General features: G+C 45.5%; 6 protein-coding genes, 1 long non-coding RNA gene and 2 pseudogenes across 37 annotated transcripts; 6 read left to right on the top strand and 3 right to left on the bottom strand.

Moving 5' to 3' along the window:
• The first annotated feature begins 6,028 nt into the window (after positions 1-6,028).
• On the top strand, positions 6,029-6,482 carry LOC309643041 (large ribosomal subunit protein eL32 pseudogene; annotated as a pseudogene). The gene has a single exon. The product of its transcript is annotated as a large ribosomal subunit protein eL32 pseudogene (transcript).
• An 18,049-nt stretch (positions 6,483-24,531) lies between these two features.
• On the bottom strand, positions 24,532-37,890 carry LDB1 (LIM domain binding 1). Of its 11 annotated transcripts, none has more exons than XR_014253485.1 (12): positions 32,176-32,250; positions 29,503-29,605; positions 29,333-29,377; positions 29,149-29,224; positions 28,951-29,053; positions 28,605-28,777; positions 27,984-28,106; positions 27,662-27,745; positions 27,446-27,569; positions 27,093-27,241; positions 25,262-26,379; positions 24,532-24,907 (listed from the first exon to the last, which is right to left on the bottom strand). XR_014253485.1 is itself a non-coding variant. In XM_082425276.1 (12 exons), exons 1-12 carry the CDS (start codon positions 37,542-37,544, stop codon positions 26,149-26,151), a joined length of 1,311 nt encoding a protein of 436 aa, XP_082281402.1. In that variant the 5' UTR covers positions 37,545-37,890; the 3' UTR covers positions 24,532-26,148. The 11 variants fall into 11 exon arrangements, 10 of the variants coding, with proteins under 10 accessions (XP_082281402.1, XP_082281409.1, XP_082281411.1 ...); XM_082425276.1 differs by adding an exon at positions 37,520-37,890 and having other exon boundaries at positions 24,532-26,379; XM_082425283.1 differs by having other exon boundaries at positions 25,262-25,328.
• Positions 37,891-49,631: 11,741 nt separating this feature from the next.
• On the top strand, positions 49,632-64,153 carry PPRC1 (PPARG related coactivator 1). 8 transcript variants are annotated; one of them, XM_082425051.1, is made up of 14 exons: positions 49,643-49,897; positions 53,769-53,957; positions 54,501-54,647; positions 54,768-54,869; positions 54,983-57,866; positions 58,157-58,210; positions 59,039-59,096; positions 59,870-59,940; positions 60,947-61,676; positions 62,648-62,797; positions 62,914-62,974; positions 63,098-63,219; positions 63,463-63,614; positions 63,900-64,153. In XM_082425051.1, exons 1-14 carry the CDS (start codon positions 49,745-49,747, stop codon positions 64,001-64,003), a joined length of 4,977 nt encoding a protein of 1,658 aa, XP_082281177.1. In that variant the 5' UTR covers positions 49,643-49,744; the 3' UTR covers positions 64,004-64,153. The 8 variants fall into 8 exon arrangements, with proteins under 8 accessions (XP_082281174.1, XP_082281177.1, XP_082281178.1 ...); XM_082425052.1 differs by having other exon boundaries at positions 49,644-49,897; positions 54,768-54,860; positions 62,908-62,974; XM_082425050.1 differs by having other exon boundaries at positions 49,646-49,897; positions 59,873-59,940; positions 62,908-62,974.
• A 1,672-nt stretch (positions 64,154-65,825) lies between these two features.
• Positions 65,826-73,721, top strand: NOLC1 (nucleolar and coiled-body phosphoprotein 1). Its single transcript, XM_082425143.1, has 13 exons — positions 65,826-65,996; positions 68,187-68,242; positions 68,357-68,496; positions 68,593-68,723; positions 69,135-69,300; positions 70,534-70,664; positions 70,795-70,939; positions 71,256-71,384; positions 71,656-71,766; positions 71,859-72,500; positions 72,683-72,789; positions 72,963-73,055; positions 73,232-73,721. The coding sequence occupies exons 1-13, from the start codon at positions 65,877-65,879 to the stop codon at positions 73,388-73,390; spliced, it is 2,130 nt and encodes a 709-aa protein (XP_082281269.1). The 5' UTR covers positions 65,826-65,876; the 3' UTR covers positions 73,391-73,721.
• A 6,655-nt stretch (positions 73,722-80,376) lies between these two features.
• On the top strand, positions 80,377-111,984 carry ELOVL3 (ELOVL fatty acid elongase 3). The gene is given in 6 exon segments (XM_082425424.1): positions 80,377-82,542; positions 108,519-108,656; positions 109,607-109,738; positions 110,373-110,484; positions 110,488-110,524; positions 110,781-111,984. Coding segments are annotated over 5 exon segments (810 nt in total). The 5' UTR covers positions 80,377-82,542; positions 108,519-108,555; the 3' UTR covers positions 111,209-111,984.
• LOC309642264 (formylglycine-generating enzyme pseudogene) lies at positions 103,288-104,988 on the bottom strand (annotated as a pseudogene). The gene is made up of 2 exons: positions 104,979-104,988; positions 103,288-104,844 (listed from the first exon to the last, which is right to left on the bottom strand). The product of its transcript is annotated as a formylglycine-generating enzyme pseudogene (transcript).
• Positions 111,985-112,106: 122 nt separating the features above from the next.
• On the bottom strand, positions 112,107-123,248 carry PITX3 (paired like homeodomain 3). Of its 5 annotated transcripts, XM_082425312.1 has the most exons (6): positions 123,007-123,143; positions 121,365-121,484; positions 115,144-115,307; positions 113,959-114,088; positions 113,585-113,787; positions 112,107-113,027 (listed from the first exon to the last, which is right to left on the bottom strand). In XM_082425312.1, the coding sequence occupies exons 4-6, from the start codon at positions 114,074-114,076 to the stop codon at positions 112,440-112,442; spliced, it is 909 nt and encodes a 302-aa protein (XP_082281438.1). In that variant the 5' UTR covers positions 114,077-114,088; positions 115,144-115,307; positions 121,365-121,484; positions 123,007-123,143; the 3' UTR covers positions 112,107-112,439. The 5 variants fall into 5 exon arrangements, with proteins under 5 accessions (XP_082281438.1, XP_082281440.1, XP_082281439.1 ...); XM_082425314.1 differs by lacking the exon at positions 115,144-115,307; XM_082425313.1 differs by lacking the exon at positions 121,365-121,484 and having other exon boundaries at positions 123,007-123,106.
• A 3,332-nt stretch (positions 123,249-126,580) lies between these two features.
• On the top strand, positions 126,581-249,352 carry GBF1 (golgi brefeldin A resistant guanine nucleotide exchange factor 1). 8 transcript variants are annotated; one of them, XM_082425047.1, is made up of 41 exons: positions 126,581-126,847; positions 141,104-141,212; positions 142,791-142,857; positions 218,002-218,133; positions 224,016-224,134; positions 224,662-224,770; positions 225,284-225,344; positions 226,404-226,458; positions 227,185-227,283; positions 230,195-230,342; positions 230,685-230,908; positions 231,434-231,599; positions 232,024-232,235; positions 232,575-232,673; positions 233,272-233,466; positions 233,685-233,874; positions 234,471-234,611; positions 234,933-235,021; positions 235,977-236,179; positions 236,656-236,779; positions 237,064-237,189; positions 237,460-237,542; positions 238,197-238,433; positions 238,714-238,807; positions 239,178-239,354; positions 239,685-239,749; positions 239,835-239,958; positions 240,157-240,228; positions 240,379-240,473; positions 240,733-240,886; positions 243,849-244,074; positions 244,592-244,752; positions 244,884-245,130; positions 245,250-245,455; positions 246,324-246,474; positions 246,581-246,711; positions 246,914-247,015; positions 247,299-247,412; positions 247,562-247,742; positions 247,894-248,022; positions 248,502-249,352. In XM_082425047.1, exons 2-41 carry the CDS (start codon positions 141,117-141,119, stop codon positions 248,780-248,782), a joined length of 5,685 nt encoding a protein of 1,894 aa, XP_082281173.1. In that variant the 5' UTR covers positions 126,581-126,847; positions 141,104-141,116; the 3' UTR covers positions 248,783-249,352. The 8 variants fall into 8 exon arrangements, with proteins under 8 accessions (XP_082281173.1, XP_082281171.1, XP_082281170.1 ...); XM_082425045.1 differs by lacking the exon at positions 227,185-227,283 and having other exon boundaries at positions 141,107-141,212; positions 234,471-234,599; XM_082425044.1 differs by lacking the exon at positions 227,185-227,283 and having other exon boundaries at positions 245,250-245,443.
• LOC309643046 lies at positions 159,802-164,496 on the top strand. Its single transcript, XR_014253503.1, has 2 exons — positions 159,802-164,046; positions 164,359-164,496. It is a non-coding gene; the product is annotated as an uncharacterized lncRNA (long non-coding RNA).
• Positions 249,353-251,456: the final 2,104 nt, after the last annotated feature.

Below are 251,456 nucleotides of genomic sequence, written 5' to 3'. Positions count from 1 at the left end.
AAAAGGGTTGGAACTTTCAGCTCCATCCTCAACCTCCTGGGAGGGGAGTGGGGCTAGAGACTGAGCTCTACAAAAACTCCTGAACAGGGAAATTTGATGAGCTTCTGGCTTGGTGAACACATTAAGGTGCTGAGGTACCCAGAGAGGGCATGGAAGCCCCATGCACACCCCTCACACCATGCCTTGCCCTATGCGTCTCTTCCATCTGACTGTTGTATCCTTTAATAAACTGGTAAACATAAGTATTTCCCTGGGTTCTGTTAGCCATTCTAGCAAATTATCAAACCAATTTATAGCATGGGAACTCCCAGTTTATAGCCAGCTGATCAGAAGTACCAGTGACTTGTGACTGGCATTTGAATTGAGGGCAGTCTTGTGGGATTGAGCCCTTAACCTGTGGGATCTGTGCTAACTCCAGGTAGTTAGTATCAGAATTGAGTTGACTTGTAGGACACCCAGTTGATGTCCACAGAGAATTGATGGTTGGTGTTGGAAAACACTCCAGAAATGTATACACGGTTGGTGTGTTTTTCAATAGCTGAGGGCCTCATAGAGTTGGTTATAGAGGGAGTGGTTAAATCTGAATCTGTTGGCTAAAGTGACCACTTCCAATAATGAAAATAATTAACATTTATGAGCATTTAAAGTATGCCAGTCACTCTGTTAGTCTTTAAATAGTCCCTCTTTTAATGTTCCTAATAACTCCATCCAGAAAGTACTAATATTATCTCCATTTTACGGGTGAGGAAACAGAGATTTAGAAAGATTACTTGACCAAGGTCAGTCAGCTAGAAAGTAGTAGCTCCAAGATTTGAACCACTTCACTGTACTGTACAGCCAGTAGCTGCTACCGGCTTGGGCTTGAAGCCCTTCTCATTCCTGGCTCAATGCTAGCTTCTCTAGCCTGTTGTGAGGAGGCGGATCTGCAGAGGTACACACTTCCTTTCCCCGAGACTCTTTTGTTCCTGAGTAGGAATTGTGCTGGGCCCTGAGCCCATGCTTGTCTCCCCCCAGGATTTCTGGAGCAGCCACTGTTTAAGGGGAAGAGTTACCACAGACAGGAGAGCTACCTGCAGAGCCCTCTGGCTTAGTAACAAGAGTCACTGGAGGAGGGTTGCTTGGAGGCTGACTCCCAAAACTAAGAAAAAAGAGCGTCTCCAGAACATATTTCTGTTCATCTGGATTTGGTCAGCAGGAGCACCTTTGAAGAGGCCTAGGCCCTCTGCGCACTTCTACCCAAGTGACCCCTCAGGCTGGTTCTGGGCTTAGGGTAGGACTCTGGATGCTGCTACTCAGCATCACTCTGGGCCCCCAGGTATCCCTTGTCCAAGGCTTGGGCCCAAGGTAAGGACTACCACTTAGCTTTGCCCTCAGCTGGGACCTGCAGCTTGGGTTCTGCTCAGCCTCATCCTGGACTTAAGGTGGCTCTTTAGGCTCATATGGGACTAGGGACAGTTCCTCAGTCTCGAGGAAGGGGGCAGCGCCTCAGGCTTATACAGGGCTTGTGTTACTCCTCAGCCTCATGAAGGTCCTGAGGTAGCTCGTGTGCATAGCCAAGTCCTAGGATGGCTCCTCAGCCTCATGAAAGTCTAAGGATGGTACCTTGACCTCATCCAGAATTTGGATGGCTGTTGTCCTGGCCCTTAAGCCAGGTTGTCTACCAACATCAGGAATCAAGCTACTGACCCTTAAGCTTCTGCTCCTCCCAGAGGCCCAGAACTAGGGACAGGTCATCCCTTGGCCTCTACCTCAGCCCTGGTTTGGGTGGGGTTCATCCTCCTCTTTAGTCTGGAGGCTGGGCCCATTATGGCCTCTCTGTGGGAAGCTGGGGATGGACAAAAGCAGGAATCTGTTTCCTGTTCATGATCCTGCTGAATCATGGTTGCTGTTTTTTGGGTTTTCTTTTCTTGGCCACTCCGCGTGGCTTGTGGGATCTTAGTTCCCTGACCAGGGATCAAGCCTGAGCCCCCTGCATTGGAAGCACAGAGTCCCAATCACTGGACAGCCAGGGAAGTTCCTCATTGTTGTTTCTTCTCAGCCTGAGATTGGCTTGGGCCTCTTTCTGTGCTTGGAGGGAAAAGAATTGTAGTCAGTGGGTCTCTGGGGGCATGGGCAAAAGAAGGGGGCCAGGTTTTTCCTTGGAATTGTTTGGCTCAAGGAATTTCCTCAGGGTCACCCACAAGTAGGGGAGCCACCCAGCCTGGCAGCTCTGAGGAGAGCAGGTGAGCTTAGATGGGAACTTTCACCTGCTGTTACAGACTTGGTGCTTGATTGCTCTTGTCCTTGCTCATGCTCCAGCTCCAGTGAGGAGGGTGAAGTGACCCCCAACCATGTCTCAGGACTTTGGAGAACAGCTCGGGGATATAGATATCATTGTGTGATTGGGTTCTGGTGGAGTGTGTGAGAGGACCATCAGAGAGCTGGCCCAGTGTGGTCTTCCTGAGACAGAGGGCTCCAAATAGGTGAGTGGAGATCCCAAGTCTGAGGTCTTTGGTTGGCAGGGAGTATTCTAGGATCAGAAAGTAGAGAGGGTCCCTAGACAGGATGTTGGGACCTGGGGATATGGGAGATCTAGGAGCTCTGAGGTCCTTGATCTTGGGTGCCTGGGTAAAGGGGGAAGTTCTGGGGCTGAAGGTTTTGAGCAGTGGACAAGATCCCAGGTCCAAAGTCCCTGGGCAGGAGGTGGTAGGAAGGCCTGAGGTCCCTGGGTAGGTGCCTTTCCACAGGTATGCCTCATCTTTGGAGCATACTACTCTCAAGTTCACTTGGCAGTAGTCTCTGGAAAGCTTGAAGGTGAAGCTAAGCTACACAAGACCAGAATGCAGTCTGGGCAAAGGAGAGGAAGCAAACCCTGAGGCTCCTCTACCTGCCTATATGGCCATGGAGCCCAATCCTCCCTTCTTCATCTCCCTACTGCCCACCCATATTCCCTTCCCTCACCAGGAGCTTCACTGTTTAGACACAGACCACAGTTTCCATGCCACCCAATGACTGGAACACAAGACTACAGCAACCCGGGACTTCCCTGGTGGCTCAGTAGTTAAGAATCCGCCTGCCAGTGCAGGGGACACGGGTTTGAGCCCTGGTCCGGGAAGATCCCACATGCCGCCGAGCAACTAAGCCCGCGAGCCACAACTACTGAGCCCGCGCGCCTAAAGCCTGTGCTCCGCAACAAGAGAAGCCACCGCAAAGAGAAGCCTGTGCACCTCAAAGAAAAGTAGCCCCCACTCGCCGCAACTAGAGAAAGCCCGCGTACAGCAACAAAGACCCAACACAGACAAAAATAAATAAATTAAAATAAATAAATAAATAAATAAAAAAGACTACAGCAACCCAAGTCTTCTCCAACCCGCAAAGGCCAGAGATCAAAGCCCACCCCTTTCTCCTGTAGGAAATTGTTGGCCAGAGTGGGCTGTATCCAAGCCACTCTGCTTTCCGCCCATACCCTGACCCAGCCATCAAGGGAACTTGTCCTTAGGAAGTGTTCCACACTGTACAAATGCACCAGAACTTGGTTCACACTTCCCCTTGGTGGTCAGGGAAAGAGAGGAAGTTGGAGAGTGGGGAGGGGGCAGCTCTAGACCCCCAGCTCCAGAGGGAGCCCCCTCAGGCTGGAATGCCTGGCACCCTTACTGCCCTGGAAGAAAGGAAGAAAAATCCTGAGTGGCTCCCCAGGGCCCCACTCAATCTCTTCTTAGGCACAGGCTCCCCCTGGTGGTTACTGTCATCACCACCAGCTCCACCATCACCCTTAAACAAGCACACACTTGCCTTTCTTGACTAAGACTGAAGAAGCCTTTGAAGGTGGTAAATTAAGGTTCTCTGAGGGCAAGAGAGGAGGAGAGGAGGAGGTCAGGGTAGAACTCAGGGAGCAAATCAAGGGGAGGGGAAGTGACCCTGGTCTTGTACTAGGACAGTATCACCCAGAAGAAAGAGGGACATGAGCTGCCAGGATGCTTCCTCTCCAGGGTTGGAACTCTGCCCTAGCTACCAGACTGATCTGGATAATTTGAGCCAACTGAGGAGGAAGTTGAGGGCACAGCAGAGATTTCTGGGAAGGCACAGTGAGGTCATATTTTACATGAATTTGAAATATAGGAATAAGATGCTGGGCTTTATTCAAAATCAATAGTCTCACTTTATGCACAAAATGTGAAATGAAGGTGAATCTTCCTAAATATAAAACTTTTTGAGAATCACAATTTCAAGGCTAATGGACTGAGTGAACTGTAAACTGCTTACACTATTACTGCATGCGTCCCCATTTCTGCTGGTAAACAAAAATTCAGGTGGGGAGGGAGGCTGAATCAGGCTGTGAGGTCAGGGCTGAGTGACCAGGGTCACTCACCAGTTGTAGGTAGAAGCCTTGGAGTGGTTTCTCCTCTAGTTCCCAGAGGGAGAGCCGGGGCCTGGCTCCAAAGGTCGCTACACAGGAGCAAGAACAAAGGTGAGGAAAGACAGAGGCAGAGAGATGAGTAAGAGGATGAGGTTGGACCAGGAGAAGAGAGAGGAGACAGACAGATGGGAACAGGAAGAGGGACCTGGGGGAGGCAGGGAAATGCTCTCACTCTGGAGAGCAGAGGACGCTCTCAAGTGTGATTGCTGGAGGATGGAGGACAGAGCAGAGAGGGGTCCCTTGGGGCCTCTCACCAGAATTATAGCCAGAGCGTAGAGCCAGTGGGACAGCTTGTCTAGATTTGGTCTCCCAGAGCTTTCCATTATCTGAGGAATGAAGGAAAAAGGAAGGAGCTGTGAAGAGCTGAGGAAGGGGGAGTGGGGGGGGTGGCCTGCACCAAGAATGAGGTCAGTCCACCTCATTTGGGCCTCGCTGAGCTAAAGGTTCTGGAGGGGCAGACTGTCCAGGTCTTCCATAGGTGTCAAGTCCTCAGGCTTTGGCAGCCACTCAGATTCCAAGGTGACATGCAGTCTTCTCAAAGTCTCTATTATTTTTGTTTTGTACCAGGGAAAAGTGGGCATTGTCCCACCCTTAACCACCCCACACAGGCTCTAGGAACAGCCTAGAGCCTCAGAACTGGGGGGCAGAGCTTCCCCAGCATAGAGCCTTCCCCAGCATAGAGCCCTTCCCACAGAGCCCTGATGCTGGACGTGGGAAGGCTACAGTGGGAGAAGGAAAGGGAAGGCTGATGGGAGGTAGAGAGGCAGAGGGGACCCAAGCATAGGCAGGTCAGTGTCCTGGGCCAAGGCAGGGGGGACACTGACCTGGATATCACTGGAGAGTTATCCAGAGGGGAAATCAAGTGACTGCTTATCACTGACTAGATTGGTTCATTGTTCTCATAGCCCTTTGGGGATAGTAGAAGGTCAGTATGGGCAAGAGGTGATTCATGGGAAGCCTAGGAGAGGGAGGATGGACACATCAGTGACCCACTTCCTCCCTCCACCAACTGGTCAAGCCCTAGTGAGTTCCCCAGCGAGTAGGTCTCCCCTGTAAATGTTGGGGAAGAAAAGAACATAAGGTGGACTTTATGGGGTATAAGAGAATGGCTGCTTCAAAAGAGGGGAATGGAATGGCTCCAGAGTAGAAAGTTTGGAAGTGGATGGCCAAGAGGGATCAAACCAGAGAAGAGTCAGAAAAACAGAGTGGGGAACACTGATTGGATTTCCTAAACCTTTGTAGTTTCTCCAATAAAAGATATGGTTTCTCCCTGTAGAAAGCAGCACCTTCCCAGCTGGTCCCAAATCTCGCTACTGAGACCCTGAAGAGGTGTGTTTTTTGTTTTAATGACAAGCTTAACTGGAACTGGGAGTAGGCTCTTGATTCTGTGTCAATTTTGTTAGCCTTGTCCATCATCCCCTTAATTACATCAGTCATACCCTTAACTCAAAGAGGGCTCCTTTGCCTGGCATGAGAGAAAGCCAGGAAAAGGATCTGTGGTTAACCCATTTCTTCCCCTATGAATAATTTTTTGGAAGCAGAGTTCCAAGGGGTCATGTATGTGGGAACGGCTGAGGAGCCATCAAGAAAACAAGAGGGAGCTCTTCTCTGCGGCACTGCCTATGGAGGTGGCAGCCATCTCCTACTAGGCATCATGGCCACCCTCAGACCCCTCACAAAGCCCAAGATTATCAGAAAGAGGACCAAGAAGTTCATCTGGCACCAGTCAGACTGATATGTGAAAATTAAGCAGAACTGGCGGAAACCCAGAGGCATTGACAATAGAGTGCACAAGCGATTCAAGGGCCAGATCTTGATGCCCAGCAAAGGTTATGGGGGCAACAAGAAAACAAAGCACATGCTGCCCAGCGGCTTTGAGAAGTTCCTGGTCCACAGGGTCAAGGAGCTTGAAGTGCTGCTGATGTGCAATAAATCTTACTATGATGAGATTGCTCACAACATCTCCTCCAAGAACCACAAAGCCATTGTGGAAAGAGCAGCCCAGCTGGCCATCAGAGTCACCAATCCCAATGCCAGGCTGTGCAGTGAAGAAAATGAATAGACAGCTCATGCACACATTTTGTTTGTGTTAATAAGACCATAAAACTCAGCAAAAAAAAAAAAAAGAGAGCAGTTGTCAGTCTGTCAAGTCTGCCCTGCCTCTCCCATCTCTGTGCCCAGCTTCTATTCCCCATCACCATCCTGTCAAGCTCTGGTCATCTCTTTTCATTCCTCACATCTCTCACATCCATCTCTCAAAGTAATGGATTCTGGGGGCTTCCCTGGTGGCGCAGTGGTTGAGAATCTGTCTGCCAATGCAGGGGACACGGGTTTGAGCCCTGGTCTGGGAAGATCCCACATGCCGCGGATTAACTGGGCCCGTGAGCCACAACTACTGAGCCTGCGCATCTGGAGCCTGTGCTCCGCAACAAGAGAGGCCGCGATAGTGAGAGGCCCGCGCACCGCGATGAAGAGTGGCCCCCGCTCGCCGCAACTAGAGAAAGCCCTCGCACAGAAACGAAGACCCAACACAGCCAAAAATAAATAAATAAAAAAAAGTAATGGATTCTGAGCTTATGTTTATTGACCACTCAGTGGACAAACCCACTGAGTCCATCAATACACTGAAATTCTTAAAAGGTTGAATTCAACAAATCTTCTGTATTATAAACTCTGTTGATATCCCAATATCCTCCACCTAGGTATTCACATCTGGGTGGGGTGGTGGAAATGGAGTGGTAGTACAAAAGAAGGATCTGGAGCTGGGGGGTACCCACCCCATATGTGCCACAATGTCTGTGCCCTCTTATCCACTCTTTCTGGAATACCATGGAGAGACTGTGGGTCCCCTACTGGTGTTCCAACTTTCTCTAACCCCAAATCCATGCAACTAATTCTAGGAAAGGGGGGATTAGGCGTTGGCCCTACTGGGACTTCTCTGGTGACTCTCCTAAAAAATCATTCCATAAAGGGGCTATTCCTGCATGAGGCTGAGGAAATACAGAGGTGAGAAAAACCAACTGGGAGGTGCTCAAATGTAGCCATACAGAGGTAAAGGGGAACATGAATGTTGTCCTGGTTGGTGTCTTCAGGCCAGATCTAAGAGGAGAGGCTGGCTGCCCTTTCATTCCATGGACCAGGGTTGGCAGAAGTTTCCCAGGTTTCTGAAATTTTCAAACCTTCCTCAGACTTCGGGCCTCTTTCCACATAGTGACCAACTGTAAAAGCTTTGAAAGGAAAAGGTACCATGCAATTGTCTTTAGGGAGATCTTAACAGGGGGGGCAAAGAGGTGTGAGGAGAGCTGGTGCCCCTCACTCAGGCGTGAGGACCCCCAGAGATTGAATGGGTAGGAAGCAGCCTGAGGCTCTTGCAGTTTGTAGGAAAGAAAAAGGAGGCATGAGGTAGTACCAGCTGCAAGGCTTCTACGGCTCCCGGTTCAGGAAGAGAATCCCCAGAGTAGGAAAGAAAAGAACCCAGCTGAATGGCTAGGTCCTGGCAAGTAAGGAAGAAACAGGGCTCAGGGAGCTAACTTGGTTTGGCAAAAAGACCCTTATGGGGGCTTAACCCTGATGGCTTCCCCAGCATATTAAGACCACCCTCAGGAACAGTCCTACTTTGTTGATGATCATATAGGGGTTCATCTTCAAAAAAGTATTTAACACTGATATCAGCTCATTAACATCTGGGAGCTGGAGAAAGAAAAAGGGGGAGGGCAAAGACTAAGGCCATGTGCCTTGCTTGCCTCACTGGCCTCGTGGAGGCGGAAACTCCCCCTCAGTCCCTTTCCAAATCCTCACACGATAGACACAACACCCTCCCATTGTTCTATAGAGAACAGTGGTCTGGATTCTGCCAGTGCTGACCCTTCCCTGCCACCAACATTTGTGTGCCTGTCTCAATTTAAAGGCTCTTGGGGACTGGGCTGGGAATCAAATTCTCCATCATAAAGGGGCTTCTTTGGGAATTCACTGGCGGTCCAGTGGTTAGGACTCTGTGCTTTCACTGCTGAGGGCGCAGGTTCGATCCCTGGTCAGGGAAATATGATCCCACAAGCCGCACAGGGCGTGGCCAAAAAAAAAAAAAAAAGAGGGGCTTCTTTAAGTAGGGACAGATTTCTCCTCTCAGAGTCAATGACTCTCCAAGAGTGGGCTTAGGTTTCCTCCATCCAATTGGAGGCACATGTAGTGGGTTGAATCGTGGCCCCCAAATGATATGTCCACCCATAACCTCAGAATATGACCTGATTTTGAATAAGCGTCCTTGCAGAGTTAATTAAGGTAAGGATCTCAAAAGGAGATCATCCTGGACTAGGGTGGGTCCTAAATCCAAGAATGAGTATCCTTATAAGACAGACAAGGGGACAACACAGAGACACAGAAGGAGAAGGTCATGTGAAGACAGAGCAGAGATTGGAGTGATGGGTCTACAAGCCAAGGAATGCCAAGGATTGCTGCCAGCCCCCAGAAGCTAGGAAAGAGGCATGGGATGGATTCTCCTCAGAGCCTCCAGAACAAACCAACCTTGTGGACACCTTAGTTTTGAACTTCTGACCTCCAGAACTGTGAGAGAATAAATTTCTGTTGTTTAAAGCCACCAAGTTTGTGATAATTTGTTACTGCAGCCTTAGAAAGCTAATACACACCCCAAGAATGAGGTTGGGTCTCCCTCATCAGGTCTCCCTAAGGACGGGGTATATATCTTGGGTGGAGGCTATCTTTTCTGGGTCAAACTCAGGATAGCAGTAAAGAGCTGAAGGTCTTGGGAGGGCCCCTCACCAAGTGAAGGCTGAGGTTGAGCCTTAAGCCATGAACTTGCACTTGCTGGTAGAGCTCCCTGCACTTGCCCAGGGTGCTATAAGGCTGCTGCCAGGGTCTGGAGCTCTGACCCCTCTTCCTAGAGAGCTGAGAGGCAAGGTCCCCATTGCTTGGCAATACCTTCTTCAATGCTGCTTTGGTTGCTAGGAGAGGAGCCAAGAACAACAAACAGGACCCAGGCTCTGGTGTTGACAGTGGGAAGAGGACCTGGCTTTGACCTCAGCCTGGGGAGGAACTGCTCTGCCAGGCCACACTGGGGCTACAATCCTGGGGACCCCCTGGATAACTTCCACCCCTCCCCAACACACACACACACACACACACACACACACACACACACACACTAGAAGAGCATTTCACACCTCAAAGTACCTCCCTGGACTTCCCTGGTGGCACAGTGGTTAAGAATACGTCTGTCAATGCAGGGGACACGGGTTCGATCCCTGGTCCAGGAAGATCCCACATGCCGCAGAGCAACTAAGCCCTTGCGCCACAACTACTGAGCTTGTGCTCTAGAGCCTGAGAGCCAGAACTACTGAGCCCATGTGCCGCAACTACTGAAGACTGCGTGCCTAGAGCCCGTTCTCCACAACAAGAGAAGCCACCTCAATGAGAGGCCCACGCACCACAATGAAGAGTAGCCCTTGCTCACTGCAACTAGAGAAAGCCTGCGTGCAGCCAAAAATTAAAGAAAAAAAAGTAACTCCCTGTCACCTACTTCATCTGATCCTCCTACCCTCTGAAGCCCACAGAGCAGCAGTTATGATGCCCATATTACAGAGAAAACTAAGCTGCAAACAGGCAAGCTGGATCCTTGGCTAGCAGGTGAGAGAGGTGGGACTAGAAAGGAGACAGGCCTATAGGCTTTAGGCCAGCACCCTTCCCCTTCCCGTGTGGGATCCTATCCTTGAGCTGAGAGGGGTTCCCCAGGTCCACACGGCAAGGGGAAGGGTGACCCCCAGGCATGAGCGGACTACCCTAGCAGTGGGAGTTTAACTTAGTACTTAGGAAAGACAGGCATATGAACAAAGGACCAAGAGCACTGAAACTTATAAAGCAAAGGAGGTGCATGTAAAAATAAAACATCCTTCTATTTTAATTAGCCCCAACGCTTCAAGAGGGCCTGCCTGCCCATCGATCTGAGGCATTCCTCCCAAGTGTTAGAAGGGTACCTGGAGACACACTGGATAAGAACTCACAAGGATTTAATCCTGCCTTTACCACCTATTGTCTGTGTAACCTTGAATAACTTTCTTAACCTCTTTGAGCCTCAATTTCCTCAGCCATAAAAGAGGAAAAGGAATAGTATCTACATTATAGAACAGTTTTGAGGATTAAAAGAGAGAATGACTGTGGAAGAACTTACTTGTAAATTCTATACATGTCATTTGGAGGGCACTAATAGTTAGGAACCTTAGGAATCTCTTAAGATCAGTTTCTCTAACTCTGTTTTCCACAGGAGGAAACTGAGGATCTGAGGATAAATGACGGAGAAAGGGTCACAAAGTAAGTACAACAGAATTATATCATACAAAGAGATTAGATTTTAAAGTAAACACATAGGTCAAAAAATGAATCATATAGTCAGAACATGATAGCTCCTTAAATCATCCATAAAATAAAGTAGAGTTGACCTCTCAATAAGTCCAGCTCAGCCAGTTGGGAACCAATTGTTGTTTCATTGGTTGAGCACCAGATTTGGCAGCTGGCTTGCTTTTAGGGTCCATGTTGCATGAAAAATGCTTGAATCATTGAACTCACACTTAGTGTAACTGAGACGCCATCTCCCTTCTCACCCTGCCAGTTGTTTAAAATGGAGTCGCTCTTTGCTGAGTGCAGACGGCTGTACTAGACCTAAGTTAAACGTGTCTATGGTGTGGCTCCATAGAGGTGGAAGCCAGATTCAAACCTAATAGTTGTGCCTTCCTCCCAAGCATTTGCTCATCCAGCTAGGAGGTCTTGACTGCTGTCACTGTGGGCCTGCTTCTACCTGAGCCTGGGCTGGTCTGCCCGCCCACAGCGCCCCCCCAACCCATCCCTCTCACCCTCAATCTGGTCAGAAAAGGATTCCAGCATGGGCTTTTGATGCTGTGATATTGTGATTTATAATAAGAAATATGTAGTTGGTCTTCGTCTCCATTTCTGGCACAGAGCTCCTAAAATTCTTGGAGCTTCATAATTGATAAATGTGTCTTGAGAAACATGTCTTGATATTCATAACAAATAAACCCGTTCAACTACACCAGAGTTTATGTTAATGAAGTGACTTTTGGAAAGTACCTAAGGCTGGGGCTGGTTGCCAGGGGAACCAACCTAGTGATCAGAGGGTTGGAACTTTCAGCTCTACCCCCTGACCTCCAGGGAAGGGAGAGGGACTGAAGGTTGAATCCATCGCCAATAGTCAATGATTTAATCAATCATGTCTATGTGATGAGGTCTCCATAAAAACCCCAAAGGACTGGATTCAGAGAGCTTCCAGGTTGGTGAACCAGAATGAAACCACAGGGCAGAAGGTGGTGTACTCCAAACTCCCCAGAGAGAGAAGCTCCTGCGTTCAGGACCCTCCTGGACCTCTACCTATGTATCTCTTCACCTGGCTGTTCATTCATATCCTTTAATAGCCTTTGTAATAAACTGGTAATCTAGTAAGTAAACTGGTTTCCTAAGTTCCCTGAGCTGCTCTAGCAAATTAATCAAACCAAGGAGGGGTGGCATGGGAACGTCCAATTAATAGCCAGTCGGTCAGAAGCACAGGTAACAACCTGGACTTATGATTGGCATCTGAAGTGGGGGGGCAGTCTTGTGGGACCAAGCCCTTAACCCATAGGATCTGATGCTATTCTCCAGGTAGATAGTGTCAGAATTGAGTTGAATTGTAGGACACCCAGCTGGTACTGGAGAATTGCTTGGTGGCGTTGAAAAAAACATAATGGAGATACCCACGGAGGGCGATCCACATGTTGATCCCCAGCAAGGGCCTGAAATCTGGGGGAGACAGAATGATAATGAGCCACCAGAGTTCCCAGTCCCTCCTAGTCCCACTGCAGGCTGCTTCCACCTCACCCAGCAAGTTGGACTGGATTTTTCTGACGGTCTCCTATCCATAGATAGAGTTTACATCCATGTCCTGGGAGGTAGAGGGAGCAGGGTCAGGACACTAGGAGTAAGTTAAAATTCGAGGGAAGGGGGTTTCCTGCCCAGAAATCCTAGGGAGAAGGGACAGAGAAATGAGATTGGGTGGACTGATGTCTCACATCTGTGACTGTGAGGCCTGGAATCTGACACTCCCATGGGTGTGACTCAGGCTCTCTGGGAGGCTGGGATTCTGGAGTGGGGGTAGGATCTGAGTCTGGGACTCAGAGAGAAATTCCCAGGGGTGGAGGGAGGGTTATGTCCCCTCTGTGCCTGAAGGATGGACTTAAGGAAAGAGTGAAGGTTGTACATGTTATTTCCAAGGGAGTAGCTGCTGTAGGAAATGGCCTCACACAGTTGCTTATTGCTTATGAAGCTGCAGATGTTCCAGCTCCTGAGGAGACAAGGCAGGAGAGAGAGTGGGAAAGAACTCAAGGCCAGGTCAGAGTATGCAGAAAGGTTGAGTCAGTAGAGGACAGGTGGGGGTGTAGAAATTAAGAGAAGATGGATGGAGGTGAGGGGTCAGGGAGGAGAGAGAAAAATGGAAGAGGGGTCAGAGGCAGATGAGAGGAACCAGAGTATAGGCAGGGGTTGGGTTTGGGGAGTTCTGGGTAATGAAAGGGATGGTTCTTGGAGGGATGGGGCCGAGAAAGTCAGAGTGGGGAGCAAGTTGCATAAGGTGGGGAGGGGTTACAGGTTAGGGTAGGATCTTCCTGAGGAGACCAGAGGTGGCTCCTGGCCTGAGTGACTAGCTTTCAGACATGAGGGGTGGGCACTGGGTAGGGGAAGGGCAACAAACAAGAGGAGCGTGGTCACACCCAGCAGGAAGCAGGCAGATAGGTGGTGCTGGGAACTGGAGTGATAAAATGAATAGCCCCTGCAGAACTCACACAGGCAGCCTTACAGGCTGAAGCCAGACAGAAAGAGCACCAGACTGAAGATGAAGGCAAGCATCAGGTACAGTTATGTAGCCAGCCTCGTATTTCAAGACCTGGGAGGGGGCCTGGAGGGAATGTGGTCTTAGGCTTCAGCCAGACATCCAGGTAGCTACTCACACGTCTTACCTCCCACGTATGCAGGGCAGGGAGGGGTGGTGGCAGGGTGGCCTCTGGAGGCCAAACTTGCAAATGGAGCTCGTCTTATCTTCTTGAAGATGTCCCACTGGCTGTCCTTGTTTTTTAGAGACCAAGAGACCTTGCTCTCACAAGTCTAGGTCTAAGTGTGAGAAGAAGCAGAGTGGTGAGACAGAAGGGACCCAATTAGCCAGCACCTCCTGGACAAAGGGAGACAGCCTCTCCCATGCCCCTCCTTATACTATCCAGAAAGCATCATGATATACTGATATGGGACAGGAGGGCTCCAGTGGGGTACTCCAGAGCCTCTCTGCTTTGCTGCTAGACTGGCCTACTTAATTTGCAGTTTCCTAGCTCTTAACCCTCCCATTCCTCCAAACCAGTCCTCCCATTCCTCCAAACCAGTCCTCCCACACATCCTACTTCACAGTCCCGGCCACTCCCACCCCAGTGGGCTTTGAAGCATCTCCTGGGGTGACCTCCTGGCAGTGAGCAGGCTGGGAAAGGGGAGATGGAAGGACTGTTTCTGGTCTAACAGTTGGCTGGGGAGTGAGACGTCTTAGCCCTGCCCCCACCCCGGCCAACCTCCCAGGGCCTCTTGGCATATCACAATAGCTAATCTTTACTGAAAGCTTACTCTGTGCCAGGCATTCTCTAAACTCTCTATATCATTTCATCCTCCTAACAATCCTCTAAGACAGGTGCTATTATTATCCCCATTTTAGAGATGAGGAAACAAGCTCAAGGAGGTTAAATAACTTGTTCAGTGTTACCCACCTATAAGTGGTTGGGCCAGGATTCAAAAAAGGGGTGTCTCTAGCAAGAGCCCGTGCTCTGAACCACTGTGCGGTGATTACTTCAGGGGTCCCTATTTTAGTCCATGGCACCAGTTTCCTCCCAGTTCCTCCAAACCTTAACATTGCTTTTCATCCTTCCCACCTACTCACTCCCCATATTCAATAAACTGCCAAATTGTATCTATACTCCTGCTTCTCTCCCCAGTCCCAACACAAACACCCTAATTCAGGCCTTTATTACTTCCCACCAGGATTTTGTCTCTTTTATGGTTAGTATTGGTTGTTATAAAGGTAGTGTGAGTACATTAAAGGAAGTTTGAAAAATGGCAAAGAGAAGAAAAATCCACCCAGAATCCAATCATCTTATTCCCACCACTGTACTTTCTTCCCATGTATTGATACTTTTTCCCCAGGCATAGACCTTTTACGTAATTGCAGACATTTTGTATGATAATTTATCATCCTACTTTTTCAGTTAACATTGATGGTAAGTGTATTTTTCACATTCTTTTAACCTCTTGGTAAACATCATTTTGATGGCTGTATAGTATTCCATTCTTAGAATGTCCCATAGTCAACCAAGCCATTCTCCTATCCATCACTTTCAGGAGTTTCCAAATTTTCTATATTATAAGTAATGCTGTGATTCCCAGAAATGAAATTAGTGGGTCAAATGTTGTGTACATTAATATAAGTTGCTTTTCTGAGAGATTAGTTTACTTAAAGTGTGTGAGATTCTCCTCTCTTCACATCCCTTTCAGCATTGAGTAGGATCATTGAAAATCTTTGCCTCTTTAGTATGATTCTATTTACATACTTCAAAAACCAGGCAAAATCAATCATGGTGTTAAAAATTAGGACAGTGGGCTTCCCTGGTGGCGCAGTGGTTGAGAATCTGCCTGCCAATGCAGGGGACACGGGTTCGAGCCCTGGTCTGGGAAGATCCCACATGCCTCAGAGCAACTAGGCCCGTGAGCCACAACTACTGAGCCTGCGCGTCTGGAGCCTGTGCTCCACAACAAGAGAGGTCGCGATAGTGAGAGGCCCACGCACCGCGATGAGGAGTGGCCCCCACTTGCCGCAACTAGAGAAAGCCCTCGCACAGAAATGAAGACCCAACACAGCCAAAAATAAATAAATTAATTAATTTAAAAAAAAATTAGGACAGCACTTACCCTTGCAGGGGAAAAATGATTGGGAAGGGTCATGAGGAAGACTTCAGGGTGCCGGTAATGTTCTACTTCTTGATCTCAGTGCTGGTTCAGTTTGTGTGTTTAGTTGGAGAAAATTCGTCAAGTTGTATTTTTATGATATGTGTACTTTTCTGTATGTTATACTTCAAAGCATAGTTTACCAAGCGCACCAAAAGCATAAGCAACAAAAGAAAAAATAGATAATTTGGACTTCATCAAAGTTTAAAACTTTTGTGCTTCAAAAGACACTCTCATAAAAGCAAAAAGACAACCCACAGAATGGGAGAAAACATTTGCAAACCATACATCTGATAAAAGACTTGCATCTACAATGTATAAATAACTCTTAAAACTCAATAAAAAATAATATGAAAAAGAAAATATATATAATTGAATCACTTTGCTGTACACTTGAAACTAACACAACATTGTACATTAACTATACCTCAAAAAAAAAAACCAATAAAAAGACAATTAAAAAATGGGCAAAGGATCTGAAGAGACATTTTTCCAAAGAAGGTATACAAATGGCTAATAAAAGATGCTCAGTGAGGACTTCCCTGGTGGCACAGTGGTTAAGAATCCACCTGCCAATGCAGGGGACATGGGTTCAAGCTCTGGTCCAGGAAGATCCCACATGCCACGGAGCAGCTAAGTCCACGTGCCACAACTACTGAGCCTGCGCTCTAGAGCCTGCGAGCCACAACTACTGAGCCCGCATGCCTAGAGCCCATGCTCCACAACAAGAGAAACCACCGCAATGAGAGGCCTGCACACCGCAACGAAGAGTAGCTCCTGATCACCGCAACTAGAGAAAGCCCTCGCACAGCAATGAAGACCCAATGCAGCCAAAAATAAAAATTAATTAATTAATTAAAAGAAAAGAGATGCTCAATGTCATTAGTCATCAGGGAAATGTAGATCAAAACCATGATGAGATACTACTTTGCACACTCCAAGATGGCTATGATAAAAAAAAAAAAAGACAGATGATAACAAGTGTTGGGGAGGATATAGAGAAATTAGAACCTTCATATATTGCTCATGGGACTGTAAAGTGGTGCAGTCACTTTGGAAAACAGTCTGGCAGTTGCTCAAAAGGTTAAACATAGAGTTACCATATGACCCAGCAATTCCACTTGTAAGATTTTAAATACCATAGAAGAAATCAGAAAGGAAAAGAGTGAATAATAAAAAACGAAAAAAAATGAAGAGTGATCAAGTTTACTACATATAGACTAAATTTATAACTTTGGTATATGTGTGCGTAAATAAAAAGGTAGATCCTGACTCCCTACCCCCTACACCCACCAAAAAAAAAACGCAGGTGTGCAGGGAAATACATTTGCAGCAAATATGATGAGTTACAATCTTTTTGTACAATTAAGGTACACACCCAAGAGAAATCAAAATATGTATCTAATCAAATATGTGTACCTAAATGTTCATAGCAGCATTATTCATAGCAGATAGAAAATAGAAACAACCCAAATGTCCCTCAACTGATGAATGGATAAATAAGATGTAGTATATTCATACAATGGAAAATTATACCTGGCAATAAAAAGAAATGAAATACTGATACATGGGGCGACATGGATGAAATTTGAAAATATGCTAAGTGACAGAAGCTAGGCACAAAAGACCATATATTGTATGAATCCATTTATATGACATGTCTGGAATAGGCAAATTAATAAAGATATAAAGTAGTGGTGCAGTGGTTAAAACACCACACTCCCAATGCAGTGAGCCGGGGTTTGATCCCCAGTCAGGGAACTAGATCCCACATGATGCCGCGACTAAGAGTTCGCATGCCACAACTAAGAAGCCTGTGAGCCTCAACTAAGACCCGGCGCAACCAAATAAATAAACATTAAAAAAAAAAAAAAAGACGTAAAGTAGATTAGTAGTTGTCTGGGGCTGGGATAGCGGGGGAAAATGCTGCATGACTGCTGTTGGGTATGGGTTTTCGAAGTGATGAAAATGTTTTAAAATAGGTTTTGGAGATGTTTGCACAACACTTAAGAATATACTAAAAGCCATTGAACTGTACACTTTAAATGGGTGAATTGTATGGTGTGTAAATTATATCTCAATAAAGCTGTTACATATTTTTTTAATTTACTAAAAGAAATCTTTGTTTAATAGACAAAAAAGAGCCATATTATTATTTTTTAATTTTTTTAAAATTTATTTTATTTTATTTTTGGCTGCATTGGGTCTTCGTTGCTGTGCGGGCTTTCTCTAGTTGTGGTGAGCGGGGGCTACTCTTTGTTGCGGTGCTTGGGCTTCTCATTGCGGTGGCTTCTCTTGTTGCGGAGCACAGGCTCTAGATGCACAGGCTTCAGTAGTTGTGGCTCGTGGGTTCTAGAGCGTAGGCTCAGTAGTTGTGGTGCACGGGCTTAGCTGCTCTGCAGCTTGTGGTATCTTCCCGGACCAGGGCTTGAACCCGTGTCCCCTGAATTGGCAGGCGGATTCTTAACCACTGTGTCACTAGGGAAGCCCAAGAGCCATATTATTTAAATATACATTCGATTACTATATTTCTATGTGTTTTAGTCTTAGTGCTTCCTCCTCTGAAATTGTCCTTTACCCTTTTACCTAGTGAGGAGGCTCTTTATTAAACTTATTTTGCATTAATTAATTGTACAGAAAGATTGTAACTCATCATATTTGCTGCAAATATATTTCCCAGCACACCTGCTTTTTTTTTTTTTTTTTTTTGGCTGGTGTAAGGGGTAGAGAGTCAGGATCTACTTTTTTATTTACACACACATATACCAAAGTTATAAATTCAGTCTATATGTAGTAAAATTGATCACTCTTTTCATTTTTTTTCTTTTTTTATTATTCACTCTTTTCCTTTCTGATTTCTTCTATGGTATTTAAAACCTTACAAGTTTATCCTTTCCACACATACTTCTAGAAAGGTGATGAATAGTATTTCATCTTATTTTCATCTAATTTTATTTGCTTACATTTAATTCTTTAATCTTATACAATTTATTTTATGATAAGATAGGATCTTTTTGTTTTGGTTTTTTAAGTTGCTAGTAGTATGGACTTCTCGGCCCCGTACTTGGTCCCCCTTCTCTAGTTATACACACCACGCTAAACCAATCTTACTTAAAAAAAAATATCTAACTAGGTCACTTCTCTGTTCAAAAACAGTTAGTGGCTTCCCACTCCCTATAAAATTAAGTCTAAACTTATCAGCTTGGGAATTCCCTGGCGGTCTAGTGGTTACGACTCCAAGCTTTCACTGCAGAGGGCCCGGGTTTGATCCCTGGTCGGGGAGCTAAGATCCCACAAGCCACGGAGTGCGGCCAAAAAAAATAAACAAACTTCTCAGCTTGTCATTCAAAACTCTCTACAATCTAGAAAGACTACGGAGGGCAGTTTTGCTGATTCCTTCTCTCCTATCCAGCAAAGTACCCACCATTCCTTCCCTTGACCATCCCATTTCAGTACGTTCCCTAAAGCTATCCCTCTACTTAGAATGTCTGTCGATCCTTGACAAAATTACCTGTCACAGGTCCACCTCTATTCCACAATCACAACCAATTTCACCTTCAGCAAGAAGTGTTCCCAGATCACTTTGGTCAAAACGAATTTCTCTCCCTGTAAGTCTAAAACACTTCGCAGGTTTCTAATCCTGCTCCCTGATGTGTGCTTTTACTCAACATGTGGCTATGTCTGACTTTCCCCTGTTTGGGGAGTTTCAGGAGGGCAGGGACCAGGTCTTAACCATGACCTCCTTAGACCCTGCAGTGACAGTCCATTACATTTGGATGAAATTCAAAATCCTTGCTATCTTTGTGATCTTAGGCAAGTTGCTTGGCCTCTCTGGCACTTAGTTTCCTCCTATTAATGGGAGATAATAACAGTACCCACAACACAGAGCTGTGCTCAGCTTTCGATGAGATAATAATTGATATAAAGCATTTCTCACAATACCTGGTGCAGAATGAATGTTAACTGCTATTGTCATCATCGTTATTGACACCATGGCATTGTCCCATCTCGCCTCAGCCTCTCTCCTGCCACCACTTTCCCTTGCTCACCAGGCCCAGAACCCACTGGTGTTCTATTCTTCCAACACACTAAGCACTTCCCAGCATCAGGACCTGTTTCCTCCCCATGAAATCTCCCTCCCCATGCTCGTCACCTGGTCGAGTCCTCCTAATCCTTCATGTCTCAGCTGATACATCACTCCCTTAGAGATGCCTTCTTTAACACACCAGTTTAAATTAGGTCTCTCTCTGGGACTTCCCTGGCAGTCCAGTGGTTAAGACTCTGCGCTTCCATTGCAGGGGGCATGGGTTTGATCCCTGGTTGGGGAACCAAGATCCCCGCATGCTGTGTGGCACAGCCAAAAAAAAAAAAAAAAAAAAAAGGTCTCTATTATATATCTAACCTGCATTATTCAGTTATATATAAATTGTAATTGCATATATATGTAACTGTTTAATATCTATTTCCCCACCCAACTCTATAAGTCATGTTTTCTTATCTACTGTTCCATCTCCAGTTCCTGGCATGTTGTAGATGCTCACTAAATGTAGCTTGACTAGATGAATGAATGAATAGACAGAGTACTTTATATAGCAGGTACTCAATAAATGTTTGGACTTTTTTTTTTTCTTTTGGCTGCGTGGCTTGCGGGATCTTAGTTTCCCTGATCAGGGATAGAACCTGGACCCTTCACAGCGAAAGTGCTAAGTCTTAACCATTGGACCACCAGGGAATTCCCAGTAAATGTTTGAACTTTAATTCAAGTTAACCCTAGATCCTCTGCCATAGTAAACGCACTCAGACCTGGGCGTCAGAGGTGGGAACATGAGTTTGCAGAGATCACACCAAAATATAAAACCAAGAAAAACTCTGCACACGTAAAATAGGAGAAAGGAATAAAAATGTTCATAGGAAGGCTCTTCATGAGAGCAGAAACCATGATAGAAACAACCCAGATGTCCAGTGACAGGAGAATGAAGAACTGTGGTATAGTCACATATGGAATACTACACAGCCGTCAAAATGCATTAACTGCAGCAATATGAATCTTAGTAATATTAAGTAAAAATAATAAGCAGCCGAAAACTACATACAGCAGTATTCCTCTATAACAAGGTTAAAAAAAACTAAAAAAAAAAAAAAATTGGAAATACATAAAGCTAAAGCTAAGATAAACTTGTAAAAAGGAAAGAAGAATGGGGGATACCGCGGGAGGAGGATGCATTTCAGTTACTGCCAAGGTCCTAGCTTTCATGTGATAAGTTCTTATGACAGTACTATAATTAAATAAATGTGTCCTGTGCATAGGGCAATGAAAAGACTGTGCCATGAAACAAGGGTATGATTAATCTAATTCTGTGCACCTGACATCCATTAAAGGCAAGGGAGAGAAATTATGCCTGCTTCCTCCAGGTAGCCTTATTTGTTGGGGGAGAGGGGGAAAAGTTTCTTCCTTCCTAACCCTCTCTGGGACTTTTCTCTAGGGACTGTCTCTAGGTTCTCCTCCTGGAGAGGTGAGCTGGTGGCACAGAGGTGGGGCAGCAGGGAGAGGAGTAATCCAGGGTTTAGCTACTTCAGGAAAAGGGCTCTGGAATTGGTGGAGTAGGAACCTGGAGGTGGGTCAGCTTCCATTACCATTCAGCTCCCCCCATTCCCTAGGCTAAGAACTACAGGGTGTGTAGTCTGTCGTTCATTTCCTGTTCTTCATTGAAGACCTCCGGATGGAGTGGAAAGAAGCCTAAGAGGTGGGTCCTGAGAGAATGGGACTGTGGCCACATGGTAGAGTGCTGTAAGCATTCTGGGTACTGGGGAGCTGGGTCCAGTGGAGGCCAAAACCACCATCTTCAAAATTCAGTTTGGGGACTTCCCTGGTGACGCAGCGGTTAAGAATCCGCCTGCCAGTGCAGGGGACACGGGTTCGAGCCCTGGTCCGGGAAGATCCCACGTCGCGGAGCAAATAAGCCCGTGCGCCACAACTACTGAGCCTGCACTCTAGAGCCCACGAGCCACAACTACTGAAGCAGGTGCGCCGAGAGCCCGTGCTCCGCAACAAGAGAAGCCACTGCAATGAGTAGCCCCCGCTCGCCTCAACTAGAGAAAGCCCGCACACAGCAACAAAGACCCAACGCAGCCAAAAATAAATCAATTAATTAAAAAAAAAAAAATTCAGTTTGGAACTAGGGGGCCGCTGACTCACAACTTTTTACACATTCCCTCTTTTCAGCCTGGCCCAGAACACGCCTGGGCCATCCTAAGCACCCCGTGCCCCTCATCTCCCAGTCTTCCCTGCCCTTTCCTTCTTCATCCTAACTATAACTCCTAATCCTGTACTCTCACCTCTACTTCCACCAATCCCCAAAATGAGACCCTACTTTGTGAAAAAAGGGACTGGGGGGAAGCTCTGGGAGGGCAGCTTCAAACTTTCCACCTTAGGGGAAGGGGCTTAAGGTCAGATTGAACTGGGCTGGGCTGGCTGGGCTGGCCTCTTACCTTTAAAAGGGGTTAGAGGTCAGGCTGGACTGGGCTACTGGTATAAAAGGGGCTGGAGATTGTGCTGGACTAGACTAGCAGTCCTAAGAAAGGGGCTGGAGGGCTTCCCTCGTGGCGCAGTGGTTAAGAATCCGCCTGCTAATGCAGGGGACACAGGTTCAAGCCCTGGTCCGGGAAGATCCCACAGGCCACGGAGCAACTAAGCCCATGCAGCACAACTACTGAGCCTGAGCTCTAGAGCCCGAGAGCCACAACTACTGAAGCCCGTGCACCTAGAGCCCGTGCTCCGCAAGAAGAGAAGCCACCACAATGAGAAGCCCTCGCACCGCAATGAAGAGTAGCCCCTGCTCACCGCAACTAGAGAAACCCCACATGCAGCAATGAAGACCCAATGCGGCCAAAAATAAATAAATAAAATAAATAAATTTAAAAAAAAAAGAAAGGGGCTGGAGACCAGGCTGGATTGGACTGGGTTAGGAAACATGGGGAAGGAGCTGGGTTCAGGCTGAGCTGGGGGCCTGGGGATCAAGGCCTGGGCCTCTGCAGTGGGGCCCAGCCGGCATACACAGTTGGGCTGAAACAAGTTTTTCAGCATCATGCTGGGCCTGGGACTGGGCCCTCCCCTGCACCCGGAAACAGAGGACATGAGGGCTTTGAAGGGCTTACTTCCCCCACCCCAGAAATTCCTCCTGAACAAGGGCCTTCCCCAGAGGGGCCACTGGGGCAAACAGGGAGGAGCCAGATCTGGGGCTTCAGAGGAAGTCACTGGCCACCAGGTTTCCTGAGTTCAAAAAGTGGGTTCCCCTGTCTCTCTGGCCCATTCCTTTCCCCCAAGCAGGGCAGAGTCCAGGCCTAGCAATCTACCTCTCCCGTTGACCACCACCTCCCTTTCAGAAACATACACACACACACAATGTGAACCTGCAAATGCTGAAACCCAGTCACATGCCCGCCCTGGCAGCCCCATAACCCAACACAATCGTACTGCCAAGCCATGCATTCAACAACACATCCTCATTTATGTACTTTTTGCTGCCAACTCACACCCAGTGGTCATGCCTCCTCTGCCTTGTTCAGCACCACATCCCTAGCACCTGGAATTGGGGCTGGCACCTGGAATTGGGGCTGGCACCTGGAGAGGGCTCAATGAGTATTAGCTGAATGAATGAATCCACCAAGACATACATCATAAACAAATGCATATACAAGCCCACATGCCTATTAATACGTGTATACGTCCTTTACATACACATATCCAAGCCCTCTCTGAGGTCAGAAATCACTACATACACAAGCTCACACTCAGGCAAAAAAGGCCAGATGTACACCTAGCGCCAGACACAAACACACTGCAGATAGGTGTTACCTAGGACTTCCAGGGCGAATTAGTGGTCACAGCTGGCTGGTAAATGTCCTTCAGTCAGATCAGGCCTGCAGAGGGGTGGGAAATGTGTGTGTGTACAAATGCAGGCCTTGGAGTTCTGAGGTCCTGGAGCAACGAGGAGCTGGGCTGGCAGCAGGGCAGGGCCGAGGTAACTGCATGGACTGGAAAGGGGGTGGGGTGGGCCATGCAGTCCTTTCCTCTGGTTTCCTCCTGCTAGCTTGGGAGGTGGGGGCAGAGGTGCAGGTCTATGAGGCCTTACTTGAGATCCAGAGACCTTAGTGAGGGAACAGTCTGAGGCCTCAGATTCCCCTGTCTGGGATGAAAATGAGGGAGACTTGGAATTCCCTGGCGCTTTTACTGCCGTGGCCCGGGGTTCAATCCCTGGTCAGGGAACTAAGATCCTGAAAGATGCGCGGCACAACCAAAAAAAAAAAAAGAAAAAGAAAAGGAGGGAGACTGGGTAGGGGGTTTTGCGGGTGCTAATACCCCTCCCCAACCCACTGCAGTGTCTCCCTATCTTGCCAATCTTCTATAATAGTGGGGAAGGAGGGGAATCGGGGAGAATAACTACCTGGAAAGGAGTCTGAAAAGTGCCCTATTCCTCCTACCATCTCTCTGTGGAGCTTCAGGCTGTCCCCTAGCAATAGTGCTTAAGCATCCTCCTCTCTCTGTGCCTCAGCCCAAAGTCAGCAAGGAGACAACCCCACTACTCTCCCGCTTCCCCACCCAGGGACCTAACACCAGAGGAGACTAGTTCAGATCTCAGCTGGTCTGGTAAGCTAGAGGCCAGGTAGGGGTAGGAATCTGACAAAAACAGGACTGAGTCTCCCAAGCATTCTAACCACCCAAAGCTCCTCCAATCCAAACCCCCTCCTAGGCAAGGACCCCTTCCTCCACCCCTCCCCCAACAGCCTAATCCAGGGCTATCTATCCCAGGAACCCAGCCTCCAGAGGACCACCACCTGTCTGGCAGCCCCATGACAGTTAGGGGTGAGGAACAATAGTCCTGGGAGGGGCTGGGAAGTAAACTTTTGAGGAATACAGATCAGCCTGGGACACATCAAGAACACCACCAGAAGAGTGAGGGGAAATGTGAGATGGGAGTGAGGGGGAATTCACAAGCCCAATTCATGCCTCTTCGCCAATGACTGGTGTTAGGGACTGCAGGAAGGAGGGGGAAAAAGACTGCCTTGGACTGAGTCATTATAGGCATCAATGACCAACCAAGACACTCTCAAACCAAAAAGTCTCTTTATTGATCGGTACCATACATGACTCAAATGGCCCAAAAAAAAAAAAAAGGCATTACAGCAGGCAGGGTGGGACATCCACCTTCCCTACCCCTTCCCTCAGCTCCTGACACAATATCCTTCCAAAAGTGGCAGCTGGAGTAGAGGAAACAGGATGTGGGGGACCCCAGGATCCAGAAGGAAGAGTGGGGAGAGAGGTGGTGCTAACACTTCTGGAACTGGCCACAGGAGAAGGCAGCGAAGCCACAGAGCTGGGCCCAGACTCATGGGACCCTGCTCTCGGCCTCACCCTGGGCCTGGAGCCTCCACATGTCCAATTGTGAAACAGAGCTGAGGATCCTGGCTGCCTCCCCTGTCCTTCTATGAAGAAGGGGAGAGAGGAGATATTGGGAAATGAAGAGCCTTTACTTCAGCTGGAGGACAAAAGCCTATTGCTCCCTGGTGGGCTCAGAGCTGGGACACCCTCAGTGGCTTCTACCCATCCTTGAAGGGCAGGGGAGGACTAGATATGCAGTCTGAGGGGTTGGGGAAAGAGAGTACTGGAGAGTGGATGAACCCCTCCTCCACCCATGCCTGCCCAACTGAGACAAAACAAAAAACACAGTGACAAACAAGGCTGCTCCCTTCCCTCCACACTCCCTAAGGGAGGGAGCCTCCCCCTCCCCCCATCCAAGACAGCTGCTCTAGTGGAGGACTTGTAAAGAATATACACACCGTGGAGGGAGGGGGTTGGGGGCTGGGATAGAAGGAGTCACAAGCACTAGGAGGGCAGGCCAGAGTCCTAGAGGATGGGGAGACAGAGACAACAGCAGGGGGCTGTCACAAAAGTGAGGCCATCGATGGCGTCCTACCCTCATGGCATGCCTTCCCCAACTCCAGTCACCCCAGAGGAAAAGGGAAGAGAGATGGCAAAGTCTCCTTGGTCTGAAGCTCTCAAACTGTATAAAATGGTAACGCATACCCCCCTACCTCCACATGGGCCCTAAGCTCCCCATCTGCCAGGCATAGGGAGGTAGCTGGACCTTTAATAAGGGGAAATAGGGGACATGAGTGATTTTTTTTTAAACTTACATTTTTAATAATATTATTTTTTAAAAAACTTGGAACTGGGATAGGTGGCAGAAAGGAGGAGCCCAGAGCTTTACCCCTCTACTACCAGCCACCTAAGGGGAGGGTTTGGAGGAGGGGCATTCAACCAAGCCCCATAACTTTTAAGTCCCTAAGGGCTGTGGGCATAGACAACCCCAGGCTTGAAGAGGGTGGAGTCAGGAGGATGGGGGAACCCAGAACCTGGGGTGAGGATGGAGGCAAATGCCCTGGGAGGTGGTCAGGACATTTCTCAGAGGCTCAGGGCCCACATAGGCATCCACATGAGTACCCCCTTCCCCCAAAAGGCTCTGCAGAGGCCAGCCCCAGCCCAGGGCCACTGGGGGGCAAATCTTGGCACCTGCCCCCAGTGAGTCCAGTTCCTCCCTGAAGCGGGTGGATGAGGCTGCCCATCTTAGATGCTCAGTCTCTTCATTCTGTCTTCTGCTCCCTGGGGCTTCGAGGGGTGGGGCAGACAGGCAGAGCGCTGGGTGGCGGTGGCCGTGGCAAGGCCTTTACTGGGAGGCCTGTGACGTGGGGTTCTCCGATTTGCTCTCTTGGCTGGACGGAGGCTTGCTGTTCCAGGGGCTGTTGGCGCCCAGGGCAGGGGAGTTGTTAAAGCTGTCCTCGTCGTCAATGCCGTTGGCCGCGTCAAACTGGGTGTTCTCCAGCCGGGTGATGAGCCTCTCGTCCTCGTCCCCGAACTCCCCGCCCATCAGGGTGGGCTCCCCCACCACCATCACATCCTGAGAGTGGCGGAGGTCCCCAAACATAATCGGGGCAGGGGCTCGCCCAGCCCAGGGCAGCAGATACCCCCAGAGCCCCAACACCCACCCGGGAAACTCAACCCCACACCCCCCCACTCATACCCCAATTTAAAACCCCAACTCCTCTGATACCCTCCGCCCCTGGAATACTTCCCACTGAAGGACTGCAAAGCATCACAGCCTTTAACCTATATCCACTGGATTCTGGGAGAAGTCAGTCTACTCCTCTAGCTCCCTAGTCCATCTCTCCAAAATTTTAGGGGGCTCCTGAACTTCTATCCAATGTAAGAGAGAGGGAGCAGATCAAAAACACCAGTGGGGAAATGTATGTGCGTGTGTATGTATTCTAGATTTCCACACATTCAAGTCTGTGTGTCCCTCTGTCAGTGTGTGTGTCTCTCTGGTGGTCTGTGTGCCCCTAAGCTGTCTGTCCTTTATGTCCATACGTTCCCATGGCTGTCTCCGTCCCTTGATGTCATACGTTGCTACGTCTGAGTCTGTGTGATCACAATCATGCATGTGACTGACAAGGACTGTCATCAGGGACAAGAGTCAGCCCACGATGGCAAAGTACACTGGGAAAAACTGTCTTTGTTTCTACGTCTGCTAGTGAGCTCAGGATGGGACAGGGTCAAGGGTCAGGGGCCAGCAGTGGGGCAGCCCAGAAGAGAGAAGAAAGCCGAGATGCTTACAGGTACCTGGCTGGAGAGGGCGAAGGTGCTGGCTGGGCTTTTCTTCTTGCTGTTGCTGTTGTTGGTGTTGCCGCCCCCCGAGCTCATGGTGCTGCCCCCTGACATCTTCCTTTTCCGCCGTTTGCTGGGCTGCTGCCGTGCAGGCTCCGCTGTGCCAGGGAAAGGAGACTCAGGTGGGGTAGGGCCCTGGGACCCTTATTCCCCATTCTGGCTCCTAAGGAGCCTGAGCCTACCCTGATCCCAATCTCGCAGACCCAGGAAAGAGGAAAGGGCTTTGTGAGGAGACAGCGATACAGCCTTGGGGAAGCAGCATCAGATACTGATAAGAGCAGGTGCAGGTGCAAGGCACTCACCAGGGGGTGCTACCATGCGCTGCCACTTCTGGAAGAGGCAGGTCTTGAGACAGTCACGGGGGCTGAGGCTGTAGGTCTTGTGGCGGGACATGAGCTCCTGCATGGGCTCGAGTATCACACAGAGCTGGGGGGAGACCAGTTAGTGGCTTGTCAGGGGACAGACATGGAGTGGAGACCAAATGGGATGGGGCAGAAATTGGGTGACCAGAGACTCACTCGGAGGTAGTTGAGAGTGGAATTGGACAGCCCACACCGGGTGATGTTTTTGGAGAGCTGATCCAACATCTGGGGGTCCTGGGCCTAGAGGAGGAGAAAGGTAAGAATACTAGCACCTGGGTTGCATCTGCTCACCTGCCCTGTCATCTTAGCCTCGTGACACCCCTGAGAGAGAAGAGGGGCTACTATATAAAAACCCATTTCTCAGATGGATAAACTTCAACCCTGTGTCTAGGGCCACTGGCGGGTAATGGCAGACCTCGTTCCACCCTTCCCGCTGCCTGCCCTCAGCCTTGTGGCTTGGGTCCTGTGCACAACTCACATGCATGGCAAGGATGCTGCGGGGGATGAGCTCTCGGTGCTGTCGGATGCTGAAGTGCCACGTCTTTATCCGCATCATGTCGTCAAACATGAACTCCAGGTACAACCGGCCCTCCACACAAACCTGGAAACAAGCTTGTCACAAGTCTGCCCACCTCCCCACATACCCAAAAGTATACCGGTTCCCGTTTCCTCATGATTCTCCCACTGCATACACTCCTGCCACCTGAACAGAAATCTGGGCGCATAACTGACATGGACCATCTCCTCATATACCCACCACACTGGCCCTCACACACTCACATGCACACACACACACACACACACACAGTAGAAACGCTTAATAGATTCTTGTCCTCTCCTCTTGTAGCTAGTGATACACTCGTCGGCCATAAGCTCCATGAGGACAGGCTCTTGTTCACTGGTGTCTCCCTGAGGCCCAGAAAACTGTCATGTACAAACTCGATACATGTCTGCTGAATACTGCAGCATGCCTGCCCTCCCTGTGTATCTTGCCACTTCCCATTATGCCTCCCTGGGGAAAAGCCAAGTACATTTCTGGGAGCCAGAAGGGGAATCAAACCCAGGTACTTCAGTGTTCCACATCCAGCTGGGTGCTGACCTGGGTAAACATAGGTTTGCCATGCTGGGTCACCATGCTGCCCTGGTCACAGTCGAGGGAAACAAAGTTGCTGTGGAATGCCTCCTTGGGGTGCTTAAGTACATAGTAGAGCTCTGTAGCACCCCCCTCAAAGATGCTGCGGAAGTAGCGTGGGATCAGGGTCCGGCCAATGGCTGCAGAGATGGGACAAACTCTTCAGAACAGAAGGATCTCAAAAGTGGTCAGGCAGATACCACCCCTGCCAAGACAGATCCCCTGGGACAAATACCCATGCCCAGATCTTAGAAGGACACAGGAGATGTACGCTCTTACAGCAGCACTGGCAGGACCCCCAGAGGTCACTCACTATATCTCTTTGGTCCATCTTCCAGGCAGAAAGTGATGGTTAACATGGCATCATCCTCAAAGAACTCAGTTGTGAAAGCATCCCACCAGAGATTGTCACACTCCTAAGAAGCACAGGAAGGGGTGTGTGTGTCAGAAGACATGCCACAGGGGTGCCCAGATGGCCCTCTCCCTCCAAGCTCCTTTCCCCTGGCTATACCTCTGTCCAGTTTTGAAGCCGTTTGTTAAGCTCGAATATCCTGTAGTCAGTTTGGTTGCCATATGGTGTGTGCCTCCTGGGGGAAGTGAAGAAGGGAGATCAGTAGGAGCAGAGCCTCCCCACACCACCTCCGCCTTCACCCCTGTAATGGAAAGCACCAACCTCCCCACTGGGCTCCACTTACCCAATCCCAGGCTCCAGGTAGGTAGGCGGGTACATGGGAGTTGGGCTGTGTAAGGGAAGAGGCTATGAGAATGGGGGTGGAAGACAGGAATTATTGGGGGGTGTCACTCCCTCCCCTTTTCAGGCAGGATGCCATCTGGGGAAGGAACAGGAAGTGGACAAGAAACTCACCCCACATCCCGATCTAGCATGGTGCCGGGATGGAAGGGAGGAAAGGCGTTGCCGTTCGGAGGCTCCTTGGGCGAGTACAGCTTGAATGACTTTGAGGAACAACCTAGAAGGGAAAGAAAGAAGGGGTCTCCTGAGTCCCTCTTGGCAGTGCTCCTGGAAGTCTGCTAGACTGTATGCAAAGGGACTGGTCTTCTGGAGCCCCCAAGTGCACTAGGGGAGGGAGACTACCCTAGGGAGCACCTATCCCAGCTTCTAAATCTGGCTCCAATCTTGTTTTATTAAGAAACTAGAAGTTCTCAGCCCTAATACCCAAGACCCCATTTCTTCATGTGGCTGAGCCCTGGATGACAGAATTGAACCTGGGAAGAAATGTCAATACCATAGGAAAAATAAATATCTAAACATTAGAATCTAAAATTTTGATAAACTCCCTTTCCATCTACATTATTTTGTTTAATCACTATCACAACCTTGTGAGGTAGCAGAGTCGGGTGTAACATTCCCATTTTATAAATGAAGCAACTAAAAGTCCAAAGGGACTTATCAAGATCGTACAGCTACTAACTGGCAGAGTTAGGACTTGAGCCTAGTCTTCTGATTCCCATATCCTATAGTATTTCTACCCCTCTATTGCCCTCTGGAGACCAGGTTGGGGGAGGGTAAAGGGGGATTTTGCCAACTCCCTGCTCCTTCTCCACCCCCAGGGTCTCAGGAGGGCAGGGGATAGAAAGATAAAGGGGGGGGGGAGTGTTTGCTGGGTGCCGACCACCAGATAACCAGTTGGGCCTTCTGCCTCTCCCACCAACGGCCACTCCCTTATCAGCCCAGCCCCTCACACACACACCCACCGTGGGTCTAGTATTGTCTCCAAACCAGAAACCCAAAGCCTCAACCCCTTTTCTCTCCTTAGACTTGCAGTGGGGGAGGGAGGTAGAAGGGCCTCCATTGGATCCCACTCTAGTTACAAAAAGAAAATACGAAGCCCCAGGGAAGGAGCCTAGGTTTCAGAGGCTCAGTCTAGGAGGCAAATGGTAACTAGACAGGGTCTCTGCTTGTGTGTATCTGTGCATGTGCTCATGTGTCCCCTCTCCACCTCACTCAGAAGCACCACACAGTTCTACTCCTGCTCTACTATTACCTGACTGGAAGAAGTGTTACATTCATAGCTAGGTAAGGGCCAGGTACCCCCACAATGCCACTTTTCCCCTCCCCACCAGACAGGAGGAGAACGTGAAGCAGAGTCCTAGTCACAGCTGCTTCCTCATGTCCCCCAAACTTGACTGCATTTGGAAGGGTAGCTGTATCAGCTGTGTCTGAGCCCCCTCTCCAATTTAGATACAAAATCTGTTTTGTTCCTTGGGAGGAAGAGACAAAGGAAGACCCTGTGCCAACATGTACCATTTAATTCTCTCCCCTGGGTCCCCTCCTCACAATATGGGCCAAAGGAGGGTCCCAGAGAGGCCTACCCTCCACCGTCCCCGAAGGTGCCAAGACTCAGAGCCTGTGTGTACCTGCACACGCGTGTGCCTCATCCTGCCTAGCAGGCTTGCACCCTCAGCTCGCCCCAACATGCCTACCAAGGGCTGGAACCCAGCAGCCCCAGGCAGGATCAGGGTGCCTGCAACAGGCCCTTGCCCCATGCATGAGCTCTCACAGGCCACATCCACATGCTCCCAGCACGACATACACAGCCTTCACATGCCAGTCAGGGCTGAATGAGGAGCATGTGTCTTCAGGAAAGAGACAGTCCCACCCAACCCCAAGTCCCCCAACTCCACAAACAGGTGGACAAGGCCATGTACGAAGTCAAAGCTCACACTAGCAACCAGAAGCCAGGCCTGGGCAATGCACCCAGTAGTCTAGATTATTAGACCTGGCCCTCATCCCCTACCTAGGCCCTCCTTTCCCCAAAAGCATTACTGCCCCTGCCCCTCAGTTTCAGGGCCACTTGAAATGTATCAGCTCAAGACCCTAAAGAGAAGGGAGGCAAGACACCAGGGTTCCTCTCTAACTCTGAAAAAAGTTTCAGAGCTTCAATTTCTCACTTGAGAAATGACAGGCATTGCCTGGGGCTAGGTAACAGTGCTGAGGAGCTAAAGCCCAAAGCTTTGGGACCTCTATTTACACGACCAGTGAATGGACACAAATAAACTCAGCATCTCTCCAGAGCCATAGCAACTCCCAGTAGCCCCAGCACAAGGGCTGGGGAGTGAGAAGAGAAGGGGAGGGAACATCACCCAGACCATCTGTCCCTGCTGCTGCCTGTCCCCAGCAGCGGGGGTAGAGGGAGCAACGTGGGGGTGGGGGTGAGGGGATGGATGTGTCATCCAGTCTTGGAGTCAGGCAGAGTCCCGTCTCCCACCTCTAGCAACCTGGGAGCCCTTAGGAAGGGGGAGGAGAGAGGAAGAGCCCTGAACTAGTAAAGTTTTCTCAGAATGGAAGCTGCATCCTGTGGCCTAGGGGGGCACCTCCAGCTGGGTATTTCCATGGTAACCAGCCTGACCCGAGGGCAGGCCCCCTCCCTTCGGGGGCTGACCAGAGGTCAGCAGGCCCGAGAGCCCTCTCCTCTATGAGCTGGGGCACCTCTCTCACAGCCAGCATACCAGGCCCGGGGCAGATGGAGGACTTTCCACCCACCCCCAACACGCTTGCAGGGTGCCCAGACTTACTTACCTGGGAGAACTGAGGGGGCCAGGAGAGGTGCGGGGAGCGGCTGGGAGCCCAGAGGGGCCCTGGCAGGGGTGAGGCCTGAGGGGGGGCCAACTTCAGCCGCTCATGTCCCGAGTGGGACAGGCAGGCCTGGCTGGGAGTTCCACTCCGCGGGCTGCACAAAGACTCGCACGCACGGCCCCGGCCCGCCCCACGGCGGCCACAGCCCCGGGGGAAAGTTACAATGGCCACTGGGCTGGGGACCCGGGGCCAGGGGGCCGGCCTGGGGGGCGGGGGGCCGCGGGGAGTCCGGAGCCTTCTTTGTTTGCAAGGTTTCCCTCAACAATGGCTGCTCCGCTCTTTCCTCTCCTCCTCCTCCTCCTCTGCTCTCCCCGCCGCCGCCTCTGCCTCTGCCTCCAAGCAGCCCACCCGCCCTCCCCAGGCCAGCAGGCCCCTCCGCCGGGGCACCAGCAGAGGCAGGGCCCGGCACTCACACTCACTCACACTCGCACAGACACACGCAGCGCCCGCCGGCTCCCTTCCTTTTCTCCCTTTCTCTCCCTCCCTCCCCGCTGGCTCTCTCCGAGCCTCTCTCAGAATGAGGCCCCAGGGCGGGCGGAGGGTGGAGCTGCCCCCACCGGCCCCGCCCCCTCCCTGCGTGGAAAGAGGAAGAGGGAGAGAGGGGAGGGAGGGAGCTTGAGAGAGGGAGGCAGGCAGGGAGGACTGCTGAGAAAAACAAAAGAGAGACAGAGACTAGGAGAGACAGGGGACTGGCCGGAGAGAGGGAGACAGAAGAGACTGGGTCTGGAGAGACCGGGATGGAGGGAAGGGCTGTGGGAGCCAGGAACTGGAATGCCACTCCCAAGCCCCAAGCGGGGTGCTCAGGGGTGAGTTGGGGAGCCCAAGCCACAGGCAGGGATGGAGGAGGGCACTCTTCCTCTCTGGAGACTCCCAGTATCTTCTAACGGCCTCCCAAACATCCCCCAAATCTCTCTTCCTCTCCCTAGTGATCTCTCGGGTTGAAGGCTGGCCTGGGCAGCCACCCTTGGCTGGTGAAATCCCAGAGCAGCTGGGGGGAGGCTCCAGGGGGTTATTTTTGACAGAGACACACTCAGACTTCAGCCTGTAAACACTGATTGGAAGGAGGGGGACACTCCAGGTTCCCTGCCCCCAACGCAGGTTAGTTCCAAATGCTGACTGCCTTTGCAGGAAGCCCCCTTCCCCCCACCCACCCACCCATCACCACCACCACCACCACCACCGGAGGCACATGGGTGCAAGGGAAAGGGGCTCTGTTAGAACTCAGGAAGGCAAACTTGCCCATCTGAGGGTCCCCAGAAGGGGTCTAGTCTGCTGCTGAATCCTCCCCCAAACCCTAGGAAAAAAAGGTATATGGTTACCAGGGTAGGAACCTGTCCTCCAATGCGAGGAGGGAAGCCCAAGAGAGGGAGTTTTTCTAAAACTTGGATAGTGGTCCAGGCCCTATACTACCTGGACAGAAACACACACACACACACACTCACATGGGAAGTGGGGGACAGTAAGGACTTCCTCCTTCTTTGCAATTTGAGTCTCAGCTTTCTATTCCCGCCCCCCCAACCAGATTCACACACAGCCCCACAACAGGATGGCATACACACCAGCTGACTGTGCAATAATAATAATACTATTGCATCTGGCTCTGTGAACATCCTCCACACACAATTAACACAGCTCACTCTCACACAAATCCGTACCTGATACACACTTCAACTTGTGATATACCTCAAACCCCAAATAAACCCAAACCCAGGACACACACACATACACAGTGGGACCTGTGACGCACATGCCCCAAGCCCCAAGACACACCCCAAAACTCATTATACCTCCTGAACCTTTGACAGACTGCTACACACATACCCTGACCATTTGTTACCCAGGGACTAACCCCACCCTCTCTGAAATCTGCACACCATTCTCCATCATGGCCTGGCCATATGATACACCCTGGCTTTCATAAACCTATCGAAATCTATACTATTCAGCCAGAATGCCTATCATCATACTGCCTACCACCAGGACTTGAGATACTTGTCCTGACTCCCAAATTTACAGCCCAACTCTGGGAAAACTACATTCCTCCCCCACTGACAGGACAATTCCTGTCATTTGTTTTGTGCCTTTAAACTTTCCAAAGCGCATTCACAGGCAGTACCTCAAGAGATCCTAATAGCATCCAGGGCCTATTATCCTAACTTGCACAGATTACAGTGAGACAGGAGGGCCTGAGGCTGGAACCCTGGTTCTAACCCCACTCACACAAGCCCAGCCCTGGGGCACTGCAGCCGTTCCTACTGCCTGCCCCCTCCAAGGAATGGTCACTCCAGGCCCCAAATGACTATCTACTTGGGGAGGGGAGATGGTTGTGTGCTCTGGCTTCAGCATCCAGTTCAGAGCTCAGAACCCCCACCCAGTCTGTCTCCTCAAATTTCAGGGAGAAGGGCCCCTAAATACCAAGATGTATCCAGACTCTGGCATATCATTCAAAACGGGCCCTCTCTTAGTTCCCCTTCTCCAGCAAGTCTGCTCCTCTCTCAGTTCGGACTTAATTCTCCCACTTGCACAGGGGCAGATGAGGTCCAACTAAAGAGAGCAACTCAGAGTTAGAAGGCTCTAAAATTGGTGGGGGGGGGGGGTGGGGAGAAAGCAGGGAGCAGCAAAGACTGACAAAGGTGATGAGGGAGGGAAGAGCAAGAGCACCCCTCCTGGAGGTGGGAATTCTGAAGGGGAGCAACCCGCCCCAGCCCACAGGATAAGGTACCAGCACTGCCCCCTGCCCGGGCCCCTGGGGCTCCCTGACCCAGGCCTCCAGTGTGCCTGCCCCCCTTCCTTTGTCTGTGCCCGGCCTCCCGTTGGCCTGGCGCTCTGCCATCCTCCTCTCCTGGCTCCCAGCCGCCACCACTGCTGCCTCCTCCCCTCCCCCTACTCCTCCCTACCTTAACCCTTCTGAGCCACATGCTGCCCCAGACAGGCCCTGGCCCCCTCAGCAACCTGCCCTGCCCAGGATGATGTCCCTTAGCAGAGGTTCTCCCTGCTCCTGACCAAAGCCCCAGAAGCTACTACACACCCCAGGAGCACTATGGGAGCTAGATGTGTGTATGCGTGTGTATCTTGTAGTGTTTCCTTCTGCATGTGCATGTGTGTGGGTCTGCGTGTGCTCTGGCTTCCCTCAGTCACATGTGTGGGGCATGTGCTGTCTCTGCCGGGCTGGGGGAGGAGGAGCCGGGAGACAGCAGAGCACAAAGGAGAGACTCAGGCAGGCAGGCAGGCAGCAGGCAGGCAGCCTGCCAGGGCGCCTGGGCCCCCACCCCAGGGCTGCTCAGGTTGCGGGGGGTGGTCTTTAGGCCTGGACTGGACATGTTGCCACGGGGTCCCTGTGTTCAGCCATGTGCTCACACACACCCATGCAAGCCTGGTGCCCTCCCTTACCCCAAATCCTACCATTTCTCACCCCCAGGCCACTCTCATGCCCCTCCCCAAGTGGTTCTCCTTGAAGACTAACCTCCATCCATCCTCTGTGGCATCAATCCTTAAGACTTCCTCACATTCAGGAAAAAGATTCCCCACTCTCGGCCATCTTAGGCCCCCTCTCCCCCAACCAGATCACCAGACACAAAAAAGGAACATACCTTTTAGGGCACTGCCTTAAGTTGTCCCCCCTCACACATACAGGTCCTCTTCTGTCCCCATGCTGCTCCCAGAGAGACTGAGAGGGAAACTTTCTCCCTTCTCCTACAGGACCAGGCACCCTATCTCAACTTCAAGATCAACCTCCCATCTACCTCCAGCCTGACAATCCTTCCATACTCACCTCCTGCTCACTATTTGTAGGCACTAACAATCATATTTAAGACTCAGCCCTTTAGCTATGCTTATGTATGGTGATGGAGAATCAAGGCCATGGGATGGACTCAGAGAATGGATGGATCTGAACAGGGTACTCAGCATGGGGCAATTATAAAGAAAATACACAAACACACACACCAAGCTGGTAGGAGGAGGAATGATGGGGCCAGGCAGGATTCCAGCTTGGCAGGCTCTTCCCTCTCCTCCTCTCCCCGACCCTCTGCAGCAGGAGCCAGGGGTTCCCACACCTGGATATTCCAGGATTCTTAGGCTCTACTAGCCCTCCCTCTGGGCCCCATGCCCCTTAAACGTCAGCCTCAGCAGGCACTTTAAGTGTGTGCCCAGCCCAGCAGAGCTTTGGCCTGGGTCACATGATTTTCAAGGAAGCTTCCGCACTGGCAGCTTCCCTTGGGGATGTGTGTTGGGGGGAGGGGGGTTTCCAGTTGTGGGGTATGGGCCTCCCAGAGAACAGGGCATTTGGAGGGGCAAAGGATCCAAACCAGGCTAGATTCAGGAATACCTGACTTTCCAAAGAAAGCTAACTCCTGCCTGGGACAGGAGGGGGTCCTGCAGATAATTCAAGAACCCAGAGTCCTGGGGATGGATATAAACCGTGTTCTGAGGCCCTCTGAAGACCACCTCTCCAGTCACACGGCCCCTCTCCTTCTTCCTGGCAGCAGGAAAGAACTCAGACCCAGGCCTTCCTCCTCCCTAGTAAAGAACTCAGACCCAGGCTGTCACTGGCAAGAGCTGATGTGTTTTGGGGGAGGCAGGGATCTGAACCAAGTCTTCTCATTGGGGTCAAGCATCGCTCCCCTCAATTCAACTCTCACAAGTCACTCTTATTTCCTAGCTTGCCTGGGGCTGCCACATTCCCCCTCCCACTAGGGCGAAGATGCCAGACCCAAGGGGCCAATTATCTGCCCCCCGCCCCAGGAGGACCTCGTGTCCCTCAAGAGGACCAACCTTCCCTGGCAACAGGCAGGATAATCTGGAGGGGGGCAAGATGGCCCCCAATCAATCCCTCCCCCCAAACAGGGTCCTCAGAAACAGCCTGGAGGGAGGTGTCACAGAATAGGTAAGAGGGAATAGGCAGCAGGGAAGGGGGGGCAACCCAAACCAGCCAATCACAACTGTATGATGACCTGAGGGGGGGGGTCAAAAGTCCAGACTCACTTCTGATTGGCTAACACCCTGGAATTCTGGGAATTTCAGCCCCCCCAAAACCCCTCCCTAAGTAGCCTCCCCCACCAAAAAACACACACAAGCTAACCCCAGCGCCCCTTACCCGTGCCTCTGGGCTGCTGCGCATTTACACGGTTGGGGAAAACCTTCCACCGACTGAGGCCCCACACACCCCTCAAGCCTCCGACTACAGCCATGCCATCGACGCCCCCCATACAAGTTCTCACCAAACAAGGGGTGAAGGATCGGCAGGGAGGGTTCGGGGAGGGGCCGGGCGGCCGCGCGCCCCACTCACCAGGACAGGCACAGCCCACTGACATCTTCACATCGCCCGCCGCTGAGGGCCCAGCCAAGTCACGGTGCCCGCCCCGCGCGGGGACAGGCCGGGCATGAGCCGCCGCCGCCGCCCGCGGCCCCCGCTGTCCTCGCCGCCGGCCCGGCCCGGCCTCGGCCCGGTGCGGGCGGCCCCTGGCTGCAGTGAGGGGCCTGTCAGGCCCGGAGCAGACAGGAAGGAAGCCAGGCAGGAAGGCGAGCTGTCTCTGCGTGTGTGCGCGCGGGTGTGCGTCCCTAGAGTGTGTGTCTGTGTGTGCGCGTGTGCGTGTGCGTGTCTGTGCGCTCCCGCTGCCCTCCCCGCCGCCAACGCCGCCGCCGCCGCCGCCGCTCGCCCCCTCTAGCTCTCGCGCTCCCTCTCGCTCTCGCTCTCCCTGTCGTAGGCGCCCGCTCACCAGCCCTAGTCGGGCTGGGCCGGGCTTTATTAATATGCTAATTGCCTGCTAGTGGGCGGGGAGAGCAGTGTCAAAGTGACCCGGGCGAGGGCGCAGCGGGCGGCGACTTGCGTGCGCCGCGCGGCGGCGGGCGGCGTGAGGCCGGCAACGCTCCGGGTTCGGCGTGCTTGTGACGCAGCTTTTAAAAAAGGAGACCGAGGCAGAGACCCGGGAGAGGGCGGGCGAGGGGAAGGGAGAGGAAGCGAAGCCTCATGCTGGGTGTCCGTCCTCCGGGCGCCGCTGGGTTGGGAGCTTAGAGGAGCCGAAGCGGGAGCCGGGACTGGGGGAGGCGGGGCCAGGGTGGGCTTTGAGATGTAGCTCTCTCTCCACCCCCGGCCGCGCTCTGGGAGGGAAACGCGACTGCCGACCCCCCCCCGCCCAGGCTCTTTGCTGAAACCCCAATCTTAATCTGGAGGCCCCTGGTTATGCGCTCCCACCCCAACGTGGGTGGGGAAAGCAGCGCTATCTTAATTCTAGTAGCAACCCCTGAATTCACCTCCCCCCTAAATTAATTACCCCTCCCTTGCCTGCTAAACCAGTTGGGACTGGACCTAAAAGGGTTAATTAGGTGAGGTCCCGGCCCTCCCTCGCTTAATTGCCTGGGATCTGTGTTTTGCTGGGAGAAGGGGGGGCAGCGAAATGACCGCCAGGTTGGTCTGGGGAGGGGGAATCCGTAGGCTGTCCTTTACCCTTGCAGACTCTGACTCATCAGTCAAGATGCTCTTCTCCCTTCCCCCTTTCTCCATCCAGTCTCAGCCTCCCTCCCCCCGCCCCCCCCCCCCAATCGCCTGGAAGCTGCTTTCCTTTGAGGGCCTCTGAGACTGGGAAGAACAGGAAGCAAACCCCTCCAGTGCCCCCTACCCGCAGGGGCTGGGGCCTCAGTTGGAGGGGGTGGGGTGGAAGGGAGGATGATGCGGATGGTCAACGTAAGGCACACTCCTTCCCCAGGGAGGAGCTTCCCAACCTTCAGGCGCTCCTCAAGGATTCCCTAACCCAGCCCGGGTGGGGGGCAACATCTCCATCTCCATCCCTTCCCAAAAGCCCAGCCTTAGTGCCTCATAAACAGGAAATACCTATTAGCTGGGAGGAGGGAGGGGAGGGGAGTGGTCTGGAAGAGAGTTGGCCCCCTCCTTTCTGGGGGGTCCCCAGCTGCTAGCTTCTCTTCTTTAAGCTTCAGGGTGGGCTCCAGGAGTAGATGCTGGGGACCTGGCCTGGTGTCCCCTTACTAGGGCGTCTGGCCCAGACTGGGTGGAGGGTCCTCCTTCCCTTTGTTACTTAGGTGGGGATTGATTGTGAAGGTTCCCTCACCCCTGCCCAGAGTCTGCACAGCTGGCTTGACTGGCTGGGGGAGGGTTACAGATGTGGAAGCTTAAGTGTTTATGAGACCCCTTAGCTTTTGCTGAGGGAGCAAGAAACGAAGGGCAGATGCAGAGTCTGGGAGTTGAAGAGAAGGCCTGCCCAGGGATGGGCATCCCCTCCCTTGTGCTCAGGAGAGGGTGGGGGAAGGGAACTGTAAGCACAGCCTCTCACTAACTCCAGCATTCCATCCACATTGTGGATTCCCCCACCCCTAGCTTTCCCTATCTCCACCCCCTGGGGGGCAAGGGAGGGCGAGATAGACGCCTGCAGAGGGATGTGACTGAAGCCATCCACACTTACCCAGTTATTTCCTTGGCAGCATCCCCTGCCTGTGTCCACCTCCTCCCCACATTCCCCAGGGCAGAGGTCAGCCCTACAGGGAGTAAAGGGAACCTAAAGCAACAGAAACTTAGCCTGGAATTTTGGATACCTCAGTTTGAATTCCAGCTTTGCCCCTCACTAGCAAATTACCTGGGACAACTGACTTCCCCATTCTGAACTCTAGCTTTACCCTCTGTAATTGGTACCTGCAGCTTGATGAGAATCAAATGAGACAATGTATGCCCAGTTGCCTAGCCCAGTGCCAGCCATGTAGTCAGTACTCAATATACATTAGCTCCTTTCTGCTTTCTTTGAGGCTATCGGTTATTTTAAAAGTTTCAGGAGTGGGCTGAATTGGCTGGACCCCTTTCACTCTCTACTGTCTATGAATTTGCCTTCCCCCAATCCTGTAATCACTCACCCCTAAGGCCACTCATTCCAAATAACTAGCTTGGCCAGATTCCATGGTGATCACCAATCACTTGAGTGGACAAAGGGGCTTATAACCCACCCTATAGGGGATTTTGCCTCCTCTCAATCTAAGGTTCCCTTCTCCTAGATTACACATGTGGAAGGTGGAAGGCTGGGAAGAAGAAAAACAGCACTTGTTGAGTATACACTGTGTGCCAGGTACTGCGCTAGGTGTTTCACACCTGAGATCTCATTTACTTTTCATAATGACCTTTGGAAGAAGGTGTTGTTACCTCCATTAAACAAGCAAGAAAACAGATTCAGGAAGGTTAATAAATTCAAACTTTCTGTAAAACATTCTTCTCTGTCTTCTTTGCCTACTAATTAGTTAATGCCTTTTAAACCTCAGTTACACCTTCACCTCCTCTGGGAAGGTACTCCTCTCACTCCCACCCCAGCTGATCTATTGGTCCTGTTTCCTTTAAGGAAATATTATCTTAATACTGTTGAATGGGTGATTAAGTTAAGTGGATTCACCTCCCTGAGGAACCATGCTTAGAGACGTTAAGTAACTTGCCCAAGGTCACACAGCTAACAAGTACTTGACCCAGTGCTCTTTTCTGCCTTACTTCTAGTTTGGACTAGGCCTGGGGAAGAAGAGGAAACCATCATTGGAGCAGCTCTGGAAACTGTACTGCAGGCAAAAATAGGAGAAGTCACAGATGCCTGGCAGATAGCCCTGGGGTGTGGTAGGGAGGCAATGAGTCTATGTGGAAGGTCTTTAATGACAAGGTCCTGGAGAGTGGCAGGCTTAGCTGATTTGGATGGATGGATTTGAGCACCCAGTATTTTCTTTTTTTTTGGCTGTGTTGGGTCTTCGTTGCTGTGCGCAGAGTTTCTCCAGTTGCGGCGAGCGGGGGCTACTCTTCGTTGCGGTGAGCAGGCTTCTTATTGGGGTGGCTTCTCTACCTGTGGAGCACGGGCTCCAGCAGTGTGGGTTTCAGTAGTTGCAGCGTGCAGGCTCAGTAGCTGTGGCTCGCAGGCTCTAGAGCGCAGGCTCAGTAGCTGTGGCGCACGGGCTTAGTTGCTCCACAGCATGTGGGATCCTCCCGGACTAGGGCTCGAACCCGTGTCCCCTGCATTGGCAGGCGGATTCTTAACCACTGCGCCACCAGGGAAGTCCAGTATTTTCTTTTTTTGAGGTGAAATCACATGACATAAATTAACCATTTTAAAGTGAATAATTCAGGGACTTCCCTGGGGGTCCAGTGGTTAAGACTCTGCACTTCCACTGCAGGGGGTGTGGGTGCAATCCCCGGCCAGGGAACTAAGTTCCTGCATGCCATGTGAAGTGGCAAAAAAAAAAAAGTGAATAATTCAGTGGCATTCCATTATTTTTAAATACAGTCATTAGTGCAAGATGGACTCTAGACATGGGGATGAAGCAAAGTGGGAAGTGAGAAGAGGTGAGGTGGTAAGGAAAGGAGAAGGGAAGAGGAGCCCCACGGAGAGGCAGACAGCAGAAGCAATGGGCTAGACTGCTTTAGGACAGGTGGGTTCCCTGCTTCTTCCAGCTCCTAGAACCTGTCCCATCCAGCTCCCTCTCCTGACCTTGACCCTGGCCTTCTCTATTTTCTCCCACATTTCTCTTACCCCTGAAACTCCCTCAAATACTCATTGGCATTGCTCTTTCTTTCAAGGACGAATCTTCTTTCTCCATCAAGATGACAAATATGTCTTACTGATGGCTCTGTCCCCAGCACCTAACAAGGTGCCTAGAACCTGATATGTGTCCTATAACATTTACTAAATGATTATAAGAATTCTGATAGGATTTATCTTTCGCTGCTCCAACACGTGACTCCTTCCCTTCTTGTCCATTTACCATCACCATCACCATCACCATTTACCATTACCATCCCTCTCTCTGCCAAATCAGTTTCTTAAAGTGTATAAGAAAGTCTTAGGAAACCTGTTAAATATGTAGAAGGCCCCATCCTCTTGTGGAGGAAACATTACCTCTGGAGGAAAGGGATCTAGGAATCTGCGTTTTAAAGAAGTGCCTCATTTGGTTCTTACTCATGCCAATATTTGGGAATAGTTCCTTCTAAAAGGGTCCATGCCCTTTCAGAGCATTGCCACCAAATGGGATGAAGCCTATTCATTCATTCCATAAGCAACTGCTTAGTACAGTGGAGGATACACCACTAAGAACAGAGGAACCAAAGAAAACATAGTCTACTCTATTCACTGTGTGCCCCTGGGCATATTGTTTAACCCTCCCTTAGCCTCAATTTCTTCCTCAGTAGAATGTGGACAATAATCCCTACTTTTCTAATTCTTCCAGGGATATTGCAAGGAGACAGCAAGCTGCGGACTGTAAACCACTTCTAAATGTGGGTTGTTTGGGGCTAAAAATAAAGCACTAAAAGGAATATTGCCTGAAAGTTTGCATCTCCCTGAAAGAATAACTGTAAACCAGGTATATTAATTATCTATTACTATGCAACAAGATACCCTCAAATTCAGCATCTTAGACAACAAACTTTTGTTATCTCCCTTGGTTTCTTTCTTTTATCTTTTTTCCCTCATTTCCTGAGCGTTAGGAATCCAGGAGTGGGTAAGCTGTTGGTTCTGCCTTAGGGTCTCTCACAAGGTTGTAGTCAAGCTGTTGTCCAGGTCTTCAGTCATCTTGACGTTTGACTGGGGCTAGAGAATATGCTTCCATGTTCACTCTAGTGGTTATTGGCAGGCCTTAGTTCTTCAATGGCTGTTGGACAGAGGCTTCAATTTTTTGCCACATGGGACTCTCCATGGGGCTGCTCACAACATGGCACGCTGCTGTTACTAGAGTAAGAGATCAGAGAGAGAGAGAAACAAAAACACCTGGGCTGAAGCCTCAGTCGTTTTATCATCTAATCTTGGAAGTGACATATCATCACTTCTGCCTTATCTTATTGGTCACACAGACCAACCCTGGTACAAATGCGGAGAGAACTACATAAGAGTGTGAATAACAGGAGGCAGAGGTTATTGGGAGCCATCCTGGGGGTTTTCAATGACAACAGGTCTGGTCCTTAGTGTTGCAGGTCTGGAGGTTTAATTTAGGAAGTTAATCAGAATTCATCAGATTCAGGAGACTGACTCACACAAATTAAATACACATGAAACATTATCTTGGTACTACTCTGCCTCTTTTCTAGAACTCCTTAGTTAAACTAGTCTTCCTTTTGAACACAAAAAAAGTGTTGTCGGACTTCCCTGGGGGCGCGGTGGTTAAGAATCCACCTGCCAATTCAGGGGACACAGGTTTGAGCCCTGGTCCGGGAAGATCTCACATGCTGCGGAGCAACTAAGCCCGTGCACCACAACTACTGAGCCTGCGAGCCACAACCACTGAGCCCGTGTGCCACAACTACTGAGCCCGCTCACCTAGAGCCCGTGCTCTACAACAAGAGAAGCCACCGCAGTGAGAAGCCCGCGCACCACAACAAAGAGTAGCCCCCGCTCACTGCAACTAGAGAAAGCCAGCAACGAAGACCCAACACCGCCAAAAAATAAATAATAAATAAATAAAATAAATTTATTTAAAAAAATGTGTTGTCACTTGAGAGCCCATGCACTGGCTGTTCTTCTTACCATAGAATGCTCTGTGAATGGCTAGGTCTTCCTTGTGATTCAGGTCTTACTTCAAATATCTCCTCCTCCTTACCAGATCACACCATATAAAATAAAATTGTCCCCTCTTACCTTTTACAGTCTCCATCCCATTTCTTTTCTCTTTTTCCCCATGCAGGATTTTAGTTCCCCAACCAGGGATTGAACCCATGCCCCCTGAATTGGGAGCAGAGAGTCTTAACCATTGGACCGCCAGGGAAGTCCCATCCCATTTCTCTTTTTTTAATTAATTAATTCATTTATTTTTGGCTGCGTTGGGTCTTCGTTGCTGCACGTGGGCTTTCTCTAGTTGCGGCGCGCAGACTTATTGCGGTGGCTTCTCGTTGCACAACACAGGCTCTAGGCGTGCGGCCTTCCATAGTTGCAGCACGCAGGCTCAGTAGTTGTGACATGCGGGCTCAGTAATTGTGGCACACGAGCAGGCAGATTCTTAACCCCTGTGCCACCAGGCAAGTCCCCCATTTATTTTCTGATAGCCCTTCTGGTGCTCTGAAATTATTTTGACCTTTGTTTACTTGGAGATTGTCTCCCCACTAGAATGTGAGCTCTGTTAGGGAGGGTTTTTTTGTTTTTGTGTGTTCGTTGGTCTGTTTTGCCATTGCTGTATCTCCAGTGCCTAAAACATTGCCTGGTGCATAGTAGGCACTCAATAAATAAACCAGAATGTTGATTTGTTAATTCACACTGAGAAATATATGTCATGTGAACTGGGCATTTTGTCTCACTTGATCATCTCACTCTCCGCATAGAAAATGATATGGGAAATCAGTTATTATAATCAGATGAGTCTTTGGTGAATGTGGAGTCAGGCAAAGATGTGATTGACACCCAATGTTTGGTGGCCTGTGTCTCTGAGGTTTTCCTTCCTGGCCCTTAGGAATGCACCAGCCAAGGAGACTAGTAGCCACAACACTCCTGTCTAGGTGGCAGTGGAGACCTAGAGATATATTCGTATCTTTTTTAGTAGATTCCATGCAGACACCACATGTAGGTGAATATTGTTTTATCATATGCTGAATAAAGAAAAAAGGGCACAGCTTTCTGCTTTCTTTAACATTAATCTTCTTCCCAGAGCCTAATCCTTATAATAATGACCATAATTAGTGCCCAAATCACCAGCATTTACAGAGCATCTCTTAGAGAATGTTTCTTCAACAGAGGAAGAATTGTGCCACCCTGTATTGGTTCTTACTGATTTCTCACTGGCAAATTATTTCTAAGTTTATTGGAAATAAACTTTATTGTTGCCCTCTCTATTTTATAGGGAAAATTGTGAACAGATTCACTTTACCCAAAAGGTTAGTAAGGGACTTCCCTGGTGGTCCAGAGGTTAACACCCTGTGCTTCCACTGCAAGGGGCATGGGTTTGATCCTTGGTCAGGGAACTAAGATCCCACATGCCTCGGGGCAACTAAGCCAGGGTGCCACAGCTACTGAGCTCACAGGCCTCAACTAGAGAGGCTGTGTGCCGCAAACCAGAGAGCCCATGCGCTCTGGAACCTGCACGCCACAACTACAGAGCCCATGCGTGCTGCGCCACAACTAGAGAGAAGCCCGCACACCGTAACGAAGGGCCAGGGTGCCGCAATGAAAGATCCCGCATGCCTCAACAAAGATCCCACATGCTGCAACTAAGACCCAACGCAGCCAAAAAAATAAAATAAATAATAAAATTTAAAAAAGTAACTAAAAGGAAGTTGTATTAGTCTTCCCAGGCTTCCATAACAGGATACCACAGACTAAGTGGCTTAAAGAACAGAAATTTATTTTCTCACAGCTCTGGAGGTTGGAAGATTAAGATCAAGGAGCTGGGGCTTCCCTGGTGGCGCAGTGGTTGAGAATCTGCCTGCCAATGCAGGGAACATGGGTTCGAGCCCTGGTCTGGGAAGATCCCACATGCCGCGGAGCAACTAGACCCGTGAGCCACAATTACTGAGCCTGCGCGTCTGGAGCCTGTGCTCCGCAACAAGAGAGGCCGCGATAATGAGAGGCCCGCGCACCGCGATGAAGAGTGGCCCCCACTTGCCGCAACTAGAGAAAGCCCTCGCACAGAAACGAAGACCCAACACAGCCATAAATAAATAAATAAACCCAAAGTTAAAAAAAAAAAAAAAAAAAGAATTACCTCTTAAAAAAAAAAAAAAGATCAAGGAGCTGGCACGACTGGTTTCTAGTGAGACCTCTTTGCTTGGCTTGCAGGTGTCTCTTCCTCTTCTGCAACCAGTCCTAGTGGATTAGACCCCCTGCCTTTATTAGGTCATTTACCCTTAATTACCTTCTTAAAGGCTCTATCCCCAAATATAGTCATATTGGGTGTGGAGCCCTTCAACATATGAATTTTGCCCATGGTGAGGGGGGGACGACACACACAATTCAGTCCATAACAAGAGGTCCTCTCCTCTCATGAATTTTTTGTGGGAATATGTATTATTTTTTATTTTTTTAATACTTTGTGCCGCGCGGCATGCAAGATCTTAGTTCCCTGACTGGGGATTGAACCTGTGTCCCCTGCAGTGGAAGCGCAGAGTCCCAACCACTGGACCACCAATGAATTCCCTGGGAATGTGTATTAATACAACCTTCCTGGAGGGCAGTTTGGCATTGTCCACAGAAATTTCAAATGTACGTACATACATACCCTTTAACTCAGCAATCTCCTTTCGAGGAAACTATTCCATAGAAAGAGTGTACAAAAACGCAAAGATTAAAAAAAAAAAAAGGGAATTCCTTGGGAGTACAGTGGTTAGGACTCAGTGTTTCCACTGCAGGGGCTGTGGGTTCCATTCCTGGTCAGGGAACTAAGATCCCACAGCAAAAAAAAAGGAAAGATACATGTACAAGAATGTTCACTGTAACTTAATTTGTAATAGTGAAAAACTAGAAATCACAAATATAATTTAAATAATGATAATGATATTAAATTACATATTCATGTAAATAATGATATATTCTTTTAATGGAACTGGTACTCACCAAGATCTCAGTATATATTGGTTAATGAATGGACAAACATATTGTTACATGAAAAAAAAGCAAGTAATAGAACCATACATGTGGAATGGTCCCATTTTTGAACAAAGGTCAATGTGTGTCCCTATACATTTTTTTTAAGGTTAAAAAAAACACATTTGGGAATTCCCTGGTGGTCCAGTGGTTAGGACTCCACGCTCTCACTGCCGAGGGCCTGGGTTCAATCCCTGCTCAGGGAACTAAAATCCCACAAGCCACGTGGAGCGGCCAAAACAAAAACAAAATAAAACAAAACAAAACCCTTTTATTTAGAGGGGCTGAAATGATTGTACATTAATTAGAACAGCTAGGTTGTGTAACAAATAACTTGAAAATTCCCTATTGATATTCTCCAAGAGTTAGATTCCATTACACGTGACTTGTTCTTTCTTTGGGCCTGGAAAAAATATACACAACTGACTTTTGACAAATAATTTATTCCTCCCTTTCCCATGTTTAGAAATCCTTATGATCACTCAGTTCCTTCTGGAACAAACTTTCCTCTTCTTCTCCAGCCAGCCCCAGTGGGTTCACCTTTACAGGCTCTGGGACTAGGACAGGAAGTAATGTTTGAATGTTTCTTCACTGGGACCTATATGTTTTTATATATATAGAAAAAGTGTGGCTGAATACACACCAAAGGTGACAAGGGTTAAATCTGGGGATTGGAATTTGTAGGCCAAGTATATTTCTTACTTAAATAGTTTTGTACTCTTTGAAGTGATTTTTAAACTTTTGTAATACAAAACTTTTTTAAAAAAATAAGAAAACAGGGACTTCCCTGGTGGCACAGTGGTTAAGACTCTGCACTCCCAATTCAGGGGGCCTGGGTTCCATCCCTAGTCAGGGAACTAGATCCCACATGCATGCCGCAACCAAGAGTTCGCATGCCACAACTAAGAAGCCTGTGTGCCACAACTAAGGAGCCCACAAGCCGCAACTAAGGAGCCTGCCTGCTGCAACAGACCCGGCACAACCAAATAAATAAATAATATTTAAAAAAAAGAAAAAGAGACAGCGACTGCGATTCCAGCAAGAGGAGGAGAAGATGGACAAGGGGAAGGCTGGGCGACGGCGATCTTCATCCGAAATTGTCACAGAAGGGAAAAGGAAAAAGCCTTCATCTTTGGAGTTACATAAGATACATCAGAAATACATCTACATGTGGAACAACTCTTACAGAACACCTACTGAACGCTGGCAGAAGACTTCAGACCTCCCAAAAGGGTCTTGGTGCTCTGGCCGGGTGTCAGGCCTGAGCCTCTGAGGTGGGAGAGCCGAGTTCAGGATATTGGTCCACCAGAGACCTCCCGGACCCACGTAATATCAAACGGTGAAAGCTCTCCCAGAGATCTCCATCTCAACGCTACGAGCCAGCTCCACTCAACGACCAGCAAGCTACAGTGCTGGACACGCTGTGCCAAACAACTAGCAAGACAGGAACACAACCCCACCCATTAGCAGAGAGGCTGCCTAAAATCATAATAAAAAAGATGTTACCACTGTTCAAACTCAGAAGCTCAGAACGCTGGGATCTTTCTTTGCAGGGGGTTTTTAATTTATTTCTGGAAAATGTTGAAGTGATGCTTTGAGGTTAGGGTCTTTTTCAATTTAAATCTAAGAACATCTTATTATGCATGGTTGTTTCCTTCATGAATTTAAAACTCATTATTGTAATATATATTGTATTTTAAATTTATGAGAATATTAAGCTTATTAGAATCCTTTGCTCTTTTTCTCTGTTTTGTAAATTTGAGAGGGTACATCTTAAAGGGTGACACAACTATATGTGTTTGTATATATATATATATATATGTTTTTTAAATATTTATTTTTTACTGGGGTACAGTTGCTTTACAATGTTGTGCTAGCTCGTGCTGCAAAGCAAAGTGAACATATCCCCTCCCTTTTGGATTTCCTCCCATCCAGGTCACCACAGAGCACCAAGTAGAGTTCCCTGTGCTATACAGCAGGTCCTCACTAGTTATCTATTTCATATGCAGCGGCATATGAGATAGATTGACCCAGATGTCAATCTCAATCTCCCAATTCATCCCAGCCCGACACAACTATATCTTAAAAGATATCCTGATTATAAATCTGGACTAATTTTATCACTACTAAGTATTACTATAGAGTTCTAATGAATAAAGCTTAAGATAGCACTTAAAAAAAAAGAAAAAAAAGAAAAAGGAAACAATATGAAGTAGCTTCTAAATGGCAAATGAGTAAATAATAGACATAGTGATGGACTGTAGAAATACAGAGAGGGATCAAGGTTGTCTGGGATGACCAAAAAGTCTTTCCAGGATAAAATAGGGCATCAAAGATGTTTTGAGGCTAAAGTTTTCCACAAGGCAGGAAAACACCTGTTGTATTTGGAAGATAGCAAGATGATCTGCAGTAGCAGGAAGTAAATTTGGTAATGAGACACCAACGTGGGTTTCTGAGTAGCTCAGAGAGACACTGATAATGCTGTGTTCTAAGATTGAACTCGCGGTAGTGCCGCAGTGCAGCGGGTGAGGCTTAGCTCCTGGAGTGCGGGTGCCCACGAGGGGGTGCTGTTTCAAAACACAGGCCCACTTGGACTAAGGAGAAAGGAACGTGCCGCAGGTAAAACGTCAGACAAAGAGGGAGTCTGACAGTTGGACAAATTGGGAAAATAAAAAGATACGCAAAAGGTAATTATCCCCTTATTACCTCGCGCTCCCCAACTAGGTCCCCCCGCGCAACACAAAATAATACATTACAGTATGCCTATAGCACGTGCCACTCAGGCTCTGCTGAACGCGACTACTACTCCCAGGCTCCCTCGCGGGGCCAGTGCCCTCTTCCCGGGTGCAAATGGGTATCGCCGCTCAGTCTTCTGGGATCCGTAGTCTTGCAGTGTCTCTCGGGAGTTGTAGTTCCCTTCCCACAATCGGCTGGGCGAGGCGTGCGCCGGCGATCAGAGCTGCGCCGGGTGTTCAGGGGCCAAGATGGCGGCGCGCCGGGGACTAAGAGACGGAGTCGTGCCGCCTCCGAGTGGGGGCCTCGGCCCCGACCCTGGCGGTGGAGTGCGCAGCAGCGGTTGGGGGAGTCGGAGCCAAGCGCCGTATGGCACTGTGGGCGCTGTGAGTGGCGGGGAGCAGGTGAGACTGGCGGGCGGCCCACGGCTGGCAGCAAAGCGGCGTGTGCCGGGCGGTGACACGTGGACGCCACAGGAAAGGGAAGAAGCGTTCGGGAGTCGATGCCGGGTGGCTGCGGAAGACGGATTGGACCGAGCGGACCTGGGTCGTTTGCTGGGGGGATGCGGGCAGAGGCGGGTCCTTATGGCGATTCCTCCGGAACGCCGGAGGGGCAGAGCAGGGTGTAGGAAACCTGGCCCCTATGTGTGGGGGACTCGGACTTAGAGTAATAGAGTAAGACTTCCCTTTAAGGATGCCGAGTGGGGGCTGCCTGTAGCCCAGCGCCGCAGTGCCTTTTCGGAGCCACGTGGGGTGGGGGGGAGCGATTTTCCCGGGATAATTTGTCTGCTTCCCCTCCCCCTCTAGGCGGCCCCGGCACCCACGTGGGTTGGGCGGGGGGGGGGGGAAGGCCCTCGGGTCCACGTGGGGGCGGGGAGGGGATGTCCACGTGGCTCCCGCTCCAGGCTGCCGGGCATCTCGTATCGGCGCTGGAGCCGCACTGCCGGGAACTGGGTGTGTCTCAGCCGGTCCCGCCATCTCCGATCGGCGCTGGGGGCCCCAGGCTGGGAAGGAAGGAAGGTAGGGGCTGTTAGAATCAACTTTGCCCAGAGCCTTGGAGGAGTTCTTTTCTTTTTGCTTTGGTCCGGGTCGCCCCTCGACAACGGATGGTAAAGGACTTTCCAGGTGTGCGGGTAGTCTGTTCCCTGCGGATGGCGGAGTGTGTTGGGGAGGGTAGAGGGCTGAGGTTGAAGGGCTGTGGAGTGGCAGCCTCTGTCCGACCGGCTTGGGGTGGGTTGTGAGTCATGGGCACTGGCGTTTTTGTTGCCTGCAGTCCTGCCTCGTTCGTAATTCAAGGGGCATGGGAGGTGTCATCATTTACATGGCACAAGCTTAAGGAAAGGGAATCCTCTCCTTCCCTCACTTTTCCTCAAGCATCTCTTTTGAGGAGGCAGCTAAGGCCTGCTCCTGTGAATTGATACAGACAAATTTGAGATGGTCTGTGTTTAAGCTTCTCTGGAATTTTTGCTGGGGATGGCAAAAGTTGGAGGCGATCTGAGAACTACTCAACACTAGTTGAACGTTTACTAAATGGGGGGGGGACATTCTTTCTGTCATACTCTTTTTTTTCCTGGTCTTCCATACTTAAAAGTGTTATCGTCCCACTCCTCACCAGGGCTTCTTAAAAGTTCCCACCCAGAGTGGAGGTCGGCAAGACTTAGTTTGAACTGTTATCTCTCTTAAGCAATTAAGCTGAGTCCTTGAAAGCTTTTTTTTTTTTTCTTTTTTGGTTTCTAGTTGGGAGTCGGGCTGCAGGCTGCCAGGTAATATCAGTTCTAGCAGACCAATACAGGCCCTTGGGGGTGGGGGTGGGGAGTTGCTTCTGGGGCTCTAACTTGGGAGCTGCCCACCCGCTCTTCCCTTATTTTCTCAGAGGCTGTGCACATCTTGTGGGGCTGGTGCTGCCCACCCAGCAGCAGTGGGGGAGAGGCAGGAAGTATCCATGATCCAGCTGTAGTCCAAGTTAGGTAGTCATTTGGAGTTGGAGAGGGTCTTATGGAGAGATTGTTCACCACAAACACACACACACAAAGATGAGTATGTGGAAGCTAGTCAATCAGCCAGCAACTTACCGAGATTCCATTATGTTTAGACATAGGGGATACTATGGTAAACCACACATGGTCCCTGTCCTCCAGGATCTTATGTTTTTATCAGGTTAGACAGACAATAAATAATGATGAGGGGGACAGAGGAAAGTGCAGCATATTATATAATCAGCAGTAGTAATCTACGTTGCAGGGTCTGGGAAGAGACATTTTAAGGTGAGATTGTGGGGGGCGGAGGGGAGGGGGAGCTTTCCTCAGAGGGAACAGTGTGTGAAGGCCTTGAGGTGGGAGAGAATATGGCTTATTGGAGAAACCCGTATGGCTGGTGTATACAGAGACAGACAGAGTGGTAAGAGAAGACACGCTGGAGGAGTCTGCTGGGGAATACCAGGACCACTGTAAGCCATTTAAGGACTTTAAACCTAGTGCTAAGAGCAGGAAGATGCCCTTGGAGGGATTAGAGAGTGTCTCAAGAGGTGATCAAATGTGTGTATTTTCACGTTTGTAGCTGGTTTTGAACCCTGCAGGGACAAGCCGGATATGGGAAAGCCAGTCGGGAGGTTGTTAAAGTTGAGAGATGTTGGTGGCTGGCACACTCTTAGCCTGGGCTTATCCTCTCCATGATCTTGGTACTCTGGGAGCTGTGCTGTTTGGGGTTTGAGGGGAGGGACGGGTGAGGTCAGGTAAAGAGGGGGTTCTGTGACTGGGGCTCCAGTACCTGCCTGATGGAAGTGGTGATAGGTGGTTCATAAAGCTGGACAGTGTCTTGAGATTCTGGCCTAGTAGCTGGGTCAAGTAGGTGGCAGGGCAAGAGATGCAGCCTCTTTGCTCACCTGGGAGTGTTTGCTGAGCGAGGTGCTATTCAGCTGCTAGTTGTAATTACAGGATTGTGAAGGCCTGGAAGGAGTTAGTGCCTAAAACCTGCCACCTTTTACTTCATCTCTGGGCCTGGCCTCCTAAAGTGTCCCTATCTATCCTCTTCTCTCATTAGGCATTGTTACTCTTCAGCTTGATTAGGAGGGTGGGGGGGGGGTGCAGTCACACCTGTTGCTTTTTTTTTCTTTTGGAAGAGGTACAGAGTTTCCCTTTGCTGCCAAAGGAGAGGTAAGACTGGCTTGTCTGTGTTTGTTCCTGTTCTCTGGCCTTTGCATCATCTATAATTTCGTATAGTGGAGATACCCCTGCCTCTGGCCTCTGGCCTTGCCAGCCACTTCTGGCCCTGCCCACGCCCACACTCTTGACAGGCCTGGGCGGATGGCTCCCTGCCTGACAAGGCTGAAGATGTTGTTGGTTCTCAGGGAAGAGGTGGGGTGGGGCGGGGCTTTTCCATCCACCAGATCAAGCTTTCTCTTCTTTTGCTCTAACCTGGTTGGGGTAGGGAAGAGACTTTTCCCTTGGGACTACCTTTGAGAGGTTGGGTGGCACACTGTAGGGCCTTCAAAATAGAAGTTCGAAATAAGTGTGACTCTCAGCTGTGTATACTGCGATACACTGTGCCAGGCATGGTGGGTGACCAGGAAGTATAAGCACAGTTTAAACCCTTCCAAGAGCCAAGAAAAATATAAGCTAATAGAATACAAAGGGTTATTTGCCCCAAAGGAACTTGGAATATAGTTTTAGTAATGATGCAAGGAATGTCATGGGATAGGGAAGGGGGTAGGATGTGATTGCCAGAAAATTGAGTGGTATAGGAACACGTATGAATTCGGGGTGTGAGGAGAGATGCGTTGGGGAAGCCTGAGGTGTAGTCTTGAAGAAGGTGAGATTTGAGCTAAGCAGAGAAGAGAGGCCTAAGTGGGATTTGAGGGAGGTAAGGTGGTTGTAGTTGGAATTGCCTGCTTGCTGACCTGCTCTCCTTTGGTGTGCCCCTCAGAATGTCTGTCGTCATCACTGCCAGCAGATAACTCTTCTGAACAATCTTGGTCTTTTTGATGTTTTTATTCCCCAGTTTATCAATCTCATGTGGTTCCAAGTGTTTCTGGATGGAGTCTAAACTTTTTTTTTCCCAGAAGGTTCTTGAACACTGCCATCTGGTTGTGGCTGTGGCTCATAGTTTGTACTTCTCTCTGCCCAGCAAGTCCAGAGTGTGTTGGGGCTCCTGCTGAGTCTGAGGCCATTGGTGGAGGGCTGGGTACCTGGTTTACAGAGTGTGTAAATCAGCTGCCCCCGAGGGCCCATGCCCTGCAGCCTTCACTGTGCCTTTCTGACCTTATCCCCTTTTGCCCCAGGTGCTGCTGCATGAGGAGGGGGATGATTCTGGCTTTGTCAGTCTATCTCGGCTGGGCCCCTGTTTGAGGGACAAGGACTTAGAGATGGAGGAGCTGATACTGCAGGATGGGACACTGCTGGGGACCATGCACAGCTATATGGATGCCTCCCTCATCTCCCTCATTGAAGATTTTGGTGGCCTTGGAGAGGTGAGCTGGGGCTGGGCTTGGAGGTCTTCAGGCAGGAGCTTTGGCTCAGTGGCTCTGTTTTCCTAGCACCTTGGTTCCTAGATACTCAGCCTGAGTCCTTGAAGTGTGTTTTTGTTTCTCGGTGAGAGTTGGGCTGCATCCCATGTAAGAGGATGCCCTGGCAGACTTGGATTATCATCCAAGGCCTTTCACCCTGCCTGGGCCCCTGACTTACATGTTCAGAGGGTTGTGATCTTTGTTTTGAGTCCAATTCCAGCTTAGCCAAGGGTTGTCTGCTGAGCATCCCACATCTTACCTGAGGGTGTAGGGAGTATGAAACATAAGTTCAAGACTCAATTTTGATAGGTCTCTGTTGACACTAGAGAGATGGTGGATGGTAGTAAATGAGATTGGAACCCATGCCTCCTGGTACTAACATCTCTCTCTGGCAAATTGAGCTGAACTGAGCCTGGGAGAGGGATTCTCTTGGCATCCAGTCCTTCTCAGTGGCCTGGTAGGTCATAGGGATGGTGGTGGGACCTTCCTGTTGTCTTTCCTGAGCAGAGCAGGTTATCTCTGGAGGACCAGAATGAAGTGTCACTGCTCACAGCTCTAACAGAGATCTTGGACAATGCAGATTCCGAGAACCTGTCTCCATTTGACAGCATTCCTGACTCAGAGCTGCTTGTGTCACCTCGGGAGGGCTCCTCTGTAAGTGTGGGATGAGGGGAAGGGGGTGTGTGGTTGGTGCAAAGGTTAGAACCACATCCACGAGCCTACTCATAAAGTTCTGAAGCACAAACACATTTCAGGTCTTTTTCTCCCTTTTAGCTGCACAGGCTGCTCAGCCTCTCTCGGACACCCCCAGAACGTGACCTTATCACACCGACTGACCCATTGGGGCCCAGCACAGGCAGCAGTAGAGTGAGTGGGGTAAGCCTGACCTAGGGAGCCTCATGGACTCCCAGGGGGAAGAATATATGGGGACAGGTCTGGGAAAAGATATTCCTGGAGAAAACTCCTATGTCTTATCTTCTCTCCTGTAGGTTGAGATGTCTCTCACAGATCCTCCTTGGGACTTCTCTCCACCCTCTTTCTTGGAGACCTCTTCCCCCAAGCTTCCTAGCTGGAGACCCCCAAGGTCAAGACCCCGCTGGGGCCAGTCCCCACCTCCCCAGCAGCGTAGTGATGGGGAAGAAGAGGAGGAGGTGGCCGGCTTCAGCAGCGAGATGCTTGCTGGGGAGCTCAACAACTCTGTGAGCAGCATTGCAGACTTCCCCATGCACCTGGCCTGTCCCGAGGAGGAAGATAAAACAGCAGTAGCAGCAGAGATGGCAGTGCAGGCAGCTGGCGATGAGAGCATCTCCTCCCTGAGTGAGCTGGTGCGGGCCATGCACCCGTACTGCCTGCCTAACCTCACCCACCTGACGGCACTTGAGGATGAGCTTCAAGAGCAGCCAGATGATTTGACACTGCCTGAGGATTGTGTGGTGCTGGAGATTGTGGGCCAGGCGGCCACAGCTGGCAACGACCTGGAGATCCCAGTTGTGGTGCGACAGATCCCTACTGGACCCCAGCCTGTCCTCCTGGATGACTCGCTAGAGGCCAGTCCAGCCTTGCAGCTGATCATGCCTGCACTAGAGGCAGAGACAGAGGCTGCTGTGCCCAGGGAAGCCCTCTGCCCTGAGAAAGAGGGGTTGCCACTGGACTCAAAGGAAAAGCTGGAGTCAGCCTGCTTGTTGGAGCCCAGGGAGGTCATGGAGCCAATGGCACCCAAGGGGCCTCAGAACCCACCAGCCAACGCAATGCTAAGTTCCCAGAGAGCTCGAAAGGGCAGGAGGAAGAAGATCAAGGAGCAGCCAGCTGCCTGTGCAGAAGGTTATGCCAGGAGGCTGAGGTCAGCCTCTCGTGGGCAGTCTACAGCAGTTACAGAGCTGACCTCTCAGGGAGGCAGCTTGTCTCAGGAGGACCTTCAAAGAGAGGTTGCGCCTCCCCATGGTAGAGGGAAGCCCCGGGCTTGGGCTCGGGCCTGGGCAGCTGCCTTGGAGAAGCCTGGCTCTGGGAACTTGGAGAGTAGTGCTGGACAAGCTAGTCCTGCTAAAGAAGGTCCTCTAGACCTCTACCCCAGCCTGGTTGACCCCATCCAAGCCAACCCTGTTTCAACCCATCTCTCACTGGTTGACTCTGCTCAAGCTGACCCCATGCCACTTGACTCTGTTGAAGCTGATCCCACTGCGGTTGACCCTGATCCCACTGTGGCTGACCCTGTACCTGTTGACCCTAAACTGGTTGACCCTCTCCCAGCTGACCCAGTGCTGATTGACCCAGTTCTGCCTGACTCAGCAGCAGTTGACCATGCAGTGGTTGTTCCCATCTCAGATGACTTGCCTCCAGTTGACCCTGTCCTAGCCAAGCCAGTACAAGTTGACTCTCTTCCCAATGACCTGGCTCCAGTTGACCCTGTACTAGTTAAGTCTAGGCCAACTGATCCCAGACGTGGTGCAGTGTCATCAGCCCAGGGGAGTCCAGCCCCCCAGCTCCTCCTGGAGTCAGAGTCCTCAGACCCCCCAAAAGCCATCAATCCTGAAGTCAAGGAGGTCATGGGTCCTCTGAAGGGGGAAAGTGGTACTAGTGCCACAACCCAGGAAGCCAGGCCTCGGCCTCTTAGCCTGTCTGAGTACCGGCGACGAAGACAGCAGCGCCAAGCAGAGGCAGAAGAGAGGAACCCCCAGCCCCCAGCTGGGAAGTGGCCCAGCCTCCCAGAAACTCCCACAGGGCTGGCAGACATCCCTTGTCTTGTCCCACCAGCCCCAGCCAAGAAGACAACTCTGCAGAGAAGCCCTGAGGCTCCTTCTGAGGCTTGCTTTGCACCTGTGGGTCCCAGCCCTGCCTCTCCTAGTCCTGAGCCACCTGCAGGCAAACCTATGACCTCAACTCCCACTGAGCAGGTGCCGTCCCAAGAGATGCTACTGCCAGCAAGACCTCCACCTCCTGCTGTGCAGTCCATGCCCCCCACAATGCCCACTGCCCTGCCTTTTCCCACGGGTGGGCTGGGCATGACCCCCATGCTGCCCCTTCCCACAAATGGGCAAGGTGTCCCCAGTCTGCCCCCACCACCCTTGCAGCCTCCTAGTGTTCCGATGTCTGTGGGGCCAGTGCCACCTGATCCCTTTACTCACTATGCCCCTGTGCCACCCTGGCCTTGTTATCCCCCCTTGTCCCCTTCTGGCTATCCTTGCTTGCCCCCTCCACCAACGGTGCCCCTAGTGTCTGGTACTCCAGGTGCCTATGCTGTGCCCTCCACTTGCAATGTGCCTTGGGTACCACCTCCTGCCCCAGTCCCACCTTATAGCTCCAGCTGTACCTATGGGCCCTTGGGATGGGGCCCAGGGCTGCAACACCCTCCATTCTGGCCTACTGTTCCCCCACCTTCTTTGCCTCTAACCTCTGTTGGAAGAGCTGTTCCCTCACCCAAGGTGGAGCCCAGTGGCATCCCACCTGGCCCTCCTGATAGTGTACTGACTGTGCCGATGGCTCCTCCCCTCAGTCTTGGGGCAGCTGGCCAGGGAACTCCACAGATAGAGCCCACCAAGGTGGAGGTCAAGCCAGTGCCTGCATCTCCCCATCTGAAACACAAGGTGTCCTCCCCGGTGCACAGCCCTCAGATCAAGGCTCCACCGTGTCTGCCTGCTGAGAGTGTGGCTGTTGAGCCTGCATCAGAGAGGCTAAAGCCTGAGCCCCAGGAAGCTAGGCCCAGAGAGAAGGCACCCTCTCCTGTTGCCAAGGCTGTTCCCACATCTGCACCAAGGCAGAGCACTACCACCAAACTGCCTGCTGTCCACCCAGCCCGTCTAAGGACACTGTCCTTTCTGCCTACCCCACGTACCCAGGGTCCTGAGGATGTGGTACAGGCTTTCATCAGTGAGATTGGTGAGTGCCACACCATTCAGTTGGTGTGAAGAATGGCATGGGGGTTGTGTGAGGAGTGTCCTCCATAAAACAGGGTAAACTACCTTGATGGGACTGACCTTTGTTGGATTTCTTTGGAGAGTTCTTGAGAGGTAGAAGTCTGGGTTGGTTTGATTCTTTCTGCTTTGTGTTGCTGCCTTGGTTTACTTAGTACAGTGGGCATGGGGAGCCTAGGGGAAGAAGTGAGGTGACTTGGGACTTCTGGGACCTGTGTACTCAGTTGATAGGGGCTGTGTTGTATGCTTCCACAGGAATTGAGGCATCGGACCTGTCCAGTCTGCTGGAGCAATTTGAGAAGTCAGAAGGTGAGGAAACCTGGGTAGCTTTGCTCCAACCCTTTTTTGTTGATGTTTCCTTTGGGCCTAGCCCTGTAGTTGCTTAAACTGGAGGGAGGGAGAAGGGGAGTCTCAGCCACTAGAGCAGCCCCCTAATTGGAATGGGAAGATAAGATTTACCTGTGACACAATCTAAGCCAGGGAGAGTGGTGAGTACAGCATGGCAAGAACTATAAAGAGTAGATGGATGGGGAGATTCAAGTGGGTTGGGTTATTTGGGGAGGTAGCTCTCCAGGTGAGCCTTGGAAGACAGGAATTCAGAGACTGTGTGGTGAATAAAGGCAGAGGTATAGGAAAGATCGCATGTGGTGTATTTGAAAGGCAATGGATAGCTCAGCTTCTCAGTACAAGGCATGGATCTAGGTGCTGCGGGAGATATTACGTCCTGTTCTCAGATGAGCTTATGGTCTGACTGGGGAGAAGAATTTGCAGAAATGACTGCTGAATTGGTAACAGGTATCTGTAGTACAAGGCAAAATAGAAAATATAAGTGTAGATCAAGAGTAGGTTATAAGACTAGGAAGTTAGTTAGGTGGGTTATGTAGAGCCTGGAATGCTAGGCTTAGAAGTTTGGACTCCCCAGGTTCAGTGGGGAGTGTGCTTGTTTCTGAGCAGAGAAGGGATATGATTAAAAATATACCTGGGTACCCACTGGAGGAGAATGGATCTCTGGGGAGACCCAAATGGAGTATGTAGGCAAAATGGATTTTCCTCCTTTGGGTCTCAAAGCCAGCCCTTCTGCACCTCCTCAGTATGGAACATCTGGTTGGGCTTTTAACTAGTATGGTTTCTTTGCAGCCAAAAAGGAGTGCCCTCCCCCGGCTCCTGCTGACAGCCTGGCTGTAGGAAACTCAGGGTAAGTATGGGGACATGAGTGAGTTACCCTACAGCTGTTGGTCAGCAGCCGGCCGGCACTCCAGGACTGTCAACTGGATGCCTCTGTTACAGGGGCATTTAGTCCGCTCTAGTCTTTCCCTGTTCCCCACCCCCAGCTCAGCCCATCACTACAGGGTACTGTCTTGAGTGGTGAAGTAGGAGGATATATATGTACCATTCTCTGGCTGATTCCAGTCTGGGGTTCCAAATGGTGATGCCTTTTATCTTCTGGCAAGTCGTGCTTTTGGGGATTTCTTTCCTTTATTTAACAGGCGTTAAGGTTGCTCAACACTGGTAATGGTGTAAGAAAAACTGGGGGAGGATATTCATGGCTAGGGCTCCCCTGACTCCTTGGGGGGCACAGGCATCCTGGACCTCCTTGTTCCCCATTCTTCCAGCACCAAGAGGCCTTTTTTTTTTTTTTCATGTTCATGATACCCCATCCTGTTTTGCCAAGCATATTTTCCTCCACATTGATTTTGGGTTGGTTTGAGCCGGGCACGAGAGGCTCCTGGCTTGGAGGAGGTGGGGGGTATTCAAGGTCATCCAGGAATAGGGCAGAGCTGAGTTGAGACCCAACCTACATAAAGTTCAGTCACTAAGACCCCTTTTGTGCTGGAGGAGAATGATTGGGGCAGTTTGTGCCCCCCATTCCTCTCTGCACGCACCCCTCTCCCATTGCTTTGTGAGCAAAGCAGATGTACAAGATGTTGAGGAGGCAATGAACCAGGCTTTCCCTTTTCCCCCCGCCAGCAGCGTTGACACTCCCCAGGAGAAGAGGCCCCTAGACCGGTTACAAGCCCCAGAACTGGCCAACGTGGCAGGTGGGTTCAGGGTGGGGAACTCTGCCTTTGAGTAGTTTATGCAGTAAATGTTTTTAGAGCCTGCTCTGCACCAAGTGTGTGTAGGTGTTGGGGATACAGAGATCTGATCCCCGTCCTTGAGGTTCTCACAGTCCAGGGGGCAGATGTCAGATGTGTAAACAAATGAGCATGTTGAGTTTCAGATGTTGTGTGTTAAAGAAGCCTGTGTGGCTTATAGCGGGATCTGAAGAGGGACAGTCAGGGCAGGGTTATATAGAAGGTAATCCTCAAAGCGGAGGCTTGAGAAAATCACTGATACCAATCAGGTAGATTTATGGGCATTCTAGGTAGATGGAATGGCTTGAGTAAGCTGGAGAAGCAAAGCCAGCCCAGTATGTTTTGGGAAATTGTGAGTGGTTCATTTTGGCTGGAGTGTAGTGGTTGATCAGGGTGCTTGCTGGGCAGAGCTCAAGGAAGAGAGAAAGCTGGAGTGGAAAGCAGGAGGTCAGGTTATGGGAACTTTGAATGCCATGTTAAGCTGGTTGGACTTTATACTATACATTGAAGAAGCAATTGAAAAAACTTTACCACTTTGGTTTTTGGGTGCTCCCACCAGCAGGAATGTAGAAGACAGGTGGACAGGTGTGATGCCTGAGGTAGGAGGTTATTAGGAGACGATTACATGAGTTCAGGCAAGATGCAGCCCAGAAGTCAGGCAGTTCTGAGGGCAGGGGGTGAGTCTAAGAATGAAGAGGTAGGACAGACAGGACCTGGCCACCAGCTAGGTTTGGGCAGTGAGAGGTTGAACAGTTCAGGAGGACCGTAGCTGGTTGGGTTTCTACTGCTGGTCTCCAAGATGGGGAACTCGGGGGAAGGAGCCGTTGTAACAGTGGGAGAAGTTGGGCTGTTGATCATTGTTAGTATACTCTGTGAGATGAAGTGGGGATCTCTGGAGCCTATATTCACAGTGTTTAGAAGTGTAGAATCGGATCTCATCCTGCTATCTCCATCCTCCCTCCCCTCACAGGGCTCACCCCTCCAGCTACCCCTCCCCATCAGTTATGGAAGCCCCTGGCTGCTGTCTCACTGCTGGCCAAAGCCAAATCTCCTAAGTCCACCGCCCAGGAGGGAACCCTGAAGCCTGAAGGAGTTACAGAGGCCAAACATCCAGCTGCAGCCTGCCTCCAAGAAGGGGTCCATGGCCCTAGTCCAGTCCATGTGGGCTCTGGGGACCATGACTATTGTGTCCGGAGCAGGACCCCCCCAAAAAAGACGCCTGCCCTAGTCATTCCAGAGGTGGGCTCCCGATGGAATGTCAAACGCCATCAGGATATCACCATCAAACCTGTCTTGTTCCTGGGCCCAGCCACCCCGCTGCCCCCATGCACAGCTGCCTCCCAGAAGCCACTTGATCACAGGACTAGCAACGATCAGGCAGATCCCCCACCCCCTTGCCTTGCCCCAACCACCTTGCTGTCCCCTGAGGCCTCACCCTGCCGGAATGACATGAACACTAGGACTCTCCCTGATCCCTCAGCCAAGCAGCAGTCAGTACGCTGTTACCGAAAAGCCTGCAGGTCAGCCAGCCCCCCAAGCCGGGGCTGGCAAGGCCGCCGTGGCCGCAGCAGCCGTTCTGTCAGCTCTGGGTCCAACCGGACCAGCGAAGCATCTTCCTCCTCATCCTCATCATCGTCTTCCTCATCCCGGTCCCGGTCCCGGTCCCGGTCCCTCTCCCCCCCACACAAGAGGTGGCGAAGGTGAGCTCTGATGGCCTGTTAGGTTCTCTCCACTTCGGAAGTTCTCTCCTCTGGTTTACTCTGAAAGCTTTAGCACATTGACTTTGATACTTTCAGGCACTAAGGCTTCTATTTCTGTCTTTGGCTTTTGTCTTCTCCCCCTTTCCTGGATTTGAAGGAGGCAAGCTGTGAGAAGATAGCTCCTATCCCCTGTTGGAGATTGGGATGTCTCTGAGGTCTCCTCCTTCCTGGAGACCTGCCTTGGGGAGACAGTTAGGGTTTGATCTTGACCACGTTGATTCCTTTGCATACTGTATCGGTCCTTATTTCTGCTATTTTCCTGGTAGTATGTGGGCTGGTGGGCTGGTGGGTTGTGAATGGCAAACAGTCCTTCCTTTAATCATCTGTTGAGGAAACAGTCTGGGACAGTTCCTTTGGGTGTCACTGTGGCCTCAGCTATTTTCTGGCAGTACCTTTTTCTCAGTAATAGACCCAAATTTTTCCACTTAATCAATGAAGAATTCTTGGTTTTTGATGGTGAAGCTTATCTTCAGAAATGTCCCCTACTACAGGTCTAGCGCATCCCCTAAATGCCATGGTCATAGTACTCCTATGAGACATATGAGGGGAGCAGGATCCCAGAGACCCAGGCCTGCCCCCCTCCCCACACGCAGCGAATTGTAAGACCTAGGGCCCAGCCCTTTATCTCCAAGTCTCCATTATTTTTATTCTTTCTGATTTGTTAAATATTTTTCTATTTTTAATTGCATAATTGAAAATAAATATGATCTGTGCCCAAATACTCTAGAACATCTAAAGTTCATGAGGTTCTTAGTTTGGTCATGTGTGAAGAGTTCTTCTATATCTCCTCTGCTCTGCTTTGCCTTTGGTCCTGAGCTTCCTGACAGGGAGGCAGGGCTGGGGCCAAGGTGAGGTAAGTGGAATATACCTGCACCGCTCCCAGCATTCCTGTGTGCCCCTTTGTTCTCCAGGTCCAGTTGCAGTTCCTCTGGACGTTCCCGAAGATGCTCTTCCTCTTCCTCCTCCTCATCTTCCTCCTCGTCTTCCTCATCCTCATCATCTAGTTCCCGAAGTCGGTCCCGCTCTCTATCTCCTCGCCGGAGAAGTGACAGGAGGCGGCGGTGAGCATGTTTTCAGGGAGTCGGTGCATCTGGGGTGCAGGTGCCTAAGAGTTCTGAGACTTGAGCTGCCTAATGTCTGGGGCACTGATGGCACGTTCTTCTCTTGTCAGGTACAGTTCTTATCGTTCACACGACCATTACCAAAGGCAGAGAGTTCTGCAGAAGGAGCGTGCAATAGTGAGTAGAGGAACAGGTCCTGGGAGGAGAGGGCTTGTCCCTGAGCCATGACATGAGCTCAGAGAGCCATCTGCAGCTATGGCCTTGGCTCATGGTGTGTCAATTTTCCTTGACCTAACATAGGAAGAGAGAAGAGTGGTCTTCATTGGGAAGATACCTGGTCGCATGACTAGGTCAGAGCTGAAACAGAGGTTCTCTGTTTTTGGAGAGATTGAGGAGTGCACCATCCACTTCCGTGTCCAAGGGTGAGGTTGGGCCCTAAGGTCAGGATGTCCTGTCTCATTATCTATCTTGATGCTTCTTTGTCTTTCCCCCTTGCTCTGGTGTGTTAGGCAACATAGGCACCTTCATTTCTACAGTTAGAGGGCTGGCAATTTGGGGAATGAGAAGAACCACCCCAGTCCATTACTGTACCCTGGCGAGCTGTCTCTTCTCCATGGCATGTGCCCAAATAGCCACGTCAGCCTCTGTCTCACCCTCCCCACCAGTGACAACTATGGCTTCGTCACTTATCGCTATGCCGAGGAGGCATTTGCAGCCATCGAGAGTGGCCACAAGCTGAGGCAAGCAGATGAACAGCCCTTTGATCTCTGCTTTGGGGGCCGCAGGCAGTTCTGCAAGAGAAGCTATTCTGATCTTGGTGAGTGGAGGGAGGCCCTGAGCCGTTGGTATCATCTCCTCCCTCAAAAGGTCCCCAGCCTTTTGAGAGGGGCGCTAGCTAGGCAGACTTGTCTTCCTCTGACACGTGAAGAGCCTAAGGGGTGGGATGAGAGGAGAAAGGGGTGCTCACCTGTCTTTTGACTTAATATCCAGGTGATTTTAGCTCCATCCATTATAGACATGAGAGGTAGCTGGCCATTTGAGGACGCTGTGGTTGGGAGGTGTACTCAGAGACCTTGATGTTTGTCTCTCTCTACCTTTATAGACTCCAACCGGGAAGACTTTGACCCTGCTCCTGTAAAGAGCAAATTTGATTCTCTTGACTTTGACACATTGTTGAAACAGGCCCAGAAGAACCTCAGGAGGTAACCCTGGGCCCTTCTCCCCCACCCCCTTTTCTTTGGAGGTGCCCAACCTCCTCCATTCCCTCCCCCAGTCTAGGGGAGACAGCTGCTAGTGAGGAGATGACTGTTTTATAAAGAAATGGAAAAAAGTGAAATAAAAATGTGTTAAATCAGATTTTTTTAAAGCGGTATTTGTTTTTTATAATAGGTATTGAAACACATTAACTTGCATTCCTATGTAAGATGGATGGGGTTGAGGGGTTCCCCCAGTGTTTGGAAAATCGAAGTCACTATGCAGACTAATAAACATGAACTAGAGGGAACTGCCAAGTGCTGTTGTGCTTCTTTCTATGGTGGTAGTGCCAGACAAGTCACTTTTCCTCTCTGAACACAACAGGGACATGCTTACCTCCGTTTAATTCCTAGGACCCCTCTTTGGTCAGGTGTAGAATCCTGTTGTACTTGAAACTGCTCCTCAAGAGTGTTGTCAGTGATATCAGTCATCTAGGAGTGCCTCTCAAACTTTAAAAAGGCAGTTGAATCATCTGGAGATCTTTTAAAAATGCAGATTCTGACTTCTGGGATGGGGCCTGAGATTCTGCATTTCCGACAAGGGTGGTGCTACTGGTCCAGGAAGGAATTTTAATATCAAGGACCCAGAGGAAGCTCACACTTGTTGCAAATAAAGGTTTTTGAAACTGAGGCTTGTGTGTATGTGGACCATAATAGCTTGAGCACAATGCTTGGCATTCAGCAGGTTCTCAGATGTTTAAAGAATGCATGCAGGTGGATAGACCTTTGGGGAAGAGGGAGATGTAGGAATTATACCAAGGACAGGGGAATGCCTGAGAAAGGCAAAGGAGAGGTATGTCCCTTGAGAAAGTGGATCCTTACCTCCCTGAGGGGCATGAATGGGAAATAGTCAAGGGGTAGTGCATAGGACTGAAGGGATTGCTGTTTGCTAATATGAACTGACATAAGATAGAACTTGGAATTAACTTGGCAGGCCTGGGCAGTGATTGATAAATTTGAGTACTCAAGACAAAAGGAGAGGCAGTTGAGGGGTTTTCTAGTTCTTCCACAGGGAGGGTTCATAGTGTGGGCTGTGCCCCAGGTGATAGAAGGGTTATTTTCAGGATTATAGGTTTGAAGAGATTGCTGCTGTCACTCAGGTTTGGTGCACAACCCCTTCTTCCCTTCATGGAGCTGACCTAAGGCTGTGTTATGTAAGAGAGGAAAGGGTTGTCTCATGGGCAAGTCATGATTGAGGTAGGGGCAGTTTTGAAGGTCAACGCCTCACCACGACCACAGATAACCTGAAGCGTCCTCTGTAATGGAGGTGGGAGTGCAGAGGTTGGGGTGGTACCTTGAGAAAGGGCCTCCCAGGGTGTTGGAGGGAGTGAAGATGAAGAGTGGGAATCCACGGGCAGCGCGAATAGGGTAGGTTGGGAGATCATGTGACCAAGTTTAGAGGAATTCAAGGTCAGCTCGGGCCCGCCGGCCCACTCATTACTCTGGCATCCAGATGCCAGGGGCGCGGGTAACTGCAGCACTGAGAAAAGGTGGCTCCATCAAAAAGGCAGGGCGCGGGAAGTCCGAAGTTTTCCCGCCGCGGCTGAGGGCGTGACCCCTGACGTCAGGGTTCCGCCTTCACAAAGCGGACCGGCGGGCTCCGCCCTTACCAAGATGGCGACACTCGCGGGACCGGAAAGCGTTAGTAGGTTTCGCCTTTACCCTGTCTCCGAGGTGTGGGCGGGGCTGCTCTGCGGAGTGCGCCCGCCCCTTCCGCCGTGCCCCGCGAGGCGCTGTGGCGTCACGGGGGTCCGCCCGTACCCCTCCTCTTCCGGGTTCCTGAGTCGCGTGCGTCGGCAACGGTAGTGACGCGTATTGCCGAGAGGATGGCGGACGCCGGCTTGCGCCGCGTGGTTCCCAGCGACCTGTATCCCCTCGTGCTCGGCTTTCTGCGCGATAACCAGCTCTCGGACGTGGCCAATAAGTTCGCCAAGGCAACAGGCGCTGTGAGTCCCGGGCATGATTCATGGGCGGGGGTGGGATGACCACAGGGCTCCGGGCCCTGACATGCTTAGGTTTGCAGGTAGGGAGGTCTGTGGGGTCCGCCAGCCCAGTGTCTGCCAGGCCTTTGTGCCGAGCTCTCGACGGTGGCCGGAAAGCCTGGAGTCTCGGCGTCTCTTCCACGATGTCTCACTACGTGGCGCTGAGCTTTGTTGCTTTTTTTCTGGTGAGAGGGGCGGCGGTGGCAGCGTGGGAACCTCGTGGCCTAGGTCACGTGGCTGGCGGAGTGCGGCGAGGCGGCAGCGTCGTGCCCCACCGGAGGCAGTGGAGGCTCCTGGTTCTTTCTTTGGGCCTTATGTTGGCTGTTGCCGACCGTGACTTGGCCTTAACTCTCAATCGAATTTACCCGGGACTCAAAAAATAAGTAAAATTGCTTTAGAAATAATGAAGGCTGGGATTTTTGTTATTAAAGAAGAAAATGAACGAGTAGAGGCAGGGTTCTGCTGAAGCAGGATTGAGCATCATAGCTCTCTCTGCCAAGCAGGCATAGCTGTTGGCTTGAATCTTTGACTTCTGGCATCAGACAAGTCTAGGTTTGGGAACAGCCTCTGCCACTTTTGAAATGTATGATCCAGGCAGCTTGCTTAACGTCCCTGAATCTGTTTCTACTTCTATGGGGATGTCATTATCCACTTTATAGGATTTTTGTGAGTTTCAGTAACATGATATGTACATATACAAAGTGGCAATACCGGTGCCTGGTGCTCAGGAAGCATCAGTGAGTGAAAGCTGTTATCTTAGTTATCGTACCTTAGGATGTTCTAAAAACAAGTAAAAGGAAGATGACCGGGAATGTGAAAGGTTTGGAATCTACATCTCAAGGAGAGCAGACATGACTGCATGAGAAAACACCTTGAGGGTAGAGTGGAGTGGTATGGTAGTCCTTAGCGGTCTTAGTCTTTGACTAAGAAGATAAGCTTGTTCTTTGTGGTAGAATCAGGCTACGCAAGTTGAGAGTCAGATCGGCCTCAGAAAGGGCTGCCTTAAGCTGGGACAGCCTGCCATGTGATCTGATACAGCTGCTTTCATATTGGAACTGTTTTGACTGTTAGGGAGGCTGAAGAGAGTGGGCTGGATGGAATTGGGCCTTTCAGAATCAGAAATCTTTTTTATTTGACAAAAAACTAGTCTCTGTGGAGGGTTTACTAAGGGCAAGATGCTATTTCCAGGTGCTAAGCCCCTTACATGCATTATTTCTTATCTTCTCAACAAGTTAATAAGATGTGTAGTGTCATCTATCTTATACGGAAGGAAACAGTCTCAGAAAGATTAAATGATTTATTTTTCTTTTAATTTTTATTTATTTATTTATTTTTGGCTGCATTGGTTTGTTGCGGTGCTGGGCTTCTCACTGTGGTGGCTTCTCTTGTGGAGCATGGGCTGTAGGTGCGCGGGCTTCAGTAGTTGTGGTACGCAGGCTCAGTAGTTGTGGCTCAAGGGCTCTAGAGCACAGGTTCAGTAGTTGTGGCACACGGGTTTAGTTGCTCTGCGGCATGTGGGATCTTCCTGGACCAGGGCTCGAACCCATGTCCCATGCATTGGCAGGTGGATTCTTAACCACTGCGCCACCAGGGAAGTCCCAGATTAAGTGATTTGCTCAGGGTCACACGTTAATAATTGGCAGAGGTGAGTTTCACATCTACTCATCTAACTTTGAGCCTGTATTTTTGTATATACTGTAATGCCTTGCCATTTTTTTGGACACCAACTTATAATCTATAATCAGTGTAATAGCTGAATGCAATTCTGTACTGAATATGTAACATAGATTTTTACTAATCTTCTCTTGGAGGATGGTTTCCAGTGATTTGGAATTATAAACCATGTTGCCGCAAACATCCTCCTGTGTAGATGTTTGTTTCATGGGTAAGGATAAATTCTTAGATAGTACACTGCTAGAGTAAAGGGAATGCATATTTTTAAAGGCTTTGATAAATAGGATTGATAGGTGGGGGAATAGATAGATGGTGCCAGAGACTACAGGGATAGCCCAAGTTTTTGATACCAAAAACTGGGAAATACATAAATAGAATATTTTTCTCCTAATTTATGCAAGTGGGAGAAGTCTTACAGAGATGTAACATTTATATCAAATTAAAACTTTCTTACCCTGCTCTCTCTCTTTTCTCTTACAGACCCAGCAGGATGCCAACGCCTCTTCCCTCTTGGACATCTATAGTTTCTGGCTCAAGTAAGTCTTCTCTGTGCTAATGTGGCTGTTTTCTCCCCCCACGTAGGCTGGACTGTGTTCTTTGGTTTGGGAAGGTCCTGATTCCCCAGGAGTTAGCCTAATCTACCTCAACAGGTCCACCAAGGCCCCAAAGCGGAAGTTACAGGCAAATGGACCAGTGACTAAGAAGGCTAAGAAGAAGACTTCATCCAGTGACAGCAGTGAGGACAGCAGCGAGGAGGAAAAAGCCCAAGGGCCTCCTGCTAAGAAAGCTGGTAAGACCCAGCAGGGAGTTGTGGTTCCAGGAAAAGGATTTGGAGCCTGTCTGTGCTAAATGGCTGATTCTTACTGGGACCTGTACTTTTGTTCAGCTGTACCTGCCAAGCGAGCCAGTCTGCTTCAGCATCCTGGAAAGGCTGCAGTCAAGGCATCAGAGAGCAGCAGCAGCAGTGAAGAATCCAGTGATGATGAGGAAGAGGACAAAAAGAAAAAGCCTGTCCAGGTTTGCAACTTTGAGAAGGAAAGGGATTGCTAAGGGATTGGAAAGAAGAAACTAAAATCTTGGCTTTTAGCTTGATGGTGTTAGGTATATAACAGGTGATTACATGGTTTTTCAGGGAGGTTGTAGAAGTAGGAGGTTTGGGAAAGATTATGTGAGGTTGAAGTTGAGCCCTGAATCTAGAGGAAATTCAACCTGTTCTGCTTCCCTGGCAGTATTGGGTTTCTCTGGGATACTGTCAGGGACTCCAAGAGTAAGAGAATATGTTTTGTGGACAGGTACAGGGAACTCTAGACAGGGAATGGCAGGGACAAGGCCTAAAAAAGGAGGCACCTAGGAAGCTTTCTACCTTAGGATGTCCTTTGGGTGCCCTGAAACTCTTGCTGATTCTCCTGGTTGTGTGTTTTCTCACAGAAGGGAGTTAAACCCCAAGCCAAGACAGTCAAAGCTCCTCCTAAGAAGGCCAAGAGCTCTGATTCTGATTCTGACTCAAGCTCAGAGGATGAGGTGCCAAAGAACCAGAAGCCAAAGACAACACCCGTGGCAGCTAAAGCTCAGGCTAAAGCCCCAGCCAAACCAGGTATTGTTTATGTTCCTAGGAGGCTGGACTGGGGACCAGGTTGCCCTGGGGACTGATGTGAAAATTCCTTAATTCAGCACAGGAGTGAAATGGCACTGGTTGTTGAACTAGAGGTATTGACTGGTGTCATTTTTTTTAAAAAAGAAACATTTTCCTAGTAAGTAAAAAGTTTTATAGTTAAGGACTAGTAACTACAGAAATAGTCTGCAGTGATGGAAAACATGTTTTAAAGACTTCAGAGGGCATATTCAAATAATTTGCATCATATCATTTTTTGGAAGACAGGTTTATTCCTGAAATTGGGCAAGAAATTCATCCTTTGATGTAGTAAACCACAGCATTCTCCTTCATGCTTCCTCCAAAGGCAAGAGAATTGACAGACTCCTAAGTTCCGCGCTAATAGTTCCACGCTAATAGTTCCATGCAACATTTGCCACAATAGTGTCTGTCAAAGTGGCTGGCCGTGGAAACTCCAGCACCGCATTCATCTGAAGGGCACTCCTGACGCAGACTACTGATTTTGCCATTTTCATCCACCTTACAGTATTTCAGGACAGCCAGCTTAGCCTTCTTTCTCTTATGCTTGTTCTTCTTGGGAGTGGTGTAAGACTTCTTCCTTTTCTTAGCACCACCACGAAGTCTCCACACAGATGAATAGACTCTTTTTTTCTTTTTTTTTAAATTTATTTAGTTTATTTTTGGCTGAGTTGGGTCTCCGTTGCTGCATGCGGGCTTTCTCTAGTTGCGGCGAGCGGGGGCTACTCTTCGTTGTGGTGTGCAGGCTTCTCATTGCAGTGGCTTCTCTTGTTGTGGAGCACGGGCTCTAGGTGAGCAGTCATAGTTGTGGCGCACGGGCTTAGTTGCTCTGCAGCATGTGGGATCTTCCCGGACCAGAGCTTGAATCCGTGTCCCCTGCATTGGCAGGCGGATTCTTAATCAATGCGCCACCAGGGAAGCCCGTGGACTCCTTTTGAATGTTGTAGTCAGACGAAGTATGGCCATCCTCCAGTTGCTTGCCAGCAAAGATCAGTCTTTGCTGGTTAGGAGGGATTCCTTCTTTATCCTGGATCTTGGCCTTTACATTTTCTATTGTATCTGAAGGTTCAACCTTGAGAGTGATAGTCTTCCCTGTCAGGGTCTTCATGAAAATCTGCATCTTGACGGCAGCGCCACTGCAGATGGCGGATCCGAAAGCTGTCTGTATACTCGCTTACATTATTTCTTTTTTCTTAGGTACACCAGCTCGGCCAGCACCTAAAGTAGTCAACGGCAAAGCAGCTGGTAGTAATAGCAGCAGCAGCAGTAGCAGCAGCAGCAGTGATGATGACTCAGAGGAGGAGAAGGCAGCAGCCGTATCTAAGAAGGTATGGGCCTTAATTTCTACCAGGGAAGAAGGGACTGGGGACGGAGGTGGTTGGGGGGGTCTCCATTGCACGGCGGGATTGGTTGGGTCAGTATTTTCCTGTGGTAATTGATTTTCTCTCTGTGATGCAGACTGTACCTAAAAAGCAAGTTGTGGCCAAGGCCCCAGTGAAAGCAGCTGCCGCTCCTGCCCAAAAGAGTTCCAGCAGTGAGGACTCCTCCAGTGAGGAGGAGGAGGAGGAAGAGCAGAAGAAAAAACCCATGAAGAAAAAACCAGGTGACTGGACACGGGGAGTCAAGCTGCGCGACTGTGACCAGGGCCCAATGGCAGGAGGACCTCTGCAGTCACCACGTGGACCTTGGCATGTGTCAGCCAGCTTCCCCCAGAGAGAGGAGAAAGCCACGTTGCCTTTTATAACCTAGACTCAGAAATGGCATGCCATCATCTCTGCCGTAGTCTATTTGTTAGAAATGAGTCACTAATCCTAGCCCACCCTCAAAGGATAGGGAATTAAGCTCCATTTCTAGAAGGAAACAGTATCAAAGAATTTGTGTACATATTTTAAAATCACCACACTGTCCCTTTTAAACAGGTCCCTATAGTTCAGTTCCCCCGCCTTCTGTTCCCCCACCCAAGAAGTCCCTGGGAATTCAGGCTCCCAAGAAAGCTGCAGAGAGGCAGCAGCCTGTGGAGAGCAGTGAGGACAGCAGCGACGAGTCTGGTGAGTCATCATCACCTGTGGTGAGTGGGTCCGGGGCGCGTATGAGGAGTAGGGAGGGAAATGCTTCTGTCCCTTCTGCCTTTTTTTTTTGGCTGCGCCGTGTGGCTTTTGGGGTCTCAGTTCCCTCGCCAGGGATTGAACCCGGGCCACAGCACTGAAAGCCTGGAATCCTGACCACTAGGCCACCAGGGAACTCCCTGCATCCTTCTTTTCATTGCCCCTGGTTGGGTTGGGACTCTGGACCCAGCCTAATGCCATAGGTTCTTTCCAGATTCAAGTGCTGAGGAAGAAAAGAGACCCCCAGCTAAGGCAGTCATCTCCAAAGCAACTACTAAACCAGCTCCAGCAAAGAAGGCAGCAGAGAGCTCTTCAGACAGCTCAGGTAAGGCATAGGAGGCCCTCAGGGCAGTGGGAGCTCCAAGGGCTCCCCTCAGTCTGATTTGGGGAGATACTCACTCCATTCTCTCTGTCTAGACTCCGACAGTTCTGAGGATGAAGCTCCTGCTAAGCCAGCCAGTACCACCAAGAATTCCTCAGGTAAGCCAGCTGCCACTCCCAAGCAGTCTGCGGTTAAGCCAGCTACAACTCCCAAGCAGCCTGCAGCCAGTGGCCAGAAGCCTCTGACCAGAAAGGCTGATAGCACCTCCAGTGAGGAGGAGAGCAGTTCTAGTGAGGAGGAGAAGACAAAGAAGAACGTAGCCACCCCTAAGTCCAAGGTGATGGCCAAAGCAGCTCCGTCTTTGCCTGCCAAGCAGGCCTCTCAGGGTGATGGGGACAGCAGCTCTGATTCAGACAGCTCCAGCAGCGAGGAAGACGAGGAAGAGAAGACGCCTAAACCCCCAGCCAAAAAGAAGCCACAGAAGGCAGGGGGAACTGTAGCCCCTTCCAAACCAGCCTCTGTGAAGAAAGCAAAGGCCGAGAGCAGCAGCACTTCTTCCTCTGAGGACTCCAGTGAGGAGGAGGAAGAGGAGAAGCCCAAGGGCAAGGGCACTCCAAGACCACAAACCCCCAAGGCCAATGGCACCTCTGCACTGACTGCCCAGAATGGAAAAGCAGACAAGGACAGCAACGAGGAGGAGGGCAAGAAAAAGGCAGCAGTGGCAGTCGCTAAGCCAGGTCTGTATCCAAAGAACCTGCCTCCTGGGTTTGTCCCCCAAATCAGGATGGGCTCTACTCTTGGGGTGGGATAGGGAGCCGAGGCCCATGACTGGCTTCCAGTTAGTTGGAGGCCCTCAGTGTGGGACCCTGGGAGGAGGGACAGGAAACTGGTCTCCTGAGTCTGGCTTTTTGTTTTGTAGGTTCAGGAAAGAAGTGGAAGCAGAATGAGGCTGCTAAGGAGGCAGAGACTCCTCCAGCCAAGAAGATAAAGCCCCAGACCCCCAACACATTTCCTAAAAGGAAGAAAGTAAGTTGTCTTATTTTCCTCTCAGGAGCCAGCGTTTAGAGTAGAAAGAAAAATTGCAGAGCACCTTGACAGCTCTTTGCCTGGCCTGGCATATGTGCTGTGGGTGTAGCTCAGGAGGGCTTTCCTGTTACATGACCACTCCATCCTCAATTTCCTTCTTCATTCTTCTCTAGGGAGAACGAAGGGGATCCTCCCCATTCCGAAGGATCAGGGAGGAGGAGATCAAGGTGGATGCCCGAGTGGCAGACAATTCCTTTGATGCCAAGGTGAGGAGAGAGAGGGTCTTCACCATTCTTGAGGGGGTGGGGTGAGAGAGAGGATAGCTTTTGGTTCTGGTTGGTAGGAGGTTCTCTGGGTTCGGGTTGGCTGGAGCAGGGAGAAGAAACTGACAGGGCCCTGGCGTTGTCCTTCTGTGTGGTAACCACCTGTCTCTACTTACCAGCGGGGTGCAACTGGAGACTGGGGGGAGCGAGCCAATCAAGTTCTGAAGTTCACCAAAGGCAAATCCTTCCGGCACGAGAAAACCAAGAAGAAGCGGGGCAGCTACCGGGGAGGCTCCATCTCTGTCCAAGTCAATTCTGTTAAGTTTGATAGCGAGTGACCGTGGACCATCTGTAGCACAGCAGGGGTGATGATCTGAGACCACTCACTTTCCCCAGTGGACCTGGGAACCCTCAGCTTTATCGGGGGAGGGTCTCGGTGAGGAGAGCAGTTTAGATTAGGTCTGAAGGCTTTGCGTCGTAACATCCTCTAAGGTCCTTTTCTGTGTTTGTGGTTTTGTACAGATTTGTTTTTGAGTGTTGGGTAGCAAGGACAAGGTAAGGGGAGTGTTCTTTTTTAAGAAAAATAGTTTTAGTTGTCATTCTCCCTGTTTCGTGGAAGTTCTCATACTGAGAAATTTGTATATTTTACATAAAATCATTTCTTATTGATTTTTGTTGTGGTTTTCAGAGGTGGGTTCACAGATTAAAATCAGCTATCTTCCAAGATGTGGTAAAGGTCACATGTATGAATTTTTATAATTGGATAATTCTGTCTATGGGAGTGCTTGTGTTCACATTTCATCCTTCCTATCCCTCAGGGCCCTGGTGAGGGGCGGTTAAGAATGGTTAATGTATGTATCTGTTAAGCATGAACTATGTACCTCATTCGTGGGGTCTAGGACTGAAGTTTTCAGCCAGCATGGACTTACCTACTTTGGGGGATAAAATTTACTCTTTTGTTTCAGGCAAAATTCTGGTGTGGTGTGAATGCCGTGGGGTCAGTCTGAATATTTCGTTTGCTATAATTTTATTATTACATAATGTTTGCAATATATGTTTTTAAATTTAAAAGCATAAACTTTTTTATTGTTCAAAGACAATTTTTGATTGGCTTGACCCTTAAGAGTGTCGAATACTAAATTGAGGGCTACATCTTATTTTTTTACATTTTAGAGAACAAAATAGCATTAATTTAATCTGAAAAGCACATATCACTTGGTATTTCTGTCTTGGTAGCAGTGGTGACACAAAATTAGTTTCTTAGTTTCATTAACTCCTACATGGTTGGGAATCACTGATCAAGAAAGTGAAAGAAGAAAACCTATAATTAAAAACCTTAATCCTCAGTAGGAATTAGGTTACATTATTCAGGTGAATTTATAGGTAACCTGTAAATGGAGGATGAGAAGAATCGTTACAAAGCATTTTGTCTGGTAATACTTGAGTTAGAGTGGTGTTGGGAGAGCATCCTAACAGGATTATTGTGTCTTGTAGTTGGTGCACGGGAGCAACTGATGTGCCCCCTTCAGAACCTTGACTCTCAGTAGCAGTGGAGGTAACAGTAAAAAACAGTGAGCAGAGATATGACTCTTAGGCCAAGCAGGCTGATCATAAAGCTGTAGGAGATGACTGTTGGCAGCGCTCAGCCAGAGTAAGATTGGGAGGAAAGTCAACGAGTTCTCCGAGTTCTCTGGGGCTGGTCTGTCCCTGTGTTGGGAAAGTGTGCCCTCGCTTTATGGATGAGGTGTAACTTAAGATTAGCTTCCCCTTGTTTGGGTTCCACAGATAACCTGGTTTTCTGTGTCACTGCCTCTAGGAAGAAAATGTGCTCTTCACGCTGACATACGTATTCAGTCTGCATGGTAAAAGTTCTACATCTTACTAAAAAATAATAAGCTGGCTGGTTTATAATGTATCTTGGGAGTTTTATTAATGTGAGTCCAAAGCTCTCCCACCTCCACTCGGAACAACTTGGGTGCCAGTTGGAGGGCTGGGGCCCAGACCTGTGGGTTCACTGTGGAGCCTTCTTGACTATTCCTTATCTCATGGTACCTTGTCTCATGGTGCCTTGTCCAGGCAATAGACCAGCCTGTGCGTAGTCTAAATTGGGGATTGGCAAAATGGCCCATGGGCCAGATCCAGTCCATGGCTTGTTTTTGTGTTGCTCAGGAGCTAAGAATGCTTTTACATTTTTTAAAGGGCTTTAAAAAAAAAAACGTGACAGACTTTATGTGACCACAAAGGATATAATGTTTACTATCTGGCCTTTTACAGTTTGCAAAACCCTGGCCTAAATCAGTGATTTCACAACACTGGCTGAAAATTAGAATTATCTGGGGATCTTTTAAAAACACTGATACCCAGGGACCCATCTGCTGATCGGTTGAATCAGATCCTGGTGCTCTGTGGTGGATTCTGGGAGTTAAGATTTTTTAAAGCTCCTAGGTGATTCTAAAGAGCAACCAGAGCTGAAAACCACTAATCTAAGAGTATCTGAAAAGAAATGAGTTGGTAATTTTTCTTTCCTCCCCTTATGCTTTCATTTTCAAATGTACTTGTTAAATCTAATAGTATAAAGTAAAAATTAAATTTCCATTTTATCCCCGTTTTCTGGGACTTGATTCTTTTGTCTCTTTCCAGGGAGTTCCTCTGTGTGTACTACTACATGCATCCTCTCCCCTTTCTCCTCACACATGTGGAGTAGCTTGCTATATGCAGTGTTTCATAACTTTGGAGCTCATTTTTAATGACCCCATTGTATGGAAGTAGCATAGATTATTTTAAGTAGTACCTTATTGGTAGCTGTTCAGGTTGTTTTAGTGTTTTGTTATTATAAATAGTGCCATAGTGGATATTTTATACGTGAGACTTTGAGTATTCGTGTGGGTACTTTTATAGGGAATAGTTTACGAGTGATTGTTGGGTCAAAGGATGTGTACGTTTAACGTTTGTTCATCATTGCTCTGCAAAACCATTGTACCAACTTGTAGTTCCAACAACACTTTATGAAAGTACCTCTTTGCTTGCCCTCTTGCCAACACTTAACCAAGTTGATCGTTGCCACTCGGGTAAATGATAATGCTCAGTTTTTTAAAATTGTGGTATAAAACAACATTAAAGTTGCCATCTTAACCACTTTTAAGTGTATAGTTCATTAGTGTTAGTACTGACATTGTTTTGCAACAGATTGCTATGATTTTGACTACTTTAGATATTTCATATGAGTGGAATTAGACTGTATTTGTCCTTTTGTGACTGGCTTATTTCACTTAGCATAATGTCCTCAAGGTTTACTCATGTTGTAACATGTGGCAGGATTTCCTTTTTCAAGGCTGCATGATATTCCATTGTATGTATATACCACATTTAATTTACCCATTTCATTGTTTAGTTTCAGGGACCTGAATTCCTACCTATGCTGATGGGTTCTGGCAGTGTTGCTGAAATCCACACGTTAAGTGAATCACACACATGATGGCTCATGCCCATCTGCAGTGTACCTCATATGGACACAAAGCAGGAAACTTTCCAATATCCTTTTGTGGCTTTATGTTTCACAGGTTATATCCTCACTGCCGCCCAACCCTGTTAGGTGGATATTAACTAGATCATGGTATCTCAACCTTAGTATTTGGGGGCTCTGAAATACTAAGAGTGTTTGAGTGCCTACTATGTACCAGCCATAGAACTCCCTGAGAGCTCAGTGTCTAATAGGGGAAGTCAGAGATGGGAACAGTTCTGTACACCATGCTGAGTCCTGTCACCAAGGGCCAGAGTAGCACCCCCAAGGGGACAGCAACAAAAGACTGACCTTGGCCCAGGATTCTGAGGAGAGTAGCAGCTGCCAGTGTGAAGAAGGCACATACCATGCAAGGAAGAGGAAATGTTTCCACTGGGAGAAGAGAGCCTTTAGGGTGGATCAGGTAGGTGGAGGGTGTGTGGTAAGTAGGGGCAGGATAATACTGTCTGAGGATTCAATAGTAATGGCCTTTTGTACCCAAGTGAGGAGTAAATACTTTATTTTGTTCTCCTGAGTGTGTTAGGGTATTGCTAGTCCAATGCAGTGCTCCTGGCACTAAATACAGCTGCAGGGAAAGCAAAGCCCCTACTGACAACTGAGTTCTCATCCCCTGCCTCATGCAAAGCTGGCTTAAGCTGTCTGCAATTACTGAAGAGGCCAGTAGGTGGGGCCCTTGCACACTGCAGGGAGCTGGACTCTAGTTGAAGCTTGGCATTCTTACCCCACTTACATTCAACAAATTCGGAGCACCTGCTATGAGCCTTTGGATACAGAGATGAATAAGACATAGGCCCTCACTTGAGGACCCTTGGTTCTGGAGAGTGGAGAGGAGAGTCTGTCATCTATGAGAGGTCATCTGTTACCTGAAAACCAGCAACAGGCAACATGGCTCATAGAAGAACCCAGATGTTCATGTGGAACTCCCAACTTTCCCCTCAGGTCCAACAGGGCACGGGAGCTCCCATAAGGGGGGCCAGCCACAGGTCCCACTGCTTATGGAAACTGCAGACCTGTGTCCTTGCTATGCCTGGGAGCTCAGAGGCCCTGGTGCTCTCTCCTCTGCCTCCCCTCCTCTCCCAGCAGGATCGAGGAGAACATATGCCAGACTTCCATCTTCGAAGTGTGTTGGAGGGTAGGTAAGGTACAGAGTATTTCAATAAATTAGCCTATCAGACACAGAAATTCATCCATTCAGCAAATATGAGTGCTTACTATATGCCAGGCACATAATTTGTAAGAGATGTTGAGGACACAATCATGAATGAACAAAAAACCAGACACAGTCCCAGCAACCAAAGTTTACCCAGTCTAATGAGGGGCAAAGATATTAATCCACACAAATAAATGTATAAATATAAACTTCAGTACAATGAGGGCAAGGTACAAAGAGCTATGAGCACATGTGACAGGGGAAAGTAGCCCACATAGTGGTGAGACTTCCTCACGGACTGGGTAACCATGTAATTTATCATCTAAACTGGGATGCTTTTTTTTTTTTTTTAAGATTTTTTTTTTGATGTGGACCATTTTTAAAGTCTTTATTGAGGTTGTTACAATATTGCTTCTGTTTTATGTTTTGGTTTTTTGGCCTCAAGGCATGTGGGATCTTAGCTCCCTGATCAGGGATTGAACCTGCACCCCCTGCATTGGAAGGTGAAGTCTTAACCACTGGACAGCCAGGGAAGTCCCTAAACTGGGATGTTTTTGAGAGTGAAGGGAGAGAGATTGATAATTAGGCTGAGAGGAGCAGGTGTGGATTGAGACTTTCCCAGGCAAGTCAGGACATAGGGTCACTGTGGTAATAGATGTCTTCACTGAGGAAGTGATGTTTCAGCCCAGACTTGAAGGTGAGAGTTAATTAGGTGAAGGTGTTGATGTTACTGACTTGGGTCCTTGGACTCTTTAATCAATAGAAATTGATAAGAGGCCATATGAGGTATTCAGGCAAGGCTTTATTGGGACTCACACTGTAGCACAAGGGAGGGAAAACAAGTAACAGGTTCCCTTGCTCGCTCTCCGAGGAGGGTGGGCTGGTTCCTTAAGCGGTGTGAGGCTGGGGGCGGGTGGGTGGCTTAGACTGAAGGGGTGGCTTAGGTGGTCTGCCCACCTGCTTGGTGGTGCTGGGTGCGGGGATCACGCACAGTACCCTGCTTTTGCTCCTGGCACCTCAGAAGTGGCAGTTGGTTTGTCATCTTTTAGTATCTTATTGTTCATAGTCCCTTATAGTTTCTTGGTATTCTGTTGCTTGTCTAGGTGCAAGCACTCCAGTAAAGGGTCCCAGGTCCCAGCCTATCTCAGTGGTGCAAGATGAGCAGGGCTGTGTGTTTTTTTCAGTGAGAAGGCACAGCATGTGCAAAAGCCTTTTGGTGAGAGGGAACATGATGGAGACCCCAGAGTGAAAGAAGGCCTATGCAGCTGAAAGGCAGAGGAAGGAGGAGAGCAATATAAGATGAGGCTTGAGAGGGAGGCAGGGACCGGGGCATGTAGAGCCTTGTAAGGCGTGTTTAAGGTTTTATTCTGAAGGCAATGGGAAGCTGTTGAAGAGTGTGTGCGTGTCTTAGTCAGCTGGGGCTGCCATAGCAAAATACCATAGCCTGGGTGCCTTAAACAACAGAAATGTGTTTCTCATAGTTCTCGAGACTGGGAAGTCCAAGATCAAGATGCAGGCCTGTTTGGTTCCTGGTAAGAACTCTCTTCCTGGCTTGCAGAAGGCTTCTTGCTGTGTCCTCACATGGCAGGGAGAGACAGAGCAAGCTCTCTGGTCTCTTTTTTACAAGGACACTAATCCTATCATGGGGCTGTACCCTCATTACCTCATCTAAACCTAATTACCTCCCAAAGGCCCTGCTTACTGATACCATCACATTGGGAGTTAGGGCTTCAACATATAAATTCTGGGGGGCAGAGGAACACAAACATTCAGTCCATAACCGTGAGTGTATGTGTGGGTATCATTTATTTTTATTAGGGAAAATTTCAAATATATAAAAGAATTACCAATACAGACAGTTATCAACTAACATTAAATATTCCATCAGTATCACTGAATGGTGTTAAAGGCTGGTGACAGATTTGCATGCTGAAAAGCCAAATGTGGCTAGCATGAGAATAGACTGAAGGGATTTGGAGCGGATATTTTGAGACCAGTTAGGCTACTACAATAGGCCAGGAGGGAGATCATTTTGGTGACCTGAATTAAAGTGGTGCCAAGACAGAGAAGATGGAGAGAGGTGGATAGATTTGAGAAATATTTAGGAAAAAAACTAGAACTTGGTTGGTGGGGTGGAGGTAGGGGAGCAGTGAGGAGGAGTAAGGCATTAAGAGTGACTCTCCTACAAATAATAAATGCTGGAGAGGGTGTGGAGAAAATGGAACCCTCATACACTATTGTTGGGAATGTAAATTGGTACAGCCACTATGGAAAACAGTAGGGAGGTTCCTTAAAAAACTAAAAATAGAGTTACCATGTGATCCAGCAATCCCATTCCTGGGCATATATGCAGAGAAAATTCTAATTCAAAAACAGGACTTCCCTGGGGGCACAGTGGTTAAGACTCCGTGCTTCCATTGCAGGGGACATGGGTTCGATCCCTGGTCGGGGAACTAAGATCCCACATGCCGTGTGCATGTGGCAAAAAAAAAAAAAAAGATACAATGTACCCCAATGTTCATAGCACTATTTACAATAGCCAAGACATGGAAGCAACCTAAGTGTCCATCAATAGCTGAATGGATAAAGAAGATGTGGTGTATATATACAGTGGAATACTACTCAGCCATAAAAAAGAATGAAATAATGCTATTTTCAGCAACATGGGTGGACCTAGAGATGATCATACTAAACGAAATAAGTCAGAAAGAGAAAGACAAATACCATATGATATCACTTATATGTGGAATCTAAAACACAACACGAACATATCTATGAAACAGAAACAGACTCACAGACATAGAGAACAGACTTGTGGTTGCCAAGGGGGAGAGGGGGTAGGGGAGGAAAGGATTGGGAGCTTGGGATTAGCAGATGCAAACTAGTATATTACAGGATGGATAAACAACAAGTTTGTACTGTATAGCACAGGGAACTATATTCAATAGCCTGTGATAAACCAGAATGAAAATATATATATGTATAACTGAGTCACTTTGCTGTACAGCATAAATTAAACACAGCATTGTAAATCACCTATTCTTCAATTTTAAAAAATGTTGAAACTATAAAAGTACTGGCTAAGATGTCAAGGTGCTTAAGAAGATCAAATTGGTGATTAGGTCTCTATTGCCAAGAGATTGACACTTTCCTAGCACTTGATGATTTGCTTCACTCAAGGATAAGAAATTGATGACCTTTTTTTTTTTGTATTTAAAAACTATAGTCAAATGCTGTACCAGAACATAAAAAAACACTCTTCCAATTATTCATTTCTCATCTCCCAAACTGAAATATTCAACCTTAGAATTTAGGATATGCTCATCAACATACTAAGGAACTCAAAGTAGTCTCTCCTTTTTTTTTTTTTAAATAAATTTATGTATTTATTTATTTATTTATCTATCTTTGGCTGTGTTGGGTCTTCGTTGCTGTGTGCTGGCTTTCTCTAGTTGCGGCGAGCGGAGGCTACTCTTCATTGCAGTGCGCGGACTTCTCACAGTGGCTTCTCGTTGCGGAGCCCAGGCTGTAGGCGCGCAGGCTTCAGTAGTTGTGGCACATGGGCTCAGTAGTTGTGGCTCGCGGGCTCTAGAGCATAGGCTCAGTAGTTGTGGCGCATGGGCTTAGTTGCTCCATAGCATGTGGTATCTTCCCGGACCAGGGCTCGAACCCGTGTCTCCGGCATTGGCAGGCGGATTCTTAACCACTGAGCCACCAGGGAAGTCCCAAAGTAGTCTTTCATCATTGATAAATTAGTCTATAATTTCTGAGTCTAATTTAACCAGAGAATCATCTGACAGCCACTCAACACTTGCTGTCTTTCCAGATGCCTTATTCTTGTGAGTTAGAATTTTTGTGATTAGGAAGAAATAAAGTGTTTAAAAAAAAACCTAACTTAAACTGGAGCTCAAATTCTGTTTTCAAGCTAGATTTCAACTTGACGAACGAGTACAAAGCACATAACTCCTCACTAACATGATGCAATTAATAATATTCTTAAATTTTAAACTGTCTTGGGAGTTCTCTGGTGGCCTATTGGTTAGAATTCTGGGTTTTCACTGCCATGGCCCAGGTTCAATCCCTGGTCCGGGAAATGAGATCCTGCAAGCCGTGCAAAGCATCTTATTTTTACTACTATAAACTGTGACATATATTTTAAGTGAAATTAAAATGTATTAGTTAATATTTAAGAAATGCAAAAAGGTATAAAGAATAATTTATTGAAAAATTGCATACCCATCTCTCAGCCTAATAAGCAGAATGTTGCCAGCACAGTTAAATTCCCTTTCTGTATGTATGTTAAGGCTGAATGTTAAGCCAGTATTAACAGTAATAAGTACCGATTGTTAAAATATTGAAATATCTTAATACTGGTTGGGAAATAGTTGCTGGCCTGTACCCTCTGAATATCTCCTCTCATTTCCAAATCCTTGACCTCTTCCTAAGACACACGCACCACCTCCCTTGAACTGTTCCATAATCCTACAAATAAAGGGTTAATGCCTGGCACAGAGGGGCCCTTAAAATATATATATATATATATATATATATATATATATATATATATATATATATCCCTAAGGAATATATAGTCTTGTTTTTAAACTTTATGTAAATTGTACCACACTGTATCGGTTCTCCTGTGACTTGCTTATTTCTCTGATATGTTGTAGTCCACTGTATACTTCCATTTCTTTACTAATTCACTTATTAACAGGCATTCAAGTTGTGATGCTGCTGTGAACACTCTTGTATCTATTGGTGTACCTGTGCAAGAGTTCCCTGAATTTAAACCTAGAAGGGAAAGTGCTGGTCATAGGGTAAGTGCATCTTCAATCTTCCATATAATGCCAATTTTCCAAAGGTATTTACTAATTTACCACCAGCAGCTCAAGAGAGTTCCCTTTGTTCCATAGTCTCCCCAACACTAGGTAAGTCACGTCAAATCAAAATTTTCTCCAGTCTTCTGGGTGTGGAATGAATGATATCTTATTGTGGTTTTAATTTGAATTTCCCTGACTACTAATGAGGTTGAACACCTTTTCATATATTTAGTGACTGTTTGGAGTTCCTTTCCTGAAGGTGTCTACTTAAGCCTTTCAACCATTTTTCTACTGGGTTTTCTGTTTTTCTCTTATTGATTTGTGGGAATTTTTTATATATTTTGGATACAGTTCCTTTGTTGGTTTTATGCTGTATAGATATTTTCTCCAGTTCTGTGTCTTGCCTTACTTTCTTTATAGTATCTTTTTTTTTTTTTTTTTGATGAAAGAGAGCTTACTTTTTATTTAGTCAGATATGCCAGATATCTTGCATTTGTCTCTCCATATACACTATCCACCTTTCTCCACTGGCTCTTTGCCTAGGGAGGTTGACCTCTAGGAATTGCATCATTGGACTCTCTGCTCTTTGGCTCCTGATTGGGTTTTGGCCAATGGAGTGCCCCTGCAGGAAATCATAAGAAGGTGGAGAATTAGAGTAGGTATTTATTTTTCCCAGCCCCAAACTGCCGTGTTCTCAAATCAAAAGTCACTGCTCCCCTCAAGACAGTCTCCTCGGGACTTCCCTGGCAATCCAGTGGTTAAGACTCCATGCTCCCACTGCAGGGGGCACGGGTTCAATCCCTGGTTGGGGTAAGTTCCCACATGCCACGCAGCATGGCCAAAAAAAAAAAAAAGACACAGTCTCCTCTATAAACTTTCCCTTGGGGATTCTGAACCTGCTTCTTACTCTCATTGCTTTTGTCCAAGTGATGGTAACATCCTTATAGATTGTTTCAGACCATTTTATTTTATTTTATTTTTAATTTTATTTTTTAATAAATTTATTTATTTATTTATTTATTTATTTATTTTTGGCTGTGTTGGGTCTTCGTTGCTGTGCGCGGGCCCCCTCAAGTTGCAGGGAGCGGCGGCCACTATTCGTTGTGGTACGCAGGCCTCTCATTGCGGTGGCTTCTCCCGTTGCGGAGCACCGGCTCCAGGCGCACGGGCCTCAGCAGCTGTGGTGCACCGGTTTAGTTGCTCCACGGCATGTGGGATCCTCCTGGACCAGGGCTCGAACTCGTGTCCCCTGCACTGGCAGGCAGACTCTCAACCACTGTGCCACCAGGGAAATCCCTCTCAGACCATTTTAGTTTGAGTGTGTCACCTGTTTCCTATTGGATTTCTGACTCATATAACATATTTATTAATATTTCCTTTCAAAATTAGTACTTTTGTGTGTTAAGAAAATTTTCCTTATCCTGAGATAATAAAGATATTCTATATTATATTCCAAAGGCTTTATTATTTGTTTTCCTTGTTTAGGTCTATAGTTGACCTGATATTGATTTTTCAATCCTTCTTTATTTATAGAGATTGTTTCATGGCCCAGCAAATGGTCTCTCTTGGTGACTCTTCCACATGCTTTTGAAAAGAATATGTATTTTGCTGTTGCTGGTGGAATGTTCTATAAATGTCAGCTAGGGCAAATTGATTGATAGTGTTGTTCAGATCTTCTACATCTTTGTTGATTTTTCTATTTGTTCAATTACTGAGAGAGGAAAATGGAAACAACGATGATGGTGGACTTGTCTATTTTTCCTTTATGTTCTGTTAGCTTTTTCTTCATGTATTTTGAAGCTATGTTATTGGGTACCTACACATTTAAGATGGTTATTTCTTTTTTTTACTTTCACATCTTTATTGGAGTGTAATTGCTTTACAATGTTGTGTTAGTTTCTGCTGTACACAAAGTGAATCAGCTATATGTGTACATATATCTCCATATTCCCTCCCTCTTGCATCTCCCTCCCACCCTCCCTATCCCACCCCTCTAGGTCATAACAAAGCATCGAGTTGATCTCACTCTGTATTACAGACTCTAGGTCCGTCCACCTCACTACAAATAACTCAGTGTACTATAGAGCTTTTTAAAGGGTCCTGTGATGTTGGTAGGCACTGAAACATGAGATATGCAGAGGCCTAGGAATCATGTAAGGCGAGAACTGGAACCTGGCCCATATTTAGAATTCAAATGTGAGCTGCCAGATAGCCTGAGGGTTTCTGAAAAAGTCAGAATCACTGGAAACCTTGAAAGATACATTGTCTGCTGGAATCTGCTGGAGTGGGCTGGACAGTAGAGCAGAACTGGATTTCGTTCAGGATAGTGGTCCTAGTCTGTATACAGGATGTCCACAAAGTCTGGAAACATAGATGATAGTATTTATTATTTTCCAGTGGAAGAATTCCTGATGGTATAATGTCTCTTTGCTGGTGTTTCTAGACTTCATGGACTTGTGGTGGTCAGGAAACCTGACCACTTTCTGACAGCCTCTCAGAGAGCCTGTGTGTTCTGGTGAAGGGGGGATCTGTAGTGTCAAGGAACATCCTGAGTCTTTTTTTTTTTTTTAATAAATTTATTTATTTATGTACTTTTGGCCGCGTTGGGTCTTCGTTGCTGCGCACGGGCTTTCCCTAGTTGCGGTGAGCGGGGGCTACTCTTTGTTGCAGCGTGCGGGCTTCTCATTGCGGTGGCTTCTCTTGTTGCAGAGCACGGGCTTTAGGCCCACGGGCTTCAGTAGTTGTGGCACGTGGACTCTAGAGCGCAGGCTCAGTAGTTGGGGCGCATGCGCTTCGTTGTTCCACGGCATGTGGGATCTTGCCGGACAAGGGCTCGAACCCGTGTCCCCTGCATTGGCAGGCAGATTCTCAACCACTGTGCCACCAGGGAAGTCCCTGAGTCTTTTTTTTTAATTTATTTTTTTATTGAAGTGTAGTTGACATCCTGAGTCTTTAGGATCTCAAATCTTTGCTTTGGGAATCCCCTCTGGTTGTAATAGAGAAATTATGCCTTTGTCCAGAGGGTTTTGAGAATTAAAGATTGGCAGTTCAGAGGCAGCCATGACACTGAAGAAAAGAAGAGGTGGACACCAAGGAGGGAAAGTGGCGGGGGGCGGGGTGGTGGTGGTGTGATGAATTGGGAGATTGGGATTGACATGTATACACTGATGTGTATGAAATAGATAACTAATAAGAACCTGCTGTATAAAAAATAAATAAAATTCAAAAAAAAAAAAAAGAAGAGGTCAGCAGCAGCCTGAGCCCCACTAAGATTAATTGGCAGTGATGTGGGCATTGGCCTGTGGGCAGCAGGGTGACAGCAGCCAGCAGAGCAATAGCCAGCAGACCAGCAACACCAGTTGAAACAAAAGCTGATGGCTTGCAGAGCTGTGGCAGCTGTTCTGAGTCTATGAATAATAAATATCTCCACTACCATCTCAGAGCTTAGAAATTTGGGTGTGACTATAAATGTGACCCATTACAGGATGATGGGTGAAGCCTATGAATATATCAGTCTCTGATGAGGGAAATCTGCCAGTCCCCTAATCAAAAGAACTCTAAGTCACATATTCAACATGTTAAACATTCAGAATGTAACACTAGGACTCCCTTTCTTTTCAAATAAATATTCAATTAAAAAACTCCTTTCAGATGCATACTTTACCTCATTTACTGTGACTCCACTTTGTTTTCAAAATGTATATTTAGAGCATTTTTCAAATGTAAGGCGAGAACTGGAACCTGGCTTATATTTAGAGCATTTTATTTTAATTACTCTTAATATCCCTTGCCACTTTCAAAAAATATACCTCTATTTCTTTTCTTCTTTTCAATACTTTTTTTTTTTTTTTTTTGCTTTACCACACAGCTTGCGGGCCACAGCAACTATACTCCAATAAAAATTAAAAAAAAAAAAATTAGAATCTAAGCACTCCAATAAAAAACAATGTCAGTCTGTATATAAAAAACAAAAAACAGGGACTTCCCTGGCAATCCAGTGGTTTGGACTCAGAGCTTCCACTGCAGGGGGTGTGGGTTCAATCCCTAGTTGGGGAACTAAGATCCCACATGCTGAGTGGTGTGGCCAAAAAAAAAAAAAACAATGAAACACTTACATGCTGCTTATAAGGGACACAAGTTGGTTTAACATTCAAAATCCATTTGATACAATCACCAATTAACAAAATAAAGGAGAAAACCATGATTTAGACCTTTGTTTTTTTAATCAATAGACTTTAGGGAAATTTTAGGTTCACAGTAAAACTGAGCAGAAAGTACAGAGAGTACCCATACACCCCCTGATCCCACGTACACACAGCCTCCCCAACTCTTTGCTCACATCAGAGTGGTACATGTGTTACAATCAATGGATCTACATTAACACATGATTATCACTCAGAGTCCATAGTTTACATTAGGGTTCATGCTTGATGTATATTCTGTGGGTTTTGACCATTGTATAATGACATATATCCACTGTTGTTGTATCATACAGTAGTTTAACTGCCCTAAAAATCCCCTGTGCTCTGTCTGTTCTTCCCTCTTTCCTACCAACCCCTGGCAACACTGATCTTTGTACTGTCTCTGTAGTCTTACCTTTTCCAGAATGTCAAATAGTTTGAATCATACAGTATGTAGCCTTTTGAGTAGGCTTCTTTCACTTAGTAAAATACATTCAAGTTTCTTCCATGTCTTGTCATGGCTTGATAGCCCATTTCTTTTATTGCTGAATGATATGCCATTGTATGGATGTACCACTGTTTATTTATCTATTCACTTATTGAAGGACATCTTGGTTGTTTCCAAGTTTTGGTAATTATGACTACAGCTCTATAAACATTTATGTGCAGTCACTTCTTGGCCTTTTGGCTAAGTTCAAGTGTGTAAACATTTGTGTGCAGGTTTTTGTGTGGACATAAACTATCAACTCATTTGGGTAAATACCAAGGAGCATGAGTGCTGAATTGTATGGTTAAGAGGTTTAGTTTTGTAATAAACTGCCAAACTGTCTTCCAAAGTGGCTGTACACTTTGCATTCCTGCTGGCTGTGAATGAGAGTTCCTGTTGCTTCACATTCTTGTCAACATTTGGTGTTGTCAGTATTTTGGATTTTAGCCATTCTAATAGGTGCCTTTCTTTTTCTTTTTTAAAAAATTTATATATTTTATTTATTTATTTTTGGCTGCACTGGGTCTTAGTTGCTGTGTGTGGGCTTTCTCTAGTTGCGGCGAGCAGGGGCAACTGTTAATTGTGGTATGTGGGCTTCTCATTGCGGTGGCTTCTCTTGTTGCACAGCACTGGCTCTAGGTGTGCGGGCTTCAGTAGTTGTGGCACGCAGGCTCAGTAGTTGTGGCTCACGGGGTCTAGAGTACAGGCACAGGGGCTTAGTTGCTCTGTGGCATGTGGATCTTCCCAGACAAGGGCTGGAACCTGTGTCCCCTGCATTGGAAGGTGGATTCTTAACCACTGTGCCACCAGGGAAGCCCCCTCTTCTTTTTTTAATGTAAACATTGAATACTATAAATTTCCCTCTAGGAATACTTTAGCTGCATCCCACATATTTTAATATGTTATATTATCATTGTCACTTGGGTGCAAAATGTTTTTTTTTTTTTAGAACATCAAAAGACGAGAGGTCTTTTTTCTTATTTATTTTTTTTAATCAATCATCAATTTTATACACATCACTGTATACATGTCAATCCCAATCGCCCAATTCAGCACACCCCATCCACACCCCACCACAGTTTTCCCCCCTTGGTGTCCATACATTTCTTCTCTACATCTGTGTCTCAACTTCTGCCCTGCAACCCGGTTCATCTGTACCATTTTTCTAGGTTCCACATACATGTGTTAATATACGATATTTGTTTTTCTCTTTCTGACTTACTTCACTCTGTATGACAGTCTTTAGATCCATCCATGTCTCAACAAATGACTCAATTTCGTTCCTTCTTATGGCTGAGTAATATTCCATTGTATATATGTACCACAACTTTTTTATCCATTCATCTGTCGATGGGCATTTAGGTTGCTTCCATGACCTGGCTATTGTAAATAGTGCTACAATGAACATTGGGGTGCATGTGTCTTTTTGAATTACGGTTTTCTCTGGGTATATGCCCAGTAGTGGGATTGCTGGGTCATATGGTAATTCTATTTTTAGTTATTTAAGGAACCTCCATATTGTTCTCCATAGTGGCTGTATCAATTTACATTCCCACCAACAGTGCAAGAGGGTTCCCTTTTCTCCACACCCTCTCCAGCATTTGTTGTTTGTAGATTTTCTGATGATGCCCATTCTAACTGGTGTGAGGTGATACCTCATCGCAGTTTTGATTTGCATTTCTCTAATAATTAGTGATGTTGAGCAGCTTTTCATGTGCTTCGTGGCCGTCTGTATGTCTTCTTTGGAGAAATGTCTATTTAGGTCTTCTGCCCATTTTTGCATTGGGTTGTTTGTTTCTTTAATATTGAGCTGAATGAGCTGTTTATATATTTTGGAGATTAATCCTTTGTTCATTGATTCGTTTGCAAATATTTTCTCCCATTCTGAGGGTTGTCTTTTCGTCTTGTTTATGGTTTCCTTTGCTGTGCAAAAGCTTTGAAGTTTCATTAGGTCCCATTTGTTTATTTTTGTTTTTATTTCCATTACTCTAGGAGGTGGATCAAAAAAGATCTTGCTGTGATTTATGTCAAAGAGTGTTCTTCCTATGTTTTCCTCTAAGAGTTTTATAGTGTCCAGTCTTACATTTAGGTTTCTAATCCATTTTGAGTTTACTTTTGTGTATGGTGTTAGGGAGTATTCTAATTTCATTCTTTTACATGTAGCTGTCCAGTTTTCCCAGCACCACTTATTGAAGAGACTGTCTTTTCTCCATTGTATATCTTTGCCTCCTTTGTCATAGATTAGTTGACCATAGGTGCGTGGGTTTATCTCTGGGCTTTCTATCCTGTTCCATTGATCTGTATTTCTGTTTTTGTGCCAGTACCATATTGTCTTGATTACTGTAGCTTTGTAGTATAGTCTGAAGTCAGGGAGTCTGATTCCTCCAGCTCCGTTTTTTCCCTCAAGACTGCTTTGGCTATTCGGGGTCTTTTGTGTCTCCATACAAATTTTAAGATTTTTTGTTCTAGTTCCATAAAAAATATCATTGGTAATTTGATAGGGATTGCATTGAATCTGTCGATTGCTTTGGGTAGTATAGTCATTTTCACAATATTGATTCTTCCAATCCAAGAACATGGTCTATCTCTCCATCTGTTTGTATCGTCTTTAATTTCTTTCATCAGTGTCTTATAGTTTTCTGCACACAGGTCTTTTGTCTCCCAAGGTAGGTTTATTCCTAGGTATTTTATTCTTTTTGTTGCAGTGGTAAATGGGAATGTTTCCATAATTTTTCTTTCAAATCTTTCATCATTAGTGTATAGGAATGCAAGAGATTTCTTTGCATTAATTTTGTATCCTGCAACTTTACCAAATTCATTAATTAGCTCTAGTAGTTTTCGGGTGGTAGTTTTAGGTTTCTCTATGTATAGTATCATGATATCTGCAAAAAGTGACGGTTTTACTTCTTCTTTTCCAATTTGTATTCCTTTTATTTCTCTTTCTTCTCTGATTGCCGTGGCTAGGACTTCCAAAACTATGTTGAATAATAGTGGTGAGAGTGGACATCGTTGTCTCGTTCCTGATCTTAGAGGAAATGCTTTCAGTTTTTCACCGTTGAGGATGTTGTTTGCTGTGGGTTTGTCGTATATGGCCTTTATTATGTTGAGGTAGGTTCCCTCTATGCCCACTTTCTGGAGAGTTTTTATCATAAGTGGGTGTTGAATTTTGTCAAAAGCTTTTTCTGCATCTATTGAGATGATCATATGGTTTTTATTCTTCAGTTTGTTAATATGGTGTATCACATTGATTGATTTGCGTATATTGAAGAATCCTTGCATCCCTGGGATAAGTCCCACTTGATTGTGGTGTATGATCCTTTTAATGTGTTGTTGGATTCTGTTTGCTAGTATTTTGTTGAGGATTTTTGCATCTATATTCATCAGTGATATTGGTCTGTAATTTTCTTTTTTTGTAGTATCTTTGTCTGGTTTTGGTATCAGGGTGATGGTGGCCTCATAGAATGAGTTCGGGCGCGTTCCTTCCTCCGCAATTTGTTGGAACAGTTTGAGAAGGATGGGTGTTAGCTCTTCTCTAAATGTTTGATAGAATTCACCTGTGAAGCCATCTGGTCCTGGACTTCTGTTTGTTGGAAGATTTTTAATCACAGTTTCAATTTCATTACTTGTGATTGGTCTGTTCATATTTTCTGTTTCTCCCTGGTTCAGTCTTGGAAGGTTATACCTTTCTAAGAATTTGTCCATTTCTTCCAAGTTGTCCATTTTATTGGCACAGAGTTGCTTGTAGTAGTCTCTTAGGATGCTTTGTTTTTCTGCGGTGTCTGTTGTAACTTCTCCTTTTTCATTTCTGATTTTATTGATTTGAGTCCTCTCCCTCTTTTTCTTCAAGAGTCTGGCTAATGGTTTATCAATTTTGTTTATCTTCTCAAAGAACCAGCTTTTAGTTTTATTGATCTTTGCTATTGTTTTCTTTGTTTCTATTTCATTTATTTCTGCTCTGATCTTTATGATTTCTTTCCTTCTGCTAACTTTGGGTTTTGTTTGTTCTTCTTTCTCTAGTTTCTTTAGGTGTAAGGTTAGATTGTTTACTTGAGATTTTTCTTGTTTCTTTACGTAGACTTGTATAGCAATAAACTTCCCTCTTAGAACTGCTTTTGCTGCATCCCATAGGTTTTGGGTCGTCGTGTTTTCATTGTCATTTGTCTCTAGGTATTTTTTGATTTCCTCTTTGATTTCTTAAGTGATGTCTTGGTTATTTAGTAATGTATTGTTTAGCCTCCATGTGTTTGTGTTTTTTACGTTTTTTTCACTGTAATTCATTTCTAATCTCATAGCGTTGTGGTCAGAAAAGATGCTTGATATTACTTCAATTTTCTTAAATTTACTGAGGCTTGATTTGTGACCCAAGATGTGATCTATCCTGGAGAATGTTCCGTGCGCACTTGAGAAGAAAGTGTAATCTGCTGTTTTTGGATGGAATGTCCAATAAATATCAATTAAATCTGTCTGGTCTATTGTGTCATTTAAAGCTTCTGTTTCCTTATTTATTTTCATTTTGGATGATCTGTCCATTGGTGTAAGTGAGGTGTTAAAGTCCCCCACTATTATTGTGTTACTTTCGATTTTCTCTTTTAGAGCTGTTAGCAGTTGCCTTATGTATTGAGGTGCTCCTATGTTGGGTGCATATATATTTATAATTGTTATATCTTCTTCTTGGATTGATCCCTTGATCATTATATAGTGTCCTTCCTTGTCTCTTGTAACATTCTTTATTTTAAAGTCTATTTTATCTGATATGAGTATAGCTACTCCAGCTTTCTTTTGATTTCCATTTGCATGGAATATCTTTTTCCATCCCCTCACTTTCAGTCTGTATGTGTCTGTAGGTCTAACGTGGGTCTCTTGTAGATAGCATATATATGGGTCTTGTTTTTGTATCCATTCAGCGAGCCTGTGTCTTTTGGTTGGAGCAGTTAATCCATTCATGTTTAAGGTAATTATCGATAGGTATGTTCCTATGACCATTTTCTTAATTGTTTTGGGTTTGTTTTTGTAGGTCCTTTTCTTCTCTTGTATCTCCCACTTAGAGAAGTTCCTTTAGCATTTGTTGTAGAGCTGGTTTGGTGGTGCTGAATTCTCTTAGCTTTTGCTTGTCTGTAAAGCTTTTGATTTCTCCATCAAATCTGAATGAGATCCTTGCTGAGTAGAGTAATCTTCGTTGTAGGTTCTTACCTTTCATTGCTTTAAATATATCCTGCCACTCCCTTCTGGCTTGTAGAGTTTCTGCTGACAAATCAGCTGTTAACTTTATGTGAGTTCCCTTGTATGTTATTGGTCGTTTTTCCCTTCTTGCTTTCATAATTTTTCCTTGTCTTTAATTTTTGTCAGTTTGTTTACTATGTGTCTCGGAGTGTTTCTCCTTGGGTTTATCCTGTATGGGACTCTCTGCGCTTCCTGGACTTGGGTGGCTATTTCCTTTCCCATGTTAGGGACATTTTCGACTGTAATCTCTTCAAATATTTTCTCGGGTCCTTTCTCTCTCTCTTCTCCTTCTGGGACCTCTATAATGCACATGTTGTTGTGTTTAATGTTGTCCCAAAGGTCTGTTAGGCTGTCTTCATTTCTTTTCATTCTTTTTTCTTTATTCTCTTCCACAGCAGTGAATTCCACCATTCTGTCTTCCAGGTCACTTATCCGTTCTTCTGCCTCAGTTATTCTGCTATTGATTCCTTCTAGTGTAGTTTTCATTTCAGTTATTGTATTGGTCATCTATGTTTGTTTGTTCTTTAATTCTTCTAGGTCTTTGTTAATCATTTCTTGCATCTTCTCGATTTTTGCCTCCATTCTTATTACGAGGTCCTGGATCATCTTCACTCTCATTATTCTGAATTCTTTTTCTGGAAGGTTGCCTATGTCCACTTCATTTAGTTGTTTTTCTTGGGTTTTTTCTTGTTCCTTCATCTGGTATATAGCCCTCTGCCTTTTCATCTTGTCTATCTTTCTGTGAATGTGGTTTTTGTTCCACAGGTTTTTGTTCCACAGGCTTTGTTTGTAGTTTTTCTTGCTTCTGCTGTCTGCCCTCTGGTGGTTGAGGCTATCTAAGAGGCTTGATGAGAGGCTCTGGTTGTGGGTAGAGCTGACTGTTGCTGTGGCGGTCAGAGCTCAGTAAAACTTTAATCCAGGGCTTCCCTGGTGGCGCAGTGGTTGAGAATCTGCCTGCCAATGCAGGGGACACCGGTTCGAGTCCTGGTCTGGGAAGATCCCACATGCCACGGAGCAAGTGGGCCCGTGAGCCACAATTACTGAGCCTGCACGTCTGGAGCCTGTGCTCCGCAACAAGAGCGGCCGCGATAGTGAGAGGCCCGCGCACCGCGATGAAGAGTGGCCCCCACTTGCCACAACTAGAGAAAGCCCTCGCACAGAAACGAAGACCCAACACAGCCATAAATAAAATAAATAAATAAAATTTGAAAAAAGAAAATGCTCCCTATTTAAAAAAAAAAAAAAAAAACTTTAATCCACTTGACTGTTGATGGGTGGGGCTTGGTTCCCTCCCTGTTGGTTGTTTTGCCTGAGGCAACCCAATACTGGAGCCTACCTGGCCTCTTTGGTGGGGCTAATGACAGACTCTGGGAGGGCTCACGCCAAGGAGTACTTCCCAGAACTTCTGCTGCCAGTGTCCTTGTCCCCAAGGTGAAACAGAGCCACCCCCTGCCTCTGCAGCAGACCTTCCAACACTAGCAGGTACGTCTGGTTCAGTCTCCCCCAGGGTCACTGCTCCTTCCCCTGGGTCCCGATGCGCACACTATTTTGTGTGCGCCCTCCAAGAGTGGAGTCTCTGTTTCCCCCAGTCCTGTCGAAGTCCTGCAGTCAGTTCCCACTAGGCTTCAAAGTCTGATTCTGTATGAATTCCTCCTCCCGTTGCCGGACCCCCAGGTTGGGAAGCCTGACGTGGGGCTCAGAACCTTCACTCCAGTGTGTGGACTTCTGTGGTATAAGTGTTCGCCAGTCTGTGAGTCACCCACCCACCAGTTATGGGATTTGATTATACTCTGATTGCGCCCCTTCTGCCGTCTCATTGTGGCTTCTCCTTTGTCTTTGGATGTGGGGTATCTTTTTTGGTGAGTTCCAGTGTCTTCCTGTCGATGCTTGTCCAGCAGCTAGTTGTGATTCTGGTGTTCTCACAAGAGGGCGTGAGAGCACATCCTTCTACTCCGCCATCTTGGTTCCTCTCTCCTGCTTCTCCTTCATTTTGATTAATCACTCGAGACTTCATTTTTAACAAGCTGGAGATACAGTATAAATGATCCATGGACCCCACTTTGAAAAGCCCTGCTTCGCCTTCACTCCATGGCCAGTTTCATTCAAAACCAGGAGTTCAGTGATACCCTCTACCTTGAACCTCTACTGACAGCCTGATTTCTGGACAACTGGTTATTGGATCCTCTGACCTGGAAGTTCCACTGGCACCTTGCATTCATAGGACCCAAAATGAACTCATCTCCCTTCTCCCCTCACTATTCAAATGTATTCGTCTCCCATTATTTCCCATCTTTGTGAGTGAATGCATTATCTACCCTTCCCTCGTGGTCCAGGACTCTGTGCTTCCACTGCAGGGGCCACAGGTTTGATCCCTGGTCAGGGAATTAAGATCTTGGAAGCTGTGCGGCATGGCCAAAAAAAGCAAAAACAAAAACCAAAAAAAAACTTCATTAAAAAAAATAAAGGAGATTGGTTGAAGATGGCAGAGTAGAAGGACATGCGCTCACTCCCTCTTGCGAGAGCACCGGAATCACAACTAACTGTTGAATAATCATCAACAGGAAGACACTGGAACTCACCAAAAAAGATACCCCACATCCAAAGACAAAGGAGAAGCTGCAATGAGACGGTAGGAGGGGCGCAATCACAATAAAATCAAATCCCATAACTGCTGGGTGGGTGACTCACAAACTGGAGAACAATTATACCACAGAAGTCCGCCCACTGGAGTGAAGGTTCTGAGCCCCATGTCAGGCTTCCCAACCTGGGAGTCCAGCAATGGGAGGAGGAATTTCTAGAGAATCCAACTTTGAAGGCTAGTGGGATTTGATTGCACGACTTTGACAGGACTGGGGGAAACAGAGACTCCACTCTTGGAGGGCACACACAAAGTCGTGTGCGCATCAGGACTCAGGAAGGAGCAGTGACCCCATAGGAGACTGAACTAGACCTACCTGCTAATGTTGGAGGGTCTCCTGCAGAGGCAGCGGATGACTGTGGCTCACCGTGGGGACAAGGACACTGGCAGCAGAAGTTCTGGGAAGTACTCCTTGGTGTGAGCTCTCCCAGAGTCTGCCATTAGCCCAACCAAAGAGCCTGGGTAGGCTCCAGTGCTGGGTCGCCTCAGGCCAAACAACCAACAAGGAGGGAACCCAGCCCCACCCATCAGCAGACGAGTGGATTAAAGTTTTACTGAGCTCTGCCCACCAGAGCAACACCCAGCTCTACCCACCACCAGTCCCTCTCATCAGGAAGCTTGCACAAGCCTCTTAGATAGCCTCATCCACCAGAGGGCAGACAGCAGAAGCAAGAAGAACAATGCTGCAGCCTGTGGAATGAAAACCACATTCACAGAAAGACAGACAAAATGAAAAGGCAGAGGACTATGTACCAGATGAAGGAACAAGAAAAAAACCCAGAAAAACAACTAAATGAAGTGGCGATAGGCAACCTTCCAGAAAAAGAATTCAGAATAATGATAGTGAAGATGATCCAGGACCTCAGAAAAAGAATGGAGGCAAAGATTGAGAAGATGCAAGAAATGTTTAACAAAGACCTAGAAGAATTAAAGAACAAGCACCTAGAAGAATTAAAAAACAAACAGGGATGAACAATACGATAACTGAAATGAAAACTACACTAGAAGGAATCAATAGCAGAATAACCGAGGCAGAAGAACGGATAAGTGACCTGGAAGACAGAATGGTGGAATTCACTGCTGTGGAAGAGAATAAAGAAAAAAGAATGAAAAGAAATGAAGACAGCCTAACAGACCTTTGGGACAACATTACACAACAACATTTGCATTATAGAGATTCCAGAAGGAGAAGAGAGAGAGAAAGGACCCGAGAAAATATTTGAAGAGATTATAGTCGAAAATGTCCCTAACATGGGAAAGGAAATAGCCACCCAAGTCCAGGAAGCGCAGAGAGTCCCATACAGGATAAACCCAAGGAGAAACACGCCGAGACACATAGTAATCAAACTGACAGAAATTAAAGACAAGGAAAAATTATGAAAGCAAGAAGGGAAAAATGACCAATAACATACAAGGGAACTCACATAAAGTTAAAGCTGATTTGTCAGCAGAAACTCTACAAGCCAGAAGGGAGTGGCACGATATATTTAAAGCAATGAAAGGTAAGAACCTACAACCAAGATTACTCTAGTCGGCAAGGATCTCATTCAGATTCAGCGGAGAAATCAAAAGCTTTACAGACAAGCAAAAGCTAAGAGAATTCAGCACCACCAAACCAGCTCTACAACAAATGCTAAAGGAACTTCTCTAAGTGGGAGATACAAGAGAAGAAAAAGACCTACAAAAACAAACCCAAAACAATTAAGAAAATGGTCATAGGAACATACATATCGATAATTACCTTAAACATGAATGGATTAACTGCTCCAACCAAAAGACACAGGCTCGCTGAATGGATACAAAAACAAGACCCATATATATGCTGTCTACAAGAGACCCACTTTAGACCTACGGACACATACAGACTGAAAGTGAGGGGATGGAAAAAGATATTCCATGCAAATGAAAATCAAAAGAAAGCTGGAGTAGCTATACTCATATCAGATAAAATAGACTTTAAAATAAAGAATGTTACAAGAGACAAGGAAGGACACTACATAATGATCAAGGGATCAATCCAAGAAGAAGATATAACAATTATAAATATATATGCACCCAACATAGGAGCACCTCAATACATAAGGTAACTGCTAACAGCTATAAAAGAGGAAATCGACAGTAACACAATAATAGTGGGGAACTTTAACACCTCACTTACACCAATGGACAGATCATCCAAACAGAAAATTAATAAGGAAACACAAGCTTTAAATCACACAATAGTCCAGATAGATTTAATAGATACTTATAGGACATTCCATCCAAAAACTGCAGATTACACTTCCTTCTCAAGTGCACACAGAACATTCTCCAGGATAGATCACATCTTGGGTCACAAATCAAGCCTCAGTAAATTTAAGAAAATTGAAATCATATCAAGCATCTTTTCCGACCACAACGCTATGAGATTAGAAATCAATTACAGGGAAAAAACGTAAAAAACACAAACACATGGAGGCTAAACAATACGTTACTAAATAACCAAGACATCACTTAAGAAATCAAAGAGGAAATCAAAAAATACCTAGAGACAAATTACAATGAAAACACGAAGGTCCAAAACCTATGGGATGCATCAAAAGCAGTTCTAAGAGGGAAGTTTATAGCTATACAAGCCTACCTCAAGAAACAAGAAAAACCTCAAATAAACAATCTAACCTTACATCTAAGGGAACTAGAGAAAGAAGAACAAAAAAACCCAAAGTTAGCAGAAAGAAAGAAATCATAAAGATCAGAGCAGAAGTAAATGAAATAGAAACAATAGCAAAGATCAATAAAACTAAAAGCTGGTTCTTTGAGAAGTTAAACAAAATTGATAAACCATTAGCCAGACTCATCAAGAAAAAGAGGGAGAGGACTCAAATCAATAAAATTAGAAATGAAAAAGTTGAAGTTACAACAGACACCGAAGAAATACAAAGCATCCTAAGCGACTACAACAAGCAACACTGTGCCAATAAAATGGACAACCTGGAAGAAATTGACAAATTTTTAGAAGGTATAACCTTCCAAGACTGAACAAGGAAGAAATAGAAAATATGAACAGACTAATCACAAGTAATGAAATTGAAACTGTGATTAAAAATCTTCCAACAAACAGAAGTCCAGGACCAGATGGCTTCACAGGTGAATTCTATCAAATATTTAGAGAAGAGCTAACACCCATCCTTCTCAAACTGTTCCAACAAATTGCGGAGGAAGGAACGCGCCCGAACTCATTCTATGAGGCCACCACCATCACTCTGATACCAAAACCAGACAAAAAAAGAAAATTACAGACCAATATCACTGATGAATATAGATGCAAAAATCCTCAACAAAATACTAGCAAATAGAATCCAACAACACATTAAAAGGATCATACACCATGATCAAGAGGGACTTATCCCAGGGATGCAAGGATTCTTCAATATACGCAAATCAATGTGATACACCATATTAACAAATAGAAGAATAAAAAACATATGATCATCTCAATAGATGCAGAAAAAGCTTTTGACAAAATTCAACACCCACTTATGATAAAAACTCTCCAGAAAGTGGGCATAGAGGGAACCTACCTCAACATAATAAAGGCCATATACGACAAACCCACAGCAAACATCATTCTCAATGGTGAAAAACTGAAAGCATTTCCTCTAAGATCAGGAACGAGACAAGGATGTCCACTCTCACCGCTGTAATTCAACATAGTTTTGGAAGTCCTAGCCACGGCAATCAGAGAAGAAACAGAAATAAAAAGAATACAAATTGGAAAAGAAGAAGTAAAACTGTCACTGTTTGCAGATGACATGATACTATGCAAAGAGAATCCTAAAGATGCCACCAGAAAACTACTAGAGCTAATCAATGAATTTGGTAAAGTTGCAGGATACAAAATTAATGCACAGAAATCTCTTGCATTCCTGTACACTAATGATGAAAAATCTGAAAGAGAAATTAAGGAAACACTCTCATTTACCATTGCAACAAAAAGAATAAAATACCTAGGAATAAACCCACCTAGGGAGACAAAAGACCTGTGTGCAGAAAACTATAAGACACTGATGAAAGAAATTAAAGATGATACAAACAGATGGAGAGATATACCATGTTCTTGGATTGGAAGAATCAATATTGTGAAAATGACTATACTACACAAAGCAATCTACAGATTCAATGCATTCCCTATCAAATTACCAATGACATTTTTGACGGAACTAGAACAAAAAATCTTAAAATTTATATGGAGATACAAAAGACCCCGAATAGCCAAAGCAGTCTTGAGGGAAAAAATGGAGCTGGAGGAATCAGACTCCCTGACTTCAGACTATACTACAAAGCTACAGTAATCAAGACAATATGGTACTGGCACAAAAACAGAAACATAGATCAATGGAACAGGATAGAAAGCCCAGAGGTAAACCCACGCACCTATGGTCAACTAATCTATAAGAAAGGAGTCAAGGATATACAATGGAGAAAAGACAGTCTCTTCAATAAGTGGTGCTGGGAAAACTGGACAGCTACATGTAAAAGAATGAAATTAGAATACTCCCTAACACCATACACAAAAATAAACTTAAAATGGATTACAGACCTAAATGTAAGACTGGACACTATAAAACTCTTAGAGGAAAACATAGGAAGAACACTCTATGACATAAATCACAGCAAGATCTTTTTTGATCCACCTCCTAGAGTAATGGAAATAAAAACAAAAATAAACAAATGGTACTTAATGAAACTTCAAAGCTTTTGCATAGCAAAGGAAACCATAAACAAGACGAAAAGACAACCCTCAGAATGGGAGAAAATATTTGCAAACAAATCAATGGACAAAGGATTAATCTCCAAAATACATAAACAGCTCATGCAGCTCAATAGTAAAAAAACAAACAACCCAATCCAAAAATGGGCAGAAGACCTAAATAGACATTTCTCCAAAGAAGACATACAGACGGCCACGAAGCACATGAAAAGCTGCTCAACATCACTAATTATTAGAGAAATGCAAATCAAAACTGCGATGAGGTATCACCTCACACCAGTTAGAATGGGCATCATCAGAAAATCTACAAACAACAAATGCTGGAGAGGGTGTGGAGAAAAGGGAACCCTCTTGCACTGTTGGTGGGAATGTAAATTGATACAGCCACTATGGAGAACAATATGGAGGTTCCTTAAATAACTAAAAATAGAATTACCATATGACCCAGCAATCCCACTGCTGGGCATATACCCTGAGAAAACCATAATTCAAAAAGAGTCATGTACCCCAATGTTCATTGCAGCTCTATTTACAATAGCCAGGACATGGAAGCAACCTAAGTGTCCATTGACAGATGAATGGATAAAGATGTGGCACATATATACAATGGAATATTACTCAACCATAAAAAGAAATGAAATTGAGCTATTTGTAGTGAGGTGGATGGACCTAGAGTCTGTCATACAGAGTGAAGTAAGAAAAAGAAAAGCCAATACCGTATGCTAACACATATATATGGCATCTAAAAAAAAAAAAAAAAAGGTTCTGAAGAACCTAGGGGCAGGACAGGAATAAAGACGCAGATGTAGAGAATGGACTTGAGCACACGGGGAGGGAGAAGGGTAAGCTGGGACAAAGTGAGAGAGTGGCATGGACTTATATATACTACCAAATGTAAAATAGATAGCTAGTGGGAAGCAGCCACATAGCACAGGGAGATCAGCTCAGTGCTTTGTGACCACCTAGAGGGGTGGGATAGAGAGGGAGGGAGGGAGTTGCAAGAGGGAGGAGATATGGGGATATATGTATATGTATAGCTGATTCACTTTGTTATAAAGCAGAACCTAACACACCATTGTAAAGCAATTATACTCCAATAAAGATGTTAAAAAAAAAAAGACACATGCATCCCAAAGTTCATTGCAGCACTATTTACAATATCCAGGTCACAGAAGCAACCTAAATGCCCATTGACAGATGAATGGATAAGGAAGATGTGATACATATAAACAATGCAATGTTACTCAGCCATAAAAAGGAATGAAATCGGGTCATTCGTAGAGACGTGGATGGGTCTAGAGACTGTCATACAGAGTGAAGTAAGTCAGAAAGAGAAAAACGAATATCATATATTAATGCATATATGTGGAACCTAGAAAAATGGTACAGATGAACCGGTTTGCAGGGCAGAAATAGAGACACAGATGTAGAGAACAAACGTATGGACACCAAGGGGGGAAAGTGGTTGGGGGTGGGGGTGGGGGGGTGGTGAGATGAATTGGGAGATTGGGATTGACATATATATGCTAGTATGTATAAAATAGATAAGTAATAACCTGCTCTATTAAAAAAATAAATAAATTTTAAATGATAAAAAAATTAAAAATAAAGGAGAGAGAAGAGTCTAAGATGACCCCTAGATTTAAGCCTAGGTGTGCAACCTGTGCAGCCACACCGGGCCCCGCACTTAGAAGCGCCCTGCATTTGGTTGAGGTTCTGCTGCCGCCATCTTGACATTCTTAATAATTTTTGAACAAGGGGCTTGACATTTTTATTTTGCACCGAGCCCTGCAAATTATGTAGCCAATCCTGCCTAGGAACCTAGAGCCCGGTGGTGATTTTAATGGAAATAAGTCAGCAAAATGAACAGGCAGGTCTGGGAAAAAGATGAGCTGGGTTTCTACACCTGAGTGTGAGCTGTCTGTAACTCAAGTCACCAAGTGGAGAAGTCCAATGGGCAGCTGCAAATGTGAGCAAGAATAGAGAAGACAGGTCAATATAGAAGGTAAGTAATGTGGGGTCATCCAAATAGAAGTAACAGGTAAAGCCCTACGAGGGAATTAAATAGCCAGGAAGGAGAGTATAGAGTGAGAAAGAGATGGGACAGGACTTTAAGAAACAACAGCATTGGGACTTCCCTGGTGGTCTAGTGGTTAAGACTCCGTGCTCCCAATGCAGGGGGCATGGGTTTGATCCCTGGTCAGGGACCTAGATCTTGCATACCGCCACTAAAAGATTCCGCATGCCACAACTAAAAGATCCCGCATACCGCAACGAAGAACCTGCATGCTGCAACTAAGACCCAGCACAGCCAAATAAATAAATAAATATTTTTTAAAAAAGAAAGAAAGAAACAACATCATTAAAGAGGTGGGAAGTATGAGAAGAAGCAGCAGTAAAGGCACAGCAGAAATCTAGAAGCCAAACCAAGTCAGTAAAACTACTGGGGAAAGGAGACGAATTTGATAGGGACATGCAGGACCTTAGGGTAGGGAAGGTAGAAGCAGAGAAGCCAATTAGTGACAGAACACATGGCAAAGACTGAAATCCAAGGAATTTCAATACATTCATTTTAGTTTTGAACATTTACTGATTATAAAAATAATATAAAAATCACCCATTATTTCACTATTCAGACAAACTCTATTAGCATTTTGGTGTGTTTCCTTCCAATACTGGTTCTCAACATAGTTTTCTTCCATATTTTTTCTCTACAAAAAGTTTGCAAATATTCTTTCCATCTACATTTCTTCTACAAATTTGAGACCATATTACACATACATTCTATATCCTACATTTTTTTTACTTAACATTATATCTGATCATTTCCTATATTAAAAGCATAATTCCCTGGGTGCATAGCATTAAAAAATGTTATGAGATCAATTTTAAAGTATCATGAAAAAAAACCTTAAATGCTTCTAATTCTTTCCTATAATCTCACCCATCCCATCAAATGATTTCATATTTTAGTGTTTCTTTTTGACTTCAATCTTTAAGGACATCATCATTTTTAGATAACTGAAGTAATAGGATAGATAGTTCTTTTTTTAAATTTTTTTTTCTTATTTAGCAGATACCAGTTTGACATAGTGCATGATCCAAAGCATCTGATACTCCACAGCCAATAAGATTTCCTGCTTCCCTATTACAAAACATTGGGTACCTTGAAAACAGTTAATTCAAGGTTCTTGTTACTTTTCTCCTACATCTGGAATTAAACAGGTTTCTCCGTGTAGCACACGTTTCACATTCACCAAAGGCTTTGGGGACGGGGGAAATGGGGCTTGTAACTGCCCCCCTGAACCACAGGCATTTAATGTTAAAGGATAAAGCACAGTAGAGTCACCCCGCAGACATTCCTGTGTGTGCAGATTGCTGAACTTGAGCATACCATAACTGACCCAAGTGGGAATCATCATAACAATGTAAAAGACACTGATTTCAAAAAAAAAAAAAAAAAAGACACTGATTTCCTTGACAAAAAGAAATGCAGTATGAATATAAAGACTCATCACCACCACCACCCCCATCCTTTTCTGAAAATAATACATAAGAGAACAGTTATTGTACATGGTTAGTATCACCCAAGGTTCACACATGGAAAAAAATAGGTAAAAAATAATCAGTCATAAATTCTCACTATGAAATCACAACAGAATCTGATATATTCAGAGAATCTGTGAGTGGGAGAGAGCCTCAGAAATCATGTTGTGTATCCCCTCACTGGACAGATGAGGTCACTGAGGCCCAGGAAGGTCAAGTGTGGGACTCTGGGGTCTAACCGCAGGGGAAGAAGGCAGGCCTCCTGAAGCCTAGCTCAGGGTGCCCTCCACTTCCTTCCTCTTTTAAAGCCTCTCAAAGGTAAAACATGAAATACACCACACGATAAATCACACATGCTGATGCAAGTCAGCGATTTGGTCTGGCAATGGCGTTCCTTTGGCCATCGGGCAGGCATGTAACCCACCTCGGGGCGGGAATTCTTCACACGAGATTGTTCAGCCTTCTGATGGCATCCGTGTGCAGGTTACACACGACTTCTCGGATTCGGGAAGGCTCTTCTTGGCTCTTAGCCGGTGGTGGGCAGGCGGTCGGCTGCACAGCGGAATCTCGGATTCCGAGCGGAGCTGTTGGGTGTGTTCTGGCTTCGAGCAGCACAGCGACACCTATAGGCAGTAGGATTTATGGCGCACGTAGGATCCACCTTTCTTCAACCGGTCTTTCCCAGAAGGGGAAAAAGCCTTTTGGGTTAATCGTTTCTTCAACAGAATGGTGAACGGTCCACCAGTCTGAAGTCCACTCTCAGGCGTTCCTACTATATTGCATAAGCCATAACCATTGGGAGGAAAGGCGTCAACAGGCGCGGTTCCTCGGAAAGCCGTCCGCTCCGGTGTTGGTCACAGGAAACTCACCCTGCCAAAAACTGGTATAATGTTGGCTTTTCGGCTGCAGTTTGTTGCCTCAGGGGAAAAGTCTATTTTGCAGGCCTCGTCGACAGCTGTATTCTCACTCAGCTTCCATGGGCAACCGCTTCCCCATCCATGTGCAGTAGGAGACGTGATGATCTGCCCCGTGTAGAGCACTAGAGTTGGGCCCTTCTGGGTGTCTCCAGTTAGTGCCTTTAACAGGTAACCACTAGGGAGCAGCTGCAGCTGCCTGCTGGATATCAGACTTCACTTGCTCACTCGACATTTCTTCAAAGACAAAGGAGTCACCAAACTTCTCAGCCTCTGTCAGATAGCCAGTTGAGTTCACAAATTCTCAAATTCAGCATTACTGACTTCATAGGCATCCATGTAAAAGACATCAATAGCAACTCTCCTAGCAAGTGCTTCCCCATCCTACTTTATCTGAGGATCATTGGTGCCCACTGTAAATACTCCGGCAGGGATGGGGATCACCTTGGTGGGTAGGAACGGCGGCTCTCCGGGGACCGAGCCCCGGGCATTCGCCTCCCGGTGCGCGGCCGCTGAGCTGCCATGGGCCCCGGGCCGCTGGGGAGTGCCAGAACCCCAGGAGCCTGCAGCCTCTCCCAGGCCTCTTCACCCTCCTCCCCCACGCGCCGCCCGGCCCAAGAGCAGCGGCAGGAGGACGAGCTAGATACAGTTTTAAATATTGTTTTTCTTTCACGTTATTTTCCAAACATGGTTTCACGTTTCTCCATGTTCTGGTAGCTGCAAGCTGTTTTGTAATCTTAGTATGTAATGTAGTATTTAATAATTTAAGCATTCATTAGTGGATTGTTTGCAGCTCTTTTAAGTCCCAATGACGTAAGTATTTTAGTACACATAGATATTTTTTTCTTTTGTTCTATTTCACCAGGTTTTAAATTCCTAGGTGAGAGACTGGGTCAAAGCAAACTAGTTGGCTCTTGCTAAGTGTTACCTAAGTGTGCCTCTAGAAGGATTATGGCAGTTTACCTCGCCACTAGCCAGGTGTGAATGTATCTGTTACCCAAAGCTTGGACCAGCGCTGGGTATTTAATTTTTACTCGGTTTAATGGCTGTTAATTGGAACCATACTATGCTTACAGTCTTTAATTTGCATTTCCCTAATTACTAAAGAGGTTGAGTCTTTTTTTAAATACACGTGTTTATTGTTTGTTTTTCCTCTTAGGTGCCTACTCAATTCAAAGCAACAGACATATTTTGAGTTGCCCACTCTGTGCCAAGAGCTGTGTGCATTCCTCAGAGGGGGAGTGACCTAACAAAAACGACCCTTTGAGATAGGGTGTGGGAGCCAGGATAGTATAGGAAATATATGGTTAACTGTACTCCCTCGGTAGAAGCACAATCCTGGCAGGCTGTTTGGGCAAAGTCCTGTGGGTGGAAGACAAAGAAGAGAAGGGTTGACCCTGTCTGAAAAAGATTAGGCTTTTGCAGGGTAAGTGACTTCAGAGCTAGGGTGGAACAATAAGATTTGTCCAGGTGAGAAAATGATGTGTGCGGAGAGGGAACAATATGGAGAGAGGTAAAGGAGCTGAAAAGTCTGAAAATATGGTGCTGTGTTATGGGGTTGCAACTCTTCCATTATAGCTAAAATGTGGAACGCTTGGGCTGAAGGATGGTGGGACATTGGCTAGAAAGGAAGAGTCAGGGCTAACCTCAGGAATCTGACTTTGTCCTGAAGATTTTTTTGTTCTTAAAGAAGAATGACATGATCCAATGTATGTTTTAGAAAGACCTTTCTGGTAGCTAATGAGAGGTAGCCATATTCCTTGCATTTATGGAGCTCAAGGACTAGTAGGGGAAACAAGTATTAATCAAGAAATCATCATTATAAACTCTCATTGAACGAAAGAAATGCCATGCTATGAGAGCAATTTATATATAACAGGGGTAGCAGACCAAGTCCAAATGTCAGGGAAGATTTCCCCTAGGAAATAATTTCTGGAGGTTTTTCTTCTTCTTCCCTTCTTACACACACCCCTCCCTCAAGCCTCACCATTCAACTTCACAGGGAAAAGCAATGTAAAATATCTTTATTTGAGAGAAACCCAGGACTGTGTATACATACTCATGCATTTGTAAACCTCCCCAAATGATTCACCCTGACATTTCCATGTGTCTAGTCCATAATGTCCTTTCATTGATATTATCTGACTTGTATACTGACCCCAACCTTGTGAGGTAGGCAGGCAAGTATGACTGTCTACATTTTATTGAAGAATCTGAGTCTCAGAGAGGTTAGGTAATTTGCCTAAAATCGCATGACTAATGGTAGAGCTGATATTTGAATCCCGGTCTTGTAACACCTAGGTGGAATTATTTTTTTTTAAGCTGTTTTGTTTTGTTTTTCTTTTTTCAATTAGTAAAGATCCCAACAGGTGGCCACACCTATGTTTTTAATTTTTTTAATTTAATTTTTTTGGCTGTACTGTGCAGCATGCAGGATCTTAGTTCCCCAGCCAGGGATCAAACCTGTGCCCCTTGCATTACGAGCATGGAGTCTTAACCACTGGATTGCCAGGGAAGTCCCTAGGTGGTATTATTCTTGCAATGTTCATTCTTTCATTTGTTCATTGATCCATCAAACATGTGCTGATCACCTTCTGAGTGTCAGGCTATGTGTGAAGCAATCGAGAGCCAGTAAGTTTTTAAGCAGGAAAGCAGCTTGATCCAATTTACGTTTGAGAACCCTCTTTTGGCTGAGAGGACAGAAAGTGGTGGTTTTCAAAGTATGGTCCAAGACCACATACTGGGTCAGAGGCTCTGGGGTTGGGGCTCAGGAATGCTATGATCAGCCAGGTTTGGGTATTCTTTTTCGATTCTAATGCAATAGAAAGCGCTATATTAGAGAAGGCGGTGGTGCAACCAGTTATTGTGACTAAGGTAGTGGCTGTAGTAACCAGGTGAGAAATGATGAGGAACAGAGACAAAGGGATGCACTTGAGAGTCATTTGGATAGCATGGGCAGGACTTCTCGCTCCACCCTCAGCTCAGACAGTAGCTGAGAAGTGGAGCTGAAATTCCTACCTGGGTCCTCTGGCTACAGAGCCTGTGGGCTTTACTGCACATAGCCATTTATAGATGCTTCATGGTTTTAAATATTTTATATTTAATTATCTTAGCATTTGTTTTGCAAATCTCCATCTTATCTCAAACTGCCTTCAAGCCTTGTATTTCCCCCTCACTTTCATAAAGACTAGGAGAGAAATAAGTAAGGCCTTAAAAGTTTTAAAATATTTATTTGCTTGGGGCTGAGTATACAGGCAAGGAAAAAGTAGATTTGATTAGATAAGCACAGACTAGGGGAGAACCGCAGGACACTGGGAGATGCACTGCATCTCCTCTTCTATAAATCCCAGGAGGTCTCCAGGAAACCTGAAGACAATAATCCTAGAAGCCCAGAGGGTGACCCCATTCCCTCCCCAGGGTTATTACTGGGTGTCAGGCTGGAGCAGTTCAGGAATTCAGGAAACTGTAAAGAAACCACAACAGCCTCAACAAACATCAACTACCTCCACAATAAAACTCATTATAATTCATCTCCCTCCCACCCACGACTACAGACCTGAGGGAGGCAGGTGGGACTACGGGAGGGGCTCTTTGCTGCTCCTTCCCCAGCCTGACCCAGCCTCATCCCAGGCCTGGTTTTCCCAGCGTCTTGGGGAGGTGGGAAACTGACACCCCTATGTCTGGCACCAGAGACTGAGGACACCTCCATTCTCTGCTCACTGCCAGGTAGGTCAGGATTAAAGCAAACTGAGGCCAAAGTTATAGTCGGCAGTGCCAGGTGAAGCCTGGCCTGTCTTGGTAACTAGCAAGGCCACAATGGCTAAGCCAAGCAGGTGGGAGTGGAAGTGTCGGCGGGGGTGGGGGGTGGGGGGGGGAGAAAAAGATGGGAAGGTGGGCGTGGCGAAGGCCAACTGTAGTGCGAGGCTTCTGGGGGAGCCTCATCCATTGAATGACCAATCAGAGAGCGGGCTGCAGCCCAGGGGTGGGACAGGGGCGTATCTTAGTCGAGATTGGATAGTGGCCGGGCGCAGGGAGGGGGCCGCGAGCCTCCGAGGCCTGCCGCTTGGCAATTCCGCGTTATATATCGCAGTGGCGGCGGTCGTGGAAGCCGGCTGGACTGCAGCGCACGTGCCTGGATATGACGCTCTTCGGCTTGCCGCGTAGTTTCTTGGGTTCTGGGTCTGGTCAGTCCTGCCCCAAGGTTCGCTCCATCCTCGGTCCCCTAACTCTCGTCCAGCTCCCTAAGCTCCCGACCTCAGCATCTGCAGAACGAAATGGTCACAGCCATGAATGTCTCAGATGAAGTAGAGCAGATGTTCCAGCCCTACAACTTCGAGCTGTTCCAGGACATAAGGCCCGTTTTGGAGGAGTACTGGTGAGACCTGGAGAAGGGGAAGAACCCTGTCAGGGGCCCAACTCTGATGACTGCTATTTGGGGGGATTGGTGGAGGAGGGGGAGGGCGATACACAGAATACCCACAGTGATTTTGCTAAAGAGCAAAGGTATCGGGCTCCCCAGTACTGGCTTCATGTACCCGTTGTCCAAGGTGCAGGTAGTGTGGCACCTCAAAGAGGTTAGGTCTGGAAGAAAGGAAGGCAGAAATAAGAGGATGGGGTGAGGAATGTGGGAGGAGACAGAAACCAAGAGGAAAGAGTGTAGTGAGAACTGGTCTCTGAAGAATGGAGTTGATCTGAACTCCTACTCCCACCCACCTTATAAATGACTCTCCATCCTTTGTGGTCGCATGTGTGCGTATGCGTGCATAGTGCTGGTACCCGGGGACAGCCTACCCTTCACAGTTATCATCTTGTTCCTCAAATGCTCCATCATCCCTGCTGTGGAGAAGGAGACAAAATCTAGATACTCTTCCAAAATTTCCTCGGGCTTTGCCCTAGAGCTCCTCAGAGGTGTTTGTGGGTTGACTTTGTGCTCCAGCCAATTTGCCATGACCCAACCAGGCAGAAGCTGTTGCCACATTCTTCTTACACCACAGTCCTGGGTTGCTTCTAGGCATGGGTCAGCAGCTGTCACCCACTCCCAACCCCATTGAGAGAACAGTAATCACAGAAACCTTGGACATAGCCCCTGCCCTGTGCTAGGTACTTTATATATATTAACACTGTCAGGAGAGGAGTGGTATTCCCCTCTTACAAAATAAGGGGAATACTAATGCTCAGAAAACTAAGTAGTTTTTCCAATGTCACACAGCTAGTAAGTGGTAGAAGTAGGACTCCAACCCAGAGCACTCACCTGGAGATATGAGTGGGCATTCCTCTAACCAGCACCTACCCATAAGCCCGTCCCCTCTCCCTTCTGCCTGCCAGGGCAACCTCATTCACCATAGCTCTGATCTACCTGCTGCTCATCTTTGTGGGACAGAACTACATGAAGGCACGGAAGGGCTTCAACCTGCAGGGACCTCTCATCCTTTGGTCCTTCTGCCTTGCAATCTTCAGGTAAGACACCCCCCCCCCATCTTATAGACCCTAGACCCACATTCTATCCCTAAAAACTTTCTAGAAGCCTCAATTGTATCAACTCCCCAAGTTGCCCCCTAACTCTCTCCCTATCCCATTCTCTCAGCTCTAACTTCTCTCCTCAGGTTCCACCCTCCTCCCATATTCCCCTGTTTTCCTTCTCCAGTCCCCAAACTGGCCGTCTCTGCTCTCTCTCATGAGTCCTCTTGTGCTCCTGGAGTCTTGGTACTTCCAACAGTTTCCCCAGCCTCTAATACTCTCTGCATCTAATACCCTCTCCCAAGACCTTCCAATAACTTCCCCAGCCCCTTCTTCCCATATTCTGCCCCCCCAAACTCCTTTGATCACCCCCCATCCTGCCACCCATCTCCTCCCATCCCATGAGCCCTATTCCCTAACTCAACTTTCAGTCCCAACCTCCAGCACTCCCTGGTCCTTCCCTAGCCTTCATGTCTTCTAGATTACTGGTTGGCTCTACCAGGTTGGCCACAGGATCTCAGAAGCTGTGACCCATCCCCTGTGGAGGGTGGGGAAGTGGTGGAAGTTGACCAGGTGAAGCATGGATTGATGCCTGGGAATGACCCTTATACCCTTTTCCTCTGTCCCATTTCAGTATCCTTGGGGCAGTGAGGACATGGGACTATATGGGGACTGTGCTACTTAGGGGGAGCCTAAAGAAAACTGTATGCTTCTTCATCTTCACTGATAATCCCATAATCAAATTCTGATCCTGCTTCTTTGTCCTCAGCAAGATCATTGAACTTGGTGAGTGGCAAGGCTTTGTCTCTCTGGTGTCCAGTCAGCTGCACCCCTCCTCAGGGCACCCCCCTTACCCATCACATGGAAAGTCCCTTCCCCACCCCTGGGTCCTAACAACACTTCTCACCCAAGCCCCTCCTTAGATTCTCTGCCACAAAGACCCCTCTCCCTGCCCTGACAATTACCCATATGCCCCCACGTCCAGTGCGGAGGGTGGTCCCAACACTGGGTGGTATGCCAGCTATGACTCCCCATCTCCCAGGAGACATGGCCTTCATCATCCTGTGTAAGCGGCCGCTCATCTTTGTGCACTGGTACCACCACAGCACAGTGCTAGTGTACACAAACTTTGGATACAAGAACAAGGTGGCTGCAGGTGGCTGGTTCATGACCATGAACTACGGTGTACATGCCATCATGTACACCTACTATACTCTGAAGGCTGCCAAAGTAAAGCCCCCCAGGTGGTTTCCCATGCTCATCACCAGCCTGCAGATCCTGCAGATGTTTATGGGAGCCACTGTCGGTATCCTGACTTACATCTGGAGACAGGAACAGGGATGCCATACCACAAAGGAACACCTCTTCTGGTCCTTCATCTTGTATACAACCTATTTCCTCCTCTTTGTCCAGTTCTTCCACCAAAACTATGTAATTACCAAGGTCAAGGCCAAGACCAAGAGCCAGTGAAGGGTTGGAGAAAAGAAGGAGCCCCGAGCTCTCTCCTCCCCAGGGCATTTAGGGGCTGAGCTTAGGTTTGGGAGAATAATTAGGATGCCTTTTCTGCATGGTTTCCCTACGGGATGTGTACCCCAAGGTGGCAGGAGGTTATGACAGTCAAGAAGTGTCACCCCTGGGGTGGGGGTGTGATCTAGTACTTTGATGTTTCTGTTTTTAATGTGAAGGCCAAACAGTCCCTGGGATGGAATGGGACTGAGGAGGCTCCCCAGGGCTGAGTGATCTATATTTCCAGAAATCTTTCTTCTTCTTGCTCTATTTTTTAAATTAAAGATTTCAACAAGGTTTTGGGGGTTTGGGGATTTGGAGGAAGAAGGGGACTGCTGTGATGGAGGAGGGCTGCTGGCAGTGGGTGAGAAGCTTAAGAGGGTGTGTGGAAGGATGAGAGTCACACAGACACTCAATAAGAATACTAGGCCTGGTAGGCACTTAATAAATGTCTGTTACAGACCAGAAGTTTATTGCTGTTAGAGGCCCAAGCCCCTCATAGGAACAGTGAGAAACAGGTGCAGAAAGGTGGAGTAACTTTTTCTAAAGTCATAGGCTTCCTAAGCTGCAGAATTGACACCTTCAAGTAAGCATTCGAGATCAGACCTTCCAGTTATCCTCCATGAGACCACGAGGTGGCGCTGCAGTACCAGCTTTGTCCAAGCCATACACGCACGCACGCATGCGTGCGCCGCTCAGCTCCAGGAATCCCCAGGCTTCCCCATCTTGGTGATGGGGGCCTAGGGAGGATTGAAGCCCTAGAAGCCTGGACCCCTATCTCTTTCCTGTACACCCAGCTCTCCTTTAGACATGGGGAAGGATGAGGGGAGAAGGCTCAACCGCAACTCTGAATTATCAGGCCTTTGACAGTCCGCGCACGTTTATTTCATTTATCTTTGAAAACCGGGGAAGGGGAGTCTGGAGAAGGCGGGGTGGACCAAGGGTGAGTTGGCCCCCCGGGGAACTGGTCCCTGTTCCTGGCCTCAGTTCCAGGGGCGCGGACTAAGGGCCCAGTCCACTCCTCAGGCCTGGGAGGGGGAAGGCTCTCTCCTGAGCCGGCCGCCTCCCCAACCCCGACTGCCCCAGCACCCCTCTCAGACCCCGGGGCGGGGGCAAGCCAGGCAAGACGACCCCAGTCCGTAGAGGCTGTAAATTATCGCCCCCGCCCTCAGGGATGATCGGCGGGCGGGGCCATTCACACAGGCCGTTCCACTGCGTACTGGCACGGACTGAGGTTGGCGGCCGGGGGCGGCCCGGGCACGGCGGGGTAGCTGAAAGTGGCGTGCTGTTTGGCCTTGAGCCTCAGGCTGGCCAGACTCGAGTTACACGGGTCCCGATATACGTAGGGGGAGGAGGCGGCTGCTGCTGCGGCTGCTGCGGCCGAGGCGTAAGGGCAGGATACTGCCCCGGAGGACACTGCGGCCGGAGCCAGCCCGGGGGGCCCCCCACCTAGGCCCTGCAGGGCCCCGGGCCCTGGCACAGTGCCCGGGGCAGTCGCGGCCGAGGGGACCATGGAGGCGGCGATGGAGCTGGGTGGCGAGAAGACTGGCTGCGAAGCCAGAGGCCCCACGTTGACCGAGTTGAAGGCGAACGGGAAGGTCTTGGCGGCGAGCGGCGGGCCCAGCGCCTTGGGTGGCCAATTGCCGTACGAGTAGCCGGGGTACACCTCCTCGTAGGGCGGCACCAGCCCCCCGAGCGGCGCCGCGAAGCCGCCCTTGCACAGCTCCGCCTGCTGGCTGCGCTCGCGCTTTCGCCACTTGGCGCGCCGGTTCTTGAACCACACCTGTGGGCGTGGGAGAAAGGCTGTCAGGGCCCGGCCCCCGCAGGCGGCTGGTGGGTGGGTCGCCCAGACAGGGGACCAAGCGGGGTCCGGGGCCGGGCGGAGCATAAGCGAGAGGAGGTGGTGGAGCATAACCACCGCAGAAACGGGAATGGGGTGATGGAGCAGCCGGTCGGGGTGAGGGAAGAGCTCACGGAGTCAGCGGGCTGAGAAAGAAGCAGTCTGCCGCAGAACTGAGTCGGGGGCGACAGGGCTGCGGGGGTGGGCAGCAGGATCGGGTCTAGGAGAGGTGAAGAGGAGAACCAGAGACAGTGCCAGGGGAGAAGGAGCGCGCCGTCTGGAGTGAAAGGGTGCAGGAAGAGCAGAGATTGGAGGCTGGTGGAAAGAAGGCCGTGCGGGCAGGGGCCGGGGCCGGGGGACGTCGGTTGTTGGGTCCGAGGATGGGGCAGGCAGGGCAGAACTACAGGATGCTGGTTCCGAAGCTACTTGCTGAGCGGCCCGCGAGAGGGAGGCCCGGGATGGAGTGAGGGTGGCGGCTCTGGGGGTGGGGGGCGGCGTACCCGCACGCGGGCCTCGGTGAGGTTGGTCCACACGGCGATCTCTTCCCGCGTACTCATGTCGGGGTAGCGGTTCCTCTGGAAGGTCGCCTCCAGCTCCTGCAGCTGCTGGCTGGTGAAGTGCGTGCGCTGCCGCCTCTGCTTCTTCTTCAGCGAGCTGTCTTCGGGGGAGCCGCCGGGCAGCGAAACCGAGGCCTTCTCCGAGTCTGGGGGCCGGGGTGGGGTCGTCACAGCGCGTCCTTGCCTGTGCGGATTCCCGGGTTCGGGGACTTCCTCGGCGGGGCCCCTCACTCCCACCTGGGCTTGCACTCCCGGGTCCCACCCTCGTTAGGGATGGAGCTGTTATTTCCCCCACCCCCAGAAGGGGGCGCGCTCACCGCTGTGCTCTTGGCCCTTGCAGCCGTGTTCCGGGATTGGGGGGTGGGGGGTGCCCGCATCTGACAGCGAGAGGGCGGGGCTCCGGGCCTCTGCCTCGCTGAGCAGGCCGAACTCCATGTGGGGAGCACTCTGGAGGGAAGCGAAGACACAGACCTGGTTAATGGGAAGAAAATCTCCGGGTTATCCGGTTCCCAGTAGTGTTTCCCCACTAGTTCTCTGCCACCGACATAGAGCTACCCCTGTGTAGGGTGCCCTAGGATAGAATGGGGAAACAGTAGCCTAAGGGGGGGAGAGGTGTATACTCAAGAGATTTTATACAGTTATACACACTAGACTTTGATTTCTTCAGTGTTGGGCACCTAGAACCCTGCCTGGTGCACTGTTGGTGTTCAACAGATATTTATTGAATTAATGAAAACCACACTGTTGCACACCGCATACCATACACCACATACTCAAAAATTAAATTCCCTCTCACACGAGTGCCCAATATCCCCTTAAACTCAAACATGCCTCTCAGCCAGTCACACCTGAGACGCAGTCTGAACCTGTGTTATTCACTCTCCAGTGGGACAGATTTGATTTTGAACCAGGCCTAATATGTCTCCCATAAGGAGAATGACTGCTATCATTTATGAGTACTTACTATGTGTCTTCACCTCATTATCTCTCCCCTCACAAGAATGCATCAATATTAGGTATGATCACCCTTTTTCAGGTGAGGACACTGAGACTTGAAGTAATGATTAAGGTTAAAGAGCTTGTAAGCAGTGGAGCTGGGATCTGAACCAGGTCTGGGAGATTCCTAAACTATGCTTTTCTTTGTTTGCTTTTTCAGACTGTGTTCTTTGGGGCCCTCCTCACAAACCCCCTCAGGGACTGGAACTTAGGGCTAACCTCAGGGATAGAAATCTAGCCTGATCTTACTCGGGTCTACTTCAACTAGGGCAGCCCTGCTTTTGTCTGTTTTGTTTATGCTTTCTGGAGAGATTTCATTTGAAGAAAGTCTTCCAGGATCAAAAACAAGTTTGAAAATCACTCTCTGCTTCTATACCTGCCCAGACACACACTGCATCCTACGAGTCACCACTGTCACGCGCGGCTTCTTGCTGGCCCACCCCAGGCTGTGGATGTGGGCTTCTTAAAACCCCCTTCCTACCCTTACTCCCTATGCCAAACCTTACCTGACATTGCCCAGGAGCCTGCCTGGGTCCCCCTCCAAGTCTCCCCTGCAGAGTCCCGTTTCCTTCTGGCTCTCCCAGGCCCCCTCTGGTGGGGGGAAGGGAAAGGGGCACTAGTGGGGCTCAAGACTCCAGATGCCTCTTGGTCAGAGGAGAACCAAAGGAGGCTGGGGACAGAGAAACAGGGATGAAAAGCTGGGTAGGAGGGGTCCATCTGCCTCCCCATTAACAGGGACTTAATTCAGGCTGTGCAAGGTGGCATTAATGTGGAGGATTAGCCTAGATTGAGACGTGTGTCACTTGGCTGCTCTGAATTTATTAGGAGCCTTTCTCAGGGAGGCGCAGATGGGCAGCGGCCTGTATTTGCACATGGTAATGCCCCCTTCAAGCAGCTCAGAGATGACAGCTGTCCCCCCACCTCTCCACCTCTCAAGCTAGATTGGGGATGGGACAGAGGTCAAGGCAGGAGGTTGAGAAACAGTCCCTGTTCTTTCCACAGGCAGAGAGGACTAGACCTTGGACCCTCTCCTAGGGTTGGAGAAGCAGGGCTGAATGGAACCCCGGGAAGGAAGGCGAGAAGTCAGGCCAGGGGTGGGGCTGCTCTGCTTCCCTCCCCTTCCAGATCTGAAGACAGGAGTCAGAGGCTTAGGGCTTGCCCAATGATGCTCCAATAGAAGAGAGAGGCCATTGGGAGGGACCTGGAGCAGCCTTGACTAGTAGCTCTTCCCAAGTAGCTGGGGAGGCTTAGAACTGAGAGCTGGAAAAAGGGGTACTCTGAAGTCTCCTCTTCATACCTAAGATGCCCTCAAAATTGCAAACCATGCCCCTGACCCCTCCAGAAGCCCACAGGAGCAAGGCAGAACTGGGAAAAGAGGGACAGTTGGGTTTCCCTGTAGGGAACGCTGAATCCCACCATTGCCGTTCATCCTTCCAGTCTGCTTTGCCTCCAGACTTCCCATTTTCCAAACTCCTGTTCCCCCAGCATTCCATACCTGTGTCTTGGTTTCACCCTTTATTTCAGCAGAGGGAGGCAGGGTGAGGAGAGATAAGGGCCAGAATAAAAGACGAGGCTGAGAAAGCAGAGTTCAGGCTGTGTGTTCCCAGAGACAGACAGACACACATGCAGACACACACGGGCCCCCACTCAGACAAAATAAGCACTAGGACTTGGAGCTAGAGGCATACAAACACACACTCTCCCACACATGCGCTCCCACATTCAGGCAGACAGACACACCGTCACACAGTCTCCTCTCTCTGTGACAGGGACAGCTGCCTCGGCTGTTTTGGAGCTAGCCATTATCCTCCCCCTTCCCCTTCCTGGCCCCTTTGAACCTCAGCTCTCAGTCCCAGGAACTAAGGACTCTGTGGGGGAGGAGGAAGCCAAAGGAGCCACGGGAGGGAGTGGTCTACACTCAGTGGCTGCTGGAGAGAGCCTGTTTGGCTGAGTGGGGAGAAGGTATGAGAATGCTGGAAAAAGAGGATGGGGTAGCGGTGGGGGGCAGAAACTGACGAGGCTCCTTCTGGGAAAGTAATCTGGTATACCCCAAAGAAACTAGGTTTGGAGTCAAAAGATCTGGGTTCACGTCCTGGCTCCCCAACTTACTAGCTGTGTTTCCTTGGCAAATTACCTATCTAGGCATATTTTTTCATCTGTAAAAGTGAGATTATAATCCCTTCCCTATCTACCTTCAGTACTGTTACAAGGTTAAAATAAAACATAACATTTAAAAATGGGTAGGGGCTTCCCTGGTGGCGCAGTGGTTAAGAATCCACCTGCCAATGCAGGGGACACGGGTTCGAGCCCTGGTCCGGGAAGATCCCACGTGCCGGGGAGCAACTAAGCCCGTGTGCCACAACTACTGAAGCCACGTGCCACAACTACTGAAGCCTGTGCGCCTCGAGCCCGTGCTCCGCAACAAGACAAGCCACCGCAATGAGAAGCCCGCGCGCCGCAACGAAGAACCAACGCAGCCATAAATAAATAATAAATAAAGTTATTTTTAAAAATGGGTAGGGGTCAAACTCTATACAAGTTGTTATTGTTGTTGTTGTTTTCCCCCTCATTCATTGAACTGATGTTTGTTTGGCACCTTCTGTGAGCTGGGCGTTGAGTAAGGCACTCAGGATAGAGTGGTAAATAAGATCTCATTCTTGTCTCTGCCATTGCTTGAGTGGTTCACCTCCCTAGATCTTGTGTCTCCCAGTGAAAAGTTGCTCTGAATAAAGGAAAGCATGCTGCATTTTAGAGAGGGATGCAAGTGTGTGTTGTGAGCACTCTGTCCTAAACATAAAGGAGGGTCCAGTCAATAAGGAAATAGCCAAATGGGCAGAGTAGCCCAAGCTGGGAGCCACTTTGGGCACCAGGGACTGGTGGTAGAGGAAAGAATGAAGGCTTCAGGCTCTTGGCTGGGTTAGTCATAGCAGAAAGAGGGGATGTGGCTGAGAAGGGCCCTGTCTGTGGAGCTGAAAAAGCAGGAACACTAATACCAGGCAGGCAACAGAGAGAGCGGGTGGGGGCAGAGGCCTCTAGCAGACTCGTGTCCGGTGGGCTAGTCAGGCAGAGGCTGGGGGCGCCAAGCTGTTGTCTGAGCTGGAGACAGGCTGGCTGAGGATTAAGCTCCCCCAAACTGCTGGAGGTCGGGAAGCTGGGGAGTTGGGACTGCGGCCAGGGACTTCGCCTCACTCAGTGGACAGGGACAGGCAGTAGGTCTGGAAGCCACAGGTTTGGTTGATGCTGGTAGGAAATACCAGGAGGGGCCAAAGAGAGTTGAGATAACAGTGGTGCTGAGTCCAGCTCTTGGGGAGGACTTGGGGGACCCCACCCTAGCCTTTCCGACACACCCTGCAGGGGGTGCATGGCCCAGGCCCCACTGGTGTCAGGGTGGCAATCCCAGCCCTAGGGAGAATAGAGGGCCTGCAGGTGACCTCTGACTCTGAAGTACAGCATGGAATTCCAGGAGGCTGTCATGGACTGCAGCAAGAACAAAATATCCAAGATAATTAAGGTGGAGAGCAGAGACTGTCACAGACCAGAGAGGCCATAGTGGGGAGGCCATGGTTTCCAAGGGACACAACTCATGGCAAGAAGGCAACAGCCATGTGCACCCACTTTTGTCCTGAAGCCAAAGGGGTAGACCAGGGTCACAGCCAAAGAGCCCCCAAGTAGTTGCAATAATAATACCCAAGGCAGGAGGCACACCCTGGAACTGAAATGGGAGAAAACCTTTTCTTGCATGGGCTGAATGAAAAAGAAGATAAGAGGGGATGGAGTTGTGATGCTGTGGCTCAGCTCAGCAAGCAGCAAGTTGGCGAACAGGTGTAAACCAGTGCCCTAAACTAGGACGGAACCGTCCTATAAACCTAAAACTAAAGTGAGGCCCTTAAGTGCACACAGCCTCATGTTTATTAGGGATGCCGAGCACCCACACTGTCTGGTCTGCTGAGCTGCAGTGAGCAAATGAGGGCAAATAAAGACAGCTGCAGACAAGGCTCACAGCCCCAAGAGGAAACCCTAAGACTCAGGTAGAGGCAACAATGATTTGATGCGCTTAATTTATCAAGGGGTAAATCAGGGATCAGAGAAATGGGCCTCCACACCCTTTCCCCCCTTCTCTTCTTCTTTCCTTCAACAAGCATTAGGTGCTAAGACAGATACCCAAGAATGGTAAGGCACAGACCCTAACTTCTAGGAGCCTACAGTCTAGGGAGGCAAACAGAGCACAGGATGGAATGGTGGTCTGCATGGGCCTGATTCTCAGATCGTGGAAGATCAGAAAGACGGTAGCCCATGTAAGGTGGTATCAAGTTTTGGGGCTCAGAGAATGTAGCACCTGGCTGATCTGGAAATTAGGGAGGCAGAGGCTTCTAAATAACAGAGCAGTAGGTTCAGAGGGTAGCAGGGAGCCTAGCTTGGCCAGGGTCTCAGTGTGGGCAATGGGAGATCATCAGAGAAAAATGGTCAGGCTGAGAGGGTGTCCAATGAGGGGCAAGAGGTGGGGGTCCAGGCTTGATAACAGTGTAGGCTAGAGCATCTCCAGCTTTTCCACCAAAACACCCCTGAGACTAAGTAAGAGAGAAGATAGTACAGGACACTAGGGGCACAACCTGAAACAGCGGCCGCCAGTATGAAATTTCTTTGAGATCTTCAGCCTTATATTAAAAATTGAAGCAAATTTTGCATTCCATTCCATACTTATGTTTGTTTTAATATAAAAAATAATGGTTTCTCTCCAAATCTCCAAGAGACATCTTCAGGTGACATCACCACACCAGGAAGATGGGCTTGGTTTAGCCTGCAGTGTCATGCCACTCCCACTCCTATACTGCCCTCTCCCACCTCACCCCCTCTGAGAAGCATTGCTCCCAGCAGTGGGAGTCACTGGAGGCTTGCAGGCGAAGGAGTGACATAAAAGCAGTGTCTTTGGGATCTTTATTTGGCAGTGGTGAGCAGAATGGATTGGGTAGGGGAGAGATAAGAAAGGGGTAACTATGAGAGGTGAAAAGAAGGCCCCAGGGAAGGAAGAGGAGTGGAGAGAGTTCTGAAAGCAGCTTTCTCACCCCACTGCCTTTTCTTTTATTTCCCTATCACTCTTATCATGGGTCCCTGTCAGTGACCAGGGACTAGACACTCTAGATAGACACTCTAGATAGTCCCAAAGCTCAGGACCTAGTGGACCCTTCAGGTTAGCTGCCATCTCCCTCCCTCACACTCTAGGAAGCATCATTTAGGGTGAATGGAGAAGAAAAGATTTGGGTGGTGTCTTTCTCTTGTGCTCATCCCCAACTCAGCTCCAGCTTGCCTCCTCGGCCCTCCCTTCCTGGACCTGGGTTCTGGGTCCATATTCACATCCTTGAGCAGGAGGCAGGCAGGGATCAGATCAGGATATTTGGTCTGGTAGAGGAGCTAAGCATTTGGGGAGCTCCCTAGAACTCTTCTTGGGGAGGGATAGTGGCTGGCATCTGAAGCCTAGGATAGGGTGTCTCATCTGTCATTGAGAATCTTCCCATGACTGGATCACGGATGCTAGCAGGCTAATCTAAGGCTTGAGATGCCACCCTTCCAAACGAAGATTCTGTGCTTACAGGGGACCTACAGTTTGGGCATAATCATAACAATAATGTTTCTTATTTCTGTAGTGCTTCTCCATTTGCAAAGGGCTTTCAAATATATCATTTAACTCTTAAAACCACTTTGAATGGCAGGAATGACCATCCCTATTTCACCTCTAAGAAGACAAATTTGTCCACGGTTACACAGATTGAAGAGATTCTAATCCAGTTCTCCTAAGACCAGGGACTGAGCTCTTTCCACTCCTCGCCCCCTCCACTCCAGCAACCATTTGTAGCTCTGACATGCATTGATCCTTCCAAGCCCTTAAGGATTCCTTTTCTACTTCCTGCCTCTACCACCTCTCTGGAAAAGAGCTCTGGAAGTTTGCTGCCCACTGTGTGCCAAGGAACATTTTCCTATTCATCCTGTGCTTGCGTCATTCCAGTTCTAAGAGGCCCCCTCATCTCTGGTTTCAGGATTTGGGGAGCAAACAAATCTGCTTATCTAGGCCTTTCCTTATTTTGTGAATTTCCATCCTATCTCACTTTCCAGAGGCCTAAACCTTCAAGTTTGCTCTCTCCAGCAGACCCTGGCTCCCCCTTCTGCCACCATTCTCTGACCCTTTGCTGGGTCCATGACATTCTCCCTAAGAGCCAGTGACCAGGCATGCACTCAGCTATATGGCTTTATGCAGGGGCAGGAGGTCTGCCTTTTGTTTCTAGTCATCTTTATTATAATGCCATTGCTTTTTGGCCTTTTTGGCAAAAGTAGAACTTAGGGCTACAGTCTTCAGGTAATGCCTTCCCTATTCCTTTCCTGACTCGGCCTTTCATTTCACCCATAATTTCAGTGGTTTTCAAAGGCAATGGGAGCACAAGCCCCTTGAAAAGGGTATCAGAATGTGATGGGGGTAACTGGGATATGACTCTATATTTATCAAAAATGGGAGAGGGACAAAAGAGTTTGGAAAACAATGTCCTAGCTGGTGATAAGTGAATTTAAAATTAAGGAGTGGAGGTGGGAGTGTGGGGAGGACGTATTATATGTCATTCATGGTTGGAGGGTGAGAAAGGTTGAAACCCACTTGTTTAGATTACTCATTGCTAGACATATTACCCTGCACTTGTCCCCATGAAACTCAGTCACCAAATGGGCTGTTTTGCTTACTTACATAGACTGGGAGAGTTCTCTCTACTCTGTTCCCTTCAGCTTAACTGGGCTCTGGTTAAAGAGTTGGAGTCAGGATGGGCAGTCATTGTACGGGTCCAAAGAAATCAGGGCCCTCTCCCAGCTGTAGGAAAAGCAAACAGGGTAGTTGGGTAGGGCTGAGACATCCTTCCCAACCAGAGATGGAGAGCAATAAAGTCCCATGTTGGATCCCAGCGTCTGGATTCTGTGTCTCCTTCCTACCTCCTCTCAGCCACCAGAGTGGTGTGGGGATTGGTGGGACTGAGGAAGCAAAAAGGGAAACAAGACCACAGGGTTTGCTTTGCTAAAGGGCTGCAGTTTTCTCTTTGGGCCTGGGCTTCTGCCCACTGTGGGGAAGGAGACTTTAGCCTGCTGAAACCCAGGCAGAGTCTGGGGGGTGCCTGGTCAGCTGTATTGGAATTAGGGGTTGACTCTGAGTTTGTGAGGGAACTAAAGCTGTCAGGGGCTTGTGCTAGGCTCTTCTTTGCCCTCCCATTGCCCTTTGTGGTTCATTCCTTCCTTTCCTGGTCTTGGTTCCCACGAGCAGTCCCACCATTGGCTCTCTCTCCACAAATTTGGATTCTGGAAGTCCGGGGTGATGCTCAGATCACATCTAGTCTGGGTTAGAGAGGGAATGTCTCCCGGGCCACTCCAACCCAAGGCCAGGCTTCAGCCTTTACTCTCACTCCCTGCTCCCTGTCCCGCAGCCCCTAGGAGCAGAGACAAGTTTGAAAAGTGTGAGCTGCGATTCCAGGCAACCCACCACAGCAAACACCACCGTACACGCAGCAGCTGGGCAGGCGCTGCGGGGTAAATGGACATGCCACTCGGCCAGGGACATTCTGTCCACCACTGCCCGACACAGCGCCTGCTCCGGAGAGACCAACCTCGCTGCGCCGGACATTCTGTCAGCCCTGAGCCCCGCGCGCCGCGAACATTCCGTCCAATTCCGTGGCTGCCCCAGGTCGGGACCCATCAGGGCCCTGACACCCCAAGCAGACACACCAGACCCGCCGCCTGGTCACTCGGACTACCCAGCCTCGGCCTTGCAGCCCACACAGCGGCCATCTGACCCGGTCGCTGTCGGGTTCTCACAACACCGTTCCTATCCCAACTGCAAAGCAGCTGGGAAGAGAGAAGCTTGTGCGACTAACGCACCCCTGCTCCCGGTCCCTGGAGTCTGAGACCCAGCCGAGGGGTGTTGGGCATTGCCAACTGCCGCCTTGCTGGGCGCCCGCCGCCAGCTGCCCCCGCTGGCCAGGGCCTCGCCAACCCCTTTGGCTCCTTGGCTGTCGGCCCCGCGCCCCCGGATTCCAGGGCGCTTTCTGGTAATGGTTTCCCGACTCGACTCCCTGCTTCAAGAAGCCCCTGTCCTGACCTCATGTCTCCGACTTCTCTTCGGATCCCTCGAGTCTTCGCCTTCTCTGTCCCCCAAGTCCTGGCGCTAAGTTTCCCTTTTTCTAAGTCCTGGCCCCAGGTCTGCAGTTCGCCCTCCCTGTCTCGACCCGTTCCCCAGGAACCGTTCTCCAGTTCAGCAGCCCTAGGTCCCGTTTTAGGGATCCCGAAGTCCGGCCATGGCCCCTCGGCCCCGTGAGCCCCTGTCCCCCGCATGGTCAAGCACTCACAGTGAGTCCCGCAGCAGGCAGACTCCCGGCAGCGGCGGCGGCGGCCGCAGTCTGGAGGGCAAGCAGGGGCCAGAGGCCGGGCACCCGGCCGGGGTGGGGGCCGCCCCCCTGCGCCCGGGCCGCCGCTCCGCTCCGGCGCTCCCGGACTCGCTGGGAGAGAGTAAGCCTCGCCGCGGACTGCCACCCCCCGCTGGCGCCCATTCACTTTATGGCAGCCCAGGGCGCCCCCAGCCCGCCGCTGCGAGCCTCGCGCGTCGGGCCCCGCCCCCTTCCAGCTGCGCTACCGGGGCTCCACCCTTTCCAGCTGTGAATTTTCTGGCCCCGCCTTCAGGGGGGTGGTCCGGCCGGCGCACCGCCAGGAACCCCGCCCCCTAGCCAATCGGAGGCGCTCCTCAGCAACTGGGCCACGCCCCTCCCCACGTGGCTGAAACGGCGCTGCCGAAGAATATTTTGGCAGAACCGAGCGGGCGAGCGTAGAGTGGACCGGGTATCCCCGCGGAGCCGGGGCCGGTCGGCGGTGAGGTGGGACCAGGCCGCCACCCCGAGCGAATTGGAACGGTGCTGGGGGGATAGGACCAGGTGGGAGGGCGCACGGGCCGGGAGAGGCCGTGGGGTTTCAGCGCTCAGACTTCGTTGCCGCTCAAGTTTCGGCGCTTTTCTGCACTTGTCGCTGTCTGTCTCTCTGCCCTTTTGTCTCTGCTCCAATCCTCCCACGTCTCGCCTTTCTTTCCTCTTTTATTTTCTCCGCCACCACTCTGCTTCTGCTGTTTGTCTCACTCCTCCCTCCCCTGCCACTTCGAAAGACTAATTTCTCTTTCTGATCCTCTTTTTCCTTTTTTCCTTGCATTTTTCTCTCTTCCTCTTCTCGGCTACGCCCCCACCCCCCCATCCCCACCCCCACCCCAGCCCTTTTTTCCTCTGCTCCAAGGAAGGTGGCTTCGTGGAGAAAGCAGTTTGGAGTGAGACAAACTAAAACAGCATTCTAACCCTGCCACCACCTGCAACATCATTGAGTGACCTTGGACAAGTAACTATCACTCCCCCCGCAAAATTAAAAGAGGTTCTAGCTGGTTCTCAGGGCTTGGGCTGGGCACTCCTCAGAGGCCTGGGCAAGTTCCCTGTCAGTCTGCACTCTTGTCTCACACAGGCTATGTTCTCCCAGCCTTACCAGGGCTACCTGCTCCTTGGTGATACCAAGTTCATTTCTGTGGGCAAGGTGTGGCCTTGGTGTTTGCAGGTTAGGGAGTTGCAAGGGATAGAACAGATGTCCCAAGCAACATGTGGAGTCAGGCTGGGTTTCTAGGGTGTCCCTAAGGGCCCTAAGCCCTATTATATAATATACTCCTAAGGTGAATCTGACCAGTCATGTCTCTGCTTAAAACCCTTCAGTGGCTCCTGTTTGCCCTCAGGATAAAGGCTAAGCTCCCTTTCGTGGCACAGCAGACTTTCAGGACCTGACCCTGTCTTAATCTCCAGTCTCCTAGTGGTTTTCTGCACACCTCTGACAGTAACATATTTCTAACCAGTCTTCATTTTGTCAACTCCTACTCATTCCCCTAAGCTCCACTCAGGTCTCATTCTCTCTGGGAAGCCTTTCCTGAATTCCCACATTAGCCAGATGTGTAGTCTCTTGCTCCCACAGCCCTGCTGTGTGTACCTCTATTACCCCACCCATGATATGGAAGAGATCAGCTTATGTGTTGTCCCCTATGATGCTAAGATTTAGGAGGGCAAGGACCATGTCTTCCTCATCTTTCTATTCCTAGGCATGATGTAGACACTCAGTACTAAAATCTGAGAGGGAGATGTTTTGTCTGGTAAGATGATGGAGGTTAGAAGGGGCTGGGACATTGTCATCTCTCTCCTCCTTATCTCTAACACACAATTCCATTCATACTTTTAGGTTGATTGATTTCTGGAGGTATGTAGGAGTGGAGATAGGGTAGTAGGGAGTTTTGGCCCACTTAGATTTTTCAGTTGGTTATGCAGGACCTCTCAATCTGAGATAAGCCCAGGAGACCAAATCCCAGTTTTCAAATGAAGGTGGAAAATGGCTCAGAGGTGGGCTGGAAAGATGTGCTATGGTGGTTGTATCCTCTGCCCCTGACTCTCGTTGGGTGAAAGAGGCAAGATCCTCAGCTGGACCCAGAGATCAGGAGCCCAACATGCAGGTACAGGAAGCTGTTAAGAAGGTCTTCAATTCTGATGTCAGGCCTGATGATTTCTTGGTATTAGAGGATTCTAACACAAGGATGGTCTTTGGATGTCTGGTTTTGAGACCACAGTCCTATGGGGTTAGGAATGGAGCTTCCCTGGACTTGAGTCATCCATAAATGGGAGAAAATGGGGAGAGAGTTGGTATCTTTTTTCATTGTCTCCTAGCAGTCTCTTCAGGTCTGCAGGGACACTGGGATTTATTCCAGCAAATGGGCTGGGAATTCCACCATTCAATCTGCAAGGAGAAAACTTATCCTTCTGTCCTCTTTCTACACACTCTCACTTCTAGGTAATTCTAAATATCCTAGCAACCTCTATCATCTCTTGCCAGGGGAGAGGCAGCTGGGGGCAGGAGAGTGAAGACTGTGGTGGGCATCTTGCCCTCAGGCCTCTCAGCATTTCTAAGGCTTCAGGAAAGGCTTCAGTTTCCTGTCACTGGTGATGTGGACTAACCTGTGTGATTAGCTTTTTTCTAGATAGGTAAAGAGTGTCCAAAGCTTAGGATGAGGGTCAGAGCTGGGAGTCACAGTCTGATAAACTAAAGCATAAGAGGTATCGATGGACAGTGAAAAAGAGAGCTGGACTTGGGGTGGGGACACCTAGGTTTGTTTCTCTGCTCTGTCATTAACTAGCTATACAAACGTGGGGGCCATCTTTCCATTCTGGGATTCAATTTCCTGCTCTGTAAAATGAAAGGACCTGGATTAGATATCCAAGCTTTCTGTCAACTCCCATTGTCTCTATTTCAGGATGATAGGAATGGGGCACAAGACACAGAAACAAAGTTGGGATGGGACAGACTCATTTATGAGAAGCCAAACAGGGCAAGCAGACGCGACGGTGGGGGAAGGGAGGTTGGAATAGATTGCCCCCTCCATCCTGGAAGGAGCTCAGAACTGCCTAGAAAGGAAATGATCCCTCAAGGGTCACGGTATTGGCCCAGGTGACTTTAATAGGGAGTGGCGGCGGGCTTGCGCGTAGGGGTAGTAGGGTCGTCCACTCAGGCTCTCAAAAAGGACTCCGCCCCCTTTCCAGCAAGTCGTAGCTTTCTTCCCCATAATGCCCAGCAGCCACCGCCAAGCCGTGCACTGCAACCGAACTCTACCTAACTCCACCTCTCCAACTGCCCAGCGCACTTTCTCCTTTTTTATTGGTTTCTCAGTACTGTCACTCAGAGAGTCCTCATATCCGTTGGTTATCCCCTGCCTACCCTTTTCTTTCTCTTGTAATCTCGCCTCTTTAGGCACTACCCGCCTCCCGAAGCCAATTTCCTTCCTTCGATTGGATTGCTGGAATGCCACTTTTCACGATGCAAACCTATGATTGGCTGTGCGCGGCAGGGCTCGCGCAGTGACCAGGCAGCGGGCTAGACTGAGGCTAGTTACCACGTCAGTGAGCTGACAGGGAAGGTAGCCGGCTCCACCGCCCGTTCCGGCCGAGTCTTCCTGACCGACTCTGCGGGCTTTGACTTCGGCCTCAACTCCCAGAAACGGGCTTCTTCCCTGCTCCCATCTGCCACCAGAGCCGGGAGAGCCACTCGGAGACGCCTTCGGGGCCCGGGCTGGACATGAACAGCGGCTGCCGGTCCTGGGACTAGGCCCCGCCATTTTGGATCCGCTGACAGGTCAGCGAAGTCTCTTCTTAGAGTTCCAGTGTCGTGAAGGCCGCCCTGACATCGCGAGAGGGAATAAGAGGAGGAGGGCCCTTAAACTGAATGAGCCGGGGTGGGTTAAGGACGCAGGGGCAGGAACGAGACGAGGGAGAGATTGCTGTGGGAGGGAACTGGGAGAGGTGCAGAGGGCAAAGGTCAGGCTCCTGCCGCCGGAGGGACGACTTCAACTCTGGCTTTTCAACCCTTGAGGGTACCGGAATCCTCCCTGTGTTCCCAGGCTTAACCTAGCTGTCAGTTCCTCTCTTCTGGAGCTTTTTGCATCCTAAAGACTCCAGTCCTCAGAAGCTGAAAGCAAATCTGAAGAGTATTGCATCTACTTTTCAGGGTTGATTTTTAGACCTTAGATATGAGAGTTTCTCCAGATTTTGTGCAGCGCCCACTTCCGTGTGACTGCCTCATTAATTCACCTGAACTGCTTCATTAATGATGATGAACTAATGCAACCTAGACCAGGTAGTGAGAAAGGGTGTGGAAGGACTGAGGCCAGCCTCCTGGGGACCTGGGCTAAGAGAAGGCTTTCCTTTTATGGGGCTGCTCACCTGCCAGTCTGGGACTGTATGTAAACACTGGACTTATCTTCTGAGCCTGTTTTTTCTTTTACACAATCTTTTATACTGTGTAATATTCTCTTCTGGTGTATGTTTTTGGTTGGCATTTCCTCCCCAGGTCTTCACTTGGCCTAAGGAGATGAAGTTCAGTCACAAGGAAGCCACTCTATTATGACATATTTGGACGAGAGCAGAGAGGGATTTGAATACCTGTGAAGTTGGTACTTTGGCCTATTATTTTTAGTGGGTAAGAAGAGTCATGAGAGGCGTTCAGTCAAATAAAAAGTGGTAGGGTCAGGGCTGCAGAGTGAATGATGGAACATAACCCCAAAGAGTATAGTTTATGGCACTGTGATGATCTTTGATAAACTGCTGTATTGTAAAGCTATAAAAGTCCCTCAAGGGTAAAGAATGCCTTTAAAAATGAGGAAGAGTGTAGGTACAGTGTCTTTTAATACACGACATAGAAATTTGTATGCCTTTAAATTAGATACACAAGGCAGTCCTCTGAGCCCTGTGGAGGACGCAAATGGAAAGGTCCATTTGGGGATTGCTCTGCTCAGTTTATGCGTTTCTTAAAAGCAGTAGCAATGTATGTGCACCAGTCTAGCTAGAGCATGTCAACCTAAATGCTCTTCAGCATGTAGTAGACACTCAATAAGTGTTATCTGTGCCTATTTATTTTATTTTTGGCTGCACTGGGTCTTTGTTGCTGCACGTGGGCTTTTCTCTAGTTGTGGCGAGCGGGGGCTACTCTTCATTGTGGTGTGCGGGCTTCTCATTGCGGTGGCTTCTCTTGCTGTGGAGCACAGGCTCTAAGCTCACAGGCTTCAGTAGTTGCGGCACGTGGGCTCAGTAGTTGTGGCTCGTAGGCTCTAGAGCGCAGCCTCAGTAGTTGTGGCGCACGGGCTTAGTTGCTCCGCAGCATGTGGGATCTTCCTGGACCAGAGCTTGAACCCGTGTCCCCTGCATTGGCAGGCAGACTCTTAACCACTGCACCACCAGGGAAGCCCCCCCTAAGATTAGTTTTAGTATGTGATTCTGACTTGTGGCCTGATTCTAGCCCTGGCAGTCAGGACTTTTGCATGGTGAGGTAGTAATAAGGAGGATCAAAACCTCATTGTGTTAGAAGGGAAAACTATCTAGGTTCTAGAGTGATAAACTCTGCTCTCCTGAAATTGTGTGTGTGTGTGTGTGTGTGTGTGTGTGTGTGTGTGTGTGTGTGTGTGTGTGTGCGCGCACGCACACGTTGGTAGGGGAGATAGCATTGTTTATTTTTTTAATTAGGGTATAGTTGCTGTACAATGTTGTGTTAGTTTCTGCTGTACAAGGAAGTGAATCAGCTGTATGTATACATTATGTATACATATATCCCCTCCCTCTTGGGCCTCCCTCCCACTCCCCCCATCCCACCCATCTAGGTCAAGACAGAGCACCCAGCTGAGCTCCCTGTGCTGTACAGCAGGTTCCCACTAGCTATCTCTTTTACACATGGTAGTGCATATATGTCAATCCCAATCTCCCAGTTCACCCCACCCCCCTTCCCCCACCCCGTGTCCACACATTCGTTCTCTACATCTGTGTCTCTATTCCTGCCTTGCAAATAGGTTCATCTGTACCATTTTTCTAGATTCCACATATATGTATTAATATACGATATTTGTTTTTCTCTTTCTGACTTACTTCACACTGTATGATAGTCTCTAGGTCCATCCACGTCTCTGCAAATGACCCAATTTCGTTCCTTTTTATGGCTGAGTAATATTCCATTGTATATACATACCACATCTTCCTTATCTATTCATATGTTTATGGACATTTAGGTTGCTGTATTGATACTTATGGATTTAAAATAAGTGGGATGGCACTTCCCTGGTGGTGCAGTGGTTGAGAATCTGCCTGCCAGTGCAGGGGACACAGGTTTGATCCCTAATCCAGGAAGATCCCACATGCTGTGGAGCGGCTAAGCCCGTGGGCCACAATTGCTGAGCCTGCGCTGTAGAGCACGCAAGCCACAGTTGCTGAGCCCACGCGCTGCAACTACTGAAGCCTGCACAGTCTAGGGCCTGCGTGCCGCAACTACTCAGCCTGAGTGCTGCAACTAATGAAGCCCGCGTGCCTAGAGCCTGTGCTCCGTAACAAGAGAGGCCACACAACGAGAGGCCTGCGCACTGCAACGAAGAGTAGCCTCTGCTCGCCGCAACTAGAGAGAGCCTATGTGCAGCATCGAAGACCCAACACAGCCATAAATAAATAAGTAAGTAAGTAAGTAAATAAATAAAATAAGTGAGGTGGAAATGGTATAGGAAACTGTTTGCATTTTAACTTGCTGATCTATATTGTAGAATTTCCAAAAAAGTGATTTAAAATGGCTAATGAAATGACATAGTCACCTCAGGAAGTATCCAGGTTTGATGGGTCTGCCTTTCTCATCTGGGTTGGTATGCCCTGTTGAGCCCTGTTGAGTTGATAATGCTTTGCATAATAGGCAGTCTAGTCTTTGGGTAGATAGTGCGACCAGTTCAGCATCTTTTCAGTTGGGCCTGGAGGTTAAGTCAGGCAACAAGATTTTACCTTTTCTTACTTTAAAAAGTCATTTTCTGGATAGGAATAGTTCTTTACTCCCAGCCCCCATCCCAGATCAGAAAATTTGTTTTTCCTTCAAGACTTGTATTTGAGCTTCTTTTTTTTTTTTTTTTTTCCAGCTTCTTTTTAAAGGTGGCAGTAGACAGTATGTTCTAACCTTGACATTGATGCTCATTGGCACAGTCGGAACTCAGGTTGTAGGCACATCTCCTCATGAGTAGCTGGGCACCAATCCCAGTTGAACTCGAAGTTCTCAGAGTTACACTACTAGTTCACTTCCCCGTGTTCCAGAAGGCAGAATGACTGCTACTTTTAGATAATAACTTCATTGATAGGGTACTTAGACTGGCTAGTGTGAGCAGCTGGAGAGGAAAAAGGCACAGCTCCTGCTTTCGAGGAGACCCATTGTATTTATACAGTACTCACTGGAAGGATCAGCCTAGTCTTTTTACACCACTTCTATTGATTGATCACAGTCTGTCCCAGTGGTTCAAGGTGACTAATTAGAGTGATTCTGCTGTTGGGGTAATTGTGGAGTTGAGTTGAAGGGAGAAAGGGAGCTTCATTTTATCTCTGGCTGGAAGAGCTTTGTAAATGTAATTGGCAGGTGTTTAGCTTTTATTGTTCCTCTTTTTCTGTATTTCAGTATGTTCCACAGCAGTTGTTTAATTAAATGAAAATGTAATAGGGCACTGTGGTGATTTGGAGCCCCAATTGCAGTGGATATGATCATGGAAGTAATGATTTGTTGCCATCATGTAAATAAAGCAGGGATTACAAGCTCAAATGCCTGAGTATCAGGCAGGTAATGTAAATGAAGGAAGTGAGCCAGGAGGGAATGTATTAGTAGTGACTGTAGTGTACTGGAATGTGGGCACAGTATGACCATTCTTCCTGTTATTCAAGAGAAACTGGGAATTCAGATCATTGTGTTTTAAACTGTTGGCAACTAGTTAAATTATTTAAAAACCTTTTACAGGAGGAAAAATGTATGTCTGTGGACTAGATTCTGCCTGATGACAGTGGAGGATGACCCTGATATACAAAATGGGCAGGCCTTATGAGACTTAATCACTGCAATTCTCTACGTATAATCATACAGACTCACTTTTTTTTCTTTTTATTTATTTATTTATTTATTTTTGGCTGCGTTGGGTCTTTGTTGCTGCATGCAGGCTTTCTCTAGTTGCGGCGAGCGGGGGGCTACTCTTCGTTGCAGCGTGCGGGCTTCTCATTGCGGTGGCTTCTCGTTGTGGAGCAGGGGCTCTAGGCGCACGGGCTTCAGTAGTTGTGGCATGCAGACTCAGTAGTTGTGGCTTGCGGACTCTAGAGCGCAGGCTCAGTAGTTGTGGTGCACGGGCTTAGTTGCTCCATGGCATGTGGGATCTTCCTGGACCAGGGCTAGAACTTGTGTCCCCTGCAATGGCAGGTGGATTCTTAACCACTGCACCACCAGGGAAGCCTGCAGGCGGATTCTTAACCACTGCGCCACCAGGGAAGTCCTCCAGACTCACTTTTTTTTTTAAAGAACGATATAGGGGGGCTTCCCTGGTGGCTCAGTGGTTGAGAATCTGTCTGCTAATGCAGGGGACACGGGTTCGAGCCCTGGTCTGGGAAGATCCCACATGCTGCAGAGCAACTAGGCCCGTGAGCCACAACTACTGAGCCTGTGCGTCTGGAGCCTGTGCTCCGCAACAAGAGAGGCCGTGATAGTGAGAGGCCCGCACATCGCGATGAAGAGTGGCCCCCGCTTGCCACAACTAGAGAAAGCCCTCGCACAGAAACGAAGACCCAACACAGCCAAAAATAAATAAATAAATAAATAAATTAAAAAAAAAAAAAGAACGATATAGGGGGTTCTTTTTTTAAAAATATATTTATTTATTTATTTGGCTGTGTTGGGTCTTAGTTGCAGCACGCAGGATCTTTCGTTGTGGCATGCGGGCTCTTTGTTGTGTGCAGGCTTCTCTCTAGTTTTGGCGTGTAGGCTGCAGAGTGTGCAGGCTCAGTAGTTGCAGTGCACGGACTCTCTAATTGTGGCTCACGGGCTCTCCAGTTGTGGCACGCAGGCTCTAGAGCACACGGGTTTAGTTGCCCCGCGGCATGTGGGATCTTAGTTTCCCGACCAGGAATCGAACCCATGTTCCCTGCATTGGAAGGCGGATTCTTAACCACTGGGCCATGAGGGAAGTCCCCAGGCTCACTTATTTTTTTTAAATAGATTTATTTATTTATTTATTTATGGCTGCGTTGGGTCTTCGTTGCTCCCTGTGGGCTTTCTCTAGTTGCAGTGAGCGGGGGCTGCTCTTCTTTGCAGTGCGTGGGCTTCTCATTGCGGTGGCCTCTTGTTGCGGAGCGTGGGCTCTAGGCGTGCGGGCTTCAATAGTTGCAGTGCGTGGGCTCAGTAGTTGTGGCTCGTGGGCTCTAGAGCATAGGCTAAGTAGTTGTGGCACGCGGGCTTAGTTGCTCCGCGGCATGTGGGATCTTCCGGACCAGGGCTCGAACCCGTGTCCCCTGCATTGGCAGGTGGATTCTTAACCACTGCGCCACCAGGGAAGCCCACCAGGCTCACTTTTTAATCTTTGTCCTACTCTGCCAACTTTCACCATTAGTTGTCATGTTGGGTGCCCTGAGTGGTTAAAAGATGAGTGGGGGAAAGAAATCTTGTTTCATTTTTCATCTCCAAGCTGGCAGAACGGGCATCTTTGGACAACTTTGAGCTTATCTCAGTAGCTCACCTTGCATATAATTCTTGGGATAACCTCAGAATCTCCATAGAGGGAGGAGGGGGAATGGCAGAGCTGAGGTACACTGGTCACCTGATTATCCGGTTGGGAGGATTTTCCATTCGTATCCTGTCAGGGCACCAGCTTTTTTCTTGGTTTGATTTTCTCTTACCTCCACCCTTTGAGTAAATTTCTTGAGTCCAGCAAGTTGTTTACTAGTTCAGTAATTTTGGGTCACTCTCAACAAAACACAGAACTATGGCGCGTTCCTTGGCTAGCTCTGGAAACCTTAAAAACTCTGCGTCTTTGGTGCTTCTCTGGGATGTTTGAGAGATCGAGTGAAAATAAACCTCAGAAGGGCCAGTTGATGGTTGTTCAGCTCCCTTGTACCTTCTGCCCTCTCAGAAAGCCCATCAGGGTTTTCGTGGTTTACATAGCTCTGTATTAGACATCAAAGCGCCATGAAAAAGAAGAAAAACCTGAGTGTTTGCCTTTGGAGAATCTAATTTCTAATTGAATAAGAACAACTTTTAAGCAATGAAGAAAAAAAAGTAACCTAATGGTCTACTAATAATCTATTTAGAACCAAAGAAAATAAGACACATATATACATATGTGAAGAATGGACAATTACATAAAGAATTGTACATTTCACAGAAGAAATGTGAACATGCAAATAGCATATGAGGAGACTTCAGGAAGATACATGTGAAAATAGAAGCATTATGATTTGACTGGTGGATAAATGTGGGTTCTTTTTGTCCATAGAGTGGCTAATATGGAAGATTTGTAACTTCTAGTACAGAAACAAACATGGGATACAGAAAGAAGGTTTGCCTGCCTGGCTTAGAGTCCTTGTCTTCTTTGAAGTAATTGTTCTCACAAGAGGTGGATGTGAGCTGCACCAATACTGAAGAGTCAATCTTAATATTCTTTCAGTTATTCATTTGTTCATTCAATATTTATCATTTTTCTTACTATATGTTAGGCATTGGGGATAAAAAGGTGATAAATTATGGTCTCTTTCTGAGATGCTCATAGACTCATGGGAGAGACAGACTAAATAAATAATTATAAATGAGTATAAGATATGTTTAAATAGAGGTATGTACTGTGCCATAGGGTGACAAAAAAGGAGTACTAATACTCTCCGGGAGAGTGGGTTAGCTAGGGAAGATTTAACAGAGCAGGCATTATCATAATAACAGCCAACCTTTTTTTGGGTTTTAATATTCCTAATAGCATGCCAGGCCTTACAACAAATGGGTGAGGAGGTACTATCTCCATTATGCAATGCAGAACTGTAAACTGGGAATCAGAGAGGCTAAGAAACTTGGCTAAGATCATATAGGTAATAACAGTCAGGAATACCACTGTGGTATTCTGATTCTCTCATTTACTTTTGGATGGAATGAGTAAGGGTTAGGGTTTATACAGCATACAAGGGACATCAGTGTCCCCAACCCAGCTTAAAAACAGAACATTACCAAAACTGGGGCAGCGGGTATGCCCTTCCCTATTAGTCACGTCTCCCCTCCCCTTAGCCAATTGTTGTAAATTTTTTGTGCATTTCCCTGGGGTATAATCTTAGCAGTGGAATTGCTGAGGTATAGAATATGAAGTTCTTCAACTTTGCAAGATAATGCCAAATTGTTATCCAAATGAGTTGTATCAATTTACAGACTCAACAGCCACTTGGTCTGTATTTTTACCAACTTCTGGTATTGTCAAATTAAAATTTTGTGCTATTTTGGAGGTGTAAAATGGTTTCTCATTATCTTATTTTGTAATTTTATTGACTATTAAGCTAATAATGTTTTCATATATATATTTACTGTTTGTATTTTCCTTATTCTGTGAAATGCCTGTTCATGTCTGTTGCCAGTTTTGGGGAGGATTTATATGTCTATCCTTATAGTTTTGTAGCAGTTATATTATGGATATTGCTCTTTTTTAAAAAATTTTTATTGGATTATAGTTGCTTTACAATATTGTGTTAGTTTCTACTGTGCAGCAAAGTGAATTAACTATACGTATACATATATCCCCTCTTTTTTGGATTTCCTTCCCATTTAGGTCACCACAGAGCATTGAGTAGAGTTCTCTGTGCTATACAGTAGGTTCTCAGAAGTTATCTATTTGATACATAGTATCAACAGTGTATATATGTCAATCCCAATCTCCCAGCTCATCCCCCCACCCCCCCCCCCCCAGCCCCTTTCCCCCTTGGTATCCATACGTTTTTTCCTCTATGTCTGTGTCTCTATTTCTGCTTTGTAAATAAGATCGTCTATACCATTTTTTTTCAGATTCCACATATATGTGTTAATATACGATACTTGTTTTTCTCTTTCTGACTTCACTCTGTATGACAGTCTCTAGGTCCATCCATGTCTCTACAAATGACCCAATTTCGTTCCTTTTTATGGCTGAGTAATATTCCGTTGTGTATATGTACCACATTTTCTTTATCCATTCTTCTTTGCTTCTTTATTATATATGTTACATATATTTTCTCCCAGTTTGTGATTTATCTTTTCCTCTTTTTTATGGTGTCTTTTGAATAAATGTCTTTAATTTTAACATGGTTTAATTTACCAGTTTTTTTTATGGGTTCTGCTTTTTGTTTCCTATTTAGGTACATCTCCCCTATGCTGAGATTATAAAAATATTCTCATATATTTTTTTGGCCACGCCATGTGGCTTGCAGGATCTCAGTTCCCCAACCAGGGATTAAACCCGAGCCACGGCAGTGAAAGTGCTAAATCCTAACCACTAGACCACCAGGGAACTCCCTCTTATATTCTAAAAGTTTTCAGGTTTTGCTTTTTTACATTTAAGTCTTTAACTCATTCTAAAGAGAATTTTTGGTATTCCATGAAGGATCCAATTTATTGTTTGTTTCGCCTGCTTTTGTTTAGATCTAGAGGGAGTTGCCAGTTGCGGGATGCCGCAAAGCACCATTGTAATCCTATAGGCCCAGCTTTAAACAGATTGTGCTTTCAAAGAATATATGTTGCTCACAGTCTCTGAGCAGATAAGCCACTAGCTTATTTGGCTGGGGGATATTCGTTGGTGTGTATTTGGTCATTCCTTCTCATATTATTTCTGATAAAAGGTAAACCTTAAGTTCTTTTCTACCATATTCGTGAGGTCTCTGCCGGCCTTTGTGACCTTATGACAAGGGGTTCTAGGCCATTGGCTACCAGACAGCAAGTGGTTCATTGGAGCTTCCCATTTGAACATCAAGGACAAATTCCCTTGGGAGATTCTTGGGTGAGGAGACATGCTCAGAGGCTTGGAGGGAGATTAGGCAACTCTGCATAGTCCTTGAAAATAATTCCTCTTTATTCCCGAGATGTTTCTTTTTTACTAAGAAACTTAAGACAATGATTTTTTGCTTAGATCTTTGCTATCTTAGAAAATTGTTAGCTTTTGATGCCTAATGAATTTTGATTGAGTGTTAGGTTGATTATTTCAGTTGGTATCCCAGTTCAAAATTTATTTCCTCCAGAAAGCCTTCCAAATAGCATGTAGATCCTATTCGATCTCAGTTAAGTCCTGTTGACACTTTTGTTTGCTATTTGTAGTGTGGTGGTGTTGTTATTTACTTGTTGCTTGTTGTTCTCAGTATAGGTGTTTTCTCTCATTCTCTTAGTTCTTTAAAAGAGAAATTAAACAGACTTCCCTGGTGGTCCAGTGGTTAAGACTCTGCACTTCCACTGCAGGGTGCGCGGGTTCGATTCCTGGTTGGGAAACTAAGATCCCACATGCCGTGCAGCGTGGCCAAAAAAAAGAAAAAGAGAAATTAAATATTCTTATTTTATAGTGGCCCCCTCCAGGCCCCCCAAAATATTTTTTACAATGATAGGTAGTCTGTATATATACTATATATATTGAAAGCCGTCCATGATATGCTTCCCCTGCAACTTGCTTTTCTAGCTTTACATGCTATTATTCTCCTAGGAATAATGTTCCAACAAGTCTGGAATAATCATGACCCCCTAAATACATAGTGCATTTTCCTACCAATAAACTTTTACTCTTACCATTCTCTCCTTTTGTTTGTTTGTTTGTTTTTTTAAATTAATTTATTAATTTATTTATTTTTGGCTGTGTTGGGTCTTCATTTCTGTGCGAGGGCCTTCTCTAGTCGCAGCGAGTGGGGGCCACTCTTCATTGCGGTGCGTGGGCCTCTCACTGTCGCGGCCTCTTGTTGCGGAGCACAGGCTCCAGATGCGCAGGCTCAGTAGTTGTGGCTCACGGGCCCAGTTGCTCTGCGGCATGTGAGATCTTCCCAGACCAGGGCTCGAACCTGTGTTCCCTGCATTGGCAGGCAGATTCTCAACCACTGCTCCACCAGGGAAGCCCTCTCCTTGTGTTTTTGACTGTTTGAACCCTGTCTTTCACTTGCCTTTCCAGGGCCCTCTGCCAGAAATAATTTTCTTTGCTTCACTACTGTGACACTGTGTATCACTTATGTATTAGAGATATGTATGGGTTTGTGTGTAGATGTATGTGTTTAATCTACTAGATTATAAATTTCTTGTGGGTGGGTAGGGACAATTCTGTATGACTCTGTCTAGCATTTTGCTTAGCATGTGCTAAGTAATATCTGGTTGACTGAAATAAATGTTTGTTAGTTAACTTTGATTGCTGCTCTTAATCATTTATACATGGAATAATACAACTAATTTTCTGTAGCGCCTACTCATTAAAAAAAATCCGTTAATTAAAATTTAAAAATATGTAATATATGTATGTGACACAAAATTCAAAAAGTACAAAAGAATAGGCAGAGAAAAGTAAGTCTTCCTCTCACCACTGTTCCCCAGTTCCTTTCTCTGGAGGCAACCTCTGTTAGGAGTTTCTTTTTTTTTTTTTTTTTTTTAAATTAATTAATTAATTAAATAATTTTTGGCTGTGTTGGGTCTTCGTTGCTGCACGGGCTTTCTCTAGTTGCAGCGAGTGGGGGCTACTCTTCGTTGTGGTGTGCGGGCTTCTCATTGCAGTGGCTTCTCTTGCTGCGGAACACAGGCTCTAGGCGTGCGGGTTTCAGTAGTTGTGGCACGTGGCTCAGTAGTTGCGGTGCACAGGCTTAGTTGCTCCGTGGCATGTGGGATCTTCCCAGACCAGGGCTCGAACCCGCCCTGCAATGTGTCCCCTGCAATGGTAGGCGGACTCCCAACCTCTGCGCCACTAGGGAAGTCCCTTAACATCTTTATCGGAGTATAATTGCTTTACAATGGTGTGTTAGTTTCTGCTTTATAACAAAGTGAATCAGCTATACATATACATATATCCCCATATTTCCTCCCTCTTGCGTCTCCCTCCCACCCTCCCTATCCCACCCCTCTAGGTGGTTACAAAGCACCGAACTGATCTCCCTGTGCTATGTGGCTGCTTCCCACTAGCTACCTATTTTACATTTGGTAGTATATATAAGTCCGTGCCACTCTCTCACTTTGTCCCAGCTTACCCTTCTCCCTCCCCGTGTTGTTAGGAGTTTCTTAAAAAAACCTTCCAGGAACTTCCCTGGTGGTGCAGTGATTAAGAATCTGCCTTCCAATGCAGGGGACATGGGTTTGATCCCCGGTTGGGGAACTAGGATCCCACACGCCACCGGGCAGCTAAGCCTGCGTGCCTTAACTACTGAGCCTGCGCGCCTCAACTAGAGAGCCTGCGTGCCGCAAACTACAGAGCCCACGTGCTCTAGAGCCTGCGTGCCACAACTAGAGAGAAGCCTGCACGCCATAACAAAAGATCATGCATGCTGCAATGAAGATCCTGTGTGCTGCAGCTAAGACCTGACGCAGCCAAAATAAATATATAAAAATAAATAAATAAAATAAAATGTAACACGTATTTAAAAAAAAAAATCCAGAGATCTAGAGCATATTCATCTTGCCTAAATAATTTAAGGAAGGAGAGATGCTAGAGATTTTATCTTTTCTGATACTTTATTTTTGAATTTGTTTATCTTTCTTCTACTTCTTGGTTCTCCTCCTCTTCATCGTGGTATGTTCTCATCATTGAATCTTATCTATTCATTGAAGAGAACATTGTTGTGTGTCTAGAGCATTTAGTCTTCTGAGAGTAACCTAGTTGTTTCTTTAAATTGTCTTTAAAATAAGTGTTGTCTTTTGTTGGGTTCCCTTGTGGATTGGGAGAGGTGTTATGGGCCTGGACAAAATTTGTACTGGTTCTTTTTTCCTTTATCATAGTGGTTTTCATTCTTCTCACTTTCTTGTGTAAAAAGTATGCAAATAGAGCTACTTGCAGGGTGCTTTTTTTCCCTCCATATCTCTGGCTCAGTTTTCTTTTAGATCCTGCCGAACTCTATAAATGCCTCAAGGGCAGAGATTGTATCTCATTTCTTTCATAATTATTAATTTTTAATTATATTGATGGTACAGTAATATGTTCTCCTTGTAAAAAATTAAAACATGGATAAGGCTAAGTATCCTCTGATTACACCCTGATTTCATAGTACCTTCTCTAGAGATAACTATGGTTGTTGAGTTTGGGGTACATCTGCCCAGACCTTTTATTCTGTGTTTATGTATCTCTCTATATGCCTGTACAAAATACATTAAGTATACTTAACAGCATAGATGACTCACAAACATAATGTTTCAAGGGAAAAGGGCAAATTGCAGAAGAATACATACAAAATGATATTAATTATACAAAATATAAAAATATGCAGAATGATACATATTGTCTAGAGATACATATCAATGAAGTAAAAGTGTAAAGCAACATAAAAGTTTAGTAAACATCAGATTAAGAGTCGTGGGACCAGGGCTTCTCTGGTGGCGCAGTGGTTAAGAATCCGCCTGCCAATGCAGGGGACACAGGTTCAAGCCCTGGTCCAGGAAGATCCCACATGCTGCAGAGCAACTAAGCCCGTGCGCCACAACTATTGAGCCTGTGCTCTAGAGCCTGCAAGCCACAACTACTGAGCCCGAGTGCCACAACTACTGAAGCCCTTGTGCCTAGAGTCCGTGCTCTGCAACAAGAGAAGCCACCCAATGAGAAGCCCGCACACCACAACGAAGAGTAGCCCCCACTCACCGCAACTAGAGAAAAGCCCGTGTGCAGTGACAAAGACCCAACGCAGCCAAAAATAATAAATAAATAAATAAGTAAGTAATTTATGAAAAAAAAGAATAGTGGGCCCTATAGATGAAAGAGAGAAGGATGTAATTAGGGAGGACACACAGAGACTTCAGTTGTACTGTTCTTAATCTGGATACTGGTTGTTATATTCTCTTTATATCTTACTGTATGTTAAATACTGTATATTTTTGAAAACAAAAATCTAGTATTTTATGTAAGGTGGGTTGGTTGGTTGGTTTTTACATAGTTGGCAACATACAGTCATGCATTACAATTTTTTTTTTCATTCCACAGTATGCCTAAAGCTCTTTCCATGTCTTATTTGCTTTGTATCCTTAGCACTCTGAAAGATGCCTTATGCATAGTAGGTGCTTATTAAGTAAATATTTTTGGAATTCCTTTCCTTACTCTGTTAGCCTTACTGTTTTAATTTTCCTTGAGCCTGATCTAAATGTTTGTCTAACTGTACGTCTCCCCTACCCTGCTTTCTATTCCTTTCGTTTTTTAAAATTTTGTCTTTTCTGAGGAGGATTTCTAAACAATGGGAAGTGATTAGGTTGATTTTACATGCTCCTAGGGTTTTCTCTATGCCTAGAAGAGTCTACCTTTCAGTCTACTTATTAGCGATTTCCTGCTATAAGCAAGTGAACTTGACTTTTCAGAACTTTTCAAAGGTTGCATCACTGCCACTGTCCAATTTTCTGGAGCTGACTTGGCAGAATGGATGCAGTCTATAAATTGACATTGTAACTGTGGTTCCAAACCAGGGCTGTTTTTCTAACAGCCTTCATTCTTTTCTTTTAACTTAAACCTTCATTATTTATTGAGTTGATAAAAAAGGAAGAACAAAAGGAAGATCTGAAATACTTCTTTAACAAACTAGCAACACGGATGTATCTGCATATCTATATGATTCGTAGGAGAGATTTGGGGGACAATTGACTTTGAAGAATTTGACATGCTTGTTAGAGATTGTTGAGGTGCCTTTGAAAAGTTTCTGGTGTGATGCTTTTTGAGTTGTATCTTGAACTTGCGGAGACCTCTAGAAGAGCCAGGTAGTTGGATTCATAACATAAGAAGGGCTTCATCCCATCTTAGTATTACAGGTGGGAAATCTTGGTACTGAAAAGTTAAATCATAGTTCTAACCTTATCAGGTACTGATTTAAGCATGGGTATGGTCTTGGGTAACCAAATATTAACTAACTTTTCTCTTCACTGTTTCAGTAGGTTTGCCAGGATGGTGGATAAAAATATTTACATCATTCAAGGGGAAATTAGCATTGTGGTTGGGGCCATCAAACGAAATGCGCGATGGAGCACCCATACTCCACTGGTAAGTGGGCAGTGGGCAGAGAACCTGGTCACTGAGTTGCTATAGGGGATCTGGTGCGTGCTTAAAACAGTAATCAATTTCCTGGTAATGATGATAATAGTAGGAATTCAGCGTTTTTCAGAAGGGTTTCAAGGACCCTTTTGTTTTATTTCAACTAGAGTCAAATTTATAAGCTGCGTTTTTTTCTCTGGAAGCCAAAAGATGATACCATTTTTATTCTAGCTGTTTTCATAAACAACTTAAGCTAACACTTGGGATCTCTTTAATATGCCTAAAAATGTCAGAAAGATTCCTTATCGTCTAATTCCCAAGAACTATAATTAGCTATCAAATTCATTTCAGTTAGTTTAGTTATTGATACATGGAGTATGGCTTGGTAATGGTACTCCTTGGGAATTCAGCAAGTTTTCTTATATAGAGCAGACCGTATCTTGCCAATCAGATGAGTAAGATTACCTGTTGTAAAGCTGACTTTCTTTATTGCATTTGTATGTTCAAGGATATTTTTTGTACAGTCGTGTAAGACAGTTTTTGGTACAATTGTAAAATCAAGTTTAGACATTTCCAACTTGGTGAAAATGTATATGTGTGTTTAGAAATTTCTTATGTTCATTTATAAAAGTGGATTGTATTGGAAGTATGAGTGGAGTCAGGAATGTCTTAGAAATTCTGTGTTTAGAAATTTCTTATGTTCATTTATAAAAGTGGATTGTATTAGAAGTATGAGTGGAGTCAGGAATGTCTTAGAAATGAATATGTGAGATTATGATGACTATGAAGAAAGAGAAAAGATAGAATAATACATACATCTTACTCTGTATGTCTCAGTCTGTTTGGGTTGCTCTAACCAAATACCAAAGACTGGGTAGCTTATAAAGAACAGATTTTTTTTTTTTCTTTAAACAACAGATATTTATTTCTGGGGGCTGGAAGTTCAAGATCAGGATGTCAGCATGCTCAGGTGAGGGACTTCTTCTGGGTCTCAGACTTCTCATCGTATCCTCACATGGTAGAAGGGCAAGGGAGCACTCTTGGGCCTCTTGTATAAAGGGCATTAATTCCATTCATGAGGAATCTGCCCTCCTGACCTAATCACCCACCTTAGGATTTCAACATAGAAGTTCTTTTTTTTTTTTGTGGCTGCGCCACGTGGCATGTGGGATCTTAGTTCCCCAACCAGGGATCAAACCCGCGCCCCCTGAAGTGGAAGCACAGAGTCTTAACCACTGGGAAGTCGCCAGGGAAGTCCCAACTTAGCAGTTTCGAGGGGACACAAACATTCAGACCATAGCACATATAAAGGACCTAGCAATCTATGGTAGCTTGAGTGCTATGGTCATGGTGTAGATTAAGCTTAGTATTTCAGGATGTACTGTTTTAGGTAAGCCCAGAGTACTTCTATGAGATAAGAGATTAGGGAACTGGAAAAATGAAGTATAGCTAACTTTCTTCTCTTCAGAAGGAAAACTGAATTTTTTGGTTGGCTTCAGAGAAAGAGCCCTTGATCTGTCCTTTATTTCCTCTTTCCTCTTGGCCTGATAATGAATTTTTTTTTTTTTTTTAATTTATGTGTTACAGGATGAAGAACGGGATCCTCTGCTGCATAGTTTCAGTCATCTAAAGGAGGTTTTAAACAATGTAACAGGTAAGTGTGTTTGATTTATTGCAGAGGTGGACAGACTTTTTCTGTAAAAGACTATATAATAAATATTTTAGGCTTTGCAGGCTGTAGCAACTGTGCAACTACTCAATTCTGCCATTGTAGCTCAAATGCAGACTCAGATAATACTTAAATGAATGAATGATAAATAAAATTTTCTTTTAAAAAACAGGCTGCAAGCCAGGTTTGGCCCACGGGTGTAGTTTGCTCTGGTTTACTTTATTGCTGATCCTTCCTAGAGTTCCTAGTAGAGTGTCCCATTTTAGTGGGGAATCAGCGTTCATACAATTATAAACTTCCTTCATTGCTTGAGTTATAAATAAGTTATTTTTGGCTATTTTTTGGTTTTGTTTTGTTTTGCTTTAACTACTTTCTTTCTCTGACTTACGTATTCCATAAGATAGGAAGTTGGTGGCACAAGTGAAGTTTTTAATACTTGCAGCAAAACCCTTTTCTTACAGAAAATCATTGTTGGTTTTAGGGCCTTAGCTGTCTGTAATGCAGATCTTTTAGTCTTCTCTTGTTGCCAGAATCTTTTGTGTCACACACTCTGCCCCTGTTTTCCTAATCATGATTATGTTACATAATATTCATGTGTTTAGAATTTTCAAAGCCACTTTCACATTTATTACTGTATTGAACTTTTTTCACTTTTTTATTTATTTATTTTTTGGATGGGGAACTTCATTTTTTCTTCTAGTTTCATTGAGATGTAATTGACATACAGCACTGTGTAAGTTTAAGGTGTACATATGCTTTGACTTACATACATTATGAAATGATTACCGCAGTAAGTTTAGTGAACATCTATCATCTCATATAGATTCAAAATTAAAGAAATAGAAAAAAAATTTTTTTTTCCTTGTGATGTAAAACTCTTAGGATTTACTCTCTTAACTTTCGTATATAACATACAGCTGTGTTAATTATATTTATAATGTTGTACATTACATTCCTAGTACTTATTTATCTTATAACTGGAAGTTTGTACTTTTTGGCTGCTTTCATCCAATTCCTCCTTGCCCCACCCCCTGCCTCTGGTAATCACAAACCTGATCTCTTTTTCTGTGAGTTGTTTGTTTTTGAAATAGAATTGACCTACAATACTATATTAGTTCCTGTTCTACAACATTGTGATTTGATATTTCTGTACATTTCAAAATGATCACCATGGTAAGTCTAGTTACCTTATTGAACTTTTACACAACCCTGTTGGGGAGGCATGTTAGATATTGTCCCCTTTTTATGAATGAAGTTGAAGCCCAGAGATATTTTAAGTGATTTAGCTGAGGTCACACTGATCCTAAGAAGCGGAGTCAAAACTCCATCAGAGTTTCCATCAGAATTCAGGCCCCTGATGCCTGGTTTATTGCCCTGTTCTGCATTGCTTCTGTTCTTACAATTAGAGGAGAAGGTACACAGGAAGTGCCTTATATTATGTAGAAAAACATGTCAAGGGAGGAGGCAAGTCTCAACACTTCAGGTTTTTCAAGGGGGTATATATAGACCTAAAGGGAAAGCCTCCAAGGCGTGTTCCTCTGTTGACTATAAAGGGCTTTTGCAGTGTATAACCCTGGAATGGTTTTAGCTAGTAACATATCTAAGACCACAAATGAAATAGTTTTTAAGGCTTTTGCAAATTAAATAAATAATAAACGAACAAATAAATTTTTCCTTTCGTGAGAAATGTATCAATAGGAGAATATCTGGAGAAAAATTCCTTTTTACTTTCCTAAACATGGGCAGAAGTTATCTAAGGATTCCCTACATGTTTCTTTAAAGGAGCAAATTCTCCTCAGTTAAAAAGTGTTGGCAGTATTAGCCAAGAACGATCAAGTAGTATAGAGGTGGTTGTTGTTAGCTAGATAGCAGGGCTAATGCAACTAGGTGGCATGTTCCCATTTTATGTCCTGTACTGTAAGTGATTTGGCTGCTTTAGAAAGTTGGTGGCTTGCACAGATTTTTTTTTTTTAATCGAAGTATGGTTGATTTACAATGTTGTGTTAATTTCTGCTGTACAGCAAAGTGACTCAGTTATACATGTATACATTCTTTTTTATATTCTTTTCCATTATGGTTTATGCCAGGATACTGAATATAGTTCCCTGTACTATACAGTAGGACCTTGTTCATCCATTCTATATGTAATAGTTTGCATCTACTAACTCCAAACTCCCACTCCATCTCTCCCCTCCCCCCACACCCCGAAACCACAAGTCTGTTCTGTGAGTCTGTTTCTGCTTCTTAGGTAGGTTAATTTGTGTCGTATTAGACTCCACATACAAGTGATATCATATGGTATTTGTCTTTCTCTTTCTGACTTAACTTCACTTAGTATGATAATCTCTAGTTGCATCCATGCTGCTGCCAGATCTTTTCAACTTTTCCGATAAAGCGTACACATCCCAATTAAAAAGAAAACGTAGTGAGTAGATATTTACAACTCTTTTTGGTGGGTCAGAGTTCAGAGTATTGTCTTTCTAAGAGAGTTAAGGGGATTAAACAAGTTAATACATTTGGAAACTTTTGGCAAGCATTTTTTTTTTTTTTTTAAAGAGTGGGAATTTACATTTTTTTTTTTAAATTTTATTTATTTATTTATTTATTTATTTATTTATTTATTTATTTATGGCTGTGTTGGGTCTTCATTTCTGTGCGAGGGCTTTCTCCAGTTGCGGCAAGCGGGGGCCACTCTTCATCGCGGTGCGCGGGCCTCTCACTATCGCGGCCTCTCCTGTTGCGGAGCACAGGCTCCAGACGCGCAGGCTCAGTAATTGTGGCTCACAGGCCTAGTTGCTCCGCGGCATGTGGGATCTTCCCAGACCAGGGCTCGAACCTGTGTCCCCTGCATTGGCAAGCAGATTCTCAACCACTGCGCCACCAGGGAAGCCCATTGGCAAGCATTTTATAGACAGCTAGGAATTGTTGTTTTAAGTGGCTGGGGACACCCTAAAATGGCTGAGGTCAGACTGGAGTAGCCTTGTAGGCTTTTTGGGCATGCTGCAGACCTTGAGGAGCTGAGGTGGTGCTGCTATCCTGACAGAGCCACATTTCCTACTTGCCATCCAATCCATATCCCACACTTGTTTTCTCCATTCTGACATATCCCAAGACTTCAGTTCAGAGACTGTATCTGTGGTGAATAGTGCAGTCCAGGATTTGGAGTCTAGACCATCTAAGAGGTACCAAAGTTGAGTCTGCTGCCTAATTTTCTTACATCTTTGGGTTAGGAATCCAGATTATCTTCTGCTTGAAACTATTAAAACCAGAATACGCTGAGGAGCCAGTTCTGTCATTGGTACTAGGAACATAGCTGGGTGTTGCCAAGCTTTCCCTCAGAGGAAGGAAGAAGGTTGTAGTATTTTCCAGGGGCCAACAGCTGTGGCAGATGTTGAAATGGTGCCTGCCAAGGTTGCCCCATTGTTCTTGGGTTTTAGCATATTACCTGCCTGAGAAAATAACAGAGTGGACCCAAAATAGAGCATTTCATGGTATTCTGATTGGTTCTGACCCCCCACATAGTGCTGGCTTCCAGGAACAGGTTTATGGGTCAACTGCCCCTGTGGTCCTGGACTCTGCAATCCATGACCAATTTCTTGTTTCTTTTACCAAAACAAACAGATTTTTCTGATTGGCAGTGTCAGGAGGACTGCTTTCTTGGAAGCCTGTTAACGGTTGAAGGCTGGGAAAGGGTTTTGAACTTGGAGAGAGAGACTGAAGGGACTGCCTGTGCTATGTGACTGGGAATGTTGTACCACTTAGTTTGGAGGAAGTATGGCAGGAATTCTAAGACTCTATTCAGTTTAACTCATGAAAATGACTTGGACTTGGTCTCTTTTTACAAAGGCTTTCTATTTACACTTTTCTAGGTTATTTGCTGGCTGGGTTGGTTAAGAATATTACTAATGGAAATAGGTGGTTCATTGGACATTGTCAGTCAACCTAAATGATTTTGTCTCTTTTCTTGTAAGCAGTCAGAGAATCTTTTACGGACATAAGCGCTACCTACTCCTCCAGGAACATTATCTGAGCATTGTGAAGGAAATAAGTCCACTGTCTCTAGTAAGTTTAGCAAGTCCATATCAGTTATTTTCACAGATAAGTCTCTGGACTACATTTGCAGTCAGTATTTGCCTAAAATGCATGACAACTGGATGCTCTGTAACATCTAGAGTAATAGAATATTCTAATACCAAATCTAAAGAGAGGGTTGCACTTGGAAGGTATGGAGTGCCTAATAAGAGCAAGGTTTGCATATTGGTACTTTGGATAATGCCATAGCTCACCACCAGTGAGACTTGACTGTTGCCCCTCATTTGGTCTTTCGATTCTCTTAGGAATCCTTAGGAGGTTATTCTGAAGGAGTTAAAGCAGATGTGTGGTTGCCAGGAGCTGGGAGTGGGCATGGGGAGTAACTGCTAATGGTTATAGGGTTTCCTTTTGAGGTGATGAAAATGTTCTGGAATTAGATAATGATGATGGTTGTACAGCTTTGTGAATATACTAAAAACCATTGAAGTGTATACTTTAGAAGGGTGAATTTTATGGCATATGAATTATATCTTAATTTTTAAAAATAGCAAATGTACACTGGAAAAGTAATGGGATTTGCCAGTTCTTTCTCAAGGCTCAGAGCCATGAAGGGAAGCCTCTGACTATAGTTGCTGCTGTGCTTTGAACCCATTGCCCAGCAAAGGCAGCATAAGGCTCTGTTCAGCCTCCTAGCCCAGTTTGTCCTTTTATGTCTCTCTCATTAACTCAAGAAGCACATGGCTTTTATATTTAAATTTATTCAAGCTGTAATCTTTGACATTTGAGTTAGCTTTTAGTACAGTTTTGCATTTATAGTAATATATATTATGTATTTTCTCTATCCCCAAAGAATCCATTTTAATCTTTTCCGGATGCAAATTTCAGGCTCTCTTGTCCCATCTCCCCTCTCTTGCTCTCTTTCCCCTCCCCCAACGGAGTGTGTTTGATCAGGTGTGGCAGGAATATCCACTGTCAAGCTGCGCCCTTTATATTAGTCAATATTATCCTTCTCCCCCCTTCCCTGTCTGTCTGCCCCTTTGGGCTTTCCCAGTTGATTTATAATTTTGGAATTCTCATCGGAGTCTGTAATACAGTTTGTTCATTATTTAACCAAAACCTGTTTAATGAGCAGAGAGAGGCAATGTAAATGTTAGGCATGTTGCAGTGATGTACCTTTGTGCTTCTCAAAGCGGGTGGGTAGTTAACTCTGTGCTGCCTGCAGGGCTGGGTTGTCCTGGCCGTAGGGGCAGAAGGACCAGTGCCTCTCCCTTGCATCTGCCCAAGCCCTACCATGGGCTTAGATTCCAAAGACACATTTCCTTTTATCCTTTTAGAGATCTTGTTGGGGCTCTTGCTTATTGGAGTTATCTCCAATCTCACAGTTAGACTGGGTGGTAAGATCTGTGGCATGGGATAGGGGGATGAAAGGGAAAGTGAAATATTAGGATACTTGATACTGCTCTTGGTTTTAGGTCTGTGGAGAGTAGACAGTTTATTTTTATTTTTTTAGCCGCGCAGCACGGGATGTGAGATCTTAGTTCCCCAACCAGGGATCACACCCGTGCCCCCTGCCATGGAAGCACGGAGTCTTAAACGTTGGACCGCCAGGGAAGTCCCCCCAGAGTAGACAGTTTAGAAGAATACTTCTAGCCAGCATTGTCTCTGGTCTTTGATCTCTTTGTTCCCAGATTAGGCATGTCCTTGCAAGCCTTAGTACCCTTCATTCAGTATAACTTCATGGACAAGGCTCTAGTCAGTTGTGATTTGTGGTGTTTGGCTGTGATCATTTGCCTCCAGATTGAGGCTGCCTTTGTCCTTGGTCTTTAAACTTAGATCATTACAAAGAGATTCTTTTCCAGAAAATTTTTGATTTAAAGCACAGAGAGAAGAACAGTCTAAAAGTATCACAACCAGAATCTTCTCTTAAGGAATCACCTGTTAATGACTTTAAAGCCTTCAGGGCCAGGACTTGAGGAAGACCTCTTAGTGGTGTGTGTCAGGGGTGGTGGTGGTGGGGAGGGTAGTGAGTTTGCCTTTGGAGATATAACCCCTGGCTGGCCTTTTAAATTCTGAGGACCTATGGGGTTTGGGGGTATTTAGCATAAGACTAATATGGTCTTGAAGCTCAGTATAAGCACCTGTATTAACTGTGGAACTGTTGTAGCTGCTTGGACCTTTTCTTTCTGAGATTCACTAAGTTTTGGATTTCTTCTGGGTCTAGCTTGTTGAATTGCTTCTAACCAATATTTATTGAATATCTGCTATGTGCTAGACATTTTGCTTAGGCACTTAGGCACTGGATCTATAATGGTAAACAAACTTCCTGCCCTCGTAACCACTGGTTTTTAAGACTAGTGGCTCTAGCTGACCGTTCCAAGGCTAACCTTTGTAGCCTCTACTCTGTGCCATATGGTTCTCTATCAGGTATGGAATAGGTGAGAGTGAATGAGAAAAATCTATTGCCAAAAAAAAAAAAAAAAAATCTATTGCCATCTTTTCTTACTCCCACTCTTTTCCTTGCTAACACATAAGCCAAAGAAATGAGCAAAAATTTAGCTCATATATTTGCTTATTTGGCTTTCTCATGTAAAGCTGTTCTGGCCAGAGTTTATGTATTCCCAGAGACATTGGTGGGTTTGCGTATTGTAACTCTGAGGGATAAGATATTTGAGGGATAGGATATTTCTTTACTGTGCTTACCTGGACAGCAAGATATGGTGTGCTTGAGTTTAAGAGGGAGAAGCAGGTGCCTGGAGAGAGTGGATGTATCAGGAGTTTATTTAAATATAGTTTATCCTGGACAAACACACCTGTAGGGTACTGTCTGTCTCAAGCTTTGTGAATTCAGAATCTGAGCTAGGAGGTTTGAATCCATGTAACCTCCAGAGGTTTACAGAGAACATTTAAACAGAGTCTGAAAGCCAACCTGGGAGGAACTATGACTTAACACCTGTCTGGCTTAGGCCTCATAGAAATAGCCTTCTAAGTTGAAGCAAAACTCTTCCAGAATGCCTCATACCTCAAGTTAATCTGTTTCAGTTGGAACATGGGAAAGTGTAGTGAAGAGATTTTTGTAGTCACTGTCAGGAAAAAGATTGAGTAAGGGTAATATTTGAAAAAAAAAAATTTGCTGTTAGAGCTACCATCTCCCTAGCGTAAGCAGTATATCATTATTTTTTTTTTTTAATTTTTATTTATTTATTTATTTATTTATGGCTGTGTTGGGTCTTCGTTTCTGTGTGAGGGCTTTCTCCAGTTGTGGCAAGTGGGGGCCACTCTTCATCGCGGTGCGCGGGCCTCTCATCATCGCGGCCTCTCTTGTTGCGGAGCACAGGCTCCAGACGCACAGGCTCAGTAGCTGTGGTGCACGGGCTTAGTTGCTCCACGGCATGTGGGATCTTCCCAGACCAGGGCTTGAACCCGTGTCCCCTGCACTGGCAGACAGATTCTCAACCACTGCGCCACCAGGGAAGCCCAGTATATCATTATTAATCAGCATGAGAAGCCATGAGAAGAAGGTTGAATGAGTCACTAACTTTTTTTTTATTTTGGCCGTGCTGCGGCTTGTGGGATCTTAGTTCCCCAACCAGGGATCGAACCCGGGCCCCTGGCAGTGGAGTCCTAACCACTGGACCACCAGGAAATTCCCCGAGTCATTAGCTTTGACCCACTTGGAAATGAGCTGGTGAATTGTTCAAGGCCTAAGTGGAGGCTGGAAGAACCAAGTATGACAAACTTTGGCAGACAAATTTATGTAATGGGCTAAGTATTAGAAGAGGCAAGGTTGGGCCCACTTATATAAGTATCTCTTTCCTGTGCCTTTTTTTTTTTTTTTTTTTGGCCACGCCATGCAGCACGCGGGATCTTAGTTCCCTGACCAGGGATCGAACTGTGCCCCCTGCAGTGTAAGTGTGGAGTCTTAACCACTGGACTGCCAGGGAAGTCCCTCCTGTGCCCTTTTTGTCTTTCTTGTTGTATAATAAAATACATGACTATATTAGTTTGGAGATTGTTGAGTAGCACATTAGGGTGTGACTTGAATTTGAGTCAGGCTGACTTTGGCAATTTGGAATCTTGGTAGCTTGAGTAGCCTCAGTCTTGCGGGCATTTGAGCACAGTTAGGGAAAAGAAAGGTACTGTGATTCTTTTTCCCCTAGGGAATATTCATATCAATAAGATGGCTTCCAGAGGCCTATATTTTGACGACTTAACTTTGTCATTTCTTTTTACTGGGCTTTCCCCAAATGATCTGAACCGTCTTCATTTGACACTTCTAAACCAAGAAGTTCTTCTAAACATTTATTTGTCCTCAGGATTATAAAATGAAGACTTTCCTGAGAAGAAGCAGTTCTGTGTAGTCTGGCTTCTTATTGGTCCAGCTCTCCCTTTTTCTCTCCCTAGTGCTCAAACACGCTTAGCCATTAGAACTAGTCTCCTGGCACATTTTCCACTACTTGTATCTGAAAGGAAGTTGTGAAAAAAAGGGCTTGTTTTGGCTGTGCTGCGCAGCTTGTGGGATCTTAGTTCCCTGATCAGGGATTGAACCTGCACCCTTGGCAGTGAAAGCGCGGAGTCCTAACCAGTGGACCGCCAGGGAAGTCCCAAAAAGGGCACTCTTAATAGCTCGGCTCTCAAAATCAGAAGCAAAGAACCTAATTTCTAGTAGAGTTTGGGGGACAGGGTAACAGTGAGGTGTGTGGTGGGTGTTGGTGTTACCGGTATTGCTCTCATTGACATTGTCCTCTTTAGCACAGCCACCTCTCGAGGCCTGAAATTTCTCTCTGGGTATGTGCTCAACTTGCCATGACAGCAGTCAGATGAGTTAAAAGAGGGAAAGCCAGCTGCTGCTTTGTTTTTAACAAGGAGGCAGGCAGCGTCCCTTTCTTCTTTTCCACCCACTCAAACTCAGGGCAAGTGCCAAGACGGTTTCAGAAGAAGCCAGGTGTTTGAAATTCAGTGTGCAGTTTTGATTAGGAGAGATAGTATAGAGTTATTTGTCTCAGCTTTACCTTCTCTAACCACCTCTCTATGCTCATAGATGCTCAGTTGGTCACCCCAGTTTCTAAAATGATATTGGATATGTTTATGGAAAGGGTGAGTGCATTTGTCTTTGTTTCTTTACTTTGGTCTTTGGAAGTCTGAAGGACTTAGATGGACAAGCACTCCTGGCTGCCTGTTGGCTGGCTTCTCAGTGCATGCCTCTTCTGTAACACCAGCCTTCTGTTACCACTGTTACCACTGTAGTTTGAGATGTGAAGGGCTGCCACATGTGCACATATCACAACTGACCTTTCCTTGTTCCACGCTTGTTGAGCAATTACTTGCCCATTTGTAGAACTCACATTATTGCTTTGGGTTTCTGGCCCAATGTGAAGTGGGGCCGTCCAGGAAGTGGACTGATAGACTGTACATCAGAGGGCAATAAATTGGCATTTGATTTGGTGGAAAGGCAGGGCCAGATGTAGTGTGGGAGCAAGGGTTTTTCTGCAGTCAGCCATGTAGCTTGCTTCCAGGTGTCCTGGAAAGCAGCTTGGGAACTGGAGGCTAAGGGTAGTTGGGGACATTAATTGGTGAGGAAGAGGATCAAAAGGACTTTAATGTTATCTGTGATGGACCCTGATTTGGGAAAAATCATCTAAAAGTAGAGGGACAAAATGAAATTTTCCTGACACTAGTAGGAATTTTTCAACTGATTATTCTTCCTTTTCAAGTAAAGCGAGTTATTAATTGGCAGAAAAATATAAAACTTGGGAGACTCTTGACAAAGGGTTGTAGAATAAGAAAGCCTCATTCCATGTGAACTTTTTCATGAAGGTTCATTCTTTTTGGGCCACAGGTTTAAGAAAACTGCCTCCATACTGGTAATAAAGTGAGAGCTAAGATAATACTATTTTTAAAATATTTATTTATTTATTTAGGCTGCTCCTGGTCTTAGTTGCAGCATGCAGACTCTTAGTTGTGGCATGAGGACTTCTTAGTTGCGACATGCGAACTCTTAGTTGTGGCATGCATTCAGGATCTAGTTCCCCAACCAGGGATCGAACGCCGGCCCCCTGCACTGGGAGCACGGCGTCTTACCCCCTGGACCACCAGGGAAGTCCCAGAGAGCTAAGATAATATGATGACTACCCTACTGTGGGCTAGAGTGGTATCTTCAGACTACAGGTTGCATTCTATTAATGAATTGTGATATCATTTTAAAGGGTTGCACAGCATTTTTTCCTCAAATTTTAGTATGAAAAATTTTAAACAGCAAAATTGAAATAATACAACAGTGACCGCCTACATCCCACACTTGAGTCAAAATTATTAATATTTAGCCATAATTTGCTTTATCAATATATATGTGTGTATATTTTTCATACACCATTTGAAAATAAGTTGCAGATGTGTTGATATTTCAGCATGCATCCTAAATAAGGACATTCTCCTACATAATCATAGTACCATTGTCACACCTAAGAAACTTAACAGTAATTTACCAATATTAGCTAATATCCAGTCCATGTATTAAAATTTCCTTTTTGTTCCCAAACTGCCTTTTATAGCTATAGCTGGTTTTACAAACCAAAATCCAAGCAGAATTCTCATTTCATTAGGTAGTTATATCTCTTTAGACTTTAAAAATCTAATACAGTTTTCTCCACCCTATTGTTTTTTTTCTTGGCATTGACTTTTTGAAGAGACCAGGCCATTTATCTTTAGAATGTTCTATATTCTGGGTTTGTCTGTGTCCTTGTGGTGTCATTTAACTTGTGACTCTATCTCATATATTTCCATTCTAGAAGTTAGGATTAAAAGCTTAATTTGATTCAGGTTAAACATTTTTGACAAGAGTACTTATAGATGATACTGTGTACTTCATATTCTATCACCACAGGAGGCACATACTGTCAAGTTGTCCCACTGTTGGTGGTGTTAAATTTGATTACGTGCTTCTAGTGGTGACTGCCATATCTCCTCACTGTAAAATAAATTTATTTTTCTCTTTGCAGTTGGTAGATAATCTGTGAAGTAGTAATTTGGCACCTTTTGAATATCCTGTCTCTAATATCCTTTTACCTAATGATCACCCACTGGTGAATTTTTGCCAGAATCACTTATTTCACTGGGGGGAGGGGGTTTGCAGAATGATGATTTTCTAATTCTGTCATTCTTTCTACATTATTAGCTGGCAGTCTCTAGAATAGCTTCACAAACTGGAGGATGAACCACAGTTTCTCCTGAAAAGGCAAGGAAAATGCTTAATTCTTTCCCTTAAATTGCCAATTTTCAGGTAAGGAGTTTGTGTAATAATGACCACTGACGGTGGCAAGTAAGTTTTCCCCCTTTTGGGGGGCTTGTTAATTTTTATTTATTCAGTGTTTACAGTTAATTTCATTTATGATTATTTTTGGTGCTCAAGTAATTCCAAATTTGATCAGTGAGAGCCCCTTCAAACTAGTTCCTTTGATATGACCCCTTTGAGCACTTCCTTGCTTTCTGGTACAAGCTGTGGGCATTAAAAGGATTAGAATAGAAAGTATCAGTGCATCACACATAATAAGGATAAATATTGTTTGGGGAAACTTTTGTTTTCCGTTAGAGACGTGTATGTTCTGGGTTACAGTGCAAACTGTATTTCTTTCTGTAGGTCATAGTAAAAAAAAAAACTTTGAAAGCCCTGGTAAAGAGAGCCGTATCTTATCTATCTGTTCATTCCTTTATTTACTTAAAGATCTCTTTTCTCCCCCCAGCTTTATTGAGATATAATTGACATATAACATTATGTAAGTTTAAGGTGTACAGCGTGATGATTTGAATCACATATATTTTGCAAAATGATTACCACAATAATGTTAGTTAACACATCCATCACCTCACATAATTACAGTTTCTGTGTGTGTGTGTGTGTGTGTGTGTGTGTGTAAGAACATTTAAGATCTATTCTCTTAGCAACTTTCAAGTATATAATACATTATTGTTAACTATAGTCACCATGCTGTATATTAGATCCTCAGAACTTATTCATCTTATAACTAGAAGTTTATACCCTTTGACCAACATCTCCCCATTCCCTACAACACCCAGCCCCTTGGCAACCACAATTCTACTTTCTGTTTATATGAATTTGTTTTTTTTAGATTTCACATGTAAATGAGATTATACATTATTTATCTTCCTCTGTCTGATGTATTCAATTAGCATAATGTCCTCAAGGTTCATCTGTGTTGTTACAAATGACAGGATTTCCTTTTTTTTGTTTATGGCTGAAGCAGTTCTATTTATATGGTCGTTTCTCTCTGGATGAATCAGCTTTTGCAAGGCAGAGGTTAATTTGAGACCATTTGAATCGTAACAGTCCTGGAGAATGTTATGATTTCCCCCAAGGAAATAATGATTGTGGATGTAATCGTGACTAACTAGTCACTTTGCACCTTGTACCTTATCTGTTTTATGTGATGTTAAGCTGATTGTTCAGGAAAGGGGGATAGCACATCCTGTTAGACATGGCCTGGCCTGGCCATCCTTTTAGTTCTTTTGGTGGGTCAAGGAGGGAGTAATTTTTGCTGGAAAGACTCCAGAACAGCATCTTTTCCAGGAACTTTGCTCTTGGCAGAAATTCATTTATCTACTAAGTCAACAAGTATTTCTCAAGCACATAATGTGTGCCAGACACTGAATTAGGTATTAAGAACCTAGTTTTCAAGGAGACCAACACAGTTCCTGTCCTCATAAAGTATATGGTCTAGTGGGCTGTTGATTTGAGAAGCTCTGGAATTTGAGTGGACAGCTGGGCACTGGTTTGAAGTCTTCCCAGCTTCCACATGTGACCTCAGTAAATTGTTGTATGCCCTGGTGTGCTGAAAGAGGTTCCAGGGTGGTCAGAAGAACAGCACTTGTGTTTGTCTGCATTATCTATCCCACCCCCACTCTCTCCCCTAGCCTTGGCTACTTGGCAGTAACCATGTGCATGGCAGCTTCATTAGCTGCTTTAGGGCTTTGAATGTCTTAGGGCTCGATTAGTCCATTTATATTCATCTTTGATTAATCAGTCTGTGCATCTCAGAGCTGAACTGACTAAAATTGTACCACAGGATAAGATATCAATGGCTGGGGACTTCCCTGGTGGCACAGTGGTTAAGAATCTGCCTGCCAATGCAGGGGACATGGGTTCGAGCCCTGGTCTGGGAAGATCCCACATGCTGCGGAACAACTAAGCCCGTGTGCTACAACTACTGAGCCTGCGCTCTAGAGCCCATGAGCCACAACTACTGAGCCTGAGTGCCCGCATGCCATAACTACTGAAGCCCGAGTGACTAGAGCCCATGCTCCGCAACAAGAGAACCACCACAATGAGAAGCCCGCGCACTGCAACAAAGAGTAACCCCAGCTCACTGCAACTAGAGAAAGCCCGCGTGTAGCAATGAACCCAACACAGCCAAAAATAAATAATAAATAAATAAATTGATTTTAAAAAAACGATATCAATGGCTGATTGTCTTTTCTAATAAAAATCAGCTTCTAATAAAATTTAGCTCTCAGGCTTGGGGCTTCTAACACAATTGTTAGGATTCTACGGTCTAGGGGCACAAAACGAAGATATTAATAGCTATTTAGCTAAGGTGCCGAAAGAATGAGGGGAATTCCCTGGCGGTCCAGTGGTTAGGACTCTGTGCTTTCACTGCTGAGGGCCCAGGTCGGGGAACCAAGATCCCTCAAACTGCTTGGCGTGGCCAAAAAAATAAAATAAAAATTCATAACTTAATCGGGCCAACACTGTAAAAAAATAAATAAAAGAATGAGGGGCTTCCCTGGTGGCGCAGTGGTGAAGAATCCGCCTGCCAATGCAAGGGCACACGGGTTTGAGCCCTGGTCCGGGAAGATCCCACATGCCACAGAGCAACTAAGCCCGTGCGCCACAACTACTGAGCCCACGAGCCTAGAGCTCATTCTCCACAACAAGAGAAGCCACCGCAATGAGAAGCTCGCGTGCCGCAACGAAGGGTAGACCCCACTCACCGCAACTAGAGAAAGCTCAGGCGCAGCAACAAAGACCCAGCACGGCCAAAAATAATAAATAAAGAATGAGGAAAGTCCTTTTCTATAGCTCGAATCGGACAATCCCATTTCAAAAATAACATGAGCATTTTTTAGTAGCAACCCATTGTCTTTAGACCAGCGGCCTCATATGAGGAAAAAAGTATCAAAACCCATGTGACTTTGGATAGGATTTGGCTTCAAATTAATAGAACATACCATCATATATTTGTCTTGTGACTCCCAGAGCAAAGCACCCTTATTTAGAAGTAGCCCCCAAGAAACATGGGTCCTTAGAGAGAATGCCCTTTAGAAATGTCCTTTTTCCTTAGGAAAAAACAATGTATTCCTAGGATTTTCAAGGGTGGAAAGAGATAGTAAGGCAGTGAAGCAATTAAACAGTGGTTAAGGGCTTCTCTGGTGGCACAGTGGTTAAGAATCCTCCTGCCAATTCAAGGGGACACGGGTTTGAGCCCTGGTCCGGGAAGATCCCACGTGCCGCGGAGCAACTAAGCACATGCGCCACAACTACTGAGCCCGCACACCTAGAGCCCGTGCTCCACAACAAGAGAAGCCACTGCAATGAGAAGCCCGCGCACCACAACGAAGAGTAGCCCCCGCTCGTCACAACTAGAGAAAGCCTGCGCACAGCAACGAAGACCCAATGCAGCCAAAAAAAAAAAAAACCCAAAAAACAGTGGTTAAGATCTTTCTAAAAGAGAAAGTTGGAGGGACTTCGATGATGGCACAGTGGTTAAGAATCCGCCTGCCAGTGCAGGGGACACAGGTTTGAGCCCTGGTCTGGGATGATCCCACATGCTGCGGAGCACCTAAGCCTGTGTGTCACAACTACTGAGTCTGCACTCTAGAGCCCATGAGCCACAACTACTGAGCCCACGTGCCGCACCTGCTGAGGCCTGCGCCCTCTAGAACCCGTGCTCTGCAGCAAGAGAAGCCACCGCAATGAGAAGCCCGTGCACCACAATGAAGAGTAGCCCCCGCTCGCTGCAGCTAGAGAAAGCCCATGTGCAGCAACAAAGACGCAACAGCCAAAAAAGAAAAAAAGTTGGAGTGGATGTTGGAGTATAAATGTATTCCACAAAAAGACGTGTGACCTATCATTTGCTTGATTGCTTATTATGCTTTTTTAAAATTTATTTTATTTATTTATTTTTGGCTGCACTAGGTCTTCGTTGCTCTGCGCGGGCTTTCTCTAGCTGCGGTGAGTGGAGGCTACTCTTCGTTGCGGTGCACGGGCTTCTCATTGCGGTGTCTTCTCTTGTTGTGGAGAACGGGCTCTAGGCTCATGGGCTGAGTAGTTGTGGCTCACAGGCTCTAGAGCACAGGGTCAGTAGTTGTGGTGCACAGGCTTAGTTGCTCCGCGGCATGTGGGATCTTCCCGGACCAGGGCTCGAACCCGTGTCCCCTGCATTGGCAGGCGGATTCTTAACCACTGCGCCACCAGGGAAACCCGCTTATTATGTTTAAAGTGCAGTTATTTCTCCTTTGCCTTTTTTCTGAGATGAGTGTACATCCAGGGTACATCGTTAATACCTACTATAGCCAAATACTTTTTGTGACCGGAGCCCAGTGACTCTGGAAGAGGATCCTGGTTCCCTCTGGCCCAGGAAGAGAAGTTTTCTTTTGGTTCAGCCCACCTGGAAAGAAGCGTTGTGGGGAAAGTAGTCAAGGGAAGTGGATTTCTGTTGCCAGAATCTAAATATGGCTCATTAATCCTCCCAAGTGAGCCCAAGATTAGCATCTTAATTAGTCTCATTTCAGAGGTTTTAAAGACTTATTCTGTTCTCTAGGTTCTTTATAAAGAAGGAAATGAGCAGTGGCTGCATTTGGTAGAACTCTTCCGTATTTAGAGAATGGGAGCTGTTGCCAGGATCCTAAGTGGTCCTAGGTAGGCTACAGCCTCGAGAGTCAGCAAAACTGGGTTGTGTACATGCAGTAACAGAAGGCAGAGAGCGGGAAATATTTGTATTGGTAATAGTTTTCCTCTAAAAGCTCCAAAGGGAAGGAAAAAGTTGGCTTGCTCCCCTACCATAGATGGTTTTATTGTTATCTAGAATGTGAGTCCAGCCCCATTTCCTCCTTACCCAATTGGTGTCAGGACATTTAATCAGGTCAACTGATGGTGAATTCTTTTGAGTTTTTATTTTGAAATAATTTCAAACTTACAGAAATGTTGCAAGGATAATACAGAGGTCTCCTATATACCCTTCTGCTACTTGTTTTATTATTCTCTTTCTGTACACACACACATACATATGTATATAAACTTTATTCTAAACCATTTGAGAGTAGATTATATATATCACGACCTTTTATCCCTTAATACTTCAATGTATATTTCCTAAGAACAAGGATATTCTCTTACATAATCTTTAGTACAGTTATCAAATTCAAGAAATTTAGCATTGATACAGTACTATTCATATTCCAATTCTGTCATTTGTCCCAATAATAAACTTTTTAGTTTTTTCCCCTTCAGTCAAGGATCACATATTGCATTTAGTTGTCATGTTTCTTTAGTCTCCTTTAATCTGAAACAGTTCTTCAGCCTTTCTTGGTCTTTTATGACATTGAACTTTTTTATGAATACCAGCCAGTTTTTTTTCTTTCTTTCTTTTCCTTTTCTTTCTTTCTTTCTTTCTTTCTTTCTTTCTTTCTTTCTTTCTTTCTTTCTTTCTTTCTTTCTTTCTTTCTTTCTTTCTTTCTTTCTCTCTTTCTCTCTTTCTCTCTCCCTCCCTCCCTCCCTCTCTTTTTCTCTTTCTCTCTTTCTCTTTCTTTCTTTCTTTCTTTCTTTCTTTCCTTCTTTCTTTCTTTCTTTCTTTCTTTCTTTCTTTCTTTCTTTCTTTCTTTCTTTCTTTCTTTCTTTCTTTCGAGAATGCTCCTCATTTGGATTAGTCTGGTGTTTTCATCATGATGATTCAGGTTATATGTATCTGGCATGAATCTATACATCACTACTGATAATAGTGTCCTTCTCAGGATATCATATGTGGAGGTGCCCCTCATTGGTGATGTTAATTTTGATCACTTCATCAAGGTGTTACTTTGTTTCTCCACTGGATAGATGCTATTATCCCCTTGGAACTCATAAGGAGTCTGTGTGGGGAGACACATTAAGACCTTGTTTTGATCCTCATTAAACTTTTCCCCCCATGATTTATCATACATTGATGATTTTTGCCTGAACCATTTTCAGATTGCAGTGACAGAAAATTTTGAGTGGTTGCTTAAAATACCTGTTCTTAAAGGGCTTGTTCTTAGGTATGGAAAGAAAATGTGAATTTTCTTCTTAGCTTGCTTGTGTTTCTTTCTTTCTAAGAAATACAGTCACATGTCCTGAAGGTCTGTATTTCTTTATGGCTTAGGTGATGCTGTTTTTTAAAAATATCCAGTAACTTGAGGAATTCCCTGGCAGTCCAGTGGTTAGGACTCTGCGCTCTCATGGCCAAGGGCCTGGGTTAGATTCCTGGTTAGGGAGCTAAAATCCCATAAGCTGTGTGGCACAGCCAAAAAAAAAAAAAAAAAAAAATCCAGTAACTTAAAAGAGTTTTGAAAATTGGGAAAAGCTTTATCTCAATGAGGCTTGACTAAGGGTTTGGTGATTTCCTAGAATATGGCAACATAACCCAGTGGAATTTGTTCTCCACTCAACCAACAGCATAAATGTTTCTCCTCTAAGCCAGACTGGAAACAGCCATGTGAAGCTGATTCCCTTCTCTTTTTTTCTTTCCCCCTTCTTTTAATAAGTGGGATAGCAATATGAATGCATCATATTTCAACTTTTCTCAAATCTGTTTTAAAAGCCTGGTTGGGCTCATTAAGAACTTCTACTTAAGCTTTTTAAAATGAATAAAGTTTTGAAATGCCCATCAGGAGCTTTAAGAGAGAAAAATGGTTTGAGAAAAGTACTCCCCATTCTTATTTACTATCACCCTTTTCTCTCCTTCCCTCTTTTTTCTCTACATTTTTCCTGTTGCTTCTACTTTCCTTTTATTCCTTTGAAGGATCTGATCAATATGCGTGAATGAGCTTACCTAAGAAAAGAAAAGTCAGAGAGAGAAAGAGGTATTGCTCTTGAGTCTCAGGTCCTTTGCTGTTACTACGGTGAAGAGTAGGCTGATGATACATTACTACTGAAAGCCTTACTAGCTATCAGTTACGTTTTGTGGAGGAAACCTTGCCCATGGTAAATTTAAAAAGAGAGAGAAAAGTAGGGAAAGAAAATAAATGGAACTAGAGAGGCAGAAAGTAAGGAAGAATGAACAGAAAGGAGGAGAAGAAAAGGACTTGGAGGGAAGGACCAAGAATGAATACAGAGCTGCTAAATAGGAAAATGGGAATTAGCTCTAACATTTACCTTTACCCAGTCTACTGTTTGGGCTTTCCCCTTTCAGTAGAGTGGGTTGCAAGGTAGGATGAGGTTGGGTTGAATGAAATGGTCCCATCTTTGACTCCTTGGATCCATCCACTCAGAACTGAAGGGCTTACCCTGTAATAGGGTGACTTGATAGGCTGATCCTAGTAGGTTGGGGTGGAAGAGTCTATTAAGTGATGCCTTTTGGAGAGCTAGCATTAACAGTTATTTTTAACCTTCCGTTTCAGTCCCTTCATTCTTTAGGCTCCTCCACTGGCTACTGTGAGAGCAGTCAAAATTAGCAACTATACAAAATGAAGTACGTCTTGTCTCCCCAGTCACTTCCAAAATAAACAGGGAGTAATACTGTCCGTATTTTGTCTCACTTTACTCTGAAGGCTACCAATAGAGGAAGCATGGATTAGTGTGTAGTGATTTCTAGGCTCTGCCCTCTGGACAGATTCCCCTCTGAGTGTTGTGGCTGAGTGACAGGACCATGTGGCAGGAGTGCAGCTGGAAGTATATCATCGGCAGATTTGGGTTGGGTAAATATAGCAGGAGCAGGATGTCAGTGTGGGAGATGGATTGTTCTGGGAAAGGAAGTGTTGTCTTTCGTCTGAGAAACAATTTCCTGCACTTCTGGGACTCTTGCTTTCTTCTTTTTTTTTTTTTTTCAGGGCAGAACAGGAGTTGGCAGGAGTTGGGTACACTTGCTGTATTCTATCTCTGGGTGTCTGTCTGTTCCTATATTTGAAGTTGGGAATAAGAAATCAGATCTGTTTGAGCAGTTAGGAAATGGACCCAATAAATAGCCATACCCTTGCCTTACAGTTCACTTTTTGTGTCTTAAATTAAAGCACGTACCTGGATAGAGCCTCTTTTTAAAAAGTAACTGTTTTTTTTAGTAAAACAGACAAGTTGAAAGACAAACATAATTAATACAACGAAAATCAACTCTATCGAAAGTCAGACATGAGGCACCAGCTGGCAGGAAACAGCTGGGATGTTTCTGGGGGCTAGACTCTTCCACACCGGAACTTAACTCTTTAAGCTATCTCCGTTATCTGAGCTACTTAAGATGGCTGCCCACCCACCTACCAACAATCTCTATGAAAGACTAAATTTACTAAATTATGTGATATTTTACAATTGACTAGAACTTTACAGTTTGTAAAGTGCTTTTGCATATTTTTAAAACTTTTTTTTTTTTTGGCTGCGTTGGGTCTTCATTGCTGCGTGTGGGCTTTCTCTAGTTGCAGCGAGCGGGAGCTACTCTTCGTCGCGGTGCACAGGCTTCCCGTTGTGGTGGCTTCTCTTATTGCGGAGCACGGGCTCTAGGTGCGCAGGCTTCAGTAGTTGCAGCACGCAGGCTCAGTAGTTGTGGCATGTGGGCTCTAGGGCGCAAGCTCTCAGTAGTTGTGGCTCACAGGCTCTAGAGCGCAGGCTCGGTACTTGTGACTCGCGGGCTCTAGAGCGCAGGCTCAGTAGTTGTGGCACACGGGCTTAGTTGACCCGCGGCATGTGGGATCTTCCCAGACCAGGGATCGAACCTGTGTCCCCTGCATTGGCAGGCGGATTCTTAACCACTGCGCCACCAGGGAAGTACCTAAAACTTTTTTAAAAGCCTTTTTATTTTAGAATAGATTTAGATATATGGAAAAGTTGTAAAGAAGTTCCCATATACCCTACACCAAATTTCCCCTGTTATTAACCTCTCACATTAGTATGGTACATTTGTCACAATTAATGAACCAATACTAATATATTATATTAACTGAAGTCCATACTTCATTCAAATTTTCTTGGTTTTAACCTAATGGTCTTTTTGTGTTCCAGGATCCCATCCAGGATGCCACATTACATTTAGTTGTCATGTCTCCTTAGGCTCCTCTTGACTGTGATAGTCTGCATATATTTGTTTTCATTTACATTTCATAACAACCCACAAAATAGACTGAGCCTTTATTAGTATCCTCCTTTTACAGGTAAAATTCAGGCTCCAGAAAGGTTAAGTAACATGTTCAAGGTTACACAATTAGTAAAAGCTTCCATTAAAATGTGATTATGATTTGGAAAAAGACAATGACCTAACTATTTATTTGCTTTTTATGTGGAAGAGGGCAGAACTATAGCTAACTTTCAGGTGGGCCATTTGTAAAAGAGGATCAAGAGACAGAGGTGAATAAGTATTACTTGTTTCTGGACCTTTCTGTCTTACCTGGATGCAAATTAACATTATTATTTTAATCACAACTCCATGGGAAATGCCCTTTTTCTTTGTGATTCTGCTATGTCTATCAAAGGAGCTGATTCCAGAGAATCCTGGACTGCCTGATGAGTCGACCTTGTTCTCTAGCAGCAGGCTTGCTGCTCGCTGGTCCCTGTTGTTAAGACATCCAAGTTCAATAGGAAGGTTCACTGAAAGCATGGCATACACACTAACAGAACCAGGCGGTTTCTGGTATTGTGTGGAAGTAACTTTCTGGGAAGAAAGCACATGAATTTTTTAGTTCCAGGGTCTAATTGAGCAGGCTGAAGTTCTGACTTGGGGTTAGGAGAGTCACAGAACCGTAGTGCTGAGAGGTGGTAGAAAAATTAAAAATTTACCAAGACATGGCAATTACTGGCTCTGAATGCTTTACTCAGCGGGATAAGGTTGGGGGGGCAGGGAGAGGCAGTAAAGTGTAGTACATTACCGATGATACTAGATACTATTAAAAGATCATATGGTGATAGAAACTATGGGGGTACAAACCATTAGCTCTTTTTTTAAAATTTATTTATTTATTTATTTATTTATGGCTGTCTTGGGTCTTCGTTTCTGTGCGAGGGCTTTCTCCAGTTGTGGCAAGTGGGGGCCACTCTTCATCGCAGTGCGCAGGCCTCTCACTATCACGGCCTCTCTTGTTGCGGAGCACAGGCTCCAGACGCGCAGGCTCAGTGACTGTAGCTCACGGGCCCAGCTGCTCCGCGGCATGTGGGATCTTCCCAGACCAGGGCTCGAGCCTGTGTCCCCTGCATTGGCAGGCGGATTCTTAACCACTGCGCCACCAGGGAAGCCCCAAACCATTAGCTCTTAAGGGAGGAAATAGCACCCCTTGCCTAGGGAAGTAGTCATAGGATTGTACCTGTGTATTAAAGGGCAAATTTTTGTTTCTTTGTTTTACCACATTTTCTTCATTAAAAAAATTTTTTTTACATCTTTATTGGATTATAATTGCGTTATAATGTTGTATTAGTTTCTGCTGTACAACAAAGTGAATCAGCTATATGCATACATCTGTCCCCTCCCTCTTGAGCCTCCCTCCCACCCTCCCCATCTCACCCCTCTAGGTTGTCACAAAGCACCGAGCTGATCTCCCTGTGCTATACAGCAGCTTCCCACTAGCTATCTATTTTACACATGGTAGTGTATATCTGTCAGTGCTACTGTCTCAATTCGTCCTAGCTTCCCCTTACCCACCGTGTCCACAAGTCCGTTCTCTACATCTGCGTCTCTATTCCTGCCCTGCCACTAGGTTCCTCAGTACCATTTTTCTAGATTCCATATATATGCGTTGATATACGGTATTTGTTTTTCTCTTTCTGACTTACTTCACTCTGTATGACAGACTCTGGGTCCATCCACCTCACTACAAATGACTCAGTTTCATTTCTTTTTATGGCCGAGTAATATTACATTGTATATATGTACCACATCTTCTTTATCCATTCATCTGTCAGTGGACACTTAGGTTGCTTCTGTGTCCTGGCTATTGTAAATAGTGCTGCAATGAACATTGTGATACATGTATCTTTTTGTATTATGGTTTTCTCAGGGTATATGCCCAGTAGTGGGATTGCTGGGTCATATGGTAGTTCTGTTTTTAGTTTTTTAAGGAACCTCCACACTGTTCTACATAGTGGCTGTACCAATTTACATTCCCACCAACAGTGCAGGAGGGTTCCCTTTTCTCCACACTCTCTCTAGCACTTATTGTTAGCTTTTTTGATGATGGCCATTCTGACTGGTGTGAGGTGATACCTCATTTTGTTTTTGATTTGCATTTCTCTAATGATAGTGGTGTTGAGCATCTTTTCATGTGTTTGTTGGCCACCTGTATGTCTTCTTTGGAGAAATGTCTCCTTAGGTCTTCTGCCCATTTTTGGATTGGGTTGTTTGTTTTTTGATATTGAACTGCATGAGCTGCTTGTATATTTTGGAGATGAAGGTCAACTTTTAAAGTTCTCCAAATTAAGCTGACAGGGTAAGCAGTTTATTGATGCCATTAACAACCACTTTCATTTTTTTATTTTATTTTTTAAAATTTTATTTATTTACTTATTGGCTGCGCTGGGTCTTTGTTGCTACACACGGGCTTTCTCCAGTTGCGGCAAGCTGGGGCCACTCTGTGTTGCGGTGCGCGGGCTTCTCATTGCAGTGGCTTCTCTTGTTGCGGAGCACGGGTTCTAGGCGCGCGGGCTTCAGCAGTTGTGGCTCGCGGGCTTTAGAGCACAGGCTCAGTAGTTGTGGCACACAGGCTTAGTTGCTCCACGGCATGTGAGATCTTCCCGGACCAGGGCTCCAACCCGTGTCCCCTGCATTGGCAGGCGGATTCTTAACCACTGCGCCACCAGGGAAGCCCAACAACCACTTTTATTAAAGCAGTTTTTGTTGTTGTTGTTGTTGTTGTTTTGGGCCATGCCGCACAGCTTGTGGGATCTTAGTTCCCCAACCAGGGATTGAACCCGGGCCCTGGCAGTGAGAGCGCTGAGTCCTAACCGCTGTACCGCCAGGGAATTCCAAAAGCAGTTTGTTTGTTTGTTTTTTTTATTAATGAGAAATGGGATACTTCTCAGTTTATGCTTTTATGATGTATAGCTGTGAGCCTGGATGCTGGTTTAGCACCCCTTTGTAGTGACTATTGCTCTTTGGTTATTAGCTCCAATTTTTTTTCTCCAAAAGGAAGCTGTGGAAATAGCAATGAATAAAACAATGAGGAAGAACTTCAGGAAGTTTGTGTATATTGTGTGTCTTCATGGCATCATGGAGTAGGTTGGGGACAAAGTAGATGTTATAAACCACCAATTTTAGGAGTCTTTAAGGGCATGGGTGACTAAGGCCTTGTGCCAGGAGGGTGGGAGGTTATCGATGGGAGCAAAGATTACAACAGGTATTAAACATTACAGGATGGACCTCATACTCTGAAAATGCTTTTGCTTTACCAACTTGAATGAGAAAATGTGAAAGACGGAGTGACAATATGAAAAGTGACTGTTCAAACTAGAAAATCCTGTCTATTGATGAAATTTAAACTGTCATTAGGTAGGGGAAAAGTCTTGTTCAGAATGCAAGACAGGAAACAATGAAGTACCTGTGTCTCCAGAGAACTCAGCATTGAACTGTGATGGAGGAAGGGGAAATTCCTTACTGTGGTCTTGCATAGTGTGAAATCCTCATGAGGTCTCAGCAGATGTAGAGTCTCTAAGGATTTGTGGCTGGCTGAAGAAGCTTGGATTCAGTGAGCCTCCAGTGGGGAGTGCAAGACAGAGATGGCTCACCAGCATTTCTGCTTCAGAGCAATAAGTTTTGGTGAGTGGAAAGCTACCAGTTGTACTTTACTTTTGCAAGAATCCAAAATGGTCCCTTTGCACTGTGGCCTGAGCTGACTGCTTGTCTCTACAAAAGCTACAGAGCAGATACCACAGGCTCTAACTGGAACTTGCTATGGTTTCCCAGAAGGGAAGCTCATATCCTGTTAAAACACTGTAGAAAAATTAAGTAGAACTAGTGATAAGAGAATCGCTACTTTCGGGACTTCCCTGGTAGCACGGTGGTTAAGAATCTGCCTGCCAGTGCAGGGAACATGGGTTCAATCCCTAGTCCGGGAAGATCCCACATGCGGTGGAGCAGCTAAAGCTGAATAGTGCTGTGAATAGTGCTGTTAGGAATATGTGTGCACATGTATTTGAGTACCTGTTTTCATTCTTTTGAATTATATACCCAGGAGTGGAATTACTGGCTCATATGGTAACTCTATGTTTAACTTTTTGAGGAAATGTCAAACTGTTTTTCACAGCAGCTGAATCATTTTACAGTCCCAGCAGCACTGTATGAGGGTTCCAGTTTCTCCACATCCTCACCAGCACCAGGTAAAACTCCTTCCAGTCCTTATGGATCTCCTGGCATGCTTCCCTGAAGTTGCTGGAAGGCTCTTCTGGTCAAATGAAGTATTGAGGTTCTACCTTTTGTGCTAAAGAATTACTTTCTTCTAAAATCTGTAGGAGATAGTGATCACAGCTGATGTGGGTTGCCTAGACAGGGTTGAAATCTGACTCGCCAAAAAGAGAGTGTCAGTTACTCTTTGGGTCTTGACAGTAGATGGTAGTATTTTTGGTTTCATATGCCATCAGAATCCTGTACCAGGCAATGGGCTGGGTCTTGCTGACTATACAGGAGGCTCAGTTTGCTTGCAGATTGCCAGCTTACTTTCCTGCTTGCTGAATAACCTTCTGGAGACAGAGTTAGCTCTAATTCCGTCTAATGAGTGACTGGTTCTTTTTAAGGTGCTACATAAATTGATTTCAGTTGTTATTCCATTACTACTTATATGGACATTAATACTCTAATGTTCCCATTTGTTTTCTATCTGGCAAGATGATTTCTTATCTTGATGTCTTCTGCATCAGATTATTGAGTTCCTAAATGCCTTTTTCTTACCTTTTTTAAGCCATCAATTTCTGCTTCTTATGTCTATATATTTTGTGATTTGTATAATAATAGTCACTATGGTTAATGTTTTAGTGTGTCTTATCTAAATTTTTCTGTTGTGGAAGTTACTTCTTTTGAAAGGAGAAAATTGATGCTGGGATCTAGGAAGCTTGACCTTCTAGTTCTCTTGCTTTTCTCTATAAGTCCAGCTTTCCTTTTTTTTTTGTAGCACTGCTTTCTCCAGTTTATGTGTTGGGTGGTAGATTTTTCTAACTTTCAGAAAAATTATTTTTTCTAGTGTAATGTGTTTGCTGTGTTTTAAATCTCAATAAATCAGAATACATTTCAGTGTTTATTGCTTCCATTGGTTGCTTTTGTTTTTAAATGAGTTTGGACCAGTTTTCAAAGCAAACAGAAAATTGTAGTCTCTAACCTACCTCCCTCCCCTCCCCCACCTGCCACTCTGGTGTTAGGTTTACAAATGCATCCTAACCATTTGATCAAAGTCATGCTTTGAATAAGGCTTTATAGTCAGGTATGGTTGAATGACAGGTATGTCTGGATTTGGTCTTGAGAGATTTGGGGATGGTTTTTTTCCCTCCCTCTTCCAATAATGTACTGTGGTCTGTAATAGGTTGAGTTGTAACATTCATTAAACCACTCCTCACATTCCCTGTTTTCAAAGCTTATCAGGATGACTTTGATTTAGTTATTTGGAACCAAAAAGGCATTTGTGGAGCCTGATCTGGAGTTGTGGAGCAGTAATATATCAGAGATCAGACTTAGGTCCCAGTGGTATTATTCCTCAGGATTTACTTGCCTGGAAGTACACACAGGAGCCAAATGGTATGTATGGAAAGCTTTGCTGGAATGCAAATTGGACACATTTTGTTGGGACCTGTAGGGGATTTTCACTGCTTTATAATTTTTCAAAGGTTTGTTATACATCAGACAGTCACTGCCTCTTCTTTAAATCTTTAAATCCCCCCTCTTTTTCCTGTTGTAAAGGTCAGATTTTTTTTGACAACTGTGTGCAGGAACAAGATTTGCTAAATCCCTTCATTTTTATTCATACAAATATCGGCATTCAGTGAGCATGAGTTATCCCAGCATTTAGAGGTAAGGAAAACTCAGGGAGAATCTTATGAATCTCAACTTAGTACCAGGCATATATCTCTGGGGATAAGTTTGCTGCCTCAATTTTAACCGTGACTCCTCTATATGGGATGACACCCTCACAGTGGCTTGTACATGAAACCTACCCTTCATTAACTCCATGTCTATGGCTGTAGGATAGATAATATGACTAGTGGGAAGAAACTGTGTTGGACTCTTCTGATGGGGCCTCTTTGTGACAATCCTTAGATTAGTGTTGAAAAAGAAGGACAATTCATTCTCTCCAATGGAGTCCCATTTTTAGCCTTATTTCGCTTTTAATGGTATCTTGGGCAGCACACCACTTTTAATTTGAAGATGATTCTTTTTCTCACTCAGTAGATGGAATCATGATATTATTACCATATGGTACAGTTCCCCATCAAACTTGTTTAGTTTGATGTTATGTTATCATGTTATCTATTGCTATGTAGCAAATTACCCTGAAATTTAGCAGCTTAAATTTTTTTTATTTCACAATAGTTTCTGAGGGTCAGGACTCTGGCAGCCGCTTAGCTAGTGGTTCTGGCTTAGGATCTCTCAAGATGATCAGCCAGAGCTGCAGTCATTTGAAGGTTTGGCTGGGCTGGAGGATCCATATCGAAGCTTACTCATGTGGTTATTGGTAAGGTGCCCCAGTTTCTTGCAGGCTGTTGTCCAGAGGCCTCAGTTTCTCACAATGTGGCCCTTTCTATAGGATGGCTAGCAACATGGCAGCTGGCTTACCCCTAAGCGAATGATCCGAGAGAGAGCAGAAGCCACACTAATGTTTCTTACCTAGTCTCAGAACTTCTGTCATATAATATTGATCACCCAGACCAACCCTGATATGATCTGGGAGAGGATTGCACAAAAGTGTGTAATCATTGTCATTGGGGGTCATCTTGGAGGCTAGCTACACAAGAATTTAGTTGGAAAATTTCAGAAGTTTACTTGGACTTAAATACTAATTTTTTTCCCCCTGAAAAATTGTGTTCTTCCTACTCAGCCCTCTCTTTCTGTCTTTTCTCAAACTCTCCTGTCTCTAAATTATCCAGGGTGTATATGGCAAATATATATGTGCTTCAACATGTGAATCTTTCTCTCCCATTACCATCTCAGCCTTAAGCATTAATAAAAAGTCTTTTTCTAAAGCAAACCAATAAGCATGATCCATCCCTCTCCTGCTGCTTCCTTCCTCTCTTTCCTCTGTCTTCTCTCTTTCTTTTAAGGGAAACATCTGTGGCAACTGGTCCAAGGAGCCCTCTCCTCATGAGAGCCCCTCAGTTGGATTCAGGTAATCCTTTGTGCTTCCTCAGCCCATTTACCGCTGATCCTATAAAATTTGTTGCAAATAGAATGGAGTGACCAGAGTTATGGGACCACTATGGATCTTCTAGACTGGGATACATAATGATGTGAGCTCTTCTTAGATTCTATCCAGAACTCTGAAATGGAGATAAAGGCCTTGCACATGGGAGATATTTAAAAACGAAATTACTTGTCTTTTACTTGATGGGTTCATCTGGTCCTTTGTATAGTAGTCAGAAAAGAGCCTGAAGAGTGATTTGCTATTCTTCACCTTTCTAGGACAAGCAGATCTATAGTCACAGTGATGAAGAATGCACAGGTTGATCTTGAAGCTAACCAGGGATACTGTCCTGCCTGTTTGGTGACCATGCAAGCCATGCTGTTACATTGACATTTTTCCCCAACCTTGGTAGAGTTTCTTCCACCAAACACTATACCTGATAACAGATAACCTCTGTTGTGAAATTAAACTTGTTCAGCTCTTGGGGGGGGGGTGTAAAATGGAGAATTAGCTTACTTTCTCAAAAATCCCAGAGCATCTTTGGCTTCCTAGGAACAGCCTGAAGCTGTGAATGAATCTGGCCTCATATTCCCGTTGCTGTTGACTGGCCTAGTAGAAAATTCATACCTGGGAAAATGTACTGGATGCTTTTTTTGACTTAGGGTATATAGAACCAGAGAGGATCCAAAATTGTGTTTAACTCTATGGAAGATCATAAACAAAAGTAACAAAGCAGGCAAACAAGAACAAAAAACCTTTTCACCTTAAAATCACTCTATACTTAACTCTCTGACCTTCTCTAATCCTTATCATTATATACACATAATTTAAATTGTTTAATCAATATGCCATATTATTTTTGTTCCTTTTATTCATTTAGCATAATTTAACACAGAAGTTTCCATGCATTCACCTATGTATCATTTTTAATGTTACTGTAAAAATACATTGAATTAGAAGGTCATAGGTTAACTATACTTTTCAAATTTTTAATTTGTTGTATGTAGTGCAACTTTAATCATCTTTGTACTGATAAAATTGTTTTCCTTTCTAATTATCTTCGTGAAATAATAGTCCCATTAGTAGAATGACTGAATTTTATGGCTATGCTATCCTATTTTGAGTTTTCTAACTTCTTTTTATTTTTGCTAATTTAGTTGACAGATGATACCTTTATAATTTGTTTTACATTTCTTTAATTACTAGCATTTTCTCAAGTGTTTTACTGTTAGAAGTTTTTCCTATGTGAATCATCTGTTCTTAAGTCTTGGCCACTTATTTGACAGAAATTGGTTAGTGTCCATTCGGATTTGTATCACCTCCTTTTATATCTGGATAATGCTTTGTTATCTTTTCATATTTATTTCCAGTGTCTTTTTTTCCCCAATTATTGTGGGCTATTGGAAACCTAGGTTGGTAGTGGTATTTTTGATCCTTACAGAGAGGTTCTTGGGCATCAACTAATTTATTTGCATTTGAAGTATAGAAATGAGAGGTCCTGTGAGAGCCTTTGACTCGGAGTGTGCATGGGAGCCTCCCTGTGTGGAGAGCAGGCAATCCAAGGAGTAAGAAGGGGAGGTGAGGACAAGGCTGACACCAGACCTATAAATAACCTAAGGTTTAGCTTTGTGCTTTAAAATAGGAATTAGGTCACTTTTATTGTCTTCCCCAAGTTATTTACTGTTTGGCCATGAAGAGGAGGCATTAGGATTTTTGAAGAAAATGTTACTGTTTTCATCTCTTAGAAAAATAAGAAGTGCTGATACTGTTCAGCTCTGCCTTGTTTTCTTGTTTCTCTTAGAGTGAGATGACTAAGTGAAAAGTGTGGGTTTGGGGATTTGTTTGACTAGACATCATATCCAGCTTCCTAAGAAAGTGGAATTCTAAACAGTGAAAGGCCCTGTATCTCTTTGCCATGGCACCATGCCGAGGACAGATTGACCATGTGAAAGGGGAGCTGGTAACCCAGCATGTGTCAGTCTCCACACCATTGAGCAAGGTCCTTTTTTACCTCTATTACAGACTGTCGTGCCCAATCATTCTCACTGGTCTCTACAGAGAGTTAAAGGCCCAGACTCTCAGAACCTTTTCTAAGGTCTAGTTCCTAGCATTCTCTCTGGGCCCTCATTTTTTTCTCTAAAATGAGAAAAGTGGACCGAACGATCTCTGATGTCTGTAAAGTACTCTGCTTCTTTAGGTCCATTGTCCTCTCATACAAGGTTGGAAATACTTTCAGAGGGATCCTATTCTATATGAATGTCATTACCTTTTATTTGTAATGAAAATTTTGATGTTGGAATATTACAGAGTGTAATTTTAAAAAGAAAGTACACATAATCTTTGCTTCCATGTATTTTGAGGTAGTCTCACTTTACAATTTCCCTTTGTCTTTCCATTGTCCAGTTGGGTTGCTTTGCAGGTGAACTGTGCTTCAGATTGTTATATAATTCCATAACAGCCATTTAGTTCCAAATGAATGATTCTAAGATTTTTGTTTTCAATAATTCTTAAAAACGAATATTGCATGAGTGTTCTAGTTTGATTTAAAACTTTACTCATATTAAATACCTTACATTTTATATATTAATATATATGAAGATAAATAAATATATCTCAATTAAGACTCACAACAATCCTGTGAGGTAGGCATGAGGATGTGGAATAGTAATCCCCAATACCAACTCTTCTCCATCATGTGCTACTCCCAGGAGGCAACTCCTTTCATCTCTTTTAGCAGATTCTTATGGAGTATATGTCAACATTTCTAAGTAACAAGCTTAGGGACTTCCCTGGTGGTACAGTGGTTAAGACTCTGCGCTCCCAGTGCAGGGGGCCTGGATTTGATCTCTGGTCAGGGAACTAGATCCCGCATGCTGCAACTAAGACCCGGCGCAGCCAAATAAATAAATAAATATTACAAAAAAACAAGCTTATATTGCTACTTCTTGGTTTTTTTAGTTTTAAGCATGAAGTTCCACTCATTTGTTTTATGTCTCTGCTAATGTTTACAAGAATTAAGATATCTTAGAACGGGAAGAGACTTCAGATCTTCCAGAGACCCAAACTCAAAAAACTTCAAGGACCTAGCAGGTAACTTAAATGAGTATGAGAATAGGGAGCATTGTGGAGTGTAGCAAACTGAAAGGCTACCCCATCTAAAGAAGTTCAGTTCTGTTTTTACTGCACGTAACAAACAGTTATGATATATGGGTCTTACTTGGGTCCTGATTCATACAAACAAATGTAACAGAAGTTTCTGAGGATTATAGAAATTGAATAGTTGCAAATTGAACACTAACACTTTGATACTAAAGCAATATTGCTCTTTTAGATGTGATGATAATGATATTATGGTTATGATCAAGATGAATGAAACTATATGATGTACAGGATTTGCTTCAAGATAATCGGGGAGGGGGAAGGGATAATGAAAAAAGATTAGCCCTGAGGTGCTAACTATTGAGGCTGGATTTGGAGTACATGGGAGTTCGTTACACTAGTCTGTTTACTTTTACATAATTTTGAAATTTTTCATAATAAATGTTAAAGAAATTTTATGGTTCAGAACCTGGTCCCCTTAGCAGAGGAGTAATAGAATAAGGAGGAAAGGAATCCAGAATAGACTAGAACAAAGGCAGTTCTTTTAGCTATACTTCACCAGACCCTTAATAGTATATTCAGTCAAATAACTATTTGTTATTATAAGTGTTCATTTGTCTAGTCTATTCTTTTTTCTTTTTTAAAAAAATTTATTTATTTATTCATTTTTGGCTGCATTGGGTCGTCATTGCTGCATGCGGGCTTTCTCTAGTGGCGAGCAGGGTCTACTCTTCGTTGCAGTGCACAGGCTTCTCACTGCGGTGGGCTCTCTTGTTGCGGAGCACGGGCTCTAGGCGCGCGGGCTTCAGTAGTTGTGGCACGCGGGCTCAGTAGTTGTGGCTCATGGGCTCTAGAGCACAGGCTCAGTAGTTGTAGCACACGGGCTTAGTTGCTCCACAGCATGTGGGATCTTCCCGGACCAGGGCTCGAACCCGTGTCCTCTGCATTGGCAGGTGGATTCTTAACCACTTCGCCACCAGGGAAGCCCCTTGTCTGTTCTTTTAAATATTTATTTGTATAATTAGTTAAATATTTATTTGTATTCTTAAGTAGTAGATGATAACATGTCATTCCAAAATGTCGTTTCAGTTATGCTTATTAAATTCAATCATTGATATAAAAAATAAAACTTGTAGCACACACCAAACAAAACATATTTATCGACCGGCCCCAATTTTTTACCTGGCCTTCAGTTTGTGATTCCTCATTTTGCTCCAGCCTTCTCATTTTACAGAAGAAGAAACTAAAGCACAGAGCGCTTGTGATTTGACCAAGGTCACACAGCTTATTAGTGGGGAAAGCTAGAACTTGGGTCTCCTGATTCTATATTCATTGTTTCTTATGAGAAAATTGCCCCATTGACTTATATAAGAAAAAAGGGTTATGGTTTTGCCTGGCAGTTTTCTTCTGTGTGTGTGTGTGTTTTGTTTTTTTTTTCACCTTAACTATTTGTTTTTAGAACACTGGCTAGAGATTTGACTTCTCTCTTTTTTGTAAGGTGTTAGGGATAAGAGAAGAGATTCAGCCTGAAAGTCTGGTGGAAATCCAGGCCTAGTGATGGTTCTGTTTCTTAGAATGATAAGAAATTGCAGAGCTTAGGCAAGTTATAAGCATAAAACTTTAGCTGAAGCAGGACTGGAAAAATGAACCCCTTGGTTCTGTTTGATCCTCAAGTGAGATTTTGTTCCCACTAAAAACTACTTCTGTGTGTACTTAAAACAAAATTTTTTTAAACTATTTTAACTGTTTTCTCCAAGTCCAAAGCACTAAGCCAGCAGAATAGATGTACGGACTTACCAAGTGTGGGGAATGTGTTGCTAAGTGACTGTGACAGAGCCTTGGTAAGACGCTTTGCTATGGAGCTGTTACTAGGTTTTTGCTCCCAGGACAAATTGGGAAATAAGGATTTGGAGAGTTTTATTTTATATATGTTTTATTTTCATGCTTAATTTAAAAGCCTAATAAACCTGGGCTGACTTTCAAAGAGTTATTGCTGCACTGGCAAAGAATCACATAGTAAACATCAGTTGAGGGAAGATTTATAGAAAGTAGAATGACTCTTGTAGATCGATTCTAGTAGTCTTTCCACCATTATAGGTTATTCACCTCTTTTTTACTGTCCTTTCCTATGCCTCTTTATTTATATATTTTCCCACCAAGACCAAACAGAGGCAAGATGGAAGGAAATGATCTTACAAAATTCCTTTGGGCAGAGAATTTGACTCTTTCTGACTTTAGTTAAATAACCCTTTTGAAGCATACCCTGTTCTCCTAAAGAACCCCAAAATTTTATTAAATAGTCACTCACCAGGTATCACAGAACTTATGCCCTTACGTATTTTTCTTCCTCTCAGGTGTCAAAAATTATTAGGACAAATACTCATCACTTTGAAATTGATGCAGATACCTGGAATGAGAGAGCTGGAACCGGTAGTTCTTAGAATACGTGCCATATGTTGACTAGTAAAGACTTTGCCCTTACCAATGCCTAGGGAATTTTCTAGACGGGAAGACAGATAGATTCCACACCTGAGTCTTGATTCTGATTTTTTTTTAAATTAAATAGGAAGTTAAAGCTATTGGCTAAAATTAAATTGAGTTTATCTCTGTATTTTATTTATAGATCCAGCCACACAATTTAGCATCATATTATATAATAGCATCTATTCTATTTTTAGGAAAGTGTTTGTCTCTTTAGCTAGAATATGTGTTCATTGTAGTCAGGGGCCATGCCTTCTACATCTTTCAGAGCTTAATAAATACTGACTTTTGTATTTAGTAGGTATTTGTTTGGCATAGCTTTATTGGCTCTGTTCAATACAGGTGGCAGTAATATTAGTGTGTGTCATATATCATCTCATTTAGTCCTTCCAAGAACATTTCAACATAATATTATCCTCATTTTATAGAAGAGGAAACTGAAGTTCTAAAAAGTGAAGAACTTGTAGAAGTTCACATACTTAGTAAGTGGCAGAACTGGGATTTTAAACCTAGGCCTGTTTCCCTGATGATAGCTCCTGCTCTTTCCTCCATATCATGCTCCCTTAAGAGCTTCGGAATCATTGCTAGAAGTCTTGACAAACTATTCTCAGCTTTCATTTTGGTAAATATGATTCACATTTATTCTGTTGTTCCAGAAGAGCCCTTCATGTTTAAATCAGGATCATGGCATGCTCTTCTGAGAGTCTAAGCTAATAGGGGGCAGTATAGCATAATGGTTAACGGTATGGGTTCTAGAACTACACAGACCTGGGTTTGAATATTGGCCTCACATAGGTGACCTTCAGCAGGTTACTTAACTTTCCTGAGCTGCCTTATCTATAAAAATGAGGCAGTATGGACTACTACTCAGCAATTAGAAGAATTAAACTTGATACATACAAGAACTTGGATGGGGCTTCCCTGGTGGTGCAGTGGTTGAGAATCTGCCTGCCAATGCAGGGGACACGGATTCGAGCCCTGGTCTGGGAAGATCCCACATGCTGCGGAGCAACTAGGCCCGTGAGCCACAACTACTGAGCCTGTGTGTCTGGAGCCTGTGCTCCGCAACAAGAGAGGCCACAATAGTGAGAGGCCCGCGCACCGCGATGAAGAGTGGCCCCCACTTGCCGCAACTAGAGAAAGCCCTCGTGCAGAAACGAAGACCCAACACAGCCAAAAATAAATTAATTAATTAATAAAAATTTAAAAAAAAAGAACTTGGATGGATCTCAAAGCCGTTATTCTGAGTAAACGATTCCAGTTATATGATATTCTGGAAAAGGCAAAACTATGGAGACAGGGAACAGATTATGATTGTCAAGTTTAGAGGTGGGGAGATGGTGCAACTATAAAGAAAGGTGGTAGAGGGAATATTTGAGGTGGTGAAAGTGTTCTGTGTCCTCGTTGTGGTGGTGATTACATGACTGTTTATATGTTAAGGACACAGGACAGTACACCAAAAAAAGTATTTACTGTATGTTAATTTTAGACAATAAGTGTAAAAAATGGGGATAGTTATGAAACTCTTCTCATGAGGTCATTGTGAAAATTAAAAATAAGATAATGTAACTAAAGTGTTTATCACAGTACCTGGTATGTAGTATACAATGACTAAATGGTTGTTTTATCATTAAAATATGATATTAAATATAGTGACATTCATTGAAAGGAAGGTGGAATAAACTTTCACATCATCTACATGGGTACAGTCAGTAAATAAACAATGAGAAAAATGAGCAACGGTGAGTCAGATGGATTATGTATTTTCATGTGACTTTGCAAGGGACTTGACATCTTCTGGAAGGTAGGGGAAGATTAGGCAGAGTATTTCTGGAGTATCTTGCATCTGGCTTCTTTGTTGGCTGCATGAACAGTTCCCTTGATATTATTCTTCAACAAAATGGCTTTGGTCTCCGAAGCCACAGCTCCTTTAACTGGCTTCAGATTAGATCTGAAATTTTGATTTGAGCAAACTGGTCAGAGAAGAAGCTGGAAGTGGCTCTCACACTTGGAAGATGGTAGCTGGTCTGTATAACAGCTGTGTCTTCCAGAGCCATTTCCTCTTGCCAGCCAGTCTCTGGATTAGACAGTGACAGCAGCAGGGCAAGCATTATTCAAGAGCTAAAAAAATGTTAAGGTCGAAGTGGTATTGTGGTTGTACTAAGCAGTGAAACAAAGGCTCTAAAGTGAAACCTTGACCTTTCCGTCATGTAGGTTGGTTGTCTTGTACAAGAGTTCAGAACCTGAATCAAAACAAGTTGAATTGATAGTGAAAAGGATTCCAGTCTTACAATACCTGCTGTACTAGTTACTTTCTAGTCTTACTAGCACTTACTGGTCTGTGAATTATATTCATTTTAGCTAATTACACTGTAATTCAGGAAGCAGGGAAAAAAAGGAATGTTTGGGGTTGTTGGTACAGGGCTTTGGTTTAGGAGTGGCTTGTTTTTTCCTAATTTCTTTACAACAGTGACAGTAAATTTCAAGCAAAGTTCTAAAATTTAGCTTGCTTATTTCATAGCTTGTTTTACTATATATATGTGGCTAAGTCATTGATTGCTATGAGAGACATTACTGTTTTCTATGTTGTGAGGAGACAATGTCAAGGTGACTAGCCTCTTGTTTTGCTTTGGTTTTGGTTTTAGTTCCCTGGTAGATATGCTGAGTAGGTGGTTGGGACAAAGGTTTAAAATATAAAAGGATCAGTGTTTTCAAAAATCATTGTACTTTTTTGCACAGCTCTGAATATACTAAAAAAAAAAACTGAATTGTACGCTTTAAAGGGGTGAATTTATATGGCATATGAATTGTATCTCAATAAAGCTTTTACCCCAAAAATGCCATACCAAAAAAAAATCATCATATGATATGTGACCTTTTAATGGAAGGAGTTGGACTAAGAACTTTTCAAAATGGAGCTATTGGCACTTAGGCAGGGTCCTGAGATCATCCCAACATGATAGATTATGGAGTATTAAATGACTTTTCTGAAGAGTTCTTAGAGTTCATCCACCAACCATTCAGGTAATCATGACAAATAACCATTCAGGTAATCATGACATAGACATTGGTAATTTAGGAAAGGAAGAGGATAAGGAGGATCATTTAGTCTAAAATAGTGATTCTCAACCAGGCAGTTTTGCCTCCCAGGGGAAATTAGGCAATATCTTGAGGCATTTTTGGTTGTCAACACTGGGGAGGGAGGTATGCTACTTGTATCTGGTGGGTAGATGCTACTTAACATCCTACAATGCACAGAGTAGCCTTCCACAGCAAAGAATTATCTGGCTCAAACTATTATTAGTATTGAGGTTGAGAAATCCTGGTGTAAAAATTACACCTATGTTTTCTTCTAAGAGTTTTATAATTTTAGCTTTTACATGTAGGTCTTTGATCCATTTTGAGTTAATTTTTGTATATGGTATAAGGTAGGGGTCCAACTTCATTCTTTTGCATGTGGATATCTAGTTGTCCCAGCATCATTTGTTAAAAAGACTGTTCTTTACCCATTGAACGGTCTTGGCATCCTTGTCAAAATCAGTTGACCAGGGCTTCCCTGGTGGCACAGTGGTTAAGAATCCGCCTGCCAATGCAGGGAACACGGGTTTGAGCCCTGGTCCAGGAAGATCCCACGTGCCGCGGAGCAACTAAGCCTGTGTGCCACAACTACTGAGCCTGCGCTCTAGAGCCTGTGAGCCACAACTACTGAAGCCTGCGTGCTTAGAGCCGGTGCTTCACAGCAAGAGAAGCCACCACAATGAGAAGCCCACGCACCACAACGAAGAGTAGCCCCCACTCGACGCAACTAGAGAAAGCCCACGTGCAGCAATGAAGACCCAATGCAGCCAAAAATAAGTAAATAAAATTATTTTTTTAAAAAAATCAATTGACCATACAAATCTATGGAGATAGTAAAAAGATCAGGAATTGCCAGGAGTTAGGGAGGAGAAAGGGATGAGTAAATACGTGGTGCACAAACAGTTTTTAGGGCAGTGAAACTACTCTATGTTACCATAATGGTGGATACATGTCATTAATACATTTGTCATAACTCAGAAGGTACAACACCAAGAGTGAACCCTAATGTAAAACATGGACTTTGGTTGATAATGATGTGTCATTGCAGTTTCATCAGTTGTAACAAATGCACCATTCTGGTGGGGGATGTTGATTGTGGGGGAGGCTCTGAATGAGCGGGGCAGGGGATATATGGGAACTCTCGACTTCCTTCTCAATTTTGCTGCAAACCTGAAACTGCTCTTAAAAATACAGTCTCATTTTTTAAAACATGAATTGACCATAAATGACCCTGGTATAAAATGACTGATATCTGTACATATTTCTCCTAGAAAAGCCTTACATAGCTTCCCTGAGGTCTTAGATAATCTTGATGACTGTATTACTTCAGAATAACGCAGGGTGTTTCCATATGGACGTTGCTATACCTGAGTGAGAACGGACACCATTGTTGTGGTGTCGCTAAGCCTCCTCCTGTCATATATTCAGGCAGCTCACACCGTGCAGCCTCAGGGTTCCCCAGGCTAAGGTGTGGCATTAAAATTGTAGAGGACCCTAATGATCATTTAATCCAACTCTCTACCAAGTACTCGGAATTCTGTCAGTAATGTATTGTTGTTGTTTATGATACATTTTAATAGGCAGGGTGAGTACCCTTTCAGGACCTAGTTTTTTCAAAAATTGTCTTAGCTCTTCTTATCTGAAAGCTTTATATACATTATTTCATTTAATTCTCAAACTGAGCCTATGAGGTAAGGTTTTCATTTATTTATTTATTTATTTATTTAAATTTTAAATTTTATTTATTTATTTATTTTTGGCTGTGTTGGTCTTCGTTGCTGTACACGGGCTTTCTCTAGTTGTGGCAAGCGGGGGCTACTCTTCTTTGTGGTGCGAGGGCTTCTCATTGCGGTGGCTTCTCTTGTCGCGGAGCACGAGCTCTAGGTGCGTAGGCTGAGTAGTTGTGGCTCACAGGCTCTAGAGCTCAGGCTCAGTAGTTGTGGCACACGGGCTTACTTGCTCCGTGGCATGTGGGATCTTCCCAGACCAGGGCTTGAACCCGTGTCCCCTGCATTGGCAGGCAGATTCTTAACCACTGTGCCACCAGGGAAGTCCGAGGTAAGGTTTTTAAAATCTCCATTTTACAGATGTGGAAACTGAGGCTTAGAGAAGTTTGCCATGGTTGCACCAGAGCTGAAATTTGAATCTAGGTCTTTTTGATTCCAAAGCTACTGTCTTTAGAGAGCATATAATGAAGTTTCCATCTTCACATAAAATTGAGTTCTAATAGGAATAATAACTATAAAAATGTATTCAAACAGAAAAATGGTACATGAGATTTAAGTTTAAGCCAATATATACTTAGGGGGAAATCTAAACTGTATTTAAGATTCATTGACCTTTTGTAGTCTGTATTCTGACCCAGAAAGGGAATGTAGACTGCTTTCTGAATACATTGACTTCTTATTTGCTCCATAGCCAAAGTGGCCCTTGCAATGGTGGGCCTCATCCTGCAGGATTTTAAAAACAAAATTATAGCATGCCAACACCTTGAATACCATTTGTGGTTCTAGTTGTAGCATCTAAGAAATATATATATATATGAAAAAATATTCAGAGAAGGGTAAAATAAAATGAAGAAAGGACTTGCAGATCTTGGAATATTAGAATTCAGGAACATAATCTTCAAATTAGAATTAGGTATAAGAGAAAGTTCTACCTTGTGTGGTTGTTAGTAAATTTATAAAGTTTTATACAAGAAGTTGATTCAAGAAGGATTGAGATCAGACATTCTGATCTGGGGTCTAGGAATGGGATTCAGGAGGTTAACAGAACTCCTGAAATTATATGCAGACTTGTGTTTGTGTGTGTGCACACACACAGACACACACACACACTTTTCTGGGGAGAAGATTGATATCTCATCAGAATCTCAAAGTGAGCTATTACATTCTAAATCTCCATGAACTTGGGCAAGTAACTAACTTTCTGTGCTTCATTTTCTTTCACCTGTAAGATGTTGGAACTGTCCTGTGATCACTAGTTTCCTTCCAACTCTGGTGTTAAGACTTCCTTTTCTCTATGAGTTTGCATTCTTGGTTCCACATGCCTAAGGAAGTGTTAGCTTTTAAACGTGGTCACCTTGGTGAAATAATATTAAGAGGTACCACTCTACTTCTAATTCTAGCCAATATTTGTCTCCTAGCTGTAGAAGTCGAAGTCCTTTCAACTGTTTCTCTCCTAAAGAGTCATTTCACTATATTTTTATTGAATGTCTTCTGTATGCCAGACACTTTTGGGTGCTTTGTGGAATACAAAAATAACCACATTTTATGAGTTTCACGTACTGTTCTGGACAGGTTAAGAGCATTCCTGCCAGAAGGATGGAGGTAGGACAATCCAGGGTTTGGGGAAGAGCAAGGAATCCAGTGGGAGAGAAGGATGATAGGTAGGTTGGATTCATGTTATGGAGGGCCTTAACTGCCAACTGAGGAAAGCCACTAGGTATAGTGAAAAGAGACCTAACTGGAAATCCGAATACTTGAGATATTGACTGGGCTTTGTCATAATTGTGTGTGATCTAGGGTAAGTGACTTAGTCTCTCTTGACTTCACTTTCTTTACACATACACACACACAATGGGATAGGAAATGGGCTGGATGAGTGCTTGTTTCCTTATAGTTCTAAAATTCTATGATTATCCTTAATTCAGTTAGAAGTGGGAAATCACTGAAGGTTTCTGAGCACAGGAGTTTTTTCGTCAGCAGAATTACTGCTGTTTTGTTGCTTGAATACTCCTATTTATTAATGCTGCTTCTTCACCCTTATGTGATTGCTCTAGAGGGACTGTCACTTTAGATAATTCTTCATGTAATTAAGTTGACCATCATTATCATTATTAGGTTATATTATCAAGAACATGGGAACTGGGGCTTCCTGGTGGCGCAGGGGTTAAGAATCTGCCTGCCAGTGCAAGGGACACGGGTTCGAGCCCTGCCCCGGGAAGATCCCACATGCCGCGGAGCAGCTAAGCCCGTGCGCCACAACTACTGACCCTGCGCTCAAGAGCCCGCAAGCCACAACTACTGAGCCCACGTGCCACAACTACTGAAGCCTGCGTGCCTAGAGCCTGTGCTCCGCAACAAGAGAAGCCACCGCAATGAGAAGCCCGCGCACCGCAACTAGAGAAAGCTGGTACACAGCAGTGACAACCCAACACAGCCAAAAGTAAAAACAAACAAATAAATAAATTAAAAAAAAAAAAAGAACATGGGAACTACTAGGTGTCTGTTCTTGAATCAGATCTGAAGCTACTCTTGTTTCCTCATGTTGTCAGTTACTGACCTGAGAGTTGGATCATGTGTCCAGAGTGTGGGCAACAGGTAAGTGCTGACATTTTGATGGCCACATCATATGTCAGAGATCTGTGAGAGGGCCTGTAATGACCATGGCAAGCCAGCCAACAATCTCCTTGCCATGGACAAATGGGAGAAGTTACTAAGTTTAGCTGACATTAAGCTGTAAATTATTTGAAAGGTGGAAAAGGATTCTATTCAGAGGCGCTCTAGAATTTCCATTTACTAATCAGCTCTGTGTCTGTAGGGGCTTCCATCCCAGGAAAAGTATTGCTTTCTTGTTCCTCTTTCCCCACACTTTGTCCCTTTTATATTGGGAAGATAATTTGCAGCTCTTATTGGGACCTGACACTTTAGTGCTTCCTGCTATTCTTAGATTCCAAGGGCCTCAGGATGATAAAATCAGAGGTTGGAACTGCTGGTTAAAAATTGTAATATGAGCTTAGTTGGAGTTGAGTTTTATCCAGAGAACAATAGAGACATGTATGAAATACAGTAAACTGATTTTTGAGAGGAATATTTCTAGCGATATTTACAAATCACCAAACCTGGCAAATAAAAAAGTCTCTATAAGAACTTGTATAAATCAATAAGAAAAAGGCAGATTTTGCAACAGAAAAATGGGCTAAAGACTTGAACAGACACCTCACAAAAGAGGATATCTCAGTAGTCAGTAAACAAAAATAGGTGTTCATTAGTCATTAGAGAAATTCAAAGGCACTATGGAATACTACTACACATAGAGCAGAACGACTAAAATGAATTGGTATGCCAATACTCTGTGAGCCAGCAATTTCTTACCTAGAGATATACCCAATAGAAATTCATACATATGTTCACCAAAAGATGTGTACAGGAATGTTTATAGCAGCACTATTCATAGAAGGCAAAAAAAGGGGGAAACTACCCAAATGTCTGTAATAAATAAAATGGATAAGTAAAATGTGGTATAGTCTCACAATGAAATATTATATGACAAGGAGAATTAGTGAACTACAACATATGGCAATATAGATTAATTTTTCCTTGAGCAAAAGAAGCCAAACACAAAGGAGTTCATACTACATGATACCACTTAAAAGCTTTGCATTGATTGTGCAGAGCAAATCAGTGGTATTAGAAGTCAAGATAATGGTTACCTTTGGAGTTGTAACTGGAAGAAGTCATGGTAGTGACTTCTGCATCCTGGTAATGTTCATGTCTTGATCTGGGTGCTGGTTATTTGGGTGATTAAGTTTGTGAAAATTCATTGAGCTTAATGATGTTATGTGCTTTAATTTAGAAGTTTCCCAAAAGGGGAGGGAGGGCTTAAGTTTGTAGATGCTGAGCAGTCAGCCAGGCTCACTCACTACCTAAATAACTTACTGTTAAAAATTACTTAGAGCAGGATTCAAACTTTTGTCTCAGAAAAGTTATTAATTATGATTTGTCTTGGATCTTTAGAGTCATTTTAAAATAGTTGAGATAGTAAATGTTAAATTTATGGATGCAAGGGTGTATACTATTTTGGTCATCAATATTAATAAGATGGCCTTTGGGGAAATGAGTGTAATATAACTAAAATGAAATGGCAAGAAGACGTCTACTGTTTCCCCTTATAATATTGATTTTTCCCCCTGTCAGAGTCAGTCTCCAGAAGTTGTAAGTGTGAAGCTTACTCTTTCTCTCTGGGCAGCTCAGTTTGTGAAATTTCTTACTTTTGCCTCAGTATCTTCATTTGTAAGTAAGATATTGCTTATCTACCTTCCATGGCTGATAAGCATATTTTGTCTACTATATCTGTTCAGATTAGGCTGCTATTTTGTTTTTTTGAGAATTTTTGGTCTTTCTAGTTATGATTTTTATGTGTTCTTGTTTGTGGATCTGGAACTTGATTCATTATTAGTTGTGGAATGAAAGGCAAGACATATTTTGTTCTCCTGAATTTTCTCCCTATTCTAGATCTGCTGTCATCAGGCTTTAATCAGAAGCTAATTTAGTGATGCTGAGTTAGTCCTAGAAATTGCCTTCAATTCTAGTTTCAATTTATTCTGAGTTTCTGGGTTATCAAAAAATCTCATTTTATGATTCTTGGTTTACATTTGTATAACTTAAGAAAATATGACCACCTGTATTTTAAATGTATATAGGCTTCATCTGTTCTGTTGGGCTTAAAGATCTGTGTTGGATATTGTGGAATTGGAAATAGGCCATATGGATAGTTGTGGGATTTAGGTGGATTTATAGTTGGTAGAAGTGGTGAATTGGAAAAGTGGTAGGGTGCACTTGTTTCTCATTCAGGGGTAGTCTATTTTGATTGTTTGATGTCAGTAAAAAGTGTCAGTAGCTCAAAAACACAGAAGCATCTTGACAGAGTTGAAAAAGTTGTGCTTTGTGTTCTGTTGACCAAGAGGAGGTTATATTTTCAAACTAGCTTCCTGAGATGAAATTGAGCTTGTATATCTGCCCTGCTTATTCTTCTTAGCCCTGATTTTGGCTTTTCAAATCTTTCCTATTAAATAAGATATGTTATATTAGCGTTAAATATTTCAGAGTCTGCTATGCCTATATTGGTTGAGATTCTATTAATCTGTGTTAGATTTCTGGTCTCTCTTAGGTACCTCATTTCTATTACTGGCATCCCCTAGAATAGAGGCATGTGTACATGCTTGTATTCTGATGGTTATAAGCACTAAGGTTTTTTTTCTGGGACTGTTAGAAAATTTTGCAGCAGCATTAACCTAGGAGAGATTTTGGGATTTGCAGGTAACTATGAGGGGTTGGTCAGTTTGTGGCTTCTACACCAAGACTGGTCTTTATCAGCCCTAAGCCACAGGGGTTTGAGCGGGGTTGAGGAAGGGGTTGATTTTCTATTTATTAGAGGTGACATGAGCAGTGGGGCAGCGGCAAAGAGGCCATGTTGCTCTTGCTAAATATACATCCCTGACAGTTGGATAATAGGTTCCAGGAAGTTCAGTGGAAAATTAAAACAAAGCAACATTTATAGCTGATTGAACTTGAAAAGCCATTTTGGTGTTGAATGGCAAATATGTAGACTTCAGCATTCCTGGAGCCTGATGCATCCCACTGGATGGCCCTGTTCCTGTGTACATGATGGCCTGGGGACTCAGCATTGTGCAGGGTGCTCTCCTTTAGAGAGTGCTTTGAGGAAAGAAAGTTTCCTGGTGCTTATAGAAGTCCCCTTCCCACAGGCTTATGTAACATAGGTTCCTTATGTCTGGGGAGCATCTTTCCTCTGATGATTTGAGGACTTACTTGTTAGAAGGACAGGAATGTCTGGCAAGAGACAGGAGCTCTTAAGTGCTATAAATACTCCTGGTCACTCTGTATTGGGGCTGAAGCTCTAAGCAGATTGCTGTGGTGTATACACGTGATCTTAGCATGGTACCACTTCTGATTAATGTCCTTAGTTGTCTTAAGGCCACTTACTTGAGCCTTAATTTGGGCTGACTCAGCTATGAAGAAAGGGTTTTGGACTCCATGTGTAGGGTGGTTAATTTTCTTAGAACCAGGAGAGGGGCTGCAAGGGATAGGAAGGTGAAGAAATGGTACAGGGAATATAGGTGGAGAGAGAGAATTGAGCCTTTTGCAACTATCAAGAAAAGTTGCTGCACGTACACCCATCTTTTTCTCCAGGATGATCTCATGCTGGTCTTCCTTTGTGTCTGTCTTGTGGAGAACAAAACTTGGATGTCTGATGAAAGCTGATGAACTTTGGTTTGGTAAGAGTGATGAGAAAGCCCCTGTCACTTTACTCCATCAGTCCATTGAGAACTTTATGCTAACCAGCCTGGCTGTCAGGAAAACATGAATTGTGGATATGGGCATAATTTTCTTTTGTTCTCACTCAAGTGAACTAGTTGCCTTTGCTGGCTGTAGAACCAGCCATTCCTGTGCCCTGTGCATTTCCCCAAAGTTGAACTACTCCGGTAGAACTGAGAATTTATAGGCTCCCTAGCTTATCAGGGCATTTTCCCAACAAATGAGAGTTTTCTTCCCTTCCATCTTAACTGGAAAACAGAGACCTAGCCTTAACAATTCCCTCAGGTCCTACTTTACTGAATGAAGAGCTTGAGTGGGCCCCGTTTTAGACATATCTCCTATAAGAATGGTGGAATGTTTACAAACTTAGAAAATGTTAAATCTCTCACTGCCCCCACCCTGCTGTGGGGTTGAGGCATAATGCACTTAATGGATCTCTTCCCTTCCCAGCTGCAACCATGTCAGCTCTATGCTTATGTTGCTTAGCAAAACATTTATAAACTTTGGATAACCTGGCACCAGGCCCTCGGTTCACTTTTATTTTAATGCTTTTGAAGTTTAGCTTTTAGTTCAGTAACCTTTGTTGGTGCCTAACTATTCTAGTTAGCAATCTCATCCATTACAGCGGAATCTTGGCAGCTGATCCATTGTTGTCTGTGCAGTTTAAAGGGTCTTTAGTTGGAGTAAACCCATGCTTTTGGTGTTCCCAAACTGTGAAACTGTGATGCTGCAAGGTAGAAACAGCTGTTTCAGTTTGTCTTCTCCAGCAGAAACAACTCTGCTCATGAAATTTGCTTCCAGGTGTTTTCCTCAAGTGCCTGTAGAATCACTGAGGAGGAAACAGGTTTCCAGTGAATTGAATTTAATTGTGGCCTGTTGCTTTCTCTGTCTGCATCTTACATTGGCACCATTAGTTTGCTTTCTAAGCCACTTAAAGATGTGCCTTGTCCTGTAGAGATCCGAGGTTTGCCTGGGCTCATCTTCGTGGTCTCCTAGTGGTGAAATTAGGGCCAAGGCACAAGAAAGTGCTGGTTCCTATGGTATTTTGTGGATATAGTTCCTCCTAGTGAGTGCTTACTTTGGCAGGACCAAGAAAGTAGTTCTGAATGTGCACTCCAGAGTCCCGTGCAAGGGTAGCAATACCGTGGGTGCTAATGAAGAGGACTTGTGCTGCTGGGCAAAGGAAAAATTTCATGACTTGAAAGCAGGCTCTTTGTATTGTGGAGGCCAGGTTATGTTCCCAACTTCAGGGAGGTGACACTACAACAAGAAGCTTCATGTTCTTCTGAGTACACACAAGTCCAAACTGCAGTTAGTACTCTTCTTTTCCTGAAATAAGGAAGTGATTTACGAGGTGTGGGCCCTTATGTGAAAGAAAACAAAACCGGCTGCTGTGTGGGCCTGTAAAATTCTTGTGCCATCTCGGTGGTGTAGGTTACAGGAGGAGAAGATGGAGTGGGCTGGCTGGCCCTCCCTTGCTGGGGCTCAGCTGCCCCAAATACTTGTGATATTGTGGGTTATTTATGAGCTCGTCTGGGCTGGGATTCACTACCCAACACCCTGGTAGGTGAAGATTTGCAGGCAGAATGTAGAAGCCCTCTTTAATCTTCCTGGTCTTGCTGAGGATTTCTTGCCGGCCGGAGCTCCTGTTGGTCAACGGACTGGCCTTCCCACTGAACTGCAGTGGCTCAGATTAATATTAATCCCTTTAATGCTGCAGTTCATGATATAGTTATTAGGTGACTTGGAACTAATCCTGTCCACCTAACTACTGTGATTTATTAAATACACATGGAGATCGAGTCTGAATACAGCCAGGCAGAATCAGCAGCGAATAAATACCTCTGTGTATCTGTATTAATGCTGGTTGATTGGGACACAATTGCAGGCTGGGCTGGGGAGAAACAGAAGCAAAAGGAGGCTGAGCTCTCTAATCAACAGCACTTGCCCACCCCTAACCTTCAATTTAAGTGACAGAAACTCTAAAGATATAGGCCCAAACTAAGGAGGAAGAAGTCCCTTAAACATATCAGTTATTTTATTGACTTTCCTCCTATACTTTTTCTTCCTTTAAGTTTTAAGAGTAATTATTCAGATAAAACTTTCTCTATGACTTAACTTGCTTAGATTCTTTGAGTTCTTAATTATTAGACACCCTAGGCAGGGCACTGGGCGCACTGACGTATCTTCTCTCCTGGCTTCAGGGCTTACATTTTTCTTTTTGAAAGGGGCAAGGAGGTGCAGCAGCCACACCTGCCAGATAACAGTTCTCTTCTTTTATATCCTTGCCTAAGTTAGCAGAAGCATAATTTCTTCTGTAAATAATTGAAGTTTATCATTTTCCTTTCTCAAACCTCCTTTTCTTCCCCCCTTTGCTCTTTTAGCAGAGATGGCATTAATATGAAAAACATCTACCTAGCTGGCTTCGTTTAATCAGGCAAGTCTGACATTTGTGAAACCTCTCATTAACATTTTCCCCAAAGAGCACAAAATGGCTTCTCTCCCACCTCCCCTCCCAGTACAGCCACCTCAAAGTTTAAGCTGCTTTCCACCTCCATTGGCAGGCTGTTCTCAGAGATGTTACTTCTCTAAACTCTCACTTTTGGCCAACGGCCACTGGTCACATATGGGGGGACCTTCTGTTCAGGTGCTGCCCTATTCCTTGTAAACATTACTTTTCACCAGTTTTTCCTGGAAATGACAAGAAATCTTTGATAGGAAAATTGGGATATGGAGTTCATCAGTACTTCCCCATGACCCTTTTCAACTAAATCAAAAACACTGGTTGAGCACTACGTTCATGAACCCTCTCTGCCTTCCAGGAGCTTACAGACTACCATTAGCTATTCCATAAGCTGGAATATGCTATACTAAAGCAACAGCACTCTAGAAGTACCAAGAAGGAAGAGATTAATTCTGATAGCAAGAAATTAAGGGTAGTTATTTTTGCTGAAATCAAGAAAGTAAGTAGTGAGAGAGCCAGGCCTAAACTCTTGGGAAGATCTTGGTTTTGTTACTGCCATCAAAGTGGAGACCTGTATACCCTGAACCAATGGATAAGAACTAACCCAGAATATGAATCTTGACACATCATGGTGGCAATAATGCTTCCTACTTTTATTGCAAGTTGGGCAGTGGTAATCCTCTTTATTGTTTGTACTCAATTTTCTTTGCCATTCCCTTTATCTACTTTATTTCAAAGTGACATACCAATTCATATCCAAATGAGGACAATAGTCTCTTGTCAGTTACCTCTATGTTTAGATCATACTCTTTTTTTTAAATAAGTTTATTTATTTATTTTGGCTGCGTTGGGTTTTCATTGCTGGGTGCGGGCTTTCTCTAGTTGTGGCGAGCAGGGGCCACTTTTCGTTGCGGTGCGCAGGCTTCTCACTGCGGTGGCTTCTCTTGTTGTGGAGCATGGGCTCTAGGCACGCAGGCTTCAGTAGTTGTGGCACGCAGGCTCAGTAGTTGTAGCTTGCGGTCTCTAGAGCGCAGGGTCAGTAGTTTTGATGCATGGGCTTAGTTGCTCCGCAGCATGTGGGGTCTTCCCGGACCAGGGCTCGAACGCATGTCCCCTGCATTTGCAGGCGGATTCTTAACCACTGCGCCACCAGGGAAGTCCCTAGATCACACTCTTGAGAGGCTCTACCTCTTTGTTTTTCGACTGAGTATAGTTTAGGTGAGGACACAGACTGCTTATATTTCTTGGTAATTTCAGTTGTCCTCTTCCCCTTCCCCTTTCTTCATACTCTGTCTCATCCAGTATTAGTGACTATTCAACAAGCATTAGGAACAGAACCACCATTTAGGTCCTATGTTAGCTACAGATTTAAAACTGTGCCTCAGTTAACAAGTAGGAACATTTGCCATGCCTGATAATTAGAAGTCATAGTCATTAATTTCAGAGCTGTATAGTCATTTTCAGTTTCTGTCCTTTTAGATAGATAGATAGACAGAAAAGCTAATAAGTTAAGACCTAGAAAATTTGAAGTTTGGCTATGATCATACAGCTAGTGTAGTCTATAGTCTGTAAGCAGGTACTATAGGTTATTAATCTTTGTATCTCCAAAGTCTAACGTAGGGCCAGGCCTGTGGGAGATGCAAACTAGTATTTATTGAAGGAGAGGGTGAGGGACTTGGATCCAGAAAGACTAGTATTGTTTCAGTGATCTTATAAGTGCCAAGTTTTTATGATTATTTTTAATTTTCTAAAAACAGACAGAATATTATAGTAAAAACTCATTCTTAGGATACGTGAACAACAAAATATTCATATTAAGTTTTGGGTAAGTGTCAGTTTCACTAAAACTTAGTGATAGTATTTCATTGGACTCCTGTGATTTAGGCTGCCTAGTTCTCCCTTTTTTTGAGCTAGCTTTAAAATTTTTTTAAAATACTATTCAATAATTATGTAGTAATATACTATTCTATGTAGAAAACATTGGAAAAGACAGGGGAGTATGAGATGGAAATAAAAACCACCCATAGCCCAATCATGTAGAAATAACTTTTTTTTTTTATGCACACGCACACACAGTAACACCCTTTAGCAAAATTCGAATCATATTCTATATATTTCTGCCTTTTCCTTTGTTATCCTATATTATGGGCATTTTCCCACATTATTACACATTCTTCAAAAATAAGATCTAATGGTATTCACTGTATGAATGTTTCAGAATTTTTATTTAAAGTTCCCTGTCATTGGGGACTTCCCTGGTGGCGCAGTGGTTAAGAATCCACCTGCCAATGCAGGGGACACGGGTTCGAACCCTGGTCCAGGAAGATCCCACATGCTGCAGAGCAACTAAGCCTGCGGGCCACAACTACTGAAGCCCATGCGCCTAGAGCCCATGCTCCGCGATTAGAGAAGCCACCACAATGAGAAGCCTGTGCACCACAATGAAGAGTAGTCCCCGCTCGCCACAACTAGAGAAGGCCCGCACGCAGCAATGAAGACCCAACGCAGACAAAAATAAATAAATAAATAAATTTATTTTTTAAAAAAATGAAGTTCCCTGTCATTGGTTATTTAGACTATTTTCAGTTTTCAGTATTATAAGCAGTGTAGTATAAATTTCTTTGTACAAAATTCTTGGCCTATCACTCTTATTTCCTTATAATAGATTTCCTTTATTATTTTTATTTCTATTTAGGTAACACATCGTTTTAGAAAGTCAAATAGTGGGAGTTCCCGGGTGGCATAGTGGTTAGGATTCCAGGCTTTCACTGCCGTGGCCTAGGTTCAGTTCCTGGTCGGGGAACTGAGATGCCACAAGCCGCCTGGCACAGCCAAAAAAGAAAAAAAAAAAGTCAGTGCTGCAAGGCATATAACTCCCCGACACCAACAACTTTTAAGGTCCCCTCCCTAAATTCTTTTAGCTGTTTGTTCAGGTATCTATTTTTTTTTTTTTTTTTAATTTTATTTATTTATTTATTTTTGGCTGTGTTGGGTCTTCGTTTCTGTGCGAGGGCTTTCTCTAGTTGCGGCAAGCAGGGGCCACTCTTCATCGCGCTGCGCGGGCCTCTCACCATCGCGGCCTCTCTTGTTGCGGAGCATGGGCTCCAGACGCGCAGGCTCAGCAATTGTGGCTCACGGGCCTAGTCGCTCTGCGGCATGTGGGATCTTCCCAGACCAGGGCTCGAACCCGTGTGCCCTGCATTAGCAGGCAGATTCTCAACCACTGCGCCACCAGGGAAGCCCCAGGTATCTATTTTTATATTTCTAAATAATATGCTGATACGATCTTTTTTAAAAGAATAGATTTTTAACATTTGAACCAATATCTGTTGACTTCCTACTCCTAGATGTAGAGATAACACTTTTGCAGTACTACTTGATAACCAATTTCCTTTCCTCCATCCTCCCAATATAGTTCTGTCTCCAATTGGTTAAATCAGTATTCAGTCTTTACCTTATTAAGATATTAAGTATTATTCACTACCAAGTCAAGTATTACTCCCTTTTTGAAAAATATGCTTAGTTTTCTATGTTAGTATTACTATTTCTTCTCAAGCTCTACAATACAGTTTTTAAAACTCTTTGAATACTATTTTCCCACATGATCAAACACACAGCTCTTCTACTCCATTTTTATCTCTTCCTAGAGAATCTTTCTCAGTGCCTGCTAGCCTCTTCTTCCATTCTGCATTGGTTGCTCTCTAGGCATTAGGCACAACTGTCATCCTGGAACTTCTCTTCACTTTTCTCTGGACTCCTTTTTCCTGGATTCCATGTCCATTTCTTTTTTGGTTTACTTTCTCGTTTTGGTTTAAAAATTCTCCAAAGTCTCCTAGAAAAAGACACCTGGGATATAAACTTTTTTTAGACTGTATATCTGAAACTATTTATATTCTATACTGACACTTGAGTTAAGGTCTGACAGGATATAGAATTCTAGTTTGGAAATTATTTTCTTTCAGAATATGGTGGCTTTGCTCCTTTTTTTCTATTTTTGGTTTGTTTTTTTTTTTTTAATTGAAGTATAGTTGCTTTACAATGTTGTGTTAGTTTCTGCTGTACAACGAAGTGAGTCAGCTATATGTATACATATATCCCCTCCCTCTTGGACCTCCCTCCCACCCTCCCCCCATCCCACCCATCCAGGTCATCACAGAGCACCGAGCTGAGCTGCCTGTGCTATACGGCAGGTTCCAACTAGGTATCAGTTTTACACATAGTAGTGTGTATATGAAATCCTAATCTCCCAATTCGTCCCACCCCCCCTTTCCCCCACCCCATGTCCACACGTCTCTTCTCTACGTCTGCGTCTCTATTCCTGCCCTGCAAATAGGTTCATCTGTAGCATTTTTCTAGATTCCACGTATATGCATTAATATACGATATTTTTTTCTTTCTCACTTACTTCACTCTATATGACAGACTCTAGGTCCATCCACATCTCTACAAATGACCCAATTTCGTCCCTTTTTATGGCTGAGTAATATTCCATTGTATATATGTACCACATCTTTATCCATTCATCTGTCGATGGACATTTAGGTTGCTTCCATGTCCTGGCTATTGTAAATAGTGCTGCAGTGAACATTGGGGTACATGTGTCTTTTTGAATTATGGTTTTCGCAGGGTATATGCCCAGGAGTGGGATTGCTGGATCACATGGTAGTTCTATTTTTAGTTTTTTAAGGAATCTCCGTACTGTTCTCCATAGTGGCTGTATCAATTTACATTCCCACCAACAGTGCAAGAGGGTTCCCTTTTCTCCACACCCTCTCCAGTATTTTTTGTTTGTAGATTTTTTAAAAAAATATTTTATTATTTATTTATTTATTTATTTGGCTGTGTTGGGTCTTCGCTGCTGCGCATGGGCTTTTCTCTAGTTGTGGCGAGCAGGGGCTACTCTTCATTGCGGTGCGCGGGCTTCTCATTGTGGTGGCTTCTCTTGTTGCGGAGCACGGGCTCTAGGCCCGCGGGCTTCAGTAGTTGTGGAGCGCAGGCTCAGTAGTTGTGGCTCACGGGCTTAGTTGCTCCGTGGCATGTGGGATCTTCCCAGACCAGGGCTCGAACCCGTGTCCACTGCATTGGCAGGCGGATTCTTAACCACTGCACCACCAGGGAAGTCCGTTTGTAGATTTTTTGATGGTAGCCATTCTGATCAGTGTGAGGTGATACCTCGTAGTTTTAATTTGCATTTCTCTAATAATTAGTGATGCTGAGAATCTTTTCATGTGCCTCTTCGTCATCTGTATGTCTTCTTTGGAGAAATGTGTGTTTAGATCTTCCACCCATTTTTTGATTGCGTTGTTTGTTTTTTTTGATATTGAGCTGCCAGAGCTGTTTGTATATTTTGGAGGTTAATTCTTTGTCAGTTGCTTCATTTGCAAATATTTTCTCCCATTCTGAGGGTTGTCTTTTCATCTTGTTCATGGTTTCCTTTGCTGTGCAAAAGCTTTTACGTTTAATTAGGTCCCATTTGTTTATTTTTGTTTTTATTTTCATTACTCTAGGGGGTGAGTCAAAAAAGATCTTGCTGTGATTGATGTCAGAGTGTTCTTCCTGTGTTTTCCTCTAAGGGTTTTGTAGTGTTCAGTCTTACATTTAGGTCTTTAATCCATTTTGAGTTTATTTTTGTGTATGGTGTTAGGGAGTGTTCTAATTTCATTCTTTTACATGTAGCTGTCCAGTTTTCCGAGCACCACTCATTGAAGAGACTGTCTTTTCTCCATTGTGTATTCTTGCCTCCTTTGTCACAGATTAGGTGACCATAGGTGCGTGGGTTTATCTCTGGGCTTTCTATCCTGTACCATTGATCTATATTTCTGTTTTTGTGCCAGTACCATACTGTCTTGATTACTGTAGCTTTGTAGTATAGCCTGAAGTCAGGGAGCCTGATTCCTCCAGCTCCGTTTTTCTTTCTCAAGATTGATTGCCTATTCACGGTCTTTGGTGCTTCCAAACAAATTGTAAATTTTTTTGTTCTAATTCTGTGAAAAATGCCATTGGTAATTTGATAGGGATTACATTGACAGGGATTACATTGCTTTGGGTAGTAGAGTCATTTTCACAATATTGATTCTTCCAATCCAAGAACATGGTATATCTCTCCATCTGTTTGTGTCATCTTTTATTTCTTTCATCAGTGTCTTATAGTTTTTGGAGTACAGGTCTTTTACCTCCTTAGGTAGGTTTATTCCTAGGTATTTTATTCTTTTTGTTGCAATGGTGAATGGGATTGTTTCCTTAATTTCTCTTTCAGATTTTTCGTCATTAGTGTATAGAAATGCAAGAGATTTCTGTGCATTAATTTTGTATCCTGCAACTTTACCAAATTCATTGATTAGCTCTAGTAGTTTTCTGGTGGAATCTTTAGGATTTTCTATGTATAGTATCATGTTATCTGCAAACAGTGACAGTTTTACTTCTTCTTTTCCAATTTGGATTCCTTTTATTTCTTTTTCTTCTCTGATTGCTGTGGCTAGGACTTCCAAAACTGTGTTGAATAATAGTTCAACATAGAGAGAGAGACATCCTTGTCTTATTCCTGATCTTAGAGGAAATGCTTTCAGTTTTTCACCATTGAGAATGATGTTTGCTGTGGTTTGTCATATATGGCCTTTATTATGTTGAAGTGGGTTCCCTCTATGCCCATATTCTGGAGAGTTTTTATCATAAATGGGTGTTCAATTTTGTCAAAAGCTTTTTCTGCATCTATTGAGGTGATCATATGGTTTTAATTCTTTAATTTGTTAATATGGTGTATCACATTGATTGATATGCATATATTGAAGAATCCTTGCATCCCTGGGATAAATCCCACTTGATCATGGTCTATGATCCTTTTAATGTGTTCTTGGATTTGGTTTGCTAGTATTTTGTTGAGGATTTTTGCATCTGTGTTCATCAGTGATATTGGCCTGTAATTTTCTTTTTTCTCTCTTTTTTTTTTTTTTTTTTGTGATATCTTTGACTGCTTTTGGTATCAGGGTGATGGTGGCCTCATAGAATGTGTTTAGGAGTGTTGCTCCCTCTGCAGTTTTTTGGAAGAGTTTGACAAGGATAGGTGTTAGCTCTTCTCTAAATGTTTAAGGGAATTTGCCTGTGAAGCCTTCTGGTCCTGGACTTTTGTTTGTTGGAAGATTTTTAATTACAGTTTCAATTTCATTACTTGTGATTGGTCTGTTTATATCTTCTATTTCTTCCTGGTTCAGTTTTGGAAGGTTGTTCCTTTCTAAGAATTTGTCCATTTCTTCCAGGTTGTCCATTTTATTGGCATATAGTTGCTTGTAGTAGTGTCTTACGGTCCTTTGTATTTCTGCGGTGTCAGTTGTAATTTCTCCTTTTTTCATTTCTAATTTTATTGATTTGAATCCTCTCCCTTTTTTTCTTGATGAGTCTGGCTAAAGTTTTATCAATTTTGTTTATCTTCTCAAAGAACCAACTTCTAGTTTATTGATCTTTGCTATTATTTTCTTTGTTTCTATTTCATTTATTTCTGCTCGATCTTTATGATTTCTTTCCTTCTTCTAATTTTGCGTTTGGCTTGTTCTTCTTTCTCTAGTTCCTTTAGGTATAAGGTTAGATTGTTTACTTGAGATTTTTCTTGTTTCTTGAGGGGAGATTGAATTGCTTTAAACTTCCCTCTTAGAACTGCTTTTGCTGCATCTCATAGGTTTGCAGCAAAACCACCATAGGGTGGTGTGTTTTCATTGTCATTTGTTTCTGTGTATTTTTGGATTTCCTCTTTGATTTCTTCAGTGATCTCTTGATTATTTAGTAACTTATTGTTTAGCCTCCATGTGTTTGTGTTTTTTACATTTTTTTTCCTGTATTGGTTTCTAATCTCATAGCATTGTGGTCAGAAAAGATGCTTGACACGATTTCAGTTTTCTTATATTTACTGAGGCTTGATTTGTGACCCAAGATGTGATCTATCCTGGAGAATGTTCCGTGTGCTCTTGAGAAGAAAGTGTGCTCTGCCACTTTCAGGTGGAATGTCCTATAAATATCAATTAACTCTATCTGGTCTACTGTGTCATTTATTTTTTTTTTTTTTATTTTTTTTTTTAATTTTATTTATTTATTTAATTTATGGCTGTGTTGGGTCTTCGTTTCTGTGCGAGGGCTTTCTCTAGTTGCGGAGAGCGGGGGCCACTCTTCATCGCGGTGCACGGGCCTCTCACTGTCGTGGCCTCTCTTGTTGCGGAGCACAGGCTCCAGACGCGCAGGCTCAGTAATTGTGGCTCACGGGCCTAGTCGCTCCGCGGCATGTGGGATCCTCCCAGACCAGGGCTCGAACCCGTGTACCCTGCGTCGGCAGGCGGACTCTCAACCACTGCACCACCAGGGAAACCCTACTGTGTCATTTAAAGCTTGTGTTTCCTTGTTTATTTTCTGGCTGGATGATCTGTCCATTGGTGTAAGTGGGGTGTTAAAGTCCCCCACTATTATTATGTTACTGTTGATTTCCCCATTTACGGCTGTTAGCATTTGCTTTATGTATTGAGGTGCTCCTATGGTGGGTGCATAAATATTTATAATTGTTATAATTTCTTCTTGGATTGATCCCTTGATCATTATGTAGTGTCTTTCCTTGTCTCTTGTAACATTCTTTATTTTAAAGTCTATTTTATCTGATATGAATATTGCTGCTCCAGCTTTCTTTTGATTTCCATTTGCATGGAATATCTTTTTCTGTCCCCTCACTTTCAGTCTGTATGTGTCCCTAAGTCTGAAATGGGTCTCTTTTTTTTTTTTTTTAATTTATTTATTTCATTTATTTATTTTTGGTTGTGTTGGGTCTTTGTTGCTGTGTGCGGGCTTTCTCTCGTTGCAGTGAGGGGGGGCTACTCTTCGTTGCGGTTCACTGGCTTCTCATTGTGGTGGCTTCTCTTGTCGCGGAGCACGGGCTCTAGGTGCACGGGCTTCAGTAGTTGCAGCATGTGGGCTCAGTAGTTGTGGCTCGCGGGCTCTAGAGCACAGGCTATGCAGTTGCGGTGCAAGGGCTTAGTTGCTCCTCGGCATGTGGGATCTTCCTGGACCAGGGCTCGAACCCATGTCCCCTGCACTGGCAGGCAGATTCTCAACCCACTGCGCCAAGGGAAGCTGAAGTGGATCTCTTGTAGACAGCATATATACGGATCTTGTTTTCATATCCATTCAGCCAGTATATGTCTTTTGGTTGGAGCATTTAATCCATTTACATTCAAGGTAATTATCAATATGTATGTTTCTATTACCATTCTCTTAATTGTTTTGGGTTTGTTTTTGTGGGTCTTTTTCTTATCTTGTGTTTCCCACCTAGATAAGTTCCTTTAGCATTTGTTGTAAAGCTGGTTTGGTGGTGCTGAATTCTCTTCCCTTTTGCTTGTCTGTAAAGCTTTTGATTTCTCCATTGAATCTGAATGAGATCCTTGCTGAGTAGAGTAATCTTTGTTGTAGGTTTTTCCCTTTCATCACTTTAAATATATCCTGCCACTCCCTTCTGGCCTGCAGAGTTTCTGCTGAAAAATCAGCTGATAACCTTATGAGGATCCTCTTGTATGTTATTTGTTGCTTTTCCCTTGCTGCTTTTAATATTTTTTCTTTGAATTTAATTTTTGTTAGTTTGATTAATATGTGTCTCTGTGTGTTTCTCCTTGGTTTTATTCTATATGGGACTCTCTGTGCTTCCTGGACCTGGGTGGCTATTTCCTTTTCCATGTCAGGGAAGTTTTTGACCATGATCTCTTCAAATATTTTCTCAGGCCCTTTCTCTTTCTCTTCTTCTTCTGGGACTCCTATAATTCGGATGTTGGTGCGTTTAATGTTGTCCCAGAGGTCTCTGAGACTGTCGTCATTTCTTTTCATTCTTTTTTCTTTATTCTGCTCCTCAGCAGTTATTTCCACTATTGTATCTTACAGCTCACTTATTCGTTCTTCTGCCTCATTTATTCTGCTTTTGATTTCTTCTAGTGTATTTTTCATTTCAGTTATTGTGTTGTTCATCACTGTTTGTTCTTTGGTTCTTCTAGGTCCTTGTTAAACATTTCTTGTATTTTCTTGCTCCATGCCTCCATTCTGTTTCCAAGATTTTGGATCATCTTTACTATCATTACTCTGAATTATTTTTCAGGTAGGTTGCCTATTTCCTCTTCATTTATTTGGTCTTGTAGGTTTTACCTTGTGTCTGTAAGGTATTTTTTTGTCATCTCATTGTTTTTGATGGATGGGGCTGTGTTCCTATCTTGCTGGTTGTTTGGCCTGAGGCATCCAGCACTAGAGTTTACAGGCAGTTGGATGGAGGTGGGTCCTGGTGCCAAGATGAGCATCTCTGGGAGAGCTCACACCGATTAATATTCCCTGGGGCCTAAGGTTCTCTGTTAGTCCAGCGGTTTGGACTCAACACTCCCACCACAGGAGCTCAGGCCTGATCCCTGGCCTGGGAACCAAGACCCCACAAGCCACACAGCATGGCAAAAAAAAAAGGCAACAAACAAAAAGGAGCAGAACAATAACAAAGAATAAAAAATAAAATAAGATTAGAAAAATGAAAAATATGTTAGAAAAACTAAAAATAAAAATGAAATAACAACAAAGCAAAACAGAGCCACAACAGCAAAAAAAAAAAAAAAAAAGGCTGGAAAAGGCCCTGGCCTGGGGTTTTGGGGGAAGCTTAGACTTACAGCCCAGAGGGGGCCCCAGAAGGCAGAGTTTCAGGCCTGGGGTCCGAGTGGGGAAGGAGAGATGCTGGCCTCATTCCCCTCCGATTCCCTGATCCCCTGAAGGTCTCTCCCCATCCCCGCTGATTCCCTCGCCATGAGTGGGCCCCTCTGAGCTTGGGAGCTCCTCCTCTCCCCCGTTTGCCCCTCAGGGGCACCAGTCCCATCCTACCTCCATGTTTCCTCCCCCCCTCCTTCCCCCCCAGTGTCCTACCCGGTCGTGTGGGGAATCCTCCCATCCTCTTAGGTGTCCGAGGTTCCCCCTCCAGCACCTAGTAGGTGCCCTGGTTGCAAGGAGACACGAACTCTGTGTCCTTCTACTCCACCATCTTGACTCCACCCCCGCTTTGCTTGTTTGTCTCCTCATTTCCAGTGTTGCTCTTGAGTAGTCTGATGCCATGTTGATTCTCAGTCCTTTGTGTTTGAAATGGAAGTTTTTTGCAATCTCTTTGTTCTAGTGTTCTAAAACACTTGATGTGGATGTCTTTCTGTTCATTGTGCTAGGTTCTTAGTGAGGGTCCTTTTGATCTAGGAAAATCGTATCATTTGGGAGATGATCTTATATTAGTTCTTCAGTGATTTCCTCTTCTTCCATTTTTTTCTGTTCTTCCCTCCTTTTTTCTCACCCTCCACCTGGTGCTTCCATTTGAGAGCTTGTTTCTCATTGGTGCTTCCCTCTAAAGGCACTTGGTATTCAGCCTTTTCAGCTCTATTTCCATTTCCTTTTCTTCTGCTAAGAATATGTTGATGAATCTTACAACTACTTTCCTTTCCCTTCATATAAGGTCACTTTATTCTACCTATTATATGTTTCAGTTTTTATATTTAACTCTTGAACAGTCTTTAGCACCTGGCTTCATAATACTTATGCGAGCCCTAATGTCTTTCTGTTCCACTACACAGGAAACCCCATGAGGGCGTTTCTATTATTTAGCCCAGTGACTGCCACACAGTTGGTGCTCATAAATATTTGTTCAGTGAATTAATTATTGTCTTCCTTTAATCAGATAGAATTTATTTTGTCAAGTGGAGTGAAACAGGAATTTAACTTTTACTCTCTGATAATTAACCATGTGTTATAGGACCATTTATTGAATATTCTTTTATCATATATCATGTACTACATATTGTCCTACCTATTCTTTTTTTTTTTTTTTCAATTTATTTATTTATTTATTTTTGGGTGTGTTGGGTCTTCATTTCTGTGCGAGGGCTTTCTCCAGTTCCGGCAAGCGGGGGCCACTCTTCATCGCGGTGCGTGGGCCTCTCACTGTCGCGGCCTCTCCCATTGTGGAGCACAGCCTCCAGACGCACAGGCTCAGTAGTCGTGGCTCACAGGCCTAGCCGCTCTGTGGCATGTGGGATCTTCCCAGACCAGGGCTCGAACCCGTGTCCCCTGCATTGGCAGGCAGATTCTTAACCACTGCGCCACCAGGGAAGCCCAGGTCCTACCTATTCTTTTGCTAGTATTATACTTGCTTATATGTTATAGCTTTATAATTCATTTTAAAATGATACTGCATATTTTCTGTCATTAGTTGTTTTTAAAAATATTCTGGCTATCCTTATCTGGTTATTCTTTCCCATGAAGTGCAGGGTCACTTACTCAAGTTCTTTAAAAAATTCCCATTGGGATTTTGATTTAAAACTGTAAATTAATATGGGGAGGGACTTCCCTGGTGGTGCAGTGGTTAAGAATCCACCTGCCAATGCAGGGGACACGGGTTCAAGCCCTGGTCCGGGAAGATCCCACATGCTGCAGAGCAACTAAGCCCGTGCGCCATAACTACTGAGCCTGTGCTCTAGAGCCTGCGAGCCACAACTACTGAAGCCCACACACCTAGAGCCCAAGCTCTGCAACAAGAGAAGCCACCACAATGCAAAGCCCACCCACCGCAACGAAGAGTAGCCTCCACTTGCTGCAACTAGAGAAAGCCCACACAGCAACGAAGACCCAGTGCAGCCCAAAATAAATAAATAAATTTAAAAATAATAATAATAATAATAATATGGAGAGACTTGACATTTTTATAATATATTTGGCCTCCCTATCCAGGAACATGTTTTATCTTCCAGATTTATTCAAGACTTCTTTTGTGACTCTAGTAAAATTTGTCGGTTCTTCTTTCCCCCATTTATGTAAATTTCTTAAGTTTATTCTTAGGTATTTTTTATTTTCAAATGCTAGTGGAATGAGATTTCCCCCCAGTATAAATTCCCTTTAACTAAAACTGGCTAGATTTTCCTTATTTCTGCAATAGTTTATGTTATATACCCAGGACAAAAGAACTACTAGCTTCATTTTTATCAAAAGCCAGCTGTTTCAGTTATCTGTTGCTATATTACAAACCACTCCAAAACTTCATGGCTTAAAGCAACAACCATTTTATTATATCTCATAATTCCATGGGTTGACTAGGGCTCAGCTGGGCAGTTCTTCTAATGGTCTCACTTGGGGTCTCTCCTGAGGTTGCAGTCAGCTGTGACTGTGGCTTGGATGTTTGGTGCCACGTGGCTTCTTTTGACATGATGCCTCAGTCTCCAGGGCTTTCCCTCATGACTTCTCTCTCTTTCAGAGTAGCTTAGACTTTGTACAATACATGGCAGTTCAGATCACCAAAATGGAAGAAATAGAAGCTTCAAAGCCTTTTTAGAGCCTGGGCACAGAAGTCCCAGATTGTCACTTCCCCTGCATTGTGTCTGTTAAAGCAGTCACAGACCAGATTCAAGGGGAACAGACACAAGCTCTACCTCTTGATTGGAGGAAGGGCATGTGAGGAGTGGCATTGTGTGGGACTATCTTTGAAGATTATCATTATGGCATTTGTTCACTTGTCCTTACCTTTCTTTTCTTCCTTCTTTTATACCAAGTAGCTACCCTAGGCTCTTACATTCCCACAAGTATCTTATATCCAGTCAACTTCCAGTACCAAATAACTATACCCATTGTTATTTGGCACTGGAAGTAGGAATCTGGTTGAAGGGGGTAGCAGAGGGAAAAAAATTGTTTCCACCTTCCCATTTGCTCTCCTGGGTGAGGCATAACTCTCCTGGACAGAAATTCAGTGTTCACTTGAGCATGAAATACCAGACAAGGGGACAGGTGTAAATTGGCCTTGTTCTCCTGAATTCTGCCTGCTCTCCAGGAAGAACAGCCTCCCCTTTCCTCCCCAGCAGAAGTCCAACCCCTTTCTTCATTACGGCCTATCATAAGAGCTCCCTCCTATGCTAGTCCAAGTAGAAGTGAGAAAGTGTTTTTCCTTTTCTTTTTTCACACAGTACTTCTTCCTACCCTGGGTTTACTAACCTCTGGCTTAAATATGCACCAAGCAAAGATGTATAGTCTTCCTCCCTTCCTCCCCCTCAGCTTAGTCTGAAGGAAGGCAGCAGGTGATAGAATGAATAAAGAATGGGGTCGGGGTGAGGGGGAAGGAATCTTTTCTCACACAGTATGGATGTTGCTCAACAGAACGGGTGTGAAATTTAGTCAGAGCCACAGCATGTGTTTCAATTTTCCAGGGAATTTCCTCTTCCTAACTGTAGGTTTAACCCTTTCTTCTGTATAGTGCCAAGGGCTATGTGAGATGTGTGAAATGTGTTATTTACAAGAAGGAGAAAGTGATAGGGCCCCTTGGAGATGTAGGACCTCCAACTTATTTCCTGCCAAATGGTTGTGGAAAAAAGCATAACTTTTGGAGCTGAATAGACCTAGGTTCAAATCCCATCTCTACCATTGGGTTGTCTTGGCAGTTACTTGACCTATTTGAACCTCCATTTCTCATCTGTAAAATGGAGATTAAAAACTTGTCTTACAGGGTTCTTGCGAGGATTAAACAAGATGTATGCAAGGAGTCTAGTACAATGCATACCTTGCATATAATAGGCACTTGATATATATTTGTTTTCTTCTGCAATCTTCCCACTGGATTTTGAGGATACCTACTCTTCTTTTATCCTGTGCCACCTTGGGTTTGCCGTGTAAGCAGCGCCTCACATCCTAAGCTGTAAGCTGTTCTCTTTGAGTCTAACTCTGTGTGTTAGAGGGGAGAAATCATTTCACATGAAATGCAGAATCCCTCTGGGGGCGTCCTCATTAAAATAAAGGATGAGTCTCTATAACAATGCTGAGAAGGATTACAAGGCTTGCCTTCCCCATCTGATCCTGGAGGTCATATGAACTTATAAGAGTATTGAAATCACACAGTGGCAGAGCTAAAGTGAAACATAGAGGTCATCCAGGCCCATTTTACTGAGAAGGATCTGTGGCTTAGAGGTCATGTCTTGTGTAAGGCGTCATGACAGAGTGGTGACATTTCTGGAACTAGAGCTCTGACTTGTCTATTACTATGGTTATAATGTAATGTTTTTTTAAGACTGTCTGAATGTTTTTTTTTGTTCGTTTTTTGTTTTTTGGGTTTTTTTGGCCACACCCTCGCAGCCTGCGGGATCTTAGTTCCCCAACCAGGGATTGAACCCATGCCCCCTGCAGTGGAAGCACGGAGTCTTAACCACTGGACCACCAAGGAAGTCCCTGAATTTTAAGTACTGAGGGCCTAACTTTTGTTGCATGTGAACTTTCTTCTAAATTGAACCCTGATTATACTTTTAGCAATGGGGAAGTAAACACTGTTGAAGACATTTCAGTGACACCCCTTTGGGGAACAACAGGGCCCCATTAAGGGTATATCAGTTACCACCTGAAAATCTCTTCTTTCCCCAAAGGTTGCCCAAGGGGCACTGAGGTGGCAGCTCAGCTGGCTGTTGAGCCTCTGCTCCCAGAATGGTGAGTTGGGAAGCAAATTTGTTTCTTCTCTTCTATATCTTCATTCTCCTAAATAATGCCAAGTAGGAGAGGCTGACCCCAGGCCCCCTCAGTTCTCTTTTTTTTTTTAATTGAGGTATAATTAACATACAGTGAAATACACAGACCTTAGGTGTTCAGTTGATAAATTTTGATGATTGTGTAAATTCAGTAACCACTTTAAAAAAAAAAGATACAGAACATTTTCATCACCCCAGAAAGTTTCCTCATGCCCCATTTAAGTTAACCCACACACACATACACAAAACCACTTTCTGTGTTCTATTACCATGCATTAGTTTGGGTTTTGGATTTCCTATAAATGGAATCATATAGGATATTCTCTTTTGTTTCTAGCTTCTTTTCACTTAACATGTTTTTGGAATTCATCCATGTTGTTGCATGTATCACTGTTTTTTTTGGTTTTGATTCACTCTGTTTTACTGAGTAATATTGAATTGTATGGGTAAACCATAAGAGAATTTACTCATTTTCTTATTGAAGAACATTTGGAGTGTTTCCAGTTTTTGTCTGTTAATGAATAGGCTGCTATAAACATAATACACGTCTATTTGTGAACGTATATTTTAGTTTCTCTTGTATAAATACTTGAGTGAAATTGCTGGATCATAGCGTAGATGTGTGTTTAACTTTAAAAGAAACATTTCTTCAAAGTGGCTATAACCCCCCCACCAGTCTATCTTTTCCTCCTCTGGGGGGCTAGGCTCTTGAAATTGACGATTTGGCAGGAAAAGAGAACCCACATCATCAGGGTCCCTGCTGCCAGAGCACAGTGGCCTGAATCGGACACTTAAAAGGCTGAAACAGGTGTTTGAAACCCTACTCCAGCCTCCCTATTTGATGCCAGCCCCCTGAGAGGCTGGGGCTTGGCCAGCAGAATTCAGACCTAATTTAATGGATGCTGGATTAGAGATTTTTCAGGACATGGCTATGTAATAATGTATGTACTGTGACTTGATACATTTTGATACATTTGAAGCAGGTAAATGAACATCGTCATGTAGGAGAGGGGCCTTTGGTGGCCCAAATGCTTCTTTTTTTTTTTTTTTTTTTTTAAATAGCCAACTCTTTTTTTTTTTTTTAATCAGAACATTTTAAACCCCACATTTGTTTTATTTATTTTTATTTTTGGCTGTGTTGGGTCTTCGTTTCTGTGCGAGGGCTTTCTCTAGTTGTGGCAAGGGGGGGCCACTCTTCATCGCGGTGCGCAGGCCTCTCACTATTGCGGCCTCTCTTGTTGTGGGGCGCAGGCTCCAGATGCGCAGGCTCAGTAGTTGTGGCTCACGGGCCTAGTTGCTCCGCGGCATGTGGGATCTTCCCAGACCAGGGTTCGAACCCGTGTCCCCTGCATTAGCAGGCAGATTCTTAACCACTGCGCCACCAGGGAAGCCCAATGCTTCTTGAGCATGGGGTAGTTAGTCTTTGTGGCAGATGAAAGTCCCTTCCCATCCTTGCTTTTTATCCGCATCTCTTCTTCTTGAAGCTGAATGCAGTAGAAATCAGCACTTCCCTTAGTAACATTAATATTGCCAAGGGCCTTTAGCCAGGTAGGATTTGGTATCCTGTGTGTCAAATATTATGGGAAATAAAGTATGCCCTGGTAAAATTCTTTCTCTATATTTTTAATGCCTCTATCTTACCTAGGTCTTAGGGAACTAATTCTCATGGGCCAAGGGTTAAAGCAAGGAACGGAAGGTTAGGGTGTGGGTTCCCAAAGCCAAATGACTTAATGTACCAAAGCAGTAGTTTCTCTACTGTGTTCAGTGGGCTTGAAATTGATGGAAGTGTGATCTGTCTCTGTAGGGTGCTTCAACTGAAGAGTTCTTTCTTTCTTTTTTAATAAATCTATTTATTTATTTATGGCTGCGTTGGGTCTTCGTTGCTGTGCACGGGCTTTCTCTAGTTGCGGCGAGCAGGGGCTACTCTTAGTTGCGGTGCGTGGGCTTCTCATTGCGGTGGCTTCTCTTGTTGCAGAGCACGGGCTCTAGGCGCGCGGGCTTCAGTAGTTGTGGCACATGGGCTCAGTAGTTGTGGCTCGCGGGATCTGGAGCGCAGGCTCAGTAGTTGTGGCACACGGGCTTAGTTGATCCACAGCATGTGGCATCTCCCTGGACCAGGGGTCGAACCCATGTCCCCTGCATTGGCAGGTGGATTCTTTCTTTTTTTAAATTTATTTAATTTATTTATTTATTTATTTATTTTTGGCTGTGTTGGGTCTTCGTTGCTGCGCACTGGCTTTCTCAAGTTGAGGCGAGCGGGGGCTACTCTTCATTGTGGTGCGCGGGATTCTCACTGCGGTGGCTTCTCTTGTTGCAGAGCACAGGCTCTAGGTGCATGGGCTTCAGTAGTTGTGGCACACGGGCTCAGTAGTTGTGGCTTGCGGGCTCTAGAGCGCAGGCTCAGTAGTTGTGGCACACGGGCTTAGCTGCTCCGCGACATGTGGGATCTTCCCGGACCAGGGCTCAAACCCGTGTCCCCTGCACTGGCAAGCGGATTCTAAACCACTGCGCCACCAGGGAAGCCCCTGGCAGGTGGATTCTTAACCATTGCGCCACCAGGGAAGTCCTCAACTGAAGATTTCAAAAGAACAAGTTCCAATAACAGATTCTTTCTACTATTGGTTAGAAGGGCCCAGGGAGAAGAAATGGGCTCCCCATGCCAGTCTAGCCTTTCCACAACCCTTGAGGGGAAAAGGCGTTTCTGAATTCAGGTCCACATTCATAGGTGGACATTCCCTTAAACATAATCTCAGTATCTTCAGACCTCAGTCTTAGAAGGCAGGGCCTGATATTGGGCTGCATCATGTGAATGCCATTCTTGGTGTGAACTAGGCTGAGATTTGTATATTAAGATTCAATACTTAAATTTTTTCATTATCATATAGTAAAATTGACTGTTTTTAGTATACAGATCTGTGAATTTTAAAACACACATAGATCCCTGTAACCACTGTGGCAATTGGAATACAGAACAGTCTCACCACCCCAGAAAACTCCCTCTATTATCCCTTTGTGGTCACACCCTCCCCATACCCCTAACTCCTGTCAACCACTGATCTATTCTGTCACCATAGTTTTATCAAGAAGGTCATATAAATGGAATCGTACAGTATGTAACCTTTTGAGACTGATTTGTTTCACTCAGCACGATGCCTTTGAGATTCATCTAAACTGCTGCTTAGATCAATAGTTTGTTCCCTTTTTATTGCCAAGTAGTATTCCATTGCATGTCTGTACCACAGTTTGCTTATCCATCCACTAGCTGAAGGACGTTTGGCTTCTCCATTTTGGGGCCGTTATGAATAGAGCTGCTACAGACATTTGTGTACAGGTTTTTGTGTGAAGAACATTGGTTTTCATCTTTCTGGGATAAACACCCAGGAGTGGGATTTCTGGGTCAACGAGTAAGTGTATGTTTAGCTTTTTAAGAAACTGCCAAACTGTTTTCCAGAGTCCTGTACCACATTACATTCCCACCAGAAATGAGAATTCTAGTTTCTCCACATCCTCTCCAGTGCTTGGTATTTTCAGTACTTTTATTTAAGCCATCCTAGTAGGTAGGTAGTGGTACCTCAAGGTGGTTTAAATTTGCATTTCCCTAATGGCCAGTGACATCGAACACCATTTGGTGATGCATCTGTTCAAGTCTTTTGCCCATTTTTTAATGGAGTTGTTTGTTTTCCTACTGTTGAGTTTAGAAACTTAAGTCTATTCTGGACTCAAGTCCTTTCTTACAATCACAATTATAATTATACAATTATTTATAGCTTGTTTTTTCAGTAGCTTGTTTTTTCAATCTCTTAACAGTATCTCTCATAGAGCAGGCATTTTTATTTTTGATGAAGTCCAGTGTATCAGTTTTTTTCTTTTGTGCACTGTGCTTTTTGTGTCATATCTAAGTACTCTTTGCCTAATCCCAGGTCACAAAGATTTCTCCTATATTTTCTTCTAAAAGGTATGCAGATTTATGCTTTTCATTTACATCTATGATCTATTTTTAGTTAATTTTTATGTAACACGTGAGGTTTAGATGAAAGTAGGGGGTTTTTTTGGCATATGGATGTTCAGTTGTCCCAACAGCATTTGTTGAAATTAATGCCTTTTTCGATACCAAATTCTCCTTAGGACTGTATCTTCTTTAGGATTGAAGGAGTTACAGAGAATTCTCTTGAGTTCCTCCTCGCTTTCCAGCAATTACTTTGTTCCTATTCCTTGTTTCTTTCTGAGTCTTTCTGATTTGGGATTTGTTTTTAATGCAGTGTAATGGAACACTCATTATTTGTAAGTTGATTGAGCATAAAGTTTTTCATTATAAAGTGGCCATCCATCACAAGGAGGCATGTGGGCTGTAAAAAACATTAACTGTGCATTCTGGGCTGGAATGAAACTTTACCAGAATAATACAGCTTTTGTATTGTGTGCGGTTGGGATAAAATGAGAGACAGAGAGAGACAGATATTGTTGGGGAAACAGGTGTTGGCTGAACCCGGGTTCTGTCCCATGTTTTCTAAAGTTGTTTCCTAACCCTTTCAGGATTGCTCCTCTAGATTCAGCTGTTTTGAAGGTTCTCTGGGCACCTTTCAGAGCAAATAACCTATGACTTCTCAGAGTGCTTCTGCTCCTATAAACTTTATTTGTTCATTCTCCAGCTTACAGTCATGTGTTTAGAGGCAGCAGTGGCAAGTGGTTAGAGTACTTGTCCTGGCCCTTACTGGTTATATTTTCAATGCCTTTGTTTCCCCATCAGTAAGATGAGAAATGTCTCATCATAAAGTTCTTGAGCTTGTTAACACAAAGGGTGTCTGAGGCTGAATAAGATTCCTCAGACTTAATTGTCACTAAGAATTTGTGATATGCTGCTGTAAAAAAGCATTTCCAGCTTCTGGATAAATGTGAATAAATAGGATTCTGTACACTTAAGGAACAGGGAGAGTTGCTTACTAGTCCCGTAATTGATATTCTTTAGGGATTCTCTTACTCTTCTCCAAAAGCTTTGGCTATTAACCCTTCAGTCTTTTCCATCATCTGTAGACTTTGTTAATGTCAATTCAGAATTTAGTTCTTTTTTATTTCCTTTTACTTCCCTTCAGGGCCCCTAGAGGAGACCTGACAGGGTGGTAATTGGTGATAAACCTATAATTGTCTTCTTGCTGCCATTGAACAATGAAATATTTTACTAGACTATGAAGGGAATTTGGATTGAAAAAGTTGCTCCAAGTGTAATGACTGCATAAAGCTGGGGTGAATGTCCTGTTTTAAAGTATAGCAGAAGTTTTTAATTTCTCCTGGGCTTTCAAATTGCCTGCTTAAGTTTGGTCTTGGTCTTATACAATGAATGCAGAAAATGGCAAGGTAGAGTAAAGGACCACAGCAACTCTGGTTTGCCTGTATGTTACAGCCTAATTGCTTTCCTTTCAATATGTGCCAGTTTCCTCTAGAAGGAAGAGAACTGGTGTTTAGAGTTGATATGCATCAAATTTGTGCTCTCAGTAAGACAGATGGATCAGTCTATCCTCGGGCCTCTGCGATATGTTTGAGGCTGGTCCCTATGGGCCTCATTTAGCCCTGCCAGCCTTGTTAAAGGGGCCTCATTCTTCCGTCTTGGATTAGGAAGGAACGTGGGCAAACCTGAAGCTTAATTTGTATGGCAGTACTAAAATCAGTAACTAACAGTGTTTAGTCATTGGCTAGGAAGAGGAAGGGTGCAGAAGAAACTTTAATTCTAGGATAGTTAAGTTTTAAATTTTTATTTGCCATCCATGTCATGCAGTTAATATATCTAATAGTAAACCCATAGCAATAGCATAGTATAATATTTAAGAACATAATCCAGAACAGACCCAGATTTAAATTCTACCTCTTCCACTTACTGCATAACCTTGGGCAAGTCACTTAACCTCATAGAGCCTTGGTGTTCTTTATCTATAAAATGGGAACAGTAATATTATTTCTCAGGGTTACTGGGAAGATAAAATAAATAACCTACATATGATAATTAGTTTAGTATGTAGCTGTTGCTGATGTCAGAGGCCAATTAAGGTTGTTGTCCTGAGCAATGGAATGGGATTCTTCTTGTAGGGTGGTAGATAGCAGCTCCTAGCAGCAAGCTAAACTGGCTGTTTAGCAGAAATGCCCAAGGTGGGAAGCTCATTTCTCTTCCAATCAGGATTATGTATCATATTGGAGAAAGTCATGCAGTAAACAAACTATTTTCCCACATGTATGCTGCCTTTAAGTCCCTGTCTTATCTTCTGAAAGTGTAGGCTAAATCTGATACTAGGCAGACTAGGGTGGTCCTACTCAACAAGGAGGAGATTATAAAAGTGAGGATTTCAGCAGCAGCCTGAAAGCAGCCTGCTTTGGGCTCTATATGATATCCGAGATTTCAATCTGAAAAAAATACATCTTCTTTCTATCGTCTTTCTTAGGGGAGACGGACCTGCTATAGGGACAGAGGTAGCCCAGGTCCTGAAAAGGTGTTTGAGCCAGAGAACATACGTAAATGCTGAAAACCCTTTTCTTTCTGGTCATCTTGAACATTTGGGGGCCAGATATCTACGGAGGAGGAGAGGAGTTTTTATGTCATCTCTGGCTTAGGTTGGGACCTCATGAACATGACCTTCTACAAATTACTTATCTAAGACAGCTCGGGGAAGATATAAAATTATGATTTCTAATCCTTGGGATTTTCAGACTTTCAGTAAAACCCCAAGATGTGTAAGTTCAGGATTTGCTTATGTTTAATTAGAGTAAGAGTTAAGGTTTGGTTTTTTGATTCATAAAAACAGGTTGGGTTGGCCTTTGAGGGAGAAATCAGCCTGAAAAATGAATACTTCTCAAAGGGTTTTTAAAGGACCAACTGTTAGAAAATAATTTGCCTTTCTTGGTGTAAGGTGGTTTGTATCATTATCTTCTACTGCAGGCCCTAGGTGGACCCATGAACTCACCTTGTACCTGGGTTGTGGTAGTGATTAAGTTATCACCATACTTTGTTTCTTAAAGGGTCATAATATCAAAGATAATCCCCCTCCTCATCCCCACTGCAGTCTAAAGGCACTTTGAGAAACTAAACATTTGTTTGAGAATGGGAAGCAGATCTGGGAAACTATTGGGTGATAGCTGAAAAAAGAGGATCCACTATCAGGAGCTTAGACAAACAAACTGGGCTTGCTTTTCCCCCAGGCTACCTTTGTAACAGACTGTCTGCATTCATGCTTATTTACTCCCAAACTGTACTTTGCGTTTAGAATAAATTTTGGGGATCTAAAGGGAGCCTTAAAGAATTTCATTAAACTGTGTACTACCACCACCATCTTCCCCAGGAAAACCCTGTGGATGAGGAAACTATGGCCCAAAGAAGGGAGGTGTTTGCCCAAGGTCGCATAATTAGTGACAGACCAAGACTGGGCATAGTGCATTTCTTTTTTTCATTTCTCCTGTTGTATAGGGCAGGGTTGCAAAGGCTTGTCTGGGTTTAACCCTTAAGCCTGGACTAGATAATTTTCTGAGAGCTGCCCTTTGGCAGCCTTCTCTCAAGCCAGTTCATGAAATCAAGCCTAAATCCCCACCTGACCATTCAAGGCTGGAAATAAAGGTGTGGCAGATGTTCCAGAGGCTCCTGGCTACACCAAAGTTTAGTTTGTCTCATCCTTTGGACTACTCCTCCTGATGTCCTGTAGTGACCAAGAAGAGCACACCTCTTTCCTACAGAACAGTATTTCAAAAATTCCATTTGCAGCTCATTCTCAATCTTACTTTGACTTTTACAAGAAATATTCCTAGGTATAGCATAGTCAGAGAAGTAGACTGGACTTCCCTGGCGGTCCAGTGGTTAAGATTCCGAGCTTCCACTGCAGGGGATGCCGGTTCAATCCATGGTTGGGGAACTAAGATCCTGCATGCCCCATGGCTCGGCCAAAAAAAAAAAAAGGGAATATGAGGACCTAACACTTTCTCCTAAAATGGAATGTGGAGGCATAGACATAAAAGCCCAAAACCAAAGAGCTTTTTATGCTCAAATAATTCTGTACTGTGTCTCTGGATACAGAAATGTCAAGTGGGGTAAATGAACTAGACTTATATTTTTATCATGCTCTGATTTATTAGTCTGTTATACATGATTTACCTTGTGAATGATGATATTCTGTCTCCAGGAACATGAGCCAATATTTGCAGGATGAAGAGCTAGGATGGGAGCAGGCTGGTGACCCTCTAGAAAGCAAGAAGGGAGAAGTAGCCTCTGAGGGCAAAAGGGTCGAGACAAGCATTTCTGAAGCCAAATGGTGTTGAAATAATATACCACAGGACTTTTTCCTTGTCAGCGTAATCCAATTGAGAATGCCCAACCGCCCCTGATAAGAGTCACTCAGGAGTAAAGAGCTTGCTACCAGGGAAAGCAGCTTATGTGTGCATTTTGGCTCAGGAATGTGCCAGCCCAATGTTGGCCAAATGAGAAAAGGCTGCTGCAGGCTGGAGAACACAAGCCTCCTGGGAGGATGGTGACTGCTCCCCTGTATGCTGAGAAGAGATTGTTCCCTTTTGTCTAAGGGCAGTGCATGATGCCACATGTTGAGGCCTTTGACATAGATTGTCAGAGAAGGTGGCAGCTCTGATGTGAAAAAAGAAAACAGTGTCAGTATTCATCTCCTTTTGGACAGGTCACCTCATCATCTGAGAAGATAGGAGACTTGGGGGACATCTGCAGATTCTCAACCTGACTTCAGGCCAAAAGTCACTTTGAGACTTACCTGTTTTAATGTCACAGTGTAAGGAGTTGAGAGCCCTGTTCACTGATGTTGAGCAGAGTATGAGCAGAACACCACCAAGAAACCTCTGAAGAGCTTCACTTTGCTTTGTGTTGAAGTGACCTACAGCTTCTCCAGAAATAGTTTAATAAGTCTTGTTGTGATGATTCTTATTGGGCACTGACTAGCCAGAAGTTGGACCTGGACTTGATTTTAGCAGCTGGTGGCCTAGTCCTAGAAGGATCCCAAGTGTTCTTTCTCCAGTGGGAGTTGAATTTCCCCTCTTTCTTGTACCCATTCCTTTTTTTTACTTCCCATCTTAGAACATGAATCAGTCACCTTCAGAGCACCCCTCTACCTGATCTGCACTCTCTGTTTACTGAACTGTTTGTGCCTTGAGGTTGACAGCCTTCCAGGGCGGGAATTTTGGCTGCTTGGCAGGGGTGTCAGATGTCTCCTTGGTTGTGAAATTACTCAGCCTGCTCACTATGAGCAGCATCATGGCATCTTTTCCCTGAAGGACTCAGGCAGCTCTTCTTACTCTTCCAAAGAAGATCTAGACAATTGAATCTCTGTCCCCAGGCAGGCTAAGCCAGGAGGTAGAACACCAGAAATTTTTCTTTTCTGGATTCGTAGGAAGCAGTAGAGTTAAATCTGCAGTTGAACCTAGAGGGCAAAACTCCAGTTCTGCCTAGACCAAATTCTCTTGGGAAAGTTTATTTTATATACCATCATCCTCTTTTATTGGAGGGGTAGGGGAGTGAGGGTGAAAGTGAAGGTTCCTGGTGGGCTCATTAAAAAGCCCAGCCCTTGGGCTTCCCTGGTTGCACAGCGGTTAAGAATCTGCCTGCCAATGCAGGGGACATGGGTTCAAGCCCTGGTCCGGGAAGATCCCACATGCCATGGAACAGCTAAGCCCGTGCTCCACAACTACTGAGCCTGCGCTCTAGAGCCCGCGAGCCACAACTACTGAGCCCATGTGCCACAACTGCTGAAGCCCACGTGCCTAGAGCCCATGCTGCGCAACCAGAGAAGCCACCACAATGAGAAGCCACCACAATGAGAAGCCCGTGCACCGCAACGAAGAGTAGCCCCCGCGCACTGCAACGAAGAGTAGCTCCTGCTTGCTGCAACTAGAGAAAAGCCCACCTGCAGCAATGAAGACCCAACGCAGCCAAAAATAAATAAATAAAATAAATGAATTAAAAAAAAAAAAGTCCAGCCCTTCTAGTTTCCATCACTAAGTTTCCATAAAGCATTGACTCACAGAATGGAACTGCTGGAATGAATGTACTTTAACAGTCAGATTCTAACTATCTAATTTGACAGATGAGCTTGGGTATCATATGCCTGGTTATTAGTAGGAGTGAGACTAATGATTCCTTGTCCATTGGCTGGATTGTATATTATGTGGGGGTCACATCCAGAGCATCCAGAGAGTTTTCCGTGGGACTTTGTCCAAGCCTCTGTATAGTATCACTCCTGCCCCCTCCAAGTCTCTCAGTGCCATGTTGAACTCTTTCCTCTTAAGAAGCAGAAGGTTAGGGGCTTCCCTGGTGGCACAGTGGTTAAGAATCCACCTGCCAATGCAGGGGACACGGGTTCGAGCCCTGGTCCGGGGAGATGCCACATGCTGCGGAGCAACTAAGCCCGTGTGCCACAACTACTGAGCCTGTGCTCCAGAGCCTGCGAGCCACAATTACTGAGCCCACGTGCCACAACTACTGAACCCTGCGCGCCTAGAACCAGTGCTCCGCAACAAGAGAAGCCACTGCAATAAGCCCACGCACCACAACGAAGAGTATCCCCAGCTCACCGCAACTAGAGAAAACCCACGTGCAGCAACGAAGACCCAACGCAGCCAAAAATAAATAAATAAATATATATATTTTGAAAAAGAAAAAGAAATCTTCAGTTGAAGCAGCCCTGCAGAGACAGATCACACATCAATTTCAAGCCCATTGAACACAGCAGAGAAACTACTGCTTTGGTACATTAAGTCATTTGGCTTTGAGAGCCCACACCCTATGTGTATGTTAAAATTGATAGGACTCAAAAAGAGTCAGTTTTACCAAATTAAAAAATTTTAAAAACAAACAAAAAGAGGCAGAATGCACTTGGCCCTGGAAGTGTCAAACGGTGGGTGTAAAATTGACCTAGTCTTTGACTATGAAGCAAGTATAGGTATAGCACCTGGGTGAATGCTCAGAAAATCTGTTCTATCCCACCTCTCAAAGATTTGTCTTCCATCTAACGCTTTCATATCTCAAATATACCAAACATGCCTTTTTTTTTTTTTTTTAAATAAAGACACATCTTTTTATTCATTTATTTACTTATGGCTGTGTTGGGTCTTCGTTTCTGTGCGAGGGCTTTCTCTAGTTGTGGCACGTGGGGGCCACTCTTCATCGCGGTGCGCGGGCCTCTCACTATCGCGGCCTCTCGTTGCGGAGCACAGGCTCCAGACGCGCAGGCTCAGTAATTGTGGCTCACGGGCCTAGTTGCTCCGCAGCATGTGGGATCTTCCCAGACCAGGGCTCGAACCCGTGTCCCCTGCATTGGCAGGCAGACTCTCAACCACTGCGCCACCAGGGAAGCCCCAAACATGACTGTTTTTTAAATGACAGACCAAATCGTATGTAATACAGTTGTGTTCCTAAAGCAGCAAGACTAGATGACTTTAGTTTTTTTCAATGTGCTTTTTAAAGGTATTTTATTTCAGCTTTCCCAAATATATCTATTCCTTACATCTCAACCCTTTACCATCTTAAACACACACAAAGGTTTTTCTCTAGGTTTTTTCTGCAGATTGTACATCTCTAGGTGGGGGTAGTGGGGGATGAGAAGCAGGTTTTATACAGCTGATGTGATCACTGTACAGACAAGCTTGGAAAATGCTACCCAATCTGCCAATTAATTAAAGCATTAATCTGAGGAGCAGTGGGGCCAGGGAATGTTTACCCAAAGAGGAGGGTGGTAGGAATTGAGTGGGAAGCTCCCTACATTTGCATGAAAATGAAGGTGCTTAGGAAACCCAGCTTCCTTTTGTCTCTAAAGGTGGGGCAGCCCTTATCCAGTCCCTGAATCTTTCTGGCCTATTTAGGAAGCCTTTTAGGGAGCTAGTGTCTGAGATATGAAAGCACAGCAGAAAAACAAAACTTAAACCCTGGGCATAGTAGGGTACAGAGCAAGTCCAGTATAAAGTAGCTTCTTAGACCTGGAATGAAACCTTCTACATTTAGAAGTATGTGCTGATAATTAAGTAGAATAGATGTAATGGTTTTACAAGTTTTAGAACCATATGTATAGACTGGGTTCAAATCCCAGCTCTGCTTCTTATTAGCTGTGTGATTTGGGGCCAATCATGTGTCTTATCTGAGCCTTATTTTTCTCATCTGTAAAATAAAGATTGTGAATTGCCTCTTCATCTCAAGGCAGTTAGCCCTCTGCTTACTGTAGACAGAAAGGAGGCTAGAGAGTGGTTAGGACCTTTGCAAGATTATAAACTGCCTCCAGCACAGCCTTTTGTTCTTTTTGAGCTTATTTTTCAGCAAGGGACTATAAACCTCAAGTTTCCCCCTCAACTTCCTGGAATGTGCTGCATTCTTTATCTCTAAGAGAAGTGACCTTGACTATAACAACAAAAGACCTAAGACAGCAGCTCATCCTGGGATCTCTTTGGCCACGTTGGCTGTACTCAAGATGAGGTTTACCTGTGCACCCCTAGGGAGGGTGGTGAAATGGACATGGATAATTGACCCAGCAATATTTGATGATATTAAAGAATTACTGTTAATTTTTAAATTGTGGTTTAAAAATATGTATACATACATAAGTATATTAAAAGCATAAAATTTACCATCTTAACCATTTTATTGTTAATTTTAAAGCATAGTAATGATACTGTGGTTTTTTAAGCTTTTTAATCTTTTACAGCTACAAACTAAAAATTTTGCAAATAAAATGACATAGTGTTTGGGGTTTGATTCAAGGTAATCCAGAGGGAGGAAGATTGTCCCAGCAACTAAGAACTCTAGCCTCATGGCACAGTTAAGAAGGGCCTTTTTCTAGGGTTTAGCTTTTTGTAAGATGGCATCTCTTTATTCTCATTTCTTTTCTTGCAGAACTCTCAGAAATTGAGCCCAATGTGTTCCTTCGTCCATTTCTGGAAGTAATTCGCTCTGAAGATACCACTGGCCCAATCACTGGACTAGCACTCACCTCTGTCAACAAGTTCCTGTCCTATGCGCTCATAGGTAAGAGCTCAGACTTTGTTGGATGACCACAGCTCTTCATTTCTTGCCTCTCCTGGAGTGGTCAGGCTTTAGGCAATGAGCTGGTGATACTGGAAAGTTTTTCCCAGCCATCCCTTTCCTTGTAGAAGAGAAATAGGATTGTTTATTGGTTACTCATCACACTAATTGACTCAGGTTGTGCAGAGTGGGGAATGAGAGGTTTCCTTGGGACTCTGATTTCTTTGTGCTCTGGAGGCAGTTAAGGGTATAGTGCCCTTGGAGGTTTGATTTATTTTGGTTTATTTTTTAAGTTATTTTTCAAATATAATGCATGCTTATTTTAAGAAGATAAACAATAAAGAGGTGTCTAAAAGAAAAGTTAATGGTCTCTCTCAATGTTTCTCCTCCTTCTTTAGGTAAATAATATTAACAGGCAGGTTTGAATCTTCCTATACCTTTTTCTACATGTGTATAAATATATATAAAGTTCCACCTCTTTTAAAAAAGAAATAAAAATAGGATTATGTGCTACGTATTTTCTCATTTAATAGTATTAACTTAGGTGTACATGATATAATTATCCATCTGATTTATTCTTTTCCCTCCAGTTTTTTTGAGGTATATAACATTGTATCAGTTTAAGGTATACAGTGTAAAGATTTGATATATGCATATGTCGCAAGATGATAAACATAATAAGTTTAGTTAAATCCATTGCCTCACATAGAAACAAACTTTTGTGTGTGTGTGATGAGAACTTTTAAGATCTCGCTTAGCAACTTTCAAACATACAATACAGTATTGTTAACTGTAGTCATCATGCTGTACACTACATACCCAGAACTTATTAATCTTATAACTGGAAGTTTGTATGTTCTTTTTTTACTGTGATAAAATATACATAATATAAAATTTGCCATTTTAATAATTTTAAAGTATATAATTCAGTGACATTAATTACATTCACAGTGTTGTGATTACCACCATCTATTTCTCAAACTTCTTCATCACGCCAAAAAAGAAATTCTAATCATTAAGCAATAATACACCATTTCCCCTGCCCCTCAGTCCCTGGTAAGATTTTTTTTTCTTTTTGGTAGCTGTATAATTTCCATAGTATAGATATAATACAGTTCACTCAATCATTCTCTTATTGAGTAATATTTAATATTTAGGTTGTATCTTATTTTGAGCCATTATTTTTTTAATAAATTTATTTATGGCTGCATTGGGTCTTTGTTGCTGTGCGTGGGCTTTCTCTAGTTGCGGCGAGTGGCGGCTACTCTTTGTTGCAGTTCGCGGGCTTCTGATTGTGGTGCGCGGGCTCCTCATTGCGGTGTGTGGGCTTCTCCTTGCGGTGGCTTCTCTTGTTGCGGAGCACAGGTACTAGGTGCGCGGGCTTCAGTAGCTGTGGCTCGAAGGCTGTAGAGCGCAGGCTCAGTAGTTGTGGCTCACGGGCTTAGTTGCTCCGCGGCATGTGGGATCTTCCCGGACCAGGGCTCAAACCCGTGTCTCTTGCATTGGCGGGCGGATTCTTATCCACTGTGCCACCAGGGAAGCCCCAAGCCATTATTAATAATGCTGAAATAAGCATCCTTGTTCATATGTCTTTATTATTAATTTTCCTTTTGTATGACAAATTCCTGAACTTGAAATTTCTGGTTTAAAGGCCATGTGCAAATTACATTTTTATATGTACTACCAGTTTGCTTTCCCAAAAGATTAAAATCATTTGCACGTCCAACAGTAAGGTTTGAGAGTTTCCATTTCCCCACTCTGTCACCAGCACTGAATATTATCGATATTCTTTATTTGTGCTAATTTGATGGGTGAAAACTGGTATTTTGTTGTTTTTATTTCCTTGAGGCTGAATATTTGAATTTATTCTCCTTTGCCTATTATTTTATTGAGTTGTTTTTGTTTTTCTTATCAATTTGTAGGAGTTCTTTGTATAGTGTATATTAACCCATTGTCTATCACAGTATTACAAATATTTTCTCCCAATCTAGTCCAGATATTTTATCCAGTCTATTGTTTATCTCTGAATTTGTTTATGGTGTCTTTTTTGGATTCCTTTATAGTTGGTTTTGTCACTTAGAATACCGAATTTTTTCCCCCTATTGTCTGCCCATGTGCAAGGGTGAGGAACATAGAACACAGGCAGCTGTCCTTGTTTCTAAGTAGGGAGACAGGAAAAGAGGAAGCTCAGGCTGTAGCTAGCAAGAAAGGAAAATGACCTTCAGTTCAAGGCAAGAAAACCCTTTATCTTTTCTAGAAAGTTGGATTTGCTTAGTTGAAGCATTCAGGATTGGGAGCAGGTATCCTGGGTGCCAGCTAGGTTCTCTAGGCGCATGAGCTTCTCCAGGCACCCTAGTCCTAGCTTCATACTTCTCCTAAGCAAAAATCAGGCCCAGCTACTTACAGCCTTGCCCTGAGCACCACCTGCAGGTCATCTCTCTTCACGGCCTCCAGCAGCTGCCCTCTATGCCGTTTCCCTCTGCTCTTTCGTCCGTGTTACTCTCTCCCCCTTCTGGGGTTGGCAGACAAGCTGGTCACTGGAGTTTCCTGTGGTGGGAAAAGAGAATGCTGGAGGTGGTGATTGCAGTGGGCATGAGAATAGGAACGGGAAGGAGTATATGAAAGCCAGAAGGCAAAGGAGATGAGATTGGCAGATTTCCCTGTAGTCTTCTCCAGGGTGGCCAGGAAAGGAGGAGATTCTAAAGAAGGGGTCCTGGGGAAGACAAGGTCTGTTAAGTGAGCCAACCTTCTGTTTAGGCTGCCCTTCTGGAAGGAACTGCCCTCCACCTCTCAGCCCTGTGACCCAAGGCGTCTAGGGTTATTTTAGATCCTACTCCAAAGACCAGCCTTTTGTTTGGCCCCACACAGCTGCCAGATCAGGATTTGTGCCTCTGATTGCCTGGCTTATGAGGCCCTGCCTGTGGTTCTAAGGACCTGTCACTTGTACCTACCTTTTTAGAAAATTAACTTTGCTACTTCATTCAAGCTCAGAGGATAAGAGCTACAAAAAGATCAGTAGCGCTTAAACCACTTTACCTAGGGAGACTACTGAAAGAGGGGAAGAAATAGACCCCCAGGAGTTGGGAGCAAGGCTGCCATTCACTAGGAACTCTGAAACACTACACAGCACTGAGAAGGTCCTGGATTTCCCGAACAAGGAAAGGTCCCTCTGTGGACCCTGGAGGCCTGAATAAAGGACCCTGTCCAGCAGGACTGTGAGAGAGAGGACTCAGGCAACAGCCTTGAGAGCATAGGATTTTCCGTGTTGATTGGGAGAAGCATGGAGAGTTGGTGTGATAGAAGGAGCTGGGTCACCTCCTATACTGTAGATCATCATGAAATTGGCTTCCTTCTGCATGACCTCTAAAGTAGCCGCTCATGATACTGAGTAGTGGCATGCAGTAAATAGGGCAAAGAGAGTCTGACTAGGTGTCAGAGACTAACCAGGACGGAAGAGAAAAAAGAAAACAAATGAAAACCACTCACAATTGATGAAAGTTTTCTGGCTCATTGTGGCAAGAGAAATGTTCTGGTTTCTCAGCCATCCGCTGAGCTTCAAACTCAGGAACTCCATGAATTTCAGGTACCAAGAAAGAGAAAATGGTAAGAATTTCTTCTAATTCCCACACTTAAAACTAGGAGGTTCTCCTAGCTTACACCATGCCACCTCTGGAGCATTTTTCTCTGTCACTCACAAAGCTTTGTCATGTCCCTATCTTTTTTTCCTACTTTTGCTCCCCTTTCAAGAACAATCCAGGCAGTTCAGCAGGACCCTTGTAGTCCTTGATGGAGGTCACTTCTTTGGCTACTCCTTGTAGATATTTATTTATTTATTTATTTATTTATTTATTTATTTATTTATTATAAATTTATTTATTTTATTTTATTTGTTTATTTTTGGCTACATCAGGTCTTCGTTGCTGCACGTGGGCTTTCCCTAGTTGCGGCAAGCGGGGGCTACTCTTTGTTGCGGTGCGTGGGCTTCTTATTGTGGTGGCTTCTCTTGTTGCAGAACACGGGCTCCAGGCGCATGGGCTTCAGTAGTTGTGGCATGCAGGCTCAGTAGTTGTTGCACACGGGCTTAGTTGCTCCACGGCATGTGGGATCTTCCCAGACCAGGGATCAAACCTGTGTCCCCTGCATTGGCAGGCGGAGTCTTAAACACTGCGCCACCAGGGAAGTCCTCCTTCTGGATATTTAAGTCGTGAATGGGAGCAGAGTTTCCTCCTTGGCAGCATTTGTGTTAGCTTCCAGCATGGTGCTGATTGTCAGAGCTAGCTTCTCCCCTCTTACAGCTGAAAGTCTCCCTCCCTCCTATTCCCCAGTTAGCCAGCCTCCAGTCCTGTTTAGTTTGTCCCTTATCTCTCCTTAATCTTTAGTTAAGCTAGTTACAGGATTCTTGTCCATGACATATTGTTTTAAATAGGAATGAAACCAAAGCAGGAAGAGTTCTCTGATTTGCTGTAATGGGCACCCAAATATGAGTATTGGCAGCAGTGACTGTCCATTTTTTCCCCCTACTCCCCTACCTCAGTTGCACCTGAACACAACATTCCAAAAGCAATCAGAGAGAGATGTGTTGGAAGAGAACATCTGAAAAGAGAAAGGCTGCAACCTTGGCATTCAGAGCTCTGGCCCGGGCTTCCCTGATGGCGCAGTGGTTAAGAATCCGCCTGCCAATGCAGGGAACACGGGTTCGAGCCCTGGTCCGGGAAGATCCCACATGCCGCAGAGCAACTAAGCTCGTGCGCCACAACTTCTGATCCTGTGCTCTAGAGCCCACGAGCCACAACTACTGAACCCGAGCACCAAAACTACTGAAGCCTGCACGCCTAGAGCGCATGCTCCGCAACAAAATAAGCCACCGCAATGAGAAGCCTGCACACCACAACAAAGAGTAGCCCCCGCTCGCCGCAACTAGAGAAAGCCCGCGCGCAGCAAGGAAGACCTGACGCAGCCAATACATACATACATACATATATACATAAATAAATAACATTTATTAAAAAAAAAAAAAAAAGCTCTGGCCCTACTCGGCCCTTGCTCTGGGCCAAAACCTCAAATTTCCAGGCCCTTCCTCTATGAAATGAGTAGCTTTACACCAGTGATTTCCAAAGTGTGGTCCCCTGACCAGCAGCATTAACTTTACCTGGAATCTTGTTAGAAATGCAAATTCTCAGGCCCCACGCTAGACCTACTAAATCAAAAATTCTGGGAGTGGGCCCAGCAATTTCTATTTTTTTTTCTTTCTACAAATTTATTATTTATTTTACTTATTCACTCTTGGCTGCGTTGGGTCTTCATTGCTGCATGCAGTCTTTTTCTAGTTGCAGTGAGCGGGGGCCACTCTTCATTGCGGTGTGCATGTTTCTCATTGAGGTGCACGTGCTTCTCATTGCAGTGGCTCCTCTTGTTGAGGAGCATGGGCTCTAGGCGAGTGGGCTTTAGTAGTTGTAGTACGTGGGCTCAGTAGTTGTGGCTCACAGGCTCTAGAGTGCAGGCTCAGTAGTTGTGGCACACGGGCTTAGTTGCTCCACGGCATGTGGGATCTTCCCGGACCAGAGATTGAACCTTTGTCCCCTGCATTGGCAGGTGGACTCTTAACCACTGCGCCACCGGGGAAGTCCCAGCAATTTCTATTTTTAACAGGCCCTCCAAGTGATTCTGATATATGTTTAAGTTTGAGAACCACTTTTACACAGTGGAGTTTGTGCTGAGATGCTTATTAAAGCCAGTTATGGGCAAAAATTCTCAGGTAGCTCAAGAAGCCATGGGTTAGGGAATTGGGAGAGGAGAAAACCAAAGTCTCTCAAAACAGTCTCTAGACAGGATGTCTTGACTTTTCTGTCTCTCCTCTACACATCTTTTCTTTTTTGTTGGAGCAGATCCCACCCATGAGGGCACGGCAGAGGGCATGGAGAACATGGCAGATGCTGTCACCCACGCCCGTTTTGTGGGCACAGATCCTGCCAGCGATGAGGTTGTCCTGATGAAAATCCTTCAGGTAAATGGAGGGGAAGAGCAATTAGGCTAATGGCCAGGAGCTGGTGCCTCTGGCTCTACCTACTGGAGCCTGATGGCAGCTTGAAGCTGTGTTTTGACTCCACTGGGGCTTAGAGAGCTACTTTGTTTCCAAACAAGCAGCTCCGGTACCCAAAGTAAAAGCTTTTTCTAAGGAAAATAATTAAAAGCTTTAAATGAATTGATATCAAATACTGGAACCCTTAATAGGCTTGTACCTCTGGCAGACTGTATCTGTGCCATCCATCCGTTGGGCTTGTGGGCTAGGGTTGGAATGAGTGCTGAACTATGTTGGGGTCATGCAGAGTAAAGACACAGTTCCTAAGACAAGCACCTGGGAGACCCCCCACCAAACTGAAGCAAGGTCAGCTCTTGCTAACCTCTTTCTCACCCCTGAGTGCTTCCGTAGGAGACTTAGAAAAACAGGAGGCAGCTTCTCTCCCCTCATGTACACCCTTCTTCACCCAGCCTGCCGTGTTTATCATGGTCTCTCCTTTTTCTTCCTGGTAGGTACTGCGGACTCTGTTGCTGACCCCAGTAGGTGCCCACCTAACCAATGAATCTGTGTGTGAGATTATGCAGTCTTGCTTCCGGATCTGCTTTGAAATGAGGCTCAGTGGTAGGTGCTTGAATACTGGGCCCTTCACCATTCCTGGGGCCAGTATCTGTGAGTATGAATACAGGATGCTGTCTGTCAGTCCCAGAGAGATGGAAAACTCATGACTTCTCCATCACCTACCTTGTGGAGCCATAGGGATCTAGGAGTCTCTGTACTTGACAATTTGTTGTGCAGCTAGAATAGAGACCTTAGCTTTTTGTGCCAGGGCAAGAATTGGGCTGGATCCCAGAATGACTCAGCCCAGAACCAAATCTCCCTCCCTTGAGGTTTCTGGGATTGACACCAGCCTGCAACCCCTGAGAACACATCATTGCTCCCCCTTTTTATCCTGACTCAGTAGTGCCATCTAGTGGGCCAGTGATGTTCTGGCCGCCAGGCTGAACTGGAGCTGGTTTTAATAAGTTTGGTATAATCCTTAGTAAACAAGGTTTGGAGGGGAGTCTGCTCTGAGAAGCCTCCTGATAATAGCACGGCAAGTAATGACACCTGTGTTATTTGTTTTTGCCTGTGCAGAGTTATTGAGAAAATCCGCAGAGCACACTCTCGTAGACATGGTGCAGCTGCTCTTCACAAGGTAAACCTGCTGCTGTTTGCTTCAGCCCGGCTGCCCAGGCCTCTTGAGCCTGCTTGCTTCCACACAGCCACTTCAGGGACCTGGCCAACCCCACAGCCACATCAGAGGCCACTGAGATTATGCATGGGCGTGGTTCTCTAGGACCAGGGTTACCAAGCAAGGGAGAAAGAGGAGGGAGCTGGCTTGGCCTCAGGGGGAAGCAGAGGGTTATTTGATCTAGGCTGACAGAACTTCTGCTTCCCAAACTTGTGTCTGTTTCTGTGCAGGTAGCAGCTGGGAATCAAGACCCTCAACTTAGGGCCTAGGAGACCTTTTCATACTATGCCTAACACCCTGTTTTCTGTACTTCCTTTCAATAGACTAACTTTGAGAAGAGCTGAGGCGAGGGCTTTACAGCTTCCCCTAGGGGATATTGATAATGGAAGAGGTTATGCATGTGTTGGGGCAAGGGTTATATGAGAAATCAGTATACTGTGAACCTAAGATTGCTTTTAAAGATAGTCTATTAGGGACTTCCCTGGCGGTCCAGTGATTAACACTCTGTGCTGCCAATGCAGGGGGCACGGGTAATAATCGTTATTATCTACAGACTAGATCTGCCTCTGGACCCTGCTGCAAATTGTTTCTTACTTCTCAGGTTCAAATTTACTAATTTCAAAACTTCCACCTGCCTTTTACTTCTCACCCTATGCCCAGTCTCCTGGGGTTTTGATAGACTGCCCTCTCCCCATATCATGGCTTTCAGCAATACTTGCTTAGTGAATACAAGCAGAAAGGAGTCAGTTTAAAGATGAAAAGAGCCTCCACACTCCAAGGGTACTTAGTCACCTTTCCCTCATGACTACCTTCTTTTTTAGAAAGTATCTGTGTCACAGGTCCCTCAATTTCTGTGGCTCTTCAGTGAAGCTCCAAAAAGGGTGAAATTAGCCTGCTTCTTTTCCTAGCTTTTCCTAAGAGATAGCATGCTCTGGCCTAGAGCATCTTTGGGCTGTGGCTGGCATGGAGGGGAAGATTTGTTATTATCCTTAATTACAGTCCATGGGATTTTCTATCTTACAGGTTACCTCAGTTTAAAGAAGAACCCAAGAACTATATGGGGACCAACATGAAGAAGGTATGACCTGCTATCCCTCATCCAAACATCGATCTCCCAAATTCTGTACTATAGAGATTTTCCTGGATACCCTTGCTTAGCAAAAACATACTTTCGCCTAGACGGGTTTGCTTGGAATCTAGAAATAGCTATCGCTCCTTTACCAAGAAATTTATTCTTTCCCAGGTACCTCTCCTTCCCCAACCTTTCCTTTCCAGCCTATATTTGTTGACCCACCATGTAAGCTAGTGAGCCAGTCCTTCATGGAAACTGGGTGAGGCCCATCAGGCTGGGCTGAAAATGTATGTTGATAAAGGTGAAAGTCCTGCCATCCCCTCAGGGCCTAGTCTTATCAGCAGGTAGGAGGCCTAGAGAGGCTATACCTCAAATCCCATCCTAATACTGGATTAGACTGGGCTCATGCTTGGGCTAGCCTCTGTTGACAAGATAAATCAAGTCTGACTCCAGATCAGAAGGTTCTCAAACTGCTAGGAGAAGAAGGGTGTTCAGAAGAATGGCCTCTTTCTATCTTGAACTGAAGCCCTGGACTTCACAGGCCTCTGATGAGGATTCTGCTTGCAGCCCTAAGAGGTTCTGCCCTTGGAGATGACCCTTGGCTGTTCGGTGCATGCACATAACCTTCCCCTTTCCCCTGCCATCCATCCCCATTCCTGCCCTGTGCCCTGTTGGTGTGTGTCTGAGTTTATTTCACTCTGCTTAAATCGTTCGTTTGCCTGTCTTTCACAGATTTCTCCATGTCTCCTCAACAAACTGGAGCTAAGTAGTGGGGAGCAGACCAAAGCCCTGAACCAGTTAGAGAGGGTACTACTCTTTAAGAACCTCAAGGTCTCTCTCCCTCTCCCTCTCCCTCTCCTTACCCCCTATTTATTTATTTGTTTCAATGTGTATTTTTTATATGTAACATCTGGGTCCCATATCCACTGTGTAGAGCACAATTTACCCCTCCCTAGTAACACAGCACGGCTTTGGAAGAGCTGCATGTGTTTGTAACTTTGCAGTGTTGGGAATTTTCGTTGGGCATCTGGCTGCCTGAAGGCAGAAGGAAGCCTTGAACTGATAATACGTTCTGTAGTAAGCCTAGAAAGAGAGCCTGGGTCCTGCCGACGTCTTGTGGGGAGGCTTAATATCTACCATTTCTAGGGGAACTATGAGGAACTGTCAAACAAGACCCTTCCCTTTTCTGCCCTCTTCCTGTCTCAGAGCTGGCATTAGAAAGCTTAAGCACAGTCCTTGATTCTAGCTGGATGCCTGAACTTGGTTTTGAGGGAAAGGGTAGTCTGTCTGGTTGGGGTCATTTTTTTCCTGGTTAAAAGGGGTCATTCTAAGGTTTAGGACTCTAGATGGATGAAAAGGAGCCAGGTCCCAGGTTAGCCCAGGGCACTGGCAGTACTTTGGGATCTGCAAAGGTGACCTCCGTCCTTTGGAAGTAAGGGAACTTAGAATGGAGGTGCAAGCTAAAGATTACCCTAATCCCCATATCCCTGCTTTAGGAAGAAGAGGGAGAGAAGGAGGTATGGGCTATCTAAGCTCTCATAACAGTGTGCATGCTAGAGGTGTGGCTGTGGACATCCAGGTCATTGAAGATAAAAAGAACTGTGTGTGTTTTGTGTGTGTGTGTGCACTAGACAGTCCATAGGCCTGTGTTTTCTTTGCATGCCTTGTCTCTAGTTTCACTTGTGTGCTTGCCTAGTCTCAAGTTGCAGCTCTCTTCAGTGGCTACCCACCATTTTGCCATGATTATTAATCTAGGACCTGCCCTTTCTTTATAAAGCTTATATTGTCCTTTGGAAATAAAAAGTTATACGGATAAGGTGATGTAGAGTTTCATGAACTGCTCACCCCTCCCCCCCCACCTTAGGATCTTAGAACAGGGAGCACAGCTATACTTTTAAAGGAGACACTTGTAAGAACTGGCAGCCTCTCAACTTCTATTCAATCCAGGAGGCAGAGAACATTCATTGAAATGATCAGGTTAGAGCTACCTCTGCAGAGGATAGAGAAGGAAACAGGAAGGACTGAACCTAGTGTGGGAAGGAATCTCAATGACGGGGCTTCTCCGTGGAAGTAGGACTACCTGGAATTCCTGATATTGGGGAGCCACCTGGAGAGAAAAGATATTTCACACGAGTCAATCCAGATGTGAGTGCTTTTTGGAGCTCAGTGACTGTTTCCAGTTTAAACCAGGAGGTTCCTCTTTTCCCTCATTGATCTCTTGGACTTCTGGCCTATCTGCATGTTTAACTGACTCTTACCCCCAGAACTTTCTTTTGGGCTTCAGTGGTTTCTGCAGGGAGCATCCTGGTTCCTGCTTAATCACAGTGCTCAGAGCACTTGAAGCTCTATTCTAGGCATATGACTGCTGGCATTTTGGAGATGCAGGGACAAAAAGTGTAAATCCAATGCGAGGCTGTTGCTCTGTTACTAAGAGCTGGAGGTGGGGCTCAGCTGTTGGGCGTGTCTCCTTTATGGGTGGAGATATGAGTATGGAAGGAAGAATTATGTGGTTTCTAAGCAAAGGATCAAAGGTTGTCCAGATTCTGGAGGGCTTGGGGGAGGAAGGGGGGCTTATCCTTCAAATAGCAGAAGGAATTGAATAGGCCAAGGATAATATGGGTATTTTCAGCTTTTAGAAAGAGGCAGGGAGAAAAATTGTTTCTACTCTCTTTTAGAGTCATTCTAATGGTTCCTAGAAGAGAACTGCTGTTGCCCATTCCAGGAATGGTCTATCAATCTAGGACTAGTTTGATATAACTGTAGAAGGACTGTATACAAACTGTAATTGAGAAGGCATCAGGATTAAGAAAATGAAATGGGCTTAAACAAAGTAGCTGTGAACTTAGGGTGGAGAAAATGCATGAAAACTTATACCCTAAACTAGTCAATGGGTGATAAAGATTTTCCTTTGTGACTAAAAGGAAGCTATAGGAGAGAGAGAAATGCAGCAAGAGGAAGGGAAATGGAATAGAGCAAGAGTCCAAGAAATCAGTAGTCTTACCATCTGAAAGCATAAAGTTGCTTCTAGAAAGACCAACAGTGAGAAGGACAGGAGGTCTCATTTATATATCAAAGTTGGGAGCAGCAGAGAGCAGAGCAGCAGCATGACATGATCTTTCATCCTTAACTCCACAAATCAACTGGGATGCCACTCCTTCCTTAATTCCAAGGAATGAACCTTTGACCAATTTGATGTAGACATTCCACAGTAAGGGATATGGTTAGGATCTAGGCCCAGTTCATGAAGTAATAGGAAAGCTAAGAGTTTGGCTGGGAAGGAGTAGACTCTCACAGTTGGATAAGAACTAGGAGTAGGAGGCTACTATGCAGGTAGTTGAGGAGGAAAGCCCAGGGATCCAGGGCCTGAAGATCTGCAGCTTTGGGCAAAGGACCCCCTGCCCTTACGCTTTCTGCAAGAGGGTCAGGCACCATCTACAGGACTGAGGATTGCCACCCAGTATTCAGGGAAGCAGAGTGATGTATGAGGGCTGGCCTTATCAATGACCAGCCTAAAACCAGAATGTCACCTTCCACTTGGAGGCTCTCAGGCTGACCTTCAAAGTGGCAAGAGTAGAAGGCAAGTTGGAGGAGTAGGAATGTGCTCTGATGGTCTAGATTCTTTCTGTGGCACAGATGTGGGGTATAGACTCTTTTCTAGGGACCAGTAGGACTAAAAGAAGGGAGATTTCTAGGGATACAATCTTAATTTGAATACCATGCTAATGAGGTGTGATATTTCCAGCTGAAAATGAGAGCAGGAGGCATGAGTGATTCATCTAAGTGGAAGAAACAGAAGAGATCTCCCCGGCCCCCACGCCATATGACCAAAGTCACACCAGGTTCAGAGCTGCCCACCCCCAGTGGAACCACCTTATCCTCTAACCTCACTGGTGAGTACCCTGAGCTGCTGCTTCTGATTAGAATAGATAGAAGAAAAGCTCCTTCCTCTCTCAGGAATTTTGACACTGAAGACCAACTAATTGAGGGGCTGTGGTCTTTCTACTGAGAGCAAAAAGGGAAAACTCCAGGTCAGATCAAACTGTGACCATTTAGCAATTCTCAGTGACTTAAGGTTGTTCTCCTTCCAGTGGGACTCTCACTACTTTAGAGACCAAGCATATGCAGAAATTAATATGCAGTCTAGGAAAAACAAACAAACAAACGGTACCATGGAAGGTATGTGTTTCCCACAGAGTCTCTTTTCTTCAAGCCTCACTCACTTTGCTTGGCAGGTGGCATGCCCTTCATCGATGTACCCACTCCCATCTCCTCTGCAAGTTCAGAAGCTGCCTCAGCAGTGGTCAGCCCCTCTACAGACAGTGGCCTGGAGTTCTCCTCCCAGACCACCTCCAAAGAGGACCTCACTGACCTGGAGCAACCTGGCTCTCCAGGGTATAGCACAGTTGCAGAGCCTGGCAGCAGCGAGCTAGGGGTTCCTGAGCAACCTGACCCCCAGGTACGGCTTTGATTTCTAAAGACCCCTGTCTAGTCTTCTACTGTGGAATTGGCTTGATCCTTTGGCTCTTTATCCAGGCCTTGGCTCAAAAGAAGGTTGGGGCAGGGGGTTCTTCCCTGTTTCCTAAAATTAGCTGTGCTACCTAGAAAAACCACAGCATGACTCACTGTGAGAGGTAGCTCACAGGATTTTCAAGCTGTGCATACATGCAGTACTTGGCAAAGGTGAGGATGCTGGCCATGGCTTTTTCTGGAAGTTAATGATCTAAATCCAAGCTCCTGAGGGCCTCTGTTGCCTCTGGGGTTCTAGTCACTGAAGGTCACTGATGCCTCAGGTGATGTTTTCTGAGTCCTTCATCATACTCCTTCCCTGAACCATCTTGCATTGATTCATAGCCCACTGAGCTGGCCCTACACCCGCAGTCCATTAGAGACACTTGGAGGACAGATACTTAAGAGAAATAAGTTCCCAATTGCTCTTGCCTCATCTTTTTTCCTGTATCCTCCCCACTACTGGTCATAGCAGGAAGGGGCCCATGTGGAAAAGGCCCAATCAACATCCGTGGAATCCATCCCTGAAGTATTAGAGGAGTGCACATCTCCTGCTGACCACTCTGACTCTGCTTCTGTCCATGACATGGATTACGTCAACCCCCGGGGTGTGCGCTTTACACAGTCCTCTCAGAAAGAAGGTGAGTACTCTCAGGCAGGCTCTTCCCCCATCCTACCCACTAAGCTGTCTGAGCCTAAACCATCTTAGACCCAAGGTGTCTGCTGGTCCAAGTCCTACGGCATTTTCTAGTCAGGAAATGGAATCAAGCAAGAGGACTATTGGATGAAGCCCTTCCCTAACTTACACAGAGAGGGAGTTTGGTGGACAATAGGAAGTGAGAGGGAAGGATAGAAAGCTTGGGACTTTTAACAGAAAGGTGGGATCATCAATTCTGATTCCCTTCAATAAGTGAGACTAGTCTCCTTACTGCCCCAGAAAAAAAACATTTTTTTCCTGAAGAGAATCACTTATCTGAAATTGCCTGTATAATGCAGAGCAGGCTAGGCCAAGTGATCAAGCCAGTTGTTTCTTAGCAGTCCCACTTCCCTCCTGGCCTTTCCCAGGCACAGCTTTGGTCCCCTATGGTCTTCCTTGCATCCGTGAGCTCTTCCGATTCCTCATCTCCCTCACCAACCCACACGACCGCCACAACTCAGAGGTTATGATCCACATGGGACTGCATTTGCTGACAGTGGCTCTCGAGTCAGCCCCTGTAGCCCAGTGCCAAACCCTCTTGGGCCTCATCAAGGATGAGATGTGCCGCCACTTATTCCAGGTAAGACTGGATTTCTAGAGGGACTCCGAACACCTGGCTTTTTTTCAGGGTCTTTCAAGGGCCAGGGGAACACAGGGAGGTTTGGCTGATTCATGTGAAGAGTATAGGACCCAGGAAAGAACCTACCTCCCCTACTGACCAGTAGTCATAGTGAAGAGGACTCCAGTAGTTCCCCGGGGACTCTGGCAACCAAAGGGAAACATAGGAATGGCTAGATATAGAGTTCCCTCAGAGCACATGACCTTAGTGACAACTTCCCACAGTTTGCTGTCCTGCTTTCTCTTGGTTGAGCCATAGTCAGGTTCAGAACCTAATAGCCCATCCTACTGTGATCTCCAGCTACTCAGCGTAGAGCGACTGAACCTTTATGCTGCTTCCCTGCGGGTATGCTTCCTACTGTTTGAGAGCATGAGGGAGCACCTCAAGTTTCAATTAGAGGTGAGTTTCTTGAAGTTGGAAAAAAAATTAGAAGATATATGGCACCTTCATTCGGGTCAGCTTTGTCATGCTGCAGGAGTGGGATTTGGTGGCTTCTGAGGAGAGTGCTTTTAGCCTCCATAGTTTGGTTCATTGGCTCTCCTCTTTAGTGGAGAAATTAAAAGGTGCCCAGAAAAACCTGGCTGGCTATAAAATGGGAGAACCCGAATATGAGAACTGTCAGGTAATCTCACCATGAGTGGGTACAACTCTTCTGTCTGCAGTTCTTTTGCAACACAGGCAGGCAAGTCAAGCTAGCTTCACCACTAAATTGCAAAAGGGAACTCTGAATAGGACCAAATCAGGCTCACACAGAGAGCACAAAAAGGGCAGTGGGCAACTTGTTTTGGATCAGGTACGAGGTAGAGAGCCAGGCCTCCCCCATCATGAAGGACAAAGAGGGGGATGTATTTAGGGGATGGAATACCATTAAGTGTCTCTTAATGCATACCTTCTGGCTAGGCGTCTGCTTCCTGTTTAATGTTTTTCCTGTCCAATTTGTCTCTTCCTATCTTGAATCCTTTCCCCACCTAAATGGCAATTACTGGATTACTGTCAGATGTACATCAAAAAGCTCATGGAGATCATCACTGTGGAGAACCCCAAGATGCCTTATGAGATGAAGGAGATGGCTTTGGAGGCCACTGTGCAACTCTGGCACATCCCCAGCTTTGTCACTGAGCTCTATATCAACTATGATTGTGACTACTACTGTTCCAACCTCTTTGAGGAGCTCACCAAGCTGCTGTCCAAGGTGCTGAGCATTATTACTGACCTCTAGAAAGACGACTTTATTAAGGAAATCTCTCTGGTGGTAGTGAGGATGCTACATATAGGGAATGAAACGCTTGAGAGCTGGGGAACAAGAAGAAGAAGTGTATCTTCTCAAGGCAATGTAGAAGTTATGGGCGGTTTTAGGATTTTTGGGAAAGTATTCTAACCCCAAGTCTCCTGGATCTGTTTACTTTCCAGAATGCCTTCCCTGTGTCTGGTCAGCTCTATACAACACACCTGCTGTCTCTCGATGCCCTGTTGACAGTGATTGACAGCACTGAGGCCCACTGCCAAGCCAAAGTCCTCAACAACCTTACCCAGCAAGAAAAGAAAGAGGCAGCCAGACCTGGCTGTGAGGCAGTAGATGGCACTCGAGAAGCCAACAATAGTGAGAGGCATTTCTTTCTTTGAGGATCCCAGGGTTCTATGTTTATCCCTTCTCTACTCACTGAATCCTTTCTCCTACCCTTATGTCACTTCCTCCAAAGTACTCCTAATTCTGTGTTTCCGAGGTTTGGTGATGTGAATCATAGACCAGGCTGGCACATTAGCAGGACTCATGGACTTCTCACTTTCTCCTCTTCCACGCTTTAACTATTTTTACAGAATTGTTATTTCTTCATGGGGAGAAAAGAGAATATAGATTAAAGGATATAGAACTTCGGTGCCTAAAAGCTCCAGGCCCTACCTTTTCCTACCCCCAGTGCCTGCCTCCACTCTAATTAATCTTCTCTAACTTTTCCTTGAGATTGAGGTTGCAGAAGATCCGGGAAAGTGATTGGGTAATCTTTTTATTAAATTGTAGAATCTAATGCTTGGCTGACGTGGGGTAGTGACTACTTATTTGGGCTTGGGTTTGTCCTGTCAGGGCTGATGACCTGTGTGGGAACATGCAGGTCTCCTTGGCCTGAAACTTGATTCTCCTGCAGCTCTGCTTGGCTTCCTACACCATCAGTCTTCATTTACCTTCTTTTCTCTTACCAGCTGAGAGAGCAGCCAGCGATGGGAAGGCTATAGGCATGGCCCCAGACATCGCAGGCCTGCATGTGCCAGGTGGAGGGCGGCTGCCAGCAGAACATGGGAAACCAGGATGCAGTGATCTGGAGGAAGCTGGTGACTCTGGGGGTGGGTACTGGGTGTCCATCATCCTAAGCCCCCTCAACTGGAAGGCCTGGTAGAGAACAGAGGGGAGGGGAGCAGAAATACCCTAGGGTAGTACCTGAATGAACACTGGCTGCTCACCATGCCTTCAGACCCAGAGAGAGGAAAGAAAACATTTGGAGCCCTAGAAGATAGGACTTCTAAGGAAGTGGAAGACTGATGAGGACAGGAAATTTTCTGAGGCATCCTTTTTTTCACTAGAGAGTATATCAGCATCCTTCCAAAAGTCATTATCCTGGTAAAAGAGGTCTTACTGGTGTTTCCCTCTCTTCCTCCCATTCCTAGCTGACAAAAAGTTTACCCGGAAGCCACCTCGATTTTCCTGTCTCCTGCCAGATCCACGGGAGTTGATTGAAATTAAGAATAAAAAGAAGGTATATATAGATATCCCCAGAGCTCAGCCTCTACCCATTTCTGACTGGGTGTTCTCTGTAGGGTTTCTGTCTCAGAGAATGAGGGAGAGTCTAAGCTCACTGAACAGCTTCCCAAGGCTAGTTTTTGAGCTTCTTGGCGCTTCAGCAACCCCCCAATCTCCTTTGAAGCCCTTTCCTTACTCCTAAGCCATGTAATCGGCATCTCCTATCGTGTACTCCTGGGCAAATGCTGCCCTAGCTGAGAGTCAAGTGTTACTTGTGGTGACAAGAGCCCTGGGAGCTGGTATCCTGTGGGTCACCGAAGGTTATTGGTCATCTCGAGCTCTGGGGTGATGATTGGCAATAAAAGGGAATTGACATTTATTCTGGTGCTTTTTAGTAAAGTTCAAATAACTGTACTTTTTGGTTTTCTAACACAAAGAAAACCTTCTATTTAACCCTTTCTTCCTCGTAAGGCCAGCCTAAATGACTTCGGTTTATGTGTGCCCTTGATTGCAGGGCTGTGACTAGACAGTCAAAAAGTTATCATCGCAGTTAGTTCACCTTGTCTTTCAAACCACAGGGCCTTAAGAGCTAGGAAGCCAAAGAAAGAAGGGGAATCCGAGCTAGTCTGTAAACAGATACCAGGAACGGCTCTAATACTGGAGAGAAAAGAAAACCTTCTCTAGTCTCTTTCTTCTGTTTTTTTTCTCTGATTCTCAGGTTGGAGGAGAGTGCTATGCCTCTTTAGCACTCAGAAAAGGAGTAAAAAGGAGCTCCTCAGCTACTTCTACTTAAACATGGAGATTGGGGAAAGCTAGGGGCCAATATGGTTCAGCCTTAGTTCTGGAGTGACTTAGAACCATGTCCTAGGAGCCCATTAGGTTACCAGCTGTGGACTGTGATGGAGACCTGCCCTTGTCTGGTTTAGGGGCAGAGCAGCTTTTGACACCTCCTGTATGTATTTCTTCTCTAGCTGCTGATCACTGGCACAGAGCAGTTCAACCAGAAACCAAAGAAGGGGATCCAGTTTCTGCAAGAGAAAGGTCTCCTCACCATCCCAATGGACAACACAGAGGTAGCCCAGTGGCTGAGAGAGAACCCTCGGCTGGACAAGAAAATGATTGGAGAGTTTGTGAGTGACCGCAAAAACATTGACCTGTTGGAGAGCTTTGTGAGGTGAGGAAACTGCAAGAAATGTGGGACATAGTTGATGATCAGTCTGGGGGGACAGACAGTTCAAAACAGTACCAGTCAGTTCCTGATGGTGACCCAGGTCATACATTCTTCCTCTTCCCAAGATTTATATCTGTTGGATCTGAAAGAGTCTCCAGCAAGAAAGCTTTGGGCACCATTCCATTCTACATAGAGAATATTGCAAAAGGGTGGAGTAGGGTTCCTGAGCACAGGGTAGGTTTTGGGTTCCAGGGATGAGGTTTCTGTGTAGGAGCACACTGATGTGAAGAGTACTAAGCTTAGGGGTTGTCAAATTCTGGTTCTGTGTTAGAGATGACCAGGAGATACCTCCCCTTTGCCAGAGCTCTCAGCCTCTTCTGTTCCAATAGGAGAAGCTTAGTGGAACTGTAGCTAATAGAGCACCCAACATTTGCAGCTTATACATCTTAAGCCTTTCGTCCTTCTTTCTTTCCCTGTAGCACCTTCAGCTTTCAGGGTCTGCGGCTGGACGAAGCTCTCCGTCTCTACCTGGAAGCCTTCCGCTTGCCCGGGGAAGCACCGGTCATCCAGAGGTTGCTAGAGGCATTCACAGAACACTGGAGGGTGAGTTTGAGTGGCAGGGGCTGAGCCCAGCATCCCAAATTAATTTGACTAAGGGTTTCTGTGGCTTCAACTGAAGGACCCAGTTGCTGTCTCCTAAGAAGGCTGAGAGCAATGTCAGTGAGCTTTCCCATAGAGGGGCCAGCTTCCATCAAGGAGTAGGCAAGAGATGGGCCTCTTTCTGGCTGGTACCTTCCCTCTTTATCAGCATTGACCAGTGGGTTGGTAGTGAGGGTTTGATTGGCCAGAGAAGGGCATTGACATAGGTGGGGTCTTTGATTTTTCAGAATTGTAATGGCTCCCCATTTGCCAATAGCGATGCCTGCTTTGCCCTGGCCTATGCTGTCATCATGCTTAATACTGACCAGCACAACCACAACGTTCGCAAGCAGAATGCACCTATGACTCTGGAGGTAAGAGTGGATCCCAGCCATGGCAGAGCAGTTCCAGCACAGCTTTGGAGGTAGCAGGAAGGACATGGGTTTTCCAGTGGGCACAATGGACAAGCTTCTGTCCAAGGGAGTCAGGGGGCACTGACCAATCCAAAAGAGGAACTGGGGTAGGGAAGTGGATTCTTGTCACTTACTGTTTCCTAAAGTCCTGTTTACCACAGACCCAGGAGTTCCCTGAGTGGGGCTTCAGCATTGACACGTGGGGGGTAAAGCTTATTGCCCTGTCTCTAGGAGTTTCGCAAAAATCTAAAAGGTGTGAATGGAGGCAAGGACTTTGAGCAAGACATTCTGGAGGACATGTACCATGCCATCAAGTGAGTACGCGTAGAGAATGGTGTAGCATCTCTGTTAAGGAGAAGCACGCTACTTCCTTCTCCAGATTTTGGAGTCACGTCAGACTGCAGTGACTCATATGCCCTGGATTTAGCATCGTAATTTATCTGGGTAGCCCCTTCTCCCCCAGCTGATTTATTCCTTAAAGAAGCCTGAACAGTACTAGAACTTTAGTACCCTGAGCCAGGATCCAAACTGCCCCTGCTAAGTGGAATGTCATCGCCCCATTTTCTGAACGCAGAGAAGCTAGGTTGTCCTGTCCAGCTTGCAAGATGCATTATGGGGCTAGTAGAGAACCCAAGATGGGTACTAGAGGGTGAGGTTTGGGACACTTAGGTTTTTACTGTAAATCAGAAAAGGTAGAATTGTTCATCCTCTCATACCCAGAAAGAATATGAGATCTTACTATAGAACTAAAGGCCCACTTAGAGACGGGGCTTGGAGATTATGGAATGCTTCTTTTCTTTCTCCATGGTGCCACTGGTGGGGAGGGAAGCAGACCACTGAGCTGCAGTTTTGATGACCTCTCATTGAAGGAAAGTGCCAGTAATGGGTAGAAAGCCCTAGTTTGTAACCAGTTTGTAACCAGTCAGGTTCAGAGCAGTGCACCTACTCCTTTTGTTACCTCCTGACAGGAATGAGGAAATTGTGATGCCTGAGGAGCAGACAGGCCTGGTTCGGGAGAATTATGTATGGAATGTGCTGCTTCATCGAGGTGCTACCCCAGAAGGCATATTCCTACGTGTGCCTGCTGGCAGCTACGATCTTGACCTCTTCACCATGACCTGGGGCCCCACTATTGCTGCTCTTTCTTATGTCTTTGACAAAAGCCTTGAGGAGACAATCATCCAAAAAGCCATCTCTGGCTTCAGGTAGCCAGAGTTTGACTTTGGTCTTGATCTCCTTCCACCTCTCTGAGTTAACTTGGTTGCCTCCATGCCTCTCTGACTCCTACTCTTATTTTCCTTAGAATGGGTTCCTCCTGAGTTTTTCAGGGAGGCTGAAGCTTGGGAAAGCTCAGTCTTAAACAGACTCAAGAGTCAAAGGTTTCTTCCTGGGACTGATTAGGGAAGAATCCCAAGCAAGCCTCCTTGGGGACTTGGAAGGGCTGCCTGGCCTTTCAGTGACTGTATCTGGTATGTGACGTTACAGGAAGTGCGCCATGATCTCCGCCCACTATGGCCTCAGTGATGTGTTTGACAATCTCATCATCTCTCTATGCAAATTCACAGCTCTCAGCAGTGAGGTGAGCAGGGACAGGAACTGTGTACTTGGAGTTCCAAAGAAAGACCTCTCTTTTACCCATAGACCTACCCTTATCTGTGGAGCTGGTTTCCATCAGCATATTCTCTCACTACCCCTGGACTACAGTAGAGCTTAGCCATTTCTGTCTGACACACCCTAGGATGAGAATAGCATTACCTCATATAATGGGGATGAGAGAGGAGATGCAATAGTGGAGAAGGCCTTAGCCAGGGTAGCCCTTCCCACCAGTATTATGGGGGATTGAAGCAGAACTAGCAGAAGGACCCTTAGGAACCATAGGTAGAGGCCAAAGAGAATCTCCTTTCAAGACATTTGCCAGGCCCTAAGCCTCATCTCATCTTCCTTTCCAGTCCATTGAGAACCTGCCCACTGTGTTTGGAAGCAACCCTAAAGCCCACATTGCAGCCAAGACAGTATTTCATTTGGCCCATCGTCATGGTGACATCCTGCGGGAGGGCTGGAAGAATATCATGGAGGCCATGCTGCAGCTCTTCCGAGCCCAACTGCTGCCCAAGGCTATGGTGGAGGTAATTCTTGGTAGGAGACTAATCAATAATAACAAGGCAAGAGCTCCAAGATTAAGTACTGTCTGCATATAGAACTGGTTGAGAGTAGCACTGGGCCTGATGCATGCTGAAACTTACCAGGAACGCCTCAAATGTAAGACCACAGATCTTTGGCCATGGGGATAGCTGTAAAGGAAGGCTGGTAGAAGTCATTGCCAGTCATCAATTGGAGGGGCCCAGTCAATAGTGTAGGGCAGAGGGCAACAGGAAGAAAGCCAGAAAACTTTGCATGGCAGAGCAGGAAATGCACAGGGCATGTGGAAAGAAATTATTCTTGACCTGATTTTCCAGGTAGAAGATTTTGTGGATCCCAATGGCAAGATCTCTCTACAACGGGAAGAGACACCATCAAACCGGTGAGGGGAAATCAGAGGCTGGAGACCTTGCAGAGGGAGGATTAGAACTCTGGAGCTCACTAGAGCTTGTACTCTTTTTCTACAGAGGAGAGTCAACAGTGCTGAGCTTCGTGAGCTGGCTGACACTAAGTGGTACTGAGCAGTCTAGCGTGCGGGGCCCATCCACTGAGAACCAAGAGGCCAAGAGAATGGCCTTGGACTGTATCAAGGTAACTGCCCCTGCCTACCCCTGGTGAACAAGCCTAGACCCTTCTCTACTATATAGACACTGTCCTATGAACTGAAGAATAGGGTCATCTAGGGTTTGTGACCAGAGCTGACTCCTTCTGCCCTCTCTCCCTGGCTTCTTGGGAACATTCTCTTCCCTCTAGTCCTTATCAGTAACCCCTCTCTTGTGCCCCCTCTAGCAATGTGACCCAGAAAAGATGATCACAGAAAGCAAATTCCTCCAGCTGGAGTCACTGCAGGAGCTCATGAAGGTACAGAGTGAAGAGGGAAGAGGGGTGAAAGGGCTGGCTGGGTCTGGGAGGGGAGACAGGGATAGTGGTGTATGCCTCAGTTTCTGTCAGGGGTGGGCCAGTGGCTGGCTTCTCCTCCATGCCTATTTTCCTGCTATTATTCTCCTCCAGGCTCTGGTCTCAGTGACACCAGATGAAGAGACCTATGATGAAGAGGATGCTGCTTTCTGCCTGGAGATGCTGCTGAGGATTGTGCTGGAGAACAGGTAGAAGGCAGTCTTTAGGCAGGCCTCATACTGGGCTTGTGCCAAAGGGATGGAAGCCTGGAGTAATCTTGCAGAGTGGGCTCTAGGGACAAGAAGTACATGAAGCTATAGGCAGTAGAGGAGAAGCTTGCTCATTATAGCTGCCTGCTTAGGGTATAATACCCCTGAGCCCTGAAGGACCTAGCCTCAATCAGAAAAAGAGGCTTATTGCCCAGTGGCCTTTACAGCTGAGACTATCCTCATCCCTTATGTTTCTCAGGGACCGTGTGGGCTGTGTGTGGCAGACTGTTCGAGACCATCTATACCACCTATGTGTCCAGGCACAGGACTTCTGCTTCCTTGTGGAGCGGGCAGTGGTGGGGCTGCTGCGCCTAGCCATTCGGCTACTCCGGAGAGAAGAGATCAGTGGCCAGGTAAGCTGAGTGCAGCTGGGAGGGCAGGAAGGTATACAAGGGACTAAGGCCACAGTATCAGTTATGGATATGGCCTGAGACAGAGACTTCATTTAGTGCCCCATAGCATGAGCCCAGTAACCTACCACAGGGCTAGGGGAGTCTAACAGGGACATTGGGAGTGAATCTGGAATGGCCTCAGGCATGAAGCTAGTACTCAGCACCTCTGCTCAGTAGGGCTGGACAGCTGCTGCCTTGTGGCAGTCCCAGCCCCATACCTGATTTCCCGGCTCTCATGCTTAGGACCCTCCTGAGATCTCTTCACCCAATTTATAAAAGACAAACAGCATAGAAATGAGTTCAGGAAGGTCACAGGATATAAGATCAATACACAAACATTAATCACATTTCTTTATACTAACAATGAACATATAGAAAATGAAACCATTTACTAGTGCTCCAAATGAAATCAAATACTTAGCTATACACCTAACAAAACATGTATAGGATCTGTATGCTGAAAATTACAAATGCTAATGAAAGATATCAAAGAAGACCCAAATAAATGAAGAGGCATACCATATGCGTGGATTGGAAAACTCAATGTAGTGAAGATGTCATTCCTCCCTTAATTGATCTGTAAGTTTAATGCAACTCCTATGAAAATCCCAGCAAGGTTTTTTTGTAGACATAGACAAGCTTATTCTAAGATGGAAAAGCACAGGCCCTAGAATAGCTGAACATTTTGAGAAAAAACATGGAAGGAATCACTCCATCTGATATTAAGGCTTACTATACAGCTATAGTAATCAACACTGTGGTATTTTTGGAGGGACAGACACATGCATCGATGTAACAGGAGAACCCAGAAATAGACCCACACAAAGATGCCTAACTAATTTTTTGACAAAGGTGCAAAAACAATTCAGTGGAGGAAGGATAATCTTTTTAATTGCTGGAGCAATTGAAATCCATGGTGGGGGGGCGGGGGACAAATGAACCTTGACCTAAGCCTCATACCTTATAGAAAAATTAACTCAAAATGAATCATAGAATTAAATGTAAAATGTAAACCTATGCAACCTTAGAAAGAAAAATAGGAGGATATCTTTGGGAGCCAGGCAAAACGTTCTTAGACTTGACACCAAAAATACAATCCATAAAAGGAAAAACTGGTAGATTTCATCAATATTAAAAATTCTACTCTATGAGAGCCCAGTGTGAAAAGGAGGTAAAGACAAGGAGTGTATGTTTGCAAATCAAATATCTGAAAAAAGACTAATACCTAAAATATAAAAGAACTCAAAACATAACAGTAAAAAAAAAAAACAGGCCAATTAGAAAATGGGTGAAAGATACGAAGAAGATATACAGATGGCAGATAAGCACATGAAGAAGCTTAAGTGATGTTCATCATCATTATCCAACAGGGAAATGCAAATTAAAACCACAATGAGATACCACTACACACCTGTCAGAATGGCTGAAGTGAAAAACAGTGATAATACCAAATGCAGACAAGGATGTGGGTCACTCATAAATTGCTGGTAGGAATGTAAAATGATAGAGCAGTTTCTTATAAAACTAAACATGCAGTTACAACACAATCCAGCAGTTGCACTCTTGGGCACTTATCCCAGAGAAATGAAAGTTTACTTTTATAAAAACCTATACGTGAATGTTCACAGGATCTTTATTTGTAGTAGCCAAAAACTAGAATCAGCCCAGATGGTTTTCAACGTAAAGTGTAGTACATACATACCATGGAATACTCCTCAGCAATTAAAAGCAACAAACTATTGATACATGCAGCAACTTGCATGACTGTCTAAGGAATTATGCTAAGTGAAAAAAGCCAATCCCAAACGGTTATATACTATATCATTCCGTTTATATGACATTTTTGAATTGACGAGGTTTTAGAAGTTGTGGACAAATGGCCGGGGGCTAGGGATGGGGGCAAGAAAGAGGCAGGTGTGGTTATAAACGTGCAACACAAGGAATCCTGTTGTGTTGGAACTATTCAGCATCTTGGCTAGTGATGAATACACAGACCTACACAAGTGCTTAAATTGTATAGAACTTAATACACGTATGAGTACAAGTAAAACTGGGGAAATCTGAATAAGATTAGTGAATTGTATCAATGTCAGTATCCTGGTTATGATATTATGCTGTAGTTTTGCATAATGTTACTGGTCTTTTTTTCAGTTTTTTAAAAATTAAACTTTTAAAATAGAGATAATTATAGATTCATATGCAGTCTATTTTATAATAAAGTATTGGATATCTCAGGTAATTTATTGAATACTGTACTGAAAGTGGCAAACGGAATGGTTGTCTGGGTACGGAATGGTTCTAAGTGCATCAGTTGTTTACCCTCATAATGGCATGGCTGACTGGGAGCTGTGGCTCCCTGCCACTGCCCAGCATCACAAGAGAGTATTGTGCTGCATATCAGCAGCCCTGGAAAAAATCAAAACTCTAAGTATGGTTTCTACTGAATGTGTATCACTTTTATACCATTGTGAAGTCAAAAAAAATCTAAGTTGAATTATCGTAAGTTGGGGGCTGTCTGTACACTTTGCCCACTTTACCCCAATGGTAGCATTGTGCAAAACTATAGTGTAGTATCATAACCAAGATACTGACATTGATACAATTCACTAATCTTATTCAGATTTCCCCAGTTTTACTTGTATTCATACGTGTATTAAGTTCTACACAATTCAAGCACTTGCGTAGGTTTGTGTATCCACCGCTAGCCAAGATGCTGAATAGTTCCAACACCACAGGATCCCTCATGTTGCCCTTTTATAACCACACCTGCCTCTTTCTTGCCCCTGGCCATCTGTCCACAGAGTACCCTAAATTGGGTCTTAGCCAAAACTATCCTCACTAGCCTAGGGAGGCTGGTGGGGAAGGAGGCTAGACAAGACGCGTGTGCTTACTTTCCACTTCCTGCTCCCATCTCCTGCCCCAGGTACTGCTCTCCCTGCGCATTTTGCTACTAATGAAGCCCAGCGTGTTGTCCCGAGTCAGTCACCAGGTAGCCTATGGGCTCCATGAACTCCTTAAGACTAACGCAGCCAACATCCACTCAAGTGATGACTGGGCCACCCTCTTCACGCTGCTGGAGTGCATTGGCTCAGGCGTAAAGCCTCCAGCTGCCCTGCAGGCCACAGCCAGGGCCGATGCACCTGATGCTGGTAAGCCCTTTCCCAGAGAGAACCACACTGGCAGATAAACAGTTATGGCCCCAGTGGTTGAGACAGGAAAACAAAACGCAGGTTGTTGTGTTCAGCAGATTAAATACCCCTGGCTTCTGCCATCTGCTTCCAGAGCTTCCTGTGCCTAACGGGCCTCTCCCCATTACCCACAGATTAAACAGCATAAAGGCAAGTAGGCAATGGAGAAGGCTATGAAGCCAGGCTTCCTACTGTCCTGAGGACTGTTTTCTCAGAAACTCTGTCCTCACTGCCACCTCCCTCCCCAACAGCTGCTACTAGATGCCATCAGGAGCCCAAATTAGCCTGCTGCCCCATTTGGTCAAGAGAGAAGCTCTCCAGGCCATCCTTCAGCCCTCTGGTGACAAGGCTGAAACTAATCCAGACCAAGAGAAAAGAGAGGCCAGGCTTCAGCACCTTTCTTCTGAGAGCTGAAACTATCCCTCATCCCAACTTCCCCATCCCTACCCTGACTCTGCCCCTCTCCCTGCTGGCTCAGGAGCCCAATCAGATAGTGAACTCCCATCCTACCATCAAAATGATGTGAGCCTGGACCGAGGGTACACTTCTGACTCGGAGGTCTACACTGACCATGGCAGGCCTGGCAAGATTCACCGATCAGCCACAGATGCTGATGTGGTCAACAGCGGTTGGTTAGTGGTGAGTGAGCATACGGGCAGCGGGTTAGTCATCCCCTCTTGGCCTGTGGGAAAGATTCCTGGCCCTCTGAGAGGGCAGCTAGGGGAAGATCAGGGTCAAGCCTGGATTCTCAGCTCCTCTGTACTTTACAGGTGGGGAAGGATGACATCGATAACTCCAAGCCAGGGCCTGGGCCCAGCTGGCCAGGTCCTTCACCCCTGGTCAATCAGTACAGCCTAACAGTGGGGCTGGACCTCGGGCCACATGACACCAAGTCCCTGCTCAAGTGTGTGGAGTCCCTGTCCTTCATCGTGCGTGATGCTGCCCACATCACACCTGACAACTTTGAGCTCTGTGTCAAGACTCTCCGCATCTTTGTGGAGGCCAGTCTGAATGGCGGTGGGTCACCTGATGAAGGGGCAGTTGGGGAGTAGCCATGTGAATTACGGGGGAAAGGGAGGAGCAGGCCATCTGTACCCATGGATATGGAAATGTGACCTGGGTCTGGCCCTGCTCAGGGTGCAAGTCCCAGGAGAAACGTGGCAAGAGTCACAAGTATGACAGCAAAGGGAACCGCTTCAAGAAGAAATCCAAGGAAGGCTCCATGCTTCGGCGGCCTCGAACCTCCAGCCAACATGCCACTCGGGGCGGGCATAGTGATGACGATGAGGACGAAGGTGTGCCTGCCAGCTACCATACGGTGTCTTTACAGGTCAGTCAGGACGTAAGTATGGCACCCTTTACTTCCTCTCCTCTCCCAGTACCTGACATTGGGAGTCTTGGTGGGGCCAGGGACAGCCAGGGCGGAAAGGAAGGGCCTGTGTTCCAGCCAGGGCCTCAGCCAGCGTCCCCACAGTGCCCCCCTGTCCAGGACCGCCTGTAAGTCTTTGCTTGCTTCATTTTAAAATTAGTTTGTTTTTGAAATAAGTAATTCAAATGCACATAGCACAGAGTTCAAAAGGTACAAAAGGGTAAGCAGGTAAAAGTCCCATTCATTTCCCGTCCCCAGCTGCTAAGTTCCCCTTACCAGAGGCAGTCACTGCCATCAGTTTCTTGTTTATCCTTCCAGAGTTATTCTGTTGTCTATTCAGGACATATAAAATTTATTTTATGACCAGACTTTACATCACTAAATAAATGGAGAATTAATTGCTTTAAATAGAATAACCTTAGAAAAATTACGAAAACAAAAAATTATTAAATCTGGCCAGACACTGTTGCCTATCAAAGCCTCTGAGCCTGAGGTTTGCTGTTTTTAAAATGAGATTAACAAGGTGAGGCTTTATCTGTCATCAGAAAGTGTGAAAAAGTACCTTTCTCACTGTGTAATTGTGTTATTAAATACTTAGTCCACACACCTCCTCAAGTCCCCGCTACTAGGAGTAATACCCATCTTTGGGAAACACTGGTCAAGACTAGGACAACCAGCTCATAAAGTTGAGGAGAAGGGAGTGGTGAGAGGGGTGGAGTATGGTGTGATCGGTACTAGGGACTCCCCTGAGCACTCAGTCAGGGACAGTGGGAGTGGGCTGATGAGGAGGGGATCTACCGGACCTAACCCCATTCATGTCCTGCCCCTCCTGTGACCCCAGTTGCTAGACCTGATGCACACCCTACACACAAGGGCAGCCTCTATCTACAGCTCATGGGCGGAGGAGCAGCGCCACCTGGACACAGGAGGCCGGAAGATCGAAGCGGATTCACGCACCCTCTGGGCCCACTGTTGGTGCCCTTTACTTCAGGGTAAACCTTAGGGGAGCAGGCAGGGCAGGGGCAGAGGTGGAGCTGGCACTTGGAAAGTACCAGGATCAGGATGCCCAAAGGATCCTGAGCCTGTTCTCATTCTCAGGCATTGCCTGCCTGTGCTGTGATGCCCGGCGCCAGGTGCGAATGCAGGCACTGACCTATCTGCAGCGAGCACTACTGGTACATGATCTGCAAAAGTTAGATGCCCTGGAATGGGAGTCCTGTTTTAACAAGGTAGGACTTCCCTCTGGTCTTAAGGTAAAGTGCAAATCCTAAAGACAAGGAGAGCCAAGCAGCTTGAAGAGCCCCTGATGTCAATCCTCAGCCTGTATCAGACCTTCCCTCCTGCTCTGTACCCATCCACCGCAGCCCAGGGTCAGGTGGACAAGGCTTCCACCTGACCCTGCTAGGGAGATGTTGGCTTCTTACCCACCAGGTGCTGTTTCCTCTACTGACCAAGCTCTTGGAAAACATCAGCCCTGCAGATGTGGGCGGGATGGAGGAGACCCGGATGAGGGCTTCCACCCTGCTCTCTAAGGTACTGCTCACCACCCTACACCCACCCACTCTCCCCACACCTGCCTCTTCGCAAGCAGGGAAGCCAAGGCTGCTGGGAGGACCTAGAGATGTAATGTAGGTGCTTAGGACCCCCAGCTATGGAGACTCAGCAGGACCCAGGGACCTGGGAGGATTTTGGAATTCAGAGGAGTCTCTGATCCAGGATTCCCACACAAGATAGGGCAGGCTTGCCTCCCACCCTTGGAGAGGGGTGCAGAAGGCTCCTACCCTACTCTTGGCTGAAAGGGGCTGGGGGGCCATAGGTCTTCCTGCAGCACCTGTCTCCACTGCTGTCGCTCTCTACCTTTGCGGCCCTCTGGCTGACCATCCTGGATTTCATGGACAAGTACATGCACGCAGGCTCCAGTGACTTACTGGTACGTTCTGCCTCGGCCCAACTCCAGCTGCCTACTTCCTCTCCCATCTTCTGGGAAGACTTGCTGTTTCCCCCTTGGTGGCTGCCTTCTCCTTACCATAACCCCCCATGCCCTCTTTCCCATTCTCATGGCCCCACTGCCACCTGCAGTCAGAGGCCATCCCTGAGTCTCTGAAGAACATGCTCCTGGTGATGGACACAGCAGAGATTTTCCACAGTGCGGATGCCCGAGGAGGCAGCCCCTCAGCCCTCTGGGAGATCACCTGGGAGCGCATTGACTGTTTCCTGCCCCACCTACGAGATGAGCTCTTCAAGCAGACTGTCATCCAGGGTAGGGGGCTCCGACCAACTTCATCAAAGAGAGTCTGGAGCTAACAATTAGTTCTCTGTGCCCGGGGTGGGTGGGAAGTCTAGTGGGTAGCCAGGACTCTAGTTGAAAGAAAGCACCGAGAGCTGCCATCTGGATTCTCTACCCTCCCCAGACCCTGTGCCCATGGAGCCTCATGCCCCAAAACCTCTGGCCTCAGCCCACCTGACTCCTGCTGCTGGTGACACCAGGACACCTGGCCATCCACCTCCCCCAGAGATGCCCTCTGAGCTGGGGACCTGTGGTGAGTCCCTCTGAGCGAGTTTGCTGGATGTCAAACAGGAAGTCAAGGAGGCCCGGAGTACTTTGAGATTGCTGCTGAGCATGGGCTGTGAGCCAGGGGAAGGAAAGACCAGAAGATCCTGTTCACCTGCTCTTCTTATGGGAAATGGCAGGGCCAGGTCAGCTATGATGAGCTAGCTGCCTGGGATTTTCAGGCTTCAGAGAAGGAGGCTGGATCAGGGACTTGGAATGAATATGCAGAGGTTGCCCTTCAGGAATTCTAATAAAGACCAGACCAAAAATTAACCTACTGGAGGTACAGCAAAGGAGATAAAGGGTAGATATGAGGTAGCTGGACACTGGAATAAGTTTTGAGCAGACTCTCAACTGTGTAGACTGGGAGGAGTCATTTTGCTTACAGGAATGGGAGGAGCAGAAGTTTGGTAAACTAGCTGCAGAATGTGAGGGAGTCTGACTGCAGCCACCTTGCTTTCCCTCTAGACTTTGAGAAGCCCGAGGGCCCCCGACCTGCCAACAGCAGCTCCTCTGGATCACCAGTGGCATCCAGCCCCAGCAGGCTGAGCCCTACCCCGGATGGGCCTCCACCCCTGGCTCAGCCCCCACTGATCCTGCAGCCCTTGGCCTCCCCACTGCAGGTGGGCGTGCCCCCCATGACTCTGCCTATCATACTCAACCCCGCTCTCATCGAGGCCACCTCACCTGTGCCCCTCCTGGCCACACCCCGCCCCACAGACCCCCTGCCCACCTCTGAGGTCAACTAAGGCAGGCCCCTCAGCAATCAGGACTAGTACTTCCTACCAGGCTGTCCCTGGCCCACCTCTCAGCTGTCCCAGGGGCCGCAAATTCTTCAGTCCCAGCCCAAGCTGCTATCACTGCTACTTGGATGGGGACCCGAAAAAGAACTTTTATAGCCCCTCCTGGGACCCACAGTCAGTCTGTGGGACCTTCCTCCTCTGCTCTCCATTCCTGGGAGTCCAACCTGAGAGCACACTCAGGTATCACCTGCAGCCTGGCAGCTCGGGGAGGCATCACTGTACCAACCCTGCAGTGCCCACCCTTGTGCTCCTCCTGCCCGTGGTCAGGCATCGAGAGCCAAGCCAACCACTCTGCACTTTGTTTCCCTCTCCCAACCCCACTCCCATCAGCCCTGGGCCACCTCCTCTAGTTCTTCCTCTTTTATTAATTAGTTGGTCAGTTTGGAGAGTTGATTGGCGCCATGGAGGGTGGGCAGGTGGGGCTGGACAGAGGGACTGTCCACAGGAGCATGTACATATGGAAAAACAGGACAACAATGGATTTTTTATGATGTAATAAATGTCTTAGTACCAACATCATTGCCTTTCCTTCTGGTTTCCTTCTTGAGCTTGTGGGTACCATGTTTTGGGATACCCAGGCCATCACATGAACAGAAATGAGACCGAGCCTACCAACAGTCTGGCCCTCGTGGCCCCTGGTCACCAGCCAGCCAGACGCCAGGACGCAGTCAGGATTCCTTCACTGCTGCTGCCCCACCACCACCATCACAGCAGTGCCCCCTTAGCACCAGGGATGCGCTAGGGGGTTGGCAGTTGTCCTCTTCCCTAACTACTCCATCGGAGATAACCGTGACAGCCTAGGCTGGGATCAAAGGGAAGGTGAACCAGAGCTGAGCTGTAGGTATTCAGAAGTCTTCCCTCAGATGTGCCTCATAGTCCCAGGAGCACAGAGGAGCCCATGGGGCTTAAGGGGTGGGAGGCTATCTTGCCCATAGCTGTGATCATGTGTTTCTGGACACAGGGCATTCATTTTGGCCCAGAACTGAGGAGGGAAAATTTCTTCCCATCCCACAGCCTCCATCCACCCCAGTCACTGCAGCATGATTAGAGAACCCCTCCCCTTCTTTCCCTTTGCGTCAGGGTAAGACAAGTGGGAGTGTGGATGGTGCAGGCAGTGTGGCCCCTACACGGGTGAGGTACTGTGGGTGCGATGCAGAATACTATTAAGCTTTCCCAAGTGAAGCATCTGCATCATCTTGGCATCCTCCTTCACCATGCTCTCTTCCCCCCGGGGGAAGGGAGGGCAGAGAGTGGTACCTGCTGTACTACCAGCTGGCCTCCCTTATGGAGAGTTAGGGGCACTCACCTCTTCATTGGGCCTAGATATCTATGTAATCGTTCAGCACCTTGGGCTTCCCTTTGCTCAGCACAACCACGTGGATGTTGCTGGGTCTGGATGTCTGTAAGTGCCTCCCTCGGGTGCTTTGGAAATGGAAACAGCCTGATGTGGACCAATACTGACATGAGTCCTGTAGCTCTTACAATAGTTTCTCCCTCTTCCCTTCCTTCTGCAAGTAGTCCAGACCATGCCTGCTTTCCACACTAACTAGAAGCCTTGCCCCTGGGAAAATTAGGAGTAAGACTGCACTCCTCCTTTGCACATTTCTGTATGAGTGCAGAAAAGCCCGGAACTACAGTCAGGTTAACACTAGGGCCATTGGCTTCAGCTATAACATCTCTGTTCTCCCTTCTGAGCCCCACAGCTCTGCCTTCAGAAGCTTCTGTTTCCCTATGGGGGAAACAACATTGACTACTGTGTAGAAATCTGAAGGCCATCCTATGAACAAAGGAATATGAAAAGTCTGTATCCCTCGGTCTGCAAATATTAGGAAGGAAGCTGGAGTAATTGCAAACTGAACCCTTCCCCGCTGGCAAGCAAAGAAAAATGTCGGAAGTCTCATTCTGTTATAGAAAGATCAACTGACACACACGTGACTTGTGTAGTTGACAGTGTTGTCTCTGTCAGGCAAGGGAAACTACAAGAAGAACTAATATTCAGGCCTTAATTCTGACCAACAAAGAATGGCTGATGATGTGGAAGTGACAAAACTTGTGGGAAAGTAATAGAATAATCTGAAGGGAAATGCTGGTCTTAATGATGTCGCCTATAAGAACTCTAGGATAGCAGGTTTCAAAAAGTCCAGAGAAAAGCTAGAGACTTTTAAGACCCTAACATGGAGAAGTGACATTGTTGGAACACCAATATATGTCAATATTAAGTGCACTGCTTATCCAACCTTGTAGAGGTATTTACTCCTCCTACAGATGAGGCAACAGGTTCAGAGAGGCCAAATTCCTGGGAAGTTAGGGAGCTGGGATTCAAACCCAGGTCTGTCTCACTCTAAACCCCATGGTCTTTCCTATGATACTTCCTCAGCTCAAAAGTTGTAGTGGTGGGGTGCAGTGGTTAAGAATCCGCCTGCCCATGCAGGGGACACAGGTCTGAGCCCTGGTCCTGGAAGATCCCACATGCTGCAGAGCAACTAAGCCCGTGAACCACAACTACAGAGCCTGCGTGCTACAATTATTGAGCCCATGCACCACAATTACTGAAGCTACTGTGCATCTAGAGCCCGTGCTCCTCAAGAAGAGAAGCCACCGCAATGATAAGCCAGTGCAC

Source organism: Balaenoptera physalus (genome assembly GCF_965194825.1).
Source record: "Balaenoptera physalus genome assembly, chromosome: 14".
NCBI lineage: Eukaryota > Metazoa > Chordata > Mammalia > Artiodactyla > Balaenopteridae > Balaenoptera > Balaenoptera physalus.
The sequence above is the reverse complement of the archived record's forward strand: the minus strand, read 5'-3'. Positions and strand labels throughout refer to the sequence as shown.

What these genes read in the sequence shown, in the direction of transcription:
- LDB1 (XM_082425276.1), bottom strand. Translation starts at nt 37,544, where the DNA reads ATGTCAGTGGGCTGTGCCTGTCCTG. An exon ending in AGTGGGCTGTGCCTGTCCTG is followed by an intron (nt 32,251 to 37,519) that starts GTGAGTGGGGCG and finishes GCCCCCCCTCAG; the next exon opens with GCCTCACCCCTGCCAGGGCC. An exon ending in TACCTGGAGCCTGGGATTGG is followed by an intron (nt 29,225 to 29,332) that starts GTAAGTGGAGCC and finishes CACTTCCCCCAG; the next exon opens with GAGGCACACACCATATGGCA.
- PPRC1 (XM_082425048.1), top strand. Translation starts at nt 49,745, where the DNA reads ATGGCGGCGCGCCGGGGACTAAGAGACGGAGTCGTGCCGCCTCCGAGT. An exon ending in CTGTGAGTGGCGGGGAGCAG is followed by an intron (nt 49,898 to 53,768) that starts GTGAGACTGGCG and finishes CTTTTGCCCCAG; the next exon opens with GTGCTGCTGCATGAGGAGGG. An exon ending in GCAATTTGAGAAGTCAGAAG is followed by an intron (nt 58,211 to 59,038) that starts GTGAGGAAACCT and finishes GTTTCTTTGCAG; the next exon opens with CCAAAAAGGAGTGCCCTCCC.
- NOLC1 (XM_082425143.1), top strand. Translation starts at nt 65,877, where the DNA reads ATGGCGGACGCCGGCTTGCGCCGCGTGGTTCCCAGCGACCTGTATCCC. An exon ending in CAGCAGCCGTATCTAAGAAG is followed by an intron (nt 70,665 to 70,794) that starts GTATGGGCCTTA and finishes TCTGTGATGCAG; the next exon opens with ACTGTACCTAAAAAGCAAGT. An exon ending in GAGCTCTTCAGACAGCTCAG is followed by an intron (nt 71,767 to 71,858) that starts GTAAGGCATAGG and finishes CTCTCTGTCTAG; the next exon opens with ACTCCGACAGTTCTGAGGAT.
- PITX3 (XM_082425310.1), bottom strand. Translation starts at nt 123,207, where the DNA reads ATGGGCGCCAGCGGGGGGTGGCAGTCCGCGGCGAGGCTTACTCTCTCC. An exon ending in CAAGGGCCAAGAGCACAGCG is followed by an intron (nt 113,788 to 113,958) that starts GTGAGCGCGCCC and finishes CCCGGCCCCCAG; the next exon opens with ACTCGGAGAAGGCCTCGGTT. An exon ending in TCACCGAGGCCCGCGTGCGG is followed by an intron (nt 113,028 to 113,584) that starts GTACGCCGCCCC and finishes CCACGCCCACAG; the next exon opens with GTGTGGTTCAAGAACCGGCG.
- GBF1 (XM_082425047.1), top strand. Translation starts at nt 141,117, where the DNA reads ATGGTGGATAAAAATATTTACATCATTCAAGGGGAAATTAGCATTGTG. An exon ending in GTGCAGCTGCTCTTCACAAG is followed by an intron (nt 225,345 to 226,403) that starts GTAAACCTGCTG and finishes TCTATCTTACAG; the next exon opens with GTTACCTCAGTTTAAAGAAG. An exon ending in TGGCCTTGGACTGTATCAAG is followed by an intron (nt 239,959 to 240,156) that starts GTAACTGCCCCT and finishes TGCCCCCTCTAG; the next exon opens with CAATGTGACCCAGAAAAGAT.